Source organism: Pipistrellus hanaki, assembly GCF_964339955.1.
Source record: "Pipistrellus hanaki genome assembly, chromosome: 3".
In the NCBI taxonomy this organism is placed as follows: Eukaryota; Metazoa; Chordata; class Mammalia; order Chiroptera; family Vespertilionidae; genus Pipistrellus; species Pipistrellus hanaki.
In genome coordinates, this window is record NC_140505.1 from 74,124,470 (window position 1) to 74,412,827 (window position 288,358).

The 288,358-nt window shown below is 39.3% G+C and overlaps 2 protein-coding genes across 11 annotated transcripts; both read left to right on the forward strand.

Annotated features, from left to right (window-relative positions):
• The first annotated feature begins 3,535 nt into the window (after window positions 1–3,535).
• On the forward strand, window positions 3,536–192,564 carry DGKH (diacylglycerol kinase eta). 8 transcript variants are annotated; one of them, XM_084876534.1, is made up of 31 exons: window positions 3,536–3,772; window positions 12,003–12,206; window positions 85,506–85,616; window positions 88,602–88,682; window positions 113,789–113,893; window positions 114,161–114,293; window positions 122,894–123,000; window positions 123,890–124,015; window positions 127,523–127,625; window positions 130,000–130,159; window positions 131,746–131,854; window positions 131,983–132,122; window positions 136,684–136,768; window positions 140,794–140,879; window positions 143,341–143,440; window positions 145,146–145,419; window positions 146,409–146,531; window positions 148,907–149,032; window positions 154,625–154,742; window positions 155,705–155,815; window positions 155,956–156,052; window positions 160,198–160,305; window positions 161,888–162,001; window positions 162,246–162,380; window positions 163,492–163,649; window positions 167,364–167,469; window positions 168,377–168,469; window positions 171,947–172,066; window positions 172,835–172,943; window positions 174,565–174,695; window positions 181,141–192,564. In XM_084876534.1, exons 2-31 carry the CDS (start codon window positions 12,015–12,017, stop codon window positions 181,228–181,230), a joined length of 3,651 nt encoding a protein of 1,216 aa, XP_084732660.1. In that variant the 5' UTR covers window positions 3,536–3,772; window positions 12,003–12,014; the 3' UTR covers window positions 181,231–192,564. The 8 variants fall into 8 exon arrangements, with proteins under 8 accessions (XP_084732660.1, XP_084732658.1, XP_084732661.1 ...); XM_084876532.1 differs by lacking the exon at window positions 3,536–3,772 and adding an exon at window positions 4,172–4,477; XM_084876537.1 differs by lacking the exon at window positions 3,536–3,772 and adding an exon at window positions 4,589–4,751 and having other exon boundaries at window positions 172,835–172,947.
• A 35,514-nt stretch (window positions 192,565–228,078) lies between these two features.
• Window positions 228,079–285,096, forward strand: AKAP11 (A-kinase anchoring protein 11). Of its 3 annotated transcripts, none has more exons than XM_084876528.1 (12): window positions 228,079–229,283; window positions 244,813–244,922; window positions 250,909–251,025; window positions 254,420–254,467; window positions 256,607–256,741; window positions 257,349–257,616; window positions 258,561–263,028; window positions 265,775–265,930; window positions 270,954–271,037; window positions 271,823–271,869; window positions 276,516–276,676; window positions 281,227–285,096. In XM_084876528.1, the coding sequence occupies exons 2-12, from the start codon at window positions 244,863–244,865 to the stop codon at window positions 281,365–281,367; spliced, it is 5,685 nt and encodes a 1,894-aa protein (XP_084732654.1). In that variant the 5' UTR covers window positions 228,079–229,283; window positions 244,813–244,862; the 3' UTR covers window positions 281,368–285,096. The 3 variants fall into 3 exon arrangements, with proteins under 3 accessions (XP_084732654.1, XP_084732653.1, XP_084732655.1); XM_084876527.1 differs by lacking the exon at window positions 228,079–229,283 and adding an exon at window positions 229,778–229,910; XM_084876529.1 differs by lacking the exons at window positions 228,079–229,283; window positions 270,954–271,037 and adding an exon at window positions 229,778–229,910.
• The last annotated feature ends 3,262 nt before the right edge of the window (window positions 285,097–288,358 follow it).

The following is a 288,358-nucleotide window of genomic DNA, read 5'->3' on the forward strand; positions in this document are numbered from 1 at the left end:
AAAGGATAAAAACTCAGGCAAAGTAAAAGAAAGATAAATAAATATGAAATGAGAGGGTGGTAATAAATCTGAAGATGGTGATCATAATGTAACAGCAAATGCTAGTTTTTACCACAATCTATTCTCATCTCCCGTAGTAATAATAGTTTTGTGGTTGGGACATGGGTGTCTGGGTAGTGGCCTCATTTTCCTACTTCTTGATCATAGATGTGACCATATATTCAATATATATATATATATATACACACACACACACACACACACACACACACACGTTCTGGTCCTTGGGAAATGAGCAGATGAGAGGTGTGTCACTCGGGGCCTAGAATTGAACAAGTTGGGCTTGTGCTCCTTCGTTCCTTCTTCTTCCTTCAGTGCGTTGGGACTCCCTGACCAGTTCCTACCACGCAGATAAAGGCAATGCCCAGGTGATGGAATAGCAATAAGAAGCAAAGGAGCTACCCAACAACCTGGACCACTACCCTGTGACTATTTCAAGAGATAGAAATATATATTGAGTTTGGAGAAAGGCGGGGAGGAAGGACTTCTTTCTTATAATAACCTTTGTCCTAATTAATATGCATGATAAATAGAAACTGACTAAAATAAACTACTAAAAGGCAGATTCTCAGAATGAGTTAGTAACATCGAAAATCAGCTATTATTTACAGGACACACTTAAAACATAATGACTCAGAATGGTTGAGATTAAAGAGATGGAAAGATATATGCTAGGCAACCACTAACAAAAAGAAAGCGATTGTATCATATATATAAAAAATTAAGCTGAAAAACCCCCACAATGAACAGAAAAACATGTAATAAACTTAAGTAGGCAAACTGGGTTATAGTCCTGGATTTGTGATTTGGGCAAATTGCTTTATTTTTTTTCTAGTTTCAGCTTATATCTCTATAAAAGATGATAACATTGGCAAAAAACAAAATTAAATGAGGTGACGCATGGGAAAATGATTTTCTATAGCCATAAATATAGAAATAAAATTCTATCACATAATTAATACATTTACTGAGCATCTACTATGCATTAGAAACTGTACTGGGAAAGTGGAGGTAAATCAGTTATATTTGTCATCAGAGAGTTTATATGTAAAAATTAGTTTAATATCCTGGCTGGTTTGCTCAGTGGTTAGAATGTTGGCCTATGGATTGAAGGGTCCAGGGGGGGATGTGCAGGAGGCAGCCTATCGGTGATTCTCTCTCATCATTGATGTTTCTCTCTCTCTCTCTCCCTCCCTTTCTCTCTGAAATCAATGAAAACATTTTCAAAAGTCTATAATAATAATAATATGCAAATCAACTGAATGACCAAACAGCAGAACAGCTGTCTGGATGACCATGCTGTGACACACACTGGCACCAGGCCAGCCAAGGCGGGAGTGACGAGATTGGTCGGGCAGGGGGCCTGCCATCGCCCCATGATCACCAGCAGAGAGAGGCCCAGGCCACTGCCAGCGACGCTGTGGTGGGTGTGCAGGGCCAGCCAGTGATTGTCCCACAGAGGAAGGCCAGGCCAGCCAAGTGATCACACCCCATGCCTGTCGCCTGCAGAGGGAGGTGACCAGTGGTGGGGGAGGTGAGGGCAGCTCTGCACAGATAAGCAGTGGCAGTGGCGGGGGCAAGGCCAGCTGCTGGCAGCTGGGGGAAGGATAGCCCCAATTGGCCCTGATCTCCAGCCAGGCCTAGGGATCTTACCCGAGGGATCCTGGATTGTGAGAAGGCACAGGCTGGGCTAAGGGACACCCTTCCCTCCCTGTGTACAAATTTCATGCACTGGCCTCAATCCCATATAATAAAAGGCTAATATGCAAATTGTCCCCATGGGCAGGAGTCCAACCAACTGGGAGTTAGGTGCTGACCACGAAGGGGTGGCGTAGAACATGGCGGGCGTCAGCGAGGTGGCACTGTCAGTGGAGGCCCTGCCGACCCTGATGGGTCCCCAGGAGAGCGGGACTGTGGCAGGGGGTGGAGCAGGTGAGCGGGTGCAAGCCCTGATCGCCATAGATCAGCCCTGATCGCCAGCTAGGCCTAGGGACTTTACCTTTGCACAAATTTCGTGCACTGGGCCTCTGATAGTTTAATAAAGTCTTCTAAGGCATTATGGTGGGGAGAAGGTACCTTTAGTTTAGAAAGAGTGGCGGGTTCTAACCTGCAGAACGCTCAAAAGATTTTATCAGGAAGGTGGCTCTTAGGCTGAATTTTGAAAGATGAGTAGGTGTTTGGACAGGCTGGAGTAAGAAAAAGGGCATTCCATGAGAGGGCACGGAATAAAAGTGGCTTGATAGGGAGCTATCAGGACTTCATCCTGCAGGCAATGGGGAGCCATTGAAGGATTATGGAGGGAATGACTCCCTTGGTTTTATAGTTGTATTCTAGAAGTTCAAAATGTAAGAGATGGCAGGGGTAGAGGTGCCCCTAGCTTAGAGGCAGAGACTAATAAGGAAAATAATGCAATGCTTCAGGGGTTTGAAACCAAGGACCTGAAATCAGGAAGAGCTGTGAAACTGGGGGGAGGAGACAGAAATATGTGGAGTGAAGAAGAAGGCGGAGCCCTGGGACAATTTTCAGATTTCTCCTTTGGGTGTCTGGGGGGCTTGTGGAGACATTTTACTGAGAGAATGTGACTAGAGAGAGAAGCCAACTGGCAGGAAAGTTAACTTCTGTTTCAGTTAACTTTCTGAGGTTAAGGCCCCTGGGATGTCTGGGTAGAAATTTCTGGAAAGATGTTGCCTTTCCAGAACTGGAGATCTGGGATAGGAATGGGAATTTATGAGTTAGCACATGGTTGGTAGTTGAAGTCATGGGTGGACTGAATAGACCAGGCAGCATTCGGAACAGATCAAGGACAGACTATTTGGGCACTCCGACATGGGAGGGGTGGCAAACGGGGCCGGGGAAGAAATGGTTAAAGACTTGGAGACTGATTTGTCACAGGGGCCAATGGAAGGGATAATTTCAAGGATAATTTCTGGTCCCCAATGACCAGTGGTGCAGATAGGATAAGTGAGAAGAGAATTGAAAAAACAAACACAAACTCCAAACCCAATGCTTTAGAACATTTTCAAAGCCACAGATAATCTTTGTCAGGGTCCTCCTTCCTGTGTAATAGTTGCTGCAGAAGTTGGGTTGCAGGGAAGAAGAATGAAAGGCAGAGTAAGAAGTGGATGTGAGATTTAATAACAGGAATTCATCTCCCAAAGAGTGTGGTTGTGTGGTGAGGACTGCAGGCAGACTTGTTTCAACTAAGTGTTTTCTATTTGTTTTAAAAATGTGATTAATTTTTGACATGATTAGTGGCCGTGGGAAGATAATGATGGAAAGGGCCTTGAAAGTCCAGGAGAGGAAATAACCAAACAGACTTAGATACCAGAGAGATGATCGGAAAAGCTATTGTCACGCTTTCAAAGGGCGGGGAAAGGTGACTTCCACCTATTGAGCCTACCCTGCGAGCCAGCCCCTCTCTCTCTAGCCTGCATGCAGTGCTCAGAATTGGGAGGCAGATCGACTCCTGAGCGGGTTTTCTTTTCAGGAAACCCTTCATGATGCAAAATGAATTCAAAAAGAAGCTGGAGCTTCACCCCACTTGCAGACACTAACCGATCTGCAATCTTTTTAACGTCACGATGAATAACCTCGCCCTGGCGCAGCCGGCTCCAGAGCGGCCCTGAGCGCGTTTTCTCTACTGCTCGGTGTCGGTTGGTCGGGTCCTGTCCGGTGTGATTTCGCCCGAGCTTCGGCGCCCGGAGGCAAGGAGGTGCCTGTGGCGCGGGCCAGCAGCCGGCGTGGGGGAGTTGGCGGCCGCGGGGAGCGGGCGGGAGGAAGCGGGGCGCAGGGGCGCCCGGAGGGGCTCCGGACCCCCGCGCTCCCATCGCCCGCGCGCCGGCCGGCCCGGCCCGGGCTCCCCGCTGCCGGGTCCCGGGGTGGGTGCGGGGGGAGGCCTCCCGTGGGCGCCCGGTGCCCGTGACCACCGGGGCCGCTTTCGCTTCTGTGCCTTATATGGCCTGACAGGGGGGTCACGTGCGCCCCGGGCGGCCGGCCGGGAGGAGGGGGCGGCCGGGGAAGGGGCGGGAAGCGGGGAGGAAAAGGGGAGGGAGCGCGGGGCGGGGGCAGGAGCGAGGGGCGGATTCGGCGGCCGTGGGAGGCGGCGGCGGCGGCGGCCGCGGCGGAGAGCGGATCGCGCGGCGCTGGATCCCGGAGCAGGAGGAGCAGGAGGAGCAGGAGGAGGAGGAAGGGACCGGGGCGGGGGTGGCCGAGCGCAGCGCGGCGGAAGCCGGAGACGGCGGGAGGGCCGGTGGCTGGCCCCCGGCGGGAGCCGGGGCGGCGGCGGCGGCGGCCGGGAAGCCTGCGGCGGGGGAAGCGCATCCAGCGGCCCCGGCGGCGGCGGGCGCGGGCCGGCCCGATGGAGCCGCAGCACGTGCGCCCCGCGCCCGGCGCCGGCAGCCCGGCCTGCGAGGAACCGGTGGGTACCGCGCCCGCGCCCACCCTCCTCCTCCTCCTCCTTTCCCCACCCCGCCCTCCCCCTCCCGGGCCGGGTTCCGCTCAGGAAATGGCCCGGGATGAGGTCCCCAGCTGCTTCCCAGCCGGGGCCGCGCTTCCTCCGCCGCCCCGGCTCCTCCTCGCGCGCCGCCCGGAGCGCCTTTGTCCAGCCGCCCGGGGTCCTGCCCGAGGGGCGGCCGCTGACCTCGGCCCTGGGAGGATCGTCTCCGCGCCCCGTCCGTTTCTCAACTTTGGAAGTTGGTTTCAGAGCGGAGAGGGCAGGGAGGAGGCGGAGAGCAGGAGCCCGGGCTCTGGGATCGGCGTGCGGGGCGCGGGGACCGGGCTCCGCTCCCGAGGCCGCGCCCGGCGGCACCTGGGCGGCAGGTCCCCGGGCCGGGCGCGCGGGCGGCTCTGGCAGCGGGCAGCCCGGGCCACGCCTCCGCCCGCTGCGGCCGCTGGCGCCCCGGGCTTTCCTGGGGTTCAAGGGTTTTGTCGGGGGTGACGCGGGAAGCTAACCTCGATTTCGGTGCGCATGCAACGCGGAGGTTGGGTAATTTTAGGGATGGAAAGTAGTGTATGCGTGTGTCCTGTGTGTGAGGGTGGATGAGGAGGAGGAGACGGGGCGGGGTGAGGAGGTTCCCCCCTTCTAACTCCTTCAACTTCCTTCTTTCTTCCCACCGAGACAGTCAGAACCACCTCACCACCCTCCAGGGATCCCATCCCGACATCCCCGTCTCACTCTGAGCTCTGCAAACCTCTGTGGGCTGCCTTGATCCTAGCATTGAGTTTTGGCTCTCCATCCCCTGCCTACTCCCATCTTAGCTGAATTCTTGAACCTATTGGAAAAGCCTCGTCCAAAATTTCTGACCTCGACCGTGTGGTTGTTTTCAACGCATTGTTGCTCTTTTCCCAGGGACTCTGCGTGTCCGCTCTGGCTGCCCCCCCTCTACCTGCTGAGAGCTTCTAGGTTCAGGTGCCAGGCTGGTTCTCCCTTTTCTTTTCGAATATACGTACACTTCCTGCGCCTTTGTCCTCAGTACGATCCTGCTTTCCGACCTTTCGTGAGTGTCCTTGGACTCTGATCCTTCTGTATCTGCAGCTGTCTTTGCTTTTGTCAATTTGAACGTGTTGTTAGGTTGCCCATCTGCTTAGATTCTATTGTGATTATCACTGGAGATCAAATTGTTCTCGAAATTAAACATACCATTTAGTTTTGAAGTCTAAATCAAAGATCACTAAGAACTAAACTCAGGGACTGACCTGGTTTTGTTACTTTTTTATTTTTAAAATCTCCTATATGAAGTCCTTTTTGAACCTGGATATTTTAAGCCATCACCCATCCCAATGAAAAATTACCCAGTTGTATTTATTTTACTTTCGGGTGCTGATGCCAGATCTACTTTGGTGTCTAGAATTATACAGAGAAACTTTTTGATTGTTTGTTTGTTTTACATCTCAAAAATGACAAAAATGTAATGCTCATATATTAGCTCTTAAAACTCAAGCCCTAACACAAATGTGTGAGTGAATTGTGACACTTTATCCAGATTGCAGGACTCTCCTTAAAAGTTAAATTTATTTTCTTTAAACGCTGAAGGCCTTTTATTTATTCAACAGATATTTTATCCAGCACCCACCGTGTTCCATGTAGCAGTTAACAACATAGTCACAAGTCCTTAAATCCTCACAGAGTATACGTCTTAACTAAACAGTGTTTTGTTTCATATGTGCTCATGGTTTACATCAGGGGTAGGGAACCTTTTTTCTGCCAAGGGCCATTTGTGTATTTATAACTTCATTCTCGGACCATACAAAATTACCAACTTAAAGATTATGTTGCTGTATAAAAAGCTCCTAAGTTTATTGAATTTTGAGTCCCACTACAGTTGCCTTGGAAGGACCAGACCCTGGTTTACATTCAGATAGGGCAAAAAGCATCTTCAGAGATCTCAGGTATGTGGCTTAAAAATGATACTTTTGACAAAGTGGTTTTATTTGAAACAGGCCATTCATCCATGACTACTAAGTCTAAGAACTAATAAAGGGAATTCTCATTTAATGTGTTAAAAAAGATCAATTATCCAAATTATTGAAAAGTGACATATATAAGGAAAAAGGAGGAATAATTTTTTTTGGGGGGGAAAGAGTAGCATATTTAAATGTTAATTATTTCAGTTATTCAGAGCTTAGAAGAAACATCAGTTTAATTTACAAAAGTCATCAAAATCAGGTATTCCTGAACTTTCCTTGAACTTTGAAAGGGTAAATCAATGATTCTTAAGAATCCAATTGAAGCCATGGACTCTGTTTTACCCAAAAATATTCCTATGCACCATACATGTAACTTTTAAATAAAACTTTAGGGGAATCGTAGATTTCCGGAAGCCCAATCTGTGAACCCTCAAAAATGTTGGGTTAAAAATAATTTACTTTGACTTGGACCCATTTCACAGTTATTTTAAAACGAGAGGCCCAGTGCACGACATTCCCCGGTGGTGGGGAATCCCGAGCCCAGCCTGCACTTTCTCACAGTCCGGGACCCCTTGGGGGATGTCCGACTGCTGGCTTAGGCCTGCTTCTTACTGCTCGGCTTGCACTGCCACGGAGACGGGAGAGGCTCCTGCCACCGCTGCTGCACTTGCCAGTCCTTACCCAGCTTCTGGCTAAGCGGTGCTCCCCCTGAGAAGTTATAAATATACAAATGGCCCTTGGCAGGGAGCACATTGAGCGTTTGCCCCCTGGTGGTAGGTGCGTGCCATAGCCACTGGTCATTCCATCTTTTGGTCAATTTGCATATGAGGGTTTTATAATGTAGGATTTGCTTTTAGAATTCAAATATAGATGTCTTTAATTCTTTATTATAAAAGCATATGCATTTATGCTTATGAAAAACATACAATTTTAATAATAGTATATTCAATATCAAACAGGCAATGTTCACATTACATAGATCCTATTGCATTATCCCATACTGCATATAACAGCATACATGTAAGGATTTACTGTCATTCTTATTTTGGTGGAATCTGAAACATAATATTATGATTCTACATGGAACTATTCACAGAAGAGTAAATAACCTTAGGAATTGATGCTGAGTAATAGTAAAGAGAACATCACTTCTTGTTTGAAATGTATCTATGATGAGCTGAGAGGCAGATGTAGGATTTAATGACATTCTTGTATTTGAGGGTGAAATTTATTTAGTTAAGTGAGGGCATGTAAATAAACTGCTAGCTATACGATTTATCTGTGTATTTTCTTTAATGCTAGCTTCAGAATATAATCAAGTCAGTGGAAATAGAGATATTACCTAAATTTCTAATCAATTGAAAAATATTTTGGTGACAGGAATAGGTAGGTACAAAGTAGTTAGCTAAACAACCCTTAATCAAATACTAATAGGCAAATGTTAAAAAACTTGGGAGTATTTGCAAAGTAGTTCTTAGACAATGAAGTGATACTAGGATACGTTTAATGAATTTTGTTTTTATTTCTTTTTTTAAAATATATTTTTATTGATTTTTTACAGAGAGGAAGGGAGAGAGATAGAAAGCTAGAAACGTCGATGAGAGAAACACCAACCAGCTGCCTCTTGCACACCCCCTACCGGGGATATGCCCGCAACCAATGTACATGCCCCTGACCGGAATCGAACCTGGGACCTTTCAGTCCGCAGACCGACGTTCTACCACTGAGCCAAACAGGTTTCGGCTTGTTTTTATTTCCAAATAACTTTTATATCTAGTTTCATAAGCTCTGATATTCAGAGCTAACAGAAAATTCGGAGGGAAGAGTTTCAAAGGAAAAAGGGCCAAAATTTAAATGAGAGGTATGCATTAATATGTATGCATTAGATCTAGATGAAGAAAGGTTTTTACCTAAGGTACAGGCTGGCCATACGTACGTGCAGTTGATGTCATAATTAATTTCAATCTTTTTTTATTCAGGTAATAATTAAGGCAATTTTTACTAAAGCTTTGAATGCCAAATTCTAAATATGTAACAGATAGCATATGAGAGAAGTAGTTCTGAAGTTTGGATGAAAGCAGGCCTATGCTTGTGCAACCCTCAGTGTTCTCTGCTTGATTCCCATTGGTTAGGAGTGGGAGTCCTAAAACATGACTGTTTTTAAAGTGCCTACTTGGGTTCTTTAAGATATAAATGTAGACTTCTCCATGTTTATGATATAATATTTAAGATAAAGCTATAAAACATACAGGACTTAAAAACCCCAAAAATATATTAAACCTCTTTGGTTATAAGTAGCCATCAACAGTATAATTCAAAATATTTATAAATTGTAATATACTAATATTCATAAAGTTGGTATGGGCATGAGAATTGGCTGTTCCTTATATACATTCAGTATAATAGCTTTGTTTTTTTTAAATGGGGCAGGAAGCCCTATCAGTAAAAACCTAATTTAGTGGTGGTTTTTATTTCCATTTCATCCTGAATGCAGTGTCTACATGACTTATGTCCAAATTTTTAATATTGTGTTTGTGGTATGTTACGTTCCAGAGATTTCAAAGTAGCAACAATAAAAGAAATATGTAAGATAAGTCTAAGAAATTGTTTGAAAATCTGAAAACACTGAGGAAAAAAGTCAAAGAAGTCTTGTAAATTAAAGAAATAATGAAATATACCACATATTTGAAATTTATTTCAGTTGCTATTTTGAGCTATTATTAAAATGGTTGAAAATATTGAGCTCTTGACATTGCTGTTATATTTTAAGGGAATTGGAGTGCATTGCAGATATACAATATACAGATTGAATATTCATTCTGGAAAATTCTAATTTACAGATAAGACCTGAGAAGCTAGTGGGTCAGGTACCTTAAATTAGGGATTACTTGAAACATTGTCTTCAGTAGAAATGATTGAAGAAAAGATGTTTTTTTCATAAGATGCCTTTTGTGGAATAAAGCGACATTCAGTCCTACACAGTATTATCGCTCAGCATTCTATGTGCTAGAGAAATTGTAGAGCAGGGATCATTTATTAGCATGAGCAGGCAAAGGCTGGCTGTGCTCTCAAAGTCACAACCAAGTTTTAGAACTTGTTATAGGAGTTTTTGAAGGGCAGGGATAACTGAGGCTACATTTTCATGAAATTATGAATACCTTTACTTTGAGGTATTAATTATCCAGCGCTTGCACTTGAACCTATTTAAAAATAGTTTTTTATATAGATTCCAGAGAGGAAGGGAGAGATAAAAACATCATTGATGAAAGAGAATCATTGATCGGCTGCCTCCTGTATGCCCCCCACTGGGGATCAAGCCCACAACCTGGGCATGTGCCCTGACTGGGATTCGAACCCTGACCTCATGGTTCAGAGTTTGATGTTCAGCCGCTTAGCCAGGCTGGCCCGGTTTAAAACTATAAGTATCTTTAAGCTATAACTATTTGAATCAATGAGAAGTGTATTCAGTTTTCTTCTTAAGATCACAGAATGAATAGGCATGGGCCTTAAACAGTTGTCTTTCAGTTTAGTCACTTTCTCTATGGCTGGATTCTGGAAAAATGTTACTATATAAAACTTGAAATCTTAAAGTATGACTAGAAACATAGTAGATTAACTTTTGTTATATAGTGTTGTAATGTGACTAGGACATTAGAATAGCAATCATAATTTTTGACTTTGGTCCCACCTTATGATTTTGGGCCTCAATTTCTTTACATTAAAAGGTTTGAAATAGGTTTATTCTTTCAAAAGACCATTTACTAGGAATCATTGGATTTAGCAGCAAGCAAAGGTTAGGCTGGGATAAAGGCCATTATTTTGATTATTTTTCTCTTAAAGAATTCCGTTTACAGTAATGTTCTTTGTCGATACAGAATTACATATTTACCTTCAGAAGGTCTCAAAGTGTATTTTGCCTAACTCCTTCCCTGACTAAAGAGGACAGTTGAAGCTGGAGAGGTAGCCTCTATCACTTCATATTACATGTCAGCAATCTCCTGTCTTTGAAGATTGGAACAAACCAGCACATTTTGAAGTTTAATGAATTTCATCTATAATGTGTATGTATTGGGATTACACATTGTTTCTTAAAAACTATTAGAACTGTTAATTTTTTGACACAGCAATCAAATATTGAGAGTAATATTACAACGAAAAAAACCCCAATAGAATCCTAGTTTGGACTACCATTAAAGGATGTATCAGCTGAAAAAATAGGCCATGTCAACTGAAAAAATACCAATGGGTACTGAAGGCCCAAGAACACCTTAGATTGCTTTTACTGAAGAGTTAAGGGAATCCACAGCCTGGCAGGGAACTCCCCCCACCCACAACCCCCCCCCCCTGGACTTTAAAATTTAGCTAACACCAGTTTGGAATTTTTGTGGATGACAAGAGGAATCTGAAGTTTTTGTATTTTCTCCCCCAAGAGCTGCCAGCCTCCCACACCTGCACCGGTGCTTTGGAGCTGTGCGTGCACGACCCGCCCCGAAGGCTGCTGTTCCCCGGTGTGCGCTCCAGACCAGTTTTGAGCTCTGAGCGGTGGCTGCAGCCTGTTGATCCCATTTCCTCCTGCGCTGGTTCGGGCTAGGGAGTGGCCCTCCCAGGACTTCCACTGTTTTGTGCTCGGGCCCCGGCATTCACAGGGCCCCAGTGCATTGTTTTCTAACTGGCAGTGGCGGGGAGCGCTTGGGCTAGGACCTTTCTTGTACATTCTTTCCTCTCGGGCTGCGTGTCCGCTCTTGTTCCTGCGCGCTCTCCGCGTCCTTCCCGGCTTCCTGTTAGCCAAGGGAATCGCTCTTTCTGAACCGAAAACTTCCCGGCGCGGAGTGGACCCTCCCGGAACATGCCCTTCTCTTCCGTGCGCACCGGATGGGAGCGGGGGTGGGCCGCAGACTGAGCGCCGCGGTGGGTCGGGAGCGCGGAAGGAAGGACGGGGCCCGGCGGCGGCCGCGGCGGGAGAGGTGCGGGGCTCGGAGGGAGGCTGAGGGCGGTGGTGCGGAGGGGCCCTCCGTCTCCGGGGGTGGAGGGGTGAGGGGGATTCCGAGTCCCGGAGGTGGCAGGGTGCACCCCAGGGACAGGGAGTCGGAGGAATCTAGGTTCCCTTTCTTCTCCAGGGGCCACTCGTGCTTCTGCTGCCCGTGAGCCCGGGAAGGAGCATCGCCGCTGCCGGGAGTTGGGGTGTGTGTGTGTGTGTGTGTGTGTGTGTGTGTGTGTGTCTTTGTGTGTGTCTGTGTGTGTCTGTGTCTGCTGAGGTTTGTCCTCGCGGCGCTCGCGTCCCTCCCGGGGACTCCGGACCCCGGGGAAGTGGGAGGTTGCCCGGTTCCCGCTGCCACTCGCAGCCTCTCTGCCCGCGCTGCGCGGATCCTGGGTCAGGGCGCCGGTCCATTCCGGGGCGCCGGGGGTGGATTCGGGGTGGGAGTGGGGGGTAAATGGGAGGGGGGCACCTGGCCCCGCGGGCCCTGTTCGCGAGGCCGGTGGGGGCGGGAGAGGCGGCCGGGCGCCCACCCACTGACCGGGCGGTGCTGTCCCCGCAGGAGCCGGAGAGGATGGCCGGGGCCGGCGGCCAGCACCCTCCCCCGGGGGCCGCGGGCGGCACGGCTGCCGGGCCCAGCGCCGCGGCCACCCCCGCTGCCGCCTCGGCGGGGCCCGCAGAGGATTCGTCCGACAGCGAAGCGGAGCAGGAGGGGCCTCAGAAACTGATCCGCAAGGTGTCCACCTCGGGGCAGCTCCGGACCAAGGTGAGGCGGCCGCCGGGCGGGGCGGGGCGGGGAGGAGAGCGCCCGGGGCGCGGGGAGCCAGGGGGCGGGGCCGCGGGGCTGGCGGGGCGCAGCTGGAAGGGATTCCTCCTGCCGCCGAGGTGGGCTGCTCGGGAGAGCTGGGGGCTGAGATGCAGGAGACAGAGCTTCGGCTGGCGAGAGCGTGGGAAAAAGCAGAGGCGCTGTTGAGAGTTCCCAGCAGGGAACTTAAATGTTTCCTTGTTTGCCCTCCCTGCCTAGCAAAGGTTTGGTAGAGTGTGTGTGTTGCTCAGTAAGAGGAAAGCAGGCCAAGGAACCAGGGCTGCGGGGCCTCGTCTTCAGGGGGAAGCTACCTGCCCCTGGCCGGACCCGCTCTGAGAGGGCAGGTGATGCGGCAGCCCCTTTGCCTTCTGCTGTGGTTTGGAAGAAGGCCAGCGACAACACTAGTTGACGATGCACCCAGCTGTCTCCATGCCCAGCTGCAGGCCAGATTTTTCTCCTGGTAGTTTCCTGCTAAGTGCATAGTTCAAATTTTACCAACATACCACATGGCTATTTTTTAATAATGAAGAGTAAGCTCTTTGTATTACATGGAGGTTAGCATGTTACTCTTTTATGTAGCAGGTACTATTGATCTGTGAGAGCTCATGGTTGAGAGCTTTAATTTGATCGTGAACATATACATAACAAATGCTTAGGACTCAATGAATGGTTATTTATATACATAGTAACCCGGTGCATGGATTCGTGCACATTGAAAGGAAATTAATTAGAAGGTGGCTGGTGGAGCGGGACTGGGCAAGAGGGCTGGATACGCCCTGGAGCCAACCTCCTGTGGTCCTTCTCTGGCCAGCTGCATCTAGGGCACTGCTTGGGCTCAAAGGGCAGCTGCAGAGTGAGCAGGATTCCTCTTGGCCTGGCCTGCGGGGATCGAGTCCAAACCCGCTCTCTGACATCCCTTGAGGGGTCCTAGAGGGCAAAATTGCTGTTGTACTGGGTGTGGAACACAAACGCAAGTGTGCAGTAAACCAGATTCAGGGTGACAGTACCCCAGCAACAACATAACCCACTGCCAAAGGTGGGATTGCACAGCTCCAGGAGGAATTGGGCTCCCTCCTCTCTGTTTACAGGGTGGGTCACCCAAGAACTGCTGCTGCCAAGTCACTGTAGCTCTGCAGCTCCTGCATTGAGCGACTGTCCCCTGATGGTCTGTGTGTGTCATAGCGACCAGGCGGAGGAACACTTAGCATATTAGCCTTTTATATATATGTATACTAGAAGCATGCATGAATTTGGGCATAGGTGGGGTACCTCTGGGTGGCTTGCAGGGATTGGGCTGAAACTCAGTCCAATGCCACTTGCAGCTCCTACCTGCTGCTCCTGCTCATTCTGGCCCCATTGTGCCTGCTGCGGGTTCGCACCCAGTCAGTCCCAATCAGGAGAGGCTTGTGCTGCCATAGCAGCGCTCACCAGCCATGAGCCCTGCCTCTGGCGCCCTCCCAAGGGGAGTGGCATGCCGGATTGGGCTGAAACTGGATTTCTGACATCCCCCTAGGGGTCCCAGATTGCAAGAGGGTGCAGGCCAGGTTGAGGGACCCTGCCGGTGCATGATTGGGCCAGGGAAGGATTGGGGAGGGTTCTAGGGAGTGTCTAGCCCATCTTGCTCAGTTCCGATGGGCTGGACCCCAGCAGCAAGCTAACCTACTGGTCAGAGCATCTGCCCCCTAGTGGTCAGTGCACATCATAGCAAGCAGTTGAGCAGCTATAGCGTATCATTAGCATATTACCCTTTGATTGGTTGTTCCGTTGTTCTGCAGTTTGATCTACTTGCATATTACCCTTTTATTATACAGGAATTCGTGCACAGGTGAGATCTCTCAGTCTGGCCGATGATAGGGCTGATCAGGGCCATCTTGCCCAGTTCTGATTTGGGCTGATCGGGGTCGGCCAGTGGGGGGGATAGATTCTAATATATATAGAGATTCTAGTTTTGATTAATCACATGGAAAGTTTGTTTTCAGTGGAAAATTTTAGAGAGAAATTTGAAAAATGAGCTTTATAAATTTAATATAAATTTTAAATTTAATAAAATCATTGGATCTGTGTTCTTTAAAAATAAATTTGCAAAAGTTAATTTATTCTATATTTTTATGAAAATTTGTTTTCTAAGGTCAGTAAAGCCCTATATGAATATCTAACTTTTATTATGTGCCTATGGACTAATGTTTTATTAGTTTACCTCCTTTTTTTCTAAAATAAGTGTAAGCACACAACAAATGTTAACATGGCAGTTAATAAAAAGTAAAGGACCGCTTTAGTCATGTTTAAGAGCACATTTCGTAATTCCTCTTAATAGTAACACTTGAATTTTATATCACTGGTGATAAATTAAGAATGTGGGGTTTAATATGTTTTTAGAAGATTAAAGCTAAACAAGATGGAACTTTCCTAAGAGTGCCTTTATCATTTGAAATTTTAATTTTTTTAATTTTTAAAGAAGTTCTTAAGTTGTTAATGAAAAAATGGCAGGTTTTTAAAAAAGAATATGTTTTATATATTTATATTAATGATAAAAATTCCTTGCGTATTTATATCTAGATTATCCAGTAAATTTATACAGTGTGAAAGAAACTTTAGAGATGGTTCTAATTTGAAGTGAGTAAAGTCAAACAACAAATTTATTGGAAGTACCATTAAAATTTGTAGATTTCACAAACTCATAGTGATAACTAAGATTGCATTATTTAAGTTCTATATTACTTATGGTTTGGAGTAAAGCATGTTTATTGAAACTAAATTTTACAAAGCACATTGTTAAGCTTTTTATTTAATTTTTCTGATAAAAATATTGAGCACATACATTTGTTGTGAATATAGATCATTAGTGATCATTAAATGAAATGCTCTTTAAATATCCCAAAATGTATGTAATTTCAGAAATTCTGCATTTTATTCTAGCTGAAAATGATTGTGAATGAGGTTTTGTTTGATTAACATATAAGTTAATCAGCATTTTTATATATAAACACCTGAGATAAGGTCCTAGAACTGCCTTATATACAAACACCTGAGATAAGGTCCAAAGCCTCAGCCTTCCTGCCTTACCCATTCCCCAATCCAGACTGTTCATATATGCTACAAATCTCATAAGTTACATTTTTTCAGCACATTTACTGATTCTCAGGGAAGTGAGTGAGGGCAGTGAGGGAATTCATAGAATGAGAACTGCTAAATTTAATATTGGTTCCCAGTCTTTAATTATGATCCAGATAATAGTTAAGGGAAAAGATCTTTAGAAAAAGACAGACATTAGATTGATCCCCTCCACAGACATGTAAGATTGGGAGATCCTGGAGATGAGGCTCAGGATTAGCCCAAGGCCTAAAGGTTTTTAAGACAGCAGTAGCAATTCTTGCCTACATCCTGAAGACAGACCAAAAGACCAATGGGTCTGACAGGTTGTGATTACTAGTTGCATCTTTGACCCTGGTTGAGTAACAGCTTGGGATGGTGTATGTGGTACATGTACACATACCTACGGCGGACCAGTCTTTCCGCTTTTGGCGGGACAGTCCCGATTTTTAACATTTTGTCCCACTTCCCGCGACATTTTAAAAAAGTCCCAATTTGGGATGCGGGATGCGGGATGCGGGACAAATTGTTAAAAATCAGGTCATCTGGTCACCTTAACCTACCCTACGCACATATACCTAGGCTTATATATGTTTGCATATATATGCTCTTTATAAAGCATTTATGTATAGATGTTCAGAGGGCCTACAGCAGAGTGAATTATAGGTAGAGATAAAAAACTTCTTAAATGAGTAACTGTACATATTATATATGTACATATAATGCTTTATATGTATGGATATTATTATTTTTATTTATTTATTTTAAAAAAATATATATTTTATTGATTTTTTACAGAGAGGAAGAGAGAGGGATAGAGAGCTAGAAACATCGATGAGAGAGAATCATCGATCAGCTGCCTCTTGCACACCCCCTACTGGGGATGCGCCCGCAACCAAGGTACATGCCCTTGACCGGAATTGAACCCGGGACCTTTCAGTCTGCAGGCCGACGCTCTATCCACTGAGCCAAACCGGTCCCGGCGTGTATGGATATTATTATTAAAACATAGTACTTACCTGAGTTGCCATTAAGATCCTTAGGGTCATAAAGCTATTTGGTATCTAGTTTGGGTTTGGAGTAAGTAAAGGCCACTAACGTTTAGTAATTACCTTATTAGAAGTGTTTTTCTGATGTAAATACTGGTTAATGTTTTAAATAATTTGAATGTCAGTGAAGAAACAGTGTAATGTGGCATTTAAAAAGTGTCCAGAGTGGGAGAGGTTATGTGATGACCGGGGGATACCCAGTGAAAAGTAGTTTCCTTCTCACCCCAGAACTTCTAGCCACTGTCTCAGAGGGCTTTTTTTTTTTTTTTTTTTTTTTTTGGTGTGGTTCTAGAAAATTTTTATGCACATACCCATATTTCTTTTAAAAATACTCATGGGAGCATTTGATACATATACTGCGTCTTGTTTGATTGAAGATATAATATAGAGATCATTTCCTTTTTTAAAAATTATGTTTTTATGGATTTCACAGAGAAAGAAAGAGGGAGAGAGAGAAACATAGTGATGAGAGAATCATTTCTTTTTAATGATGGCAAAGTATTCCATTATGTTAGCTTGAACTACTAAGTGCAGTTGCTATTTCAGTAAGCCAAAAGTGGTAAAAGTAGAATGGTGATTGATGGGAGGTGTCTGTCAAGGGGTACAGATTTCAGTTATTAGATGAGTAAATTCTGGGGATCTAATGTACAGCATAGTGACTATAGTTAATACTACTGTATTGTGTACTTGAAATTTGCTAAGAGAATATGCTAGTGTCCCACGTTCCACGTGGTTCAGGGTTAAGGTTCAGGGTTGGGTTCGGGCTCTGGAGGAGACCACGCACAAATGAAAGAGACAAGACAAGAAATAATATTTTGGAAACTGGGGGCCAGGTAGAGCCCAAGGAAGGACTCCGCCTGGCTCTGGCCTTGCCATCCCTTTTATTCAGGTTTGGGATACACCCATAGCCCTTAGGCAGGCAATTCCAGTAATAGCTCAGTGATAGCCTGTCAGCAAAGATTAACATAAGAATAAAAGGTGGAACTTGCCAAAACCGGTTTGGCTCAGTGGATAGAGCGTTGGCCTGTGGACTGAAAGGTCCCTGGTTCGAATCCAGTCAAGGGCATGTACATTGGTTGCGGGCACATCCCCGGTGTGGGGCGTGCAGGAGGCAGCTGGTCCATGATCCTCTCTCATTGATGTTTCTCATCGATGTTTTTAATTCTCTATCCCTCTCTCTCTCCCTCTCTGTAAAAAAAAAAAATCAATAAAATATATTTTTTAGAAAAGGTGGAACTTGCTTCAGCTACCATTGTCTCCACTAACCAGTGGGTGCATAGCTCTGACCTCTGCCAGAGCTCCAGGTCTCCAGCCTTCCCGGCCCTGGTCCACACCTCTCTGCTAGTGGAGACAACGGGCCACTTCCCGCAAGAATATATCTTAAGCATTCTCACAAACACAGAAAGGTAACTAGGTGAGGCGATGGATGTGTTAATTAACTTAGTTGTAATATTTCACGGTGTATATGTCTACCAAATTATCACATTGTACACTTTAAGAATATACAGTTTCATTTGTCACTTGTATCTCAATAAAGCTGGAAAAACTGGTTGAAAATGGGAAACTTCATATGGTTCGACCCAATGATGGTATATCATCATTTAATTAACCAGTTAGTTCTATATGGAAAGAAATAGGGGTTATTTTAGGACAACACTAATCTCAAGGTGTTTTTCTTCCCACCCCCCCCCCCCGCCCCCCCCCCGCCCTCCCCACACACACAGTGGATATGATGACTTTTTAAGCAACGAATTAAGGAATTAAGACTGGCATGCTTTTTAAATTTTTATTTTTTTAATCCTCACTTGAGAATATTCCCCCCCCCCCCCTTTTTTTTTTTTTAAAGAGGGAATAGAAAAGAGTGGGGAGGAAGAAGGGGGGGCGGGGAGATAGAAACATCAATGTGAGAGAGACACATTGATCAGTTGCCTCCCCGACCTGCCCCAACCAGGGCTGGGGATCAACCTACAGCCCAGGTATGTGCCTTTGACCCAGAATTGAACCTGAGACACTTTGGTCCACAGGGTAGACAGACATGCTTTTAAAATTAGTTTGGTTTAATAAAATCTTCATGTACTTAAAAAAAATTATCTTTATTGTTGAAAGTACTATATATGTCCCTTTTGTTTGTGTGTTTTTACTACCGACCCTCCTCCCATCCCAACCCCACCTCTCCTAGGCTTATGTACTTTCTAGTGCCCTTCTTACATCTCCATATTATATATTTCTCCATTTCCCACTTTTTCTCTGGTTTCTTTGTCTTTGGTGTCCTTTCTACTATTATCTTTTTCTGTTTCTCATTTGATTCCTTCCTTTATATCAGCTTAGTGGAATTTTAGTAATCTCACCTAGGTACCCAGTCGCTTAACACCAGATCGTTTTATGGCTGCCTGTGTTTCCCCAAAGGGAAAGAAAAGCAGTTTTATACAAAAGTGGAAATAATGCTGATGTGGAGAAGCCAAAGGGAGCTGTAAACTGCCATCTCTCTCTCTCCCTCTCTCTTTACTCTTGGTTGTTATTCCTAAAGTCTTAATCTTGTCCTGAGGTGGTTGATTTTACATTTTGATTTATGATTGTAGAGGATTTCACAGGTATTTCCTGAGAAGGAGACATTTTGAAACAACGCTGATACAAACTCAGACCACCTTGATTTTGAATATGAATGTGAAGGAGGTTTTGTATGCTTTTGTTCACCCATGAATACGGTAGCCTTTCATCTTGTAGGGAATGGCTGGAGGAACCTTGGTTGGGTTTATGGACTAGGATTATTCACCCATCAGAAGCTAAATATAAACAAATCAGAGGCCCGGTGCATGAAAATTTGTGCACTGGGGGGGTGGGGGGTGGTGGTGGTGGTGGTGTCCCTCAACCCGGCCTGTACCCTCTCATAGTCCGGGAGCTCTTGTGGGACATTCTTAGCGCTGCTGCAGAGGTGAGAAAGCTCCTGCCACTGCCCTTGCACTCGCCAGCAGTGAGCCTGGCTTCTGGCTGAACAGCGCTCCCCCTATGGGAGTGCACTGACCACTAGGGAGCACACTGACCTCTTGAGTTGAATGTCTGCCCCCTGGTGGTCAGTGTACATCATAGCGACTGGTTGTTCCTCTGTTGAGCTGAAGCCGGCTCTCCGACATTCCCCGAGGGATCTAGATTCTGAGTGGGCGCCAGCCAGGTCGAGGGATTCCACAAGTGCACAGTCAGGGCCAGGGAGGGATGTGGGGGGTTGGCCAGTTAGGGAGGGCCTGTGGGAGGGCTCCAAAGTGTGCCTGGCCCATCACTCAGACTTGATCTGCTGGACCCCAATAGCAAGCTACCTACTGTTTGGAAGGTCTGCCCCCTAGTGGTCAGTGCACATCAGAGCGAGTGGTTGAGTGGCCTTAGCATATCATTAGCATATTACATTTTGATTGGTTGAACAGACGACCGGACACTTAGCATATTTGGCTTTTATTATATAGGTTGGGAACCATCTCAATGACATTGACTCGTGTCATGTATCAAAAATACCTCCTAATTGGATTTATTAAGGTCTCTCTTTTTTTTTTTTTGACACTTATGTCTTCACACAGTTAATTTTGAATATACATAAATGAATCTAAATTTTGCAACATTATACGCCCATTAAGGCATCTTGTTAAGCCCACTAAGAAAAGGGCAGTTGGCATGCTCTTCTCCCTTTTCTTTCCCCACAGGCATGCTCTCCTTAACTCTGAGGGACCCACAGACTTGTAAACAGGGGAGCAATGGGCAGTGGCAGCTGGTCCTGGACTAACTCCCTGAACCTACCCCGAAGGCCCCCTTTTCTCTGACTCCCCAGTGAGTTACAGCAGCCCTGCCTTGGTCACGTCTTTCCCAGAACGTTCTAGGGAGCCACAGCAGCCCAGCCCAGGCTCTCTCCTGTTGCTTCTATCCTAGGCCCTTCCTTGTTTCACTGTCCCCAGCTTTAATAAATGTACTCTCAAAGTAAAAAAATGTAAAAATAGAGAAAAGAATAATCAAAGTAAGTGGGGCTGCATTCCATTAGTGCCTCAGTTTTAAATTAACTTGAAGGATGTATGAACAAACTCTTGTATTTTTATGATGAAGTAGTAGTTGGAAATATTGATTTGTATTTTTCCCTGCCTTATGAGATGTAGTTTGTGCAACTAAAACATTATCTTTTATCATATCATAAAAATGGAATAGAAGAAACTTGCTCAGAGTTTTTCAAATGGTAGGTGGCAGCCCATTAGTGAGTCTGATGGTTCACATCCAGCATTTGAAACAGAAACAGCATAGATTAGGAATTACTTAAAACTTTAACCCACAGTTCTGGGTGGAATAATGGTTCCAAGAGGATGAGAAAGCAAGACATGGCCAGAAGATGGTTAAGAAATGGAAATAAAGTAATAGTGAAAGGTTTATTGTTCAGAAACGCAGTATGATAATGAGAAGCAAGTAGGAAAGTTTACATTTTGTTTTGTGTTTTTAAAAAAACATATGTTATTGATTTTTTTACAGAGAAAAAGGGAGAGGGACAGAGAGTTAGAAACATCGATAAGAGAGAAATATTGATCAGCTGCCTCCCACACACTCCCCACTGGGGATGTGCCCGCAACCAAGGTACATGCCCTTGACTGAAATTGAACCTGGGACCCTTCAGTCCGCAGGCCGATGCTCTGTCCACTGAGCCAAACCGGTTTCGGCGGAACATTCACATTTTGATAGGTGATAAGCTTGAAGATGTCTTGAAAAATAAGAGTAACATTCATCTAGGGCAGAAGTTGGCTAACTTTTTCTATGGAGGCCACATAGCAAATATTTGTAACTTTGTGGGCCAGAGAGTCTTTGTCAAATCTACTCAGCTCTACTGTTGTCATAGCAACCATAGACTGTACTTCAGTAAGTAAGTGGGGCTGCATTCCAATAAAACTTTAAGGACACTGAAATTTGAATTTGTAACATTTTCATGGGTTAAGAAATTTTTTTAAAAGCCATTTAAATATGTAAAAACCTTCTTAGCTCGTGACTACAAAATTAGGTGCCAGAAGGATACGGCCCAGTGGTCTGGCTTATGCGAGGCAGTTTGCTGACCCCTTTTCTAGGTGACAGGAAATTAGGTTTGCAGAGCACGGTGCAGTTAAGGTGCTGCCAAATACCATCAACATTTTAGGGACCAAATAAAGCTAGATTTCAATCCATTTAAAAAATCTCATCTTTGTAGAACGTTTTATTTTTAGCTTGGTTTGCGTCTTTGCTCCCATTTTAATGTGAACTAAATATAGACTGGAAAGTTTGAGTCTTGCTACAGTAATATATGGTATAACAGCTTTCTTTCCATTTTGATTATCCGGTTAAGCATGATATCCTAATATTAAAGATAAGAGACGTTATAAATAATTTATTAAACCTTTACATATAACTTAAGGTGCATTATTCGGAAGTATCTAAGTTTAGAAAGCTTTCACTCAGTTTAAGGCTTAGTGTTTGCTGTCGTGGTGGGAGTTGGTCAAAGGTTCAATGAAGCTATGCAGCTGCCATTGTAAACGACTCCTGGCTCCTCTCTGTTTCCAGGGGACAGTGCTTCCCTCATATTGGATCTGTTAGGCTTTACTTACTCAGGAAATGTGTTTATAAGCGAAGGTTTTAATTAAAGAGAGTTTGCTTTAGTCTAAAAATAGACCTTTAAAAAAGACCACAACATGTTAGAACATTACATTTTTCCCTTGGCAAATTGTGTCATCTTGTTGGGGACCCAGTATTTTTCACTGTGAATATTTTGTTACTTGAATATACATTTGTATTTTTGACTTTGGACAAGTGGCTTAACATTATCAGTAACCATTATTGATCATAGCCTTCATTTCACTGCTTTATGAGATGTAGTGTCAATGTACATTGTTTCTATTTTAGACTGCTGCTTATTTTTTCAAGTGAACATATATGGTAACAATTTCCTCCCCTGTGCTTTTTGTTATGAAGATAACAAAATGGCTGCTAGGCTCTTGTTTTATAAGAAGGAAATAAGATTAACTTTATCATGTTAACCTCAAATGGAATTTCTAATCTTCTCACCATGCTGTTTAAATACCAGGACATTTTCAAACCACTGGAATATAATCCTATATAGTAAAAGCCTAACATGCAAATCGACTGAATGGAGGAATGGCTGGTCACTATGATGCTCACTGACCACTGGAGGGCAGATGCTCAATGCAGGAGCTGCCCCTACAGGGGGAGTGCCACTCAGCCAGCTGCCAGGCTCAGGGCTGCAAGTGCAGCAGTGGTGGCGGGAGCCTCTCCCGCCTCGGAGGCAGCGCTAAGGAGCAGCGAGCCAAGCTGTAAGGAGCAGGAGGGCGGTAAGGAGCGAGGGCTCTCAGATTGCAAGAGGCCGCAGGCCAGGCTGAGAGACCTGAGTGCACGAATTTTCGTGCATCGGGCCTCTAGTTCAATATGATAAATCCTTTTTACATAAGCTTGAAGCATTTATGTCAGAAATTTAAAAATACCTTTCTACTTAGATTTTATTGCTTACACAGCAGTTTTATATACATGATCTCATCTAACAGTGGCATGAATTTATCAGAATTTTACAAATGATAACACTGCAGCTGAGTTTGACTATCTGCTGAGTAAATGGCGGGGCTGGAACTCAAAAGCAGGACTTCTAACTACTGTACTGTTATTCCTTGGCACAGTGGATGCAATGGATGGGTTCCAAATGCCTTCTTTTAGTAGTCCTGTGGGCTTCCTGGATTTTAAAACTTTACAGTATAGAAGCACAGATGTGTGCAGGCAATCTCCTCACTTCTCTTCGTCTCTCCCCTCCCCTGTCCCTTAAATTCATTCCCCTTCTCCTCTCCTCTCCCTTTCCTTTCTCCTTCTTCCTGCCCCGCCCTCTATTCATTTTTAAAATCTCTGAGCATGTCTCTCACCAGTGCTATAGGTTTCATAATACCCTTTTGCCTTTTAATCCCATTTTTTTAAAGTGTGACATGTTTAAGAGTATATGTTTGGAAAGTGAATTTTGGAATAAAAAATTTCAGCTGAAATTTATGTTAATTTTAATGATTGTTAGGAAAATATTGAGATTCTTGAAAATGAACGTTTCCAAGAATGTGTACTAAATGTGTACGTTTAGTACAGATTTAGAAGAAATCCTTACAGGTTTTGAACTCTTCATACAGATTTTCAAAGAAAACTGTTAGTTTCACTTCTATAGGTAAGATGCTATTTTTAAAAGGTCATGGTATTTAAAAGTGTTAAAATGAATTATATGAAATAATTTTCCATTTGGCCTATTAAGGCATAGTTGAAGAAAAAATATGAGTAAAGTTTATTTTTAACTACCTAAGGAATGAAAAGGACAGTTTTTTGGGGCCTAGCTTTCTCCATCTCACTTTTATTTGGATAAGAAAGGATTCAAAGGTGTATACCTGAACAGGCATACTATTTTGAGTTGGATTATTAGAGCAAAGTTATATGCCACTTTAAAATGATGAATATATAATATATCAGTAATTTGTGAAGCATAGTGAGCCCCTGTGAATCTGCTTCCGAACTGGAACACTCTCAGTAACATGCATCTACCGTCTACTTCTCTGTTTTACTTCTTGTTGCCCTTCAGTTCATCCCAAAAAATACTTATAGTGTTCCAAGCATCTGTGCCAGGGATAAAGCTATAAAAACCCCCAAATAGACAAAAACCTCTGTTTTCATGTAGCTCACATTTCCATGCAAGAAGAATTTATAAATGCAGAAACATGTAAAATGCATAATATTGTAAAAGGTGAGAAGGGCTATCGGTAAATAAAGTAAGCTGGGAAGGAGAAAGTCATCCTGAGAAGGTGACATTTGAGCATGATTTTGAGCGAATGATTGCCCCTAACTGCCTCTACCTGCCTGCCTGCCCAATAACCCCTAACCTCTCTGCCTGTCTGCCTGATCACCCTTAACTGCCCTCCCCTGCCGGCCTGGTTTGCCCCACCTGCCCTCCCCTGCTGGTCTGATCTCACACCCAATGTCCCTCCCCTGCCTGCCTGATCTTACCCCCAACTGCCTTAAAACCCTCCTCAGCCTCCACCTTAGGTTCTCCCTCACAGTTCACCCAGATTAGATTCTGATTGGTTGGTTTCTATGCCAGTCAGTGTCAAAAGCTCCGCCTCCTAGCTAGGCAGCCATTAGCTCCTCACAGTTCACCCAGATTTGTTTTTGATTGGTCAGTTTCTATGCCAGCCAGTGGCTCTGGGCCTGATCAGAGAGGTGGGGCTAATCAGCAGCCCCTGCAGAGGCCCAGAGAGAAAGAGAGGTGCACTGCTGGACAGACCCAGAGAGAAAGAGAGAGGCAAGGACTGATCAACCACTGCCATGGAGGCTACAGATCAGACCCTGCTTCTCTCTCCAGGCCTCTCTGTGGGCCTGATCCTCAGCAGTCAGTGCTGGGTTGCCGCACCCTCAGTGGCAGCAGTCAGTGCTGGGTCACGATGGCAACCCAGCACTGACTGCAGGACTAACTCCTGGTGTTCGGTTGAGCCTTCAATCATTACGGTCATTGCCTTTTTATATATATAGATTAAAGGGAATAGTGTTGTTCCAGAATTAGTTTGATCTTTAAACTAAAATAAACATCTAAAACAAACTCTTGGTGAGAAATGGAGAAATAGCTAGAAAAGGACCTGGGGGTCAAATAAGGACATTTTTTAATGTGAAATGATTTTTTTTTCTTTTAAGGAGAAAGAAAGCTATGCGTATGGTATGAGGACAATAATCCAACTGAGAAGGAAGATTAGATAATGCAGAAAATAAAGGAAAATTACTGGAACAATGTTCTTAAACATGGGAGGCAGGATGATCCTCGGAGGAGCTGGTCCTTCCTGGGTGCGGGACGGTTTAGTCAGTGCAGTAGAGGCAGGTTAGGTAGGTGCTTTTGGAAGTTCTCTGATTTTCAGGTCCCTTGGTGGAACAAGAAGCTAGGTCATCAGCTGAAAATCAGCATAGAATATAGTAGAAACTTGAGGAGTAAAGGAAAGGTGTGAAATACTTGAATAAGAGAATGGAAAACTGACGAGAGTGGAGAAATACTGTGTGGATTTAGAGCACATGAAGTGAGTGACCATCAGTTTAAGATAAGCACTGTCAGCCTGGCATGAGTGAAGGCACGGAGAAAGTGGAGAACCGGGGTAACCAGGTTTATGGGACTTGTGATTAAGAATGGCAGAACCAGAATGGACAGGGAGATTGAAGGTGGGTTCAAAGGAGAGATTAAAATAACAAGTTTTGGAATTTATATTGGGTAAAGAATGAGTTCTTGAGACAGATTGGAGGAAGTGAGCAGCTGAGGAAGGGTGGAAGAGGAAATCATTGCATGGAAGTAAACTGTAGTCATTCAAGTGAAAAGGAAGAAGAAATAAAATAAAAGATTGCCAAAAGAAGGTGTACAGTTTTAATTACTTTAAATATACATTACAGATACATTAATAATAGGTTTTGCTGGGGAAATTCTAGATCATGTATGCATAGCTGGTATTCCTTCATCATTGAAATACAGAGAATATTTTACTAAGAACTTGAAAAGTTCCTCAGAGAAATAAATAGATCTGGTTTAGAATTTAAGAAAAACATACAACTGAAACCCTAATGTGCATACATAACTCATGAGTCTCAGTTCCAGTTCTTATTGGTTAAGTCACAGAATCTGTCTAAGCTTTAGTTTCCTCATAGGTACACTGTTTTAAGGCACTTGTGAGGATTAGCTCAATGGTGGATAGTAAATGCTAGTAATTGTTAGCAATATATTCCAGAATCTTGAGGTAGAAGGTGCCCCTCTACGAACAAGTATGCAAGTGAGTGAGGTGCTAATGAAGTCTTTGGCCACAATGAAAACATTCCCATGCTTACTCTGCCTTTGGCAGGCCAGAAATCAGTTTGATTGAAAACTTTTTGGTAGGTAGGGAAGTTGAAGGAGATCCAACTTTCTCCTGGTAACACTTATACCTTATCATCCATACATGTCACAATTTTCAATTATTATCATTTGAGCATTCATGGTTTTTCATCTCTTCTTTTTTTAAAAAAAATATTTTTATTGATTTTAGAGAGGAAGGGAGAGGGAGAGATAGAAACATCAATGATGAAAGAATCATAGATCAGCTGCCTTCTGCAGGTCCCACACTGGGGATCCAGCCCTCAACCTGGGCATGTGCCCTGACTGGGAATCAAACCGTGACTTCCTGGTTCATAGGTTGAGGCTCAACCACTGAGCCACATTGGCCAGGCTCATCCTTTTTCTTAAAGAAGAAGCACTCTAACATGTTGGGTTAGCTCCTTCATTTGTATTAAACAGGAGAGTGGACATAATGAAGGGACAAAAAAAAAAAAAAATCATTCTATAGCATTATTACCCTAAGGGCCTTAGTGTAGTGGTGTAATTGAGAGGTTGGAATGAAGAGGGGAAGTTACATGGGTTAGACTTTCATACCAAGGCAAACGGTGAGCATACACCTGAGAGGTTCCCTGGGAAATAGGTGAAGGAGGAAGACAGGGTCCTATGTGAACAAGTAAGAGAAACAGTAACTTACGGGTTATTGTTGTCATTGTGACCTCATGTGTACCTCGTACTGATGTAGCCTGGAAAAGGATGTACACTTTAACCATTGAAAGTACAACATGAGCACATAATATTTAAAATACTTAAATTATAAAGCAGTTGTATACTCATGTTGACAGAAGCATTGTTTATAAGAGCCAAAAAGAAGAACTCTAGTGTTCCTTGACAGATAAATAGATAAACAAAATGTAGTGTGTACACATACACAGCGGGATATTATTCAGCTTTACAGAGAACAGGAATTCTGACACATGTTACAACATGGATGAACCCAGAAAACTTTATGCTAAGTGATAAGTCCATCACAAAAGGACAAATACTGTTCGATTCCATTTATATGAGGTACCTAGAGTAGTTAAATTTCAAAGAGACAAAAATAGAACAGGGGTTTCCAGGCACAGGGAAGGGGGGAAGGATGAAAAGTTAGTGTTTAATGGTTATAAACTTTTCAGTTTTGTGTGTGGATGATGGTGATGGTTGCACAGCAATGTAAATGCACTTAATACTACTAAACTGTACGTTTAAGCATGGTTAAAATGGTAAATTTTATGTGACATGTATTTTACCACAATTAAAGTATTAAGCAAGCTTCATAGGAATGGCCCAATATACACTCAAATCCTATATAATAAAAGACTAATATGCAAATTGACCCCTTGACAGGGAATTTGACAGGAGGTGGGACCGGCCGGCCAACCTCCCATGTCCCCTCCCCTCAGCCAGCCAGACCCCAATCAGGGCGAGCCAGGCAGAACCCGCCTGTGCACGAATTCGTGCACCGGGCCTCTAGTAATATAAGATCTCTTTAGTGTGATAAAAGTGAAAAACTTAAGAAATGTGCAAAACATTAAGAAAACTATGAAACTTTGCTGAGGGACAAAAAATATTTGAATGAAGGCTAAAAGTTTTACCTAATTTATCTGTGCATTGCACACAATTACAAATACATATGCTGTTGTAATTTTGGTTAACTTACTAAAATGATCTGAAAGGTCATAAAATAATATCTAGTTACATGTTAAAAAGGAGAATAAGAAAGAGTGACTTAACCAATAAGACATAATTAAACTTAGCACAAAACTATAAAAAAAAAAAATGAATGTGGCTTTGAATTAGGAATAAACTGAAAGATCATTGGAACAGACTACAAATTTCTGAAACTTGCTGAAACCGGTTTGGCTCAATGCATAGAGCGTCGGCTTGGGGACTGAAAGGTCCCGGGTTCGATTCCGGTCAAGGGCATGTACCTTGGTTGCGGGCATATCCCCAGTAGGGGGTGTGCAAGAGGCAGCTGATCAATGACTCTCTCTCATCGATGTTTCTTAACTCTCTATCTCTCTCCCTTCCTCTCTGTACAAAATCAATAAAAAATATATTAAAAATAAAATAAAATCATGTTTTAAAAAAAAAAAATTCTGAAACTTGCCTGTTTATACTAATAAAAGGGTAATATGCTAATTAGACTGGGAGACCTTCTAGATGTCTTTCTGGACAAAGCCTTGGTGGCAGGGCTGAGGCAAAAGTGGTTAGGGGCGATCAGGCCAGGAGGGGAAGGCAGTTGGGGGGGGGGGGGGGACGGCCGTTGGGGGCAATCAGGCTGGCAGGAGGGGCAGTTGGGAGCAAACAGGCTGGGGGGACAGTTGAGGGTGAGAAGGCTGGCAGAAGGAGCAGTTGGAAGCAAACAGGCTGGCAAGTAGGTTAGGGGCGATCAAGCAGGCAGGCAGGTGAGCAGTTAGGAGCCAGCGGTCCTGGATTGCAAAAGGGATGTCCGAGGGGTCCCAGATTGGAGAGGTTGCAGGCTGGCCTGAGGGACACCACCCCCGTGCACGAATTTTATGCACTGGGCCACTAGTTAATACCTAAGAATATATCTTCCACTACAGATAATGTTTCAAATCAGTGGCGTAAAGAGGGATTACTCAATTAGGTAACTCAATTACTCTTGAGGTAACTGTCTCACCATTTAGTTTTAAGAAATTGGAAAACCAATCCCTACCTCATACTATGAACTATTACATAGTTCCCAGATGCGTTGGAGATAAAAATTTATAGTAAGTGAATCATAAAAATACTAGAGTAAATATAGGTAAGTAATTGCATAGTTCAAGGGTTGGAGGGAATTTTAAAATGTGACACTAAAGAAGAAACCAGAATGAAAAAGTTTATTGAATCCTGACAGTTGAAATTCTCATGAACCTTATAAAGCCTTTGTTTTTGGTATCAGATTAAAAAAATTCACTGCCAAGACAGATGTCAAGGTACTTAGCACCTATGTTTTCTTCTAGAATTTTATTGTTTCAGGTCACTTTGAGTTACTTTTATGTATGGTGTAAGATAGTACAGTTTCATTGAGGCTGTTTAGCCTTCCCAGCAGTATTTATGGACAAGACTGTTCTTTGGTCATGGTGCATTAATGGTTCCTTTATTATAAACTAATTGGACATATATATGTGGGTTTATTTCTGGGCTCTCTATTCTGTTTCATTGATCTTTGTATCTGTTTTCGTTTCCATACTATACTGGTTTGATTGCTTTGTAATATAGTTTGAAATCAGTAAGTGTAATGCTTTGTTCTTCTTTCTCAAGGTTACTTTGACTATTCATTTAATTATGCAAATAAGGAGAATCAACTGTATACTAAACTATCTTATGGGAAAATATGATCAATATCTGTGCCTTTCAAGGAAAACTAACATTCTATGGAACACATTTTAGAAAATGATTGGACAAGAAAACATTTACAAGAAACAGTAGATCTTGCTTTCTGTTCTTTCTACTTTTTTCTGCTTTATTAAAAATCTTTTACTCTGAGTTCCTTATATTAGTTTCAGGAGAAAAAAATGAGCAGAAACTTTTAAGTCATTTTTATCAAAGTGTATATATACTTGTTTAAATACTCACCCGAGGGTATATTTTTATTGATTTTTAGAGAGAGAAACATGGATGTGAGAGAGAAACATTGATCAGTTTTCTCCTGTTCACACTGTGACCAGGGATTGAACCTACAAACTGGGTATGTGCCCTGACCAGGAATTGAACCTGCCATCTTTTGGTGTATGGAACGATGCTCTAACCAACTGAGCCACCCGGCCAGGGCAAAGTAGAGTAATATTTGAGTTGAAACTCGTAACTTCAGAATCCATAAAATCAGAACATTATACCCTAAAAACTCTCTTTTGTTGGAATAGAAATTAGTATGTTTTAATTTTTAACACACTCAAAAAAAGAATTTTTGAAGATAGAACACAGAATTATTTCATTAATATGACTAATTTTGTCCTATACTAAACACACATATTTGACAAAATCTTCTCATGTCATATAAAATGGGTTTTATCTCAGAAAGGTCATGAAAGCTTGAAATGACAAATACGTATCATTGTGTGTACTAACAACAACATTTTACATTAGTTCTTAATTTTTGTAAGTTTTTATTTTACAAATTTATATTAAAATCTTTAATTATTAATTGTTGCTGTTAGCGGGGTATTGTTACATTGATCTAGCAATCAGTAATGTATTTCTCACTTTTGTATTGGTTTAATTTAAAAGGAACAACTCTGAGACTAGAGATGTTCTTAGATAGGGAAGGATGTCGTTAACTTCAGTTACATTTTACATTCTTTCCTCAGCATGATGACCCTCTGGGATCACTCTTCATTGTGTTTATGTAATAGATTTCTCAAGTGGTCTTTAAAAGTAGGTGCTTTATTTTGTTTCTGGGATGTAGGCTTAATGTCTGAATTAAACAAAAACATTTTTATGAGGTCTCCTTCCTTAATAAGTTTGTACCTGAACAACTAATAAGCAGGTATATTAAAATGTTACGTAATATAACTGCTCTTGCAGTAGAGTGTTATGGCTAAGATTCTGATCTTTATTTTTTGAGAGAAGTGTGGTCTTAGTTGGCCTATTTACCGTCTTTAAGTGACTTTTGGAAAATTACTTAATCTCTCTAAGCCAGTCTCATCTGTAAAATTGGGATAATAATAGTACCTCCTTCAGAGAGTTGTTCTGAGGATATTAATGAGGTAATACAAGTATTTAGAATAGTTCCTAGAACATAATTTGTATTTAACAGTGGTCAGTTATTAAATTAATATCAAAGGAATGTAGATGATGTACCATAGCAAGTTTGAATTATAAAATAAAAGCATTTAAAACAAGCATGTAATAATCAATAAAAAAAGTTTACCTTGGAAACAATATATACATAGATAGGCCCATTGTCATCAGGCAGTGACATCCCATTAGTTCTGTTTTAAATGTTTTCTAAATTTACTAGATTGTGAAATCTCTTTAAGAAAGCCTAGGCAGGGCATTGTCTTTTGGAGTTTTGTTTATAATTAGCAACTTACAGAATATAATGTGTTTTAACCAGTGAGTTTTTAAAACAAAGGAAACGTATCTTTAACTACTGGAACTCCTCCCTCCCTTCCCTCAGATGCCACCCTCCAGGAGACCTGCCCTGGCAGTGCTATGGAAAATTGCACCCGCACCCTGAGCCGGGCATGCTCCAACTCCCTTTCCTTCTTACCTTTCCCCTGATCACTGGTCACTGTCTAATACTGTTTAGTCTGCTTACTTATTTTCTTTTGTCCATCTTCTTACACTAGAATAGAAACTCCATGGGGCAGGGATATTTGTCTGTTTTGTTCCCTGCTCTACCTCCAGTGCCTAGAACACTGCCTGTTCCATATCACTTGCCTAAAAAGTGTTTGTTGATTGAATAAGGGATCCGTTTTTTAATAAATTTTATTTGTTGTGGTAATATTCATCCTTTTCTTTGATACCGGTGTAGTAAGAGTAACTCAGTTTTAGACCAGTGTCTTGCCTGATAGATACTCTCAATATTTTATGGCTGGATATGCAGCATACAGGGTGGGGCAGAAGTAGGTTTAGAGCTGTGAGTATACAAGACAGTTTATTCTTGTATTATTATTTATTACTTATTATTTTCTATTGGAACAACTGTAAACCAACTTTTGCTCTACCCTATAGAAATACCTTTTTTTGTTTGCTATTTATTTATTAAGGGTTTATTCTGTGTTGGGGGATAAAATTAGTAGAATGCAGTGCATTTTTGTAGCAGGGAGCCAGCCATGTATGGAAATATATATGGTAATGGATGCCAGCTGTCACAGAGGAAGACATAGAGGGCTTTCAGAGGAGGTCGTGTTGAACTGAGTCCTGGAGAGTGAGTAATAGAAGTCAGGCACAGAGAGACTGGCATTCCAGCAAGATGGAACTCACAGTGGCTTTTCTCCTAGTGCTCTGCTTTGAGTGCTTTGTTACCCTTTCTGAGTCCACTGAATTTGTGGAACTTTTTCAGGGGTTGTCATAGAAGAAATTACCATGGTGTTTTTGTTAGACTGCCTACAACAGGAAATGCTAATTAGAAATTTTACTAAGTTCTTTTTATATTCATATTATGATCTAAAATATGTTTTTGAAGTAAAGTCATTATGGTTTTAAAGTACACGCTAGAAAACTCAGTTTAAGAATGCTGTTTTATTCCCCCGCATCTTTGTGTTTTGGACATAAAGATTTATCACTGAGGTTATGTATATTTTTTAAAGAGTATTTTAGGCATATTAAGTAGTTCTTTAGAACATGATCTTTGCCATTTTGAATCCTATTATTCTATAGTTTCATGTCTTCTGTAAGGTCACCATATTTATGAAATATGTATCCCGAGGATGATAAAAGTTTAATATCTTACTCAAAAAAATAAGTTGTGAAAATCACTAAATTTCATCTTCCTTTCTCCTCCTTTTATTTTTATTTAAATTCTCACTGGAAGATATGTTTTTTATTTATTTGAGAGAGAGAGGAAGAGTGAGGGAGAGAGAGAGAAACATTGATGTGAAAGAAACTTCAATTGCCTCTCATACTAGCCCTGACCAGGGATCCAACCTGCACCCTGGGTAAGTGCCCTGACCAGGAATTGAACCCATAACCTTTCAGTATATGGGATGATGCTCCAACCAGTGGAGCCACATTTGGCCAGGGCTTCCCTTCCTCCTCTTAATAAGTTAAATAAACAAAGTAATCCAGAATTTGATTTCTGCCATTTTCAAGCCCTGTTATTCTTACATGTCTTCTGGAAGGTCACCACATTTACAAAAATCTCTGTCCTGAGGATGATAAAAGTTATCAAAAATAAGTTATGAAAAGCACTAGATTTCATCTTTCTTCCTCCTTTGAATAAATTAACCATAGTAAGTGTTGGTAAATTTTTTTTATTCATCATTGATATTTTGTCCTTCCTTGGAATGTGGGCTACAATATAAAGGCATATCTCTTAACTTGGATAATGTTTCCAAACAGGTTACTGCAGTATCCATCCATACACGTATCCCCTAACATCTAGAACATAGGTACTATTTTTGCACTGGAATTGCAAAGATTGATAGAATGCATCTCCTATATTTTAGCTGTTCACTGTCTGGTGTGGCTTTCTAATGTTGAGTAATATTTCAGGACTTCTAATAAATGCATAGCTGGATTTAATAGAACAATTTTTGGAAAAATAGAATTGGATATTTGAAAGTATATGCCACTCTGGAGATTAGTACCTGGTAGTGCTTTGTTTCACATTAAGCATTAGAGCGGTGATGTGTGGTAATGGATCAGGTTAAGTTTTTAAGGCATTCTACTGGACCCTTCTGCCTCTTATACTTACTAGCTGTGTGATAGTAGATGAGTTAGTTACCATTTTCAAGCCTCAGATTCCTATTTTTTAAATTTTTTTCAGATTCCTAATTTTTAAATTGAGATAATTATATTCACCTTCTTGGTTTGTTATGAGGATTAACTGAGATGAGAAATGAATTTGATCTTGCTTTCTATTTTTTCTACTTTCTTCTGCTTTAAATCATATTCCTGCAATTTAAGTCACCTTTAAATTTACTAGCAGTATTTCAAGGCATAGTAATGCCTCCAATTTGACAGTACGTTTAGAATATTAGTTTTCAGGCTGACAGATTTGTGGCGGCCGTGTTGCTGCATTGCTTTTCACTGTTCTGAAGCGAAAGAACTTTATAACTAAAATATTTACTTAACCGTGAAAGTGTGTCTCTTGGGACTAAGGACATCAATGAATATGAGATCTAAGTGTAAAAGTGCAGTGAGGACTTGGCTCAGCTTCCACTATCATTAATTTTGCACTGTTGTTGATTTAGAAATAAATTTTATCATTCTGTTTCCTTGATTTGCAAATTTTTAGAACTCCCTTTGAAGTTTAGCCCCTAAAAGATGTTAGTTCGTCTCCATTGCTTCTGCCCATTTGTTCAGACTGCTTAAATGTTACTTATTAATGTCTGTGAGCTGCTAGAGCCCCCAACTGAAGTTTAAGGAGGGTGAAGGTGGGGACTCTCGTAGGCCCCATGCAGTGAATGATGGATGCTCATCCTTTTATCGCGGTTACCAACTAAGCACTTGCTGTTACTTGTCTCAGCAACTTCCTCCTACACTTTTCTATTTTCAGGCTGATATCTACAATTTGCAAACTCATTGTTACCTCATTTCTATCAGCTTTAGCTATTTCCATCCTTGATCTCTATGCTCCTAATTGAACCTTTCTATTTATATATTTAAAGCTATAAATCTCCTGAACAATTTTAAACAACATATAATATAATAAGCTTTCAATCTCATACAGTAATAGCTTTTTTTCCTTTTTAATATGAGGCCTCTTTCAGTGTGATCCCACTTTCTATTTTGGGTCATTGCATGTAATCCTCTTATAACTTTTTTTTTTTCTGGAAATTGCAGATGGTGTTTATAAATATTGGACAATGCTTGTACAAATGGTTTTTATAAATAAATTTCTCAACATGTAGTCTAGGACTTAAAAAAAAAAAAAAAAAAACAACCCAGATCTCTAGCCTCCAAGACAATAAATTAAAATAAGTTTAAAAATTACTTGACTGATAAAAATTGTTATTCATGCTGTTTATAGCCTGCGTAACAGACTTATATGTTGGAGAGGAAACAGTTCAGTGCTTTATTGTACAACAGAATAAAAGAGTTATTGCTATAGACTGAGTGTTTGTGTTCCTTGCAGGATTCTTATGTTTAATTGAGCTCCCCGCTGGATGGTTTCAGGAGGTGAGGTCTTTGGAAGGTGATTAGGTTGTGAGGGTAAAGCCCTTCAGGATGGGATTAGTACAGTTATAAGAGGGACCAGAGAGCTCCCTTGTCCCTTCCACCAGGAGAGGACACAGTGAAAAGATAGTCATCTGTGGGCCAGGAAGCTGGTCACCGGACACCGAACCTGCTGGCACCCAGATCTCAGCCTCCCAGCCTCCGGAACTGTGAGAAATACATTTCTGTTGCTTGTTATAAGCCACCTGACTACAGTATTTTGTTTCAGGAGCCTAGACACACTAAGACAATTATGACATATGAAAAGTAATTTAATGTGTGGTATATTTGGACCTATAGTCTGTGCTAATATAGTAATTTATTTTCTATTGCTGCAATGGGAACTTTCTAACTCTCTGCACTGGACTTTTGATCAATAACCAACTAAGAAGAGAAAAGTCACCTTCATATTTATATCAGTAAAGTGTTATGTGAGAAAACATAACCTTTTTTCTTTTAAAAAAAATTCTCAACTGAGGATATATTTACGATTTTAAAGAGAGGGGAAGAAAGAGAAAGATTGAGACACACAGATACACACACAGACACAGGTGTGAGAGAGAAAATCGATAGGTTGGCTCCTGTACTTGCCCTGACTGGGGAATCAAACCTGCAGCATTTTTTGGAGCATGCGACGATGCTCCAAGCAACTGAGCCATCTAACTGGGCCTCGACCCTTTTTTACTGCCCGTTTTCTAGAAATGTTACTGCTATTCACATTCAGGTTAACCATGTTTTCTCTATAGCTGACTATGTTTTAACTTTGCTTCTATTTTCTGTGACCATAGAATTTTAACTTGTAATGTTGAGAGTTTATTTCATCATAAGTAGTTTATGGCTCTTTTCCAAGAATATGTAAGCAGTAGAAAATGGGTTTGTTTAAAAAAATGTGCCATTCAGATATGGCAGTACAATTAATTCAAGGATCTGCTAATTAAAACAATTTGGTATTGCTCCAGTTTCTATAGCATTGAGAAAGATGTTTTAGGTTATTAGAATTTTCTGTGTTTTAAAATATATGTACATGTAGATTTATTTTTATTTTTTTTTATTTTTACTTGAGGATATTTTTTCCATTGGTTTTTAGAGAGAGTGGAAGGGAGAGAAGAGGGGAGAGAGAAAGAGAGAAAAAAAAACCATTGATGTGAGAGAGGCACATTGGTTGCTTACTGCATATGCCCCAACCGGGATTGGGGAAACCTGCAGCCTATGTATGTGCCCTTGACCAGGAGTCGAACCCACAACCCTTTGTCCCCAGGTTAATGCCGTAACCACTGAGCAAAACCGTCCAGGGTGCATATACAATAGTTTTGGTTTTGGTGGTTTGTAGCTGAGACTTTTATCCTTAAAAAAAAAAAAGTCCTTGAAGTTTTATTCTTTATTATAAAATATATATTTTTCTCTTTATCCACAATGTTATTCATTCTCTTTGGGCAATTCATTCAGTTCAGACATTGTTCCTGGTGCTTTTAACTTCCTTACATTTGTAATAGTCCCTCCACTTGATCATTTAATGAATTCTGTAGCGTGGCCCTTGACAACCTGGAAATTGCACAGAAAGACTAGAAGGTGTGTCATTGTTCCGTCCATATGATGAATTTAACATTTCTAAAAATAACAGGCTGCTTTTTTTCTGATGTGGTTTAGATCACCACTTCATTAATACTTAAAAGGATGGCATTGCAAACTTCACAGTAGAAATACATCATTAGGGAAAGTCTTTGGTCAGGGCCTTTGAAAGCTTGTGTGAAACATTACTATCCATTATCACAGACAGCCCTTGTCTTACTGTTGCAGTACTAAAAGAATAAAAGCATTGACTCAATAAATAAATGTATTATATTCATATAAGGAATGACAAGTATAAATTTCTGAGTATTGTTCCTCTGAAATGGAATTGAAAGTGGAAACTTTTACTGGCTTTGGCCCTGTCTTTGAACTTTTATCTGTTTAATGGAAATGTTAGGGTGATTTAGGCCAGTGTGTTTAGAAACATCATAGACTGGTTTGACTTTGGGTTTAAGGCATTCATCTGCTCTTTGGGCTTAGGAAAATAGAAGGAACTGCTGACCATCCACAGATTTAAATGTTATCTACTTCTATTTCAACCAAATAGAATTAGGATAAAAATATCTATTTAGAATGTGGGCTGCAAAGGGAGTTTAGGATTATTCCATCACCATTTTAAGTGGTTTTCCTGATTCCAGCCTTGCTTCCCTCTAATCCCCTCGCCACAGCTAAAGTGAACTATTTATTTCTTTAACAGAGAACTATTTTTGGGAACGAGAATTAAAAAAGTAAAAGATAACAATAGCCTTTTATATTCCCATCATGTGGAGTTAGACGCATGAACATCTTGTCGTGCTTGCTTTCCCTTTTTATTTGCTTGCACTAAAAATCATTGTATCACTTTTGCAAAAATAAGTATGATTCCAGCACTTGTAAAGAATCAAAATAAAAGCAGTAAAGTACTGTGTCAATAAGGTTTCAATGCAGGAAATAAAACATTCCAGGCATTTTGGCAGAGAGGGTTTTAATTCAGGAAATTGGGTCCTTAAAAAGTCTCTGGGAGTTTGGGGGAGTAAAGACCAAATGCCACCACCCCTGGACTGGAAGTGTGAGGGTGCCACCAGGGGCAGGGGGCGATGCTGTTACCGAAAGCGCCTCAGCTGCTGCTGCTGCTGCTGCTGCTGCTGCTGCTGCTACAGTTGTCTCCCACCTATAGGACTTTCACAAAGGGTTCATGGGTGTTTTTTCAGTTCTTTTAGGTTTGAGGATATCTGACTTTTTAGGGGAATAATTTGACTGAATATAATCTCGAGTCCCATTGTTCTTCCCTCCACATGTTGTTCTATCGTCCTCTTACTTTTTTTGGGGGGGAAAAATCTGAGAATGGTTTGATTTCCCCCACATTGCTTTTTCTGTCTGGATGCCTGAATAATCATTTATTTATCCTTGAAGTTAAATAATGGCTTAGTTTTCACTCTACCCAAATAGAAAGTTTAAATCTCTACTTAACATTGTTATTGAGACTTTTAAAATCCTCACCTATTGGTGCTCTTTTCCTTTATGCTTGTTGACATAGTGCATTCTATACAATAACTAGTGTTTCTCAGACTAGATGTAAGACTATTAGAAAAGCTTTCCAGTCCAAGTTTACAGTGTACCTATGAGACGCAGAGTCTCCTACCTTACAGGCAGGTGGGCACTTGAATGAGAAAAGCAGTCCTCCAGGACAGAAGGCTGGAGGATGTGACCTCTGAGCTCCCTCCCAGCTCAGGTATTTCTTAATTAACATCTTTGTGGCTTCCAGTATCAGCCCACCTAATTAGGCCATATTTTGGTGAAATTCTTTGGTAATTATGTTTGGTGTAATAAAAATGAATGAATTAGTTTAGTTTTTGATAATCTTTTGAAAAGTAATTTCTAATCTTATCTTTTAGAAACATTCCTCTAAGAGTTTTAGATTCTGGGAAGAATCTAAATAGAATCTAAATAGAATCGTCTGTGACTTTTTTTTTTTCATGCCCTGCAATTTTTTTTCAAGTCTGAAAGCTCCAGATTTCTGAGCATTTTCCATTGTCTACCCATTTTTTAAAAAAATTCTCAGCTGAAGATATGTTTATTGACTTGAGAGAGAGAGAGAGAGAGAGAGAGAGAGAGAGAGAAAGATTGGTTGCCTTCCGTATGTGCCCTGACCGGGGATTGATCCCACAACCTAGGTGTGTGCCTGGACCAGGAATTGAATCTGCAACCTTTTGGTGTATGGGATGACACTCCAACTAACTGAGCCACCCGGCCAGGGCATTAAGCCTACCTATTTTAGTTATTTAAAATTTTCCCTTAGAAAATTTTATTCACAACTTATTTATCTGAATTATATATATATGTGGCTTCATATAAGATTTTTTTTTTTCTGGAAAACAAAGGGGCTTTCTTGAACTTAACAGTTTAGAATCATGAATTGAGTTCATATCCCCTTACAGGTGAGAAAAGTAAGAATCAGAGAAGTAACTAAGAATTAGGTATAGCCTGTATGTCAAAGAGTTTAACTCCTAATATCTACACTTCTACAGCCACACAGTGGGAAGCTAAAGCTCAGACCATTCTTCAAAATTTACCATGTATAAATGCATATTTAAAAATGCTAGGGATAAATTTTTCCTATGGTATTTGCCAAATGGATTTTCTAATTTCTTCATTCTTTCTCTATAGGGTGGGGCAAAAAAAGTTTTGCATTGGTTCACATGGAAAGATAATACAATAATAAATAGTAATATAAGAATAAATTCTGTGTTTCACATACTCACAACTGTGTGCCTACTTTTGCCCCACCCTGTAATTATTAGTTGCCATTCTACTAAGGAAATGCTTTCCCTCCCCCTCCACTTATTTATGTATTTTTTTTTTTATTGATTTTAGAAAGACAGAGGTGTAGAGGGGGAGGAGAGGAGAGAAATAGAAACATCAATTGATTAAATAGAAACATCAATTGATTGCTGTCTGCACATGCCCTGACCTGGGATGGAACCCACAACCTGGGTATTTGTCCCGACTGGGAATCGAACCCTCCACCTTTTGATGTACGGGACGACCCTCCAACCAGTTAAACCACACAGGTTAGGGCTCTCCATTTATTTTTTAAGTTTATTTTTCTGTGTATCAGTGTGGACTCATGACTTCCTATTTTATGCAATGGGTTGTATGCCATTATGGTTATTTATGTCCATACCTAAGTTATCTTGGATCACCCAGAAGGTGCCTTTTTAGCTAGTTTCTGTGTTCTTCTGATATGTTCCTATCATTGTTAAGCACTTTACTTTCTGGCATAATGAAATATTCCCAGTTCATTAAAAAAAAAAAAAAAAAATATATATATATATATATATATATATATATATATATATGTATGTATTTTTTTGTTGATTTCAGAGAGGAAGAAAGGAGAGATAGAAACATCAATAATGAAAGAGTATCATTGATTGGTGGCCTTCTGTACTCCCAAAACTGGGTATTAAGCCTCCAACCCGCACATGTGCCCTGACCTGGAATCAAACTGTGACCTCCTAGTCCATAGGTTTAGTGGTTGATGTTCAACCCCTGAGCCACGCCAACCTGGCTCTCAGGTTCATTTCATCTTGTTCTTTCCTTCTCATGCCTTGAAGGTAAGCCCTTTCTCCAAGGCGCCCTCGTTCCTTCAAATGGAAAAGAAACCAAGATCTGGCTGTTATGTGTGCTCATTGCTGCAGTGACACTGTTCCCAGCCTCCCTCAGTGGCCAGAACTACATACACATTTACATCTATAGTTCTGTATTTATTCGTATTTGAAACCATGATTTTACACGGGTACCCTTAACTTCAATCCAATACTATAGGTTTGTTTAACTTTTCTTTCTTCTCAGACAGAGATAAACCTGGTTCCTATTATTCTCAATCTATTTACTTATCAAGTCAGACCCCTTTGTAAGTAACTAATCTTTAGATGCCCCTCTTCCTTCTCCCCCATGGTGGTTGTCCTCACCCCATTCAGGCTCCAACACCTCACGCTGGCTGGGCTTCACACATCCATCTCCTTGCTCTGCTTAGGCTCTGATGCTCCGCACAAGGATGAGTGGAGGCAGACCTTTATTAACCTGCTTGATCACCTGCTTCATTACCTTACGCTTGTCTGCCTTGCTCAGCCCCACCTAATCAGCTTTGGACTGAGTTATTAAAGAAGGAAAGAAAAACATTTATATTTTTGCTAGATGCCCAGTGCATGAAATTTGTGCACTCATGGGGGAGGGTCCCTCAGCCCGGCTTGCGCCCTCTCACAGTCCAGGCAGTTGAGGGGAGCGGGCCTAAGCTGGCAGTTGGACATCCTAAGCACTGCTGTGGAGGTGGGAGAGACTCCTGCCACCGCCGCTGCGCTCACCAGTCATGAACCTGACGTATGGATAAGTGGCGCTCCCCAGAAGCGTGTTGAGTGTCTGCCCCCTGGTGGTCAGTGTGCATCATAGCAACCAGTCATTCTGCCATTCGGTCAATTTGCATATTAGCCTTTTATTTATTTTAAAAATATATTTTATTGATTTTTTTTTTTTTTTTTTTTTTTTTTTACAGAGAGGAAGGGAGAGGGATAGAGAGTTAGAAACATCGATCAGCTGCCTCTTGCACACTCCCCACTGGGGATGTGCCCACAACCAAGGTACATGCCCTTGACCTGAATTGAACCCGGGATCCTTCAGTCCACAGGCTGACGCTTTATCCACTGAGCCAAATCGGTTAGGGCTGTTAGCCTTTTATTATATAGGATTAGTAGCAATAATAGCACAAGTTAAGCTACTTTTTGAAATATTTTTCTAGACTTTCCAACTATATTTTTAATGACCTGCCCTATGTTCTTAGGATTTTCATATTCCTTAATATTTTTCTTCTTTTGTTTGCCTTACTATCTCAAATTATGCTCAGCTATCAATTTTTTTTTTTTTAAATTATATATTTACCCCCCAATGTTAATACATTTCCAAGGCAGAGAACCAGTTTTTTAAACTTTATGGTATGGCGCTTTTACCTGATGACATGAAATATTGTATCTCAGTGTTTGTCCTGTAGTAGAATTAATGAATGTAAAATGGTGCTAGAGTGTTCCAAGGAGTCACATTTCAAATCATTTCACCAGGTTCTAGAATGCTGTCTGCTTAATTTGTTAAGAGAAGGACGCTCCATGTTGCTCTCTCTCAGACGGGGTTAGGTGTCCCGGCTATGGAATCTATAGGGCTCTGTAGTCCTCTTCTCTTTACACTTACAAACTGTATTGTCTGTCGATTTATATTTGTTTTCCCTAGAGCCCCCAGACTTTGTTTTATTTAAGTTTCCCTGGGGACCAGCATAGAGCTTTGTTGAAATAACTTTTGAAGTGAACTGAAGAGTGTAAAAATGAGCATCAGTTCTAGGTCTTTGGGGTAAGGGCCAGTGGATAGGGTTTATGCTAGAGGCTCTGCCCAGACTCTCTTCCTAATTTTGATCTAGAGAAAAGCCTAGAAACTTCAGGTTTAACTAGAGTAATATTAGTAATTTACCTGAAATCATATATTATGTTAGGGCTCTGGCCCTATAAAAAATGTAACTGTTAGGATCATAGAAATTTAGAAAAATGAATTAATTTAAATAAGTGTGTTTAAAGATGACATTCTTAGTAAATATGCTGTCAGTTGTCAGTATTTAAAAATGAGAAGCTTATAAAAGGAAAAAAAGATTTATTTATTTATTTATTTATTTATTTATTTATTTATTTATTTATTTTTGCTTCAAGGAACTTCCATCTTAAATGGGGTGGGGGGTGGAGTCTTAGAAAGAGTGGTGAAACCTAGCAGTATATGAAATTGGGGGGAAAGGGTCACTGAAACTCTGTTCCATTTGTGAAATAGGTTAGGCTATTTTCTTTCTATTTTTTTAAAAAATCTTTATTGTTGAACATCCTCTTTCAGTTTTTAAAAAAATACATATTTTATTGATTTTTTTACAGAGAGGAAGAGAGAAGGATAGAGTTAGAAACATCGATGAGAGAGAAACATCGATCAGCTGCCTCTCACACACCTCCTACTGGGGATGTGCTCGCTGGGGATGTGATCGCAACCCAGGTACATGCCCTTGACCGGAATCAAACCTGGGACCTTTCAGTCTGCAGGCTGATGCTCTATCCACTGAGCCAAACCGGTTTCAGCTCCTCTTTCAATTTTATTCGGCTGTGAGATTCAAATGGTGGAGAAAGAGTTACACAAACACAGGGTTGCGTTATTTACCATTGGGGAGTGCAGGCAGTTCCAGGTGCTTCCCAGTTCACAGCAGCATCTCATCTGGTGCTCTCTGGCAGGGGTGCCCTGTGCAGGGGCGTGGAAGTGGGGCGGCCAGGCCCAGGGAGTCCCCCAAGGTTGAGAAGTATGTCCATCCATCCAGCCCAGAGCCACCAGAGGTAGGGTGGGCCCTGGCCTCTCCCTGATAGGCTCCTGGAGGGTATGTGGCTTCCCTGAGCACCTGGCTGTGAATCCATGGCTGGCCCACACACCCACCTCCTTTTTGATGAGCTAATTGTCTTTCCTCATTTAATCCTTTCTCTACTTTTGCTGCCTGAGGCTCAATTTTCTAAGACACCTGAGCTAGGACAGATGGCTTTGTCAAGGAATCTACAAAGTAAGAAAAGTGGAGTTGGTGTTTTACATCCACTTTTAACCTGTTAACCGGGGAGTTCCCTTTTTAATTATGCAACCTGTAATGGGCACGTACTCTTTCACTAAGATGTGTCAGTATGTCACGCCCAGAGGACGTAATTTCATATTATTATTTTTTTTATTTATACTTAATTAAAATAAATGACATATTTTTTTGTTTATTTATATATAAAGCACAAAGGAAAATACAAAATTACAAAAAAATAGAAAAGAATACCAACAAAAAAAAATGGAAACATCGAATTAAAAAATTATAAATTTTACAAACAGTTATAAAGATTACAAAAAATATATACCATCCCTCTCAGGGCGCAACATATATTTCCAGGACGTATTCATATGTCCTACCCGTTCCCGATATTGTTTATGTTTGACGTATTTATAGGTTCCGCTCGGTTAACAGGTTAAGAAGCTTGAGTGAGAGACAGGAGAGGAGCTATCTAGGTAGAAGCAGTGACCACAGCAGAGAACCAAATATGACAGCAGATTAAGGTAAAACCAATATAGAAACTGCTAACCAACTTTTAATAACAATTTTTTCATAGTAATACTAGGTGTATCGGTTAATAATGGCAGATTTTGTAATTAAAGAAAACACAATAATTTCAAGAGAAACATCAAAAGTGCTTTATTCAAAGTAATGTCCATTGCTAGCTACACATTTTCCCCATCTTTCAGGTAATTTGTGGAAACCGCTCCAATAGAACTTTTCTTCTTTTGAGGCAAACCATTCAGAGACCCAATTTTCCACTTTGTATGTTTTGAAGTGCTGCTCAGAAAGTGTGTGTGCCATCTATCTGAACAAGTGATAATCTGAAGGAGCAAGGTCTGGTGAATATGGCGGGTGGGTTAATACTTCCCAGGCAAGATCTGTTAACATGTCTTTAACTGGTTTTGAAGTGTGATGGTGCATTATCATGAAACAAAATTACTTTGCTGTGTCTTCTGGCATATTCTGGTTGTCTTACCATCAAAGTATGATTTAAATTGATTATTTGTTGTTTGTAGTGGTCAACTATTAATGGTTTCACCTGGTTTTAGAAGCTCATAATACACCACACCTTCCTGACCCCACCAAAAACAGAGCCTTGTCTTCTTTCCCAAAGCGATTTGGTCTTGCAGTCAATGTTGATAGTTGACCTGGATCAACCCATGATTTTGTGTGTATGGGATTCTCAAATTAAATCCACTTTCATCGCCAGTCACAATTTGGTGCAAAAAAGACTTTCTTTCCTGTCGTTGAAGCAACATTTTACTGATGACTTTTTGGTTTTCCATTTGTCTTATGTTCAGTTGATGTGGCACCCATTGTCCTTCCTTTAAAATCTTTCCCATTGCTTGTAAACAATTGGAAATTGTTTGCTGAACAACGTTTAATCTTTCTAAAAGTTGTTTTTGAGGTTGACATGCATCTTCACCCAATAATGCTTGTAATTGTTGGTCTTCAAACTTTTCGGTTGCCCTGGACGTTCTTTGTCTTTCACATCGAAATCATTACTTTTAAAGCATTTAAACCAGCGTTCACAAGTATCTTGAAATGGAGCATGTTCACCATAAGCTTCCCAAAGTATACGATAACTTTCAGCAGCACTTTTCTTCAAAATAAAGTAATGAATTAAAACTTCCCACAAATGCTCTTTTTTTTTTTTGGCCTGAAATTCAACACTTTTAAGTGTAAAAATATATGATGTTAACACCTTCAGCAAATTTGACAAATGAAGTTTTGAAGTTTGCTGTCAATACAACAAAATAGCATACATATCAAATCGCATATATGTTAACATATGTGTAACTTTATCTATTGTAAAAAGTCCTCATTATTAACTGGTACACCTAGTAGAAGTTACCCATATTTATATAAATATTTAATATGAAGCACAACATAGACACTTACACACATGTGTACTTTATATGTTTATAAATGTTGGCACCATAAAATGGTTTAAGAAAAAATTTAATTGTTTATCCACGGGTAGCTCTTAGAAGTTCTTTGCTGTTCATCTTCCTGCTGTCCAAACAGAAATAGTACAATCTGTTCTTTTTTTTCTTTGCTACCACATCCTAGGAAATGATCCCATCTGCTATTCAGTGTTGTGTATAAGAGTGCTTGTGTGTTTTTAGCTTAGGTGTAAATATTTAAAACTACCAGGATTTTTTCAGGAAGTTATTCACAATAGCCTCATTCATCTAAAAGAGTTTTACTGTTTTAAAAAACTGACACCAAGGTTAACTTCATATAAACGTAATAAGATACAGTTACCTTAAAATGTATGTTAAGCTTTAGTAAAGTACAGCATTGCCTATTTTCTTTTCATTTTGAACAAATATTAATCTGGTTATATTTGATACAACCAATATATTCTTAGGACGTAATTTTATGGTTAACAATATCCTGTGTAGGTTGTAGAGGGATAGTTATGGTGAGATGTCTCCCCTCCCAGACTGGTAGTGTAAACATTGCAGATTTCTGTTTCCTGCAACGTAACTATAATAATTTGGGTTGACAGAGTTCTGACAAAATGACAAGGACTTTATAAGTATCTGAGTTCTGAATGTAATGGAGGAGTATAGCAAGTTTGGGAAACAGATATTAGTGGTCAAATTCTGCTTTGTTAACCTACTGAGTGTTTCCATAATGCTTGTTTTTTTGTTAATGTAAAGTAATGCTTAATCCCATAAATGGATATTGTCTATGCACCCTAGATTTCTGTTTTCTGTTTTTGCTCACAGTGCTTTATGTTGCTATTTTTAATCCCTACTTTTAAACCTAGCATTTATCCATTTGATTGATCCATTTTATGGGTTGGACATATGATGCAAAATTTTAAAAAAATGCAAATTTAGATTATCCATATATTAAAAAGCCAGGGGCCGTCACAGCTGAAACAACTGAACGGATGACTGAACAGGTTCCGTGGGGTGACAAGGCCAGCAGGGGGATTAGTGAGAGACGACCAAACAATTGAACAGCAGGCTGCGTGGGCCAACCAGGCCAGCAGAGTGGTTAGTGAGGGATGACCAAACGACCGAACAGCAGGCTGCATGGGGTGACCAGGCCAACAGGGGAGGCAGTGAGGGGTGACCAAACAACTGAACAGCAGGTTGCATGGGGCAACCAGGCTGGCAGGGAGGGCAGTGAGGGGCGACCAGACCAGTGAGGGGGACAGTTGGGGGCAACCAGGCTGGTGGGGGGACAGTTGGGGGCAACCAGGCTGGTGTGGGGGCAGTTAGGGGCAACCAGGCTGGCAGGGGGCCAGTGAGGGATGACCAAACGACTGAACAGCAGGCTACATGGGGCAGCTAGGCCAGCGGGGGGAGGAGAGGGGAAGGACGGAAACGGACAGTAAGGGGCAACCACTCCAGCCAGGGTGGGGGTGGGGGAGTTAGGGTCAACCAGGCTGGTGAGGGGGGGTAGTTGGGGGCAATCAGGCCAGCAGGCAGTGACAGTTAGGGGCAACTAGGCTGGTGGGGGGGGGGGCAGTTAGGGGCGACCAGGCGGGCAGGGGGCCAATTAGGGGTGATCAGGCTGGCAGGCAGGTGAGTGGTTAGGATCCAGAGGTCCAAGATTGTGAGAGGGTTCCCAATTTCAGAGGGTGCCAGCTGGGATGAAGGGACCCTCCCCAGTACCCCTCCCCCTGTTCACAAATCTCATGCACCAGGCCTCTAGTATTAATATAAAATGATATGATCAAAATTTTAGATGAGTCGTGCTGGATCATTAACTGAATAAAAGCTGTGGAATACTGACCAACACTACATTTATAAGGCATATGGAACTTCTGAGAATACAATAACTATTTATAATATTATCCTATATAATAAAGATGTAATATACAAATGATTGTTACACCATGAAGCGTAACAACAACTGACTGCATAACAACCGGATCATGGATCAGCAAGAGAGTTGGACAGCAAGCTACAAGCGGGCAGCAGAGAGGTATAGGAGGGGGCATGGCAGCAAGCTATGAGGGAAGGAGAAGGGGGGGGAAGCTATAGGAGGTTGGGGCCTCAGGCGGAGAGCAACTGGAGGGTGGCTACTGGTGCATGGATTCGTGAACTGGGCTACTAGTATTTAATATTTGTAAAATGTGTTTGAACAAAATAGTTTCAAGATCCCCTTTCCATCATCCCATTCCCAAATAATGGCTGTTCTGCTTCCATAAATTGCCTAGGATAGCCATGGCTCCATGGAATACACTTTGAGATACATTGATAATTGGGGGAAAGTATGGAAATTGTGCTTTGGAGTTTGTGGCAATCTGCCAGAAACAGAAACCTAACATTGTCACTGGTATTAAAATGTAAAAAGAGCTGGCCAACCTTGATGGCTCTGAATGGTCAGAGCTATTAACTCATTGTCTAGTTGAGATAGTGGTGGTTGAGGCTACTGTTAATTTGTTAATCATATGTAAATTCTTGTTGATTTTCTGTTGTTGGAACTTCCCGCCTAAGAGATGTCTTTGTCTCAGAATCTCAATAAAAGAAATGGGAAAAGGCCAGAGCATTGGGTTAGTCTTCCCACTGGAGGTGGACTTCCCGCCTGGCGCCCATTTTCCCAAATTAACTCTTCCAGTTTTTTTTATTTTAGTGTGCGGCCTTCTCCAGAGACCGGACCCTGAGTGGGCCCTGAACCACGTGGGTTGTTTTAAGGGATCCCACAGCAATCAGTAGTTTGAAAAGTCTGACAGTTCTCGAAAGAGAAGTAATGAGCTGCTATGATGCAGCAGACCTACCGTATTTTTCGGACCATAAGACGCACTTTTTTCCCCCCAGAAGTGGGGGGAAAAAGTCCCTGTGTCTTATGGTACAAATATAGCCTACACATATACTGTAAAAAAAAAAGTTTTTTTACTTGCCCGGCTCTATGTGGTCTCTGTGTGCTTGCCCGGCTCTAAAATGGTTCTAAATGCTGCTGTTTACTTTACAGGGTTGATTACATGTGTTTATGACTGTGATGTTGGGTTTTAATGCACATAAAATATTTTAGAACACTATTTGTTTCAGAATCTTTTTTTCTTCATTTCCCTTCTCTAAAAACTGGTGCGTCTTATGGTCTGGTGCATCTTATGGTCCGAAAAATACGGTACATCTTTATATATTAAAAGAAATGGTTGAAGATGGAAGTTTGGTAGCAGAGACAGTTCTTTATAAGGGTGGTATGGATTGTTTTTTTAAGGGAAAGTGTAAAGTAGAATCAAGATTTTCAAAGAAAACAAAACAATGCCAGGATTTAAGACTCTTAAATATAGTCCTACTAGAGGCCCGGTGCACAGGGGCCCGGGGGAGGGGGTGTGAGGGGGTTGTCACTCAGCCCAGCCTGCACCCTTTCCAATCTGAAACCACACGGAGATTGTGCCTAAATGGGCAGACATCCCTCTCACAATCCAGGACTGCTAGCTCCCAACAGCTTGCCTGCCTGCCTTCTTGATTGCCCCTAACCGATTCTGCCTGCCAGCTTGATCACCCCCTAACCACTCCCATGCCAGCCTGATTGATGTCTAACTGCTCCCCTGCCAGCCCATTTGTCCCCAATTTCCCTCCTTTTCCAGCCTGATCACCCCTAACTGCCCTCCCCTGCAGGGTTGATCGCCTTTAACTGCCTTCCCTTGCAGGCCTGGTCCCTCCCAACTGCCCTCCCCTATTTGCCTGATCACCCACAACTGCCCTCCCTTGCAGGCCTGGTCCCTCCCAACTTCCCTCCCCTGCTGGCCATCTTGTGTCCACATAGGGGTAGGATCTTTGACCACATGGGGGCAGCCATATTGTGTGTTGGAATGATGGTCAATCTACACATTGCTCTTTTATTAGATAGGATAGAGGCCTGGTGCATGGGTGGGGGCCAGCTGGTTTGCCCTGAAGGGTGTCCCAGATCAGTGTGGGGGTTCCTTTGGGGCATGGGGCAGCCTGAGTGAGGGGCCTGTGGTGGTTTGCAGGCCGGCCACACCCTCCAGTGAACCAAGCAGAGGCCCCGGTATCTGGGATAGATTTACCTCTACAATTGAAATTTTGTAGCCTGGAGCGGAGCCAAGCCTCCTGCTCCCTCAGTGGGGCAGCTGTTTCTGTTTGGATTTGTTTACCTTCTATAATTGAAACTGTGTAGCCTTGAGTGGAGGCTTAGGCCAACAAGTGCAGGCAGAAAGCTTGGCTTCCTTCGTTGCCGGGGAAACGCCTCCCTCCTGCTCTCTGTGGCTGTAGCCATCTTGGTTGGGTTTATTTGCATACTTGTTCTGACTGGTTTGTGGGCATGGCTTGTGAAACGGAGTGATGGTTAATTTGCATATTACTCTTTTATTAGGTAGGATTTTTTTGTTTTTGTTTTTTAGACTGGAGTAGGCAACAGAGTTTTAAAATTGAAACTGGTGTTTTAAGTTGAAGGGTCGCAGGTTAGCTTCCTGATCAAGAGTATGTACCTGGGTTGCAGGTTGGATCCCCTTGAGTCTTTAGTCAAGAACTAATTTGTACATGCACAAGATAAAATTAATGAATAAAAAAACAACAGAAAGGAGTAGGGAAAATAATTCTCATAGTTCATACATAGCTGGAAGTGGCCAATTTATCACTGTAGAGAGTAGAAAGTCTTATAATACACAGTTCATCAGGTAGAATCCCCTGAAGGGAATTACTAATTAGCCCTAGACTAAAGGCTGCTCTGGGCATGCCATAACAAAGATTATTGGTAAGTGTCAAAGTAATTTAACTATGTCACTACAAAGCTGAATAATGTTTAAATGAATGCAAAAATTCCAGATCTCAGCAACATAAAATTCATAACCTCCAACATCTAGTAAAAAATTACCATGTACATATGGAAAAGCAGGAAAATTCCACCTATAAATAGGAGAAAAAGTAGAATAAAAACTGAATTACAAGTGAAAGAGATAATAAAATTGGCCATAAGGGTCATTTAAAACAGCTATAGTAGGACAATGTATATAGCTTACACAGTGGCACACCTGGAGTGCCCAGCTAAGGTTACTGAGGAGGCTGAACCATTGGACCCTACAAGACACCTTCTACACAAGGCCACTCTACTAATTCCAGGAAACACAACAGCTCTTCCCAGTGCATAGAAACAAACACAGGAGAGCAGCCAAAATGTGGAAACAAAGAAACATGTCACAAATGAAAGAACAGGAGAAATCTCCAGAAAAAAAACCTAAATGAAATTGAAGCAAGCAAACTATCAGATATAGAGTTTAAAACAATGGTTATAAGGATGCTTAAGAAACTTAATGAGCATAACCAATGGACACCAACACTAGGGGGGAAAGGGCATGTGCTGAAGGTTGGGGGTGGCTGGGGAGAAGTCAGTGCTGGAAAAGGGAGATATATGTAATAGTATTTGTAATACTTTAAACAATAAAGAATTAAAAAAAAAACGCAAAACTTAACGAGAACTTAAAGGAACTTAGTGAAAACGTCAATGATCTTAGTGAGAATGTCAACAACATAAAAAGGACCAGTCAGAAATAAAGGGTACATTAATAGAAATGAAGAATAATTTAAAGGGAATTGACAGTAGACTAGAGGATGCCAAGAATCAAATCAGTGTTTTGGATACGAGGAAGCAAAAAACACCCAATCAGAATAGCAAAAAGAAAAAAGGATCAAAAAATGTGAAGATAGTATAAAGAGTCTTTGGGATAACTTCAGTCATTCCAACATTTGCATCATGGGGTGCCAGAAGGAGAAAAGAGAAAGCAAGAAATTGAAAACCTATTTGAAAAAAATGACAGAAAACTTCCCTTACCTGGTGAAAGAAATAGATATAAAAGTCCATGAAGTGCAGAGAATCCCAAACAAGTTAAATCCAAAGAAGTCTACAGCAAGAGACATCATACTTACAATGCCAAGAGTTGCCAAAACTGGTTTGGCTCAGTGGATAGAGCATCGGTCTGCGGACTGAAAGGTCCCAGGTTCAATTCTGGTCAAGGGTATATACATTGGTTGCGGGCACATCCCCAGTAGGGGGTGTGCAAGAGGCGGCTAATCTATGATTCTCTCTCATCGATGTTTCTGATTCTCTATCCCTCTCTCTTCCTCTCTGTAAAAAATAAAAATAAAAATAAATAATAAAATGCCAAGAGTTAAAGACAAAGAGGGAATCTTAAAAGCATAAGAGAAAAGCAATTAGCTATCTACAAGAGAGCACCCATAAGACTGTCAGCTGATTTCTTAATGTAAAAATGGAAACTTTGCAGGCAGAAGGAAGTGGCAAAAAATATCCAAAGTGATGAAAAGCAAGGACCTACAATCATAATTACCCAGAAAAGCTATTATTTAGAATTGACCGTCATATATAGAGCTTCCCAGACAAGAAAAAGCAAAAAGAGTTCACCACCACCAAACCAATATGCCATGAAATGTTTAAAGGTCTTTTTAAGGAAAAGAAAAAAAATGTCAAAAATTATGAACAATAAAATGTCAATAAAAACAAATCTATCAACAATTGAATTTAAAACTGAACAAGCAGAACAGAAATAGACGCATAGATACAGAGAACATTTTGACAATGGCCAGATGGGAGGAGGTTGGAAGGATGGGTGAAAAAGGTAGAGGCATTTAGAAGTACAAATTAGTAGTTATAGTACAGCAAAGGGAATATAGTCAATAATATTTTAATAACATGTATGATGTCAGATGGTTATGAGATTTTTTGGGGGATGACTCCTTAATAATTTTTATAATGTCTAATCACTGGGTTATACACCTGAAACTAATAAAATATTATATATCAACTGTAATTGAAAAATTAAAAAATGATTAAAAACAACAAAATATGTATAGATGCTATGTTTTTGTAAAATAATTTTTAAACTGCCCTAACTGGTTTGGCTCAATGAATAGAGCATCGGCCTGCAGACTGGAAAGTCCTAGGTTCGATTCTGGTCAAGGGCATGTATCTTGGTTGTGCGCACATTCCCAGTAGGAGGTGTGCAAGAGGCAGCTGATCGATGTTTCTCTCTCATCGATGTTTCTAGCTTTCTATCCCTCTCCCTTCCTCTCTGTAAAAAATCAATAAAATATATTAAAAAATAATTTAAAACTAAATATTAACATAACTTTAAAAAATTATACTTTTATACTTAATCAAAATTGTCTTCAACTTTTAGAACAAATAAAAATCCAGTGTGAATTTATTTTTTAGCCATTTTAAGTAAGTGAGTATTCTTTATACTTGATTTACTCTGAGGTCTTTTTTACAGTTTCTTTTTCATGAAAAAACGTGCAAAAATGTATTCCAGCACTTAAGAATACACTTGTATTCCTGAAACATAGCTGGTACTCAATGTCTTTGTTAAATGAATGAATATTAAGTATTTAGTAGAATAATAAACTTTTTCTCAACATAATAAGTTACACATATATCTTTGTGTGCTTTAGAAAAAACTTTTTGAAATCATATGACTAACTTAAAGAAATGGAAAAATGTTATCTCTAAATATAAAAGAAGTATTTAAAAAAAACAATTCTGAACAGTCATTAAAGCTCTCATAAACATACATACACTTTATTTGCAAACAGTATGGAAAAAGATGAACATTTTCAGAAGGAAGTTCCATGTATATTGCAGAATTAGCATAGAGGGTGGGGCAAAAGTTGGTTTATAAGTTGTATGAAAAATAATATAATAATCCTATATGATAAATAGGTAATATGCAAATTGACCCTCACACCCTCACAAAGATGGTCGCCTACAACCAGGCTGGCAGTGGGTTAGTGAGGGATGACCAAATGACTGAACAGCAGGCTGCGTGGAGCAACCAGGCCAGTGGGGGGTGGGGGGGGGTGAGGGGGGCTGTGAGGAGTGACCACACTAGCAGGGGGGGGCAGTTAGGGGTGACCAGGCCGGGGGGAGGGGGGCAGTTGGGGGCTACCACGCCGGCATGGGGGAGCAGTTGGAGGCAACCAGGCCAGCTTGGGGGGCAGTAAGGGGTGACCAGGCTAGCTGCGGGGCGGGGGGAGGGGGGGTGTGTGTGGCAATTAGGAGCAACCAGGCCAGCAGAGAGGGGGTAGTTGGGGGCGACCTGGCTGGCAGTGGGGGGACAGTTAGGAGTGATCAGGCTGGTAAGGGGTGCTAGTTGGGGTCAACATCTTTTTCCATACTGTTTGCAAATAAAGTGTATGTATGTTTATGAGGTGATTAGGAACCAGTGGTCCAGGATTGTGAGAGGGATGTCCAACTGCCGGCTGGTTAGGCTCGGTCCCCGGGATCGGGCCAAAACTGACAGTAGGACATCCCCTGAGGAGTCCTGGATTGGAGAGGGTGCAGTCTGGGCTGAGGGGACCTCCCCACCCCCGCCCTTGTGCACGAATTTTGTGCACTGGGCCTCTAGTCAATAAATAATAATACAAGAATAAACTGTTTGGGTACTCACAACTGTAAACCTGCTTTTGTCCCACCCTATATATCCATAAAGCAAAACACCCAGTTTAAGTTTTTAATATCCATTTAATAGAGTTTTATAGGAAAAATCTGAGCAGTACAAGTTTAATAAATTAAGATGACCTTACTCAATTGATTTTCTTATATTGAGGAAAAACTTGAGGAGTATTACATTCTTTTATAACCTCTATCTTCCCATATTTCCATTTATGGTTCATGATGTTATGAAATTGTCTGTGTGTATGAGCTTTGTTTGCTCTTTGCCTTAGACAGTGTGGAATAGTGGGAAGATAGTGGGCTTGTTTTGAATTCTGTCACTTATTAGGCAAGTCCCTTAAATTTTCAGAGCTTCATTTTTCTCATTTATAAAATGAGCTAATAATGTCTAGTCCATATTGTGATCAATAAGGGCATGGGCAAGTACCTAAGTCACATAGTAGGACATCAGTCAGTTTCTTCCATCATAATTTACAAACTAATGATTTATGGCGAAAAAGCACTAGAGTTGAAATTTTGGTTCCTCCAGTTATCAATTGACTTCACTCCTCTGAACTGAGAGATAATCCTGCCTCATAAAAAATAATAACTACCTCATAAAGTTTAGGAATTAAAGGTAAATGCAAAAAGCATTCAGTGAACTTCAATTACTATAAATTTTTAAAAAGTAGTTATAGACACAAAACTCAACTCAAAATGCATTTAAAAATGTGAGTGTGATACCTGAAGCCATAAAACTCCTAGAAGAAAACATATGCAATTGCTCCGTGACATTGGCCTTTGCTATAATTTTTTTTGGATTTGAAACCAAAAGCAAAGGCAATGAAAGCAAAAATAAATAAGTATGACTATATCAAACTAATCAGCTTCTGCTCCTCAAAGGAAACCATCAACAAAATGAAAAGGCAATCTACTAAATGGGGGAAAATATTTGCAAGTTATATATCTGTTAAGGGATTAATATCTAAAATATAGAAAGAACTCATAGAAGTGAGAAGTCAATATATATATATATATATATATATATATATATATATATATATATATATATGTAGAAATCCCTTAAAATTTTGATTAAAGGATGGGCAGAGAAACCGAATAGACATTTTTTCAAATAATACCTAAAGATGGCCAACAGGTACATGAATGAGTGCTGAACATTATTAATCATCAGATAAATGCCATAATGAGATTATTACCTCACACCTGTTAGAATGGCTATTATCAACAAGGCAAGAGATAACAAGTGTTGGTGAAAATATAGAGAAATTAGAATCCTTGTTCATTGATGGTAAAAATGAATGGGGGTAGCCACCATGGAAAACAATATCGCTAGTCCTTCAAAAATTAAAAATAGAATTACCATATGACCTAATAATTCAATTTTTTGGTATATACTTGAGAATTGAAAGCAGAGTCTAAAAAGGATATGTATACACCCATGTTTATAGCAGTATTATTCACAATTGCCAAATGGTGGGACCATTTTAAATGTCAGTCATGGATGAATGGATAAACAAAATGTGGTATATACATATATATGAATATTATTTACCATAATAAGGAAGGAGATTCTGACACATGTTACAACATGATTAAACCTTGACGACATTATATTAATTGAAGTAAGCCAGTCACAAAAGCAAAAATTTTATGATTCCACTCATGTGAGGTATCTAAAGTAAAGTCATAGAGACAGAAGTGGAGTGGTGGTTACTGGAATATGGGGGTAGAAGAGAATGAGGACTTTTGATTAATGGATACAGTTTCATTTGCAAGAAAAAAGCTTTAAGAAGCAGACTTTGACTAAAAATTTGTAGTACAGTATTTATCTTTAAATATGTATTTTTTCCAGTCATAAATTGAGTTGAGTTTGGGAAAATAAAATTTAGTATGGGTCTGTGAAAGTGTCACAAAGTTCACAGAGATTTGTCCTAGTATTATTGTAATAATGCTATTTTCAAATTTTCTTGCTTCATAAAGGGTTTTTATTTTTCCTTTCTGTTTTTCACAGACTGAGATCTATGCAATGAACTGAGTGCTACTAGTTGGTTAGAGTTAAGAGGCAAATGTACAACAGTGTACCATTTATAAATTTTATTTAAATATATATATATTAAATATATATATTTAAATTTTATTTAAATATATATTTATAAATATATAAATATATAAATTTTATTTAAAATTTGAAACCAAAAGCAAAGGCAATGAAAGCAAAAATAAATAAGTATGACTATATCAAACTAATCAGCTTCTGCTCCTCAAAGGAAACCATCAACAAAATGAAAAGGCAATCTACTAAATGGGGGAAAATATTTGCAAGTTATATATCTGTTAAGGGATTAATATCTAAAATATAGAAAGAACTCATAGAAGTGAGAAGTCAATATATATATATATATATATATATATATATATATATATGTAGAAATCCCTTAAAATTTTGATTAAAGGATGGGCAGAGAAACCGAATAGACATTTTATATAATGTCTGTTAATTATGGCTATATATATATAGCCATAATTAACAGAGTTTAAGTAAGGTTATGACCTGGGTTCTTTCACTGATTGACAGGTAGTTATGCATTGTGGGAATTCTGGTTTGAAAACATTGATTTGCCCAAATGTCTAAGTATATATATATATATATACAGCTGTATATATCTCATATTTTCCCTCCCAGGTTTTTAGTAATTGTGATTTAAAAGAGAACCCATAGGAAGGTAGCAGAAAACAAGTTGGTAGTATGAAGTGTGTCAGCTGGTGTGCAGACTAGAAAAGCCCTCAAAATTGGCAATAAACTTGATAAAGTAGGGAGAGGAAGGGAGGCTGGAAAGTAAAAGATCTTTGAAAGGTAGGAAGGAACATGGAAGGGCAGGTGTGTTCTACGACATTTTACCTACTTCACAATTTTGTTATAATTTTGACGGAAGAAAATATTGCTACAGTACTCTCTTACATGTAGCAGTTGCTCAATAAATGTCAACTACTTTTAATTAGTGTGTAATATCTGTAGGAAGAAATGAATTAAATGTTGGAGTTAGGAATTGTGTTTATAGCAGTGCTCACCAGCTGTTCAACTTGAATTGTTAGACATTGATGATTAGTAATTTTTTGTACTCTCCAGTTTTCTTCCGTCTTCTTTCACCTTCAGAGAAAAACTGAAGAAGCCTATTCTTTATATTTTTCTTAGACTAAATTTAAAATTTTACTATGTCTCTAGGTATCTATATATGAATATATTATATATTTATTATACATCCAACTCCTTTAAAACGGCATTTTCTTTGATACATGGATAACAACCAGCTTAATATTGCCATAATTAACAGAGTTTAAGTAAGGTTATGACCTGGGTTCTTTCACTGATTGACAGGTAGTTATGCATTGTGGGAATTCTGGTTTGAAAAAAATTGATTTGCCCAAATGTCTAAGTTTAAAGAGCAGTGTATTGGTAAATGTTTTGTTTATTTCTATGTTGTTATTTTTTTCTAGATGCTATAGCAATTTTTTAAACATTTTAAAAATGTTATGAATAATTCTGTTTTGACTTGTGTAAATTCATTAGTTTTAGGTCATGATAAGCAGTTTTTGAGTTTTCAAATTCAGTTCGGATCCCATTTATGTGGTAAGCGCTTCGCAATCATTACTAGTCTTGCTTATTCTATCCCATCAATGAATTTCAGTAATGTCTGTTCAATAATGCATTGCACATTCTGCCATGCTTAGTGGGATTTGTAAGGATGAATAAAATTGCTGCCTATTGGGAGAGAATGTTCCTGTTACCTGACCAAGGATTGTTTCAAGGGGCAGGTGCCACTTGAGGTGGAGCGGAGGAAGTCACATGACAAAGGAGAACATGCCCAGGTCATTCAGGGTCTGATGATGAGTCTGAGCACAGATGGGTTTCTTGTTTGAAGATGGTTCTGTTTTTCTACCACACAAGATTTGTGGTTTGGCTGAGTTTAGATTTATAGTTTGGGAACCATTTTACCTTCAGAATATTGGAGGCATTGCTTTACTATCTTTACTAAATTCCCAGGAATGAGAAATCATTTATAATCTGGACCTCTGATACTTTTTATACCTTTCTCCCTTTTCTTTGGAAGCTTGCAGGATGTTATGTTTTCTGTGATAATTTGGAAACTTCACAGTGATATACACACAGGTTTATTTTCTTCCATGTGTGGGCTTTTTGTATGTCTTTTCAGTCTTCAATTCTGGGTAATTGGTTTGAATTATCTCTTCCCTTCTGTTCCTTTTCTGTTCTTTTGGGAATCATTATTATGTAGATCATTTCATTTTCCTGTTCCCTTCAACACCCCCCCCCCTCCCCCCCCCCCCCCCCCCCCCACACACACACACACTTTACATCTTTTTGTATTTTCATTCTGCTTTCTGGGAGATTTTCTCGACTATTTCCCAACTCTTCTGTTTTATTTTCATTTCAGAAGGAGGGAGGGAGGGAGGGAACCCATGAAGCTGACTGGACTGTGTGTGCGGAAGGGGCTTGTCAGCTGTGGACTTCGCTGTGGAACAGGCTGGCCATTTTGTTGGTAGCCCTTGATTTCACTGTCCTTGTTTTCCCTGCACTTTGTCAGATGCCCCAGAGGAGACTCTGCCGATGACAGAGGTAGTCCTGGCTGTAGCATGTGGGGGGCCAGTTGGGAAGAGAGTCTGGGGAGCTCTCAGTGTTCAGCGTGTAAAGTTTTGTAATTCTCCTGTTTTTAATATTATTGCCCCACCTTCAGTTATGCCTGGGTCTTCTGTTCCAGACATCCTCTGTGACTCCAGGAGAAACTTCCCGTCGTATTCCAGGGAAGTTGCTGGGCTATACAAAGTTGAAGAAATTGGTAGTGGAGGTGGCAGGGGAATGAAAAGAAGTAGTGCTTAGTTATTCGAAAATATGTTTTAACTCCTTCCTTTCAGCTTCACCTTCATCCTGACATCCAGAGGTCCCTGATGCTGCCACTTCTGAGGCCACTTGGGGATTGGTTGTTCAAGTGTGTTTGGTTCTTAACTTTTCCCCGGCTGCTGTCTTATGATTGTGCTAAGTCTATTCACACTTATCAACCTACCTTATAACATCACACTTTCAGCTCTTGTCTTCTGTCCTATTTTGTTTATGCAGTTTTCTGCCTTTTTAAAAAATCTTTTTACTGGAATTTTGACATATTGGGAATGAGTAGAGCTGAAAGCACATGATCATCTCGGCTAGTGTGGCTCACTTGGTTGAGCGTCGCCCTATGCACCAAGAAGTCCCAGGTTCTTCTCTTCCTGGTCTGGGCGCATGCATGGGTGACGGGCTTGGTCCCTTCTGAGGGGCAGGTAGGAGGCAGCTGATCAGTGATTCTCTCTCATCATTCTTTCTATCTCACTCTCCCTGTCCTCTCTATAAAATCAATAAGAGCATATTTTTATGAAGTCAGTAAAGCCTGAGTTTAAAAGCACATGATCAGTTAACCATTTTTTAATTGGGAATTTTAGAAATTAAAACTTTATAGGTGGTAAATGAATTAATATCATAATTTGAAATGTTACTTAAAGGTTTGATGGTGCATAGTGGCAGTTGAACTATATTTTAAGAGCCACCCCTTTTGATAATAATCCCAAAGGAATCAGAAGACTGTCCCGTGTATGATTCCTCAAGTCCTCATTTTCTTTTTTTTTTCTTTTTTTAATATATTTTATTGATTTTTTTTTTTCACAGAGAGGAAGAGAGAGGGATAGAGAGTTAGAAACATCGATGAGAATCATCGATCAGCCACCTCTTGCACACCCCCCACTGGGGATGTGCCCGCAACCAAGGTACATGCCCCTGACCAGAATCGAACCCGGGACCTTTTAGTCCGCAGGCCGATGCTTATCCACTGAGCCAAACAGATTTCAGCAAGTCTTCATTTTCTTTACATTTTTAGTGTAATGTTATTCTCTTTGTGATCTAATGACGCAATGAATACTTCAGAAGTATAAATAATTTACTCTTAAAATTTTTAGTAGTATTTGTCCAATGAATTATATTTTAAAAAATCCAATAATTCAACAAATATTTGAGTGTATATATGTGTTAGTGCTGCATGAGATATATTCTTAAGCTAAAGTCAGTGCTTCAGAGCTATTGTTATTTGAGAAAAAATAATTTTTGGTATGAAAGGACGCTTTCCAGGAGTATATCAAAGTACATAAGGAGCCAGCAAAAAGTGTACTCTTGGAAAAGTTACCGATTCCTAGGAAACGTGATTAAATGCCAAACTTTCTATTAGACATAAGTGTTAGAGAAGGTCGCAATGGAAAGAAATCAGGGTGGGCCAGAGTAACAAAAGGGTGCTCCATCTCTGCTTGGATACCCTTTTGTCACATGTGCATGTGTAAGTCGCGCTCCTCATCCACACGGACTCATAGGGCTCGGGGCTGTGAGTAACCTGGAAGGCGCTAGCTCCCTGGCCCTCTCCTGGGCTGTGGGGTTACAACGCACCGCCTCTGAGTGCCTGTCCTGCCTCCGCTGGGCCAGTGCAGTGCTCGGGCCACCCACTCAGTCTCCCTTTTGGTAGAGGCACTACCAGTTTTTCTATTCCCCTGTCTCTCCTTTACCCTATCCATACCACATTATCAAGTCCTGTTGATTCTTCCTTTGCAATATGTCTCCAGTTTGTAATTCAATTATAGCATCTCAACCCCTTCATGGATGAAGCAAACAAGGACATTGGAAATTTTGGGGAAAACATGGGAAAGTATATTGCATAGGACCCTGCTGGCAGCATGGAGGGGTGATGCTACACCCACCGGGGAGAAGGCCTGGCACGGGACCGGATGCTAGGGCATAGTTGAGTGCCGCAGAGCAGAAGGTGCTGAGGCTGGTCTCACTGCAGGTGCGGCAGCACTGTAAGCCAGGGTGAAGGCCTGAACGATACCTTATTCATCATTTAATAAATACTTATTGTGTCAGCTATGTGCCAAGCAGCTGTTTTGCAATTGAATGCAGCAGTGTACAGAACATGCAATATCAGATATAAAAATTAATCACATAGAGTCATATAAAAAGAGTAAATGTAGCAAGTAAGTAGATTGTGTAGGATATTGATAACTGAAGGGATGATGGAGATGGGCATTGTGGACCTGTGGCTGACTAAATGTCACTGAAACCAGGGACTGCTGGGGTGCTTTAGGGGCTCAGGAAGCATTTGTTTTACTTTTATTTATATTTTATTTTTTCACTTTTTATTTATTTTTTGTTAATCCTCACCAAATGATATTTTTCCATTGATTTTTAGAGAGAGTAGAAGGAAGGTAGGGAGCAGAGAGAGAGGGAGGGAGGGAGGGAGAGAGAGAGAGAGAGAGAGAGAGAGAGAGAACAGAAACATTTATGTGAGAGATACACATTGATTGCTCCTGACTGGGGCTGGGGATTGAACCTGCAACCCAGGTATGTGCTCTTGACTGGGAATCTGGCTGACACTCTAACCACTGAGTACACCGGCCAGAGCTGATTTTATTTTTAATATGTTTAAAAACTCTTCAAAAACAGTGATATGAGCCCAGTCAGCCTGGTTTAGTGGTTGAGCATAGACCTATGAACCAGGAGATCACAGTTCTATTTTTGGTCAGGGCATATGCCCAGGTTGCAGGCTCGATTCCCAGTAGGGGAGTGCAGAAGGCAAGCAATCAATGATTCTCATCATTGATATCTCTCTCTCTCTCTCTCTCTCTCTCTCTCTCTCTCTCTCTCATTGATATTTCTCTCTCTCATTGATATTTCTCTCTCTTTCTCCTTCTCCCTTTCTCTCTGAAACCAATAAAAATATATTTTAAAAAATAGTAATGTGAAACAGCACAGGCAAACAAATACATATGTATGGCGTTTTACGCAGTAGATACCACCAAAGCATTAAGTTGTACTCATGTTTGGAAAGAAGGGCATCTCCATAACATAGAAAGAAGTTCAAGACAAAGCAGCAAGTGCTGATAGAGGAGCTGCAACAAAATTTCCAGGAGGTGGTTAATGAAAGGTGGCTACTCTAAACAACAGATTTTCTATGTGGACAGCCTCCTATTGGAAGAAAATGCAATCTAGGTCTTTCATAGCTATGAAGGAGAAGTCAGTGCCTGTCTTCAAAGCTTCAAAGGATAGGCTGACGCTCATGTTAGGAGTTAAGGCAACCGGTGACTTTAAGTTGAAGCTAATGCTTATTCACCATTCTGAAAATTCTAGGGCCTTGAGCATTTACGCTAATTCTGCTCTGCCTGTGCTCTATAAATAGAACAACAAAGTCTGGATGACAGCACATCTGTTCACAACATGGTTTACTGAATATTTTAAGCCCACTGTTGAGACCTACCGTTCAGGAAAAAAAAGATATATATTTTTAAATAATGTTACTGCTCATTGTCAATGTACCTGGTAACTCAAGAGCTCTGATAGGTAGAGATGAACAAGTTTAATGTTGTTTTCATGCGTGCTAACACAGCATCCATTCTGCAGCCCATGGATCAAGGAATAATTTTGACTTTTAAGTCTTAATAGTCAAGAAATACATTTTCTATGGCTATTGCTGCCGTAGAGAGTGACTCCTCTGATTGATAGGGGCAGAGTCAATTAAAAACCTTCTGGAAAGGATTCACCATCTAAGATGCCATTAAAAACACTTGTAATTCACGGGAAGAGATCAAAATATCAACATTAACAGGAGTTTAGAAGAAGTTGGTTCCAGCCCGCATGGATGACTTTGAGGGAGTTCAAGACTTCAGTATAGGAAGTCATTGCAGATGTGGTGGAAAGAGCAAAAAAACCAAAACAAAACAAAACAAAAAACAAACCCAGAATTACAAGTGGCGCCTGCAGATGTGATTGAATTGCTGCAGTCTTATGATAAAACTTTACAGATGAGGAGTTGCTTCGTATGGATTTTTGCAGTGGAATATACTTGTGAAGATGATGTGAAGAGTGTTGAAAGGACAACAGGATATTTAGAATGTTACACAAACTTAGTTGGTAAGGCAGCAGCAAGGTTTGAGAGGATTGACTCTAATTTTGAAAGAAATTCTGTGGATTAAATGCGATCAAACAGCATCACATGCTACAGAGAAATTAAATTCTTCATGAAGAGAAGAGTCAATTGATTTTGGCAAACTTCATTGTTGTCTTATTTTAAGAACTAGCCTTAGCCACCATAACATTGAGCAGCAACCATCCTGATAGTCAGCGATCATCAACTCGAGGCAAAACCTTCCATCAAGCAAAAAGATTACAACTCGCTGAAGGCTCAGGTGATAGTTAAAATTTTTGAGCAATAAAGCACTTTTTTAAAAATTCTCAACTTGAGGATATGTTATTTTCATTTATTTTAGAGAGAAAGGGAGAGAGAAACATTGAAGTGAGAGAAAAACATAGTGTCAACACAACTTTCTTATGCACTGAGAAGGCAAAAAATTTGTATGACTCACTTTATTGAGATGTGCACTTTACTGCAGTGTTCTGGGACTGAACCTGCAATATCTCTGAGCTATTTACCCACTTAAACCTAAAGTTGAATTTACTTCAATAAAACATCTCAATTATATATTATGTTGAGAATTCACGGCTAAAATTATTTGAAAACCACCTTATAGGATTCAGTTAGCTTTACTCTTGTGATTTAGTTGCCTTCAGCACCTTCAGACTTTCTCACTTTCTGTTTGATCTTGCATGCCATTGCCAGAATTATAATATTCTTTGAAAAACTTTTAATTAAATGCTTGAAAACACAAACCTTATTGTGTGTGTGTGTGTGTGGGGGGGTGCTAAACCTAGATATTGGCTATAGTTCTGCCACAAAATGCTCTGTGACCTCATGCAAAATCTTTGTTTTCTCATCTGTATCTTCTCTGCTCAAAATTTTACTTCATGATCTATTCCCCAGCTGTCAGCTGTTCCAATGATACATCTCTAGCTTACTCCTAGTTCTTTCCCTCCCACCAGCCCCTACCCTATCCACTCCTCTGGTATGTTCATTCTCTTCACTCCTGTCTCCTCCCTTCCACAATGCACACATCATTTGCTGATTAATCTCTGCAGCTAGTCAATGTTTTTTCTTTAGCTCAGACTGGCCTCTCTCTGTAGCTCATTGATTTAAATTCTGCACATTATTTAAAAATCACCTCCTAGAACTAATGGATAAAAATTATCTCCTAGAACTAATGGAAGAATGCTGGCGGTACCAAATGACAGAGTATTAAGGAATTGGAAACAAGCCATTTGCTTTATCTAGAACTGTGCTGTGCTGTCCAGTATGGTAGCCACTTGCCATGTGTGACCGTTTAAAATAAAATCAATTAAAATGAAATCCAATAAAAAATTTAGTTTTTCATTCTCAACATTTCAAGTGCTCAACAGCCACATGTGGCTAGTGCCTTCTCTATTAGACAGTGCAGATACAGAACATTTTCATCATTGCAGAAAGTTCTATTGGACAACACTGGTCTAAGAGGACACTGGTGACTTGAGAGTTCTGAGTCAGGGATTTCTGGAAGAGAAATATATTTGCAAATGGTTAGAGGAAATTTTTAATGAGGAAACAGAGGTGCTGCATTTAGACAGGTGATTTTAGAGGTTTGGCAGTGGCAAGAGAGAGAGAGACACAGGAAAATGCAATGGCTAAGTACAAAACAAGGTGTGTGTGAAAAAGGTTTGTGAAAACGGAAGGACTGAGTCTGTTCTAGACATTGGAGGAGAAGTAGGAAGAGGCAGACATATTGGATACTGGGAAAAACAAGCAAAACAGGATGTTGACATGGGTTTTGTCCTGTTTCAGTTCTGGCTGAGGCCCAAAAGTTGCAAACAAAACAATAGGTGGCAGTGACATCCACATTCCTAAGCAAGATTGTACCCCTTAACCCACCACCTTGGGGGTGTGATTTAGGTTGAAGAAGCCAAGACAGGGGCTGGGAGAGCAGGAAGGAAAGGGATGCTTCCATCTCTCCTCAAGCTGCGTGAGGGGGTTGGAAAGAGACTGCTGGGTTCTCTTGACATGATCTGTGTCCTCTGGAGGCTGTGGGGACATCGAATCTGGACTAGAAAAGTTTAGAGGTCACACGATGGAGCTATACCTGCTTGCCCGGCTGCAGAGCAGGAAGAGGCGGCCATCCGGGAGCCAGCTGTGTTTTCATTAATAACAAGGCAGCGGGGCCTATTTTCTGTGGACCAGGAGGACCTGGTGGTTTTTCAATGAGTGGCCCCACCCAAGGGCTTTTTCTGCCAGAGACAGTGTGAGGTTTGCATCGGAGGCTGGAGGTGTGCCCATTAGATACAGAGGCTGGCGGGCGTGTGGGCATTCTAAGTGGTCACCGGGAGGAGAGGCTTTGCTTGAGCCCTGAAAGCTGCAGCCGGGTATTTCCTGAGGGAAAACCTCTGCCGAACCCACAAAGAGGCCCCGTTTGAGGAGTCAGACACTGTGTGGGTAGTGAGTTGAAGGAAGGAGCTTACAGATTCAAGACGCCTACTGTGCCTAGAACAGCCTGGGCTGGAGGCGGGGAGACACTTTAATTTTTTCTTTATATAATGCTTTATTGTTGAAAGTATTACATACGTACCCCTTTCCCCCCCATGAACCTCCTCCAGCCCTGCACCCCTCCCCCCCCCCCCCAATGCCAGGTTCAGCTCCTCATTGTCTGTGTCAGTGGGTTATTCATATATGCATACAAGGTCCTCGGTTGATTACCTTTCACTCACCCACCCTCACCCGCCTTTCCTCTGAGATTCTGCACTCTGTTCCATGCTTCCATGGAGACACTTTAATTTTGAATAAAGTTTGGAGTCTAGGCTGGACATATTACCTCCAGAAATATAGTTGTTTTTGTGACCAAAGGACTGTTACTTTTTATGAATGACTGGAAAAGCTTTGGAACAGATTTTATCCACGACAGGGACTGAATAGGGCTTCTGACGGGGAGAAAGAACACAGTTTTTGCTGTTTGTATCCTATGGAGCTTTATTTCTTTGGGACAAGGCTATACTGATTTAGAGTTTGATATGAGTACAGAATGTTTAGAAAAGCTTTTAAAAGATTGTGTTGAGAATTAGTAAGAAGTGAGAAGATGACCCCAATCTGCCTGGTTGAAGAGAAACAACAGAAATTAAGTGGCTCACACACATGAGATTTTGCTTCTCTTTCTGGGAGTAGTCTGCATAATGAGGAGACTGTTATATTTTATTTGGGGATTATAGTTTTGGTAATTTAAAGCCTTATAGTTTTTTGGAGTCAATGAAGAATGTTTAACAGTTTTCCTCTGTTTGTGGTGTTTTCAGGTGCCAGGCTTTGATGCTACTAGGGTGATAGTAGTGAATTTGTTTCTTTCTGTTCATGATTGGGATGGGATAGAATACTATTTCTATTTCATTTCTAGCATTGGTCCATCTATTATGTATAGTCTCTGGGGACTCCTAAACTTTACCAGGACGCCATCAGCTGCAGATAACAAAAAGCTGTAAATCATATTGGCTTAAGCACCTCGAGGAGACAGGCGGGCTCTGACTCACATCTCTCGGTGACTCTGTGCCAGCTGTGCCCCTAGCCAAGTGTCTGAGTCAGTTCCAGGTGTCACATTCAGAGAGCAGACCGAAAGCGGTTCTTTCTCCTGGTATACTCCCCACCTCTCCCTGAGGAGACCTCCTTCACATCTCATTGGCCAGAAATGGGTCACATCCAACTTCTGAACTCATTACTGATGGCAAGGGGAAAGGAATCCTCATAGCAATTGATTAAAGCAATTACTGTGTACTTGCTAGAACTAGGAATAGGGTCAGCCAGCATCCCCTAAGCACATGACTTGCAGAGGAGGAGTGGATATCTAAACCAATTTCAGGGTTCTCTTGGGAAGGGGGAAAAGGGCAATGGATTGTGGGTAGACTCTTTTCGCTTATTCCTAAATTATCTATACTAATTACAGACTAGATGGTAGGAGCATAATATATGTTGACTAACCTGCTGTGACAAAAACCCAAAATTCAGTGGTTTAAGTAATCTAAAAGTTTATTTCTCTCTCACCAGTAACAATTCAGAGACATGGTCCAGAGCTGGTGGGGTGGTTTCAATCTAGTGTGAATATTAGAGTTGCCATGATGAAATAACTAAGAAATCGTCCAAATTCAGTGGGCTATTCATATATGCATACAAGGGAACAAAAAGTCTCTCTTACATGAGTCTAAGGAAAGCTTCTGAAGTCACTGGATGTCTCTGCTGCGTGGGCCATTCAAGGACCCTGGTTCCTTCCATAGCGTTTCTTTGCTGTCTCCCTGGTGGATTGTCCTTGCCTGTATGGTCAAAGCTATGTCACCACTTCCAGGTTCCAGGCAGAATATGGCGTAGGAATAGAGTAGGCGGGTCCATGTGTAAAGGCCTAGGCCAATGGTCAGCAAACTCATTAGTCAACAGAGCCAAATATCAACAGTACAACGATTGAAATTTCTTTTTGAGAGCCAAATTTTTTAAACTTAAACTTCTAATCATTAGAATCTAATCATCATTAGAATCTAATGCCACTTCAAAATCAATTCACCCAGGCTGTGGTATTTTGTGGAAGAGCCATATGAGCTCGCGAGCCGCAGTTTGCTGACCATGGGCCTAGACCAAGGTGGCATCTGTAACTTCTGCTCATGTTCTGTTGGCAAGGGCTTGGCCACAGGGGAACATCCAACTGCAAAAAGCCTGGTGTCTTGTCTATTTGGGCTGCTATATCAAAAGGTAGAGTGAGTGGCTTATAAACAACAAACGTTTATTTCTCACAGTTCTGGAGGCTGGGAAGTCCAAGGACAAGGGCATAGGTGGGTTTACTGTCTGGTGAGGACACCCTCCCTGGTTCACAGATCTTCTGACTGTGTTCTCACATAGTAAAGTGGGTGGGGGAGCTTTATGGGGTATCTTTTGTAAGGCTGCTAATTCCATTCATGAGGGTTTTGCCTTTATGACCTAATCATCTTCCAAACCATCACATTGGATATTAGGTTTCAACATAGGAATTTAGGGGGGACACAAATATTGTTTATCATACCTGGACAATGTAGTGTCACTGGGCAGCCTCTAAGATTTCTCAATTCATCACCATCACCAGCCAGCAGAAAGGGAAAGAAAGAGTATAAACCTAGGTCAGGCGTGTATAGGAGGATGAGGCTTAAGTTGTACCTGTTACTTCTATTCACGTCCCCTTACCCTAGACTTAGTCACATGGCCACATGCAAGGGAGGCCAGGAAATGGAGTCTGTAGCTGGAAGGCCAAGTGTGGGAGAAGGGAAGAACGGGTTATGGTAGACTATTAGCTGTTTCGTTGTTCTATTTTTCACACACAGTTTTTTTTCTGTTCTGTATAGGATCTCTACCTGGAGACTACTAATTTATTAAACAAAATTCTATTTAATGCTTACAGCCAGTGGTCACCCATAAAGTTTCTGAGTTTGGTTACTTCTGGCATTAGTAGTAAAGCAGTATTACAGTGGTAAAAATGTTAAAAGTTTATAAACTATTATGTATAAAAATATACATAATCTTAGACTTATAAAATAATTTTTATACACTGAGTGGCCAGATTATTATGATTGCTGAACGCATAATAATCTGGCCACTCAGTGTATATCCTATATAATAAAAGGTTAATATGCAAATTATCCCCCCGACTAGGAGTTCGACTAGTGGCAGGCCAGGCAACCTGCCCATGTCCTCTCCCCCTGGCCAGGCTGGCTGGACCCCACCCATGCATGAATTCATGCACTGGGCCTCACACACACCACACACACACACTGAATGGCCAGATTATTATGTGTTCAGAGATCATCATTATCTGGTCACGCAGTGTAGTTGTGTGTGTGCATTGTGTAGTTTTAAAGTTTTGTAACCTAAGGTTATACATTTTATAAAAGAAAACAGTGGGCATCCTTTGGGAAGTGAGTACTAAATTCTCTTCTTAGAGCACATTTGGATACTACTCTAAAGTGGTCACTTGCTTCCCCTCTTCTTTGCGTGATCATAGGATATTGTTCCAAAATTATTTTAATGCTACTTTCAGACTTTTTTGGTCATATAAACTAGTTTAGTAGGGTTTATAACTAGCTGAATAGAGTATATAAACCTTTTATATTTAGCTAACTTAAAATGAAATTCAGCCAGGACCGGTTTGGCTCAGTGGATAAAATGAAATTCAGTATTAAAAATTCTTTCCAGAATTTTGAGTCTGATCTTATTAGTTCCATGAAGGTATGTATTTTTATCTGTTTTATTTACTGATTTACCTCCATTGCTTAGAATAGTTTCTGACATGTAGACACTCAGTAAACATGTGTTAAATGAATAAAAAGGTATAAAATACAATTTGTTTGTCGTGTGAATCATCAAACCTCATTTTTACCTCTTCACTTAAGGAAATTTTATTTCTTAGGCATCTGAATGAAGTAGTCTTTATTCGGCTCACTTCCCAGTAAAAAGTGCAGCAAGCGTGGGATTCTTCCCGGGCTCTATATAGCTTCAGCAGGCCAGCCTGTATGTGTGTGCAGAAAGTCATGTGTAATGAGGGCACATATATGTGATCTGGCCTAATGTAGGCACTCAAGATATGGGGATATGTGAATTGGAGAGAGGGAAAGGAAATGTTCCATTTTATCCCAAAAACACCCACTTTTTTGAATGCAACCTTTTTCAAGTGGATTAGAGTTTGAGTAGGATGAGGAAGAAAATAAAATAATTTGACTTTTAGGAGTTAGGAAGAAAAGGTTACACAATATTCTGAAGACTTTGAGTGGCTAACTTGACCTGTTTTATGATTTATTTTATTCTCATACTATTGTATCATTTTCAGAATTCTTATACCACTGACAATATTGAAACTGAGAGGGATAAGCTCTTTAGGGTAAACAATTCTTAGCACGTCGCTCTCTTCTGCAAATCCATTATCTTTTACCAATAGGACTCTGGGAGGACTGAGCACATGGAATTGTAAATGAGTGAGCTCTCCTTGGTTCGGTGACACATTTAAAGGGAGGGTATTTAATCCTGGGAAGAGCATTGAAATAAAGATAATGAAATAAAGGCTGCAAGATAGGAAGGTGTGTGTTTTGTTCAGCCAGTGACCAACAGGTAGACCAGTATGCCTCTAGCATAATGTGCAGGAGAAATGGGGATTGAATCTGCACCTAGAGAGGAGACTGCAAAAACAATAAAGGTGTTCTAGGGTAAGCATGTCAAACTCAACGGCTAACACAGGCCAAATAAGATTATACAGGCCACAAATAAAAGCTTCAATTTTCATACAAACATAGGTTTAGCCCGGGGTCAGACGACTTCACAGGGAGAAGAACATGCAAAGAAGAACTAAAACCTATCTTCCTCAGACTATTTTAAAAAATTCAAGAGGTAAGAACACTTGCAAGCTCATTCTATGAAACCAGCATTATCCTAATACCAAAACCAAATAAAGACAACACAGTGAAAGAGAATTACAAGCCAACATCCCTCATGAACATAGATGCCAAAATCCTCAACAAAATTCTAGCAAATCAGATCCAGCATTATATCAGAAAGATCATACACCATGACCAAGTAGGATTTATCCTGGGGATGCAAGGATGGTACAATGTCCCCAAATCAATAAATGTGATACACCACATAAACAAATTGAGAGATAAAAGCCACATAGTTATATCAATTGATGCAGAAAAAGCTTTTGACAAAATCCAATACCCTTTCTTGATAATAACTCTCAGCAAAATGGGAATAGAGGGATCATACCTCAACATACTAGTAATAAAAGCCTTATATGACAAACATCATACTCAATGGACAAAAACTAAAACCATTTCACCTAAGAACAGGAAGGAGACAGGGATGCCCACTTTCACCACTTCTGTTTGACATAGGTCTGGAAGTGCTAGCCATAGCAATTAGACAAGAAGAAAAATTTAAAGGTATCCAAATTGGAAAAGAAGACTTAAAACTGTCATTATTCGCAGATGACATGATATTTTACATAGAAACCCCTAAAGAGTCCATCAAAAACCTGTTAGACTTAATAAATGAATTTGACAATGTAGCAAGATACAAAATTAACACCAAGAAATCTATGGCATTTCTACACACCAATAGTGATCTTACAGAAAGAGAGATTAAAAAAATCCCATTTACCATCGTATCAAAAAAATTAAGATACCTAGGAATAAACAAAGGAGGTAAAAGACCTGTACAGGGGAAATGGGGGTTGAATCTGCACCTAGAGAGGAGACTACAAAAAAACTGAAAGACACTGAAAAAAGAGATAGAAGAAAACATAAACAGATGGAAGAACATACTGTGTTCATGGATTGGTAGACTCAACATAGCACCCAGTCCCCTCAGTCCCCCAGCCGCTCAGAGCCAGCTGAGGTGCAGTCAAGCCTCGGATGGTGGCTGCCCAGCCACTCAGGGCTGACCCAAGGGCCAACCAAACTACTGAACAAGCAGACTGTGTGGGGCGTCCAGGCCAGCAGGGGGGATTAGTGAGGCACGACCAAAGGACTGAACAGCAGGCTACATGGGGTGACCAGGCTGGCGGGGGCAGGGGTAACCAGGCCAGCAGGGGGAGCTGTTGGGGATAATCAGGTCAGCAGGGGGGCAGTTGGGGGCAACCAGCCCAGCAAGGAGGGGAGTTCGGGGTGACCAGGCTGGCAGCAGGGAGGTGGGCATTTAGGGGCAATCAGGCTGGCATGCAGAGGCAGTAAGGGGCGATCAGGCCGGCAGGTAAGTGATTAGGAGTCAGTGGTTAGCATTATGAGAGGGATGTCTGACTCCCGGTCTAGACCGACAGTCGGACATCCCCTGAGGGATCCCGGATTGGAGAGGGTTCAGGCTGGGCTGTGGGGACCCCTCCCTCCATGCACTCAGCTGGCATGATGTTTTCAAACTTGAGCTTGTCAGCTATTAAAGTGTGTGTACATTTTGGGGGGTACCCTGTATATGTGATAAATATGTGACTCCTGGTTACATGTGGTTAGTCTGCCAGAGCCTGAGCTTCACCCGTCCCATCATGTCCTTGGCCATTCTCCACATGTCCAACTCCTCCCCCAGCCAAGAACTGCAGCCTGGGGTTGGGAGTAGTAGGAGGAGAGTGAGACTTAGCTGGCATGAGACTCAGCTGGCATGACGTTGTCTGTTTTGCACATTAGTTTCTACTTTTAAGAAAAGAAAACCAATGTTTAGTGGTTTATTTTAGGCCACATAAATGCCCCTACGTCAAAATAATTGTGTGGGCAAATTATTCTTAGAAGTGAGTGAGGGCGTTTAATAAAGAAAAGAAGTAAGTTCACAGTTAGATGAATATATTTTTTTGCCCCTTTGCAACACAGTTGCTATGTGCCACTCACGAGGATCGGCCAGGATTCATCTAACTGATGAAAGGCCCATCTGTGGTCCAGGCTCTGAAAGATAAGGTATAACGCTACTACCACCCTGTGGTAATATGCTGTAGTTCACTATTTTTTGGAGGGGAATAGGAGGAAAGTATATCTGATGTGTATACGGCATGCACATTTTGTATCTTCCCCTTTAAATCGGAGTATAATATGTTATAAAATTGTATATTTTTATCTCTTTAATTTACCTATTAGAAAAATACATTTAGAAATTCCTAAAGAAGGAACCTATTAAAAAGGGAGAGAGCCCTGGCCAGTGTGGCTCATTTGGTTGGAGCTTTGTCCCTGTGCAGTGAGAGGTGGTGGGCTCAATTCCTAGCCAGGGCACATATCCAGGTTGTGGGTTTGATCCCCGATTGGGCACGTACTAAAGGAAAGTGATGGATATTTCTCTCTCACACTGATGTGTCTCTTTCTCTTTCTCAAATCAATAAAAAGTATTTACTCAGGTGAGGGGAAAAATAAAGAAAAATGGGGAGAAAGGTTAATCGTAGGAATTGACACATTGAAAGGTCATAGACTACGGTTTCTATAGCTTTTCTCAAGAGAATTACAAACCAGTATAAGGTACAAAGCACTTTAGCCATCATTAGATGGTTTATTGATATAGAGAGCAATTCGAATATGTTGAGCAATCTCCATGATTTTGCTTTAGAATGTGGGTTCCAAATATTAGAGTTTATAGTATTTCAAGCAAAATGATGAAATGATTTTGAATGCATTCAGTGGTGTCAGAATACTTCACTGGGCCCGGGGCAGCTGCGGCTCCTTCATTGTTCCCTTATGCATGTCCCTTGGTTTCTTGAGGAGTGGACCTGATCGTTTCTCACTTCTCAGGGTGTGTGCATGCTGCTGCCGCTAGGAGGGCACTGTTGGACCGGTTGAATTTTTCCTTTTTTGACAGCGGAGAGGTCCTAGGAGTTGGGGTGAAATATGCAAGATGAAAAGCTGCAGAATCATAGACCCATTTCCTGAGTATTATTTTTCACTTGACTTAACAAGCACTGGTTTGCACAATATTAGAGGGCAGAGCTGCCGGTGCAGGTTGGATGACCAGACTACATTTTTTCTCAACATATACATCCTGAATACTGTGTGTGTGTGTGTGTGTGTGTGTGTGTATCATGTAAAAGTGTGTATGTATTACATATAAAAGGAAACAATTATTTCTGAAAATTTTTAAAAACCAAAATAATAGCGGTTGTGTATGAATAAAAACAAATAAAATGACTTCATAAACTTCTAGAATATGAAACGCCAAGATTGTTTTGTGAATATGAAGCAAGTCTATGTAGCCATCTTGCCGTGTAGTTTTTGGACTATCTTTCTGAGCCGCGGAATTACTTAGAGGTACTCGGAATGGGGGAAACTCAAGCCGGTCAGGTCTGGATTACCTTTGAGAAGTGCCTTGCCACATATATCCTCTGATTATTCAGATGCACAAAACTTCTTCAAATAGCAGTTTATAAAAGGGGACATGTTGCCGAGACCGGTTTGGCTCAATGGATAGAGCGTCGGCTTGGGGACTGAAGGGTCCCGGGTTTGATTCCGGTCAAAGGCATGTACCTTGGTTGCTGGCATATCCCCAGTAGGGGGTGTGCAAGAGGCAGCTGATCGATGACTCTCTCTCATCGATGTTTCTAACTCTCTATCTCTCTCCCTTCCTCTTTGTACAAAATCAATAAAATATATTAAAAAATATATATATAAAAAAAAATAAAAGGGGACATGTTTTATGATGTTGTAAATGACAAAGCACCAGAACCGCTTTATTGCATTATTATTAAAACTGGTTCCAGAAACACCTCATCTCCATCCTTCTGTAGGCTGTAGTATCCCTCTTTTACTAGTACTGCATTGTCTCCGGGCCCCCGTCTGAAACCCCCTGTCATTGCTCCCACTGTGATTCCTCTGCCAGCATTGCTGTCTCAGCTGGGTTAGGCCGGTGCCAGCACAGGCTTTGGGCAGTGGTCTGGGCTGGAGACATAGTAAGAAAGGGGAAGAAGCAGCGAGGGCTGCTGTTCTTAGCCTTACCTAACCCCCTCCCCACATTTCCTGGTACATGATCATGTCCATATAAATCCAATGTCTTCATTCCCTCATTCAGAAGTTTATTCTGGTCTTCTGCCAGTCAAATCTGCTTTTTTTCTGTAAATGATAGTTGAGAAGAGCCTGGTTTCCTAGCTCTCAAGAAGAAAAAGGGGAGAGCATGAGTGAGCATGCACAGCTATTAGACCCAAATTATCACCCTTCCCCCCACCCTCCAGAAGAGCCAATGGGTGTGGAGAGAGTGTAGGAGTGGCAGATTAGTGGGGCTCCACCCACAGAGAGGAACATTTTAAGTTTGTAGTGATATTTTTTAGGAGAATTCTTACCAATTTTTTAAATGCTCAAAGGCAGATAAGACCAAATGGTTAACCAATTAGTACCAATTAAAGGTAAATAAAAAAATAACACTCCAAAAGTGCTGAATTATTTTTTAAAGCACTTAATACAAATTTTTATACTTATTCATTTTTAAAAATATATATTTTATTGATTTTCTTCAGAGAGGAAGGGAGTGGAATAGAGAGTTAGAAACATTGATGAGAGAGAAATATCGATCAGCTGCATCCTGCACACTCCCTACTGGGCATGTGCCCACAACCAAGGCACACGCCAGGAATTGAAACTGGGACTCTTGAGTCCGCAGACCAGTCAGGGCACTTGTTCATTTAAAAAATATATATATATTATACTTAATGTTATTTATGAAAGTGTTTATTAAGCCTGGGTGACAATTACAATCACTAAAAGAGATTTTAATATGTATAGGTTCCTATGCTATGCACTAGACATGCTGAATCAAAACCTCCCAATTGAACTGAGGCTATTACTGTCAAGGTTTCCATGGGGTTCAGATGACTGGCCAGATTTTAGAACAACTGATGTATTTACTAAAGCTTAATGTAATATATGTATTCATTTCAATGAAGAGTTGAAAATTGATTTTTTAAAATATAATTTTATTGATTTTAGAGAGGAGGGAGAAGAAGAGACAGAAACATCAATGATGAGAGAGCATCCTTGATTGGCTGCTTCCTGCATGCCCCCTCCCCCACTAGGGATCAAGCCTGAAACCTGGGCATGTGTCCTGACTGTGAATTGAACTCTTGACCTCTTGATTCCTGGGTTGAAGCTCAACCACTGAACTACACCTGGCTGTGCTCAAATTTTATTTTAAGAAATTCATGATGGGACAAAATTCAGAAGGGGAAAGAAGGATACAAGGCATAAAGCCAAAGGGCCTGGAATCAAGAGGAACTAATGGGAAATTTTGGAGGGTAAAAGAAAATCAGGTTTGAAGCAATTTAACAGGTGGCTGATATAAGAGGTGAGAGACTGAATCAGAATGCGATCAAATGGCTTAATTTGCAAAGTCATAAGATGAGAGACAATAATATTATATGTTCAGGTATGTTTGTGGAGAGAAATAGTTTTTATCTTATAACACACACAAATATATAGAAAAGCTGATTTAAAAAAAACAATCTATATATATATATATATATATATATATATATATATATATATATATATATATAGAAGCCTAATTGACTGTCTGGCGGTAGCTATGATGTGCAGTGACCACCAGGGGGAAGATACTCAACACATAAGCATGGAAACATGGAACACACTGATGAATCTCAGAGGAAAGGGGGGATGGGGGAAGGGGGTAAGAGATTAACCAAAGATCTTATATGCATACTAGAGGCCCGGTGAATGGATTCAGGATTCATGCACTGGTGTGGTCCCTCGGTCTGGCCTGCAGGGACCAGGCCAAAACCGGCAGTCTAACATCCTGGAGGGATCCCGGATTGTGAGAGGGTGCATCCAGGCCCAAGGATCCCACCAGTGCACAAATCTGTGCACTGGGCCTCTAGTGTTATAATAATAGGGAGACGTAATACATTAATAGCAAACTTGTGTGAAGAAGACAAGATTATATGCAGATCTGTATCCTTTGTGTTTGACCACCTTTCAAGCCAAATTATGTAAGCTCAATTGTTGGAGAAATTATGGAAAGATAGAAAATTTGTTATACAATACTAGTTGATTCCCACATTGCACAGGTATATCTGCCTTACAAACCACTTGAGTACAATATTAATGCTGATGAGATAGATGACTTCCCTTTATAATGATGAAATGGTAGTGAATAAAAGCAGTATGGCCTTTCATTTGGCGGGGGGCATTTTAACTGCTATATTTGAATGTCAGTGTTCACATCATTCATTCATTTGTCAGTGAATAATGATTAAGAGCTGTCCTCTGAGCTGGGAGCTGTGACCAGTGCTGGGGCTGCAGTGATGACAAAGGTGGGCAGGCCCTGTTCCCACGGGGCTCACAGGCTAGTTGGGGAATAGATATATCAGTTTGGGGCTAATTGAATTTCCAAGTGCCAGTGGCTTTCACGTGGTGTTTTACTTTCTCATTCTCATTGGTAAGCAAGACGGTATTCTCAGAAGTAAAATAATAACATAGAGCAGTTACAAACCCTGATCCGTTATTATATTATATACAATTTCATGATTGATTTCTGTTCTTGTGTTTAATATTTAGAAAACTTGACACATTTCGGAAATGTATACTCTAGTCTATGGTCTTGGTTTGGCAGTTTCTCTAAATGTAAACATTGGGCCATTGTTCAGAAATGTTCTCTCCCTTTTTTTTTTTTTTTTTTTTTTTTTTAACTTGTATCAACCCCATTTACACCTTTTCCCAAAAGTACAACCTGCTAAAAGAGTCCCTTACTTATGGTTCTTCCTATTTATATGGCATTTGGGAGTTTATGAAAGATATTTACACATATTTTTTCTTTATACTAACAACTCTGAGGAGGAATACAGGGCAGGTGATGTTTATCCTCACCTTTCAGATGGTGAAACTTAGGTTTATAGATGTTTTTATTTGTTTGAAGTCACAAAGCTAGTAAATGGTGGAGTCAGATGTGGAACCCAAACTGGAGCTCCTTTTAGGAGTCAGGTCTAATTCTTTTATACTTTCTATCATTATATTGACTTGTTGGAAAGAAACATTGGAATATCTATCATTAATAAATAATGCTTATTATAGGGATGAATGTTGATGATAATATCGCGTCACACCATGTATGCTTTCATATCCATTGTCCCATATGTCACAACACAGTGATATACTGGTTTACTTTAGTCTGTAAAACTAAAGAGGCTTACCACTGAAGAATGGGAAGTAGACTCATGATGTTATAGTTTTGTACAGATGCCCAGGAAAGAAAGACAGCTTTACTGGAGATCACATGACAAAATGGGTTAGGAAGTGTATGTGGCAAAGAAAAATTCTCTGTTTGGGAAGATGGTGTAGACCATTTAAAAGTAGTAGGAGAGAATATATATATATATATATATATATATATATATATATATATATATATATATATATATATATATATAGTATAGAGTGGTAGAAACTCCCTTGGCCCATGTCTTAGTCTGTGCAGAAATACCATAAACTGGGTGGCTTAGACATCAAATATTTATTTCTCATAGTTTGGGAGACTATGAAGTCCATGATCAAGGCACTGGCAGACTTGCTTCCTAGTTCTTAGATAGCCATCTTCTAGCTGTGTTCTCAGGTGACGAAGGGGCAGGAGAACTCTCTGGGTCTCTTAAGAGACAGTAATTCTATTCATGAGGGCTCCTGCTTATGACCTCATCAAATCCCAAAGGCCTTACCTCCTCAAATCAGCAAACTAGGCTTCAGGATTGCTTTTTTTAATCTCACCTGAGGATATATTCATTGATCTGAGAGAGGGAGGAAGAGAGGAAGGAAGGGAGTGGGGGAGGGAGAGAGACAGATGGTGGATCGAACCTGCAACCTAGTTATGTACCGTGACCGGGAATTGAACCCGCCACCTTTTGGTGTACAGGATGACACTCCAACCAATTGAGCCACCCAGCTAGGGCTAGGATTTTAATTGTGGGTGAACACAAACATTCAGTGCATAGCAACTCCCATCTCCCGTCACAAGATTCCATTCCTATTCTCTGGAAGAGAAGTTAAGGTGTCATGTTGGGATAATGCTGTGACAAACGAGGGATTCTTCTAGAATTTTTGAAGGCATCTGTAAAAGACGAGTCATCACCAGCATTTCTTCATCATATCGCATTTTGTTATGCTTCTCACCTTACCTCTTTGATGGCCAAAAATAGCCATCATATGAAATGTACATTTATTTGATAAATCAGGCAGTAACTGTTTTTTCAAAGATTCTTAGCTTAATAAAAGCCTCGCTGAATGGCTGTTTGTATAGTTTCATTCTCCTCAGGATGGGAAAGTAGTATTCCAGCTAAGTGACTTCAACTTGTGACACTGAAGTGTTTCTGGAAGTTTGGGTGGAATCCTAGAGCACCCGAGTGTGTTTAATTCAGAAGAGAAATTACTTTGTGTGTTCTGAGCAAGGGGTGTGAAATGAGCAATTCCATGGCCATAAGACATTGGACTAAAAACAGCTTCAGAAAGCCAGCTGTGTACGTGATCTTTCAACTTAAAGCTTATTTTATTGAAACATTTTTTCAAAACCATCTTCACCTAACTTCGTTTTAATGCTTGGAAACTGGGTTGTCAGTTTACATTGAAGTCCAAACGGCTTACCTGATTTTTCGTGAGTCAGATAACCACATTAGATGACTAAATGGCAGTTAAATGGAAATGTTTCTAAGTCTTCTTTTCAGGAAGGGGAGAGGTTTTCTCTTAGGCTAGAGATTGTGAACAAAATAGAATTAATAAATCTAATATTTAATTTTAATAGATTTGTAATCATAATTCCGATAACTTTCTTATACTTGTTACTAACTTCAATTTGTTATTCAAAATGAACATTAATAATGAGTGTAATAAATATTGTGATTTTAAAGAATGAGTCCTTGTTTTATCACTTAGTATACTCATGATTTTGAGATTTTTGGAGCCGCATATATTTTTCCGTGAACTTCACTTATGATTATACTAGTGACCCGGTGCACGGATTTGTGCACATTGAAAGGAAATTAATTAGAAGGTGGCTGGCATGGCGGGACTGGGCGAGATGGGCTGGACATGCTCTGGAATCAATCTCTCGCAGTCCCATCCCGGCTGGCTGCACCTGGGATGGCGTCATGCTCGGAGGGCGTCTGTGAAGTGAGCAAGTCTCTCCAGCAGGTGGGGTCCCTCGGCCCGGCCTACAGGGATTGGGCCAAAACCAGCTCTCTTACACCCCCCAAGGGTCCCAGAGTGTGAGAGGGCACTCTGCAAAGTTGCTGTTGTACAGAGTGTGCAGTAAACCAGATTCAGGGCTAATGGTGCCCTAGCAACAACAAACATACAGCTAAAGGCGTAATCACATGGCCCCACAAGGACTCAAGCTCCCTCCTCTTTGGTTTTGGGGTACATCACCTGAGAACCACTGCTGCCAAGTCCCTTCAGCTCAGCAGCTCCTACGTTGAGTGTCTGCCCCCTGGTGGTCAGTGCATGCATGTCTTATCTACCGGTTACGGACACTTAGCAATTAGCCATATATATATATATATATATATATATATATATATATATATATATATATATATATAGAAGATTTTATAAAGCTGCTGCAAATTAATCATTTTTGTTATGCTTCTTTTATAAAAAGTATTTGTTTAAATTGCCATATGTAAACAGAAGTTTATTTTGAGGATTAACTCATGAGAATAATTGCCTCCTATTTAAATCTTTTAAATCACATCTCTTACAGGAAGGCAGGCCAGCCTCAGTATATTTTCTTTTTCTCTTCAAGAATTTAAAATTAACTATGTATGTTACAACATAGAAAAATTTGTAAATTCAGCTGAAACCGGTTTGGCTCAATGGATAGAGCATTGGCTTGGGGACTGAAAGGTCCCGGGTTCGATTCCGGTCAAGGGCATGTACCTTGGTTGCGGGCATATCCCCAGTAGGGGGTGTGCAAGAGGCAGCTGATCGATGACTCTCTCTCATCGATGTTTCTAACTCTCTGTCTCTCTCCCTCTCTGTACAAAATCAATAAAATATATTTTTTTTTAAAAAGAAAAATTTGTAAATTCGTGAAGATGAGGACTGTATCTTACACATCATTGTATTCCCCACAGCCTCACACATTGCAGGTTAATCCATGCATATATATTTGAAGAACATAAAATGATATAGAAAAAAAACAACAACACACAAATTATTTGTTTTGAAAGTGGTTATGTAATGATCATCTCTAAATTAGCAATATTCGTAAAATCAGGATAGATATTTTTCTGTCCCTCTGCATGCATGTGTCTGCTTATTTTTATACATGTGAAAGGAGGCTCAGACCTGCTGAATGCTAGGAACCATAAAATAATTCCCAGACACTGTTTCCTGTTTTCTAGTTCTTTCATTCTTTTAAAATACAAAGCTACCTTACATACCATTTCACTCTTTAACTGAAAGTTGTTCATTTCAATATTTATGAAGGCCCCAGGGTGTCAGCTGTGTTAGCTGGGCAGTGTTATTAAAATTCATAGTGTGCAGTCTTTGCTCTTAAGAATGTCAGAGCATGGTGGGATCACAAACATGTACACCTGTGCCATTCAGTGCCAGAGGTGTTAAAGGTTAGGATAAGGGCGTCTCAGAGAAACAAAAGTGGGAGCGGTCACTTCTCCCTAGGGGGTGAGAGAAGCTTTCTCAGGGGCAGTGGCACTGTATCAGAGTTGAAGTGAATGGGAGCATTCAAGACTGGCCAGATGAGGAGAACTTGTAGGGCAGAGGGAGGAGAAAGGGAAGGGGCCTTAATGATGTGGGAGAGCACTAGATAGGGGCTTTCTGTGGAACATACAGAAGTTTGGACTTTATGCTGAAGGCTGTAGGGAACTGATGAGTACATAATACAATCAGCGTTTTGTTATAGAGAATTATTCTAATAACCATGTAGAGAACGAAGTAGGTTATTTATGTTTTCTTAAAACAGTGCTTATTGAACACAAATAGACCAAACATTAAATTTTCTTCCTCATTGCCTTAAATAGAATTTTACAAAAATCACAATGCACTCGGTTCTGTAATTTGAATCTCCAAATGACTTGTTCTTTGGCTAAGTTATATTTTACGGCATTTCAATACTTTGTGTTTGGGTTTAAGAATTATAGACTTTCCACCCAGTGTAACATGAGATGCGAGAGCGCACAGCAATCTTCCCAGGACCCATTCTCCCGCAGTCTTTTGCCTCCAGTTCCCCAAGCCAAAGGCAGAGAGCTTCCTCGGTTCTTTTCTCTCCTATATGCCTGTCAGTAACTTTGGTAGATTCTGCCTCCAAAATAACATCTCAAATTGCTCCATTCCTGCCCATGTCAGTGTTGCTAGAACTTATTTGGGATCGCTGCCTTGGACTACAGCAGCAGCCTCCCACCTGGCCCCCACTGCCTTTCGCACCCATTTCCCCATTCTCACCCTCCTGCTTCAAGCCTTTTGCTTGCTTTTTGCACTTTTTGCTTGCTTTTTTTGAATAAAAAGCCAGCAGCTCCTGGCTCTTGTCTCCCTTAGCTTCATCTCTTGACACTCTCCTCCTGCTCCAGCTATTATTTGCCCTCACAGTGGCCTTTGAACACATTCTCTTCTTCCAAGAAGCTCTTATTATTCTGGCCTGGCAGATACTCTCTGAAGTTAATAGCATAATGATATCACCGTAATAACACTTTGTGCCACTTATTGGATGTTTTCTGTAACCCAGACAGTGTAAGTGGTCTCCAGGCATCATCTTGTAATTAAATTAGGTGCAACAAGCTTGTGAGGCTGGTATTATTATCCCATATTTTAGGAGAGGAAACGGGCACGGAGATCTGGGGTAACTTGCCCAGGTCATAGCTAGTGTGTGGCAGAGCCAGTCGGGAAGTTTGTCTGTCAGCGTCCAAATCAAGCTCTTTGGTACCAGAGTTTCAAAAAGTATTTTGTTGTTGTTAAATGTTAGGGATCTCAGCAATTAGACAGTCTTAGAGCAGGCTATAGAGAAAATCAGAAATCGAAGGTAAACGTTAATATATTGTATTTTAGCTACCTTATTGGTGACCACAAACTTTTCTCCATGTTTTCTGTCTTGTTGATAATAAAAGACACTGTAGTATATAGGATGGGAGTAAACTGTTGGCTCAAATAGGTATAGATTTAGTCTTGGTACCTGCTATATATGAACTGGCACTTGAGATACATCAGTGTGCAATCCAGTGGGGTGAATTTAACTCTGTTCCTATAAGCTGTTTTTGTCCTGGAGGCTCATGATATCCTTACTGCTTTTCTGTGAATTCGGTGTAAATGTGATCCATTTTGGACCCCATCCAAGGGGTTCTATTAGTTAGTCCTATGACCTGTCTCCTGAGGATAATCCCGTAACAAGGCTGTGAGTTTATTTTACTGTAAGTGTAGTTTCCTGCTTTCTTTTTCTTTCTCTTTGTTTTACTTCCAATTGTAATCAAACATTAAATTTAATTTTAATTTTATTATGTATAATAAACTCAAGGACCTTCTAATAGGGGTAGCACAATAAACACAATATATATGTGAATTACATGATACATTAGAAGATAGTACTTTGTGGAGGAGTAAGACCAAATGAGGAGATACAGAGAGCATGTTGCTGGGTTAAACTGGCGGTCAATGAGGTGGGTCTCGCTGAGGAGGTGAGGGAGATGGGCAGATGGATTTTTGAGGGGAGTGCAGTCCAGGCGAGGGACCAGGTAGTATCCAGACCTAAGGGAGGAGGATGCATGCCACCTAAAAGCAAAGCACCCTGCGGGCGGAGGGGACCGAGTGTAGAACCGAGAAACTAGATGAGGTTGGAGGCATTCCAAGTATTTTGTTGGTGATGATGAAATGAACTTGGATACATAAAGCACCTTGCACAGGGTCTGGCCCAGTGTTACAAAGTCCCTGCCTACCTCTTCCGGCCACATCTGCAGATTCCCATTGTAAGCTCTTCCTTGCATTTATAACTGAAAGCTTTTTGAAGATCTCCCAAATATCCACTGTGTTTTAAACCTTTCTAATTTTGCACACATATGAAACACCCTTCTTCATCCCTTGTCATTCTGATAAACTCCCCAGAGAGGACTTTAGATCCCTCTGAACAGAGCTGATGCTTCCTTCTCTGGACTGCCATGCACAGTGCTTTGAACGTGTGTTTGTTACAGTAATGTGCCACTAGCTAAATGCTATTTAATGACCACTTGCTGTGTGCCGTGCAATTAGCCCTTTACGTGTTCTTAATGTATTCCTCGCAACAACCCCAGAAGTTACACCATTTTATAGATGAATAAAGACATAAGGAAGTTTAGTAGTTTGTTTAAGATCATCCAGCTACTAAGTGGTGGCACCAGGAGTTGAATACAAGATTTCTGGCTCCAGAGCCCCTGCTTTTATTTTTAAACTAGAGGCCCAGTGCATGAAATTTGTGCACTGGGAGGGGGGTCGCTCAGCCCAGCCTGCCCCCTCTCACAGACTGGAAGCCCTCCCTCCCATTGGGAGTGGACCTAAGTCACAGTCTGGCCTCCCTCTGCAGGAGGTGACTGGGCTGATCAGGGGAAGGAACCACCCCATCACCTGCTGCTGCTGCCACTGCCTCAGCCGCCAAGGTGTTTTCATCAACACAGATTCCAGTCCCTTCACCATGAAAAAAATGACAACTTTCTTTAGGCATTTTTAAGGTGTGTTTTTCCTAGGATATTTCCTTCCTTCCTTCCTTTTCCTCACCTGAGAATATGTTTTTATTGATTTTTAGAGAGCATTGAAGAGAGAGGGAAAGACAGAGAGAAACATCAATGTGTGAGGGACACTTCCATTGGTTGCCTTTTGCATGAGCCCTGACCTGGGCCCCAGCTAGGAGGAGCCCGCAGCCTACATACATGCCCTTCATCAGAATTAAACCCAGACCCTGCGGTCAGGAGGCCGAGGCTTTATCTACTGAGACAAACTGGGTAGGGCAGGATATGAGATTTCTCAGCCCCTCCAGCAGCAGACCTTAGTTTTTCCTCCAGGAGTGTGGTGGAAAAACCCTAGATCACTTTCTTGGATTCTTATAACCCAAGTTACCAAGAACACTGCGAGTGGCGGCGTACAGGAAGCTTAGCCAATGAGCAGTCAGAAAAGCTGTTTCCTCTGCAACTCATGCGCAGAGGACCCCCTGGTTGTGTCCGCTGGGCTGGGGGCTTGCCCTGAGCTGTGCGGTGGCCGCTGGGGGCACACTCCCAGCTCAACAGCCCCATGTTCTGTCCGCTGGCTTCTGTCCACTGGACTGGGAGCATGCCCTGAGCCACGCAGTGGCTACAGGGGGCACCCCCAGTCCAGCAGTTCCACGTTTTGTAAACTGGGCTGGGGGCATGCCCCAAGTTGTGTCTGCAGCCCTCCCTCCCTCTGCGGCCAGGGGGACGCTATGGACGCCACCACCTTTGTCATGGAGTGATGGTTAATTTGCATATTACCCTTTTATTAGATTAGATTATAGTTGACATACTATATTACCTTAGCTTCATGTGTACAACATAGTGATTAGAGATTTATATAACTTATAAAGTGATCACCCTAATTAGTCTAATATTCATCTGACACTATATATAGTTATTATAATATTAGAGGCCTAGTACACAAAATTCATGCATGGGTAGGGTCCCTAGCCCCAGCTGCCGGCCAGGGCCTTCCTTCATTCCTCACTGCCCCCTGTTGGTCAGCACACATCATAGCAAGTGATTGAACTGATCAAACTCCCTAGGGAACACTTTGCAAATTAGGTATGTGTATATATATATTCAATATATATATATATATATATATATATATATATATATATATATATATATACACACACATACATACACATACACACACACACACATATATATAATTGACTGTATTCATGATCACTGCCAGATGGGAGGGGTGAAAAAGGTGAAAGAAGTACAAATTTTCAGTTTTAAAAATAGTCAGAGGTGCAAAGCCCATGCCTTTTAAAATCATTACATTATCCCATGTCTCTATACCCTTTTCACCATTTATTAAATACTGACTACATGCAAGTCATCGTGTACATCCCACTGTGTTGTGAGGATTAGTTTGTGTGTTTGTGCCTTTCAGACGGTTTGTGCCTACGTAGAGGTCAGGGAAAGGGGCCAGTTACCGTAGCTCTTTGAGACTTTGCACATGTGCTCCCGTGGTCAAACAAAAAGGAGAAGAAAATATTCTCTCATGAAATCTGTGGGACATGGAAAGCAATATTTAAAATAGTAATGATAGTGTGTCATTAATGGTGAATTTTATTTGGTTTTGGATTTCATTTTAATCATGTCATTGTGCTTTTCCTTCTCCCCAGACCAGTATTAAAGAGGGACAACTGTTGAAGCAAACCAGTTCTTTCCAAAGGTGGAAAAAGCGATACTTCAAGCTTCGAGGCCGTACACTGTATTATGCAAAGGACTCAAAGGTAATTTGAGAGAATACTAGTTGTAAGCACCTGAGGTTGTGGATGGATTTAAAATTTAGGTTCTCTAAACTGCTTTTGTCTTGGGGCTCACCATATCCTTTCAGCTCTTATATGAATTCAGTATAAATGGGACCTATCGTGTGCCAAATCCCAAGGGAGCCTATTTGAGTCAGTTTCATGGCATGTATCATAAGGAGAATGGAATAAGAAGGTTCTAATATAGTTTCCTTTCCTCCCCACCTTCCTGCTTCTTCCCTCCCTCCTTCATTTCTTCCTTCCATTTTCTTCCTTCCAGTCCTTTTTCCTTCCAATTAAATGTAACCTTCCTAGGTAGAATAAACTCAGGATTTTGGATTTTCTCCCCTTTCTTGCTATTTTTTTTTTTTTTTTTTTTACATTATAAATATTTTCCTGACCCTGAGTGAGAGCATTGCTGTACTTGTGACGAATAGAGTTCCTATCCCCGTTCCAACATATTCCAGTGCAGTGCTGTGGACGCTTGTGATGGTGAGAGGCAGCCAAATGACATAATAGACATGAGTGCTTACCTAGTGCCTGGCACACAAAACAATCACTCCTTATGCTAGAGGGAAGGCATAAAAATCGTGGCCTGGCTACTGTGGCTCTGACTGAGCATCAGACTGTGAACCAGGAAGACGCAGTTGGATTCCTGGTCAGGGCATTTGCCAGGGCTGTGGGCTCAGTCCCCAGCGGTGTGCAGGAGGCAGCTGGTCCATGATTTTCTCTCATCATTAATGTTTCTATCTCTCCCTTCCTTTCTTAAATCAATAAAAAATATATTTAAAATTCTTTAAAAATAAAAATCATAGTGAACTAAAAGACTTTAAATAATCATAGCTAATAAAGAGGGAATATGACCCTCATGCCCTCACAAAGATGGCGGCACCCACAGCCAATAAGGAGGAACTATGCCTTCAAAGATGGTGGCGCCCAGTCCCCTTAGCCTCACCAGAGTGGCAGGCGTGTGGCATGGCTGGGCCCGCCCCGCACACCTGCCTCCAGAGTCCCCCAGTCTCCTCAACCCCCCAGCCGCCCAGGGCTGGCCCGAGGTGCAGGCAAGCCTCGGATGTCAGCTGCCCAGCCACCCAGGACTCCTCGAGGCTCAGGTAACCAGGGCTGGCTGAAGCTTGTGCTGCCGGCAGTGGCAGCAGCAGAGGTGTGATGGGGGTGTCGCCTCCCCCTGATTGCCAGGTCGCCTCCCACCCCTGAGGGCTCCCCGACTGAGAGAGAGCAGGCCGAGCTGAGGAACACCCTCTCCAGTGCATGAATTTTCATGCACTGGGCCTCTAGTTTTTATATAACAGTTGAATAAAGTAAGAGTGATGTAGTTTTCAACAAAAAAAAATTGTAATGATTATTTCCACTTAGATCTGATATTTTCGGATTCCTTAAAAAATAAACATTAAGATTTCTTATTACTGAGCCAATTGATATTAAAGAACTTAAGTTCCTGATGTAATTAGTAGCATTATAAACCAGGAAGTGAAAACAAATCAACAAACAAAACCTAAATCTTAGTTTATGCAGCTGTAGAAATAATAGCCAAATAAATCAGTCTTGTTTTAAACGTAGTTATGCGTAGGCTTGTTTCTGGTCTGGCTCCATCCTGACTTCACCTGTGTCTCTGGGCTGTGCTGACCAGCCAGTCTCAGCCTTGCTCTTGGTCTTCCATCTCCAGTGACCTTCCCTCTGTCTCCACTTGACAACATTCCCTGTTACCTTTAAGATACCCCTCAAATCGCCTTTATCTCATTCGTCACAAGAGAAAGAGTTTAAGTGTTCTTTGTTGGAGAAGTCATCTGTGATCTTCCAGAGCATTTCACACTACCTCATCTCTTCCACTGTGATATTATAGTCCATCTTACATTAAAGTTAGTTGTGTCTATTTTATCACCTGTGCTAGGTTATAAATTCTTCTCAGTCAGGGAACAAGTCTTGTAGTCAGATTGGTTGGATTGAAGCATAACCCCCTGGAGATCTTGGGAGGGGTGGAAGCTATCAGAGAAGGGACACACACACACACACAGACACACACGTCTTTCTGCACTTGTAGAGAAGCATTGTTGTACTGCCTTGCTGGAAGAATAATGATGAGTGTGAATAATGACCAAATGACTTACGTGGGAAGGGTACATTTATTTATTAGAACTTCTGAATTTCTAAATTGTATATATATTTTTAAAATGCTCACCTGAAGATATGTTTTTATTGATTTTAGAAGGGGGTGGAGGGAATAATATCAGTGTGAGAGAAAAACATCGATTGGTTGCCTCCCAAATGCTCCCTGACTAGAGATCACACCCCAACCTTCTCTGATGTACTGGATGACGCTCCAGCCAATTGAGACATCTGTCCAGGGCTAAACTGTACATTTTCAAAGATTTCATTTCTATGGTGTTTTTACTTTTGATACTTTTTTTTTCTTAAAACCACTTTTAAGTGTATAAAAGAAGCATCATCTTATGTTTGCAGAGCACATTCTCATCTCATTTGAACACATTATAAATGAGGAATGTAAGAGTCCGAAAGTTCAGTAACTCACCATGACCTGAGGCAAGACTGGTTGTTGTTTTTTTCTTACTTAGTTAATTTGGGAACAACATTGTTTCTGACTTCCTGGCAAAGTTCTTAACGAGGTTTAAAGATAGTGCTGTGTGTGTGTGTGTGTGTGTGTGTGTGTGTGTGTTACATTTAGTAGATTCCCCATGAATTATGCTTCCAAAGAGCACAGAGTATTTTACATCAGTATCCTGAAGTTCTTTGAAGTTCTTTTCAGTTTGGGATTTATGTGTTAGTTGTATTTTGTGACTTTACTCACAAAGTATCACTAACTTAAATTTTTCTTTATTTTCAATTCCCAATTTCTGACCTAGCCTCATGGTCATGACCTGATAGTAAAAAACGTACTGAGGAGCATTGAATTCGGTTTTCATTTAACATGTTTGTGTTCTTTTTCATTAACAGTCTCTGATATTTGATGAAGTTGACCTCTCAGATGCCAGTGTAGCTGAAGCAAGCACAAAAAATGCTAACAACAGTTTCACGGTATGATTATATTTTGCTAACTCCCTACTCTGAAATTATAAATGACCTTTCCTAACATGTAAAGAATGCCCTTTTCAATTACCAACTGTATGTCAACCTATGCTGTTGGAGCTCTTTGCTAACACAATAAGCTTGATTAAGTGCATTAAAAACTCTATCACCCAACAGTATTCATGCTTGTAATGTTAGTGGTTTTCCTTTAAAATTAATGCTTCAACTAATTTAATCAATCTTAAATATTCAAAAATTTTGGTTTTCACTTTCAATCTCAAAATAATATGTTCCCCTTTTCTTCTGCTTTTACTCTAATTGCTGTAGTTCAGGCCTTCATTTCTTCACACTTAGGTAATTCATTTGGCTGCTATTTAAGAGGTCTCCTCTGTCCATTTAATTCTTTTCCTTTCCAATTGCAAATCCCATTGTTTAAAACACTTGCCATCGCCTGCCAAGCTGCATCTCCAGCTCCATTTTAAAGTCTTATAAAATCGTGCCTCAGTATCTCGTGTTGGTGGTAATATTTGACTTCATATACTCTGCCAGTCCAGCATTTTTGTCTGTGCCTGTGCTTTTTCTATTCCTTCTGATTTACATGATTCCTCTTTCATCTGTGCCTGTTGAAAATCTACCAGTTCTTCAAATCCTATCTCAGATATCCTATTCTTCTACTTTTTTGATTCAAAGAAAGGAATTGAATACTCTGCATTGAGTACTATGTGCAGGCTCTTGTGCTAATAAGCTTCAGAGATGGATGGATGGATAAATAAATAAATACATACATATCACTTCCCTTTAAGATACAATATAGTGCAGTGAAGTTCATCGGGGTTCCTCTTAGTTCCTCTAAGATGCATTGCTCTCGTTATGTAGTCGTCCTCACTCACATTCCCAATCCCCGCTCTAGGGAGCCACCACTGCCAACAGCAGTGTGTGTCCCTCCCCCAGGCGGGCCAGGGCAGGGAGGACAGACAGGTAAGCAAGTACCAAGCGGGGCCATGATGGAGGTAAGCACTGGTAGAGCTGTGGGTGGGGGAGGAAGCACATGAGTTCAGATTTTGTCTTATTGATTTATGGGTATGTGGGATAACTCATGGTGTAAATAGGCCTTCCCCTTCTCCCTCCTCCCTCCCTAGGGAGAGTTCAGTTTGAGAAGAAGAAAGCCAAGAATAGAATCCTGGGAAAATGTTAAAATTTAAGGCTTGACCAATAAAGACGGAGAGAGAGCATTCTGAAGTCTAGAAGGAGCATCAGGAGGCAGTGGAAGAGCGTTTCAAGACGGAAGTTGCTAAACATCAAATACAGTTGAGAGGTCAAGTCAAGAAGAAATGAAAATTGCTTGTTGACTTTGTTGGCTTGGAGGTCATTCGGTCACATTGATGTGAATAGTTCTGTGGAGTCTGGCGTGCCTCAGGCTGCCCGAGAATGCAGCATGGAAAGGCAGAGGGAGCCAGGGTAGGTTACATGTCCTAAAAACCGGGCTCTTAAAGGTGAGCAAGGAGAGCTAGAAGAATGGTCAGGCTTGAAGGAGAGTTTTGGTTTTGTTGTTCATTTGCTTTGTTTTTAAAACGGGTTTTGAGCGTGTCTCAATGAAGAGAGGAAAGAGTTGTTAGAATCAAAAGTTGAAGCTTCAGGAGAGAGTGAAGAACTGTTGGAGATAATTGCTGAGTAAGTGGAGAGCAAAAGAACTGGCAGAGGGTAAGAGGTTAGCATCGAACAGGAGACAGAAAGTTTTATGGAAGTAGGTATGGGCAGGAAGTTCATATATTTCAAACCCAATATGACTATTTTCTTAGTGAAATTGAAGATAAGGTAACCTGCCATGAGTAAGAGTTTAGTAGAGTTTGGAGTAGCTTCTATAGAAATGAGAATTGAAACAGAATAGGTTCCTGTGGAAGATTTCATAGGTATTAAGTGGTGTCATAGTGTCTACCAAAGATTGGAGATCAAGTTTAGTAATGTTCTTAATTCTTTAAGAACATTGAACATTAGCCCCAATGGCATTTTCTTTAAGATGGGGCTAGAGAACAGCTAAATTGATCCAAGATTGGTGGTTTTAGGGAATGTTGAACAGAAAGAGAAAGGGATTGTTGGATGTTCGGAGGATTAATAACTCATCCACCTGCCCCTTCTGAGTTCTCAGATTTTCAGAATGAAACACAAATGTTAAGGGGCAGCGTTTAATGGCCAAACTGGTTCCAGAGATTCTGATAAATTACAGAAATTCTGATAAATTGTTTGGAGACCTATGGCCAACATGTAGTTTATTCTTCTTTCCTCCCAAGTGAAGCTGGGTAGGGTGATCAGCCAGTCAGATTAACCACTTGCCTCCTGTGTGGAGTCTCCCCTCTATGGAGACTCATGGGGGAGGGGGAGGTAAAGGTTTCCTCCCAATAGGGAGGTAAAGTTAGTCTAAAAGAAGGTTCCAGCATTTAAGATGTGAAGGATGGGAGCACTAAAGAATTCCATCCCAGCGCTAAGGAATTCCAACTGCCAGCTTAGGCCCACTTCCTGTCGGCTGGGAATCAGACATCCCCTGAGGGTTCCCGAACTGTGATAGGGTGCAGGCCAGGCTGAGGGACCCCTCCCCCGAGTGGACAAATTTCATGCACCGGGCCTCTAGTATATATATATAAAAGCCCAGTGACCAAATGGCAGAATGACCAGAACAAACAGTCTACCAGTCGCTATGATGCACACTGACCACGAGGAACAGACACTCAACACAGGAGCTGCCCCCTGGTGGTCAATGTGCTCCCACAGTGGGAACGCCACTTGCTGACTGAGATAAGTGGCTCTCCCACAACAGGAAGAGCTGTTCAGAGGGCGGGTCCCCAGCTGCTCAGCTGACCAGGATGAGTGGCACTCCCACAGCAGGCCGATCCCGCAGGCCATGCCCCACACCAGGCCTCTAATATATATATTTCAACATTGTGAGACTTAGAACAGAGGAACCCAACTATGCTGTGAAACACAAAAACTGTGACATAGCCCTGGTTGGGTGGCTCAGCTGGAGCATTGTCCTCTACACTAAAAGGTTCGATTCCTAGTCAGGGCACATACCTAGGTTGCAGGTTCAATTCCTAGCTGGGGAGGCAACCGATTGATGTTCTGCTCTTACATCAATGCTTTTCTCCTTTATATGCCCCCCTCTCCTTTCTTAAAAAAAAAAAATAATAATAATAATAATAATTTTTAAAAAAAAAAACAAACATATCCTCAGCGAGGATTTAAAAAAGCACACAAAACGATGAGATAATAAACCGGTAGTGTTTTTAGCCATAAAGTTTAGAGTAATTGATACAGAGCAACAGAAAGCTAATATAATATCTGGGGTGATTTAGACAACCAAAGCAAAAAACAAAGTTATGGACTCCAGAGATGGAATTTGTTGATTTTAGCCATTCTGACAGGTGTGAGATGGTATGGCATTGTCGTTTTTGATTTGCATCTCTCGGATGATTAGTGACTTTGAGCATGTTTTCATATGTCTCTTGGCCTTCCTTATGTCTTCTTTTGAAAAGTATCTATTTAGGTCCATTGCCCATGCCATGTCTTTTTAATATTTGAGGGAATGTCATGTAAAAGGGCAGTGGACAGGTTTTGATTGACTGAAGTATGTAGGACATAGACTGTGTTTGAATTCACAGAAGGTCCATTTCAGCTCTAGGCGAAAGAGAATTCTGACTTGAGCCATGTGATAGAACAGGTCCCTTGTGAGGTAATGGCCCGCCCAGAGTTAGAACTCTCTCGTCATCTCATTCCCTGTGAAAAGAGATGGGCCCTCAGGAAGAATGTTCTCACAGCGAATTCAGGTTATGAATGTTGAAATGAATTTCTCCAGGTTGGATGGCTAATAGCTGTGCACAGTGCATAGCTAGTCCAGAATTTGGGGCTCTCAGCTCTTGGGGTTTTGTTGGGAGTGGACAAGGAGGAGTGGGTTTAGAGATTTCTGGCCACTGTGGCGGACCCTTTAAACACACTGTCTCAATATAGCAAAGCCATGTGACCTTTCCGTGTGCTTCCGGGGAGATCTTTGCATGTGTGCATATATGGGAGGGTGTGAGGGGACTTGGTGGAGAGCAGAATTTCCTTGCAGGCACAGAAATTGTCTTCTTCACCACTGAATCCCCAAGGCTAACACAGGGCCTGGCACTGAGGGGAAAGACAATAGCTAGTTGTTGAATAAATGAAAGAATAATGTGTCTTGTTGAATGAATCAATGAATGAATGCTATTTGTAAACTCTAGCTTTTCTTTGAGAGAAAAATGCCATTTCAAGTGTTAGCTTAGAGATCAGTTTTCTACCCCTCCCTCCATGATATTGGGTTGTAATGTATCTATAAATACTTGTCTTCTCACTGCAATCTTTATATCATGACCCGGACTGTTTTTATATCAAAAGTGAGTCTCATAAATATGATTCTTGCCAGTTTTAATCAACGATTAGTGGAAAAGCTAACATTTTTTACATCTAGGTTGGTTAAAATATTTTATAGTGCTTTAAAATGAAACCACATGAATGCAATTTGAGTGGCTTTTTTGCCTTTTAAAATTGACATATATGGTTTAGATGGCTTTATACTAAAAAATCTAATAATTTATGTTGTTTGAAATTTGTATTCTTTTTTCTATAACATAGACATCCATTTTAGAAATGAAATATCATTGTTTTGATGAATGTATTATATTTATCTTTAAGTACATTTAGTGACATATCATCTTTTCCAACAGTATAACTCAGAGAAATACCTCTTGAATCTATTATGAAATTTCTCAGACCAAAATCCTAGTAGGTAAAAACAAAGAACTTGTGTGCTTGCATATAAGCATAACCGATGGCCACAGACACCAGGGGTGTGAGGGCATCAACGGGAGGTGGGGTGGGAAGGCAGTAGGGGGATAGGACACATATGTGTTATCTTAGTCAATAAATAAAGAAAGAAAACCATGGCCCTTTTTTAGCTAGTCTTGGTGAAGACATAAGGTACAGGTGGAGGAACTGTGCTTTTGTCTCTACCTTCACCAGTCACCTTCCATAAATCTTTCAAATGGATGTTCTGAGGCAGCCAAGAACCAGTGAGCATGTCCTATAGTATTCAGGCAACCCCGGAGCTCGGGGAGCCTGGGCTTGTTTGCATGATCAGACCTGGGAGTCCCAGCACACAGATCAGTTCCATCAGAAGGTCTGTCATGGTGTGAAAAGACACTATCACAAGTTTGGGAGAGAGGGTTTATCATCTAGGGCAGTGTTTCCCAAAGTGTGGTACGCGTACCCCCAGGGGTACGGGAAGAGTTTAGTGGGGGTACGCGTTGCACCGGAGTTTGGTGGGGATATGCACTGCACCATGCTTAGCTGCACCTAATTCTACGTTCTCATGAGTATGAGGGGTATTCAGCGTTATGAAAATTATAGAAGGGGTACACATGTCAAAAGTTTGGGAAACACTGATCTAGAGAACTGTGTCCCTGGAGGTCCAAGCGGGGTACCATGTTAGGTTGCTGTGGGTGGCATCAGCATGCTCCCCTTGCCTGTCCTAGTCTTGCTAAGATCCATGGCTCAGGGAGAATGTAGTTCTCGCCAGTAGCCTTCAACCTCTGCCTCTCGTACTTTTTGTTTCCCGCAAGCTATTGCTCAGCAGCCCACTCCCTGCCTCATCCTCCCGCTGGGACTGCCCTTACATATGCATTCATTCATTCATTCATTCATTCAGCAAATATTTACTGAGAGCTTGCTATTTGTAGCAGTCATTGTGCTAGATTCTAGATATGCAGTGGCAAATAAAACATACTGACAGCTGAGTTTTAAAAAAATTTAAAGCCTTTGTGGATAGGTCCCTGTCTTTGAAGTATGTGGCCCTGAAATAGGATTATTGGGATACAGAAAAATAAGGAATTGCTTCCCAATGGGGATTGGAAACTGTCTCATTGCAGGTTATAGGAAAGAAAGAGGATTACATACCCTTTTAGAGCTTGAGACCCAAATAATTCATTATTCCACAAAGTCCTCTGAGACTGCTTCATCCAACCTGCCCCCTAGGCCAGTGTTTCTGAGGCTAACATATGATGACTGTGTAGAATGGTCCCTGACTTGAGATGCCAGTATTTTTTGAAACTGATTCCCTAGGAGGACTTTAGCCTTAGCCACCTTGTGGATGGCCATTCGGACATACAGTCTGGCCCGTCTTAACCTTGTGTCATGGAGGAATGACCTTCATATTGTCCCTTCTGTGCTGTAGCTCCCAGTGAATGGCCACAGGCTGCACAGCCTTTGTTCTTGGGGCCAATATAAATCTGAATTTCACTCATGTGCTCCATGTATTACTGGGCCTTTCTTAGCTCCAACTAGAGGGCCTTGAGCTGATGCAGTCACTGTCACCATGATCCCAGAGACAGCAGCTGTACCTATATGAACTTGAACTTCTAGATCCCATCTTCTCCTGAGAAATTTTGCATGAGCACTTGCAGGGATTGCTCAGAGTTTGAACTAGCAGCCCCAGGATCACTAAAGACTCCACTATTTAGAGGCTTCTAAGCTGTGTCGACTGCCACGGAAGGCCCGTTCCCTCGTTGTCAGCCTAACTGCTCCGCGGTGCCCTTTTTGAAGAAGGGCTCTCGGATTTACTCAGATTTCACTGTGGTCTTTATGTGGCTGAAGTGCTTAGTCGAAAGTTCTGCAGTCCCACACTTACTTAGATGAGCTCTGACTTCTGATACCCATTTGTGGTACAGAATGAAGCCTCAAAGCCTGTAAAAGATGATATTCTGTCTCATTGGAGGTACCTGGACTAGGGGCCTATATGGGAAAATAAACTACTGGCATTAGAAATTTAAAAAAACAAAAACCTGTGAATCCGCTAAGAGGGCCTCTTAGGCTATGGCCATCTGATTGGAGCACCAGAACCACGGGGTGTGTAAGTGTCTTGGGAGTTCTGCACTGGCAGGTTCTGTACTTAATGGGGTCTTGTTTTCTAAGAAGTCTGATGTTCCGAGTTTTTCAGGAAGCCAGACTCTTTGGTGCCCTGTTAAGTGATTTGAAATAGAGGAGAACCATGGTGCTCACACTGTCTAGAAAGTCTCAGAGATATTTGCAGTCCTGTGCTTCCTGAATAATTCAAGTTGCTGGCATCTTGAATCACCCTGACAAAGTCCAAGTGAGGTGCACTCAAAAATGGGCACCTTGCCCATCACACCTGGTGCTACTGACGACTCCAGAATCAGGCCTGCCATCCAGTATGAAATGCTGTGAAATGCTGAGAACATTAGTACATCTCTCAGATTTGGGCTTTGTGGACAATCTAAAACATTAACCTCTTATTTAAAAAAAATCAAAATGATTGTTTGCCTTGAAAATGTTAATAAAATATGAAAACAGCACGAAGGAAAACCTATTTATTCTATAATAAATTTTAAGTTATTTGTAATGTAAATGAGAAAAAGAAATTATTTTTTAAAACCTTTTTGGGTCTTCCTGCCACCCGCAATAAATGTATATCTCACTTCATTATCTCATTAATACCTTGAAGCAATTATTCTTCATTCTCTTCAACAGATGAAGAAGTAAGGTTTAGAGAACATAATTTTGTAAATGTACATAATTAAAATGTAACATAATTAATATTTAATGCCTGTGCTATTTACATGAGAATGCATAGCATTTTGGAATTTTCAGGCCCTGTGATTATTAGTATAACAGTAGCCAACATTTTTGGTATGATGTAGTTCAGTCTGGCCATTCCTCACGAATCCTCCTTACCTCACAAGTCAGAAGCAAGTTTACGTAGAACAGTGCACCAGCTCGCAGTGATTAGAGCCCGTGCTTGCCACAGCGTCGGTTCCTGTGGAGGTCATGAGGCTGATCTCTCATGGAAAAGCTGGGGTTCAGCGCTGATCACCTCCATTTGACAAGTCTCAGGTGAGAATTTAATTTCTGACAAGAAAGCGGTTTAAAAGAAGATTTTCAGTTCAGTGGTTTCTGCCTTAAACATTTCCTTTTTTTTCCTTTTCTTTCTTTCTTTCTTTCTTTCTTTCTTTCTTTCTTTCTTTCTTTCTTTCTTTCTTTTTTTTTTTTTTTTATATATTTTATTGATTTTTTACAGAGAGGAAGGGAGAGAGATAGAGAGCCAGAAATGTCGATGAGAGAGAAACATGGACCAGCCGCCTTCTGCACACCCCCTACTCCCGCAACCAATGTACATGCCCTTGACCGGAATCGAACCTGGAACCTTTCAGTCCGCAGACCGACGCTCTACCACCGAGCCAAACCGGTTTCGGCTTAAACATTTCTATGGTCTCTGGGCACAATTTAAACTTTACCAAGACCAAATCTTAAACGGTAGGTTTGTGGTTATGGCAGACATACTGCAATCCAGTTAGCAACAGACAAGTGATAGCAGAGGCAAGATTGCTTTATGGATGACAGGGAGGTGAGTGCTATCCAGTTGAAGGTATTTTCTTTTTGTTTTGTTTTGTTTTGTTCATTGTCACGGGACTTGCTGAGCAGATCTAACGGCTTTGGGCAGTCCTGGCACTCACGTTGTGCCAGCTGACAAGGTTTATGAAGGGCTGGGTAGCTCTCTTAGGATACTTTCAAAGCTTTTTGTAAGCTGCACCCATTGGTATGGAACAGAAGGTCTTTAAGCCTTGGAGAAAAACAGATTAGTAGTAAGAAGCCGTTAATCAGAGCAGACATCTCAGAGTAGAAGATGTGGCTGGGTGGCCTTGGCATTGGATCTTCCTTAGACCCCTTCCAACGAGGTTCAGTGATGTCTTCCATGCGGTTAGACACCAGGCACTGCCTAGTGACTCGGTCTGTCTCGATCAGCTGGTGGGGTTTCTTGTCTCTGAAAATGGGTTGCTTTCACACACTTCATTAGTGCTTTGTTATAATTTAGTGCAACACTATCTAGTATGGACACCAGACAGTGAAAAGCTGCTGGGGTTGTAACCAGAAGTCTCGTGGTCACATAGGCCTGCCCCTAATCTTCGAGCGGGAAGAGTGACAGTATTTTATGTGTTGTGTATGTGTTTGGCCTCTGTGATCTAATTTCTGCACACACCTTCACCCTTTTCATTTGCAGAATTAATATCAATAAAAGGATACTAACAATAATTAATTTTATATACTAGCATTGCTCAACAATATTACTACAGCTGCTCTACTTGTTAGGCTCTTAATGTGAGAAAAGCTGTCAGGATAGAGCAGCCAAATCCTGTCCCTTTGAGCATCTTTGTAAGAATTAAGAGGGTGTGTATGAGGAAAGTGTTCATGGGAATATGTTTTAGACGCATTTCTAAATGTATGCCCACCAGCAAGGACTGGTTTAACTATCCTCAAAATGATAGTTGAGAAACTTCTAAAAAAATTTTAACCTGAGGTTTAACAGAACATGATCAAGATACACAATTGGCAGGATAGATTTGTAAAGAAAATTCTTTCACATTGTTAGATTCACCAAAGACTTCACTGCCCACATCATCCAGAATTTGCAGAGCTAGTAAAATGTACTGTTTATGTGTGCAAAGATACATGTATAAGGTTCTTTATTGCACATTGTAATAACAAAAGATTGGAAACAACCCAAATATAGGAGGTAGGCACTGGTTGAAAGGAATTATTAAATATGGAACATGGTGGAATGTTACACAATCATGAAAAAGGATAAGTCAGCTCCATATATAGCAACATGCAGTGAACTCCAAATTTTATTCAGTGGGAAAAGCCAGCTGTGGAGTGGTGTGCATGTGTTTGTTTAAATCTAAAAATAACGCATTTCTTACATACACAGAGAGACAGATATCTGGGGAAATACACAGATGCTGACAAATAATCCTGGGGTGGAGGGCAGGTACGGGTTAGAAAGGGTCAATGGAGAAAAAGGGACATATGTAATATGCCAACAATAAATATTTTTAATAAAAAGAAGCTAACAAATAGTTATTTGCCTCAGGAAGGGAACGCAATAGTTAAGAGCAGGCTCAGGAGGGTGATATTTTTCATTTAAGTACATTTTGGATTTTGTATTACAAATAAGTATTATCTATTCAGAAAATATTGAAATGCTTTGTAGGAGCTCTGACAGCTTCCTGTCAGATGCATTTGACAAGTGCGGTAGATTTCCCCAACTTGGACACTGCTGCCCTGTCTGAGGAACCATGACAAGGCGGAGGGAGGCGGGGTGGATGGGAGAGATTGTAGGGAAGAGAGAGCTGTGACCGAAGGGAAGGGCGAGGAAGGAGGAGGAACTAACAGAGAGTTGTTGAAATTGGGAGGATTGGTATATAAATGATGCCTTTACTTAAGGGAAGAAAATGAGGGGGAAAAGTACATTGTGGTGAGAGCAATAAAGACATTGTGAATTGGACACGATAAATTTGAAACGATGGTAAGACATCCTGGTGATGTCTGTAGGTGATTGAGAGAGATGCTTTAAAAACTATTAAATGGCCTAAAGTACTTTTTTTTAAATTATCATTTTCATGGCTCTTTAAAAGTTTCAGCATATTCAAATATCTTCTCTGTTCCCTAAGTATGATTATGGTGTAATGGAAAAATTAGGTTTCAGAAATGTTTTAGTTTTGTGGTGATTGGTACAAACAAGATAATTATTTTGTTTTGAAATTACATACAGAGCAATTTACTGTAAGAAAACAATAGAGCTTGTGCCAGGGGAATGAGACTAATGCATTGTTCCCATCTCTGGTACAAGCTGAAACTACTAAATGAATAGTAAATTTTTAAATGTGTCCATTAACTAATACGGCTAATTTACAGTGGAAGTGCATATGGCAGCCTGCATAGTTAATTTCTGAAATCACTGTGATCCTTGTTATACAATTAATACTAAGAAACCTCTGTTTCCCATGTACATTGTAAAGCTTCAAATACAGTGCTGTATGTGATTACATATCTTGTCAGTACGTTATCTAAAGGTGCCTGGTTTGCAGAGTTGTCTAAATTAGTAAATTTAATCATCATTTGTTATTACTGTTATTAATTTTTTTAAAAATATATTTTTATTGATTTCAGAGAGGAAGGGAAAAGGAGAGAGAGAAGCATCAATGATGAGAGAGAATAATCAATCAGCTGACTCCAACACGACCCCTATTGGAGATTGTGCCAGCAACCCGGGCGTGTGCCCTTGACTAGGAATCCAACCTGGGACCTTCAATCCGCAGGTCGACACGCTATCCACTGAGCCAAACCAGCTAGGGCCTATTATTAATTTTACAGCACCTTTGTATTCCCTTTCTCGTTTATCTTTAAAGAATGTGCAAGCTTGTACAGGATTGGGACTAACTGTGCAGTAGCCCTGATGACTTTCAAGGGGAGAAAGCACAGCACATGCAGTGTTTTCTGCCTGTTCAGCTAGGATGATGTCCATTTGCAAACATTAAGCAAACAATATTGTTATGCAGCTCATTTGTGCAGCCTGCCTTTCAGTTTTGAATTCTTTTATTTATCTTTGGTAGTTGTGAAATATGCTTGCTTTATATTGTCAGACTAAATGTTAACTGGTCATAAAGTGCTTATCAGTTATTTTTAGGGTTTTGTTTTGTTTTGTTTTTTTAACCAATTTTCATGAAACATGTCTATTTTTAGTAGTAAGATATAGTTACAGCTATTATTCTATAGCTAATTAAAATTATAGCTTGTTTTAAAATTTTTTACGGAAAATATTATTTTGTTGTTGCCTGAAAGATATTTTTCCATCCCTTCACTTTAAGTCTCTGTGTGTGTCTTGTTCTGAAGTGGGTCTCTTGTAGACAGCATATGCATGGGTCATGTTTTCTTATCCATTCAGCCACTTGATGTCTTTTGATTGGAACATTTAATCCATTTACATTTAAGGTTATTATTGATAGGTATTGTTCGTGGCCATTTTTATTCTTTGTGCCTGTGTTCCTACTTGCCTTTTTAATACTTCTTTTTACAGTTGTCTCTTTAGCATTTCTTGCATTGCTGGCTTGGTAGTGATAAACTCCCTTAGTCTTGTTTTGTCTGTGAAGCTCCTGATTTCCTCCTCAATTTTGAATGATAGCCTTTGTGGATAGAGGTATTATTGGATTCAGTCCCTTGCTTTGCAATGCTTTGTATATTTCATTCCCTTTCCTTCTGGCATGATGTGTTTCTGTTGAGAAATCATTTGATAATCTAATGAGAGTTCCCTTATAGGTAACTTTCTGTCTCTCTCTTGCAGCCCTTAAGTTTTTTCTTTCTCATTAGCGTTTGCCATTGTAATTATGATATTGTGTGTGGGTCTTTTTGCATTCATCTTGCTTGGAACTCACTGTGCTTGTGTTACTTTTTCTTCCCCAAATCAGGGAAGTTTTCTGTCATTATTTCTTCAAATACATTTTCTAATCCTTGCTCCTCTTCTTGTCCTTCTGGCACCTCTGTTATATGTATGTTACTTCGTTTCATGTTGTCCCAAAGCTCCCTTAGGCTCTCCTCCTGACTTATTTATTTGTTTGTTTGTTTGTTTATTATTTATTTATTTATTTATTTATTTTTGCCAATTGCTGTTTAGATTGGGTGTGTTTTTCTGCCCTGTTTTCTAACTCACTAATTCAGTCCTCTGCTTCTTCTAGTCTACTATTGAAAACTTCCATTATTTTTTTATTGTAGCTATACCATTTTTATTTCCTCTTGATTATTACAGAAAATGTTGATTTTTCTCATCCACCCATTTTATGAACTGTATACCCTTGCTCTGAATTTTTTTTTCTGACATTCTGCATTCTTCTGTTTCATTTAGTTCCTTTTCTGCCAATGCCTCCTTTCTTTCCTTTGGGGGTTGTTCCTTTGTCTCCCCATTCTTGCTATCACTGGTTTGTGGCTTGCTGGCTGGATGTGCAGGGTCGGGGCTGACAGCCCAGTCTTGGTGGTGGGCAGTGCAGTTAGAGGCTTGCTTGTAGGATGTGCAGGTCTGTTGTAATGCCACGGTCTTGGTGGGCAGAGAGTGCAGTTCCAGGCTCCCTTGTGGGACAGGCTGGGCCTGGGGCCCATGCCACACGCTTGGTGGGTGGGGAGCAAAGTCCAAGGCTTGCTGGTAGGGTGAGAGGGCCTGGGACCCATGCTGTGGTCTTGGCGGGCGAGGGATCACAGTCAGAGGCTCACTTGCTGGAAGTGCATGATTGGGGCTTGGTGGACAGAGGCACAGTTCGAGACTCACCAGTGGGATGCCTGAGAATGACGCGGTGGGCCAGTGGAAGGGGGGGCACATTCTGGGAGCTCACGTCTGGGGAGGCTGGAGTTCTGGTGTCCTGGGTCTGCAGCTGAAGTAGCAGGTCTTTGGCTGGAGTGCCTGTAGAGCCCAGGATGGTGTCTGAGGCCAGTCCGAGTGGTGGTGAGGCTGGGCTCCTAGTCACAGCATTTCTCCTCAAGATGTTATGGTTTCTGTCCAGCCAGCCACTCTAGTTGTAGCAGGGGCTCTCCATCTAGGAGTGTCAGGGCCAGCCTGACAGGTGCACCAGGCTGAGGTAGGGAGGTGGGAATTAAGAAAAGAAAGAAAGACAGAAAACCAGGATCGGGAGGGCTGCAAGCCATTGACAGACTGCAGCAGCTTTATTAATCTGTGAATGCCTTTTATACACAAAGACTTGAATAGGAGGTCTGTCAAGAGGAATGTACTCTTTGTTCTTCTTAATCTCTAAGGGAGAGAGAGAGCAGAAAGGCAAATTCTCAGTACAGCAAATCTCAATAAATATTGTAGTTACAGACTTCTTGGTAAGCCATGAAAGGTTGCTCTCATTCTGCTGATAATTGGAAATGGCCATCCAAACAAGCCTGGGAGCACTGTGTGGGTAGGGGACTGAACCTTTTTTTTTTTTTTTTTTTTTTTTTTTTAATATATTTTATTGATTTTTTACAGAGAGGAAGGGAGAGAGATAGAGAGCTGGAAACGTTGATGATAGAGAAACATCGACCAGCTGTCTCTTGCACACCCCTACCGGGGATGTGCCCGCAACCAACGTACATACCCTTGACCAGAATCAAACCTGGGACCTTTCAGTCGGCAGACCGACGCTCTACCACTGAGCCAAACCAGTTTCGGCAGGGGACTGAATCTTACCAGTCCCTTCGGGTGCAAGGATTCTGTCAGCTTACACCTGGTCTCCAACATAGGAGAGCCCAGGTGCCTGAACGTCCTGCAGGGTCTAACTATCCCTCACACACATACACACACACCCCATTCACATCCTCACATTCCCCTTTGCTCCCTCACTCATTTACACTCTCTCCCTCACTGCTGTCCTGCTGGCTGCCAACTTCCTGTCTCGTGAATGTGACTTTATATGGCAAAAGGGAGTTGGTAACTGTGGAAGTTGGTAGCTGGTGTCTGTGGAAGGTTGGAGTGGTGCAAGGAAGGGGCTTTAACCAAGAAATACAAGGGATGTCTAGAAGTTGGAAAAGCAAGGAAATGGACTCTCCCCTAAAACCTCCAGAAGGAACATAGCCCTCCTGACACCTTGATTTTTATTTTATTTTTATTTATTTTTTAAAAATATATTTTATTGATTTTGTACAGAGAGGAAGGGAGAGAGATAGCAAGTTAGAAACATCGATGAGAGAGAGTCATCGATCAGCTGCCTCTTGCACACCCCCTACTGGGGATATGCCCGCAACCAAGGTACATGCCCTTGACCGGAATCGAACCCGGGACCCTTCAGTCCCCATGCCGACGCTCTATCCACTGAGCCAAACCGGTTTCAGCGACACCTTGATTTTTAACTCCTCACCATCCCAACTGTAAGAGAATGATTTGTTACAGCAGCAATAGGAAAGCAATACAATGAGGATTAACTAAACATTAGTAACTATAGTTTGTGTGAATTACAAGAGATATTTAATACTGTATTAAGAGACTTTAATATTTTTAATAGACTTGTATCCAAACTTTATTCATCATCAAAGAAACAGTGACTTATTATTATATATGTAATTTATATATATAAATTGGTGGCCCAGTGCATGAAATTTGTGCACGGGGGAGGGGGGGGGGGGAGGTATGCGCGGCGTGGTGTCCCTCAGCCCAGCCTGCACCCTCTCCAATCTGGGACCGCTGGCTCCTAAGTGCTCGCCTGCCTACCTGCCTGATTGCCCCCAACTACCCTCCCCGGCCAGCCTAGTTGCCCCAAACTGCCTTCACCTGCTGGCCTGATCACTCCTAACTGCCTCTGCCTCAGCCCCCACCACCATGGCTTTTGTCTGGAAGGAAGTTGGATATCTGGAAGAGGGCTGTTGACTCAGCCTAATCAGCATATTACCCTTTTATTAGTATAGATAGATTATATAGGAGAGGATTGCTTAAATGGGGGGAAAGCCCTTTTTTTCAGCAGGAGATGCTCTTGGCAGATAGAAATACATAATCCTTTTATCTGGACTGATAGCCAGCCATATGCACTATACTGCCAAACCAGTCATTAAAAAAATTAAACCGCTTTCTTAACACCTTACACCAGTAGCTCTTGCCCTTAAAACCTCTCTTTAGCCCCCACCTTAGGTTCTGCCTTCACAGTTCACTCAGATTAGGTTCTGATTGGTCAGTTTCTATGCAAGTCATTGTCTCTGGGCCTCTCTGGGCCTGATCAGAGAGGCTGGGCTGATTAGCAGATCATACCCTGCTTCTCTCTCCACGGGCAGCCACGCCTCTCTCTCCAAGAGGTCAGCAATTCCGCCCACTTACCATTCCCCACCCACTCTAGTGCTGTTTGCACAGCCTGGTGTTTGGTTGTCCCTTCAGTCATTTTGGACATTACGGACCCTGGCTCTTTATAGAGAGAGAGATGATAGAATATCCCAACAAGTAACACTGAAAGCCTTTCTTGGTAGTTTTCTGAGGACTTTGCCACATTTCCAAGGAGAACAGGGGAAAGGGGCGCAACATGCAGGGAGACACACCTCCATGTTTCGCTGTCTTTCTACCTTTGGCTCCTTTCAATTGAAGGCTCTGGGAAATGACAATTAGGACTATTGCTCTGAAGCAAAGTGCTAAGACAAGGTAGTCACACAAAGATGATAAGTAGACTGCTTTCTTTTGCATTTTTCATGGATTCTAAGAATCTATAAATTACATAATGTTGAATACAGTTGCTGATTTGAAAGTGTTTGGCTTCTGCTATCTTATATGTCTTTATTTTGTGTTAATAAACAATAAACTCCTTTATCATTATTAATATTTAGTAATGCTACTTTATTAGGTGATATTCATTAAAATTGTGATTTTAAATTATTTTGGATTTTTAAATTTAAATAAAGGAAATTTTGCTTTTTGGACTGTGAGATTCTTTGGAAATACAATGTATGTATGTAATGAAAACATTGGTACTAATAGCTCTAAAATCCTTGGGGCGTTTTATGGAAGCAGGTATCAGATTTTATATTTTATTTGATACTCTAAGGCAGTGGTTCTCAACCTTTCTTATAGTTTCTCATGTTGTGGTAACCCCCAACCATAAAATTATTTTTGTTGGTACTTCATAACTGTAATTTTGCTACTGTTAATGAATCGTAATGTGAATATCTGTGTTTTCCAATGGTCTTAGGTCTACAGCAGCAGGAACTGTATTAAAGAGTCGCGGCATTAGAAAGGCTGAGAACCACTGCTCTAAGGCAATAAAAAATTCAACATCAAGTTATATAAGGAAATTAACTTAACAAGGAAAATGACATTGTTCTGAAGTCATGATTCCTTTGCCAAAGAAGTTTTGTGATTTGCTGACCAGATCTTAAGTAGAATCATTGAGGCTCAAGAATTATGGAAGTAAGATTTGCATAGTTCTCTTCAGCTAGTTTCTCCCACCCCATCTCCTTCAGTGACCAGAAGTCTGAAGTCATTAGTTTCTGTGGGCATTTTAACTTACTTGAGCAAGGAAACCACATTACTCATTTAATTTGAATTTGATGGGGGTGGTGGTAAAGAGGTCAGAGACTCAGGTCTGCAAGCTGAGTTCAGGGCCAAGGGTTGAATAGGGTCCAAGTGCATATGAGTCTAAGACACAGCTTCCTCACCTTTTTAGCTCCTTGAAGAACTTTGCTTGGGGTTCACAATGCTTGAGGACTTTTTTATTTAATTATGGAAAATTTCAAATATATCCAAACTCAGGATAACTGTGATGAACGTCTACTTCCTCGTGCCTGGCTCCTACTGTTATCTGGATGTTACCACACTTGTCTTTTCCATTCTCTCTTCTCCCTATTTTATCGCAAGTATTTTAAAGCGAATCTTTCCCATCCTTTTATCTGACCCCACATCCTTTTATCTGACCCCATATGCACCCCTAAAAATATGGTTGTCTAATTTTAACTCTGCCTCATTTCTACCTTTCTTCTCAAACACAGCCCGGGTGTCCAGAAGCTTTGAAGGAAAAGCATTTACTGAGTTGGCCATAGTTACTCAATTTAATTTTACAGTGAAGAAATAATCTTTCTTGTTAACTTGCTATAACATGCTGTTACTTTTTTGTTAACTTCTCATGTAAGAAGAGTATTAACTAATTATGGATGACTTCTTTAGCTTCTGCATTTATTTTTTCTCTTCAATATGTTCTAATAAAATTAACTTCATGCTTAATTTAAAGCTATGACTGGAGAATCAAGAATATATTGCTTTTTTGTCATAAGTTTGTAGTCAAGTTTTCCTGTAGGTAAGATGATAGGCATACTGTTGGCAAAGATCTGCTCTCATCCAGAGGTCTTTTTTTTCTTTCTATCATTCATTGATTTCTCAGAATAATTTTTACATATTTATAAAAAGTTAACATTAGAAATTTTTTCAGTACTTGCACTGTTTTGTAGAATCTTGTCATAAGTGAGTAATGTTTCATATCTATGCGACACAATTCTCAATTATATATGTCAATATATAGTTGATTACTTGATTTTTATTTTGGAAATAAAATAATATGCAAAAGATATATAACTTTTCCATAGATGGGGAAATAAGCAGCACTGGAGTAGACTTCCTGTGCTCATGACCGAGGCCTCCCACTGTATTTTGAGAGCCTGTGGGGCTGTTTGGTACTTCCTAGTCTACATTATGAGAATGCTCACTAAGATCAGTAAGTTGTTATTTAGCTAAAATGACTCATCAGTTAGAAGGATGATCAGTCAGCCAAAACCAAACTTGTGGAATGATTTTCAAAGATCCTCTTGTGTTTGTATATAAATCTAATTATGGTTCTAAACAGACATCTGAGGAGATTTTTAGAGCATTCCAAAAGGGAATACTACCAAGCAAAATGATTGAAGATCCTACTTACATAGTGCACTGCCTTCATAGAAGAAATTCTTTGTAAATTTAACACGTAGCTTCATAATGAGGTTCTTGCATGTGTGTGAATTACCTGTCACCTTCAGTCTTATCATTAGTCCATTACATCTTTATGAACATTTCTACATCATTTTAGATATTGTGGAATTTGTGTTCAGGATTTTGTGGAACTTCTCTTTTTTCGTGACTACTTAATGATTACACAATGTTTACAGCAATAAAATGTATATTTATGATGTTGTTGATTTAAATGATACTATGTTGAGCCCTGGCCAGTATGGCTCAGTTGGTTGAGCATCATTGGTGCACCAAGAGATCATCATTCAATTCCCTGTAAGGGCACATGCCTGGGTTGTGGGCTCCATCACCAGTAGAGAGAATTCAGGAGGCAGCCTATTAATGTTTTTCTCTTCTCTCTCTCTCTCTCTCTCTTTCATCAATAAAAACATTTTAAAAATCACGTTTAAATTATACTATGTTGAAAATAGCTGTGCCATTTTCTTTGATTTTGGTGCTAGAACTACATACTTCTTGTGGCATTGCGTTTTCTTAGTCTTCTGTTAAAATTCAAGCACTTTTGGGAGAATAATTAAAGAGTATTAAATCTTTATTGTCTGTTAACACCTCAGGGGGGAAATTATTTTTTAGATCAGTAGTTGTGATCTTAGAAACACATGGAACTTGAGGCAACTGGATAATAAAATAGGGGAGTATTGACTGCAGAAGGTGTAGGAGTCAGAGAGTCCATATAGGACTTGTGAACTCACATGCCTCCAGGGCCCACAGGGCAATACATGAGCATGAAGAACATAGGTTTAAACTGTGTGTACTGTGAGCTAAGTACCTGGCTAAAATGATGGATTTTAGTTTTGTTTTATTTATTTATTTATTTATTTATTTATTTATTTATTTATTAAACATATTTTATTGATTTTTTACAGAGAGGAAGAGAGAGGGATAGAGAGCTAGAAACATTGATGAGAGAGAAACATCGATCAGCTGCCCCCTGCACACCCCTCACTGGGGATGTGCCCACAACCGAGGCACATGCCCTTGACCGGAATCGAACCTGGGACCCTTCAGTCTGCAGGCTGACACTCTATTCACTGAGCCAAACCGGTTTCGGCTAGTTTTGTTGTTTTATAACATCGCACTTCAGGGTTCAAAAGGAATGGCAAAAAAAAAAAAAATCAGAGATAATAATTTTGAGACCTTATTATATCATGTGGGTGCTGGTAGGTGGTAGGTGAATTCAGATTGGTTCAACACAAAGGAATACTGTTACAGGCAGGTGAGAACACTGGGAATTTGAGAGCAGATGGGTGCTGAAAATGGAGATAGGCCATAAAGATTAGAGCACCTTCTTTACATTAGTTAGATGAGATCCTGCCTTTACTAATGGGAAAGTTGGATGCTTCTTCCCTTCATGGTTGATAAATGGGGGGTTGGGGGGAGGGTGCATCAGCATCCCCTGTGTAGTTTGCCAAACTACAGATGGCATCTGAAATAATCCACGCCTTCCTCCCAGTGAGATTTTCATTCACAAAGTGGTATAGAGCATGGCTGGGTATGTTTTGGAAATAAAAACTTACCTTGATTCACGTGCAGCACATAGTTGAACCTATTTTCTTGGAGGCAGAGGTCCAATTTTCCCTTTGACAAATGCTTTTACCTCCGCTCTCAAAATAGTCACTGAAGATGCATGGCTACATTGTTGTTTCTCACATAAGTTGTCCAAGTGATTTATTTCATTCCATAAAGGAAGAATGAAAAAAAGCAACATACATAATTTAAGAGTGGATATAGGTTTTGTGAGGAAGAATGGAAGAGGTATATTAAGACAGAGCAGTTGGCAACTGCAGTCATAGCACACCTGGTATTAAAGAGACATATAATTATATCTGATTAAGCTTTTAACAAAAGTCAAGTTATATCCCCTAAGTTATCAAAAATATAGACAATGAAAATTATTTATAGGATAACTAAACTCTCTAACCTGCTTTTCAAGAAAAAGCTGCTCACTGTTTTTTATAATATAAAAATTAATATCATTCATGGCAGTTCAGGATTAATCACTAAGGATATTACAGCAATTACTGCAGCAGGGCTGATGTGATCAGTTTGTGGTAAAGAACTGCCTAACAGAAAGTTGTTGGACATTTAAAATTACAACCAAAGTTGCAGTTTCCTTCATTGCAGAATAAAAAATCTGAGTTAAAATGAGAAACCATTTATCTGGAATCTGGAATCTGATGCTCTTAACTTGGTAAACCTTTTACCAACTTATTATTCCTGTTTTGGGTAAGGTTAGACGCCCTGCAATTACAGGGAACATTTTCCCCCTTAATTTGCTGATATTTTCCTAATATCTTCTAAGAAAGAGGTCGTTATCATTATTCCCGGTTTGGTGATTTGCTAGTCAGTGACTATTTTTTTGGCAAAATGCCTCCATTTCTGGCTTAAGCTATGTTGCTTTTGTCTGTGGACCACACTCACACAAAAATACATGTTCATTACAGAAGAAATCTATAAACAAAAGTAGATTCAGAGTTGTAATACAAATAACACAATAATCAACAAATACTACAAGAATAAACTCTGTTTCGCATACTCACAACTATGAACCTACTTTTGCCAACCCCTATACTTAATTTATCAGCACTACGCAGAATTGTGATGCTAACATTGGCTGAGCTTTGGCTTTGTAGCAGGTGCTGCTGGGTTCTTTAGCTGAGTTGTCTCACTAATTGGCACTGCTCTGCAAAGCGGTGAGTGGCTTCTGTATCCCCACTGAGCAGATGTGAGGCGGAAGCTCAGCGAGACCAGGAAACGGGTCCCCAGACACACAGATCAGAAAGGATGCCGAGGGCATTCAGACTAGGTCGGTCAGACTTCGAGTTTAGGCTCTGAGTCACTGCTCTTACATTAGCGGTTTCCAGTTGGGAATTTGCAGACGAGCAATTCTCTGTAATTCACTTCTGCAGAAACTTCCCTCGTTTCTCAAGTTCTAACAGCGTTATGGGGAACAATAAAATACCTGGAGAGCACAGGCTATCAAACTTAGCTACATTCTGGAGTCACTTAGGAGTTAAAAAAACAAACAAAACAAAAACTGGTAGCTGTGTCCCACCCTCGCATGTTCAGAGTTAATTTGTATAGAGTGTGGCCTGGACATTGGGATGTTTGAAAATCTCCCAGATGATTCTTAAAAGCAGCAGAGTTTGAGAACTCCTGCTTTGGAACAATGCAATATTTTAAATTCTAAATTTCTATTCTTTTGTTAGTCAAAAAATAATGTTTTTATTATAGAAGTAGTATATAATTACTTTAGAAACTATGGACAAACCAGTAAAAATTGCAATTAAAATTATTTGTAATTCCTTCACTGAATAATAACCTCATAGGACTTGGCTCTGTATTTTCTTCTTCTGTGCACGTTTGTATTTAAAACTTTACCTGTAATGTTACTCTTCTATAGACTTTTATATATTTAATGCCTTATTGGCTTTTCTCTCTCTTACATAGTCACATGCTTTATCAGACTGAGAATTTTTTTATTCTTATGCACATTTAGGAGTATTGTTGATTAGCCTTATTGGCCCATAACTCCAAGTATAGTATCTCTGTTAATGGAGAATGTGTTTGTAATTTGAGGTAGCGCTGAGGAGACGAACCGATCAGATGTATCTCCTTTGTACTCCGGCTCACATAGCACTTTTTCAGACAAGCACTAGTAAACCTTGGTTTGCTTCCTTTCCTTGCTTTTTCGTCATTAAGGCACAGCCATGTGGTTCGCTCCCCCTGGGCTCTGGCATGGAGTACACAGGCAGTGAATGCTGAAGTGCATGAGCAAGCTGACAGATGTGCTCTGGGATCTGAGCTGAGAGTGGTGCTTATAGTCTGAAAAAAAAGTAATTACTGAAGAAAATGAGTGAAAATTATTTGGGAATGGTGGAACAGTGGGAAGAGAGAATAAGAGTGTGGTTGAGATGAGGTCAGGGGCTAAGGGTCACTTTAGGAGATAAGATGCAGATTCTTCAAGAAATGTAAAAAGCCCTCTCCTTCCAGAAATATCCCTGCTTTGGCCCCCAACCGGCTCAGTCTGACCCTCCCACATCTCTGTCTTTCCATCTCGTCATTCTGCTCCTTTATCCGAATAAAAAGGCTGGGGGGTGGGGGGGAGTACTTTCAGAGGAAGAACAAAAATTTTTTCTGGGTTCGATGCTCCCCAAATAGTTTCCTGATAAAGGTTTGGCAGAGAAACCACTGTAGTAAAATAGGGTTCAGTTAGGATACAAGCAGAGCCTGTCAGTTAACAGCCATCATTCCCTTCCTGCCGAGGTGGGGCGGGGACTCAGCATTGCTGACTAAGGAGGGTTCCCGTGGGGGGCGGGGGGGCCTCTGGGAGCTGTCGCGGGTTTGGTGGGCAGCCTTGTCTTCAGTTACGCTCGGTGAGGTGCTTTTGGTGGTGCAGCCACAAAAGCCAGGCCCCTCTGCATCGCATGATGTATGAACGACTTCGTTTCATATCCCCTTCTTTTAGTGAGTCTTTATCATCATTAGATTTCTTAAGTCAAAATTATTTACAGTTTCTTTTGGCTCTCAATTTTTTTTATTAGTTTTTAACTGTGATTGTCCATTTTAGACAAATGTTTATTAAAAAGGAAAAATGGCTGATGTGTTACGTCACCCGTGTATAAGACATATGCATGGTTTACATTGCTGAAATCCTTTAGCACTGAAACATTATGTAGTTCCAAACGTGTCAAGAAAAATGAGAAGCTATTTCTCTATTGTACTTTCTCTGTTTTTATTGAATTCACGATGACTTTTAAAGAATATAAAGGCATTAAAGATAGTTGAAATCTCAGGCATCCTGATTTACTTAGAATTAAACAAAAACAAAAAGGGCCGAGACCGGTTTGGCTCAATGGATAGAGCGTCGGCTTGGGGACTGAAGGGTCCCGGGTTCGATTCCGGTCAAGGGCATGTACCTTGGTTGCGGGCACATCCCCAGTAGGGGGTGTGCAAGAGGCAGCTGATCGATGACTCTCTCTCATCGATGTTTCTAACTCTCTATCTCTCTCCCTTCCTCTCTGTACAAAATCAATAAAATATATTTAAAAAAAAAAAAAAAAAAAGGAAGAATAAAATAGCAAACCTGGTTTATTTATCTGAATAATGCTTACCTCACTATAACCACATAATGAAAGACAGGGAATCTTTATAGTTACATTATATATTATAGCTAACTAACTAAAGAAATAAATGCCAGAGATAATATGTATTCAGGTAAATATCAGATATATTCAGTCCAGTGAAACTTAGAGATTTCCAGAGTGCTGTGCCAGGCATCAGAGCCAGGAGTGTATTATGATTTAATAGCATCGCTCTGCTGCTTTTGATGAGCTGGCCCAGAAAAACATTTGAAGCAATAAAGCATCCATTTGGCTCCTAAGTAATGAGGGAGGCATTGCTCTTTGCATTAACTATTCAAGAAGAAAAGTGACCAACTGCTAATAAGCTTTATCCAAAGGGGGTAGTGGAAAACAGAAGAAAGTGCAAAGGGGAGGATCTGTTCAATTTCATAAGCAGTTACCCAATACCCAGAGCTCCTCTTCCTTGTGACTCTGGCCTGCTGTATAAGTGCGAGTGCCTGTCAGATGTGTTCAAGGCTTCATGGTTTAAGGAAGGATTGTGTAGCCTAACCTGATGACAGATGAGAGGAAGCAGTGACTGGTGAGTAGCTAAGATTGGGCTGATCTCTCTAGTTTTAAATACTGGACTTACTCTCTAAGATGAATGGTAGTGATTGAGGCTTGATAGTTAATCCTTTTGGGAAGGGTTCCTTTTTTTTTTTTTAAGGTGATTATTGGTTTTTCATCACTTGGGAAATCTGCTCTATAATGCAATATGTAGAGTATCACTGGATTAAATGGCTTCTAACTTGAGAAAATGTAAATAAGTAAATCATTTATCATTTGAAAATAGTTTCAGGTAAGAATATAATATTTTGCTCCTCTTCCACAAGTTAATAAATGGTCCCTTATTTGCAATAAATGCTTAGGATTTAGCAACTTTGAGATTACAACCAGAATATTGTATTAATACAAATAGGGATTTTTTCAAGTCATTTTGGAATCTTTGAATCACTTTTGGGCTATAACAGCATGAAGTTTTAATTTCACTTGCTTTAAGATTCTTAATATAATTAATTTGCCCTCTAATTACATGAAAAAAGATGAAACTCACTATTATTTTTTTCCTTAAAACCAACAAAGTGACTTTAATGCTAACTCTTCTCCTCTGCTCTTACTAAAAAGTAATACAGTGGAATTCTACACAATGGGGGGGGGGGGGGGAGGAATCCTTCATATAAATTATATTAAAATAGGCAATGGAAATATGTAAACCCAACATTATTTAATAATTGTGTTCTTGGTACTATTCTAATCCAATTACAAAACCATTTAATGGTGCATTCCTTTGATTTTCATTTTTTAAAAATTTCGCATTGATAGCTATGCATTAAGTTTAAGCTTACAATGAATTATTTTGAAGTGTATTTAAAATTAATTTTCAAATTATACTTTATGAAATAAGAATTCATTGTTTATTTGGGTTCAGAGCCTTTGGTAAGGGTCTCAAAAGCCTGATAAATACGTAGCAATGAGATAAAAATCAATAAAAGGTTCCTTAGAATTTTTCTTAATTCTAAAAAGAACTAAACTCATTTACTTTATAGCAATTCTTACTTTCTTTAGCAAGGAAATAAGGTTTTGCAATAATCTCTTTTGTTGGTTATTAATAATCATTTAGAATGAATTATACCTTTCAGATAATCACTCCATTCAGAAGACTAATGCTATGCGCTGAGAACAGGAAGGAGATGGAGGATTGGATCAGCTCGCTGAAATCTGTCCAGACCAGAGAACCTTATGAGGTAAAGTAGCAGCTCTTCTGTCATCTCGTGTTCTTAGAGAATGTTAACTGAAGAGCTAACACTGTATTCTGCAAAAATATGTATGTATAGGGTCATTCAGCAACTTGTCTAAGCCTGATATTGCGTTCTTTTTACTTAAAGCGGAAAGTTTTTGTTTTTAAAATAATGTGTTTGAAATTTTAATCTTAACTGTATACATTCTGAATATTACGTGTCTGTAGTTTTGTTCACTTGTTTGGCAAATCTGTGCTCATGTCTCGTTTCTAGGTGGCCCAGTTTAACGTGGAACATTTCTCAGGGATGCATAACTGGTACGCCTGCTCCCATGCCCGACCCACTTTCTGTAACGTGTGCCGAGAGAGCCTCTCCGGAGTCACCTCCCATGGCCTGTCCTGTGAAGGTACTGTAGCATCCCACACGCGCTGTCCTCGGCACTGACCACACTGCCATTGGCACTTGTGCGAAGGGAACAGAGAAAACCCACCATTTCCCTTGGGTGGAAGCAGTAGCTGGGAGCGCCTCAGCAGGAACAGAGTGTTGATGTTTTGTGGCGGCTTCCAGTGGAGCTCTGTACACATGGGACTATCTTGGGAAATGTTTTGGCTCAGGAAAAGATAATATAAAATCATCTGAAAGGAAGTATAAATCAAAATGTAGCATTTGTCTCCTGAGGAACTAGTAACCACTGATTAAAAAAACGTCCTTTAGACTTAGTGTGTCATCCCAGGTTTCTAATATTTTTCTATTCTGATTGATTATGGAGCACGAAGCTTTCTGTGAAGACACTATATACTCTTTGGCAGAATTTCCAATCGTTACTTATATTGCGCTAGAGCAATGGTTGCCAACTGGTGGTCCACAAACCACCGGTGGTCTGTGAGGTCCGAAAGGCTGGTGACTGCTGCACTAGAGGCCTGGTGCACAGATTCGTCCGCTGGCGGGGTCCCTCAGCCTGGCCTGCACCCTCTTGCAATCTGGGACCCCTTGAAGGATGTCGGAGAGCTGGTTTGGCTGGATCCCTGCAGGCCAGGCGGAGAAATCCCGGACACTGGACCAGTTTCAGCATATATATATATATATATATATATATATATATATATATATATATATATATATATTGTTTTAAACGCTGTTTTATTTCATTTATGTTTCATTTAAATTGATTCTATCCTTTTAATTTCCTTAAAAGTTTCCTTAAAATAAGGCCTATGTTGTTGTTTTCATAAAAGAATTTGTGAATTATTTTGAAATTTAAGAACAGTGACCACTTAAAGGAAGTGCATTAATGATTACCAGGAGAAAATTCATAACTTCTTTAGATTTATTTAATTTCTTGCCTCAGTGATCAAATCATTGTGTACTACTTTTGAACTTTCTATTATACTGTTACTAGCCTTTTTCTCTTAAGTAATTTTGAATATAACTTTATTATAATTAAAGAGTTTAATACAAATAGAGTTCCAGTTTTAACTCATTTTACATAAGCTTGAGGTATGTCATTAGGTCAGCTATTTAATGTGCTACAGAGCGGTGAGAACAGAGCGCTGCACTTTGACCCTTGGGTTCCTGTTTCACTCCCAGCATTTCATTGTGAACGGGAAATTTAACTCTTTCAGACTTTTATTTCCTAATCTATAAAAGGAGGATAGTAGTTATTTATATCTCATAGCACATTATGGAAGCTAAATGAGAGAATACATGTAATAAAACTACTTTTCCAGTTAAATAAATTATAAAAATTTCAATTGTGCTCCAAAAGAAATTTTTCAGGTAAAATATTACAGATTGTGTCATGGCCTGATGCATTAAAATTTATAAAAATGAATATTTGGAGAAGGCATTAAACACTTTTAGATTTAAGGAATGATTGCAAACAAACATATAATTGGCCTTTATGGCTTTAATAACTAAAAGGATTTCTGCAGCTCCAAGTAACTATTGCCCAGTCTGTGATAGTGCATGACATTATTTTGAATTTTTATTTTAACCTCTGTTGAACACATAAAGTGTTGTAAAGACTGAATAAATATTTCAATAAAAATTATATTATTATTTTGAAGGTCCTTTTACTATTACCTTCTAGTCTCTCATCTAAAAAATGCTAAAAGTGATATCAGATCTGAGGTACTCTGTTGGTACTCTTCTGCTTTAAGAGTTAGACATTATTAAATATTTTTGTTTAATAGAAACTGAGATTGATAGTGGGATGACTGAATATTTTTATAAGCATTTTAACAGAAAAAGGAAAATTACATTAGCTGGTGAGAATAAGAAACTTTAAAGTGTTTAAATAAATGTGTTATATTATTCTAATATTGAAGTCTTGCCGAAACCGGTTTGGCTCAGTGGTAGAGCGTTGATCTGCGGACTGAAAGGTCGCAGGTTCGATTCCAGTCATGGGCATGTACATTGGTTGCTGGCACATCCCCAGTAGGGGGTGTGCAAGAGGCAGCTGGTCGATGTTTCTCTCTCATCTACATTTCTAGCTCTCTGTCTCTCTCCCTCTCTATAAAAATCAATAAAATATATATATTTTAAAAATAATAATGAAGTCTTCCTGACTTAAAAAATTTTCAATGAGTATATTTTTAGAGGCACATATGGTAGTATTTATTTTCTCTGCTGTTAAAAATTTTAAATCTACAGTATTTTGCCCATTAGTATTTTTAGAACTGTAGCCGAGGTTTTAAAAATCCCAAGGGTTTTATGAACATAACAAAAAAGTTGCCTTTTTATTTTATGAGAATGTGACTATTTAGAATATTTTTATTACAATCAAAGTTATACTTAGACTTTAGACCCCCCTCTCTTCCCAAATCTGAATAAACTACCTGCTAATTATAATTTAAGAGCATAATCATTCTTTATAGTTTTTAAACATCAATTTAATAAAATATGTTAAATGGTAATTTTTTTTAATCAACTATCAAATATATCAGCTTAGGAATTTTTATTTTAACCTCTGTTGAACACATAAAGTGTAGTAAAGACTGAATAAATATTTCAATAAAAATTGTAATTTTGTTACATGTTAGTATGTTTTATAAGTCTTGGAGTTTTAAAATAATGGCTTTACAGGTCAGGGAAAAGTGCTTTATTTCAGAATAACTTGTTTGGAGAAATTTAATTGTTAATTAACAAAATTAAGGTGCCTATTAATCATTATAATTTCTTAATCACCATAATCACAGTCTGGTTTATATTATTATTATATACTAAGCAACTTTGCAATTCTCAAGAATTATTTCATGATACATTTTATTCTTACAAATTTGTGATTTGTACTTAAATGTTCTGTTTGAATTTTAATAGCAAAATTTTCAAAAGCCATGATGCCTTGGCTGGTTTTACTCAGTGTGAGAGCATCGGCCTCTTGGGTTTGATTCCCATTCAAGGGCACATAGGATTGCGGGTTCCATCCTCACCCCAGTCAGGGAGGATGTGTCTCTCGCACATCAATGTTTTTCTCTCTTCCCTTTCCTTCTTTCCACTCTCTCTAAAAATCAATGGAAAAATCCTTGGGTGAGCATTAACAACACCAAAAACAGAAAAAGCCATGAAATTATACCCTGCTGCCCTCTTTTACTTCCTTCTTTGCCTCTTAGAAACAGTTATTGACCATTAATGTCAAGTACTTACTTGAACTTAAAAAGCAGTCTGAGGATTATGCTACAGATAAAACTAAAACTAGGACCACATTTTTGAGCAACACCATAACAGATGAAAAGGTCTAGAGATACTAACTGTAGTTTTAAAGAGTCACTTGTATTGGAGCAAAATGCTGAAATTGTTTTTCAAAACTAAGCTTACTTTCTATAGTACTCTTTTTGACACTAATGTTTGTCAACAATAAAATTCAATTGAATAATGGTTTTATTCTACATGAAGTCTGTGCTGTAGTCACAAAGCCATTTATCACAAAAACAGTACGATTTCTAGGGAAGAATTTGACAATGTACACAAAAGAACATGTAAATGAAACATGTCCAGTATGTGTAGCTTAGGAAAAACCAGTTTAGTTTAAGTGGCCATATATATTTTGGTTATTCATGATACCTGAAGTATTTGAACATTTGAATATATAAATCTTAGTTATTTTACCTGGCCTTTTTGTTTTCATCCTAATAAAAGAGTAATATGCAAATTGACCATCACTCCAACACAACAAGGTAGCTGCCCCATGTGGACCCAAGATGGTCACCACAAAATGGCCAATAGGGGAGGGCAGTTGTGGGTTATCAGGCCGGCAGGGGAGGGTAGTTAGGGGTGACCGGGCTGGTAGGGGAGGGCAGTTGAGGGAGACCAAGCCTACAGGGGAGGGCAGTTAGGTGTGACTGGGCCAGCAGGGGAGGGCAGTTGGGATCAACCAGTCCTGCAGGGGAGGGCAGTTGGGGGGAACAGGCCAGCAGGAGAGGGCAGTTGGGAGCAACCAAGCCTGCAGGGGAGGGCAGTTAGGGGCAATCAGGCTGGCAGGGGAGTAGTTAGGCTTCAATCAGGCTGGCAGGGGAGTGGTTATGGAGTGATCAGGCTGGCAGGCAGAAGCGGTTAGGGGCAGTCAGGCAGGCAGGCAGGTGAGCAGTTGGGAGCCAGCAGGTGAGCAGTTGGGATCCCACTGGGAGTGTGCCTAAATGGGCAGTCGGATATTTCTCAAAGGGTCCCAGACTGGAGAGGGTACAGGCTGGGCTGAGGGACACACTTCCCGGGCACAAATTTCGTGCACCGGTCCTCTAGCACAGTGTTTTTCAACCTTTTTTGGGCAAAGGCACACTTGTTTCATGAAAAAAATCACGAGGCACACCACCATTAGAAAATGTTAAAAAATTTAACTCTGTGCCTATATTGACTATATATAAAGTAATTCTCTTGAATAGGAATCAAATAAACACAAAGAAAGTATTTTATAATTACTTTATTATGAAATATTAAGTAAACAAAATAGTGAAAAATTATAAAATTCTTGTCTTGTCTGCACCTACGGCACACCAGGCAACATCTCGCGGCACACTAGTGTGCCGCGGAACAGCGGTTGAAAAACGCTGCTCTAGCATTGCAATAAGTTTACTTTAAAAAATGATGTGGAACCCATCATTTCTTGTTTATGAATGGCTTACTGTTAGATACTAAAAATCATGTGAAAAGGAGCCACCTTACATTTAGAATTTAGCAATAGTTGCCTTATATTTCCACCAAAGTAATCTCAGTTTTTAAATATTAACCTGAAAACTCAGAAACTTGTATAACATCAGTATCTGTTAATACTCAGATAGTTTGTATCCCCTGCCAGCCATACTTGGAGGAAGGGTAAGTTTAGTAGTAGTCAAGTTCCGATTTTCATAAACAAGCATTAATTATTCAAGTAATCTGTGGTTTACTTGTTTTTCAAATTTATGTTGCTTCTTTCTGGTTGTTTCCTCTCCTCTCTCTGTCTCTCTCTCTCTCTCTCTCTTTATTCAGTATTTGTATATATTGCAAAATGATTACCAGAATAAGTCTAGTTGCAATCACCAATATAGTTACATACTAGTAAATTTTTTTGCTTGTGTGAGAACTTATTTAAAAATATATATTTTATTGATTTTTTACAGAGAGGAAGGGAGAGGGATAGAGAGTTAGAAACATCTATGAGAGAGAAACATTGAACAGCTGCCTCCTGTACACCTTCTACTGGGGATGTGCCCACAACCAAGGTACATGCCCTTGACTGGAATCGAACCTGGGACCTTTTAGTCCACAGGCCAACACTCTATCCACTGAGCTAAACCGGTTAGGGCTGTGATGAGAACTTTTAAGATTTGTTCTCTTAGCAACTTGCAAACATACAATACAGTATTATTAACTACTAGAGGCCGTTGCACGAAATTAGTGCATGGAGAAGGGGTCTCCTCAGCCTAGCCTGCACCCTCTTCAATCTGGGATTCCTAATGGGATGTCCGACTACAGGTTTAGGCCCAATCCCAGGGATAAACCAGCAGTAGGACATCCCTCTCACAATCCTGAACTGCCGGCTCCTAAATGCTCATCTGCCTGGCCTCCCCATGCAACCTGCTGTTCAGTTGTTTGGGTGTCCCTTACTGCCCCCCTGCAAGCCTAGTCACCCCCAACTTTCCCCCCACCACCACCAGCCTGGTCACCCCAAACTGCCCCCTGGCCAACCTGGTTTTCCCCAATGCCCCCCTCTGCCAGACTGGTCACCCATGACTGCCTCCCCTACCAGCCTAGTCACTCCGAACTGCCCTCCCTGCGGACCTAGTTGCCCCTCATGGTCCCCCCGGCAGCCTGGTCACCCCATGCAGCCTGCTGTTCAGTCATTTGGTTGTCCTTCATTAACCCCCCTGTCGGCCCAGTCAGCCTGCTTGGTCGTCCCTCACTAATCCCCCTGCCAGCCTCGCTGTTGGCAGCCATCTTGTGAGGGTGTGATGGTCAATTTGCATATTACCTTTTTATTATATAGGACAGTCACCATGCTGTACATATCCCTAGGACTTATTTATTTTATAACTGTAAATTTGTACCTTCTGACCTCCTTCACTCATATTGGCCACCTCCCCATTCCCAACCTTTAGCAATCACAAATCTGTTCTTTGTATCTATGAGCTTGGTTGTTATTTTTTATATTCCACATATAAGTGAGATGCTATGGTATTTGTCATTCTCTATCTGACTTATTTTATTTAGCATATTGTCTCGAATGGCAAAATTTCATTCTTTTTTTTATGACTAAATAACATATATATATTATAATACATCTTTTATCCGTTCACCCATTGATAGACACATAGGTTGTTTTCCTATCTTGGCTATTGTAAATAATGCTGCAGAGAACATGGAACTGCAGACATCTTTTTGAGTTAGTGTTTTCATTTTTTTTCAGATAAATAACAAGAAGTGGGATTTATGTATTGTATACTAGCTCAGTTTTTAAAATCTTGAGGAAACTCCATATTGCTTTTCATAGTGGCTACACCAATTTGCATTCCTGCCAACAGTGCACAAGAGATCCCTTTTCTTCACATCGTTGCTAACATTTCTAACTTTTATCTCTTGCTAATAGCCATTCTAGCAGGTGTGAGGTGATATTTCATTGTGGTTTTTATTTTACTTATTCCTGATGATTAGTGATGTTGAGAAACTCTTCATGTACCTTTGGCCATTTGTATGTCATACTTGGAAAGATGTCACTTGAGAGATCCTCAACTTCTTTTTAAAATCGGATTGGTTGTTTTTTTGCTATTGTGTTATATGAGTTTTTTTTTTATATATTTGGGATATTAATCTTTTACCAGATATGTTGCATTTTCTTTCTCCCATTCACTAGATTGCCATTTTCATTTTGTTGATGGTTTCCTTTTCTGTGCAGAAGCTTTATAGTTCGATGTAGTCCCTCTTGGAGCTTACAAACTATCTTTTCTTCTGGTAGTTTTATGGTTTCAGGTCTTACAGTTAAGTCTAATCCAGTTTGAGATAATTTTTGTACATGATATAAATAGTGGTCCAGTTTTATTATTTTTTGTATGTGGCCGTTTAATTTTCCCCAACACAATTTATCTAAGAGACTCTTCATTTCTCATTGTATATTCTTGGCTCCTTTGTTAATCATACAGGCATGGTTTTATTTCTGGACTCTCTATTCTGTTTGATCTATGTGTTTATTTTTACACCAATACAATACTGTTTTGATTACTACAACTCTGTAATACATAAGGTGGGGCAAAAGTTAGGCCTACATATGTGAGTACCTGAAACACAGAGTTTATTCTTGTATTATTGTTTATTAATTATTACGTTAAGTTCCAATCAAACAACTTGTAAACCTTTGCCTCACCTTGTAGTTTGAAATCAGGAAACACAATGCCTCCAGATTTCTTTTTTCTCAAGATTGCTTTGGCTGTTTGGAGTCTTTGTGGTTCCATAGAAATGTCAGAATTATTTGTTCTAGTTCTATTAAAAATGCCATTGGAATTTTGATGGGGATTGCATTGAATCTATACATTACTTTGGGTAATATGGACATTTTAACAATATTAATTCTTCCAGTCCATGAACATAGACTATCTTTTAATTTATTTGTTTCTTTCATGGTGTTGGATAGTATTCATTGTCTCTTCATTTTTTTTTTTTTTTTAAATAGGCTCCTTTGTGGTAATTTGACTGGGAGGAATTAGTGATGCATGTAGTGGGAATATCACTTCATCATTTCTTTCTCTACATCAGTGCTTCCCAAAGTGTGGTACACGTACCCCCAGGGGTATGGGAAGAGTTTGGTGGGGGTACGCGTTGCACCAGAGTTTGGTGGGGATATGCACTGCACCGTGCTTAGCTGCGCCTAATTCTACGTTCTCATGAGTATGAGGGGTATTCAGCGTTAGGAAAATTATAGAAGGGGTACACATATGTCAAAAGTTTGGGAAACACTGCTCTACATTATAGTGAAGTCATTCCAACACAATCCTTTCAAAGGACAGTGCCATCTTTGTTACCCTTATCAACCGGTTTCCCATAATACCTGGATAATTTTTTTTTTCTTACATACTTACAATTTCAAATTCCTTTGAATTATCTTATTCTTACCTCAGTGGTATTTTCACACTTTTTATTTTAAGTATCAGAAGTGTTCAGCTCATTTGGTTTCTCACGAACTGAACACTTTTATGTAATTAGCCCTCAAAATACAAAATCGGATGTTACTAGCACCCATGTAATTCTGAATTTGTTTCCTTTCTCCCCAAGAACTAATTATTTTGCATTTAATTCCTTTCTATTTTTCTTTTATGGTTAAATAGAATGTAAGTAGCAATTCAGAGCTTGGTCAAAATGCTTCATACACACATACATAGCCATATTTGCTTCATAGAGTACTATTTGTTGAAGAATAATTTAAACTTTTTAAAATACTGTTTTCTTTCTATCCTCCACCCCTTTAAAATTTTATGTTGTGATTCTCTTTAGTCATTGGTCTAAAAGTACACGCTCATTTAGAAATGGTTTCCTTTGTTTTTTTAGTGTGTAAATTCAAGGCCCATAAAAGGTGTGCCGTGAGGGCCACAAATAACTGCAAATGGACGACTCTGGCCTCCATCGGGAAGGACATCATAGAGGATGAGGATGGGGTAAGCCCTGTTGTGTCTCTGACCCCTTTTCAGCACCTCTCCTCTTTTACTTTCTGCGGCGGGAAAATACTGACAGAGCTAGGTGGCAGGGTTTACTATTAATCTTAAAAATGGAAGAGTTTGATTAATTATGAGTTTTTATTTTCAATTAGGTCTTTAATAGGTTTCTTCAGCTCTTAAATTTTAAGGGAAATGTGAATAAGACTTAAGAATGGTGCATGGCCCTAACCGGTTTGGCTCAGTGGATAGAGCGTCGGCCTGCTGACTGAAGGGTCCCAGGTTCGATTCCAATCAAGGGCATGTACCTCGGTAGTGGGTACATCCCCAGTGGGGAGTGTGCAGGATGCATCTGATTAATGTTTCTCTCTCATCGATGTTTCTCTATCCCTTTCCCTTCCTCTCTGTAAAAAATCAAAAAAATATATTTAAAAAAAAGAATGGTGCTGGGTTGGTGTTGTGGAGCCTTACCTGACAAACTAAGATATTTTTTAAAGACTTAGCTCAGCTGTTTACTTAAATGTTTACTCCTCAGACTTTGAGGCCTCCTCTCAACGGTGCCCCTCCCTCAAAACCTTGCCTCCATTGCACCTTGCATACAACTATCTGGCAGCACTTTGTGACCACCGTGATAATTAATGCCTTTTACATGCCTTTCTCCTCAACTAGACTACCAATCCTGAAGGCCAGGGATTTCGTCTTATTTATCATTATACATCTGAAGTGCTTGGGACATAGTACATGCTCAGTAAATCTGGGGCAGATGAATGTGTGCTATGAATGATACATATTATTGGTTTTTTAGAGTGATGTTTAATTGTATATCTTCCTAATGTAAGAATGGTGTCCCCCACAGTCTTTAACCCGACTGTGCTTTCCTCTCGCTGCACAGGTGGCTATGCCTCACCAGTGGCTAGAGGGTAACCTCCCCGTGAGTGCCAAGTGTGTGGTGTGTGACAAAACGTGTGGCAGTGTCCTCCGTCTGCAGGATTGGAAATGCCTTTGGTGTAAAACAATGGTGAGAGTCCCTTTTAATTCGCTTCTTTTCGTCACTCGTGCGTGTATGTGATTTAGAGGCAAAGAGTTTATAGTGTAGCAGAGCACGCGTGCCCGCTGTAATACTCATCTCCTTCAAAGTGAATTCCTTCCAGTCTGGTTACGTTTTCAAATAACCTTTTTTTTAATACTTACCATATGTTTCCTTTGTCTAAAGAACTCTTCCCTACAGTTTTATTGCTTTTCATTATGCTTATTCACAGTAGGTGGTTGGCTATTTTTCAGGCTTGACATCTACCTTATAAGATGCTTATAGAACTTAATGAAAATATGTAAAATCTATTATATGTCCACTTTTGTTGTAATGATCTTACAACTTTGTCTTCACATCTCTTTTATGACAGTTTCATGTTGTTATAGCAACAAGTACATCCGTGCCTATTTTCTCAGCTGGTCTCTGGCCTCGCAAAGAAAAGGAAAAAGTGCTGTCATTATACACTCATCTTGAAAAGTGATGTACATCAGAGGCACACAGTAAATGTAGAAACAAAAGTTTCAAGGTCACTCAAAATAACTATAGAAAACAAAAAACACAGGGCTAAGGTATTTATTAAGTAGGACCCAGGCAACTTAGAATACTTTATATACTCAGTTCCAGAGCCTTTAAATGCTCTACCTAGCCTGGCCAGAGTCGTTCATTTGATTGAGCATCGTCCTGTCCACCAAATTGTTGCTGGTTCAATTCCTGGTCAGGGCACATGCCTGAGTGTGGGTTTGATCCTCCGTCGGGGAGGGTACTGAAGGCAATGGATCAATGTTTCTCTCTCTCCCTCTCTCTAAACATGTCTTCAGGTGAGGATTGAAAGAAAAAGTTCTAACCATAAAACCAGGAACTTCATGAAGCACTTCACATGTTGTTGTTTCATTAGTCCTTTTTAAAAAAAAACAAACCTGGTATATTAATTAACCATGTATTTATAAACTGTTGAGAAAATAACTGAAATTTTATTCTTGTTCTGGTGATGACCTAATTATGGACAGTTTTCTAGTATGATTTATAATAATTAACAAGCCAAATCAATTTTAGAAAAACAAGCATGCACAGATAGTTTTACAAGGAATAAAAATATGTAAAAATAGGGCAAAACTGAAAAATATGACAATGTTAAGCGAGAAAAGTGGAAGATAAAAATTGTACCTTCACTATTTTTACAGAAAATGTAAAACCATGTCCAGAAACTGGACAACAGGTGGAAAATTAGAAGTTGACTCATTAGGTTTGTAGAACTATGGTTTGGTTTTTAACTAGATGACTGTGTTTAGACACCAAACATCCTGCTGTTAAGAATTATATTTTAAAGGCAAAATAATACATTAACAGAAAAAAGGGAGTTTATAGGAAGTATAGACTAAGACGGGTGTAACAAGGTGACAGTGGCCCAGCAACCAGGGGAGGAAGGATTTCACAATAAGGTGGCATTTATGTTTGTCAGGAAAAAAAGAGGGAAAAGACATTTCAGAATGCCCTCCTCTGTAAAAGACATTAAAGGTGGGGACGAATAGAATGAGCAAATAAAAAACCTAATTTATTCCTACCAAAGTTTAAAAAAACCACTGACTAAATACAAGTAGAAACCTATATATTGAAGGTAAAAACAATTTGTATATTACTTTTAGAAAATACTTCATCATATGTGATCTTTCTTTTTAAAGGGTTAGAAAAAAAACACAAACAGCTGGAGTTCTTGAAGTAGAGAATTAGACTTTAGTAAATGTGGAGTAATAAAAAAAGCAGTAGGTGCATATATCACTGGTTGTTCCCCCAAAAGTCATCTTAGGAGGAATGGAAATTTAAACTCTTAGTTAGGGAGCACTCCCTTAAAATAAGGAGTGGCAAAAGAGTGGGGTTGCACTAAGACTCCAAGAAGAGCTAGTTTATATTAATTATATTAAATGGAAAATTAAAAGTAATGCGTATGGCTGACAAAAGGGGCAACTGAGCTCTAGCTCGCATCAATGTGTATCTCTCTCCCCCCTCCCCAATCTCTCTCCTCTTCTCTCTAAAATCAACAAACATATCTTTGGGCGAGAAATAAATTTTTTTTAAAAAGAGGCAACTGATGAAGAATAATGAAAGCAAGAGGACAAAGAGAATCATGTTCAAATTAAAAATAATAAGGCATCCTGGCTGGCATTGCCCAGTGGTTAAGGCCTACACACCCGAGGTCTTGGGTCAATTCCAGGTCAAGGGACATAACCTGGGTTGCAGGTCCCATCCCTGCGACCAGGGCTGTTGGGAGGCAACCAGTAAATGTGCCTGTCACATCCACATCCATGCTCCTCTCTCTTCTTTCTCTCTCTCCCCTCACCCGTTCTCCTTCTCCTTCCTTTTACTCTCTCTAAAATCAATGGAAAAAATATCCTCACTCCTCAGGTGAGGATTATAACCCTATATAATAAAAGGCTAATATACAATTGACTGAATGGCAAAACGACCAGTCGCTATGACACACACTGGCCACTCAGTGCAGGAGCTGCCTTCTGGTGGTCAGTGTATTCCCACTGGGAGAGCACTGCTCAGCCAGAAGCCAGGTTCACGGCTGGTGAGTGCAGCAGTGGTGGCGGGAAGCTCTCCTGCCTCCGAAGCAATGCTAAGGAGCAGCGAGCCCAACTTCTAGCTGAGCGGCACTCCCCCAGAAACCGTAGTCACGGCTTCAAGTGCAGCGGCAGTGGCGGGAGCCTCTCTTGCCTCCACAGCAGCGCTAAGGACCCCTCAGGGGTTGTCCCCCTGCCAGTTTAGGCCCCCTGAGGAGTGGGCATCCCTCAAGGGGTCCTGGACTGCAAGAGGGTGCAGGCAGGGGTGAGGGACGTCCCTCCTTCCCCCAGTGCATGAATGTTGTGCACCGGGCTTCGAATAAATAAAGGAAAAGGAAACACAGATTTACCTATTAGACCTCTCCCAATTGCCCTCCCCTGCTGGCCATCTTGTATCCACATGGGGGCAGCCATCTTTGACCGCATTGGGGTGGCCATCTTGTGTGTTGGAGTGATGGTCAATTTGCATATTACTCTTTTATTAGATAGGATTAGAGGCCTGGTGCATGAATTCGTGCATGGGTGGGGTCTGGCCAGTCTTGCCAGGGGGAGGGGACTTGGGCAGTTTGCCAGCCTGCCTGCTGGTCGAATTCCTGGTCAAGGGAACAATTTGCATATTAGCCTTTTATTATATAGGATATACACTTAGTGGCCAGATTATTTTGTGTGTACAGATCATAATAATCTGGCCACTCAGTGTATTCTACTTGCCTGAGACAATCATGAAAATATACTACCCAGACAAAATCAAATTCCCAACTCTAAAAAGATTAGCCCATTCCTTAGAAGCATAAATATCATGCCATTAAATTTATAAATTACTGAACATTTTGTGCTATAGTTGATCCTCAAAGTATCAGTTCCTTAGCCATAATTTATAACTAAATATTGATTTGTTTTTGTCATTCTTAAAATTTTACTTGTTTGTTATTAGGTACACACTGCCTGCAAAGAGTTATACCATCCTGTATGTCCACTTGGTCAATGTAAAGTGTCTATCATTCCGCCAATTGCACTAAACAGCACTGATTCTGATGGTATGTAGCAGTGGTGTGAGTATGTATATTTCCGGTATATTGAAAGTTGATATCTAAAAAAATAGAATTATAACTGTTATTCTTATCAGTTTTTATATACTAATTCTATTTATATTGCTGAACAGTACATTTAACTTTTAAAAGAACATTTTTAAATTAAAATTTTACATAGCTATTAACACATTGGTGGAATTTCTGTATATAAGACTTATAGAACCCTGACTGGTTTGGCTCAGTGGATAGAGTCAGTTCCAGTCAAGGGCATGTACCTTGGTTGCGGGTATTTCCCCAGTGGGGGGTGTGCAGGAGGCAGCTGATCGATATTCCTCTCTCATTGATGTTTCTAACTCTTTATCCCTTTCCCTTCCTCTCTGTAAGAAATCGATAAAATATATATATATATTTTAAAAAGATTTATAGATTTTACATTTCAGCAAATAAAATCATTATTCTGTTCTGAAATGTAATGCAAAAATTTTAATTTTTTATGTGTGTTTTTCCCCTCTATATTGAAACTGTCCATTAGCATATCTCTTATTTAGAAATCTGTTTTATAATTTCATTGCAGGAATTTATATTACTATAAATTTATTCACTTTTTCTGAAAATCTTACAACTTAGTTGTAAGTGCTGAGGAATGTGTTTGCAACACTGGTTTTGGAATAGCATATTAATAGCTTTCCAAGCAAATATATTATAAAAGGCTTTTATCATATACTATTAATGTTTGCATTGATAAAGTGCATTATGATTTTCAAACTACATATAAATTATGCCAGTAGATCTTATTGATATAGGGATACAGGCCTCAAAAGATATGACTTTTTTAAAACCTATGGTATTAAAGCCCTCCCTCCACAAGCCCTGACATATCAATGTTCTGTTGTTTATTATAAACTTTAAAGTATTTGTTCAGGCCTCATCAATGAGCAGTTAAAATCTTATATAATAAAAGCCTGTTTGCTAAGTTTCCGGTCATCCAGTTGTCCATTCATCCAATCAAAGCATAATATGGTAATGATATGCTAAGGCCATTCAACTGCTTGCTATGATGTGCAGTGACCAACTGGTTGACCAGTTACTATGATTTTTACTGACCACCGGAAGATAGATGCTCAAAGCAGAAGCTGCCTCCTGTGGTCAGTGCGATCCCACATGGGGAGCACTGCTCAGTCAGAAGCCAGCTCAGAGATGAGGAGCACAGAGCTGGTGGCAGGAAACTCTCCTGCCTCCACAGCAGTAGGACATCTCCTGAGTGCTCCCAGACTGCAAGAGGGTGTAGGCCAGGCTAAGGGACCTCCCCCGACCCCCACCCGAGTGCACGAATTTTATGCACCAGGTCTTTAGTACTTTATAATACTAAATACAAGTACATACCGTGTTTCCCCGAAAATAAGACATCCTCTGAAAATAAGACCTACTTACAGGTTTCCTTCTGAGTGAAATATAAGGCATCCCCCCGAAAATAAGGACCCCCCTAGGCTAAACATGAGAGATTTGGTCCACTGATTCTGAAAGAAATGGAGTCACAAGAAATTCACCAGGAAATTCAGGAATTGGATTGTTATGATGATGTTCCAGAAGATGATGACATGATTGTCATTGAATAAATGAGTAAATTCTTTTTTTTTTTTTTTAATATATTTTACTGATTTTTCACAGAGAGGAAGAGAGAGGGATAGAGAGTTAGAAACATCAATGAGAGAGAATCATCGATCAGCTGCCTCTTGCACACCCTCCACCGGGGATGTGCCCGCAACCAAGGTACATGCCCTTGCCGGGAATTGAACCCGGGACCTTTCAGTCCGCAGGCCAACCCTCTGTCCACTGAGCCAAACTGGTCCCGGCAATGAGTAAATTCTTGATACTGTAGGATTCACTGTTTGTCTGGTTTGTGTTGACAACTACCGTACTACCATACCGTATACAGGTATTAAGTTTTCTTTATTTTCATTTAACAATAAATGTGTACCGTATTCTTCTTCATGAAAAAATAAGACATCCCCTGAAAATAAGACCTAGCTCATCTTTGGGAGCAAAAATTAATATAAGACACTTTCTTATTTTTGGGGAAACGGTAGACTGATCAATTTTCCTTATAATTGTTGTTAATGCAGGTTCTATATCTCAAATAATCTCTGATTAATACTTTTACCATTTGTTATGACTTTTCATTATAGAGATATTATAGAAAATAACTCCTCTCAACATGTTTTTAATATGTAAATAATAAACGTATCTCCATTTGGGGGGCTAATTTATAACTTATTCTTAAAGTAATGAAGCTGGGTCTTTATGACTTTCTCATCTTTGGGTTTTTGTTTGTTTAAGAGAGGAAGCTGTGCACATTGATCTTCCCTGTGTTTTTTTACAGGTTTCTGTAGAGCAACGTTTTCATTCTGTGTTAGTCCTTTACTGGTTTTTGTCAACTCCAAGAGTGGAGATAATCAGGGAGTCAAGTTCCTTCGACGGTTTAAACAGTTACTAAATCCAGCTCAGGTGTTTGATTTAATGAATGGAGGTCCTTATTTGGGGTAATTGATTATTGATAAGTCTCTTTTAAATAAAGTATAGCACTGAGCATGAAATGTCTGGCTTTTCAGTTCATGAAAATTGTGGGCTCATGTTGATCTTCTCACTCCTCCCTTTTAAAAAATTCTAATAATAAACTTAACACAACCTCTTTAATATTGATATAACTTCCTTGTGTGATATAAATTCCAAAATTTGTTTAGAAAGTATTTTAGACCATATCTCACATCAGTTAAGCACTCAGAGTGTGCTGAGCTCTAAGAAAGATAAACGTGAATGTATAGAAATACAGACTAACTTTAGAAAATGATTTGCATGGAAGACTTGTATTGATTTATATATAATATAATCAATGGTTTAACTAAAGCATGGTTACTATCATGGGTCTCTAGGTAATTCCTCCAGGATTTTAGACTCACTCCATACAAATGGCAAAGAAATGCTTTTCTTCGTTGTTTCTGCCATCTGGAATGTCATTTAACATAAAATCTGAAAAAATATTAAATAATATTTTCAGTGAAGGAAAATATGCCTTGGAGCACTTTTAGTACATTTTTAGTGTATGTATGATTTTTGATGGAGAGCTGATATTGTATCAATTGAACCAGAGCCCAGCAATCTCTATGATTCACTTATGCCAACTCTGCTTTTCTCTAGGGTTCCACCTTCTTTTCTTGTGCCTCTTTTCACTTTTGTTCCTTTTTATTTCCATGGCCGTTTTCTTACTAAGTTCAGGCCCTCTGGTCACTGGTGTTGGTCTTTTTCATGTCTACTCAACTCCTTCCTCACCTACGTGGACATCCCGCGCTTCCCCTTATTTGGGTCCTGGCATTTCCTCACCTGGCCTCTCTTCTCACCTTTGTCTCTCCCGTTGCTGGTTAGCTCTGTCTCCTTTCTAGTACATTTGTTTTATAATCCTTTATTGTTCTTATATCTTATATTCATGACATTCACTATTCCCACCCAAGGAACTCCCTTTGTTAAACTTCTTGAGGTTATCTCTGTAACATATTTTTTAGATTTACCACAATATTTGAGGTATGCAAAGGTGCACTTAGGAGGTGGGGCATGTCAAAAGGAAGGGAGAGAGGAGTAAAAGGAATGACCTGAGACTAGGAGAAGAGGTGGATAACAACCAGCTGGGAGTATAAAAACTGACGCATTGTCAAGGTTTGGGATTTCTTTAGGAACTGCCACTCAATAGCAACAGTGCCCTAGATGCCCCACTCCTGCTTTAGAACCTGCTATGCTTCAGGAAGTAACTTAGCCTTGTAATGGGAAGAGAAAAATCACTACTTTTACCATCTTGCATCACTTATCTTTCATTCTCTTTCCTGGGTTCTGCTTCCTTTTTTGTTTTCTTATTTCTTCCTTTCCTTTCCTTCTAATTTTACTTCCATTTCTACTTTATAACTAAGAGGTTTTATTGAGTTAAGATTGTACTTAAATTAATTTTATAGTATAATTAGTATGTAAGAGCTCTTATATTTAATCTGAACATGAACACCTATAAATATAGAATAACAGAATTAGGGAAAGTGAATTTTTTTATTTATTTATATTAAAATAAAACACTTTTTACTTTCAGTTTAAGATTATTCCAGAAGTTTGACAATTTCCGGATTCTTGTTTGTGGAGGAGATGGAAGTGTGGGTTGGGTTTTGTCAGAAATTGATAAGCTCAACTTGAATAAACAGGCAAGTACTAATTCTTTTCTTTGCTAGCTAACATGAATGTGTACTAACCGGCTGACCAGAGAAGTGTAGAACTGTCACAGACCCGTCTCTCCCCTGGTCTGAGGTCTCCCTGTTGTGCTTTCTTCTAGTGTCAGCTTGGCGTGCTGCCTTTGGGGACCGGAAATGACCTGGCCCGGGTTCTCGGCTGGGGTGGTTCATACGATGATGACACTCAACTTCCCCAGATACTAGAGAAGCTGGAACGAGCCAGTACCAAAATGCTGGACAGGTAAAAGTGAATTCTCTCCTAAATCTACTTTGAAAATGGCATAGTGAAACCTTTTTTTTTTTTTTTTTTTTTTTTTTTAGAACTTAAATTTTACTGACTGTAGGCACCATGAGGGCAGAGACATCCTGGTCCTGTCCATGTGCTCACCGGTGAGGTCTAGAACAGAGCCCAGCAGAGAGTAGACAATCAGTATATTTTTTGATGAGTGAATTGTAGCAAAAACTGAGAAAACTAGTCTAATGAACCCATTACTTTAGAGATAGGAGGCTCTGCTGATACTACTTTCAATTGTTGTTCAGGCCAGAAGAAAGCTTTAAATGTTAATCTGGGGAGGGGGACTTTGGATGAGTATCATCTTATGGTTTCATTAAAGCTGAAGAAGATCTATAAACTTGGGATTTGTTAGAATATCTTTTCTTAACCATTCTTATGAAGAAGGAATTAAACAAAGAACTAAATGCTGAATGAGAGAATCCTTTCCCAGAGACAGGGAAGTCTTGTATCTGGAAGAACTGTCACCCTTTATGGTCCCCTTGGTCACGTCTCCTCGCTGCTTTCTCTCGAAATGCTCCCCATGTAAAGAAGAAATCACAGTGTGTGCACCCTGAGCCCTAGGGAGGAGGCTTTAGAATGTAGGGATAGGGAACAACAGGACTCAGTGAGCAATAACCTCTCCACCCCCATAAGAAGACAAATGTCAAAATATCAAGGCAGGCGAGGGGGATAAGAGATCAACCACAGGACCTGTATGCATGCCTATAAGCATATCCCTTGGACTCAGCTAGTAGGGAGTGAGCGCATGTCCTGGGGGTGGGAATGGCCGGAGAGAGGCCAGTGGGTGGGGAAAGGAGACATATGTAGTACTTTAAACAATAAAGAATTTAAATTTTAAAAAAAGAACACAAATGTCAAAATATCGTTATAAAATTGAGTTTATAATGCATCAAAACAGCCTTGATAGGATTAGCCATCTGTGGAACGCTTCTGGAAAGTAACAAAATCATCAGAGAGCCACCCATCTAAAATGTAATTGCTCTCAAATGAGCTATAACCTAATTAATTGTAACTTTGCCTGTCATAAGGTAATGTTGAAATGGTTAATTCTCCTGCTGACAGAATATTTAAAAAGAGAGCTGGGCCGTAGAGCATTTATTTCTATTTATCCCAAACACTCCTTTTAGAAAAATGCTTTCATTTACAGTTGACTTTCAGTTTTATATTGGTTAAAGTGTACAACATAGTGCCTAGACGTTTATATAACTTACAAGGTGAGAGGGACACCCCCAGGAGTGTGGGTGCGGAAAGCGGAGTTAACCTCCAGTCTTTATAGGAGGTTACCCCCTGGAGGGGATATCTCAGACAGCTACCCAATTCTAAGCTCACACAGGGTATTTTAAAGAGCTTATTGTTGCAAATTGAAATACCACACTCTCGTTTCATCCTATTCTGTGTGCTTTTCCCTTGTTATAAAAATTAACTTCTCCCCTGTGCCCCCATGGTGAAAGTCCTTGATACTGACCTGCAAAAACATAAAGAAGAAATAAATAAATAAAAATAAATAAAAGGGGAATTAAAAAACCTTTTAGATTTTTGTTGTTGCTGTTAACCCTCACCTGAGGATATTTTTCTATTGATTTTTTTTCTCCTAGAGCAAGGGTCTTCAAACTACGGCCCGCGGGCCACATGCGGCCCGCAGAGGAGTCTGATCCTGCCCGCCAGGTTTTTTGGGCAGTGAGCGCAGCCGAGGTGTTACAGTAGGAATTAGTAGTTCATATAGTTCGGCCCTCCAGCTCTCTGAGGGACCGTGATCTGGCCCCCACTTTAAAAAGTTTGAGGACCCCTGAGAGAATAGAAGGGAGGGAGGGGGTGAGAGAGAGGAAGAGACAGAGGCATGGATGTGAGAGAGAGACAGCAATTGGTTGCCTCCTACACACACCCTGACCAGCATAACCTGCAACCCAGGTATGTGCCCTTGACTGGGAATCAAACCCATGGCCCTTCAGTGCTTGGGCTGACACACTGACCACCGAGCAACACTGACCAGGGCCATATTAGAGTTTTGAACCTAGAAAAAGACCATTGTTAAAAACATAAGAACATTTTGTTCCTGGCTTTTTAAAAAATATATTTTCTAATTGATATAATTTTTTTTAAGTTTATTGGGGTGACATTGGTTGATAAGATTGTATAGGTTTCAAGTGTACCTTTCTGTGATACATGTTCTGTATGTTGCATTGTGAACTCGCCACCCAAAGTCAGATCATCCTCTGTCACCATATGGGTAAAGGGGCCAAATATATGATGAAGAAGATATTCCTGACTTTTCATTACTATCTTAAGAATACTGTTTATAAGGACCAGATGAAAATACTGCTGTTTAATAATATTCCAGAATATCTAAACTTTTTCATATATTAATTGACTTAATCCTCAAAACAACATGTGGGATAGCTAATAAGCATTACTGTGACTTTCTTACAAAGATGAAAACAGGTTTGTGGAGACACTGAAAATAAGAATGACATACTTTTGTCTGCCTGGTACTTCTTTAAAAAATTACATATATTTGATTTTTTTAGAGAGAGAGGAAGTGAGAGGGATAGAAAGAGAAACATCAATGAGAGAGAAACATCTTCAATAAGCTGCCTCCTGCACACTCCCCACAGGGGATCAAGCCCACAACCAGGGCATGTGTCCTGACTGGGAATAGAATAGAACCAGTGGTCTCTTGATTCCTGGCTTGATGTTCAACCACTGAGCCACACAGACCAGGCTATCTACCTGGTGCTTCTGGTTGCTTTACTAGATAGAATGTCATCTCAGTTAATCATCACTGCACAACTAAAGATAGCTATATTATAATCTCCATCTTACAAGTTTGAAAGCCTCAGGAGGTATTTCTCTTACCAGTGTCACATAGCTAATAAGCGGTAGACTTGTCAAACCTAAAATTCAGACTCTAGTTCCCCAGGTCTTTCCTCAGCAGTGCGCTCCTTTCTCTTTAAAGCACATTAGCACCAAACGGGTCCTTACCTTCCGGACTCTGACTCTGCTTAGCTAGTACCAACATGTGTCCTTTCCTGATTTCTCCTGCCACTTTCTCCTGTTTCTTCAGCCCCTGTTTCTTGATTTCCTACCAAGTAAGGAGGTGCAGTATGGAAGGTACAAGGAATTTTAGGTATTTGGGTGCATGTCTTTCCAATTTCTTTAACTGTCCTTTGACCAGAGAAGTATTTCCAGCTATAGGGAACTTGACTCTCACGTTCCAATTGTGGTTCTCCCTATTTGGATATTTATATAGTTTGATTGTTTTATGTGTTGCTTGTATTATATCTTTTCTGCATTAAAATTTAGGCTTTAGGGAAGTCTTACTCACTAATTGTATTTCTAGACCCTGGAATACTACTGTCTGACACTTTGAAATGTTGACTATCTTTTGCATGGATGGATGGATGGATGGATGGATGGATGGATGGATGGAATGGCTTTTTGTGCTCAAATGTATATTTCTTTTTAGTATACTCATATCGAGTTGAATAGTACCTATAAGTAACTATTCAGTTTGTACATCCTAACATCTAACAAATGTCTTTTAAGGAATTTTCTGGGAATTTGGATTTTTATGCAGACTTATTCTTATTAATCTGAATGATGCACTAGGTTCTGTTTACTAGTAAATACTGGTGCCAATCTTGGAATTTTCCTATAGGTTCTGTCATTGGTTTCAGCTGTGAAATGCTTTTCTTAAAATTTGTGTATCATGGTACTGCTTTTATTATGCTGTGCGTCTTTGTAAAATCTTTATTTCATGTCCTGTTATTGACAACATACACAGTCATTTTCCCAAATTTTGAAATTATTATTTTAGAAACATGTCTGAAATTGATTGCTTTTCTTTAATACCAATGATTCAATGTTTGGTTTGAAACTAGTATTTACAGCTAATTGAAATAAACTTGCTTCAATTATTTCTATTAATAGTTTCAAGAAGGGATAATTAATAGTTAATTTTCATTTCATGTAAGTATAAGCTGACTTGGCATGACTGGTTGTGACCTAGAGAATGATTTGTTTTTTCTAGGTAGTGTACATTTATTTAATCTATGATTGTGTTTTAAAACTTTAGGTTGATCCATTAGTAAGTTGTATAATCTAGTTATTAAATTACAGTGAGCATTATTTTAAAAGTGAAACAGACAAGAACAGAAAAGTCAGAATGCATTGCATCTGGTAAAGAAGGGGAATTATTAGACATGCACATTTCTTACTTTGGGTCATGGCCTTAATATGTTTGGAAGTCATTAATACACAGAGAATTGATAGGATATGGAAATCATAACTTATGAATTCAGCATTTTGTGAAATTACCAACATTTCATTTAGTTTTCCATATTTGATTGTTTTATTTTTCAAGAGCAGTTTATATTCAATCACATTTGGTTGTTTTAAAATAGAATAAACCATAGTTCATATATGTGCATGTTTTTGTATATGAAGTGAGACATAGCCAGTTTAATTAAATTTTAAAGGAATTTTAGACCAAAGGTTTTTCTCCCTTCAGGTGGAGTATAATGACCTATGAACTCAAATTGCCACCAAAGGCTTCTCTACTTCCAGGACCTCCAGAAGCACCTGATGAATTCTATGTAAGTCTTTAACCCTTTACCTATTTATTATATGAAAATGGGGTGAATATCTTGAACAAATAAGAAAGCTTATAAGACACAGTAGCATGTTTATTTAATTTTATGTTTAATTGTTTGGGGTCTGGTCTCATTGTCTTCTTTTAGTTCTCTCCCAATAAGATGGAATCTTTATGATCTAGATTAGAGACCTTCCTGGAACACCCATATCGGGAGTGTGACATTTAGCCACATCACTCACCTCCAAGGGCCTCTGTGACTTCATCTGTAGACTGAGACTATCATGTTGTGAAGATTAAATGAGATAATGAGTGTGTGAAAACACCCCTTATAGTTCTCCCCGAACATTCCACCTGCCTGCTTCCTTCGACCAACAGGGTTCCAGGGAAGGCCAGATGATGACAGGTTCCTGCTGGCTTTTACTCATTATCTTCTTCAGCCATGAACGCCTGTGTGATCAATAGGGTTAGCCCAGCTCCCCTAAACAATCTCCAAACACACCAGTACTCCTGGCTACAGTACTATAGACCTTTGTTGAGGGTGCATCAGAGTAGGTCTACAAGTTTGGCCTGTTGATCAAGATAAAATAAAGGAAGAAAAACAGTGCACTTTATTCCATCCCTGCTATGGACCATTAATAATACAGTTTTTAGACATTCTTAAATATTCAGCATTCTGATTGAAACGCAAAGCCCTGGAGACTAAAAACAATACCAAATTTTTAAAGGATTATTCTCTGACTTACTAAGACCATTTGATCTATGATAGCTTATTTTCCCTTCAAGGAAAATTCATGTTTATTTTAGTTGAAATCTTTGTTTTGTCTTTAAGAAAATTATGATCTTGTCAAAACTAAGGAAAGGAATGAAAACTAGAAACATGGAGCTCTTCCTGAAGGAAGCTAATTGAATTTTAAAGAAACTTCATAAGCAAAAACTGCTTATAAAAATTTTGAAAATTTAGAGGGAGGAACCAAGATGGCAGTGTAGTTAAATGCTGGTACTTGCATCCTCCCACAACCAAATCAGAATTTACAACTAAAATATAAAACCGCCTGAAATCTAGCTGAATGGAAGTCCTACAACTAGAGATTCAAAAAGAAGCCACATTGAGACTGGTAGGAGGTAGAGGCACAAAATGGGCTAGTCTGACACCGTGTGTGGTATGTTTTTAATTGGGAGGAATATCCCATGCAGAGCAAGGAGTACCAGCCCCACACCAGGACCCTAAGACTGTTAGAGTCCCAGGCAGTTCCTCTTAAAGGGCCCATGGACTTACTCTGACTCACTCCCTCGGAGCTATAGCATTGAGGCAGCAGGTTTACAGGATCCAGGGCATAGGGAGAGGAACTAAATTGCCTTGCAATAGTGCAAGAACTCAGGAGCAGCTTTCTCCCAGACACAAGTGCTGGGACCTCCCCAAAGCTGACTGGCAGGAGCCATATCTGAGTCTCCCTCAACCCAGGCCACATTGTCTGCTCCACCCTGAAGATTCCCTGAGACCATGTCCCACCCAATTTACAGCCCCATCCAAACTCTTTGCAGTTTAGTTTTTATATGAATGGCCTGTCCTGGCTCAGGCTTCCGACTTTACTAAAATCTCTCAAACAAACAGGAGCTGGACTCAGTGTTCCCATGCCTTGATAAGTGGCCCCAGGCCTGACACTAGCAGCAGCATGCCAAGATTAGCAGCTTGGCCTCTCCTGGGCACTTCTAAGCCCAACAAAAATAGCAGCCATCTGCAGATCGCTCTGTAGCTCGTGCTGGGTGGCCCCGGCCAGGGCACAGGCAGTAGCTGACTTTGCACCTCCTAGGAGACCCCAGAACCAATGCGACTGGCATATAGCTTCAGACCACACCAGATTACAGCTCTACCACATCCAAGGGGCAGACTCATTTCACCTCAGCTTCACATTCCTTGGCTGTGAAACAGGACACCTATTGGGATAAATAAATACAAAATGCTTAATCACAGTGCCTGCTACACAATAAGAATGTTAACTATTATTATCACTTTACCTTTGTGACTGCTAAATGACTACATAATAGGTTAGCAAGTGATATCAATCATTTTATCCTCGGACATAGAGGTTGTATTTCATTTTCTCTGGAGGAAATTGTATTCTTTGCCTTTGTTTATATTTAATGGACAAAAACTTGGATTTTTTTTTTTTTTTTTTTGTAAATTCAAATGGCATTATGATAGTTTATAAAGCTTTATGACAACCTATCCTCTAGGGAAATTAAGTAAAACTAATCTTTTTGAAAAAATTCTTTCTTTCCTTTTGGATAGGTGTATTTTTATTTTTCTGATCTTAACTGTAAAAATGCAGTTTTTTAAATGTTTAGACCTAGAAAGTAATAAACTGGATTTGTGAGAATATAATATTGTGTGAAACTTTTCCCCAACTTTCTTTCATGTAAATTTTTTCCATACATAGTCTGCCTTTGAAAAAAGTAAGACAGAAATTTAAAAGAGTGACATCATACTAATTAGCCACTGGTGGAATTGAATGTTAATCGTGAATGAGTTCCCTTTGGGAAGAGGCTACTCAGGAAGGCTTTATGGGGGGAGTGGGTCATTGAATTTTCATTTGAGCCTGAATGAACTGAGGCTGATCGGTGGGGAGCAATGAAAGGACATCCGAGTCAGGCCAGAGAGCAGAGAGGCCGGGCTGAAGAGAACAGATGGCTTACAAGAGAAATTTTTGAGCCATGTTACATGGAATACATATTTGAGGCAAAAACTTGATGGAAGACTCCATGAAACTGTAAATATTGTGCACATTTTCATATATTAGGAAAATGTGTTCTTTCAACAGAATATTTAAGTTTGAGTCAAATAGAAAAGAGGACATAGGACTCTATTGGTATTTGGTTATTTCATGGTTTGAGAGAAATGTTTATTTACATGCTTGTATGACAGTGTATTCAGCATATTCAGCATTTTTTTATAAAGCTTTATTGAGTTATACATACAAAAAAGTACATGCCATAAATGCAGACCTTGTCAAGTTTCCACAAACTAAATGAACCCACATAATTAACACTCAGGTCACACCCAGCATTAACAGCACCACACGGGTCCCCTCATGCCCTCTTTTATCCACCTCTCCCACCTCCCACCCCAATAACCACTATCCTGACTTCTAATGGCATAGATTAGTTTTGTCTGTTTTTGTACTTTATAAAGTAGAATCATTTGTATCTATTCCTTTGTTTCTGAATTATTTCACTCAGAATATTTTGTCTGTGAGGATCACCTATGTTATGGCTTAGTTTATAAATCATCCTCATTGCCCTGTAGTTTTTCATTGCACGAATATACCATAATTTGTTACCCATGCTACCAGTGAGTGAGCATGCAGTGAGCAACCTAGTATATGTCTTTTGCTGAACTCACATATGCATTTCTTTTGGGCATGTATGTTGAAGTTTGCTAAGTCCTACCATATTATGCATATGTTCAACTTTAATAGATACTACCCAACAGTTCTGTAGAGTGTGTGGATCAATTTGCTCTCCTACCAGCAATGAATGAATGTTCTGTTGCTCTTGCCAATGCTTGACATTTTCTGGTTGTTGTTGTAAGATATATGGTGGTATCACCTTGTGGATTTACTTTACATTTGCCTGATGGCTGATAAGGTTGAACCCCTTTTCATCTGTTTATGGACCATTTGGATATCTTCCTCTTATAATTTTTAGTCTTTGACCCATGCTTATAAGATTATCTGGCATTTTCATACTCAAATTGTATAAATTCTATGTATTTTCACACTTAAAAAATGTTTTAAAGATTTTTTATGGATTTTCTATGAGTGTAAATTAAAGAATTCCAGAAACTAACACCTTTTCACAGAAAGGAAATATTTATCTATTTCATAGAATGACTGTTTATTATATATTCATTGTAACCATTGCCTTGTGTCACATGTGCCACGGATGTCCTATTTTTAAAGCAGTAATAACCTAGTAGTATAATGGCCAGCAACAATAACACAATATAGTTTTTTCTATTTTTTTCAGATGACAATTTATGAAGATTCAGTTGCAGATCATCTTACAAAAATCCTTAATTCTGATGAACATGCAGTAGTCATATCATCTGCTAAGTGAGTTACTGAGTGAGGTCATGAAATAGTTAAATGGTGACAATGAAAGGAAAGCTGCTGCTTACCACTGACATTATTTCTTTGTGACTAATCTTCCAAAAGATATCCTTGTAGTAGCTTCTAGAATTAGATAAACCCAATTTCCATTTAAAAAATCATTTAACATTTATGGTGGAGAATTTTTAAAGGGTATTTTTTAAGGCTTAATTTCAAAGATTTCTTTTGTCAAAAAGGTACAGTGAGTATTTAGAGTTTAATTATGCTAAGTTCCTATTCAAAGAAGTATTTGTGATTATTATAATATAGAAAACACATTTCATTATAATTTATCACTATTAGTCATTTATGAGAAAAATTAATATTGTTATAGATGACAGGATTTTATATTTAATGCAGTTTTAAGTCATTTCTGTATTTTATTTTAAGTATAAAGAAATTGCCTTTAGTTAAATAAAAATAGAAGATGCTTTAGTCCAAGATTTTCACAAAACTAGTGAATTTTGAAATAAAAGTTAACATACTTGTCTCTAATATCTGTAATGATTATTTGAGCATTAAAAATTATATTCCTTATTTCCAAATAAATTTGAATCAAGTATTTCTGGAATCTTTGAAATATTTTTGCAAAACAGCTTGAAAACCATTGGAGTAAGTCACAGTGTTGCACTAAGTACTGTAGGAGTGAATCCGAGGCCCTCGTTGGGACTCAGCCATTTGCCAGCTTTGTGACCTGTGTCTGCTTATCTGGTTCAAGAATGGGAAGAATGCTTCTCCTCCCTCCCTCGTGGAACTGTTAGGAGAACTAAGTTGAGCAATAAAGTAAATAGAGTTTATAACCTAGAGTGCTGTGTTAAATCATTAAATCATCACCTCATGTTTTCCCCAATTTCATTTGGATTCTTTTTACCATGACCTAGCTCCTGGTCTAGGCTGTGCTCTCAGCATTAGCGTTAGCTTTCTACCTGACAAGTTCATTTGCCTTTAAGCAGATTCTTTTCCAACCCTGGTCCCCTCTCATCACTCACCTATGCTTCTAGGCTTACCTGGCTACCCCGTCTCTACAACCCCAGATTAAAATTTTAAAGAGATTCAAGACAGAAAAGAGAAGACAAAATGTAATAACATTATACCCATAATACAGTATTTTTTAATTTACTTTTTGTTATAGACATTTTCAAATATACATAAAAGTAGAAAGACTGGTGTAATGATTTCTCACTGTATTTGTCACTCTGCTTCAGTATTTATTAACCTTTTGTCATATACTCTTCATTTTTCATTGATTTTTAGAGAGAGAGAGAGAGAGAAACAGATAAATATCAATGAGAGAGAGACACATGATTGGTCACCTCCCACACACTCCCTGACCAGAGTCAGGGACAGAACCTACAACCCAGGTACATGCCCTTGACTGGGAACCAAGGCCCTTTGATGCATGGGCTGAAATGGTGCATGGACCATTTCCAACACCAGTCAGAGCCCCTCTTTCTTTTTGCTACAGTCTCTCTAAGAAAATCACAGAAATTATTGTATTCTACTTGCAGAATATTCAATAATCTTTTTAAAAAATAATTCTGTTACTCAGTCCATTTTACCCAGTTATCTCAAGATTTTGTTTGTTTGTTGTTTATTTGTTTGTTTGTTTTAAAACATTAGATTTGTTCAAGTCAAAATCTTAAACATGGTTCAGGTATTGTGTTTGAGTGATATGTTTCTCTAAGATTTGTAAAATCTATAACAGTGTCCTAATGCTTAATCTCTAGCATAACACAACCACTTTTCTCTTCAGGAACAATATATTATCAAGATACCACTAGGACGCAGAAACCAGTTTGGCTCAGTGGATAGAACATCGGCCTGCGGACTGAAAGGTCCCAGGTTCAATTCTGGTCAAGGGCATGTACCTTGGTTGCAGGCACATCCCCAGTGGGGGTTGTGCAAGAGGCAGCTGATCAATGTTTCTCTCTCATTGATGTTTCTAACTTTCTATCCCTCTCTCTTCCTCTCTGTAAAAAATCAATAAAATATATATATATATTTTAAAAAGATACCAGTAGGATGACTAGGATAGTGACAGTGACAACATAAGTGACAAATTTATTCTTGTTCAATCAAGTCTGCAAGTCCTTTTATGAAATTATATAATGCTTAGGCGATAATGCTTTTTTAAATGGGATTGGAAAATACTCTTATCAAGATATAATTTGAATATTTATCAAAGGTTTGTTATTACCTTAAAATTACTTTTATTTAAAGTAGGTAGAGTAAGGTTTATTAGTGTATCCATTTCTCACTTAGAATATTTTGAACTTACTAGGACATGTAAAACAGTAGATAGAATTATGGGTTCATATACAAATGATTCCAGTATTTTGAAGTTGCGTTTATTTTTAATATATTTATAAATGGGGGAAATCAGCCTACTGAGTTTACGGAATTGCACAATTTCTTTTCTTCAAAGGATACTGTGTGAAACTGTAAAGGACTTCGTTGCCAAAGTAGAGAAGACATATGACAAAACGTTGGAAAATGCTGTTGTAGCTGATGCCGTGGCCAACAAAGTAAGGACACAATCAGGGCATGAATGGTTTTAGGTGACAGTGTTAACATTAAACTTGTTTTACAGCCAAATTGATTAAGTGGTTTTCTTGCCAAAACATAAATCACGAGAAAAGTTACTTTTGAATCAGATATAAAGGATTGTATTTTATGGTTACCCCTTAAAATGTTGGAAAACTGCATTGCTGAAGACCATCCGACAAATTGAATTTTATAACGCACCTCCCTGTTCCGCTGACCGGCACGGGGAAGGAGGAGAGCACAGTGGTCAGGTCACAGGGCGCATGCTGGGAGGCCGAGGTTCTGCGGAGAGGGGGATGGTTTGCCATTTCCAGGCAGACTGGCCAGTCGGGTGCCTCCCAGCACAGTTCCTCAGATGCCCTAGGGCAGTGGTCGGCAAACTGCGGCTCGCGAGCAGCGGTTTGTCACTCTGTTGACTAAAGAGTTTGCCGACCACTGACCTAAACTCTCGATTCCAATAATTACAGTCCGCTGTTGTTCCTTGTGATTAAGCCCCTATCGGATAGACTACAGAACTCTATACCTTCCAGGGTTCCGTTTTTTGCCTTTATCTTTATAGACTTTTCCCCCCTTTGAAAGCTTTCTGAGGCTAAACTAAGAGTCGTTTACTGAACCTTAAAAGCTACTGTCTGCTTTCATGCATTCATGACAGGGCATTTTTTTAAAAGGCTTGGTGCTCTTGGCCTTGCAAAGAAGTGATCTTCCCCAGATTCATGTTGTAGGTGGGGTTTATTTGAGAGGAAGGAAAAGAAAATAGAAATAAACATACAGTTAAGTTTCCAATCTCTTTCTCTTGTGTTTCTACCCTGTGAAGAGCTTCAGAAAAAGAAACCCTCCTGATGGACACTTTCTTTTAACTCTTTCTGCTATATCTTTGTCTTGCCTCTTATCAAGGGCAAATAAATGGAGAAGAAAATCGCTGGAAGTTCAGGCCTCAGTTACCCTTAGAAATTCAAGGAAAGTAGAAAGAAACAGGAACCAGTGCCTGTGCATTTTCCTTTTTATTCTTTCTTTGAGCCAGTAATTCCTCAGGCACCATTGACTCCTTTGCAAACCAAAGCTTTGAAGGTGAGCTTATCAAGACTCAGCAGAGCCGAAACTGGTTTGGCTCAGTGGATAGAGCTTCGGCCTTCGGACTGAAAGATCCCGGTTCAATTCTGGTCAGGGGCATGTACCTGGGTTGCGGGCACATCCCCAGTAGGGGGTGTGCAAGAGGCAGCTGATGGATGATTCTCTCTCATCGATGTTTCTAACTCTCTATCCCTCTCCTTTCCTCTCTGTAAAAAAATCATACAGTACTGTATGACAAATTTTGTTTAATGTTTAAATTTTTGTGTAATGTGTCATCTTATAGTAAAGTGGTTTTTTTTAATTTTTTTTTTTTTTTTTTTTGAGGAAAAATAGCTATAACAACGATTGTAAATGTTCCCACCTATGAAGTGGAGTCTAAATCATTCTGAAAGTATAAATAAATAAATTCAAATAAGAAATGTGCTGTTTTTTAAAATTATAAATTATTTAATCCAATGGCTGTCTGAAGTACAATATAATATATAATAGCAACTAAGGGTAAACATCAGTATCCCACTTGTTTCCTTTAAAATCAGAAACCATTCATTTAAATTACCATTTTTTATCTCTCGTAAGTGGAGATTCATCGCGGCATTCTTTTCCTCCTTGTATTAGTGCTCAGTCCTCAATGAGAAGCTTGAACAGCTGCTGCAGGCTTTGCATGCAGACTCCCAGGCTGCGCCCGTTCTCCCAGGCATCAGCCCTGTCCTTGTCGAAGAAGATACAGTGGAATCTTCCAGTGAAGAGTCCTTGTGTGAAAGCAAGGAACAGCTCTTGGATGACACTACAAAGCCTTCCTCCCAGAAAGCAGTGAAACCAAAGGAAATAATGTTGCGGGCAAATAGTCTAAAGAAAGCAGTGAGGCAGGTCATTGAAGAAGCCGGAAAAGGTACACATGTTAACAAAATGGGCTTTTGAAGATGCTAGCAACATTCTCCTTGCAAGCACAATGAGATGTTCATATTGGTCAGACTGGACACACACACAAAAATATTTTTGGTGGTTTGTTTTTTTAAGACACAGTAAAAGATAAAAATCATTAAAGTGAAATTTATACTAGTAAATAGCTCTAATTATAGTTTCAGTATTAGGGATCAGCATAGTAATGCTACCTAATAAAACCTCAGAAACAAAGTATACTGGAATCATAGAAATAACATTGAAAATTATTTTAAATAATACTCTAAGATTTAAAATATTTTTTACTTAATTGGAATCTTTGAATTCTAAACAAAAATCAAACCTGTATACTACTTTAAAAATATTTTCCTAACTATTTACATTGCTTTTTTAAGAGTTTATAAAAGTTCTGCCTATTCTTTAATTTTTATCTATATATATAAAAGGCTAATGTGCAAAGTGTCCCTGTGGGAGTTTGACCAGGAGACTGGGAGTTCTATTGCTTGCTTTGATGTGCACTGACCACCAGGGGGCAGCATGGAATGAAGGAAAGCTCTGGCCAGCAGCCAAGGAAAAGAGGCCCTGGCAGGCAGCCAGAAGGCCCCTATTGGCCCTGATCGCCAGCCAGGTCTAGGGACTCTACCCATGCAGAATTTCATGCACCAGGCCTCTAGTGTTAATATAATATGTATAATCTTAGAACTTCCATAGTAAACTTAACAGGTTGTAACTTGTAATTGGACTTGTATTTCATTCTCTAAATTTCTTATATTTTTTTCTTCTAATAAAAATGTAATTTTGACACTTTAATTTCATAATCTCTAGCATTTATAGACATTACCCTCAAGTTTATTGTCAATTAGTGTTCATTTGTGACTTTGGAATTTCTTTTGGTTTATGTTTCAATTTTCCTTCCCTAAGCATATATTGATTTTATTTTTTCTTATTTCAACATGTTTATCTTCTTATTACTTTAAGTTATAGATGACCAGACAGTTCACGCCTGTGAGTCAGTTAATCAGTCATTCGATTATGATAGTACAGAAACAGATGAATCTAAAGAAGAATCTAAAGATGATGATGCAAAAGAGTCATTAACTGGTAAGGAAACTAAGAAAATTATTTTGCAATTAAATAAAATGTAGTTTTCAAAAGGATTATCAGTTTGAAATAAACTATTTGTATTTTGTTTTCAACAAGGCTTTTCAAAATTTAAAACTTAGCCATTCATGAATATTAAAATGATAAAGGTAACATTATTTAGAATAAGTTCTCTCACTTTTTATCATATAATGTAGAGATTACTATAGTAAACTAAAGATTGTAGGACCAAACGCTTAAATATCTTAATTTTCCTGAAAAAGAGAGAAGAAGCAAAAAACCTAAATCACTAGATTTTAACCTATTTGAACCCACATTCCTTTGAGAATTATATGAAAATTGCAGCCCCATATTCATAAAATTTGGCATTTAAATCATCAATTCCTTGAGTTTCATTGATCAACAAATAGATGGTTGATAATTGTTACTAAATTAAGCTTCAACAATAATAAGATACCTAGTTACAGCCCTTTCGCCACTGAAATTAATTTTGCCAATAAATTAGTATTTCGATGCTTAAAGAATATTTATGATTCCTCTACTTACTAAGTTTGGATTGAGGATGGATTTATACTTATATTGTAAAAGGGAAAAAATAGTATACTAGACTAAAACAAAGAAATTAAAATGTTGAGAAGATAGCATGAAAATATTTCCATAGTACTAATGTAAAGTCAACACTTATATTAGAGCTGTTTATAATCATCACATGTTTACTTTCATTACATATGAATTTGAGCAGATTACTATTCTGTGGCTTTCTCATCTATAAATGGGAATAGTAATGTACCTGCTTCATAATAAACCTACTTGTTGTAAAAGTTTAAATAAGTTAATACACAAAGTGTCTGGAATAGTGACTCATATATAGTGCTATTTATATGAGTGTTTATTGTCATTGTCATTATTATTGCTGCTACTGCCACTGCTACTAATTACATTCACTTTGAAAACATATTCCTTAATTGTATTTAAAACTCTGTAAGAGGCTTCAAAATGAGACCTTATAGACCTAACATCTCTGGCATATTCTATAACCTTAGCCTTTTCAGACTTCCTGTATGTGTATTTCAGCACACATGAACTTCACACTTCCATTGTAATTGGCAAAGGAAACTAAGAAATACAGATATAGAGCTAGAGATATTGATACTGAAGTAGACAGATTATATGCATCTTTAACGATGCAGTAGTTTATCTTATTTGTTGGCAAGTAATCCAATTTAGTCAGAATTAGCAATAAAAGTGTTTCTGCATTAAGTAATCATTATTTTTTGAAGCACACTGAGATGTGCAAAATACAGTATATTAATATGATTAATGAGACATTTAAGAGCCATGGAACATTAATTTATTTACCTGCAATGGAACATCAGTCTTAGCTCTCTGCTTTTTATCACAGATGAATATCAAAAGGTTGTTTTTATTAGAAATTAGCCCCAGAGCTTCCATCTGTCAAAAAAAAAAAAAAAAAGTGTTCTGTTACTTTTCTTTAGTGGAACTGGACTGTTTTTGAACAGAGAAGAGAGTGTGAGTTAATATAATTAGTTTGTAATTAGTCTTAGGAAATCTAAAGGTAATTAAGTTTTAGAGTATTTTTAAATTGAGTTAGAGGATTACTGTTTTTTTAAACACCTGCCAATAGCTCCTAAATTAGTTAAAGATATATGTGCTCTCCATTAAAATTCTCCAGTTTAGGTTTAATTAAATTTCTATTTTTGTTGTTAATTTTGAGAGTAATTCTCTTTTGGAACAATTTTTAAAATGTATTGCGCTTTTACAAAACATGATGGGACTGTTTGGGCAAATTTTTTTTTTTAATAAATAACTAATTGAGAAGTACAGGAAAAGTATATTGCTTTCATTTGAAAAAAAAAAGAAACTATTTTCTCTTTCATTTGTAGAAGAAAATGTTAACTCATGGTTAACATATTAGCTCTGGAAATTGCATTAATTAAATTTGACCATTCATCCAACAGTTATGAAAAAAGGGTTGCATTGATAACATACATAACCCATATGTTTTATTTTGAAAAATTATCAGGTTTCAGAATTTTTTTTTTAATCTTTACATATGGGATGATCACATTCAAATTGTATTACTGACCTTTAATTATGGTAGGCATCTCTTTTCTAATGATCTCCACCTACTTAAAACCTATTTAAAATGAGAGATCAAAATCAAGTTTCTCCATATAGTAAATCTCAAGAAAATGAAAATAAAGTGGTAAAATTGATAAGCACAGTGTAATATTTTCAATTCTACGGATTGATTGAAACACGTATTAAATAATCTTATGTTGTGACTTATAGGGGCTTCCTTATTTCTATAACTTTATCATTTCTTCTTTTTAATCTGGACCCTTTGTCAACAGTTAAAACTGCACCTCGGTCTCCAGATGGTCGGGCAAGTCGTTCCCAGACTGACTCTGCCCCTGGCCCAGCTGTGGCAGCCAGCAAAGAAAACCTCCCTGTGCTCAACACCAGAATAATCTGCCCAGGTAGTACATATTCTGAAACATGGTGTATTTTTTTAAGTATTTCTATAAAAATGTATAGCCGCTCATTTTTATGAACTTTTAAAATGTGTGTTTTTGTTTTTTATTAATATACTAAAGGCCCAGTGCTTGAATTTCGTGCGTGCGTAGGGTCCTAGGCCTGGCCAGCAATCAGGGACGATCTGTGGGGCGACCGGCAAGGCAATCAGGGCCCCCACTGGCATCCACCTTGGCTGGCCTAGTGCCACCTACTTGCTGTCCTGCCCCCACCACCAGTGCTGGTCACCTTCCTTGGTGCTGCACCCTGACCACCCCATCACTGCTGCCAGTCACCTCCCTCTGCAGGGCGACCAGTGGGGCAATCGGGGGGCTCCCCCACTGGCACTCGTGTTGGCTGGTCTGTGGGCTGGGGGCAGCTCCTGCATCGAGTGTCTGTCCCCTGGTGGTCATTGTGAGCCATAGCAACTGGTCATTCCACCGGTTGTTCCACTGTTCGGTTAATTTGTATATTAGGCTTTTATTATATAGGATATTTTTATTGATTTCAGAGAGTAGGGAGAGGGAGAGAGAGATAGAAACATCAATGATGACTGAGAATCATTGATAGACGGAGCCCACAACCTAGGCATGTACTCTGATCAGGAATGGAACTGTGACCTCCTGGTTCATAGGTCGGCATTCAACTGCTGAGCCAAGCTGGCCGGGCTTTTTTTGCTTGTTTGTTAATCCTCACCTGAGGATTTTTTTTTCCTCATTGCTTTTTTTAGAGAGAGTAGAAGGGAGGGAGGGGGAGAGAAGAGGACAAGGGAGGCAGAGGGAGATAAATATTGATGTGAGAGAGACACATAGAGTGGTTGCCTCCCACACATGCCCTCACTGGGGCAGGGATTGAATCTGCAACCCATGTACATGCTCTTGATTGGAAATTGAACCTGTGCCCCTTTGGTCCTTGGGCCAATGTTCTAAACATTGAGAAACACTGAGCAGGGCTAAAATGTGTTCTCAAAGATAAATGTCTCTTTAGGAAATGTGCTTGGTACATTTATCAACCAGAATCCTGATTTTTAAACTTTTGTGTGTATAAGAATTGCCTAGAAAGTACTGAAATGCATGTGTATGGTCTCTGCCCTGAGAAATTTTGTTTGAGTAGTTCTAGAGCGGAACCCAGGAATCTGCATCAATGTAAATCCAATCTTATATTCTACTTTCTTTTAAGTATCTTTACAGGTTTCCCTTTAGTTTTAAGACACAGTCTCTCTGCAGTTATTTCTGGATTAGAAATATTGTTTAATTTGGATCATCTGAGAAATCTATTCCAGACCTCACACAATGAATTTATTTTGGAATTAGGTTTGTACTGGTAACCAAAGAACTTGTGCAGCAGAGGAGGGCAGAAAAAGCAGATTTCTCAGAGGCCTTCTTAAGTGCCAGCTATTTCAATTAATGAAAATCTCCAGATGCATTCCAGAGTAGATTGGAACCCAAATTACATCCTGAAATATAGCACACCATTGTGTCTTCTATAAGTTGTTTCTAAAGATAAATAACAATTCAATAATAATAGTTGGAAACTTTCAGTAGTGGATAGAATAACTAGACAGAGTTCAAGAAGGAAACTGGAGACTTGAAAACACATAAAATGAGTAGTCAAAACATGTTTACAGAATACTCTACCCAACAACAGTAGAGTACACCTTCTTTTCAAGTCCATGTGGAACAATCTCCAAGATATACTAAATATTAGGCCATAAAACAATTCTCAGTAAGTTTAAAAGGATGGAATCAGACAAAGTACATTTTCTGATCACAACTGGAATGAAATTATAAATCAATAACAGAAGGAAATTTGAGAAATGCACAAATATGTGGATCAAAAGCTGTGATATATTTATACCATGGAATACTATGCAACAGTAAAAAAGAAGGGTCTCTTACCCTTTGAGACAGCATGGAGGGACCTGGAGAGTATTATGCTGAGTGAAATAAGCCATTCAGAAAAAGGCAAGTATCACATGATCTCACTCATATGTAGGCTCTGAAGAACAAAATAAACTGATGAACAAAATAGATCCAGAGATATAAAAACATAGAACAGACTATCAAATCTTAGAGGGAAAGTGGGATTGGGTAGGTGAGTAGAAAGAAATTAACCAAAGAACTTATATGCACATATGCATAACCCTGGACACGCAATAGGGTGGCAAAGGCCTGCGGCAGGACGTGAGTGGGGGTTAGAAGAAGTCAATGGAGAAAAAAGAGGACATCTGTAATACTTTCAACAATAAAGATACATTTTTTAAAAATCATAAAATATGCTTGGATATGAATGAAAACAAAAATATATCAAATGCCAAACCTTATTTGATACAGCTAAAGCAGCACTTAAATTAAAATTTATACCTATAAATGCCTATATTAAGATCTCAAGACCTAACACTAACTTAATAAATTGGAAAAACAGGGAGAGCAAACTAAATTCAAAGCAGCAGTAGGAAAGAAATCAATAAAGATTAAAGTAGAAATAAATTAAATTGAGTATAGAAAACAATATAGAAAAGCAATGAAACTAAAGTTGATTTGTGAGCAGATTAACAAAATTGACAAACCTTTAGAGTGACTGGGAAAGTAAAATGGAAGATTCAAATTACTGAAATCAGGAATTAAAACAAGATATCACCATGGCCGAAACCGGTTTGGCTCAGCAGTAGAGTGTCAGTCTGCGGACTGAAAGGTCCCAGGTTTGATTCCGGTCAAGGGCATGTACATTGGTTGCGGGCACATCCCCGGTAGAGGGTGTGCAAGAGGCGGCTGGTCGATGTTTCTCTCTCATCGATGTTTCTAGCTCTCTATCTCTCTCCCTTCCTCTCTGTAAGAAAATCAATAAAATATATTAAAAAAAAAAAAAAAAGATATCACCATGGACTTTACAGAAATAGAAAGGATTATAAGGGAAAAACAAATTAGATAACCTAGATAAAATGGACAAACTTTTAGAAACACACAAACTGTCAAACTGCTTCAAGAAGAAATAGAAAATCTGAGTAGACTTTAAATAAGTAGAGAGAATGAATTTGTAATAAAGAAAACTTGCTGTTAAGAAAAGCCCAGTCCCAAATTGCTTCTCTGTTGAATTTTAAAGAAGAAATAACTGCCCTCGCTGGTTTGTCTCAATGGTTAGTGTCGGCCTTTGGACTGAAGGGTCCTGGGTTCAATTCCAGTCAAGGGCACTTGCCTGGGTTGCGGGCTCAATCCCCTGTAGGAAGGTATGCAGGAGGCAGCCAATCAATGATTCTCTTTCATCATTGATGTTTTTCTCTCTCTCTTCCTCTTTGAGATCAATTTTAAAAAAGAAGAAATAACACCAATCCTTCACACACACTTTCAGATACTAGAAGAGGAAAAAAACACTTTCCGCCATTCGTGAGTCCGGTATCACCATGATATAAAAACCAAAGACATCACAAGAAAACTACAGATCAATCTTGTTCATGAATAGCAACACAAAAAATCTTCAACAAAATACTAGCTAATTAAATAATCCAACAGCTTTAAACAATTATATACCAGTATTTTCCCAGTGATGCAAGGTTAATTCAACATAATGAAAATCAACGTGACATAACCATACTAATAAAGGACAAAACCATAACCATCTCAGTAGATACAGAAAAGGCATTTTTAAAAAGTCAACATTATTTGAAGGTAAAAACACAACCAGGAATAGAAAGGAACTTCTTCAATCTGATAAAGGGCATCTATGAAAAACCGACAGCTAACATCATATTTAATGGTGAAAGGTGAAAGCTTTCTCTCTAAGATCAGGAATACAACAAGGATGTCTACTCTTTCCATTCCAGTCAACATTGTATAGGAGGTTTTAGCTTAGAAAATTGGAAAAAGTAAAAAGTACAAAGACATCCAAATTAGAAAGGAGGGGAAGTACTGTATGTCTTTATGATTTATATTACAGATAGAAAATCCTAAGGAGTGCACATACACACACTATTAGAGATAATGAGTATAACAAAGTTGCAGGATAAAGGATCAACATATAAAAAGTAATTGCATTTCTCTAGTAATGAACAGTCTTACCATGAAATTAATATAATTTTATTTATAATAGCATAAAAAATAAGAATAAATTTAACTAAGAAGATGAAAGATTTGACTACTGAAAACTAGAAAACATTGCTGTAAGCAGTTAAAGAAGATCTAATTAAACATAAAGGCATCTGTGTTCATGGATTAGAAGACATAATATTAAGATGGCAACTCATCTCAAATTGACTATAGATTTCACACAATCTTACCAAAATCCCAACTGCCCATTGTGCAGAAATTGACAAGCGGATCTTAAATTCACATGGAAATACAAAGGACCCAGAAGAGTTAATTAAAAACAACATTGTAAAGGAAGAAGTTGAAGGACATACTTCCCCATGTGGGCCAAAACTTACTATAAAGCTACAGTGTTCAAGACCACATGAAATTGGCATAATAGTCATATAGGCCAATGGAATAGAACTGAGAATCCAGAGCTCTAATATTTATGGTTAATTGGTTTGCAACAAGTGTGCTAAGACAGTTATTCAATAGGGAAAGAATAGTTTTTTCAACCACTGTTACTGGAATAACTAGATATACAGTAAGAACTAAGTAGGTCCCTTCCTTCACACCATACATAAAAATGTAAGACCTAAACCTATAAAACCACAGAAAGACAGTATAGACGTAAATGTTTGTAACCTTGGAGTCGGCATTGGTTTCTTAGAAAGCACATGAAACTATAAATTGGGCTTCATCAAAATTAAAGATATTTGTGATTCAAAGGATGCCATCAAGAAACTGAGATGACAGTCTACAGGATGGGAGAATATATTTGCAAATAGCATGTCTGATAAGTTGTTAGTATCCAGAATATATAAAGAACTAAAAATTCAACAATAAAAAGACAAATATCCCAATTTAAAATGGGCAATGGATCTGGGTAGTCATTTTCCCAAAAAGATATATAAATGGTCAATAAATAATTTTGAAGTTTTTCATATTTAGAGGTAAGAAAAATGCTTCATTTTTTATGTTCAATACCGTAATTCTAAAATTTATTAATACCTACATTTAACATTTTACTACTTATTGACACCAACATGATTTTTCACCTTAATATATATGTTAACATTTTAAGTTGAATATTATCTATACTTTGTGAAAATGGAAATGGTAACTCCATGACATTTTGAGTAATTCAGCCTTTATTGTAAACTTCTTACAGTCTTAATACTTTATTTACTACAGCAAAGGAAGTAGTATTTGTTGAAGTTACAGAATCATTAGGCTGGTAAATGAGAAACGGTTACCAAGAGTCTCCAATGTAGGTACTAATCTGCTTCTCTCCTTTTTTTTTTTTTTTTTTTTTATCACAATATATATATCCTAAGAAGCATCAGCAGCCTTGTACCTATCAATGTCATAATTCTTAATTTTTATTAATGAGAAGAGCAGGCACTGAAAACCATGCTTTGAGATTAGTCCTAAAATATGGACTGGATTTTCCTTAACATGTAATCCTCTATATGCTTCTTTTTCCCTGTCCAGGTTTAAGAGCCGGACTAGCTGCCTCAATTGCTGGGAGTTCTATTATCAACAAAATGTTACTAGCAAATATTGATCCTTTTGGTGCAACGCCATTTATTGACCCAGATCCAGATTCAGTGTAAGCAAATACTTTTATAGATTTTTTTTTTTTTTTGCTTGTCACTGTTTGATAATAATGGTAACATTTTAAATGTATTACAATAAATATGGTTCCATGTACAAAAAAAAATTGTCAGAAAATGTCAGCATTTGATAATGATGAGCACATTGGCCCTGGTGCAATGCAGTGGTTTCCATGACCTGTTCCTGAGGTGGGTCCCTTCCGGCTGTTGCCTTAGACAGTAAGCCTATGGCAAAATGAAACGCCATTCTACTCACTTTTCTCTGGAACATTTCATTCACTGACTCCTTCAGATCCATATTCGTGCTATTCCCTTCACCCCCTTTCTTCTTGGTCTCACCAAATCTGTCATCTTCCACTTTCAGCTTCTGGGTTTAGTTATTGCAGGAAGCTTTGGCCCACAATGATCTCTTCTGTTTTTAAACTCCTAAATTTTTTTTTTAGCAGTTCAGTATATCTTCCTTTTACTTCCGTGTTTAATTTTGCCTTACTATATCTCATTTCTCTAATGACAACCCTCAACAACAAGACCATATTTTAAACTCTCCACGGTACCTGGAAGAAGGGAATAGATCTAATAGGCTTTTGCTTATTAAGTATTTATCCATTGGTAAGAGTAGGAGTGGAGGAGTCTCTCTAATGATTAAAAAAGAGAAGTCTTTCAAGCCCTTCCATTTGTGTGTGTAGCAGGGGCTCATGAGGAGAGATAACTGAGATTTTTGTTAGATAGTAGAAAAGCATTGCTTCTTCCTTCACTTTGCCTTGCCCACCATCCCTTTATTTGTTACCAGCATTTACATGCATATACTGGAGTCGTGCATATTTCATGTGAATAGGAAGTAATTTCTCCTTAACTTTACTCTCAGGAATGGAAGCTTTAATGGTTTTAAGTGCTGTGTATAAATTATAATTGTTATGAACTGAAATTGACTTTTATGTACTTTTCCTTATTATCATAGTGATGGATACTCAGAAAAATGTGTCATGAACAATTACTTTGGGATTGGATTAGATGCAAAAATTTCATTAGAGTTTAATAATAAGAGAGAAGAGCACCCTGAAAAATGCAGGTAATTTGTGTAATAGTAATAATGTTATTACATGAAGGCAATTTTACTTTGATTTCATTTATGATCTCTTTTGCTTGCTCTGCCTTTAAAGACTAAATAAATAGTAGTTACTGAAATTGCCTGCCAACGTTTATTTTCAGGAGCCGAACTAAAAACTTGATGTGGTATGGAGTCCTTGGAACTCGGGAGTTATTACAGAGATCATACAAGAATTTAGAACAGAGGGTTCAGCTTGAGGTAAGTTTATTTTGAAGTAAAGACATTTCAGGTTTATCTTACTTAGAAAAATGATTGTATGTGTGGAGTGTATTTGGCCAAAACTGCTCTTGATTAGCGTTTAAACACGTGGGAGGGGAAGGGGAATGGAAGTAGTTACCAACTTTCTACTAAGGACATATAGACATTGGATATGAGTGACACACTTATCATAATCATTAGCTCCTGAAATTTGTATGCTGCTGTGGAGTCATGGGACCCCATAAACAGGTGGAGCCATGGAAGTATACTTATAGGATAGATTTTTAATGGATTTCCTCATTTAAATTTCTAAATTCTGATCCAACCCTATAATGCCTGAAGTTTCACAAATCCCTGAAAAATTTATTGTAAATAGAATGTTTTAACATAAATGTATTTTTTGTTCCAGTTATTTCTAACAAGTTAGTAAATGAGCATTTAAGCTTTTTAGTATTTTTTTTTACTAGTTTAAATAGGAAATTAAGGTCAACAGAAGTTATTTAATCTCCTCCAGAAATAGGAAAAGGAAGGTTAGGGTCATGTCATGGCTTTGAAAAGTAATTTCTGTGACTTTTCTTTTACCCTTGGTTCAGGGATCACTCTTTATGCTGATAGGCATTTCATTTCTATCTAGTATCTTTTTATAACCAGCTATTTCTGATGAAAGTATATCTGACAATAGCTAAACGTGAGCAAATCTTACACCTGCCGCTCATTGACCTAAACAGAAGATTATTATTGTAAGTGTTATCTTAACTCTGTAATGTGGACTAGTGAGTACCTGGCTCAATTCTTAACAACTAAATGTTCTCATAAAGATAAGCTTCTTATACTTTCTCTTCTAGAGCACTGACTAATTGATCAACTATCTTGATTCATCTTTGCTCATAAAGACAGATGTTACTCACTGAAAAGGTGAAGAATCTGGAAGGCTTACTAGTCCACTAGTAAATGTTGTCCTGACAGCCCATCCCCAGATCCACTTAGGTTCTCTCCTCTGCACTGTACTGTAATCACTCATTTTCTTATCCGTATCCTCTAGTTGGCCACACTCTTGAAGGACAGGTAGGAAGTTGTATTCATCTTTGTTATCCCCAGTGTCTTGCACTGGCCCTGTTTTGAGGGAGAAACAGAGGTAAATAATCATTTTACTGTAATTTAGTAACTACTGTGTGAACTATCTGGAATCAGAATGAGCTTGATTGTCTTAATTCCTTTAGCTCTTCAAAAATAGTATTTCTAAGCTTTTCTACTGGTGGTCCATATTTAGAGCAAAACCATCTTCCTTGCCCTCGCTGGTTTGGCTCAGTGGATAGAGCATCGGCCTGTGGACTGAAGGGTCCCAGGTTCTATTCCCGTCAAGGGCACATGCCTAGGTTGCAGACTTGATCCCCAGTGGGGGGCCTGCAGGAGGCAGCTGATCAATGACTCTCTCTCATCGTTGATGTTTCTATCTCTCTCCTTTCGTTTCTGAAATCAATAAAAAAAATATATATATTTTTTTAAATATTCCTTACACAGCTGCATTTAAACATGGATTTTAACCTTTTTTGAGCTGTGGCATGCTGTTGAAACCATGGACCTCCTCAGAATATTGTTTTTAAATGCATTATGTAAAATATATAGACTTTAAAAAGAAACCATTAACATGGAAATAAATTAATGAAATATTTTAATCTATTAGAGAGTATGTTAAATTAAGCAATTTAAATAGAACTTTCTTCTGAAGATGAGGTGTTCATTTTTTTCATACCATGTATCCAAATAAAGTGTGTTCATTTATAAGTCTTTAAAGCAGCTCTGAATTTTTTCATTTAAACTAAAAAATAATCACACTCTAAAAACTAAGTTCACCCATTTCTTCCATCCCCCTGCCTCTTGGCAACCATCAATTTTTTCTCAGTATTTATGAGCTTTTAGTATTTAGATTCTATATCTAAGATTATATGGTATTCTGAGTTATTTTGAATGGTTGAATCTAATGAAAAAAATAAACTGTTGAACAAAATAGATCCAGAAACATAGAAGCATGGAACAGACTGTGGAATCTCAGAGGGAAGGCTGGGGTGGATTGGTGGGTGGGAAGAGATCATCGAAAATACTTATATGCATATATGGCTCAGTGGATAGAGCATCGGCCTGTGGATGCAGGCTAGAAGGCCTGGGATGTGGGGTATGGGTGGGGTCAATGGGAAAAAAGGGAACATATGTAATACTTTCAACATAAAGATCTAAAAAAAAGTAACACAGGCTTTGTACTCCAGAGATATATAACTTCTAATTTGGAACAGGTTGACTTTCTGTTGACTCCAGAGATATATAACTTCTAATTTGGAACAGGTTGAATACCATATAATCTTAGATATAGAAACTATTATTGTCAAATTTCTTTGTGAATCAGCCAATAAATAGCCTATCCCAGCAATGATGAAGTTACTTCCAATTTGAGTTGGTGGACAAAGTTATTTAAAGGAGTACCAGAGATCCCTTAGTGGTATTTCAGTGTTTACAGAATAAGACCTATATTCCTTAAGTTGATATTCAGTGCCTTTCACAGGTGTGTATTTCTTAGGATTTACTTTATATCTCTCTTAATTCCTAATCCTCTGCTCAAGAAAATAAAGTTAATCTTGGAAACTCCAGGAAATCATATTTTTATGCACTTTTGTTCATGCTCTTCCTTTTCTTATTCCTTCACTGATCTAACTCTGGATAAAGCCTTTGGAAAATTCTCTACCAGTTAGTTGTCATTTTCCTCTTCCTTAAAGATATGGAAATAATAGAGTTTACTGAGGTTGTTTTCAAAGTAAAATGAGATTATATTTTTAAATAACATATAATAGGAACTACATAATACTACCTTAAGTTTTTCCTCATATTTTAAATTATATGTCCTGGATTTTAGCTGTGAAGAAGTGTCTAAAACCAGGCTGCCATTAAATAAAGCAGACTAGAATATTGGACGAACTATAGCTCTCTTAGAATCTAAAAAAGGTCTGTGATACTGAGAGGAATAAAGCAAGCAAGGCTCATTTGTCTTAAAGATTGAGATAATTTTTATTGAACTTTAAATGCAATTTTTGTAAAGTTGTTAATTATTTTAGTGTTAACATAATAATTGCATAATGAAAATATAGCATGTATATTAAGTATGACATCTGTAGACTAAACTCTTCTTTTAAAATGAAGGCTATTCAGTAAGAATTTATTCATGTCATGTATAATTGATATTTTTTTTCTGATTTAAGTGATTACTTAGAAGGTGTGGAGTATCAGATACTTCTTGACATATATGTGTGTTTTTGGTTTTGGTTCTGACTACTTAAAAAACTCAGTCTTGAGTTCCAGGGGTCTTCAAACTACGGCCCGCGGGCCACATGCGGCCCGCAGAGGAGTCTGATCCGGCCCGCCAGGTTTTTTGGGCAGTGAGCGCAGCCGAGGTGTTACAGTAGGAATTAGTAGTTCATATAGTCCGACCCTCCAGCTCTCTGAGGGACCGTGATCTCGCCCCCACTTTAAAAAGTTTGAGGACCCCTGGACCAGTTAACAGTCAGTTACAGAGCACCAGCAAATTACGGGGAGCTGGGAGATGTGCTAGATAAAATAGTTAGGACTCTCACAGCAGCCACTTTCAAAGGAAAGCTTACTATACATTCAAAGATGATCTATAATAATAAAGGCGCAATATGCTAATTAGACCAGACATCCTTCTGCATGAAGCCAGGGCAGAGGCAAGCCCGGGTACAGGTGCCAGAGGGAAGCCAGTGCCAGCAGCCAGGGGAAGGAAAGCATACTCTTGCACAAATTCCATGCATCTGGCCTCTAGTGATATTGTAAATAAGAATATCATACCTCTAGATAAGTATTGATTGATTTTGGTTAAAAGAAGAGGTAAAACCTGTTTTGTTTTGTTTGGTTTGGTTTGGTTTGGTTTTTTGTAAAACCTTGTGTCACAGTTATATACACTTTAAATTTTTTAAATTAAAATCGAAGACCATAAAAGTAACGTTAGGTATATACTTACAGGGAAACAAGCATTACCAACACACTTGCTTCCGTCATCCTTTGTCTTTGGTATATATACTACTGGCTTCCAAACTAGTGGTTTTCCTCTTTATCTAACTTCTAAGCTTTTTCCCTTGCAGTGTGATGGACAGTATATTCCTCTCCCCAGTCTGCAAGGAATAGCAGTATTGAACATTCCCAGCTATGCCGGAGGCACTAACTTTTGGGGTGGAACTAAAGAGGACGATGTAAGTATTTCCTTGCTCTTTCCAGAGTCTAGAGGCTGCCCCACGTTCCTTGGCTTGTGGCTCCCTCCTGTCCTCAGAGACAACACAGGCAGCTTGAGTCTTTCTCACATTGCATCTTTCTGATCTCCTCTTCTGCCTCCCTCTTCTACTTTTAATGACCTTTGTGATTAATTGGGCCTACCCACATCATCTAGGATAATCTTCCCATTTTAGGATCCCTAATTTAATCACATTTGCAAAGTCTCTTTTGCCATGTGAGGTAACATTCACAGGTTTTGGGGATTAGGACAGAAACATTTTGGGGTTGGAGGGGGGACATTATTCTATCTACCAAAATACCTATCTGTACTTTTAGTTTTCTAAATGTATGTGGTATTATTTTTTTTTAATTTTAGAAATGTCAAGAGGGTTTGTTTAGCCATTGAGGTTGGTTGCTATTTTTGTTTTCTTTTTATAGTTTCCTATATTAAAAAAGAAAAAACATACAAACTAACGAAGGTAATTGTTTTAAAAATAATTTTAAGAAGCAAGGACACAATTATTAAAGTATATATAACATAAAAATGAGAGGTGTTATCACTATCATGGTTTGAAGAGTCACATACATTCAATAATAGGCCCTTTGCTTTGAGGCTTATGATGTAACAGTTCCACTGACCCATTTTCTCAGAGCTATTAAATAAGCATGCAGGAATTAAAGTATAAGTATATTGGAAAGAATTTGTAATATTTACAATGTGAATATATTCATTTTCTACCTACCTAATAAGAGAGTAACATGCTAATTGACCGTACCTTTGTAACGCCCAACAGCCAATCAGGAGTGAGTATGCAAATTAATCCAACAAAGATGGCTGGTTAATTTGCATGTGAATGTGCCAAGCGGCTGGGGACTGGGTTTAATTATTTATGATATAGTAAAAGAGAAAAGGTAATATAGGTGAAATTTAAAGTTTTAGGTTAAATTAATTTTTTGAAAATCTAGTTAACATCAAAGCAATGTAAGCCTGACATGAATTTTATCCCTTGAAGCTTCTTGTCCATGTTCTCAAATGCCCTAAAGAGTTGTTATATTAATATGAAAAGCACATATACATATACATATACATATACATATACATATACATATTGTAACACCTTGAAAGATTTCCCTTAAAGCACACCAAGTGAACTGGATCATAATCTTCATGTTCATTATCTTTAATCTTAAGAAATCTATATCTCCTTTTGGTTGTGTGGTTTTTTTTTTAGGTTTCTTAAAACTGCAGGCATCATTTTGTCAAGACATTTGAGTTCTGTATGAACAGATATTTAATACTTTATATAACAAGATGAATTATGAAGAGCATGAGTATTATGTTATATGGGTCTTAAAATCTATTTTTATTTTGTATGTTTGTTTTTAGATATCTTCAGCAACATCTTTGTTTTTGGGTTATCATTTCCTACTAATACTTAATTTTCTTGCTATTTTTATAATTTTTTAAAACTATGTATATTACAGAGTTTGCATTGCTTGATGTGCCACTTAACTTAAACCTTAATTTTATTAGTGGAAGTGTAATGTAGTTTTTCCTTTCAGATATTTGCTGCACCATCATTTGATGACAAGATCCTGGAAGTCGTTGCAATATTTGATAGTGTGCAGATGGCGGTTTCAAGGGTCATTAAACTACAGCATCATCGAATAGCCCAGGTGTGCTTTCCTAATGGAATCTGACTTTACCGCTTGGGACTCTGGGGAAGCTATTTCAGATGACTCCTACCCTGTATACTCATTTTAAAATACTGACTTTCTTGTCATGTCAGCTGCTACTATGTCATCATAAGTGGAAAATTATAACATACCATTCCACAGTATGGACTAAAGTTCAAGCTTGAATGTGGATTGTCAGTTTCTCAGGATGATTTGTTTTCTAAAATAACTTGTTTTATTTCAGTGCCGTACAGTAAAAATCACTATATTTGGTGATGAGGGAGTCCCCGTGCAGGTGGATGGCGAAGCGTGGGTTCAGCCTCCAGGGATTATCAAAATTGTGCACAAAAACAGAGCTCAGATGCTAACAAGGGACAGGGTATGTAACCAAAAACATTCCTCCAGACTTCTACTAAGCCTTCTAAAAATGTTTTAAATTACCACAGAAAAATAGAAATCAAGGGAAAAGGTTGAAAATGCCTTTTAAATCTGACATTTAAGTCATTGTGGTTTTAAATATGAACAGATATTTTAATTTTTTAATAGATTTGTTTTAGATTTGCAGAAAAATTGAACAGAAAGTACAGAAAATTTTAATTCTGTTCCCACAGACCTCATCATCTGGACAAGCAAATAAATGCCTCTTTTATTATTGCATTTTGTATTAGCATGTTTACTCTAATTGATTAGCCAATATTTATATATTATTATTAATTCAAGTCTTTTAGTTTGCATTACTGTTTGCTGTTCTTCCTGTAGGTTTTGACAAATGTATTCACCATGACAGGATGATACAGAGTAGTTTCACTGCCCTAAAAATTTCTTGTGCTCCACCTACCCATCCCTCCCTCTCTTACCCCAGCCCCTGGAAACCACCAATATTTATACTGTCTCCATAGTTTTGCCTTTTTTAGAACATACATTTTTATTTATTCTTAAAATATGTTTTTATTGATTTTAGAGAGAGGAAAAGAGAAGGAAAGAGAGAGAATCATCAATGAGAGTGAAACATCAACATCGATTGGCTGCCTCCTGCATACCCTCTGCTGGGAATGGAGCCTGCAAACCAGCCATGTACCCTGACTGGGGAATCTAACCATTGACCTCTTGGTGCGTGGGTCAGTGCTCAACCACTGGGCCACACCGGCTGGGCAAAAATATGCATTTTTAATTCAAGTCACACACATAACAAATAAGACTGCCAATGTTTATCCTATCTGTTATACGTTGATAATAAAAAAAAAAGAGTAAAGCTATACTTTTTTAACATTTTAGTAACATGTTTATCATCAACAATTACATTGCTTTTCACTTATTGTGATAATGCTGGAAAATTTTAAAGTGTGTTTTTTATACTTTTGATTTAGTATTTAATGATGTGTTAGATTAGGGGGAAAAAACCAATAGAAGTTTAAAAGTCACAATATCTAAATACACATTTATTTGGGTTTATGAACTAACAGTTCATTGTAATATTGATTTTTAAATAGGCTTTTGAAAGCACGCTAAAATCTTGGGAAGATAAGCAGAAGTGTGATAAACCAGTTATTCGAACCCACTTGTACATCCAGCATGCTGTGGACTTGGCAACGGAGGAGGTGTCTCAGATGCAGCTGTGCTCCCAGGCCGCGGAGGAGCTCATTACCAGGTGGGGTGGTGCTGCTGGCTTTCAGCCCACGAGAACTCTGGTCGGGCCAATTTTGTTTTCTTAGTCCCAATTCATCATTTCATATACTTGGGATATCTAGCAGATGCATTTCCTCTCCTTCTTCATTTGCTGTCTCAGTACTTGCTGCTCTCTTTCGTCAGATCCCCTCCAACACATCAGCTTACACCTCTGTTCTCTCGGACTCTGAACAGGTCTTGCACTTCCTGAAACACATGGAGAGCTTGCCTAATGTACCCAACACACACAGAACTCTTTGTTATTATTTATTTCCCCAGTTTACACCCAGTCTTTACTGCATATATTGCCTTATAATTGATTATTGATTAGATGTTGATGGAATGTAGAAAGAAAAGGAAACATTGCTCCCAAGGAGAGTGGGGGCGGGGGGAGGGGGGGACGGGAAGAGCCCAAGAATCAGTTTCCAAAGATTGAGAGGCCACACAAAATTAATTTTAGTAGATAGGAAGGGAAAAGTTAGGAATAACAAGTTCCATGAGGTTAAGAGTGTAAATCAACAGGACCAGGAGAAACCTTCAGAGGGAAGGAGGCACATGGACAGTGGGGATAAGTAAGAGCTGCCTTGCCAGGTCACTGTGAATATTGAATGAGACCCACCAGGTACAGTGCTTATTAGCACATATGTCTGGCACATGTTGTGTTCTCTGAATGATAGCTATTATTTTCTTCCCACACCTTCATCTGGGCACGATTACAATGTTGAAAAAGAAAAAAGGGAAAACAGGGGTCAGTGGTACTAGAGACTTACTTGCCCCCTTCCCCTCCCTACTACCCACTGTCTGCTTCCCGCCCCCTCACTCCTTATGCTCCTCTTTAACTATTTCTCAGACACCTAGAATGTGCTTGATGCTAGAGATACTGAGAAAAAGGTATGCACTCCCTACTGCTAGAAACCAAAATTCAAAAGTAGAATAAAGTATGGTAACTGCCAGATACTGAGTTGCTTAGAAAAAAATGTAGGGAAAATGAATATTGAGTCAGCTAAAGTCACATGACTGCATTTTTGTATATTTAGATTCTTATCCACAGAGATACTAATTTTAGAGTAAATACTTCTCTTTTAGATACTATGGACCTTATAACTCCAATTTGCAGTTTACCCCCCAGATTTATCAAGGTATTAATTAACATAAAAATTATATATATTTAAAGTATACAGAGTGATGATTTGATGTACATTAACACTGTTTGCCACAATTAAGTAATTGATACATACTAAAAAAAAAAAAAAAAAAAACAATACGGAGGTTCCTCAAAAATTTAAAAATAGAACTATATCATTTTCTTGAAACCAAAATATACTTCCTATATCATCATCCTGTCAAACAACCAAATAACCTTATCAAAAAAGGAAATACACCTTGACCAGACTTGGTTTTGGTCAACCTAATTCGTTCCCCATCTGTTTTTTTAAATTTTGCAAAAGGTGAAAATCAGGCACACTAGTCAATTTGAATATTGAATGAATAAATTTACAGTGACCTCAGTATTCTCACCAATAACCTTGAGAAATCATAAAGATCAGATTAGAGATGAGTAAATGTTATTCTAATTTTCATAGAAGTCAAAAAGAGATGAGTAAATGTTATTCATTTCATTCAAATGAAAATAAATTTATTCATTCGATATTCAACAAATAATTTGAACGTGTTCTGTGCCAGGCAAATGTTTAGTCACTGGGAATGCCACGGTGACTGTTGCAGTCCCTCTTCTTAACTTGCTAGCAGAGGAGTAGAAGGGAGAAGGGTGGCTGACGTGTTATCGCAGGTCTCACAGTGGGCGCTGTGGTCACACAAACAAGGCCAGAGGGCAGTGAGGGAGGCTGCCTAGAGGAAGTGACCTCTCAGCTGAGTCTTGAAAGAAGGAAACGATGGATTGAGGCAGGAGAGATGGAAAGGAGAAGAGTGATTTAAGGTAGATTGGGATCTAAAATTGGTACATGGGTGTGAATTAGGATGACCCTAAGGTTTCTAGTGAAAGGTTGGTTGGATTATGTTGCCTTCGATAAAGCCATAGTATTCAGGAAGAAAAGCAGATTCTGAGAGAAAAGGAGGAGATTCAGTCAGCAGTTGGGAATGTTGATCTGAAGTTGATTTGCCTCTTTCTCTGAAAATTAGAATAATGTTTACTCATCTCTATTCTGATCAATAACTTGTTTTTTGTGATTTCTCAAGGTTATTGGTAAGAATGCTAAGGTGGCATTTGCAAGTTCTTTTAGATCGTGGATATCAATTATATGGTCCTTAATAATTAACTTAATTTCCTTTACTCTTGATTAAACTATGTAGGACTTCTGTCTTGTTTTTGTTCTACCCTTTCAAGATTGAAGATCATTCTCCTTGAAGATGTGAGAAGCAAAAATAAATAAATAAAATAAATAAATAAGTAAATAGTCTTGCCTTCTTGCTCATCTGAAAACCTTACATCATTTTCTAGTAGTTGGAATTTTTCCTCTGTTCTCTTCTTTGGCCTTAGTGCCCTTCAAGATTTTGTCTTTCTAGGACTATTCTTGAAGGTTTTAATTCCAGAGAATGGTGGCACAACAATCTTTGGAGCTGGATATAATAGATTCAAATCCTGGCTCTATTACTTATTACCTTTCGAATATTAAATTAGATAATATATATAAAAAACTTATCATATAGATGATAAATATGGCAATGTTCTTCTCCTAATCTGTATTATTTGTTCCTGGTGGAAGTTTCAATGAATAAAAGATACATTTCTACTCTCCATTTTTGGGGCCCCTCTCACTTTCCAATGATACTGCGAAATGAAGTGTGACTATTATTTTGCTTTTCCAAATAGCACATCAATATATTTATCTCTGATTCTAAGCCTAACTTTTTATATAAAGACTAGAGGCCCAGTGCATGAAATTTGTGCATGGGAGGGGGGTCTCTCAGCCTGGCCTGCGCCCTCTCACATCCTTTGGGGGATTTCTGAGTGCTGGTTTAGGCCCCATCCCTGCAGTCCGACATCCAGCAGTCGGACACCTCTCGTAATTCGGGAGCCCTTGGGGGATGTCCAACTGCCGGTTGAGCCTTCCTTCCCCCGCTGCTGGCCAGGGCCTGCCTTCATTCCGCACCACCCTGGAGGTCAGCGCACATCAGAGCAAGCAATCAAACTCCCGGTTTCTCAGTCAAACTCCTGAGGGGACACTTAGTCTTTTACATACATAAATTTTTTGGGTTAGTATTCTTTGTTTCAATGGGGTTTGAAATTTTGTAAATCTACCCTGTGCCATTCATTATTGAACATTAAAAAGTTTTCTTGCCGAAACCGGTTTGGCTCAATGGATAGAGCGTCGGCTTGGGGACTGAAGGGTCCCGGGTTCAATTCTGGTCAAGGGCATGTACCTTGGTTGTGGGCATATCCCCAGTAGGGGGTGTGCAAGAGGCAGCTGATTGATAACTCTCATTGATGTTTCTAACTCTCTATCTCCCTTCCTCTCTGTACAAAATCAAAAAAAAAAATATATATATATATATATATATATATATATATATATATATATGTGTGTGTGTGTGTGTGTGTGTGTGTGTGTGTGTGTGTGTGTGTGTGTGTGTTTTCTTAATGACCTTTATTATATTTTTAATCTACCACTTCTACACTTCAGAAAAATCAGCAATGCTCAAAACAGTCTTTTGTTCATTTGTTTTGTTTTGCTTTCAGGATTTGTGATGCAGCCACCATCCACTGTCTCTTGGAGCAGGAGCTGGCCCACGCTGTGAATGCCTGCTCCCACGCACTGAACAAAGCCAACCCCCAGTTCCCAGAGGTGAGGAGCTAATGGTAAATTCTCACTCCACAGCCTTTTTTGGTGTTACATATATCTTTGATTCTATAGAAAGTGCTATGCCCTTTGAAAGAACATGATGTAGTCTATATGAATCTTTGCCAGAATTTTATGGTAAATTTGTGGCCAAACTTTTTTTCTTCTCCCTGTCATTTTTCCATTCTTGCTCTTACATCTCTTCTTTTTTTTTTTTTCTATGTAACTTTCCATCAGTTGTCACCTTGCTATCTTCCTTCTATTCTTTCTCCCTTTAACTACTACCAGGTCTTATTTTACCTTCTTTCCTACATCTAGATATAGAGCAAACTTCTGTCATTTTTCCCAAAATTTTTTAATGTAGCAGTTAATAATAGAGTAGATATAACTTCCTTGAAATGTGATATATTGTAAAGGGCTATATAATATATAAAACACAGATAGCATTATTTTACTAGTTTAATTATTCAATTAAAATTAACTATATTAATATACAAGTAAGTGTTAGTTTTTCAGATTAAATTTTAAAAAGAAATCTGGTTGGAACTACTGATAATGAAATTCATGGATGGAATTAATTATGATCAGATATACCCCTTTTAAAACATGATTTTCTTTGACAACTTCTTTATGGGGATATGTATACATTGTTGTTACATATATGTATTTGTACGTAGGAGATATGGTCCTGAGTGTATTCACTGTAGTCGGTAGATACAAGAATTAAAAGAGTAATTATGCTGGCAAACATGACTATGGAATTATGCAATTATAATAGAATTTTGGTAGATTTTAAAAATATTTGTGATGTGAATTTAAGTTGGAAGAATAAAATTGAAAATATCTGCTAATGGTTGAATTCCAGTTTAATACAGAACTACTTGTCTTTGATTTTTTTTTCTTTTTCCCCTAGAGTCTTACGAGAGACACTGCCACTGAAATAGCCATCAATGTGAAGGCACTATATAATGAAACGGAATCTTTACTGGTTGGCAGAGTCCCTTTGGTAAGGAAAAGAAATGTTTGATCACATAAGAATGATGATACATGGATGGACCTTACCTTCATTAGGGAGTCATGCATTTGTCAGATTCTGACGCAAAAGCAGCCTTCTGGCCCCCATCCTTAGAACTTCCTCTTTACCTGGCTTTTTCCTTCAAGAAAATATATGGCTCACCCTGGCAGTTATGATCCGGGCCTACAAGAGATTACTCCTAGTCAACATAGGTCGATGCAGTCCTGCTCTGCCCAGTTTTGAGAGACATGAGCTTTATGAAGTGCAGTAGACATTCCTCAGGTATCATTAACCCATTATTGCAGAAAAGTAGAGGAAATCATAGGTTGTTCTCAAAATTAACATTAAAACATGATTGGTATGGTATTGTAGATTTGCTTAAAAGGCTACACTTTCTAGACTTAGTGTTTCAAAACTGAATTTCAAGAATTAGCTGTATCCCTAGGTTAACTCAGATTGGTGCTGGACATCAGGTTAGACCAAGACTGAATCTGACCACAGTCCATGGACCTCACATAAGTGCTAGGAGACCATAGATATCCTGTTGGTTTGCCCAGAATCCTTGCCTTGTAAGCCTTCATTTTCTCAGTGTTTCCACATGTTCAGCATGTTGGGTCTTTTCGCCACCTAGTGTTCACTTGAGATTTATTCACACGTGCTGTTGTAGATATGTTCTTCCTGTAACAGTTCTGATTGATAGGTGATGATCTTAAAACATTTCTCTTAACTTTAATTTTATCTCTTGTTTTTTATTTAAATATACACTTAAATAAAAGTGATTGTAAAATTCATAGTATCTGGCACAGTGGGAAAATGGGAGGTGTGTCCTATAGCTTAGCTAACTAATAAGTGATTGCAGTTGGAATTTCTGTTTGATTGGAGTCCAGAAGAGTGTGGCCCTCGAGTATCCTTTACTCTGAGAAGAGGAGCTAAAAGGCTGCATGAAGTTCATTGCTCTCACCTGTCTCCTGAGGAAACTGAAATACAGCTTCCTTAAGGCAAGAGGTGACTGCTTCTGTTCTGCCATGAAGAATAATTTTTAGGAAGAAATATTGATTATACCTTTTGATAAAAACAGTGGGGATCTTTTTTGCTATTCTTCATGCTTCTATTATTAACCAGAATCTTCTTACTCCTCTTCTAAAATTAGTCCCATAGGAAATCCAGTGAGCTGGATTTGGTCCCAATTTTTAGATAGAAGATGTGTATATTTTTGTTGTTGTTGTACTTATTTGAAGTACATTTAAGGTAATTTTTGGTTGACAAGAACTAGAAGCATAACTTATTTAGTATTTTAGTTCTCTGTACCAAAAGTATCCATTAAGTGTTATTTGGTTAATATTTATCAGTTATGTTATTTTAAAATATCAGGACTTCCCTCACTTTTAATTCTTCTGTCACTGCCAAAAATTTATGTTTGGTCAAAAATGTTAACCACTAAATTTTATCAAATTTACTTTGGGCAATATTGATATCACAATAAAGAGAATCATATTTGAGAGCAACTGAAGTTTACTCTTTATCTTGATTCTAGAATAAATATGTAAATATCACCATTTTTTCAATTTTATAAAAGATATTCTTAGACTAAAAGGAAAGTGGTGAATTTTATATGACAACCTGGAGAATTTCTATTTTAATTTTATTTTTTTGAGAGAGAAAGGTAGATAAATTAGATAGATAGATTAAAAGAGAAAGAGAAACATCTATTTGTTGTTTCACTTATTTATAAATTCATTTGTTGATTCTTGTATGTCTCCTGACTGGGGATCGAATCTGCAACTTGATGTAGTGAGATAAGGCTCTAATCAACTGAACTACCTAGCCAGGGTCCTCCATTTTTTATTAGCTACTAGAAATGGTAAACCTTAAATAACAGGGGGGGGGGGGGGGGAGGGGATAATGTCCATCTGTACTAATAAAAGCCTAGGTGGTCCTCGTGCCCTAAAATGAGACGTCATCACAAGATGGCCACCACAAAATTGGCGCCAGTTGGGGGTGATCGGGCTAGCAGGGAAGGGCAGTTGTGGGCAGTCAGGCCGGCAGGGGAGGGCAGTTTGGGGCAATCTGGCCAGCAGGGGAGCAGTTTGGCATCAATCAGGCTGGCAGATAGAAGCAGTTGGGCCATCAGGCAGGCAGGCGGTAGGAGCCAGCGGTCCCAGGGTGTAAGAAGGATGTCCGAGGTGTAAGAAGATTGGAGAGGGTGCAGGTCAAGCTGAGGGATTATCTCTCCCCTCCACCCCTTGCACGAATTTCATGCACTGGGCCTCTAGTAATAACAGTAACATTCTCTCTGAACTTTCAGTTTAAAATTCTGTGAAACTATATGTGTTACTTTATAATTTCAAAGTAATTTATAAAAGTACTGATTGGCTAGAAGAGACCTTAGAAATCTAGTCATATTCTACTGTTCATTGAGGGCAAAACTAAGACTCCTGAAATCAATGGACCTTCCCTTGGTTACAAAGTTAGTAACAAGTCTGGGACTAGAAATCAGTCACCTCCCTTCTAGTTCTGTGTATAATAGTGTTTGTTTCACCTTTATTTATTATTGAATTTATAAGTGCTTTCTAATAGCTGCTTCAAATGGATGGATAATAGGAGACCATTTAAATTCTTGAAGTTTCTAAACCCTCTTCCAGATTACAAGCCAGTTAGCTTTTTTAAAAATATATATTTTTTATTGATTTTTCACAGAGAGGAAGAGAGAGGGATAGAGAGTTAGAAACATTGATGAGAGAGAAACATCAAACAGCTGCCCCCTGCACACCCCCCATTGGGGATATGCCCGCAACCAAGGTACATGCCCTTGACTGGAATCGAACCCAGGACCCCTCAGTCCGCAGTCCGACTCTATACACTGAGTCAAACCAGTTCTGGCAAGCTATTTAGCCATTTAGCTTTTTGCCTTGCTCTCATTTTTACAAAAGCTTTTCATCACAAATTTTTCTGAGGTTTGTAGCTTTTTTTTTTTTTTTTAATTAAGCTTATTATTTTTATTCTCCAGGAGATTTTTGTACCAAGCAGTTCTTTTTATATGATCTATTTTTTGACCAATTTAAACAATATTATCATTTGTTCACATAGTGATCTATGTAAATCAGAAGGATTTTTGCCACAAGTAAGTAATCAGATTACTCACTAGAGCAAAAGTCAACAATGTTTTTTGTTTGTTTGTTTGTTTTATTTGGTTTTTTTGTTTGTTTTTTATTAAATTATTATCAGTGTACTAGTTACTTATATCATGGGAAATAAGGATAAATCTTTTCAGATCTTTTTCAATGAACTCCATATAAGATTATTTGTTCTTTCCTAATATTCTTTTATTTTACAAACAGCTACAGCAATAACAACCTTACCTAGCCTAATAAGCAATGAGGGTGTTCATTATCAAATAAAATAACTTACTGTTTCTGAGGCTGGGCACTGAGCCTTGTTTTGCTTTGCTTTTGATCTGCTGGTCACCAGCAGCTGGAATCCCCACACGAGGAGCGGGTGTCCAGCGCCTTGCACTCCGTGGAGGTGGAGCTGCAGAAGCTAACGGAGATCCCCTGGCTTTATTACATCCTCCACCCCAATGAGGATGAGGTATGTAGAATTCAGCCTGTTTCTAGATCAATGTCAACTTGATGATGATACAATTTGAACCCACCTTTTGCAAAAGAGATATTCGGGGGAGAATAAACGTTGAATATTACTTTTATGTGAACCAAGGTAACATGGGAATCACTACATTTTCAGAAGTATATGACGGCATGAACTTCTTTGAAGACGTTATCCCGTCAGCAGTGTTTTTTTCTTTGTTTGTTTGTTTGTTTATTTATTTTTATTAAATTATTATCTGTGTACATATTTTAACATTGCCACCCCTCCCTCCCATACATACCCTCCCTCCCCAGAGTTTTGTGTCCATTGGTTGTACTTATATGCATGTACACAAGTCCTTAGGTTGATCTCTTATCTCCCCCAGATCTCCCTACCCTCCCCGCTGTAATTTGACAGTCTGCTTGTTGCTTTACTGTCTTTATATCTGTCTTTTGGTTCATCAGTTTATAATGTTCTTTAATATCCATAAATGAGTGAGGTCATGTGGTATTTCTCTTTCATTGACTGGCTTATTTCACTCAGCATGATGTTCTCCAATTCTATCCAGGTTGCTGCAAATGATGAGAATTCCTTCTTTTTTATGGCAGCATAGTATTCCATTGTGTAGATGTACCATAGTTTTTTGATCCAATCATCTGCCGTCAGCAGTGTTTTTTGTTAATAACCGAGTCCAGTGTTGTCTCTAATATTCGAGTGGGTTTTCTTCTCTTACTGTCCTGAGAAAAGTCTCTTCTTGCTCCCCTCGAACAGGAGCCGCCTATGGATTGCACCAAGAGAAACAGCAGAAGCACAGTGTTTCGCATAGTGCCAAAATTTAAAAAGGAAAAGGTTCAGAAGCAGAAGATAAGTTCACAGCCTGGTAGGTGGTCCACAATGGGAGGAAAAGTATAGCATTATGGAAAAATAACTGATTATAGTGATTCTACTAGGATGATGAAATGCTCTAGATAGTGGCAGTCATTGTTCAACATGTTGAATGTACTAAATGCCACTGTAAAATGGCTAAAATGAGGAGTTATTTGATGTTCATTTTACTACAATAAGAAATTATATTGTACCTAAAGTATGTCCAACAGTAGTTATGAAACACATAAGAAAATGCAGTGGCTGCTGGTTTGCTTTACTTGGTTTGGAGGCTGTCAATGCACCCATGTAGATGGTTCTCTGTCTCGCTCACCAGCAATTCAAGGCCTCGGCGTCTAACTTGTTTCTCTTCTTCAAAATTTAAAATCTAGATCATTTTGATAAATGGAACATAGAAACCTTCATCTTTTTCCTTTAGCTTGCTAAAATATATTTTCTACCTAAAGTTCTATATTTGCTTTCTCCTATTTTAAGGACTTACTATGCCATTTGGCAATCTACTGTGATATTTGTGTTCTCAAGCAAAGATTAAATTCTCTTTGAAGTTGTCCTAGTTCCCTTCCCATCTTTCCCTAGTGCTTGCATTTAATGCTATGCTAGTGCTAAAGCAACTTCAAGTCTGTATAGATGATGGTAAGTGCCTTTCAGAATCAAAACAGCTTCTAATTTCTCTTGAGTCAACTATCACCTTGTCAAACGTGATATATAACATGATTTTTGACAATCAAAGAGCCGCTATTAGGCATTTCAAAACTAAATATGGCAAATAAGTAGGCTTTTAAATAGCAAGTCAATGTTGAATAAAATGTGTAAAAAAATGATTATACATATTGAATAATAACAGTCCAATTAATCTTAGAGTAGTGTTGACCATTTTAAAAAAAATATATTTTATTGATTTTTTACAGAGAGGAAAGGAGAGGAATAGAGAGCTAGAAACATCGATGAGAAGCATCGATCAGCTGCCTCTTGCACATCCCCTACTGGGGATGTGCCGCAACCAAGGTACATGCCCTTGACCGGAATCGAACCTGGGACCCTTCAGTCCACAGGTCGACGCTCTATCTACTGAGCCAAACCGGTTTTGGCCGTGTTGACCATTTTTAGATGATGTTAAATCAGTTTAACAGGACATTTATTTTTATATCAATAGTAATAGAATCAATAAAGGCAGCACTTGAAGTCATCAAGATCTGAAGCAGAAGTTTGTGTAAAATTTAGTTCCCTGTGCTAGATTTTAAATTTTAATTAGCATTTGTAGCCAATTATAACTAGTTTCATATATGATCTTAAGGAAATCAGAATTTATTTAGAACTTGTACTACCAATCCCAATTATGAGAAATACAGCTTTTGTACATACTGTGTAGTTTGGGTGGCTTATAGGGGGAAATTGAGCTAACGCTGAGGACACGGGTGCACTGCAGTGAATGTTTGTGATCCTTATGTTGGCCTGCATGGGGAAGAAATGGGATAGTAGTTTTGTTGAAACACCTTTAACCTTTCCCTTCGCTAGCACTGCTGCTGTACTCTGTTTGCATCTTCTTTGGCCAACCTTTGCTTTGTAATGCATTGAGCATGTAGAAATTAAGGGGGTTTTACTCTTAACTTTGGTAGTTCAAAAATGGGGCACAGAGGAAGTTGCTGCTTGGCTGGATCTGATCAATTTGGGAGAGTACAAAGAAATCTTCATCCGTCATGACATCAGAGGGGCTGAACTTTTGCATCTGGAAAGGCGAGATCTTAAGGTATTTTCTTTGTGCTACTCTTTGCTCTTGAAAGTTTTTCTTGCAAAACAGAATCTCTCCTCCTGTACCTCTCCTGTTATGTGCTTATAGCTTGGCTTATGTTATGCAAATATGCAGTAATCTAATATGCATTGTCTTGTATGCTTTTTAAACAAGAATGTCAGCAATATTTTCCTGTCAAAATCTTACTCCGGCTATTATAGCTAAAGCTTAGCATGACTTTAGCAATTTTTCTCTGCATTGGTTGTTATGGCTGTCCCTATATGCTAATATTTTTAAATGGATAATGTTTCCGTTTGCTCACTCTACTGGATTAGCATGAAAGGTGATAATTGTTGCTGAAAATAACTTTAAAAATCTAATATAAGGCTAACAACTAAAAATTAACTCAAAATACTGATAACAAAGTCTTCCTAATCTATGGGACTACAAGAGACCTATAGCAGTCCTATGATCTAAATAGATGTCAGAGGAAAAACTAGACCAATAAATTCAAATTTTTTCTATGACTTATTAAAATTGTATTCTTCTAAAAAAATAAATGTGTTTTATATAGTAACTGAAGTAAAAATTATGCCTTTTGCTAGAAAGCAGCTCAGAGCCTATTTGTCATTTATGATGGAAAAGAAAAGTCATTAATTCATGGTCTACAGCAATTCCCTTTCATTCTATCGGTAGAGACTCAACAGTAAAAATCACCAAAGTAACCTCTTGGGTCCCAGAGTTAAGAGTAGGTTTGTCATGTTTTATTTTTTCACCACATGTTGCCATTTTAAAATTTCAAGGTGCTTAATAAACAAGTGACAAAGCCTTCAGTATTTGTTGTAGTGATCCCTTTCCTGTAGACCAAGTTCTAAAATGCTTGATACAGTTTGTTCCTAACAAATTCATGAACTGTCTGTCTCTTTATAAGTACATTAGCAGACATTTTTTAACAGATAAAGGTTAATGTATAGGGTAATGTATAGTTGTTTAGAATGCAGAGTCATATAATTTTAGCATAGTGGCAGACGTTTATACATAAATATTTTTAGCCCAGAATAAAATATATATATATATATATATATATATATATATATATATATATATATATGCAAATTGTCCCATGGGAGTTCAACCAGGAGACTGATCACTCACTGTGATGTGCGCTGACCACCAGGGGGCGGCACAGGACAAAGGAAGTCCCCAGCCAGCAGACAGGGAAGGGATGTCCTGGCTGGCAGCCAGAAGGATGGCCCTGATTGGCCCTGATGGCCAGCCAAGCCTAGGGACCCTACCCATGCACGAATTTCATGCGCCAGCCTCTAGTAATAAAATAATAGACTAATTAATTTTCTTAGTTGAGAGTCCCAAATCTAGAACACAGTAAAAGATACGGTGTTACTCATAAAGGAGGTTGGCTTCAAAACTTGAACGTACACCAAAAAATAAATGGGAGGGATCATCATTTCCGACTTATTTATATAGCTTCTGATATCCTCAGCAGGCAGCAATATTTATTGAATAGCTACTGATTAATGTTCTACCAGCTTTCCTGGGTGGTATCTGCCATCAGAAGTTTGTATCTCATTTGCCATGAATAAGCATCATTCAAGGACAAGACAGTGTGTGGGTGTGTGCACGGATACACGTTATATATGTGTACATAGCAAACACACATAAACATGAAAGTACACAGTAAGTGAGGCAAATATTTGCAGAACGAACACACACACACACACACACACACACACACACAAAACAAACAAACAAAAAAAAAAAAAACCAGCATATACTTATACTAAGTCAAAGTTTGAGTGGAAGCACCAGGCTAGAAAAAAAGAATAAGAGCAAAGTGTAGATAATCAAGAATTATTTTAGTAAACATTATCTTCAGCTTTCATGGGACCTTTGGTTCTGTTTTTTTATTTATTTAAATATATATATATATTTTTTTTTTAAATATATTTTATTAATTTTTTACAGAGAGGAAAGGAGAGGGATAGAAAGTTAGAAACATCGATGAGAGAGAATCATCCATCAGCTGCCTCCTGCACACCCCCCACTGGGGATGTGCCCGCAGCCAAAGTACATGCCCTTGACCGGAATCGAACCTGGGACCGTTGAGTCCACAGGCCAATGCTCTATCCATTGAGCCAAACCTGTTTCAGCTGTTTTGTTTTTATTTTTAGTATAGCATTCTTAAAAGTTTTCTTTTAGAAATTTGCATTGGTAGTTGTTTTGGTTCTAAAACAGAGTGTGGGGAAATGGGAAAGGAGAAAAATAGTTTTACAGAAAGAGCCTTCCGTAGAGCAAAACCATGAAGGTAGAGAATGAGTTGCCTTGGGTCTCTGTCATTGTAGCTGCCAGAAACAGCAGACCCTTCAGGATCACGTCTCTAAATGGGAAGGATTACCTACACTGTCTATGAATATATTATATCAGTGATTCACAAGTTTGTATTTCCAGCCCTGACCTCATTTGTGAACTTTAGGATTATTCTACTTGATACTTGGCCATCACACAGTGATGTCAATCTGAACATGTCCAAAACTAAACTTTTGAGCTCCTATCCCACTCCCATTCTGCCTCTTCTCCAGTGCTCTTAGTAATCCACCGATCTCTTTCTCCAGGTGCTTGAGCCAGAGAAACCCAAGGTCATACTTGGCACCTTCCGCTTCCTTATCCTTTCCCCCTAACTCATTAAGCCCGTCACAAAGTCAGGTTGCTTTCTCCTGGCCATATCCTACTCCATGACACTGTACCCTCTGCCTGGGTAAGGTTAGTGGCTTCCTGGCTCTCCCTTCCCCTGCTACTCTAGCACATTATCCCCATTGCAACCAGAGTAATAATTTTAACATTAGACATATCACTTTCTGCTTAAAACCTTTCAGTGGCTTCTACTTTCTGTTGGAATAAGAACTCACATCTTTGTGAGGCCAACAGGGTCTGCCTGTTTGTTTTAACCTGCTGTGGAATCACTTGCCCCTTATTTCATTTGCTTAAAAATAATAAACTCATTCTCACCTTAGGAGTGTACCTTCTGATAGTATGATTCTCCTCCTGACCCTCACCTGGCTAAGTCCTGCTCAGAACTTGGCTCAGGTGTTACCTCCTTATCACAAATCAACCAGAGATAGCCATGTGACCATCTAAAGGTGACAAAGGGAGAAAATTCCCAATGTGCTTTAACAGACAAACTTATTGCATTATTTTTATTCCTGGAAGACAGTAGGAAAAACTGAAAGACACCAAAGAAAAGGATGAAGACACAGTGGTTTTTGTTCGGTTGGTTCTTATTTGTCTTGGGGTTTTTTTGTTTGTTTGTTTTTTCTTTTTTCTTTTTCTATTTGGAAGGTTGTGTATGTGTGGCTAGAAGGGTAATTCAGTATCTACAAAGCATGCTTCTGCAAAATTAGGCCTATTAATCCAAAGAAAGAAAGAGCCAATAATAAAGACTATGAAAAATAAATTATGAAACATACAACTAATATCAGAGCATCACTTTGTCACAGCCTACCTCCTACAAGACATGAAAGTACTGAACTCAAATTAAAGAAAATATAGCTAATAAGTTAGTGTAACTCTATGGGAAACATTCATATCATTATACTGCAATAGTAATTTTGAGTAGAACCTGGCTCTCTCTCAGTTTTTATTGTTTTTTTAAAATATATTTTATTGGCCCAAACTGGTTTGGCTCAGTGGATAGAGCGTCGGCCTGCGGACTGGAAGGTCCCAGGTTCGATTCCGGTCAAGGGCATGTACCTTGGCTGCGGGCACATCCCCAGTGGGGGGTGTGCAGGAGGTAGCTGGTGGATGTTTCTCTCTCACCATCAATGTTTCTAACTTTCTATCCCTCTCCCTTCTTCTCTGTAAAAAGTCAATAAAAAAAAAAATATATATATATATATATATATATAAAATATATTTTATTGATTTTTCTTTAATAGGGATAGAAAGCTAGAAACATCGATGAGAGAGAAACATCGACCAGCTGCCTCCTGCACACCCCCCACTGGGGATGTGCCCGCAGCCAAGGTACATGCCCTTGACCGGAATCAAACCTGGGACCTTCCAGTCCGCAGGCCGACGCTCTATCCACTAAGCCAAACCTGTTTCGGCAAAGTTTTTATTCTTAAGAATGCAATGTGCATATGGCCTGAAATAAAATATTTAGTGTTAAATGTTTTTTTTCCAAAATGTTATAATTTTTTTATTCCAATTTACATTCAGTGTTATTTTGTATTAGTTTTAGGTGTATAGCATGGTGATCAGACAATCATATACACTTTACAAAGTATAGCCCTTCATATTTTTAGTACCCACCTGGCATTGTACATAGCTATTACAGTATTGTTGACTATATTCCTTATGCTATACATCACTGTGATTATTTTGTAACTATCAATCTACACATCTTAATCCCTTCACCTTTTCACCCATCTTCCTAACCCCTCTTCCATCTGGCAACCATCAGTCTTTTCTCTACATCTGTGAGTCTGTTTCAATTTTGTTTGTAAATTAATTTTTTTCTTTAAATTCCACATGTAAGTGAAAGTATATGGTCTTGCTCCATCCGACTTATTTCACTTAGCCTAATACCCCATAGGTCCGTCCGTGCTGTTGTAAATGGTAAGATTTCATTGTTTTTATGGCTGAGTAATATTCCATTGCACATCTGTGCCATAATTTTTTACCCACTCATCTGTTAATAGGCACTTGGGCTGCTCCCCCATGTAACTGTGTTATCGCAAAGCATAAAGAATATTAAACACTCCACTCAAATCAAAGAATCTGAATACAACCTGTAAATGCAATTTAATCTTCCTCTAGGATTTGGCCTTGCTTTTGTTATTTTAGCAAAATCAAGGAAAATACATAGTTGCCTTACGACTGATTGTGGATGACACTCAGCAAATACATAGTTTTTGTGGATGACCTGGTGCCATATGAGAAAATATTTTTCAGGGTCAGTTAAATATTATAAGAATTTTACCCTGAAATCATCTCAAGCTTGAAAAGAGCACTGGCTATGAAAAGAGTATTATTTTCCAGAAGGATTCAGAGACTTCAGGAACTCTGCTGCTGTGGAATTCAGATTGTTCATAAAGTTTAAAGTGTGTGTGTGTGTGTGTGTGTGTGTGTACTTAAAACAGGTCGATCTACTTCATTTAAAAGTAAACAGTGCTCTTAGTCTGCAAAATCAAGTGAATATTTGAAATTTTTATCTTCTCAAAAATAACCTTGTGGTACCTTATCCTGTTTTCTAGGCTGCTTTGGGATTAATAATTTTATTAATTTTTAAATATTTTAAACTCTGTTTTGTAAAGTTAAATATTCCACTTCACATATTATGCCCTTTACACATATTGTGCCCCAAACATGAAGAAGGCCATCATGTTTGGATGCCATCACCCTTTGATTTAGTTTCTCAGGTAGTGAATATCATGGCTCTCTTGGATAGGTTTCATTCATTCCTGCAACAAGTGTTTATTTACTATAGGGGTGTCGAACTCAAACAGAGAAGGGGCCAAAATCTAAAATCCAGCCTAAATCGCGGGCTGAATGGTTTACTGAACAGTCATAAAGTGACAGCGGAGTGCAGTGATGACAGCGCGGTGCGGGCCACATTGCAAGGCCTGGCGGGCTGGATTTGGCCCGCGGGCCTTGTGTTTGACACATGTGATTTACTAAGTGCCTGCTCTGTGCCACATACTCTGCAGTCAGCATCCATTTCTGACAATTAACTATTGAATTGTTGGTTCTTTATAGAAAATAGTTCTTTAAGAAACAAGAAGAGTTCTGAGGGAAAGGAGCCAAAAGACGTAAAGGAAAAACATCAACCTACAGATACCTATGTCTAAGAATTTTTTTTACATGTTCACATTACTAAATGTAAGGAATAGTTAAACATTCCCCCAAAATCAAAGATTGTGCATCTGCAACTAACTGCAAAGATTGTGCAGCTGCAACTAACTGCATTTGTGTTCCAAATGTATGTAATGGGCACTGTGTCTTCCTTCAGGATTAAGCCTCACTTTTAAGTTTATTTTATCCAGGAAGTATGTAGTTGCCTTGAGGCTAATTGTGGATACCCAGGTGTCACACCTAGCTTTTCTCAGAGATTTCATATGGACCTGTGTTTCTTAAGAAAAGAAGAACAAAGATAAACTAATTTAGACTCTTGAAGAACTGCCACTGTATATAATTTATGAGAATGTTACATTTAAGAGTGTGTATTTTATTAGTTGGTAATTTTTCAATGTCCTGTTATTTTTGTTTCATAAATATATTTTTTACCTTTCACTTTCTGAATTATTGAATATAAACTAAAGTGAATGAAGTGGATACTAACTATAAGCTTAATATTTAATCTCCAATTTTCTCTTGTCAATAAACTTCTTTCTCTTCCTTCCCACCTCTTTTTTTTTTTTTTTTTTTTTTTTTTCCTTTTTTCTTTTAGGACCTGGGGATATCGAAAGTGGGTCATATGAAGCGAATTCTCCAGGGAATTAAGGAGCTTGGAAGGAGCACTCCCCCGTCTGAGGTGTAATCATATTGGTGCTATTCCTTAGAAGGGAAGTAATTGCTATTTAATACAAAGCCCTTGGAAGCAGTTGACTGTTCCTATAGTTTTCTGCCCAGATAAGTAAGCACCACTGAAGCACCTCTGTGGCTTGACATTTTGCCATTGGTGAAAATTTTGATTTGAGGTATTAGAAAATATTTTTGTGTCAAAAAATACATTCCACAAAGCTATTTTCTTACTGTGCAAACCTGGCATGTTCAAATTTGCTCATACACGTAAGACAGTAGGATGAATATGAGACAGTTGCATTGTTGAAAAGGTGAAATTGCAGAATGTTTGCTTTCCTTAAACCTGGTCAGATGGAATGTTCTTACTGTGCAACCACATAATGGTAAATGGCTCAACCTTCTTAGGTCTCATAGAGGCCTTGGCTTCTTCCTTAAAAACCATTGGTCAGAGGACTAAGATATATAAAGATGTGTTTTGAATGTTAGATTGGTATCACCTCAGATTCCTAGTGTCCTGTGGTCAAATAGTATGGTTAAAATTCTTCAAATACTATGAATGAATGAATGAATGAATGAATGAATGAATGAATGAATGAAAGAAAATCTTAATGCACGGTGTTGCTGCCTGGATTGTCTCTTTCTTGCATGTCCAGCATCTAATATTGTAAAACTTAGTGTTAATGTCAGTTTTAATGGGATTAATTTATTACTACCTAAATACCTTTTTGTTAGCTAAAGGCACTTTTCTGTTCTTTGATGTGAACTTTGCATAAATATTCTGCATCTAAGATTTTGTGGACATGGGTCTGTGCCATAATCAACAAATGATAAACATTTTAGGCAAGCCATTTTTGTCAACCAATCATAAAGAGTAGGTATGCACATTAAGAAAATTCTCTGGATAGTTTCATAAAATTACATATTCTGTTGTCTGACAACATTATGCTTTCCAAACCAAAATTTCCACATTTGTTCTTATTTTCCCACTTCAATTTGAAAATTATTTAATGCTGTGTTTGCATTTATGTATAATAACGGTTGACATCCAGGAATTTCTTCAATGTCTCAACTGTGGTTTGTATACTGGTCGGTCACCCAGACTCACCCACTAGCTAAGGTTACGTGTGACGTGAACTTCCTCCCAACAAGAAAAATTAAAAAAATTTTAAAGGCCTTTACATTATTATTATTATCTCATGTAATTCTTATATCTTATCAGGTAGATATTACTTTCTTTTTCTAATCACCATACTTCACTATAGCTCATTAAGAGTCAACATTGCAATTATCAAATCTTTGAAAGCCAAAGGCATACATATCAACATGTCATGAAAATATCTTCAAGTAATCTCTTTTTAGATATTATATGCCAAAAATTAATTATAACATTTAAAAATGTTCTATATATAAGAAGTAAGCAGGGTACTGTACTGACCCAGTGGTGACAATTTTTATAAAGTAATCTTTTAGGTAGGTGCTCTATAGAAATATACACACACACACACATATATATATATATATACATATACACACATATATGTATATACACCCATATACATTTATATGCATATTTACATTTATAATCACAAAATACGCTCTCATTGATATTTTCTAGACAACTGTTTGCTGAATGCTTAAAGAGAAATATTGGTGGGAAAGCATTAAATGAACTATTGTCAGACATATTTAATTATATCAAAGAAGTCTGTTTATTTGACATTTTATTCTTATTTATAACTTCAGTATCTAACTACTAGAAAAATCATAAAATTTGGATATCTTAAAAATAAACAAACCTGATAGGTAGGTTCATGACCAAGTGTGTCTGACTGTACTGTATATTTTACGTAAGTTGGGAATAAGTGGAAATTTTCCAAAGAGAATTATACCAGGTAGCTTAATAGAGTAAAAAGCTATTCACTTAAAATATTGATGTTTCCCCACACCTAAGAAATCACAGGTCTTTTCCAGTCCCTTTTGTCACCCCTTCCCTCGGCCCCCCAGCCTGCAGGATGTCCCTCTCTTCCAGGCACTTCCCTGGAAATCAAAGCACATGCCTGCCGGGTTCTCCCTGTCCAACAAGGAGGTGGGGAACTCTAGACAAGAATGAGTGAATATAAAGATCTTAATTGATTTTTCACTCCTTCAAATACCTCTTTGCCAATAGAAAAGATTCTTAAGCTATTATATTTTCAGAATGGAAAAGGAAAATATAAATGACTGAATGTTTTGGTTTTGATGTTGTTCTTTCAATCTTAGATACCATCTTTTATATTTACTGTAAAACGTCAGTTAATGGAATCTTTAGGTAGGTAGCCACCTGCAAGTGGCTCTTGAATTAGGGGAATCCTTTAAAATGACCATTTCAGTATCTTTTTTGTTAAATGATAGCAAATTTCCTGGTACATTTTGTCATGCGGAGTTGTGTAGGATCCAAATGACTTCACTCACACCTGTTTGCCAGGGTAGTGCCCTCAGAGCCGCCTTGGGCCCTGGCAGTATCACAGAGGAACCAGCTTCTTGTCATTCCTGGGGTTACAAAGGAAACAGGATGAAGAATTTCTCTAGTGCCTGATTACAGCTCTGGGGAATGCAGGTGAGGCCCCTGTGCTTAGTCCACTGGTAAGCTAAGCTCTAATGGCTGCCTTTCCTCCCCGCTAGGCTCTTCCACGTGCAGATAACTTGAGAGGGATGGAGAGGAGTCACAGCAACAAACATCCACTTCCTGTCAGTCTCCTTTTTTCTGAGGAAGAACTTGCTTTTCAAGAAGGAAAGGGACAGAGTCGGGCCTAAGTAAAATTTCAGTATAAACTTAATTTTTCTCCTCAGTGTCTTTCCACCTTCCTTTTTTTTCTTTCTTTTTTTTCCTGAGTTTGTTTATTTTTTTTTTTTAATTTAAATTGATTGGAGTGACATTGGTCAACATGAACATATAGGTTTTGGGTGTGGGTTTCTATACTACACCATGTTTCCACCTCCCTCTCTGAATTTCTTTCCCAGTTCCTGGCTTCATGTTTTCCCACGAGCCCAATATACAATGATTGCTCAAATTCTCACTGCCATATACCACCCTTTCCTCATCAACTGTCCCACTGCAAAATGGTTTCTTTCATCTCTCCTCGTCTGAGCACTCGTCTGAGCACTCATCTAGCAAAGTTTTAGGAAGAAGACAATACAAAGAAACTAACTTTTTAGTTTGTATTTTATAAAAGGAAACGCTAATCTAAATGAATTAATGGGTTAGGCAATTGGGAACTATGATATACATTGCATTGACTGCAGAAAGCAGTCATCCTCGAATGTCTAGACACGTGCTATCCGATATCAAAGCCATTAGTCTCATGTGGCTATTTAAATCTAAATTACTTAATGTAGAAATTGAGTTTCTCATGTGCACTAGCTACATTTCAAGTGCTCAATGGCCTTAGCGGACAAACAGATGTTGAACATTTACATCATTGCAAAAACTTCACTAGAAAGCATTGGTCTAAAACGGGTTGGGAACATCTGGCCTGCCAAAACATTAGGGGTGAGTTAATTAAATGTTTAACCAAAAATAGCAAGGTAATTTTTAAGTTATTGATTTTCTATGTCTTGCAAACGATGTTATAAATATCCCAATGGCCCTTGGCAGAAAAAAGATTCCCCACCCCTGGTCTAGAACATTGCTACCCAAAATGTAGTCCATGGACCAGCAGCATGCTTATCACATGGAAACTTACAGAAAGGCAGATTCTTAGGTTTTCTCCAGACCTACTGACTCTGAACCTGGTAACAAGATTCATCAGGTGATTAGCACTAACCTAAATATGTTTTATCCCTCCTAGATTTTAGGGACTTCTGGTCTTCAAAAGGTGCTCAGAATAGCTCATTCCCCAACCCACTGTTTCATATCGCTTCTCCAGCTAACCCTAGAAATCAGTTAAAACTCACTTATTCTCATTTATCGCCCTAACTGAGCTTTGTTCTCCACCCATATTCCTAATTCAGGCCCTAGATGAGCCCTGCCTACCCAGTTATATTTTGGTAGCAAAGGTGAAGCACAGGAAATTGGCTAACAAACACAGCTGGCCTCTCTCCAGCCCCTCACCCCACATCTTTGTCACTAACAATCTACATTCACTTAGTTTATTGCTCATATGGCATTCTCATTGGTTCACAACTTAAGTAACAGGAAATATTTTCAGAAGAATATGTACTGAGACAAGTAAAGACTGGTTCAGTTTATTACAACTTCACTTTCTCTTATCAGTAGATTATCCTGTTGACATAGTTCAAGCTTGAGAACACAGCAGCACACACATATTAAATGAACCATTAGTCATGAAAACCCAAGATTGCAAATAAAGTGAATATGCATTAAAGCCCTCAAAGAAAGCATTCGTTTGCTAAACTAAGTCTGTTAATTATGCTAACTTACCTTGATTTTCAGAGAGCTAATAATTCCTTAAAATAGTGCCTGAAAATACTTTATCATATTCTTGACCTTGAAAATACAAATTATTTAATTCTACAATAAGATCTATCCTGATGACTTAATAATCCTTCACTTGATGTGTACATATTGATTACTGCCAAACATTACTGCCTAGATATTCTATATCTAATTTTCATGAATAAAAAGGGCACTACTTTAATCTTCATTGAAGTAATTTTTAACAGGACTTGAGGAAGGAAATATTCATGCAGAGCATGACTTAGGAAATTATATTGGAAAGTTCTATACATCCTTCTAAAGTAAGTGACCTATGGTCTCCGAATGGGCTGACAACATATTGGACTTTTGTGTTATGCAGATGTGAACTCTGTAAGGATATAGCTTTTCATTAAGCTATAAAAACTCTCTCAACTTTGATATCTAGGATCTCTCCTGTCCTCCTCCTCTTATTCCTGTAAAATCATCCTTCATTTTTCAGATGAAATTTGGGTAAAACAGTGGGTTTAGAGATTGATGATACAAGAGGCAGTTTTAAAAGATCAAGCTCTTCAAATCAGTTGAAAAGAATGAGAAGTGAAGGTTCCTCTGATACTGTCAGACTCCCAGGGGGTCCCATGTGCTTGGGGGCCATGCCTCACCATCACCCTCTCCACTCACCATCCATGCCAAGTCAGTGGGGCCTGGGACTTGTTTGTCTCTGCTGTGGCATCTCCCCAGTGGCTTCCGTGTAGCAATCTCCGCGTCACATGGGTAGCATGTAGGATGCCTTCCTAAAGAAACAACCAAAACTTGTAAAAGGCCGTGATAATTGGCTTTATAATAAGCAAAGCACTAATTTTTAATCTTTATAGTTGTTTTCTCTTTACTATTTCCTTCAAGTTTTGTTTAGAGATATTTCTGTTAGGGTAAAAAACTGTAAAGATTTATTATTACAAAGAACAGTGAGATAAAAGACAGCTGGACTGTATCTATTTGTATACTTCTTTTTGTTACTTTTCAGGAAAAGAAGTTTAGCAGAGTAACTCAGACTGCATTAAACTCGAAATAATGTTTTAAAAATTCCTATTACTAACATAGGTGAAGAGATTAACTTCCTTCGTGTACTTAAGATATTCTATTTACATATATTTATATCCTCTCTTAATTTTTTTATGCACTTCCAAGTTTTAGTTGGAAAAATAGAAACAAAGCCACTACTTAGAAGTTCTAAAAACTTTAAATTTTTCATTTTAGCTACAAGTAATTCATTGCATAGGAATTTATTAATAGTCTCCATATTTCATAGGAAATGCATTTCAAGAGTAAAATAGCCAAACTTAAAGAAATATAGGGTTACTTTAAAATGTATTCAAATAAGTTTTATACTCAGTTAGTGATGCCATTGAAGTAGGATAATGCAGTTAGATATACAAGCTATAAAGGAAAAAGCATTTATTTTGTGGTCCTTCCTGTTTGATTGCACTATTGTTCACCACAGCTTAGCCATGTCTACTTCTATATTCTAACTATTAAGCTGATATGTAACTAGAGATTTCTTACAGTTCTGGTAACTGGTAACTAGTGCTGTGAAAGGTTTTGGTATTGTGACATTCCCAGTTTTGTGAGTTATATATTGTATATTGAAGATGATTAATAAATTGAAGTAATATATTTGACTAGAGCTGGGAAAACATGGTAATTATTTTCAAATGTTTAAGTTTAATCAAAAAATTTTTTTCTCTTAAGTGAGATAAAAGTCTCACTTTTGTTAAAATGTCTATTTATACAACAGGTTTCTCCTTTTATTGATTTTATTAATTTTCATATTAAAATTTTTCTTATCTTTTGTACCAAAATAATTATCATGCTAGGTATTCGAACTGCCAAGATGTATTTTAGTTTGCTGGACTTTGGCAGACAAAATATTTAATAACAAACCAGCTTTGTATATTTTGTGGCTTGGGGGGCAAGATTTTACCTTTGAATATCTAAGTGCTGTTATCAGCAAAGTCAACATAGACAGTATTACTTGTAATTATCAGTAGAAGATTTTCACAGATTGTATAAATCAGTGCATTTATTTATTATGTTGTGAAATGTAATCTTTATACAAATGCATATTCTAGCTCTTTTCTTGTAACTGCTGTTGCTTAGAGTGTAATAGCCCTGTTAATGATTTACTTGCATACTTGAAGTACTCATTTCTGTCAAACAGATGCCCAATTTATTTTTAAAAGCTATGGATAATTGAACAGTAATAGAGATGTTGTTAAAAAAAATAATTTTGTTTAATATAAATATGAAAAAAGGCATAAAGCCAAAATGGAATCACTGCTCTTAGGATTTAATGTAGCCATGATCCCATTCTGCTATTTTTTGCCAATCTGCATATAGTCTATCTTCAAATCAGAACTTCTTTTCTTCTGTATTTGTTGTAAAAGACATTTTAGGATTATACTGCCAGTATGAATTCAAATGCACATTAAGAAACTTGAACCAAAAAAAATCTCACATACCTCCAGCAGCTAGCTCTAGGTTCCAGGATGTATATTTTTAACAATGGTTGCATTTGAATCTGGGCTACTTTACAAATAGTAACCATGGTGGATAATGGTTTGTTTCTGTCAATTATGTCAATGGCATTTGAGTTCTGAATTATTCTTGTTTAAAAATATTCTCTATTCAACTAATTGAAAAAACTAAAATTCTAAACCATAATGGCATGACATACCACACAGAATAAAATCATGTTTTCAAGAAAGAAAATAAAACTGTTCTGACTTAATGTGAGGCAGTGTTAGGAACCAAAGAAATCACTTTAACGAGCCCTAAATTCAACTGTCTCATAGTGTAAGCTGTAGATGAATTGTGAACTATTTTAGCACTATAATAGATTAGGAATTAATTTACTATAATTTTAAAGACAGTTTTTGTTAATTTTACTGTTGTACAGTTATTGAAGGCAGGAAAAAAAATTATGGGAGAAACATCATATGGATATTAAACGAAAAAGAAGCTTGAGTTCTTTTGAAAAGATTTTCAAATAGTTTGAATTTAGATATCTTTTACCTTATATTATAGAAACACAGAACATGTGTGAGTTGTATGGTAGGTACAAGACCACAAAAACAAAATGTCGCTCTGGTGAAGTCTATGAGACCATATTTGTGTTTTATCGAAGTAACCAATGAATTCAGGGGCCCATTCTCCTGTTGAAATTTAGAAGTCAGTGAAGCAGATAGCTTGGATAACCTAATCTTTTGCATTTCCTACATGAGGCAAATATCTGTGCTTTCTCAAATTAGTGATTGGTATAGGGAGAACTAGTCAGAAGGCCTTAGCTAGTTCCTGTCGAAGAGCTCTGGTAAATATAGATCAGACTAAAGAGATTTTCATGAATTTGCTAAGCCTTCAAATTTTTGGCAGTGATAGATCTTACTTTCATTTGAAAAAAAAATATTAAAATTTGTAGTATAACACATAGCTGAATTCTGTGATTCTTGAGGTGGGAATATGGTTTAGATGTATTGGGTTCCATAACTGACTTTGATACTGGCTCACTGTGTCCTTTCTACAAACTGTATGTTTTGGTGCCTCAGTTTCCCCAATTAGACATGACATACAATATTACTAATTATAAGTACTTGGGAATTTTTCTTTTACAAAAGGAGTGATGTAAGCATGAATCATACCTAAATTTATCATTGCTTCTCCACTGTCATTTGAGTTATAAAGAAAAGCTTCCAAGACTATAGCTTGAAAATTAAAATTCCAAATTAATATCTCTTGATGCTCAGTCTTTTTACAGGAAGTTTTGTTAAAATGAGAGTGAACTTACCTTAGTACTATGAGTACGAGAGTAGGTTTGGGTATTTTCCTCTCTGTACTACAGGTTCATATTATTCAGTTTAGGGTCAACTAAAAACTCACTTCTAAAATCTCCAAAAATTTAGTGGTTTTTTTTCTGCACCCACCCCAAACAACCATTTTACAGCTGTGAAGTTAAGACCTTCACGTTTTTTCCTTATATTAATAACTCCCTAAGAGGAAAATGTTTTCCTTCCTTCCCACCTTCCTTCCTTTTTTCTTTCTCTTTTGGAAAATGTTTCTTTAAATCAGTGGTTGAAAAAAATGGAACGCTTTTACCTTGTGACATCACTGCTGCCTCTCTTAACTTGTAATGTCACTCCCTGTGCTAAGTGAATGCTGGTTCCTTGCTGTTTGATCCCAAGCATGTAGATCCCACTACATTCTCTGGCTGTGGCGTGCTACTTCCTAATGTAAATTACCTTCAAAACTTCCTGCAAAAAGACTAAACTAGAGATTGCCTTAATTATTATGATGTAAACCTGAGTGCAATTAAATGAAAAAAAAAAAGTAGAATAACCTACTTAAAATCATTAAATATAGATGAGGGTAAATGAACCAACAGAAGATGGACAGAAGGAAGAACAGTCACTTTATGAAGGATAACCATTTGTTAGCTATTCATCAGAGACTCTTACCAAGTCTGAATTCTTGTTTCTAAATATGAGGTTTATCAAAATCACATAACTGACCAATTCTTATTTGTAATTCCTAAATATGCTGTAAAGGTGATCTCTATCTTTTGTAGACATTCGGTATTCACAATCTATATAAAACATACACTGATTACCTACACAAAAATGAGACTTCAGAAAGAATAAAAATAATAATGAAGGTGAAATTTTCTTTTAAATAATGTTCAACCAAAGATATTGACTGAATTTTTGTGATTTCAGGTCAAGCGTAGCTAATGTCTATTTCACTTTATTCTGATGCAAATGTAAGGCTTGTTTATGACTTTCACCCATTATAGAATATAAAGAATAAAAGCTATTATCTGTGCACTATAGGTTCATGTTACTCATTTTAGGATAGACTAAAAACGCAATTCCAAAATGTTCGAAAATTTAGTAGTGCTTTTTCTACACCCACCCCAAGCAACCTGGGCCTGGTTTTCTTTTGTGATTCTATAAAACCTTTTAACTGTGTCCCCAAATCATGGTTAAAGGTTAACACAAAAGCTCTTTAAAGTTAATCATTTCTAAAATGAAATAGTAGTCCAAAATGTGTGTAATTAAATGCTCTCTTCCTTCACCCACTTAATATACATTTTTATTTTTTTTATTTTTTTATTGATTAAGGTATTACATAAGTTTCCTTATTCTTCCATTACCCCCTGCCCCCCCCTCATACCCTCACCCCCCTGTTGTCTGTGTCTTAATAGACATTTTTCTGCCTGCTCTATTCTTGACATCTGATTAGAGGTTGGGGTACAAAAAAAAATAAAGCATAGTTCTTACCTGGTAGAATTTCTTTGTTTTCATGATTATTTTTCTACAGTCCATTTAAGAAACTGGGAGGACATTTTTTTAAACCAAGTATTTCTCAGGGTATTTCAGAGACATGGTCTCTTTACACATCAAAAAACTAACAAATCCTGTGTCATAAAGAAGAAACCCCATTTTTATGCCTACAGTTTTTGTATTTTCAGATCATCCACAAATAATTTTGCCCATCCCTTGTCAAGTACATCTTTCATCAAAGCTGTAGAACCCCATTTCCACAACCGTAACTGCTATGTGTGATCCAGGAGACGAATAGATTTGTAGAACATAAGTAAAATTTCAAGTCCATTTTACGAAGGCATATGCCCCTATTAATGACGCTAACACCAAAACATACGGGGTATACATTGTGAGCCCACAGCAGAGGGGAAACGTCAAGTAATGCTTCCTGGTTAAAAGGCTCCATTTGAGCTTATGGGTTGCTGTTTCCACCTCGGTTATTTTTATTGATGAGTCATTTAACAGGTAGCATACTTATCTAAGAATATAGTAAGCATACCAAGCGTGTTTGTGTGCCACAGTACACTGATACAGATCAAACAAAACAAAAATTTTGGAGTTATAAAAATGAACTTAACTGAATATTGATAGGTAATAGGGTTCTTTTATGAGAAGGAAAAAAAAACTGCCGTTATCTTTATTATCAGTAAGTATGGGAGGGGGGGGCCTTGTATGTATATTTACATTTTGATAAGCTTATTTTATTTCTATGTTCTCTAGCAAAAGAAAACTCCTACTTTGATACAACTCTGCCTTTTGTTGGATGTTATAAAGGCCCACAAAGTAAGGAAGCTCTGAAGGCTAATTAGACACTTTCCCCTTATATTCAGCATATTGATTTTACCTTTTGATGCCCAGTAACTATTTACCTTCTATTTATCACATTGAAAGCATAATAGTAGAGTTCTTTTGACCCTTACATTGAAAAAGATAGTTTTAATTTAGCCTTTGCTATATTATTTATAGTTAAGAGTTTACTACATTTTGGTAGTCTGTTTTGAAATTGTACTGTATCTGAAAGATGCGGATCATGTCTATTTATTACATAATGGGCTCTGTTTGCTGCAGAAAAGAGTAAAACTTTTAACTGCTTAGCACACTTGCCAGTGAAATATACCTGACAGGGCAGAGGTTATAACTTTGGCTCTAATTACTTTTAATAATGGTAGGAAAATGTGTTTTGTTTGTTTACATGCTGTTTACAATGGCATAATTTTTAAATATATACAACAATTGAGATATTTATTGCATACTATTTTAAAGATGTTTTATGTGTTTTCACCTTTGGAATATATTGTTACAGTTCCTTATACAGATAATTTTGGTGGCTTTGTTAATAATGTAGCTAGCAATTTTTATGACTACTAAGTGACCAGTTTTCTGTGCCTTTTATTGTGGGATGCATGATGTATTTATTGTACGGGAGTCACTGATGCGTGTATTTTTGTACTTGGCTGAGAGTTACGGTTGATCTCCATGTACATGCTGATGAGAGATGCCTTTCCCAAAGGGCACTGCCTTGAGATCATTCTTCTCAAATAAAAAGAATGCATTTGGACAATGTGTGAAGTCTATGTTCTTTCTGGTGAGGAAACTTATTTTTTATTAAACTTTTTATGTTGCCGAAGCCAGTTTGGCTCAGTGGTAGAGCGTCGGTCTGCGGACTGAAAGATCCCAGGTTCGATTCCGGTCAAGGGCATGTACATTGGTTGCGGGCACATCCCCAGTAGGGGGTGTGCAAGAGGCAGCTGGCCGATGTTTCTCTCTCATCGACGTTTCTAGCTCTCTATCTCTCTCCCTTCCTCTCTGTTAAAAATCAATAAAATATAAAACAAAAAGCAAAAAAAATAAACTTTTTATGTTGAGAGAATTGTAGACTCACATACAGTTGTAAGAAATAATGCAGAGCCGAAACTGGTTTTACTCAGTGGATAGAGCATCGGCCTGCGGACTCAAGGGTCCCGGGTTCAATTCTGGTCAAGGGCATGTACCTTGGTTGCAGGCACATCCCCAGGAGGGGGTGAGCAGGAGGCAGCTGATGGATGTTTCTCTCTCATCTATGTTTCTAGCTCTCTATCCCTCTCCCTTCCTCTCTGTAAAAAAATTAATAAAATATATATATTTTTTTAAAGAAAGAATGCAGAGAGAGATCTTGTGTGCCATTCATTCATTTGCCACCCTGCAAACCTAAAATACAGTGTCACAACCAGGATGTTGACTTTGACAGTCAAGATGCTAACAGTTCTCTCACCACAAAGACCCACAACAGAGGTCCCTCGCATTGTCACACCTACGTCCCTCCCACCTCCACCCAACAACTCTTCATCTGTCTTCACTTTTGTAAATTTCTCATTTTCAGAATGTCTTATTAAAATTTACTAAATTTGTGACTTTTTTTTCCACTTGGCTTAGCTCCTTGGAGATTTCATCCAAAATCTGCATGTATCAATAATTCAGTCCTATTTATTGCTGAGTAAGATTCCATCTGGTGGGGGAATTCTTAATGTTAAAACATAATTTGGTTTATTCTTAATAGTAGTAAGTCCTTAAAGTTCACCAATAAACACTTGTGTTAATTTACTACCAAATGTGACAGGTATTGTCTGCAGTGGCAACCATCGATGAGGAGCCCTTTGAGATTACTGTCTAATGAAGAAATATTACTGAACACTGAGTATTGTGTGCATTGATAAAAATATGTCACCAGACCATAACCGGTTTGGCTCAGTGATTGGAGCTTTAGCCTCTCAACTCAAGGGTTCTAGATTTGATTCCCGGTCAAGGACACCTACTTCAGTTGCAGGCTCAAGCCCTGGCCCAGCCAGGGCAGATGCAGGAGGCAACCAATCGATGTGTCTCTCACATCTGTGTTTCTCTCTTCTCTGTCTCCTCCTCCTTTCCACTCTAAGAATCAATGGAAAAAATATCCTTGGGTGAGGATTACCAAAACACACACACACACACACACACACACACAAAGCATGTCACCAGGTACATGAGGGCCACAGAGGAAGGGGGTGTCTAGAGAAGTGCAGAGGCGACAGAGTTGAGTTTTAAGCAGCTGATCAGGCCAAGTACGTGTGTGAGACAGCCTGGCAGTACAGCTGAGCTGGGTGCTTCTGAAACTAAAGGAGTCCAGCAAGAGGCACAAGATGGAATTGGGAAGCGGAGGCAGGTCAGAGCAATCAGGTTTGAGCCCTGAACAGATCAGTGACCTCGGCCTGATGGGAGGAGTGACTTGCAGAGGGTTGGGGGCAGGGAGATCAGCTTGAGGCTGTTGAGGAGATCTGAGCAAGAGATGGTGGGGATCTTTTTAGGGAAGTTTTAGTGGAAAGGGGAAAGAGGAAACGTCTGAGAAATACTGAGGTGTAAATGGCCTGCGCATAGAGACTGGCCATAGGTAGAGAAGGAGGAGAAAAGAATTCCACGTTTCTACCAACTGCAAAGTAAGTACCAAGGTGAAATTCAGGTGTAGGCATTAGAGTAAGGTCACTAGGATGTCTGTGGAATACATGACAATGTTGGAGGAAGGCATGGAAGGAAATATAGACCCGATGGGTTCAGGCCACCAAAGAGCATCGCCAGGAACTCAGAAAAGGGCCCCATAGAGGGGACTCGGCCTGGGAGAAATGGTGCCTCCCAGGAAGTTCCGCCGGGGGCCTGGGGCCCTGGAGCTGGTTGTGGGGGAGCCAAAGGAAGAAGTTGGAGAATGGGACCAACTGTCTCCAGCAGGATGCCAACCGGTGCCAGGCAACGCCAGCAGCAACAGCAAACAGGAAGAGGGAGCCTTCTGCCTCTGGTTTCCCTCTTGTGTCCCCAGTGGCAGTAAGGCCAGGAAACGGGCTGGCAAAGAAGCAATCGTATTTGTATAGCAGAGCCGCCCGCCCGGCATTTAGGGTGTATTTAGAGCTCAGCGGTAAAGGTCCAGTAAGTGGCCATTAATCCTAAGAAGGCGCTCTTTGGGAACAGCAGGGTCACCTGGCCGGCGTGCCTCAGTGGGTAAGTGTCAACCTAGGAACCAAGAGGTTTGGTTCCAGGTCAGGGCACATGCCCTGGTTGCAGGCTTGATCCCCAGGATGGGATGTGCAGGAGGCACCTGATAACGATTCTCTCTCTGATGTTTCTATCTCTCCCTCTCCCTTTCTGAAATCAATAAAAATATATACAGTATTTTTAAAAATTAAAAAAAAAAAAAAAAAGAACAGGATCATTCAGTGGAGAGTAGAGCAAGAAGCTGGCCCAGAAAAAAACACTTGAGGGAATAGAGGACTTGGAACTCGGAAAGGAAAATCAGGAGTGAGGAGTGGGGGTGAAGGTGGAGATGAGATTGGACATTAAGAACTGTTTTCAAATGTCTGAAGGACTGTCCTGGGGAATTGGGTTTGCATTAGTTCCCGCTATCTTTTTCCCAGGCCTCCAAGGTCAAGCACCTCCCCCTGCACCATTTTGACTTTATTGGGAATGTGTTTACCTCCCTTTGTACTCTCCCCTCTCCAGTGGTCACTGGGGAGTGGACTGAGGGTTCCCTGGAGGGCGTGCGAAGCTGTAGCTTCCGGTTGAAGCAAACAGGCCTCTCCTTCCCAGCTGCCCAACAATTTCTAACTTCTCGGCTCCCTTTTCTTTTAATAACTGGCTAATGACGGTGACAGGGGCAGCTAACAATTTACCTGTCTTTGTGCTTTTGGCCTGATATAACTGAATACAGTAGACTAGTTGGATTTTAAAGAACTGAAACTTGAGAGGATCCAAGATGGCTGCTCGGGTATACACCTAGCCGCAGCAGCTCACAACAATTTCAAGGGAATACAACTAAAATGTAGAGTGGACATTGCCCAGAGCTGCAGGTAGTCGACTGACTGAAAACTCTACAATAGGAAGGAGGGAGAAAACCAGAAAGAAAATCAGAGGAGCTGAAAAAAAGCCTAAGGTACGGAGACATGCTGCGCGCTCGCACGCACGCGCGGAGAGGTCGCAGCCGGAGAGGAGGAGAGGGCTGGGTGCTGCCTGGCGTTCCCTAGCAGGAAGGAAATAGAACCCCCAGCCTGGGCTGAACCCCCGAACCGGCAGCGCTGAGCCCCAAGTTATGTGCCAGACCCTGGGGACCCAGGCTCCGGCAGGGGGAGACAATCCCGGGGGACAGCGAAATGCGGGGCCCCCGGAGTCGCGCGCACATGGCGCGCAGAGGACTGAATGTTGACTCTGATGCTGGATTACCCTAGCCGGAAGAAACAAAGCCTCCGGCGGCAGCTCTGAGCCTCAGTCCAGACCGCCCAGAACTCCAGGTCTGGGCCAGTCCCTGGGGACCCAGGCTCGGGCAGGGGGAGACGGAGCTGTGAGGTGGAGTCCTGGGAGCGCGGCGAAAGGCCGAGCCCCCGGAGTCGCGCACACTGTGCGCAGAGGACAGTCTGTTGACTCTGATCCTGGACTCCCCTAGTGGGAGGGAGAAAGAAAGCTCCAGACTGGAGGAACGCCACGAGGAGCAGGAGCCACTGCCGGACACCGGCCAGCCGGGCGCCAGCAAGGAGCCGGGTGACGGGGCCCCCAGTGGGGGGGGTGCCCCTGAGCCTTCGACTGCTGAGCACTGGCAACGGAGCCAAGGACGGGGGCTGCTTCCTGGGCGGCGCCGACCCCGGCAACACGCTGGAGCAGCGTGGGAGCCCGCGGAGAACAAAGGGGTGCCACAGGCCAACCTGCTGAGCTCCCAGGACAAGGAGGAAGAAACCAAAGAAGTTCTCAATGTGAAGAAATCAAGTGAGAGCAAATGATAGTAAAATTACTTAAGAAAGAATACAAAGAAGATCTTGAAAAATCAAAGACTAAGTCAGAACTCAACGCACCAGCCAACATTGCAACATAAATGCGTTTTGTTTGTTTTTTTTTAAAAAAGAGAAAAAAGGGACAGAATGTTGGAACAGCGGCGACCAGGCCTAGAGTGGCCAGGCACAAGGCAGTGGCAGCTGGGCCCGGAGCAGCAGTGGCCACGCCCCAGAGCAGCAGCAGCCAGAACAAGAGCATCAACGGCCAGCACTGGAGCAGCCAGACCTGGGGCAGTGGCAGCCAGGCCTGAGGCAGAGGCGGCCAAGCCCAGGGTGGCCAGTCCAGGAACACCCAGACACGGAGTGGCTGGGCCCGGAGAAGCCCGGTCCAGAGCAGCCGGGTTGGGAGCAGCCAGGCCCAGAACAGCAGTAGCCAAGCACGGAGCATCCAGGCTGGGAGCGGCCAGGCTCGGAGCAGCCGGGTCGGGTGCGGCCAGGCCCGGAGCAGCGGCGGCCAGGCTGGGAGCGGCCAGGCCCGGAGCAGCTGGGTCTGGTGTGGCCAGGCCTAGAGCAGCGGCTGCCAGGCTAGGAGCGGCCAGGCCCGGAGCAGCAGCTGCCAGGCTGGGAGCAGCCAGGTCCGGAGCAGCCGGGTCTGGTGTGGCCAGGCCCGGAGCAGCGGCTGCCAGGCTGGGAGCGGCCAGGCCCAGAGCAACAGCTGCCAGGCTGGGAGCGGCCAGGCCCGGAGCAGCCGGGTCTGGTGCGGCCAGGCCCGGAGCAGCGACTGCCAGGCTGGGAGCGGCCAGGCCCGGAGCAGCCGGGTCTGGTGCGGCCAGGCCCGGAGCAGCGACTGCCAGGCTGGGAGCGGCCAGGCCCGGAGCAGCCGGGTCTGGTGCGGCCAGGCCCGGAGCAGCGACTGCCAGGCTGGGAGCGGCCAGGCCCGGAGCAGCCGGGTCTGGTGCGGCCAGGCCCGGAGCAGCGACTGCCAGGCTGGGAGCGGCCAGGCCCGGAGCAGCCGGGTCTGGTGCGGCCAGGCCCGGAGCAGCGGCTGCCAGGCTGGGAGCGGCCAGGCCCAGAGCAACAGCTGCCAGGCTGGGAGCGGCCAGGCCCGGAGCAGCCAGGTCTGGTGCGGCCAGGCCCGGAGCAGCGACTGCCAGGCTGGGAGCGGCCAGGCCCGGAGCAGCCGGGTCTGGTGCGGCCAGGCCAGGAGTAGCGGGTGCCAGGCTGGGAGCGGCCAGGCCCGGAGCAGCAGCTGCCAGGCTGGGAGCGGCCAGGCCCGGAGCAGCCGGGTCTGGTGCGGCCAGGCCAGGAGCAGTGGCTGCCAGGCTGGGAGCGGCCAGGCCCAGAGCAGCGGCTGCCAGGCTGGGAGCGGCCAGGCCCGGAGCAGCCGGGTCTGGTGCGGCCAGGCCCGGAGCAGCGGCTGCCAGGCTGGGAGTGGCCAGGCCTGGAGAAGCGGCTGCCAGGCTGGGAGCGGCCAGGCCCGGAGCAGCCGGGACTTGTGCGGCCAGGCCCGGAGCAGCGGCTGCCAGGCTGGGAGCGGCCAGGCCCGGAGCAGCCGGGTCTGATGCGGCCAGGCCCGGAGCAGCAGCTGCCAGGCTGGGAGCGGCCAGGCCTGGAGCAGCCGGGTCTGGTGCGGCCAGGCCAGGAGCAGCGGCTGCCAGGCTGGGAGCGGCCAGGCCCGGAGCAGCAGCTGCCAGGCTGGGAGCGGCCAGGCCCGGAGCAGCCAGGTCTGGTGCGGCCAGGCCAGGAGCAGTGGCTGCCAGGCTGGGAGCAGCCAGGCCCGGAGCAGCGGCTGACAGGCTGGGAGCGGCCAGGCCCGGAGCGGCCGGGACCGGAGCAACCAGTCCCAGAGCAGCCGGGTCGGGTGCGGCCAGGCCTGTAGCAGCAACAGCCAAGTCTAGAGCAACTAGGTCGGGAGCGGCAGTGACCAGACCCGGAGCAGCTGGTTGTGGAACGAACCAGAGCAACAGAGGCCAGGCCCGGAGCAGCCAGGCCCGAAACAGCTCGCTCCTCACCTGTACCTGCCCACGGCTGCCTCTCAGACATGGCTGGAAACTTTTGCGGGAACTTGAGGGTCTGCTGAATCAAGTGATGAAGGCTTAGATCTGGATGTGTTGAGTTAGTATAGCGCTGGGGTGTTGATCTGTGAGTGCCTTGGGTGGGGCCTGGATGAGGCTGGTTGACCTATTTGAAAATGTCTTTTGTGTGGAGTGTATCATTGGGCATGTGGAGGTTTTATTGATATGAGAAAATGCTAAGCAACAGATTTACTATCTGAAAAGGGATTTACTATCGGGGAAAGGGAGGGAGGAAGAGACTGAACATAAACTGTGCACCTATGGATGAGGACAATGGGGGATGGGGAGGGGGCAGAGGGTGGGGTGGGAACCTGGTGGAGGGGGGAAGAAATGAGGAACCTTTGTAATAATATGAACAATAAAGATTGATTAAAAAAAATAAATAAATAAAATAAAAAAATAATAAAAAAAAAAATAAAAAAAAAAAAAAAAGAAAGAACTGAAACTTACTTCTTATAGTTCTGCAGGCTGGGAAGCCTAAGGCCAAGGCACTAGGAAATCCAGTGAGAGCCCACTTCCTGGTTCACAGCCACCTTCTCCCTGTGTCCTCTCTGGAGTCTCTTCCTAAGGACTCTAATCCCGTTCATGAGGGCTCTGCTCTCACAGTTTAATTGGCTTCAAAGGGCTTCACCTCCTAATACCATCACATCAAGGGTAAGGATATCAACAGGAATTTTGGGGGAGACACAACACTTAGACTATAAATATTAGTGCTAGCAAATTAGGATTTTTATTGAGGAAATCTAAATACAGTAGATTTTTTTCTGTTTTTATTATTGTTACTATTATTTTGGAAAGAAGAATTGTCCCAGTAGTTCAAGGATCTGGGTCCCATTTTGTCTCTGCTAGTTCTTGTGCCATCACTGCTGCATTCACAAATGTGACAGTCTGGGCAGCCCCAAAGCAAGGCTGGGGTGTGGTGCTATAATGGTAGCATCCAAGTATTGTATAATAGTAGTTGTTGTATTGTTATTGTGGTGGTGGTGGTGGTGGTGGTGGTGGAGGTGGTGGTGGTTCTTCTTCTTCTTCTTCTTCTTCTTCTTCTTCTTCTTCTTCTTCTTCTTCTTCTTCTTCCTTCTTCCTTCTTCCTTCTTCCTTCTTCCTTCTTCCTTCTTCCTTCTTCTTCCTTCTTCCATAGTACTTCTTAGTTTAAGGCTTAGTTCATAACAACCCTGCAAGGTAAGCATTAGCCCCGTTGAAACACCCTCACCCCCTCTACACAACTCCAGCTGATTCTACTTCTGGCAATGACATTTTGGATAAATGTGGGCATTGAGAGCTACCCTTTCTCAAAAGAGTAACACTGACTCACAAAGATAAAATATGTTCTTTGCATATCTCCTCTCCCACCCAGGCCTCCCTGCCACCCAAATCCATGCTACCAGCAACCAAGAGAAAGTCCACAAATTAAAGGGACCTTATGCCGAAGCCAGTTTAGCTCAGTGGATAGAGCATCCGTCTGCAGACTGAAGGGTCCCAGGTTCAATTCCGGTCAAGGGCATGTACATTGGTTGCGGGCACATCCCCAGTAGGGAGTGTGCAGGAGGCAGCTGGTCGATGTTTCTCTCTCATCGACGTTTCTAGCTCTCTATTCCTCTCCCTTTCTCTCTATGGAAAATCAATAAAACATAAAAAATAAAATTAAATTGAAAAATAAAGGGACCTTAGATCATAATGCTTAGTCATTTTCAGGCTTTTTTGACAGTTACCCACAGTGAGAAATACATTTCCCCAATATGCAGAAATAAATAAATATGTACATATGTACATATGCATATACACATAAACATGTTTATATATTAGCAAATTTAATAAAACAGTACTTATGTATATGCAATGTGCCTTAATATTTTTCTACTTCATCTTAAAAAATACTGATTGCAACCTATTAAAGTGATTTTATAACTCACTAATGAAAGGGTCAGCAAACTTTCTCTCTGAAGGGCCAGATAGTAAATACGTTTGGCTTTGGAGCCATGTGGTCTCTGGTGACCATGTTCCAACAAAATGTTATTTACAAAAAGAGATAGCAGCCCAACCTCTGCACTAATAGGTCATGGCCCACAGTTCTACAGTTTTAAAAAAGCAACACTAGTTCAACAGTTTCTCATGCTCAGCAGACAGCCCAAAAATCACCCAGAAAGCATGTTTTTTAAAAAAGCCCAGGACCAACCTCAGAACTACAGAACTAGAATCTCTGTGGAAGCACTCAAGGCCAACACTGATCACCCTCCTTGGGGGAGTTACCTGAAAGCAGGATTAGTAATCACTGGTCTGATCCAACATCTCCACTCATTCCAGCCCCCATGTTACAGAAAGTAAACTGAGGCTTGAAAGGCTAAGGGCTCCAGGCAACTGTCAACAAATCTGAAGAATCTATGTCATACAAACTAGGGACTCTTGCCACAGGGGTTAAGTTGGAAGTGAATAAGAATCTGAAGCAGAACATAGCATTTAGCTCTCTCAACATAAGGAACATTCAAACCTGTGAAGAATTTTTTATGCATTTGAGCATAGATTGCGATAATGCTCCAGAGAATGGCAGTTTCGCACCTTGTTTTATACTTTACATTCAAAAGAGAAGCAGTATGTGGGTTACATGAAATCCATTGGTGATAGATTAGGGAGGCAGGAGAAAGCAAAGGAGGGGGGGGAGGGGCAGCCTCTGGAATTGGATAAAAAGTAAAATGATAAAAGCATACTTCTTTTACGTAGGTGTAGGGTATAGGATAATTAACAGTCAAAAGTTAACTCAGCCCTAACCGGTTTGGCTCAGTGGATAGAGCATTGGCCTGCAAACTGAAAGGTCCCTGGTTGGATTCCGGTCAAGGGCATGTACCTTGGTTGGAGGCATTTCCTCAGTAGGGGGTGTGCAGGAGGCAGCTGATTGATCTTTCTGACTCTCTATCCTTCTCTCTTCCTCTGTAAAAAAATCAATAAAATATATATTTTTTAAAAGTTAACTCAATAACTGTGGTCTCTATAGAGTGGTGCCTGTGCTTTGAGGATCCAGAAAAAAGAAAATTACTTTGTAGATGCAAAGAGACAATAGGCTCAGTTAGGCTAAAGACTGACCTTTGTCAGGGAAGATGCTGGCCTAGGACACGGCTACCCACCATAAACTGTTTTAGTTCCAGAGTTTTCATTTCAGACCATCCTTTGTGGTTACTTAGGTCTCTGAGTTTGCAAGCTGCCACACAGGCCTTCTCTGAGCTAGTCAGGTTACAGTGGTCGGCAAACTCATTAGTCAACAGAGCCAAATATCAACAGTACAATGATTGAAATTTCTTCTGAGAGCCAAAATTTTTTAAATTTAAACTTCTCCTAACACCACTTCTTTAAAATAGACTCACCCAGGCCTTGGAATTTTGTTGAAGAGTCACACTCAAGGTGCCAAAGAGCCACATGTGGCTCGAGAGCCGCAGTTTGCTGACCACGGGTTAGCATGTGGCCCCTGTTCCCCTTTTCATCCACATCTCTTAGAATTTGTTCAGTATATATCCCAGTAGAAATTCAGCAAAAGTCATAACCAATTAAAGGACAGAAGCCAATGGCCATTAAACTGACAATAAGAATATTAAATATCTCAAGGCTACTATAAAAGCTCGTTTAACCCAAAGGCATAAATGTCTAAAAGCTCATTACACCACGATGGCAATTTTCAACCAACAAGAAACACCGATATGTAACACTCTAATTAGCTTAGTTATGATTTGGTGAACTATGCTGGAAATGGACTTGTTAAAGCATTTTAGCTGCTTTCAAAGTGATTATAGCATCCTGCCAATGTGTTTACTTTTTTTCCTTGAAGTAATTTTTAAATTTAAGAATAAAATTTGGGGGGGCGGAGCTTGAAGATGGCGACCGAACAGACGGACTTGTTCTGACCCCGGTCCCAAAACAGATAGAAGCAACATCTGAGTCGCTCAGGGAATGTTGATTAGCAGCTAAGGGGCAGCGGATCACTCTAGGAAGGTAAGGAAGTGTCCGCTGGACAATTTTTCCTGACCAAGCGGCCAGCACTCCCGACTTCTCCCGGAGCTCCGGGCTCAGCGCAAAGGCGGCGCCACCCTACCAGGAAGGGAGCAGCTTCTCTGAGGCCTGGAAAACCCACAGCCGAGGAGTCCATCGAGCACCTGTGGCGCCCCGATCGGAGCAAGCGGGTGGATTCAAGGAAGCTCTTCAACCACCCACAGAAAGGTCAGAGTCTGCGTGCCTAGGCTGAGAGTTCAGGCTGCGATAGCGCCATTGCTCCAGCGAGGCCCCGCCCCCAGAGCGGCCCTGAGCGCGCCACCAGGAGCGCCGCGAGGCCCGGCCCCAGTGCGGCCCTGAGCTCCACGGCCCCGGAGCGCCACGAGGCCCCCGGCCCCAGTGCGGCCCAGAGCACCGCGGCCCGGAGCGCCGCGAGGCCCCGCCCCCAGAGCGGCCCTGAGCGCGCCACCAGGAGCGCTGTGAGGCCCCGGCCCCAGAGCGGCCCAGAGCACCGCGGCCCGGAGCGCCGCGAGGCCCCGCCCCCAGAGCGGCCGTGGCCCCGCCTATATTGTAGCCCGGGAGAGCTGCGAGGGCCCGCCCCCAGAGAGAAAGAGGGCCAGAGCAACCAAAGTCTGGGAGGTCAAACCAGTAACACTGACACCTAAGGGCTGAACTACAAACTGCCTTTTTTTTTTTTTTTTTTTTTCTTTTTTTTTTTTCTTTTTTCTTTTTCTTTTTCTTTTAATTAATCAAAAATAAATAAATGGACACAAATAACTAAGATATAGCCTGCCTAAAATTAAGGACTACCTTACAAAACTGAGGTGCAGTGGAAAGCTGGGAACTGCAAGACTCTCTGATCCAAGAACCAGGCATACCAAATACAATAACAGAGGAAGTGATTGAACTCTACTGGACAATTTTATGCTAATTATACTATTCTTTATTTTATTTTCATTTTTTACATTTTTTATTTAATTTTCATTTTTTACATCTTTTACTTCAGAAACGATTTTTTTTCTTTTTTCCTTACTTGATTTTACCTTTTCAATTATTACATTTTTCAATCTCTATCTTCACTATTACTACTGCTATTTTGCAATTTTTTTTTCTTTTTCTTTTCCTCCCCAGTACCATTTTACTTCGTCTTTATTTTACATTGGGAGTAACCTTCATTCTATTTTAATCTCTACTATAGCATCATTCAACCCTATCTCAATTCGACCTTTACCCCATCACTCTCTTACTAAACTTTAACCTTTTAGTCTCCAGTTTATCCTATCCCTTTCCGGCTTTAGTTTTTCCTCTATTCTTTCTGTATACCCCCTGCTAAAGCTCTCACTATACTCATAGATCTAAGTTCCAACCCCTGATACAAGTGTATAAATATCACTCTCTGCACTATATTAACTAGTTAAAAAAAAAAAAAAAAAAAAACACAAAAAAAAAAACGGTTCTACTTTCTATCCTTTTCTCATTGTTTGAGTGAAGGTTGATTATTGTGAATATTGGTGCTTTTCAGTGAAATTGTTATGCTTATTCCAGTGTTGTTATTGTTGCTTTGTAATTTTTTTTAAATCCTCTGTTTTTGTTTGTTTCTTTGACTTCTGTATATCATAACCTTACTTAATAATAGTGGATATTGTATTGTAGTTTGTATTAATCTCCAAGTATTGTTACCGGCATTGGCTGGGCTCACTGGTTGATCTATGGCAATTTTCTCCACATATATATAGTTTGTTTCCCATTTTTTTAGTTTGCTTCTTCTCTCTCTCTCTCTCTCTCTCTCTCTCTCTCTCTCTCTCTCTCTCTTTCTCTCTCTCTCTTCTTTTTCTCCCTGTTTTCTAACTTCATTTTGTCATTACTTTATTTCTTCTTTGACTTTTTTTTTTTTTAATTTTTCTTTATTTTATTTTTACCTTCCTTCCTTCCTTCTCTCCTATACCCTAATTTGCCTATCGCTAGGGGTTACCTTTATTAGAGGTTATTAATATTGTAAATACATTCCTGTTAAGTGCCTCTCGTGTTGTACATGGTAGTGTTGTATTTTGCACCTATAAATTAACGCAAGAGAAAGAACACCACATAACCAGACATCCTGAAAAGAGATACCATGGGAAGACAAAGAAACACCCCACAAATGAAAGAAAAGCAGGCATCACCAGAAAAGGAAGTAAACGAGCCAGAGGCAAGCAGCCTACCAGAGCAAGAGTTCAGAATAATGATTATTGGTTGGCTAAAAAGAATGGAAGAGAAATTTGACAATAACCAAGAAGAAATGAGGAAGAACCATCAGGAATTGAGGAAGAACCAAGAAGAAATGAAAAATGACATCGCTACCATGAAGAACTCAATAGAAAGCATCAAGAGTAGACTAGATGAAGCGGAAGACCGCATCAGTGAGCTAGAAGACAAGATGGAAAAAAATACCCAATTAGAGCAGCTTCTAGAAAAAAAGATTAAAAAGCAGGAGGAGAGCCTACGGGAGCTTTGGGACATTACAAAACAAAATAATATTCGAATAATAGGGGTTCCAGAAGGAAAGGAAACTGAGGTAGACGTGGAAAAAGTATTTCAAGAAATAATGACAGAAAACTTTCCTGAGATAGAGAAGAAAAAACCCACACAAATCCAAGATGCTCGCAGAGTCCCAAGCAAAATGAATCCCAGAAGACAGACGCCAAGGCACATTATAATTAAAGTGGCAAACAACAACGACAAAGTAAGAATCTTAAAAGCAGCCAGAGAGAGACAGAAAGTTACTTACAAAGGAACCCCCATCAGACTAGCAACTGATTTCTCAACAGAAACATATCAGGCCAGAAGGGAATGGGATGAAATATACAAAGTCATGCAAAGGAAGGGTTTGAATCCAAGAATACTGTACCCAGCAAGACTATCAATCAAAATTGAAGGGGAAATCAGGAGCTTCACAGACAAAAAAAGACTGAAGGAATTTATCTCCACCAAACCAGCAATGCAAGAAATGCTAAAGGGTCTACTGTAAAAATAAAGAAATAGGAATTGAAGAAGGAACATGGGTATAGAATAAAAATGCCATCAAATGAGTACCTATCAATAATAACCTTAAATGTAAATGGATTAAATGCTCCAATCAAAAGACATAGGGTGTCAGATTGGATAAGAAAACAAGACCCTTACATCTGTTGCCTACAAGAAACCCACCTCAGAAAAAAAGATGCACACAGACTGAGGGTGAAGGGATGGAAAAAAGTTTTCCAGGCAAATGGAAAGGAAAGAAAAGCTGGGGTAGCAATACTTATATCTGACAAATTAGATCTCAGAGTGAAGGACATAACAAGAGATAATGAAGGTCACTTCATAATACTAAAGGGTACAATCCAACAAGAAGAAATAACCCTGGTAAATATATATGCACCCAATACAGGAGCACCCAAATACATAAAAAAACTGCTGGAGGACATTAAGGGAGAGATTAATAGCAATACAATCATAGTAGGAGATTTTAATACCCCACTGTCACCCTTCGACAAATCATCTAAACAAAAAAGCAGCAAAGAAATATCAATCCTAAACGACTCACTAGACCAGATGGAATTAATTGACATCTTTAGAACATTCCACCCCAAAGCCACAGAATATACATTCTTCTCAAGTGCACATGGGACATTCTCAAAGATAGACCACATTTTGGGACATAGGCAGAGTCTATTCAAATTCAAGAAGATAGAAATCATATCAAGCATCTTCTCAGACCATAGTGGCATAAAACTGGAAATTAATTACAATAAAAATAATCCAAAGAAATCAAATACATGGAGACTAAACAACATGCTATTAAACAAGGACTGGGTTACCAGAGAAATCAAGGAAGAAATTAAAAACATCCTGGCAACAAATGACAATGAAAACACAACAATCCAAAATCTATGGGACACAGCAAAAGCAGTTTTGAGAGGGAAGTTCATATCCTTACAAGCCTATTGCAAAAAACTAGAAAAAATGGTAACAGATGAACTAACTCTACAACTCAAAGAGTTAGAAAAAGAGCAACAAGAAAAGCCCAGTGTAAGCAGAAGGAAGGAAATAACAAAAATCAGAGCACAGATAAATGACATAGAGACCAAAGAAACAATACATAAGATCAACAAAACCAAGAGCTGGTTCTTCGAAAGGATAAACAAGATTGATGGACCTCTAGCCAGGCTAACCAAGAAACAAAGAGAGAGGACCCAAATAAACAAAATCAGAAATGAAAGAGGTGAAATAACAACAGACCCCACCGAAATACAACAGATTGTTACAAAATACTACGAACAACTCTATTCCAACAAACTAAACAACCTGGAGGAAATGGACATATTCCTAGAAAAATACAAACTGCCAAAACTCAATCAGGAAGAATCTAAAAATCTCAATAGACCAGTGACGTGGGAAGAAATTGAAACCGTCATCAAAAAGCTTCCAGCAAACAAAAGCCCAGGGCCAGATGGCTTCACAGGAGAGTTTTACCAAACATTCAAGGAAGAACTAAAACCTATCCTCCTCAGACTATTCCAAAAAATCCAAGAGGAAGGAACACTTCCGAACTCCTTCTATGAAGCCAACATCACCCTAATACCAAAACCAGATAAAGACAACTCAATGAAAGAAAATTACAGGCCAATATCCCTCATGAACATAGATGCCAAAATCCTCAACAAAATTCTAGCAAATCGACTCCAGAAGAACATCACAAAGATCATACACCATGACCAAGTAGGATTTATTCCAGGAATGCAAGGATGGTACAATATCCGCAAATCAATAAACGTGATACATCACATAAACAAATTGAAAGATAAAAATCATATAGTCATATCAATTGACGCAGAAAAAGCATTTGACAAAATCCAACACCCTTTCCTGTTAAAAACTCTTAAAAAAGTGGGAGTACAAGGATCATACCTCAACATAATAAAAGCTATATATGATAAACCCACAGCCAACATTATACTCAATGGGCAAAAACTAAAACCATTCCCTCTAAGAACAGGAACAAGACAGGGATGCCCACTCTCGCCACTCCTGTTTGACATAGTTCTGGAAGTACTAGCCATTGCAATTAGACAAGAGGAGGAAATAAAAGGCATCCAAATTGGAAAAGAAGAAGTAAAGTTATCCTTATTTGCAGATGACATGATATTGTACATAAAAAACCCAAAAGACTCCATTAAAAAACTAATTGACTTAATAAATGAATTTGGCAACGTAGCAGGATATAAAATTAATGCCAAGAAATCCATGGCATTTCTATACACCAACAGTGAAACTACAGAAACAGAGGCTAAAAAAGCAATTCCATTCACCATCGCACCAAAAAAATTAAGATACCTAGGAATAAATTTAACTAAAGAAATAAAGGACCTATTTGCAGAAAACTACACGACACTGAAAAAAAAAGAGATAGAGGAAGATGTAAGGAGATGGAAGAACATACCATGTTCATGGATTGGTAGGATCAACATCATCAAAATGTCCATACTTCCTAAAGCAATCTATAGGTTCAATGCACTCCCCATTAAAATACCAACGACATATTTCACTGACCTAGAAAGAACTCTCCAAAAGTTCATTTGGAAAAATAAAAGACCCCGAATAGCCACAGCGATTCTGAGAAAGAAGAGTAAAGTAGGAGGGATCTCAATACCAGACTTCAAACTATACTACAAAGCCACTGTTCTCAAAACAGCCTGGTACTGGCACAAGAACAGACAAATAGATCAATGGAATAGAATTGAGAACCCAGATATCAACCCAAATCACTATGCTCAATTAATATTTGACAAAGGAGGCACGAATATACAATGGAGTCAAGACAGTCTCTTCAATAAATGGTGTTGGGAAAATTGGAAAGACACATGCAAAAGAATGAAACTAGATCACCAACTTACACCATTCACAAGGATAAACTCAAAATGGATACAGGACTTAAACATCAGACGGGAAACCATAAAAATACTAGAAGCATCCACAGGTAGCAAAATCTCAGACGTATGCCAAAATAACTTCTTCACTGATACGGCCCCTAGGGCAATGGAAGCTAAAGAGAAAATAAACAAATGGGACTACTTCAAAATAAAAAGCTTTTTTACAGCAAAAGAAACCATCAATAAAACAACAAGAAAGCCCACGGTGTGGGAGATCATATTTGCAAATATTACCACTGATAAAGGTTTAATCTCCAACATTTACAGACAGCTTATACAACTAAATAAAAGGAAGATGAATGATCCAATTAAAAAATGGGCAATGGACCTAAACAGAATATTTTCAAAAGAAGACAGAAGGAAGGCCAAAAGGCACATGAAAACATGCTCAAAGTCACTAAGTATCCGAGAGGTGCAAATCAAAACAACAATGCGGTACCATCTCACACCTGTCAGAATGGCCAACATCAACAAATCAACAAACGACAAGTGTTGGCGAGGTTGCGGAGAAAAAGGAACTCTCGTGCACTGCTGGTGGGAATGCAGACTGGTGCAACCACTGTGGAGAACAGTGTGGAGTTTCCTCAAAAAACTGAAAATGGAACTCCCATTTGACCCAGTAATCCCACTTCTAGGAATATATCCCAAGAAACTAGAAACACCAATCAGAAAGGATATATGCACCCCTATGTTCATAGCAGCACAATCTACAATAGCCAGAATTTGGAAACAGCCTAGGTGCCCGTCAGCAGATGATTGGATCCAAAAACTATGGTACATCTACACAATGGAATACTATGCTGCCATAAAGAAGAAGGAATTCTCATCATTTGCAGCAACCTGGATGGAATTGGAGAGCATCATGCTGAGTGAAATAAGCCAATCAACGAAAGAGAAACACCACATGACCTCACACATCGGTGGATGATAAAGATCTTTATAAACTGATGAACCAAGAGACAGATATAGAGAAAGTAAAGCAACAGGCAGACTGTCAAATTACAGTGGGGAGGGTAGGGATATCAGGGGGAGATAATAGATCAACCGAAGGACTTGTATAAATGCATATAAGTACAACCAATGGACATAAAACTATGGGGAGGGAGGGGATGTGTGGGAGGGAGGGAGGGGGGCAATAAAAAAAAATCAAGAAAATATGTAAAAAATAAATAAATAAATAAATAAATAAATTAAAAAAAAAAAAAAAAAAAAAAAAAAAAGAATAAAATTTGTTCTTTATTTTTATCAAAATAGAAATAATCTTGATACAGACTTAGTTTAAGGACTTCAATATATTGAAACAAAATGGGTGAAAAGGAGCACAAGAAAAATTTGAAAATTAAAAAATGAAGATTAGCAAATTAAATTTATTGTAAAGCTTTGTGAACTTAAATATTAATTTATATTCATTTTATACCTACTCATATTTGTTCTGCAGTTTCTGATAACTTTAATTACAGAGTCTTTAGGTATTAACTGAAGCCATTTCTTTCCCTTATATTTTGAGGCTAAAGAAAGGGAAAGCTTCCAAGCTTTCCTTTGAATGACTGTTTTTTTCTCATCCTTGTCTTTTTTATTCTCCTCTCACTCCACTTACAACACACACACACACACACACACACACACACACACACATGCACGCACACATGCACACACACACACACACACACACACACACACACACACACTACCCTAAAATACATCCCTACTTTCCTCTCTACCTCCAATATCAACACCACCTCTTTTCCACTTGCCAACCTCCAGCTTATTCAAAAGTCTCAGTTCAAATGATCTCCCTGTGGAAACTTCTAAAATCTGCCGAGGCAAATTTAGACTTTCTGTTCTCTTGTTCCCATTATACTTTGTTCCCATTATGGAACAGAGCAATTATATTGGATCATAATTATTAATGCAACTCTCTTCCCACTAAATTAGCTGTTTAAGGACAGAGAGCGTATAATATCTTGGGTTTTTTTTCACATTGCACAAAGCTTGGCTCCTAGCTGGTCTTCAAAAAAATAAATGAGAGATTATCTCGTTTGCAATATTTTGTTTAAAACTTTTACATCTATGTTCATAAGTGATATTTCACTGTTTTTGTCTTGTTTGGGAGTTAAATTACAGTAAATGAGTTGAGGGAGCATTTCCTCTTTTTTTTTTTTTTTTTTTTTTTTTTTTCTGTGACATGACTGTGTAAGAATAGAGTTGTCTGGTCCTGGATAGGTAGCTCAGTTGGTTAGTGCGTTGTCATCCTGATATGCAAAGGTTTCGAGTTCAATCCCCATTCAGGACACATACAAGAATCAACCAATGAATTCATAAATAAGTAGATCAACATTTCAGTGTTTCTCTCTTTGTTTCACTGTCTCTGTCTCTCTCCTTTCCTCTCACTCAAATCAATCAATAAAAATGTTTTTAAAAATAATAGAGCTGTTCGTTCTTTAAAAAAATTTTTTTAACTTTAATCTTTATTGTTGAGAGTATTACAGATTTCTCCCCTCCTTTCAGCCCCCATTTCTCTCCTCAAACTAGATCCCACCCACCTTAGGCCTTCACCACCCTATTTTCTGTGTCTATGAGTAATGTATATACGTATATAAGTTCTTTGATTACTCTTCCCATTTCTCCCTTCCCCCTTCCCTCTGTGATTCGTCAGTCTGTTCTATGTTTCCCTTCCTCTAGTTCTACAATACTTTTTAAAAATATATTTTTATTGATTTTAGAGAGGAAGGGATAGGGAGAGAGAGACAGAAACATAAATGATGAGAAAATCATTGATCAGCTTTCTCCTGCATACCCGGAGATCGAGCCCACAACCCAAGCATGTGTCCTGACCAGGAATTGAACCTTGACTTACTGGTTCATAGGTTGGTGGTCTACCACTGAGCCATGCTGGCTGGGCTGGTTTTATTTTATTCAACATTTTATTTTCTTCTTTAAATTCCTTGTTCATTTATTTTGATTTCTAGATTCAATTGTTGATATACAGTAGATCCTTGGGTTATGTCAGACAACCATCCCTATGGCATTACCTAACATGATTTTTGCTGTAAATCAGAAACCACCTACATAAGCACCTTTGTCACTCACATGGAGCACATACACAATAGTAATGAAGTGAAACAGTAAAAAAAAAAAAAAAAAAAAAAAAGAAAGAAAGAAAGAAAGAAAGATAACAATTCCTGACCTTTACTTGTGGTAAATAAATAATAAAAGACATAAAGCACATATGTACATATGTCAAAATGATGGAACTTTTTTTTTTATAAATAAATGGGAGATGGTGACATAACTATGAAATGTCGTACATTGAGTCTCACATAACCCAAAGACTGCCTGTATCTGTATCTATTACCATTTTGTTGTTCATATTTGTTTAATCTTTTTTTTCTTCTTCTTAAAGAAGACCCTTCAACATTTTATGTAATTCTGGTTTGGTGGTGATGAACTCCTTTAGCTTTTTCATGTCTGTGAAGCACTTTATCTGACCTTTAATTCTAAATGATAGCTTTGCTGGGTAGAGTAATCTTGGTCGTAGATTCTTGCTTTTCATCACTTTAAATATTTCTTATAACTCCTAGCCTGCAACATTTTTGTTGAGAAATTAACTGATAGTCATATGAGTGATCGCTTATAGGTAACTAACTGCTTTTCTGTTGCTGCTTTTAAGATTCTCTTTGTCTTTAGCCTTTGGCATTTTAATTATGGTGTGTCTTGGTGTAGGCCTTTTCAGGTTCTTCTTGTTTTGGACTCTCTGTGCTTCCTGGACTTGTAAGTCTATTTTTATCACCAGGTTGGGGAAGTTTTTTGCCATTATTTTTTCAAATAGGTTTTCAATTTCTTGTTCTCTCTCTTCTCCTTCCTACATCCCCATCAAGTGAAGTTGTCCTAGAGGCTCCTTACACTCTCTTCATATTTTTGGATTCCATTTTATTTTTGCTCTTCTGATTGGATGTTTTTTGCTTCCTCATATTCTAAATTACTGATTTGATTCTCAACATCCTCTACTCTACTTTTGATTCCTTGTAAATTATTCATTTCAGGTAGCGTATCCTTCATTTCTGACTGGTCCTTTTTAATGTTTTTGATGTTTTCACTAAGGTCCTTGAAATTCTCACTAAGTACTTTGAAGCTCTCATTAAGTTACTTAAGCACCATTATAATCATTGTTTTGAACTTTGTATCTAGTAGTTTGCTTGCTCCCATTTCATTTAGATCTTTTTCTGAAGATTTCTTTTATTTCATTTATGACATATTTGTTTCCACATTTTTGCTGCTACCTTGTGTTTGTTTCATTACATTAGTTAGATCTGCTCCGTCTCCTAGAATTGGTAGAATGGTTTTGTGCAGTAGGAGTCCTGTAGGACCCAGTGGCTCAGCCTCCCCAGTCACCTGAGCTGGGCCCCCTTGTCTAGGCTGTGTGCACTGTCCTGTTTTGGTTGATTTTTGCTTGCTGTTGGCATCATTGGGAGAAATTGATCCCTAGGCAAATTGGCTGTAAGGATCACCCACAGCTACAGTGGAAGAGCTTCTATGCAGGAGACACCTTTATGGAGCAGGACTTGCTTCAGTGGGGCTTTGGTGCTCACTGAGTCTGACCCTTGAGTGTGCTGCTTGTGGATGTGCAAAGTTGTAATCTGGTGTGGTCTGAAGCTGTCCACTGGGAGCTCTAGTTATTACGCCTCCTGGAAAGAGCTTCAAAAGGATCTGCAGATGGCTGTTACTTGTGTTGGGCTTAGAAGTGCTTGAGAGAAGCTAAGCTATGATCCTTAGCAAGCTGGTTCTAGAACCAGCACTACAGCCATTTATCAAGAGGTGTGGGGCACTCTGAATGCAGTCTCAGTGTGCTTTCTTCTTTAATTCTGTAGTTGTAAGACTCCCATTCAGCCAGATTTCAGGCAGTTCTGAATGATGGTTGTTCTGTATTTTAGTTGTAATTTTGATGAGATCTTGGGAGGATAAGAGTACCTTGTTTGCCTATGCTATCATCTTGGTTCATCATGTAAGTTGTCTGTTCTTTGAATGTATGGTGGAATATAGGTAAAACTATCTAGTTATAGTGATATTATTTTATCCTATTTTATTTGGGTTTATTCTCTTTGACTTTTCTAACTTCTTGAGTTGGATGCCTATGATATTCTCATTATCTATTAATCAAAACATTTAAAATTATTAATTTTCCTCTACACACTACTTTATCTGCATCCCACATTTTTTTCTATTTTATTTTCTTTTTAGGGGCCATATATGGATTCAAGATAGTCATCTGCTTGTATAAGAATCCAAGGGATACGTTTAGTCACTTAAGGGAGCTCAGGAAAGGTCTCTAACCTTTCTTAGGAATCTTAATTATACCACCAACCTTGCATGGAAGCATGAAATCCTGTGGGTGGTCAGACTCAAGAGAAAGTCCCCCAGACACTAACACCAACTCCATTGGATAAGCTCTCCAGTGGGCCCTTCTTAGGACTGACCATATTATTTAGGAAATGTATCTGTTTTTAATCAAAGTATTAGGTTAGTTTTTTGTAGATTTTGGATGCTTGATATATATTATTAGAATACTTATTAATATACTTATATTTTTACATGATGAATAAAGCTTTTACTTTTCTAACTGGATAGAAATTTTTAAAAACTAACTTGGAAGGTAGACTTTGAGTTCTACTTATTTTTGAGATTTTTTTCTTCTAAAAGAGAGCATATAATAAACACTTTATTTGCTGTCAAGGTTCTCTCTTACAAGGACAAGATTTGGGCTTGTAGGATGCAATATTATTTTAAAGGACAAAATATGAAAGTTGCCCTAGCCAGTTTGGCTAAGTGGATAGAGCACCAGTCTGTGGACTGAAGGGTCCCAGGTTTGATTCCAGTCAAGGGCATATGCCTGGTTTGTGGGATTGATCCCCAGTGAGGGCTGTGCAGGAGGTAGCCAATCAATGATTGTCTCTCATCATTTGTGTCTCTGTCTCTCTCTTCCTCTCTAAAATCAATAAAAATATATAAAATATTAATAAGTAAAATATGAAGGTAGAAAAATATGGGCAGTATCAGGCATGTTTCCTAGACTTTAAGAAACAAAGTTGATACTTGAAAATTAAGGGGAGATAAAGTTGTTCAGGTAATGGTGCTGGAAGGATTAGATATTCATAAGGGAAAGTAAAAATATATTAGATTCCTCCCTCATACCATGCTAAAAATAAATTTTTAATAAATAAAAGACACAAACATTAAAACTAAGAATCAAACTTCTTAGAAGAAAACACAAGAGAAAATTTTTATATCATTGAGTCAGGTAAGAATTATTTTTAAATAAAGTATAAAAGATATTCATGAATTTGACTAAATAAAAATGTTAAGGCTTTGTTTAATAAAAAAAAACATATAAAGTTACAAAACAGATCACAGAACTGAAAAAAAATATTTTCAAACATACAAATTACCATGGATTAGTATACATGACACTAGTACATATGCATATGTATGTATGATATACAGTATATGTACATCTATCATGTATATTATATATGTGTGTGTCTCCTACAACTAACTTATATTTTAAAGTCAGGTTTATTGAGATACCTATGGTCTGGTGCATGGAATTCATGCACATTAAAAGGAAATTAATTAGAGGAAATATTTCAATATTGCTATTTGCCCTTTCTCTATAATAGAAGTGTTAGAGATGAAAGAAAATTAGTAAAATTTATATGAAAATCTCCTTCCTGTCAGAGTCTGGGGCACACCACAAGACCCAGAGTCAAGTTTCTGCCCACCTGCGTGCACTTCAAAATCACGAGAGACCCAGCCCCAGCCGGCCCCACCCTCGTCAAGCCCTCCAGGGTCCCCCAGCAACAGCACGAGGGTGTGAGGGCGCGAGGGAGTGATGACCATTTGTAAATTAGCTCTTTATTATATAGGATAATTTGTAAACAGGAAAACATCCATTTTAGTATAATTCTATGAGTTTTGGCAAATGCATACAGTTGTGCATTCAGCACTACAATTAAGGCATAGAATATTTAATCTAAAAAAAGTTTTATAGGCCCTCTTTGTAATCAATTCCACTTCCCCCCAGACCCTCTAGATCCTGACATTTATGTACGTTCTATCCTTATATTTTTGCCTTTTTCAAATGTCACTTCAATTGAGTCATATGTATAAAGCCTTTTTAGTCTGACTTCTTTCACTTAGCCTAAAAATATTTGAGGTCATCTCATTGCTTATATTAATAGTTTTTCCATATTTACTGCTGAGTAGTGTTTCACTATGTGGATATGCCATGTTTTTGTTGTTTATCTATTCATCAGTTGAGGGACATAAGGATGTTCTCAATTTGGAGTAGTTATGAATATAACCACTGCAAAACTTTGTGTACAGGATTTTTGTCTGAACATGTATTTTCCTTTCTCTCAGGTAATTACAGGATTTCTAGCTCATCTGATAAGTAACATGTTTAACTTTATAAGAAACTGCCATACTGTTTTCAAAGTGCTGTGCCATTTTTATTACCACCATTGATATGTGAATATTTGCTCCCTTCCTTGCCATACTTTATATTGTCAGTTTTTAAGGTATGTTCTTGTAGGTTATGGTATCTCATTGTAGTTTTACTTTGCATTTCCTTATTAATGAATATTTCCAAGCATTATTTTGTGTGCTTCTCTGCCATCTGTATAAATTTAAAAAATTTAATTTTTAAAACAAAACAAAAAAAATCCATTAGAAAATGAGAAAATTGTCTGAACAGGAATTTCTGTAAACAGGAGTCAGAATAGTAAATACACATCTAAAATATGTCCAATAGTAGCCAGAGAAATGCAGGGAAATGCAACATCAGTTTAGGTCTGTCTGTCTAGCAAAACTGTGAGATAAAACATTTCAGGCAACGATGAAGGAAATGGGAATTTATACACACTGCAAGTAGGAGTGTAAATTAGTACTTATTGCTGACCTATTTGGTAATACCTCATAAGGTGAAGATATATCTGATCTATGACCCATCAATTCCACTCCTTGGTATACACATATGGGCACAAAATATATGTACAATTGTATTTACTGCAAGAATGTATTAATGAAAAAATACAGATATTTACTAGTAATAGTTTAAAAAATGAATAAATAAACTCATACATCCAAAACCGGTTTTGCTCAGTGGATAGAGTGTTGGCCTGCGGACCAAAAGGTCCCAGGTTTGATTCCGGACAAGGGCATGTACCTTGGTTGAGGGCACATCCCCAGTCGGGGGTATGCAGGAGGCAGCTGATCGATGATTCTCTCTCTTCGATGTTTCTAACTCTCTATCCCTCTCTCTTCCTCTTTGTAAAAAATCAATAAAATATATTAAAAAAAAATAAGTTGATGGAGCACTAGAAGCTTCCCTTGCTTTGACCATGCCTTTTCCCCAACTGGTGTCTCACTCTTGCAGTCATTTCTTAGTGCTTACCGGTTGTTAGTCTGTATTTCTGAGTATGTCTTAAGCCTAGAGGCTGTGATTTATCTGCTTTTTGGATCACCTCCTGTAATTAGTGTTAGATCCTTTGACACCCACTGCATTCATAAACTATCTTTGGGAAATGGAACTGAACTCCCAATTGGATTTCACTAGCTCTGTTGCCTAAAGCCTGTCCCCATCTAGTGAATGAGTGTAATGGATAGCTCCAGCTAAGAGTGATAAAAATTTACAGTCCTCAGCACTTGCTAAGCTTTCAGACTTCCTTCCTAACCTGTGTCAGGCTGATCAGATTAAACACTCTTGTTATCCAAGCCCTCAAAATAGAAACCCATTTGTTAGGACACAGCTGTCTCTCTTTACCTTCCCTCACTCCTCAGACCTAGAGATAAAGTACTTGGAAATAGAACCCTCTGTCTAAGAGATGACTGAGGACATCATGAGTCCCTTAAGTTTGTGCCCAGGAAGGCAGGCATGCTCCCTAGCTACTTGCTTCATAAAATACAACACTATTAGCAAGCCTCTTGCCTTAGGTCCCTGAACATGTCTGCATTTAAACAGCATAGTCCTATCTGAAGATTTCTCTCTGACTCTATACTAGGTTGGATTCTTGCTTCTCTCCAAGACCTATCACTCTTTTAGAGACAACAGCTCATGCTTGATTTAGCCTCTTTAGCTACTGGACTATACCCAACCTGAAGCATCATCATCTTCAAGGCTACTGACTCTGATCCCAGACCATTTCTCAGGTCAACCCTTAAGGCAAGCATATGAAAAGAGAGTTAAAAATTATAGAGGAGAGAAATGTGTTTGTTGCCCAACCGATGCCTAGTGCCTAATTGCGTGACAGAACTTTGGGGTTCAATGACCAACAAGACATAGCCCTGCCTTCCTTGAATGGGTTGTAGAGAACAAAGGCAGTGGGTGAAGCAAGAGCTAGGCAGAAGCAGAGGCTAGGGAAATTTATCTCATGGAGGCTTCCTGCCAAATGTCTTTTCAGGAATTCTCTGGGATGGGGGGTGGGAGGGACAGATCCTTGGGGATAAGAAGTGATGCCCCCTCCTCCAAATACAGAGTTTTATAGGGACCTGGTGACAGTGGAGATCCCAGCATTATGGGTCTCTACATCATCCCTGTGCAGGGGTCCTCAAACTTTTTAAAGTGGGGGCCAGATCACGGTCCCTCAGAGAGCTGGAGGGCCGGACTATATGAACTACTAATTCCTACTGTAACACCTCGGCTGCGCTCACTGCCCAAAAAACCTGGCGGGCCGGATCAGACTCCTCTGCGGGCCGCATGTGGCCCGCGGGCCGTAGTTTGAAGACCCCTGCAAGGTAACAATCAAGGACCACAACTGACCAGCAGAGATGAGGTGGCAGGCTCTTGGCCTTCTGTTTATATTCCATTTGTTGAAGAACAGGACTTTCTCCCAGTAGATCTAAGAATCTGGTATGACATGAACTATATATTCCTCCACATACTTTATTAACATGAAGGATATGAGTTGAATTGAGCAGGATGAGGAATTTGATGGTGTAGAATTTGAGAACATTTAGGAGATGTAGCTGTAAGTCACCAATATGATGATGGCCATAATGCTGAAGAGGTGAAAGGTTGTAGGGAGACAATGCTATTGGGACAAGCAACGTGCCGGTGTGGTTATCCCTGGGTAGCACTGCTAACGTATTATTTGAAGGTCACTTTGACTTCCTTAAGAAAGCCTGTCAGTTATCCTTTGTGCCTTAGAATTTTTCAACATAGTTTACATCTACAAACACTGACAAAAAGAATTAAGTCCAAGAAGTACCTTTGTTAGAAAGGTAGTTTATGTACCTTTTGGTGTTCTGGGTTAAGGGTGGATGACGTTTAAATAAACAAGTGAAACAGGAAGAAGGAGAAATGACCAATTAGTTATCTTGGTAGTGGGAAGATTGGGGTTGGAGGTACAGCTTTAGGGTCTGCCTGGTTATTCCTGTCTGGCTAGTAGTCTGGGGTGGTAACCTGGAACAAGCTATTTTGACCTGACATATTAAAAAAAAAAAAAAAAGAAAGAAAAAAAAAGAAAAAAAGAGGGTTCTGACTAAAGCAGGCTATCACTGTGATTGACATTCCAAATAGATATTTTTGAGAAAGGAAAGAGGTGCTAACCACAGGCAACGCTGGTGATTATATCAGGCTTGTACATGATAGCACCAGGCACAAACAGAATGTAAAGTCTCCCTGAGTATAAGTACATGGGGTCCCTTAGGTCAGAGCAATCTTGTTGATGCCTTTGTAGAAGTAAAAGATGGCCAATATGAACATCCCAGTAGCTGCTGGCGTAGGTGGGAGTGAGCCACTTGTTATTGGAACAGCCATGAAGTTGGTGTTATATTACTGAGAGGCAGAGCTCAGTGAGGAAATCCATTACGAAGGTGGCCCAGGGAAACTGAATTCCTGGGGTGGGTGAAGGGGGGGGGGGGGGTGGCACAGAAAGCCTCAGGCTTCTCCCAGCAGGCATTTGTTCCCGTGTATATCTTCTTGTACCTTATTCCATTTCATTCCTTTCACCTTTGGACCTGCCGTTATCTGAAGTCATGAGTCAAAGAAAGTAGAACCTTAAGCGAGCCAAAGTGAACAAATAAAAAGAGAGCAGATTGTGACAATCTTCTATGCCACATGTGTCAAACACAAGGCCCGCGGGCCAAATCCAGCCCGCCAGGCCTTGCAATGTGGCCCGCACCGCGCTGTCATCACTGCACTCCGCTGTCAGTTTATGACATTGTCAGTTTATGACTGTTCAGTAAACCATTCGGCCCACGATTTAGGCTGGATTTTAGATTTTGGCCCCTTCTCTGATTGAGTATGCCATGCAGGTGATTTGAGAGAGGATTCTCTGAGGGCAAGCAGAGGATTTGCTTGATCTCTTCATATATTATTGCCATATCATGATGAGGGACAAGAGGTCCATGCAGGCTGGATCAGAGGATGGACCGATCCGGTGGTCACAAAATCCTGTCCCCGGGGAAAGCGCCGAATCAGATCACTGAAAACAATGAGAGGAAGCCTTTGCCCTGCCCTGGCAGAAAGGACTGGTCTACATATCTGTATGGTACCTAAGAATCAAGTTTTATTTCTGCAGAAAAAGTTGTTTGTAAAATGGCATTGTCCAGTCATGTTTTTTTTTTTTTTTTTTTGTTTTGTTTTTAATACTGTATATTTTATTGAGTTTTTACAGAGAGGAAGTGAGAGGAATAGAGAGTTAGAAACATCGATCAGCTGCCTCTTGCACACCCCCTACTGAGGATGTGCCTGCAACCAAGGTACATGCCCTTGACCGGAATGGAACCTGGGACCTTTCAGTCCGCAGGCCGACGCTCTATCCACTGAGCCAAACCGGTTTCGGCTCCAGACATGTTTTAATAAGGGGATGCTGTTGCAGAAAGCTGCGCTGACCTTACGGGCGAGAACATTTAGAAATGCATGCACTTCCGTAGATGCTGGTGTGAAGAGGTAATAATGATCAGGAATTGAATAGAATAATGTACAATTCAGCAAACTTCAATTGAGGACTTCAGTTTCTCCTGGAACTTAGCTGAGAATTCTTAGAATTGTATTAAGAATAAAGTCAGCAAGATATGTTCATGATGATTTTTTAAAGTTATAAAGAATGCAGACTAACATTAAAGTTTGAAGGGCAACAGGTTGACACTAAAGCCTGAGCATCTTGCAAAATGTTGATTTCTCTTTTTTATAAAAGAATGTCATTTCTTCAAGCCACACACAAAAATTAGTGTGGTATTTTATCAGACTTCAGTTTCCTGAACACTTTGTTTCCATCAGAAGTTTGTCAATTTCAGAATAGCTACTGACCATCTGAGAAGAAGGAACACTATACGCCATTAAACTGTTAAACAGGAGCTCTGTAGGAATCTTGTTACACTCATTATACCCTGAGTACAGGCATGATGTTTCAAGATAACAAGATCTTTGTAAGAATCTTATTACAGCAACTGATAAGAACACCAACCTGTATAATCAAATGTGAGATAAAGATAAACTTTGAAAAGAAAGAGTTTTTAAACCAATTTACAGATAAGAGCAGGATATGGCAGAGTAAAAAAATAGGACCTTATAAATTTGGGATCTAAAAAGGTAATTTTGAAGAGAAATAGCAGCCCTGGCTGGGCGGCTCAGTTGGTTGGAGCGTCATGTCATGCCCTGGAAAGGTGCCAGTTCCATTTCTGGTCAGGGAATACACTGAATGGCCAGATTATTATGACCTCTGAACACATAATAATCTGGCCACTCAGTGTATATCCTATATAATAAAAGGCTAATATGCAAATTGTCCCCTTGACCAATTCAACCAGCAGGCAGGCCAGCCAACTGCCCATGTCCCCTCCCACTGGCCAGGCTGGCCAGACCCAAACCATGCACGAATTCATGCACTGGGCCTTTAATATATATATATATATTATGATCTCTGAATGCATAATAATCTGGCCACTCCAGATTATATACTGAGTGGTCAGATTATTATGCATTCAGAGATCATAATAATCTGGCCACTCGGTGCATACCTAGGTTGTGGATTCAACGAGGCATGTACAGGAGGTAACCCATTGATGTGTCTGTTTCGCATTGATGTTTCTCGGTCTAAAATCAATTTTTTTTTAAAAAAAAGAGAGTAATTGCATGCATGCCAAGAAAGTTGACACCCACTGTTTATAAAGATAATTTATTCCATTTTAAGGTATGATCATTATTTTCCCCTTTATATTTGAACCCAAATCCATTTTTTTCCCTTCTGGAATAATAGATGTCTAAGATTTTCCACTTCAGTTTATTATATCCCTGTGAGTCTTCCCTTCTCCAGGTGAAATACCAACCAGCTACATTTTGCATATGACATATTTTCTAGTCCCTTCACATCTGGTCGTATTTCACTTGTTTCGTGCAGGTGTAGACTGACTAGCTTAGAGTAGTCCACTACACCTCTTTTTTTCTGAGCATCAGACTAGAATTCTAAGATTGCATTGGCTGTATTTTGGTAGCCACATCCTTCCGAGGAAGAAGATTGTGCTGACCACCAAGTAAAGTAGGCCAGTAAACTAACAATCCAGAGATGGTAGGCTACTTTGGGATTTATGAGGAATGGCTATGAGGACCCTCATCTGTCTTCGGAACATTGGCTAATTTCACCAGTTCCTTCATGGGGAAGAGGAGCAAATCTATTCAAAGATGACCTCAGGGAATCCAAAACAAATAAGTGTCAAAAGTAGTATGGGGCTAGACCAGACATCACCAGCATAATTTAATGGTTTAAAACCCTAACTAGAACAGGGATTGCTCAAAGCCTTAAAATTTTTGCTACATTTCAGTCCATATTTTTACCACAATGTTTAATGTTTTCTGGGCCAGAAGCAGGCATGTAATATTCACGCTTTGCGTGCATGAGAATTGCCTACTTTTTTTTTTTTTTTAAATATATTTTATTGATTTTTTACAGAGAGGAAGGGAGAGGTATAGAGAGCCAGCAACGTCGATGAGAGAGAAACATCGACCAGCTGCCTCTTGCAACCCCCCACTGGGGATGTGCCCGCAACCAATGTACATGCCCCTGACCAGAATCGATCCCGGGACCTTTCAGTCCACAGGCCGAGGCTCCACCACTGAGACAAACCGGTTTCGGCGAGAATTGCCTACTTTTAAGTTCAACAGAAATATCCTCCTAATCACAGAAGAATATCCTTGTTGAATTTCATGTGCTAACTAATGAACAAGGATTTATTTATCTGCATGTTAAATTAACATTTCATTTGAAAAGCAAAGCAGTTAAGCAACAAGGAAGGATAGACCCAGAAATAGCTTGTTCTAGGCTCTGTTTTATTTTGTCATAAGGTCATGACTATGTTCACAAGACTTCCCTTGCCCTTAAGGTACCTAATCCAGGGAAGTTATCGGATGTATTTTTTAAAGTAGTAAAAATGTATGCTGTTAGCTTAAATGAAGAGATACTGTTCCACCTCTGACAAAAGACATTTTGGAAAAGTTGTGTATAAACATATTTTTGTAAATTAAAGTATTTTTCCATTTACTTATACTAAATGCTTTTGAAATGCTTGATACCATTTGTGCTTCTTTATAACAAGCTTTTTATAAAACTTTGTGATTTATTTTTTATAATTAACTTTATATCAACCATTTACAATCTGGAGAGGAATGATATTTTAGAAACTCTCTTATGGCCCTGCCTGTGCTCATGCCACATTGAACTGATGATCCATGCACCAAAAGGTGGATTCAATTCCAGATTGGGGCACATGCCTTGCTTTATGGACTGGATCCCTAGTGGGGTGGGGGGTGAGGGGTGATGGGAGGGGGGGCGGTGTAGGAGGCAGCTAATCAATGAGATGTTTCTCTCTCATCAATGTTTCTATCTCTCCCTTCCTCTTTCTATTATATATATATATTTTTTTTTTTTCTTATGAAGTAATTACATTTAGGTATGATTATTTGTTTTTCAATTTTAGACATTTATGTATTACATTTCCTTAAAAGACAGTACATCTATATTTCACATATTGGAAATTAAATCAGTAATTAAGTATGATGATTTAAATCAGAAGAATCATTATATTCGAGCATGATATATAATGACACTCAAATTTATTTTGCTAATTCAAGAGGTCTTTAATTTGGCAAAGCACTTCTGAACTATCATCAGTACTAAGATAGTCACAATTTTAAAAGTCATTGAGCTTTGATTGGACACCTATGATATATAAAAACATTATAGTAAATATCATGTTATAAGAGCAGTTAAGATGTGTTTCTGTTCTTCAAGAGTTTCACTACAAAAAAGTTATGTATGTGTATGTTATAAACTATGTAACAGGCTGTGCTATAATATACATGCTTTTAAAACAAAGGCATAAATAAAATACTTCATCTTTTAAATTTAAAAAGAATTTTTACATGTTTAAATGACTGATGAAATGGTAATGTCCATATTTTTCCACTTGTAGAATATTTTTCATTGGTTTGTTAAGTATTAATACAATAAAAGTAATGCCCATAAACCACCATTATCTTTTCCTGTGTTTTCCAATGTTCTACAAAATGAGTATGTATTAAATCATCATCATAAAAAAACAAAATCCCAAGTCTGAGCAATGTGGAAAAGGACTTAACATTTCTCTTTTATAAGTGAACTGCCAGCTGCCTGGGGCCATCACTCAAACCGGAAACAGGAATTTAGCAAGTGGGTCAAAGGGAGACTCAAGATTTCAAACAGGAAGCGACCTGGAATCTGCTCTGGCTGCCAGAGGTTGCTAGTGTAAAGCTCCAGGGGAAAGATGATCCTGCCTTTGTAGTCAGAAGGTCATCAGGAGGATTAAGCTGAGGGGCTTGCGTTGCACAGTATGCTTATTGAAAGGTAGAACCAGACCGAACCAGCTAATTTTAGTCTGAACTATGACATTTAGCCTCCCATGTGATGTAGAGCAAATCTTTCAGCTTTTCTGGGTCATAATTCTTTCATGTACATATAACTCAAATGTCTTGGCTCCATTAGACAATGTAAACACATAAAAGCAACATTTGCATTAAATAGAAAAATTCCTAGTGGAGGAGACACCAACTTCTTTGCTAGAAATTACCCTACTAAAATGTCCACTGGGGCCGGGACCGGTTTGGCTCAATGGATAGAGCGTCGGCTTGGGGACTGAAGGGTCCCGGGTTCGATTCCGGTCAAGGGCATGTACCTTGGTTGCGGGCATATCCCCAGTAGGGGGTGTGCAAGAGGCAGCTGATCGATGACTCTCTCATCAATGTTTCTAACTATCTCTCTCCCTTCCTCTCTGTATAAAATCAATAAAATATATTTAAAAAATAAAAATAAATAAAAATAAAATGTCCACTGGGGACCGCTGAGGCTTTCCTAGGCACAGTCTTAGGTACACTTAGACACAGCCTGTGGTTTTCTCCTTGTCACACTCTGACTTGTTCACCACTCGCCTTCCCTTTTCCACATCCCCCTTCTGTAAGTAGTGCTGGCAGGAACACTTGTATCCTCTACCGTACCTTTTCAACTTCCAGTACTTTCCCTTAACAAAGTACAGATTGGGCTTTTAACATTTATTACCACTTCACTGAAAACTCCTGTGTAAAAAATGATAGAAAACAATTTAGGTGATACAATTAAACTTTACTTAACACTCAATGAAGCAGACAATCGCCATTTGAAGGACTGCAAAATGAGCTGGAAGGCAGCATGCTTTTATTGGGTAAACAATAAAGGAAGAAAAAAATAGAAAAATATCAGGTTGGCTGGAGCCACATAGTCAACCTTGTTTGGGGTGAAAAGGAACAAGAAAATAAGTATAGAGCTCAGACTTGGCTTGATGTTTAGGGATTGGCTTGCTGGACATACTGCATTTCTGTCTAGCAGAGCATTTACAAGGACATCAAAGTTATCTAAGTTTTGATTTGTTGTTGTGCCACCCTGGGGAGGAGTGGCTCCATCTTGGGTCTAGAGATTTATTTCAACATGGGCAAGGGAAGAAAAAAATCGAACACACAAAGACTTCTTCCTTCCTTCCTCCCTCCCTTCCTCCCTCCCTCCCTCCCTCCCTCCCTCCCTCCCTCCCTCTTTCCCTCTCTCCCTCTCTCCCTCCTCCCTTCCAATGAATAGTTATTAAATAACTAATAACATCCACTATGTGCCAGGCATGTGTAAGTGAAAATAGATATGGATCCTGCTTATAGGTCCCATAGTCTAGTAGAGGAGTCAGACATTAACTAAATAAGTAATCACTCAAATAAAAATCATTGTAACTTGATAAATGCTTTGAAGAAAAAGTAGAGTTATAGATAAGGACGAGCTTACTTAGTCTGGGGACTTAGGACAAGAGTTCCTGAGGAAATGAGAGTAGAGCTGAATGCTGAAGGATTCATGGGCCTTCAGAGGCTAAGGAGGATGGACAGAGAAAGAACATTCGATACTGAAGGAACAGCTGTGGGAAGGCTCTGAAGTAGGGAGAGTCTGGCCCTATTTGAGGAACTGCAAGGAGAACTGTCTGAGAGGGAGAACGATATGAGAGCAGAGAAGAAAGTTAGGTAGGTCGTGGGTAGAACCATAAGAAGCCATTGAACAGGGGAGATGTGAAATGCCAACCCCTCGGGGACAGAGTGCACATACTTCAAGCAGTAGGCGAAAAAGACAAAGCTAGGAGCAAAGTATTAAAAGAATAAGCAACATCCATACAAAACTGTATACAAATGTTCAAAGCAGCATTATTCATAATAGCTAAAAAGTGGAAACAACCCAAATGTCTATTAATTGGTAAAATTGATAAGTAAAAGGTGATATGTCCATACATTAGAAATATTCAGCAACAAAATGAAATGAAGTGCTGATACATGCTACAACATGGTTGACCCTTGAAAACATTATACTAAGTAAATGATGTCAGACACAATGACATATTGTATAATTCCATTTATATGAAATGTACAGTATTGGCAGATCTATAGACACAAAATAGATTATTGGTTGCTTAGGGTTAGAGATGAGGTAGGGAATGGACTGCTAATGGGTATGAAGTTTCTTGGGGGGAGGAGGGGAAATTGTCCTAAAGTTAGATTTTGGTGATGCCTGTCAACTCTGAAAATATACATGCACGCATGCATAAACAAACAAACGACTTTAAGTGGGTGAATTGTATTATATCTGATTATATTTCAATGAAGCTATTAAAAAAATAATTTTAAAAAGAATCAGAAAGTAGGGATATCTATAAAAATGAATCTCAATCCTAAATTTCTTCTGACATTATATTCACTGTACTCCAAATAATTGACCACAATGACTGTCTTGCTAGGGTGAGTTGGGAGGACTTATGGCTCCATTAATATGTATTAGAATGGAAGAGTTGAGCCCATTGTTGATCTAAATTAGCAGTACCAAGCAGCTGTTTTGGTTAATCACACCAGAACTGCAAATGGCACCAAAAGAGTGCTCAGTTCTTTCAGTATTTTAAGAGTGGTCTTAATTGATTAAAATAATACCTTTTCTCTCTTTAGTACTTTCCTTTGAAAAACCCTATAAGTTTTCTTAAAATCTTATTTTCATTATAATTGTTAGCTTAACTTAAAGATAGTGCCTTTTAAACATATATTTCCCAGTTTTAAACTCTGATTAGGAACATATGAATCATTATTTATGAAATACATCATAGGTTCAAAATAGCTATAGAGAAAGGAAGTATGAGGTCCAGCAGGTGGCCATGCTTTTGCTTTCACACTCTGAGAAGGCCAAGGTTTCTCAGGGAAGCATTCCTGGGATCTGCATGAATCAGTTCCATAGTTCCTCAGCTGGTGTGTGCGCGCGTGTCCAATTTCATTTAACTTGTGCTGTTGACTCTGTTAGGTTCTTATAAAAATTCACATCATTTCCTTTTCTGGCTTTCGCCTTACTGTTGTGTGAATGCAGAAGTGCAATTCAGGTTTACCCACTTGGGTGAGGCTGGTTAAACTGTGCCTTGTTTTATGTATGAGGAAGCTACGCCTCAAGGATAAGGTACCTTGATTTGATTGCCTCAGCAGTTACTGAGGTTTTCCAGTCGGAACTCAATTCTCTTGATTTTGATTTTAGCAAAACACCTTTATTTCCCAACCTTCAATCGCCGTCTTTTCAAGTCTTATATTTAGAATATCTTTATTGAACATCACTTTGTTTCTTTTTCTTAGAAATGACTTTAAGATTAGAAGAAGTGCTTATCGGTGTGGTATAACTGGAGGGGAAAGAAAATCGAAGGTGACTTTTCTTTGGAACCATTTGTTTTCCCAAATAACAGCTACAAACAAACAAACAAACAAAAATCCACACCATTTATTTTCCTTATTGTAATTAAATAACAGTAACTGAATATTTGTCCAGATATTTTTAACAGAAGGTAGAAAACAGCACTAGGGCTCTGACCTAATGGATTTTAAAAGAGGAATGTCAAGGTCATTGAAAATTAAGTCTTTCAGGATTGTCTCTCTCATGGATTACATGTCTCCCAATCTTTTTGCTTCCTCTGTGGCCTTCTTCTCTGCAGGAGAATTAATTAATTAAACCGTAGGTATCTCTCCCCTATTTAAAACTCTGTTTCCCACTGCACTTTGAATAAACTCCCAATTCCTCACAGAGCCTACAGGATCTGGCCCATGTTTGTTTGCTTCTCCAAGTTTATTTCTTCGTTCTCATTTTTCTCTTCAAACTCAACTTAGGGCCTTTGAATTGGTGGTTTACTTTGCCTGGAAAACACTTCCCACTGGTGTTATGGAAATCACTAAGTTTCTCCTCCTCAAAAGGGCCGCCCCCCAGGAGCCACCCAATCATAATCACCATCACATCATTTATGATATTTCCTTGGCAAAGGGCTGAACACCAACAGATGTTCTTCCCTCCCCACTTCGGCCCCTTGACCCTCTCTGCCCCATAAGAGCCCTAGACTCTAGTCTTCATCGCTGCCCAATCCACAGTCTGCAGTCATGCCAAACACGTGCAGGAGCTCACACAAGCATTTTGAAGCAATGAACATACGGATATCCTCTTTCCTCCCTGCCTCTGTGTCCCAACCAGGGCAAAGCTCATGATGAGAAATGTCTTAAAAAAATGTCTTTCTCATCAGCCAGATATTTCCACCCTGAGGGACAGATGTCCCTGAGGAGTCTGCAGCGTGGCTGGACCGGTCCTCCCGACTCTCAGCGGCAATGCTCTCACAGCAGCTTCCCCCGGGGTTGGCTTTCCCCGAGGCCCACGCTTCCACTTCCCGATTCCGACACGCGTGCGGACGGCCGGCGGGAGGCGCGCTAGGGCCCCGCGGTTCCCGGATGCTAACGGTAGCGGTGCGGCGGGGCCGTTGGCTGGGGCGCTGAGTGGTCCTCCCAGGAGATGCTGAGAAGGGGCGGAGCCAGCGGAGGATGAGCCGCACCGGAGCGGTCGGAGTCGGAGGGGCTGCCGCTGGGGAAAGGGCCCGGGAGTGCGAAGAAAGCAAAGCTTGCTGGTGACGGAGAAGGAGCCCAGCGGACCCCAGGCGGTAAGACTCAGGGGTCCGAGGAAAGGAGCCGGGGCCTGGAACCCAGCCTGCAGGGCAAGCCGAGGCTGGAGGCGGCTTGCCAGAGGAAAGGGTTAAACGGTTTCCAAGGTAACGGGTCAGAAAGCGCGCACGACGCCGGCCGCAGGTTCATAGGTTAGCTGGAGTTTAAAGCTCCCACGGCCGTGCGGGCTCTGGCCAATGGGGAGGCCGTCTCCACCTCACGTGACGTGAAGGACGCCCCCCCCCCCTTCTCGCCGCCGCCGCCGCCGCCGCCGCCGAGCGCGTGAGAAGCTTTTCCCTTTTCTTTGCTTTTTTTTTTTTTTTTTTTTTTTTTTTTTAAGCCCACCCTCTTTTGCGCGGGCTTGGTCACGAGGTACTTCTCGCGAGAGGTCGCGCCACCCTCTCGCGAGAGTGAATGGGAGGCGTGGGGACTAGCTGGTGTTGCGGCCGGAGCTGCTGCGGCGGCCGAAGGCCGGGTGGGCAGGGCGGGGGCGGGCCGCGGGGCGGGGAGAGGAGGCGGGAGGGCTGGGACCTGAGCGGGCGGAGCGCCGGCCGCCCAGCAGCTCGCGCGTCCGGTGGTTGCGGGCTGGTGATAAGCCCGTGGGCTGCGGAGGCTGCGGTCCTCAGGTGAGCTGCGTGCGGACCCGCTGGCCGCGTCGAGTCCGCCCGTGGCGGCGGGATGTGGGGCCGCGAAGGATAGAGGGGCCCAGTTCCTTCCGGCGCCCCAGCCCCGCCTGCCCGCAGTCTTCGCTCTGACTTGGGGCTGCTCGGAGCTGCGCCTTCGCTGGGAGGTGGGAGGAGGAGCCGGCGGAGCCAGCGGAGGGAGCGGGGCGGAGGGAGGAAGCCCGGGGCGCGGGGGCTGGAGGGTCCGCCGGGGTGCAGAGAAGGAACTGGCGGCGGAGCTGCAGTCCTTTGAATGACAAGTTCAGCTTCCATGCCCGAGGGGGTCTTCGGGGCCGGGCTCCTTCGGTGCGTGGCGGGGCTAGCGCTTAGGTTGTGTTGGTGGTGCGCGCACTGGAGGGCGTGCAGGAGGCGGAGGACGCTGCACTTTGTCCCAGAACAGCAGCATCCTTCACTGTCAGAATCCCCGAGCCCTGGAACCAGGCGCAGACCGTGTGGCAGAAATGGAAGGCGTCAAGCAGCTCTTCAGAGGGTTGAAATTTACATTTTCGGTCAAAATTTTCTCTAAAAATTTGTTAGTCGTTTAAATGCTGGACATCCAATATTCCGAATGAATTGAGTATACGTCTGTTATTCCAGGCACCTTAGCTGCTTTATTTTTATGTATGTATGTATGTATGTATATATGTATATATATATATATATATATATATATATATATATGTATGTATGTATATAAAACGTTGACAAAAAAAGACTATAGGAATAAAATCCAAACCACCACCGTAATATGACTTGGTAACAATTCTTTTCTTCTGCTTAACCCTGTGCTCTTAAAGCCTTATTAAACGGAAGGTGGTTTTGCTTAAGATGTTAAGGAAATTTCAGGACGAGAAATACTGCTGAGACATCTAGTGCAAACGTGAGCTAAAAATTCAGGTTCTCTTTTCAGCTTTGTAATTATTCAGTCCCTCGCAAAACATGTAAGCTTTCCTTAGCTTCTTCCCACCCTGTTAGGGATGTTATGATGATTGACACTGATTTTTGTCTGTGTGGAAATACTCAGAGAATTAGGGGTTCTCGATAATGCAAAGATGGTTTTAATATTTTATTTACTATTTTAGAGTAAATGGAAATGCAGTTCTCAGCGCATGATTAGGACATTTAAAATATTACGACTTAATCTTTTAAAACACACTTCGTTTTCAAGTAGTACCCAGGTTTTCCTACTTTATATGTTCCTTCTAGCAGCACTACAAGGGTTGCCAGTGAATTTCACTGTTAGTTGCAGCTATAACAGCAGTTTATGAGAGGTCAAAGTATGAAGGGCAGTTGGAACAAATGGGATCCCAAGCTGAACTGGTAACTAATCATTAGTGTATGTCTGTACCTTCCCACATAACTGTATTATTGATAAAGACTAGTGATATATCCTAGTTGTTGACGATATATCCTAGTTGTTGAGATTGCCAAAGACCTTGAACCACAGTGAGAAATTCTCTAGCTTCTATTCTCCTGGGGTAAGTCTAGAAACTGAAGAAGTCTTTTGCTTTAGAGGCTTGAAGGATAGTACATTTAAAATGTATATGTGTAAATATTATATACATATTTTTTAATTCTAGGAACTTACCTTCTAGGAAAGGAAATCAAACTCAATCAGATGATACAATATTGCTCATTTTAGGGAAGTTTTCATTTATAGATAGTGGAGCTGTGTCTATACTTGGAGAAAACGTGAAAAACTTAGGAAATGTCTTTTTGAGAATGGGAAAAAGAGATCAATCTATATTTAAAAAGTTCCTTCCCATTCCATATTGGCAACATGATATTCAGGGATAGAAAAACGGACTTTTTTTTTTACTTTTTTTTTCTTCTGGTCTTTATAACCTTTTGGCAAGGGGTTCAAGCTTTTAGGATATAAGTGTTAGTTGTTTTGTCTTGCTTTCGAAAAGTAATTGAGGTAACTTTGGGTAGAATAATTATTTAAGTAAGCTGAATTTGTTCTTTTTATTTATTTATTTATTTAAAAATATATTTTATTGATTTTTTACAGAGAGGAAGGGAAAGCTAGAAACGTCGATGAGAGAGAAACATCGACCAGCTGCCTCCTGCACACCCCCTACTGGGGATGTGCCTGCAACCAACGTACATGCCTTTTACCGGAATTGAACCTGGGACCTTTTAGTCCGCAGACCGATGCTCTACCACTGAGCCAAACCGGCTTCAGCTGAATTTGTTCTTTTTAATAATAAAATGAACTACTTGGAGAGAATAAGGAGTGGGGGCAGGTCAGGAAAAGATACCAGCTTAGCTTGGGCTTGAGTTAAGGGTGTCTATATTGGTGAAGGAGGGAAAGGAAAGAAAAATACTTTATCAATTTAAAAACAGACCAAACTTTTATACATAAAAGTTCATTTTATTTTAAAATATTTACTAGAAATTGAGGCATTTGAAATATAGGGTGGGCCAAAGTAGTTTTACAGTTCCCATGGAAGATATTACAATCTATATATATATATATATATATATATATATATATATATATATATATATATATATATATTAGAAGTCCAAGCTACCAGTGGCTGGCCAGTAGCTATTCTGCACACTGACCACCAGGGGGCAGATGCTCAACACAGGAGCAGAAACCACAGGCATGGAAACATGGAACAGACTGATGAATCTCAGAGGAAAGGGGGAGGGGAGTAGGAGGAAAGAGATTAACCAAAGATCTTATGTGTATACTAGAGGCCTGGTGCATGGATTTGTGCACTGGTGGGATCCCTCGGCCTGGTCTCTGAGGATATGGCCAGAACCAACTCTTGATCCCCTGAGAGGTCCCTGATTGCCAGAGGGCGCAGGCCAGGTTGAGGGACCCCACTGGTGCACAAATCCATGCACCAGGCCTCTGGTCCTATATAACAAAAGCCTAATATGCAAATTGTTCCCTTGGGAGTTCTACCAGGGAGCGGTGCGGAATGAAGGAAGGCCCTGGACAGCAGCCAGAAGACCCTGATCGGCCCTTATCTCCAGCCAGGCTTAGGGACCCTACCCGTGCACAAATTTCCTGCACTTGGCCTCTAGTTTTAAATAATAGTACAAGAATAAACTGTTTTATGTACTCACAACTGTAAACCTACTGTGGCTCCACCCTGTATATAGATTAGAAACTTGGCAGGATAAAAGGAGAAAACATTTTTAACATTTTTGGATTAATTTGAGAATGTTTCATGGGAAGAAATAAGAGGTGATGTAGTGGCCTGTTTACTTGAGTGAAAAGAAGGTAAATTGTGAAGAGTTTTAGGTTTTGGAATCTGGCAGATCTATAAATGTTACTGAGCCTCTTCCTCATCCTGAAAGAGAGTTAACATACCGCAAAAAGTATTGTAAAGAGCGTAGTAGTTGCTTACTCAGTCTTTTTTCCATTGACCTCTTTTAATGGCTTGAGGATTATTTGTGAGGTGGAAAAAAAACATTGAATTAACTTACTTTAAAAAAAGGTGTTTGTCAGACAGTTAGATGACTGCCTCTAAAGTCTATTCTATGACATCTACTCCAGCTCAGTGTCCTAGGAACCAAAATATCTTCAAGGGGTTAGTCTTCTAGTTTTTTTCCTGGGAATTCATGTTCTTACTCTCTGCTACTGCGTTTTCTGCTACTACCCTGTTTCCCCGAAAATAAGACAGTGTCTTATATTAATTTTTTTCTCCCAAAGTTGCGCTAGGTCTTTTTTTCAGGGGATGTCTTATCTTTCCATGCGCCAGGTCTTATTTTCGGGGAAACACGGTAGTATTCTGTTACAGTTTTTTTTTTTTTTTTTTCCTGATTGTCCCTCTCTTTAAAGCTTCTGGTTTCTGCTTCCCCATAACTTTGGTTTGTTTGAAACTGAGTTGTCATAGTGCCAACCCCAGACTCACTTTGATATTGAAGTATGATTCTCAACAAATAACTCTGTATCTGAATTCTGAATTTAAAAAAATATATATTTTATTGATTTTTTACAGAGAGGAAAGGAGAGGGATAGAGAGTTAGAATCATCGATGAGAGAGAAACATCGATTGGCTGCCTCCTGCACACCCCCTACCAGGGATGTGCCTGCAACCAAGGTACATGCCCTTGATCGGAATCGAACCTGGGACCTTTCAGTCTGCAGGCCAACGCTCTATCCACTGAGCCAAACCGGTTTTGGCTGAATCCTGAATTTCTGAAGAGAGAATCTGATTGGTTAGGTACTCCTTCCAGTTCAGTGGGCTGTGGTTGGGGGAAGATGAAAATGGGAAAATGGATCTACAGGAGACTTAGGAATGTCTCATAGTTTGTACTTTTTTAGACTGGGTACCAAAATTTCTCTAAGAAGGGGTGTGGACAGGGAGGAAATAAAACATAATAAAAAGAAAGAATATCACTTCCACTCTCAGGAGTTTAGAAGTCTAGTAATGTCCACTTCACATTTAAAACTATTTCTTGAATTTAATCACAGTAAATTCTTCTGAAGCTTCCTCACCTGCTTTTCAGACTGCTACCTATTTGTGGTTCTTTGTTTATCTGCTCAGGAACACTTTTATTGTAGTTGTTCCTTTGTATTCTCTCTTGATCCTCTGTTTTTTCTCAATCTCTAGAAGTCCAACCATTGCCTGATATATTGCAAGGTTTTTCTACTTTGGTTGGTGGGAATGCAAACTATTCCAAGTCCTGGCAGGATCCATTTATTGTTTGGCCTATTGCTCTTTGGTAGTTATTTTCCCAGCCTCAGATATTCTGCACCGATCAATATTGAGCCGGGGACTCTAGGGGAACTCATCTCCACATTTCTAAAGCTCTTACTCTTCCTGAGCTCTCTCTCCAGTACTCTGCCCTACAAATTCTAGATACTTTGGCCTTCCCAGACTCTGATCTTTGTCTCTGCAGCTAGGCGCGGCTTTCCTTTCCCTATGTTGTGACAAGGATGTTAGCCAGATCATAGTCCTGCTTTGCCTGTTGTGAAATGTTTGAAAATGAATGTTTTACATATTTTGTCTTGTTTTGTTATAATTAAACAGAATATTAATTTTTAACACTTGGCCATTTGTTTGGGATTTGTCAGAATGTACGTTTGGAGCACATATTATAAATATTTCTCAAGTATTATAAAATTAGAAATTATTGTAGTCTTTTATTTTCTCAAATAATTCATTAAATGTATCCATTTAAACATTTAAAGTCATACTTTGCACTTTAAAAAGAATTACTTTTTATTGAGCAGATGTTTGAATCTTACTGTGTTAGAATGCAAATACAATAAAACACTTTTGTCTCCAAGGAACTCACAATAGGAGGGAAGCATGCAAACAGTTGCACCAGAAAAATAAAGTACAAATCACTTTGGCAGCAAAAAGGAGGTGGCTACTGTTTGGGCAAGGAGATGAGCCAAGCCTTTCTAGGGAGGCCCTTGAACTGATGGATGAAGAGTCAGTAGCAGTTCAGCTGATGCAAGAAACGGTAGATTTGATGAATGTTTAGGAGGAGGATGGTCAAGACGTGATTTACTAGATGTGGTAGTCGGTAGCGGTTGAGGGTAAGGTCAGTTTCTAGCTTGGCTTACTAGTTTTTTTGGTTTCCTGACTCTTCCTGATACAAAAAATGCAGGAGGTGATTGTTTAGAGAGAACATTTCTTTCAATTTTTAAACATATTAATTTTGGGGTAATTGGGACATTTAGTCAGAAGTACCTAATAGAAAATTGAACATAAGGAACTGAAACTAAAGTGCACGAAGTGTACTGAAGATATACATACATATTAGGGAGTTATGTGCATAGTAAAAACCGATGGTAGAGATAAAATATCCTTGGAAAACTAAATAGAATGAGCCAAAGAGGATGAGGTGGAGGCTAGAAAATATTAGTATTTGAGGCCCTGGCTGGTGTTGCTCAGTGATTAGAGTATCAAGGGTTCGATTCCTGGTCAAGGCAAGTACCTGAGTTTTTAATTGGATCTCTCTCCCCCCCACTCCCCCACCCCCAGGTGGAGGCTTGTGGGGGAGGTAACTAGTGCAAGTGTCTCTCATTGATGTTTCTCTCTCCTCCCCCTCTTTCCTCCCTTCCACTCTCTGAAAAGTAATGGAAAAATATCCTTTGGTGAGGATTAAAAAAGAAAATATTAGTATTTGATTAGTAATCTCTAAATTATAAAAGAATTTAGAGATGGCGACTAATGAAATGGCTAGAGAGATAGACAGGTGTTTCTCAATCAAAAATAAAAGAGTACTTGTTAAAAAATAAAGATTTCTATTTTCCATAGAATCTAGATCTTCAGGGTTGGGGAAAGATGTTAGAAGTAAGCTGGTCCTTATGTGTACTAAAGTTTGAGAACTGGTCCAGTAGGAAGAGAGTCAAGATAGGACACTATTGTTGTTTTTTAAATATATATATTTTTATTGACTTTTTTTACAGAGAGGAAGGGAGAGGGATAGAGTTAGAAGCATTGATGAGAGAGAAACATCTATCAGCTGCCTCCTGCATGCCCCCACTGGGGATGTGCCCACAACCAAGGTACGTGCCCTTGACCAGAATCAAATCTGAGACTTTTCAGTCTGTAGGCCAATGCCCTATCCACTGAGCCAAACCGGTTTGGACAGGACACTATTGTTGATGGAGACTAGGAAGGCCTTTTCAGAGACTCCTTGGCTTTGGTTAAGTCATGTTATAAAAAGGCTAAGAAGCAGATGATGCTGTATTGAACATTTCTTAGGCCAGAGGAGAGTAGAAAAGACTGGGAAATATTTGTTTTTCTTATAAAAAATGTTTGCACACCCAGAAAAATAAAACACACAATATTGCATTTAACCAGACAAAACCAATATTTATACCTCTTCATATATGTTCTCTTTTATTGCACATAAAAATATACACATATAGTAATACAGATTTTACATAAAATGGGGATAATGTGAACATGCTGGAACCTGCCTAATTTGACTTAATTTATTATCTATATATATAAAAGGCTAAGTGTCCATCCATCTGACCAGTAGTTACGATGCACACTGACCACCAGGGGGCAGATGCTCAATGCAGGAGCTACCATGACAAGCACTGGCCATTTAAAAATAAATGGCAGCACAGAACTGGTGCTGACAAACCAACACTCAGCTTCCCCCAAGTGGGTCACAGGCCTCGCCACCACACCAGAGTGACACCACACCAAATCGCAGCCAGCACTGCAAAGACCCCATGGCACAGCCCAGCTCAGCTCAGAAACTGTGGTTGTGGGCACTGGGTAATGAGGTCATGTAGCAACGCCCGGTTTCCTCTTCCTAGCAACTACCGTGTTTCCCGAAAATAAGACATCCTCCAAAAATAAGACCTACTTACAGGTTTCCTTCTGAGTGAAATATAAGGCATCCCCTGAAAATAAGGCCCCCCTAGGCTAAACATGAGAGATTTGGGCCACTGATTCTGAAAGAAATGGAGTCACCTGAAATTCACCAGGAAATTCAGGAATTGGATTGTTATGATGATGTTCCAGAAGATGATGACATGATTGTCATTGAATAAATGAGTAAATTCTTGATACTGTAGGATTCACAGTTTGTCTGGTTTGTGTTGACAATTACCGTACTACCGTACCGTATACAGGTATTAAATTTCCTTTATTTTCATTTAGCAAAAAATGTGTACCGTATTCTTCTTCATGGAAAAATAAGACATCCCCTGAAAATAAGACCTAGCGCATCTTTGGGAGCAAAAATTAGTATAAGACACTGTATTTTTGGGGAAACAGGGTAGTATCCTTGGAGTTTCTTTAGCCCAGGAACCCAACTTGCTTTATAGCCAGGTGCAAACATTTTACAGTTTAACCAAATGTTTGTGAAGCATTTTCCCATGCCTCATCTCATTTGATCCTCACAGAAGTCCTGGAGTAGGTAGATAGGAGACTCAGTAAAATCCTATTTTCCTTTCATTAGCAAGACATGAATAGCAATATTAAATATTAGAGGCCCGGTGCATGAAATTCATGCACGAGGGGTATGTGTGCGTGTGTGTGTGTGTTCCTCAGCTCAGCCTGCATCCTCTCCAATATGGGACCCCTTGAGGGATGTCCGACTTGCATAGGCCCGATCCTACCGCGATCGGACTTAAATGGGCAGTCGGACTTCTGGCTCCTGATTGCCCCTAACTGCTTCTGCCTGCCAGCCTGATCACCCCCAAAACACTCCCTTGTCAGCCTGATTGATACCTAATTGCTCCCCTGCCAGCCTGATTGCCCCTAACTGCCCTCCCCTGCAGGCCTGGCCCCCCCCTCTCTGCCCAACTGCTCTCGCCTACAGGCCTGGGTCCTCCCCAACTGCCCTTCCCTGCAGGTATGGTTGCCCTCAACATCTCTGCTGGCCTGGTCCCTCCCAAATACCCTCCCCTGATGGCCCGATTGCCCACAGTTGCCCTCCCTTGCAGGCCTGGTCTCTCCCAACTGCCCTCCCTTGCTGGCCATCTTGTAGTGGCCATCTTGTGTCCACATGGGGGCAGCCATCTTGTGTGTTGGAGTGATGGTCAATTTGCATATTACTCTTTTATTAGATAGGATAGCAGTCTGGTGCATGGGAGGGGACCAGCTGGTTTGCCCTGAAGGGTGTCTTGGATCAGGGTGGGCATTCCCTTGGGGTGTAGTGTGGCCTGGGCGAGGAGCCTGTGGTAGTTTGCACACTGACCACGCCCCCCCCAGTGACACAAGCAGAGACCGTGTTATCTGGGATTTGTTTTTCTTCTGTAATTGAAACTTTTTATTTTTATTTATTTTTTTAATATATTTTATTGATTTTTATACAGAGAGAAAGGGAGAGAGATAGAGAGTTAGAAACATCGATGAGAGAGAGTCAGCGATCAGCTGCCTCTTGCACACCCCCTACCGGGGATATGCCCGCAATCAAGGTACATGCCCTTGACCGGAATCGAACCCGGGACCCTTCAGTCCCCAAGCCGACGCTCTATCCATTGAGCCAAACCGGTCCTGGCTGTAATTGAAACTTTGTAGCCTTGAGCGGAGTCCTGCTCGCTCTGTGGCCGCAGCCATTTTAGTTGGGATTTATTTATCTTCTATAATTGAAAATTTGTAGCCTTAAGCAGAGGCCAAGGCAGGCCAAGGCAGGCCAGGGCTGCGGAAGCTTGGCTTCCTCCATCACCTGGGGCAACTGAAGCCTCCTGCTGTCTCCAGCTCTGTGGCCAAAGCCATTTTTGTTGGGATTTATTTATCTTCTATGATTGAAACTTTGTAGCCTTGAGTGGAGGCCTGGGTCCGCCAGGATGTGAGGAAAGCTTGGCTTCCTCCATTGCTGGAGAAACGCAAGGCTCCTGCTCACTCCATGGCTGCAGCCATCTTGGTTGGGTTCATTTGCATAATTGCTTCTGATGGGCTGGTGGTGTGGCTTGTGGTGTAGTGGAGTGATAGTTAATTTACATATTGCTCTTTTATTAGATAGGATTTCTTCTAATTAGTTTCCTTTCAATGTACATGAATCAATGCACTGGGACACTAGTCTTCCCATATTATATAACATAGCATTAAAAAAATCAACTTGTCATGAGTGACCACTATCATGAATTTAGTTTGTATCTGTCATTTTTCCTAGGTGTGTGCATACACACACATAGGTGTGCCAGAATTGTGTTTGTAATTTTTATTTTAATCACAAGTAGAAAACATACTATCAATATTTACACTTTTCTGTAACTTGTTTTTTCCATTTACATTTTGTGGACATGATGTCGTATCAATATGTATTGATATAACTATTTCCAACAACTGAGTAATAATAATATAATATATTATGATTTATTTTAATTAATGGACTTATAGATTAGCTTTGGTATTTTATTTTAATTAATATTCTTTCACATATATCTTGGTTATTTTTGTAAGTATGTATGTAGGATAAGATATGAAATTGCAGGATTAAGAGATACATATAACTTATTCAGAGTGTCCCATATCTCCGTTTTATGTACCCTTTATAGTTCTTTCTTTCATAGCTTTCATTTGTTTTGTTTTATATTTTGTGATATTTCTTAAACCTTCCTTGGTCTAGTGTTTTAAACAATGTGTTCTGCTTTTTTGCTGCTTCTAAGGGATTTTATATTATTTTTATATCCTGTGTCTTTCTTGGGCTCTGGCAGCTCACTTTTGACTTGTTTGCCTTGTCTGTCTGTACTTTCTTCTCTTGGATCTGCTTTTTTAAAAAATGACTTAGGTTCACTTTCATTTCTTTGACTATAGAGAAACACAAGTAGTATTTTCCTGTTTAGGACTCTTGTTTATTCACCCAGAATAGGTCACAGAGAAAAAAAAGGCATTAAATGAAAAGTTTATTTTAGCACAGAAGTGTTCTCAGGAAAAATATTGTATTTTTGATCCTCTTATGAAATCTGTCTAAAACTGCATATACTCTTAATTGTATAAAATTGTGAAGAAACTATGCTCTGTTACTCTTTCTCCCCATCTGTCTTGGCATCATTTCTAAAAGTGATTGTTTTTTCTTTACCAGAGTTATTTAATGTCATGTTAGGTCCACTTTTATGGACCATTGCATAGATATTCTCTGATATTTTTCTTTGTGAGATATTTTACTTACCTTTAAGATATACCCAATGAAGGAGTAGGGTTTATAATTGTGTATTTTTTCAATGAGTGAAGAAAAGTGTAGATTTGAAATTAAATTTAGTTTATTTTTTATTAATATAAATTCTGATATATTGTCCTGAAAATAAGTAGTGTGAATTTTGGGTGGCATGGTTATATTTGTCTGGATTTTTTTTTCTTTAGTGTATTCCTTCTTATATTTGTTTTTTAAAATTTTCTTTATAGGTCTGTATTCATTTTTGCTTTGAAAAGGGTGTGTTTTTTTAAATGCGAGTCATTCACCTTTTTTTTTTTTTAAACTTTGCCATCTTTTTAAAAAATATATATATTTTATTGATTTTTTACAGAGAGGAAGAGAGAGGGATAGGGAGTTAGAAACATCGATGAGAGAGAATCATCGATCACCTGCCTCTTGCATGGCCACAACCAAGATACATGCCCTTGACCGGAATTGAACCCAGGACCTTTCAGTCCGTAGGCCAGTGCTCTATCCACTGAGCCAAACCGGTTTTGGCGAAAAGGGTGTTTTATATAGGTTTGCTACTCAGAAATATTGTAGGTAGAGTCAGCTGGGGGAGCCAGAGATGTCAGGTCTGAGATGTTGTCTGAGAGCACCACAGGCCTCCCACAAGCTCACTGTAACTCTTCTGCCGGAGGTGGGCATGGCATGTCTCACCTTCAGGTGAGCAGCTCATGTACGTAATTGGTCAGTTTTTCCCTGGTGAAGCCTCCAATGATTTAGTGTTTAATCTTTGCTCATATTGCCTCTTGTCAGCAGCTGCTTGCTTTTTCCCATCTCTTTCCTCAACTCTGCCCTTTTTTTGGAGTCAGAGAAAGTAAAGATTTTTTGTGCTCCTCTCTTATCTGCCTTTCCTCATTTTTTTTATTTTTTTAATTATTATTATTATTTTTAATATATTTTATTGATTTTTTACAGAGAGGAAAAGAGAGGGGTAGAGAGTTAGAAACACCAATGAGAAAGATCAATTCAGCTGCCTCCTTCATACTCCCTGCGGGTAACCAAGGTACATGCCCTTGACTGGAATCGAACCCGGGACCTTTCAGTTCGCAGGCTCACACTCTTATCCACTGAGCCAAACAGGTTTCTGCTCCTCATTGTTTTTAAAAGGCTGCCATTACCATATCAGGAATGCACGCCAATTTATTAAGTAACTCCCGTTTTTCTGGTATCTTGAGTGCTGCTTATTTTTCTCTATGATAAAGTGTGATGAACAGTTTATGCCTGGTTATTAGAGTTTGGAGATTTGGATTTGAGTCCTCTACTGCTTGCTGTGTATGGGCTTGGGTGAATTGCTTAATTTCGACTTGCCTGTTTTTCTAATTATAAAATTGGAATGCTACTTAGCCAGTCCTAAGAATTAAATGAGATATTAACTTAATAATCTCAGCAAAGCACTTGGTGCTTTATAAACTTTAGTTAGAACCATAGATGCTCCAGAATCATCGTTTCCGTTGCTGATTCCCAGAAGTAGAATTGTGTCATAGGGTAGAAATATTTTCAGGGTTTTGATATGCATTTCAAAATTGTTCTCCAGAAAGGTGGTATCAGTTTCCTTGGGAGCTGAAACCCTTGGGTTGCCTTCCATATTACATGTTTTACATGAAGTTTGAGGTAAGTCCATTGGCCCAAGGGTTCTTGCAGTTGAAGAGAACTCTGGGGGTGGGAGGGGTGTGAGTTGGCCTGGGACAAATAAAAGGATTATTTTCTTGTTTTGGCTACAGAAATCTTTATATTTACACCTTGTTTTGAGAATTTTGGTCCTCTTGTTCATTTTGCTCCATAAATACTTTAATTTTTATTTTACCTGTGTTTTATAGTTTCCAAAGTGCTTCCTATGAAGCACTTTGGAAACTTTATTGTGGGAATCAAATGTTTTCCATTTGATTCCCACAATAAACTTGCTGGGTAAGTGAGGTAATATATATATTGAGGAAACAGATCTAGAGATACTGCAATTTACCTAAAGGAAACAAAGCCAATGAGTAGAACAGGAACACAAATGGTACTTTTCTGAATGCTGGTGTCTCTCTCGTGCTTTTGGGATCTCTGTTTCCTTTCTTGCAGTCCTATTTCAGGTCAAGTCATTGATCAAATTTTATTGTTAGATCACTAGGATTTATCTTAGTTCAGAATAGTACCTATACATATGAAGAAGTAATATGCTAATTTGTTCGTGAAGGTGTCCCTGTAATGACCAATTTTCATATTGACGCATGCACAGCAGGGGGTGGGCGGCAGAAGCCTAGTTCCCGGAGATCTGAGGAGACTGCCTGACAGGAGCCTGGACTGCAAAGAAGGAAGAGGAAGCAGTCACGGGGAGTTCTTCCAGTTCCCCTGCAGGGGCACCCTACCCCAGCACCCACAGAGGGGCGGGGAGGCTGACATTCAATTTCTATGAGGTTATTCTTTTCTGTTTTAGTCCTCGTCTCAGGATATGGTCATTGATTTTTAGAGCAGGAGGGAGGTAGAGAGACAGAAACATCCTCAACTGAGGATCGAACACAAAACCTAGGTGTGTGCCCTGACTGGGAATTGAACCCCATACCTCTTGGTATATGGAATATGTGCCAACTAACTGAGCCACCCGGCCAGGGCAGTTAGGTAATTTTTATAAGACAAGTTTGATTGAAACTAACCATTTCTTAACTCTTTTTTGACTCAAGTTTTTTAGTTATTTAGTAATTTAGAATTCAATTCCCATTCCTACCCTTTACTATAATAAAACATTTTCCTGGCTGTTCTCCCCTGTATCCATAGCATCTAATGTAATTAAATGTTAAATGAATGACCAAGTTACTGTGGTCAGATGTTGATATTGAGTGATTAATGCTGCGTTGACTTAAGCTCTCAAAGGTATTTTATTAAAGCAATGATCAAAAAGTTAAGACTTAATTTTAGAGTGTTTCCCAAGGGCTTTGTCTGTGTGCACATAGGTGCATACATGTGTTTTAAGTACTATTCATTATCAAATTTGGATGTTTTCTGAACTCTAGTATGCTGTTAAGATCCTATCTAATAAAGAGGGAATATGCTAATTGACATGCCATCACAAAGATGGCAGTGACCACAGGCATTAAGGGAATATGCTAATTGACTACCCCGCCCTCAAAGATGGCGGCACCCACAGCCAATAAGAGAGAATATGCTAATTGACTGCCCTGCCTTCAATATACAAATAAAACTGTATTTGTGCCCATTCCCCTAAGCCCCGCTGGGGTACCTGCCCCAGTACCCTTAACCCTCCAGCCACCTGTGCTTGAGGCACAGGCAAGCCTCGGATGGCGGCTGCCCAGCTGTCCAGGGCCGCCCAAGGCTCAGGTAACCAGGGCTGGCTGAGACTTGCGCTGCTGGCAGTGGCAGCAGCAGAGGTGTGATGGGGGCATCGCTTTCCCCTGATGGCTGGGTCACAGCAGGCAGGGCTGAAGGACACCCCCTCCTCCAGTGCATGAATTTTCATGCACCGGGCCTCTAGTTATTATATAAAGAATTTGTTTTTGTTTATTTGATTTTAATTTGATATGTACAGGTTTCACAGTTTTATTTGTATATTATCAAACCTATCTGCTCAAGAAGTAAGAATGTCTACAGCAGTGGTTGGCAAACTTATTTGTCAACAGAGCCAGATATCAACAGTATAATGATTAAAAGTTCTTTGGAGAGCCAAATTTTTTAAACTTAAACTTCTTCTAATGCCACTTCTTCAAAATAGACTCGCCCAGGCCGTGGTATTTTGTGGAAGAGCCACATTCAAGGGGCCAAAGAGCTGCATGCGGCTCGTAAGCCGCAGTTTGCCGACCACGGGTCTAGAGTTTTGCTATGAGGATAGAGTGCCTTCTATAAATTATTTTCCATTTGATTCCTATGACTTTTAGGAGACAAAAAAAAAAAAAAAAAAAAGACTGTAATATTTTTGTGACATTCTCTATTTTAGATTTTTAGAGGTTTTTCAAATACTTATTGAAGCATTCAAGTATTTTCTTATATTTTTCAAATATTTGCAATAAAGGGCAGTGAAATTGAATGATAAGTAAACTACTTTATAATAACCTTGAACATAAAAGTAAATTTTTATAATAATGTGGTATCTCATTAAGGTACTAATATTAACATATCTTTCCATTTTCTTGTTGGAATTGCTAAGTAAAAATTTTATGGCTCAGAATTTTTCTTTATGTTTTTACTAAAAAATAACTATTTTAGAAGTTATTTTAGGGCAAAATGCTTGCCTGAGTCACTAAAGTTAATAAATTGTTTTCTTTTAATTTATGTTCTTTAGGTATCTTATGGATTAACTCTTCATTCATCACATACAGCAGCAATATAATTATGGCGACCTTCCAGACTTTCAGAAACAGTCACTTGAAGACTAGAGCATCTGTCAGAAAAGTAAGTTTTTTATATTACATTACTTTTAGTGATAGTTTAGTAAAAAATGTTGATTTTTTTTTTGTTTTGTTAAGCAGCTATGATATTCTTATTTTTAAATTACTCTCATTGAAATTAGTAACATTAAAATACTGCAAAGATTGGAATATATGACAGTAATGGTAGGAAATCATGAAGGTAATGAACCTTATTTCCTAAAGATCACAGTGCCTCCCCATATCTTCTCAGCAAACAGTAGTTTTCTATCATCTTTTTAGCAATATAAAGATCAGGTATAAATTTTTTTATAGATCTTTAGCTCTGCCCCATCTGTCCGTCCATCCGTCCGTCCATCCATCCATCCATCCATCCATCCATCCATCCATCCTTCTTTCCCTTGGGCTAGAAGGACTGAAGGCATGTGGCACTTTGGTGGCTAATTTGCCCTGTAGTGCCACTTTTCTGTCCTTGCCTCTCTCTCTTTTCAAGGAACCTATACCACCAGAGGGCGTACTTCTTATGTACACTTTGCCAGAGGTATTGCTATCTAGATGTGCTGGAGGGCTTCCACCTTCCTTTAATTACCAATTTTCAGATTAATGTTTTAGTGGAATAGTCACTTCCAGTGGTGGCAAGTGAGTTTATTCCCCTCACTCATTCATTTGTTTATTTGTATTGCTCTGGACTCATAGATTTTTAAAATAATCTACATTTTTCAATCATTTATTTATTTATAGTCACTTATTCATTCACTCATTTGTTTGTTTCAAGTTGCTTAAACCAGTGGTCAGCAGACTCATTAGTCAACAGAGCCAAATATCAACAGTACAACGATTGAAATTTCTTTTGAGAGCCGAAAACCGACATGGGCCACTATATGTGCGTGACTGCTCGTGGCATTTTGTGGAAGAGCCACACTCAAGGGGCCAAAGAGCCGCATGTGGTTCTCGAGCTGCAGTTTGCTGACCACTGGCTTAAACTATTCCAAACTTGGCCTCTGGGAGCCCCTGCAGGGTGGTCCCTATATCCTTTTGTCTCAGGCTCATAATTCTTTGATTGCTTCTTTGTTTCTACTACGCCAGATTGACCCCAGTTTTACCTTCTACTGCCCTTCCTCAGACCTGGAATTGGCTATTCCTCTAAAGAACTAAATAATATTCAGAAACCAAAATCTGTGAACTAGGAGTAGGAATGCTTATTGCTTCTTCAAGTGTCATGAGTTTATATTGGTAGTTCATGTTCAGATTTCATATTTTAATTTTTTTAAAATATATTTTATTGATTTTTTACAGAGAGGAAGGGAGAGAGATAAAGAGCTAGAAACGTCGATGAGAGAGAAACATCAACCAGCTGCTTCTTGCACACCCCCCACTGGGGATGTGCCCGCAACCAAGGTACATGCCCTTGACCGGAATCGAACCCGGGACCTTTCAGTCCACAGACCAACGCTCTACCACTGAGCCAAACCGGTTTCGGCATACATTTTAATTTTTTTAATTCATGTTAGTATCTTAGCCCAAACACTTTCACTCATTAATGAAAACAGAATCATTTAAAATATTGAATATTTTCAAGCCCACAGAAAAATTGGGGGAAGAAAAATACAGTGAGCCCCACATATATTTTTCACTTACATTTATCCTGTAAATGTAAGTTTTACCATAATCATTCTATCTGTGTTTGCACACATATGTGTGTGTTTTTTTTTAATCCTCACCCGAGAATATTTTTCCATTGATTTTTCGGCAGTGTGGAAGAGAGAGGGAAAGACAGAAAGAAGCACATCAATTGGTTGCCTCCTGCATGAGCTCCAATCAGGACCTGGGCTGGGAGGAGCCTGCAACCAAGGTATGTGCCCTTGACCAGAATCGAACCTGGGACCTTTTGGTCCGCAGGCCAACACTATCCACAGAGCCAAACCGGCTAGGGCCATATGCATTTCCTTTTTGCTCATACATGCAGACCCAGGGAAAAGCCTGGAGACTGAAAAATATACCTCTGTAAGCAGAGGGCAGGGGAAGACCTAAGAAAGAAGCAGGTCGCTCCAGTCCAGCAATTAACAGAGTTTATTAAAGGAAACATAGGCTCATCTTGTGCTGTGGCAAGAGGAAGTAGATAATCTCCGTGATGCTTGGCAGGCATTAAAGAATTATTTAGAGCAGGGCAGGATAGATGAGGGACTGGACTGGTCCCAGGTAAGCGAAAATGCCTTTCATACTTGTCCGGACAGGCAGTGGTCTGTTCCAGGAACCAGCACAGCATGGAAATTGGGGAGTCAGCTATCTCTGAGGGAATTTAGGGAAAGCAATCTCTCTTCTGATTATAGGAACAATCTCTGCTCTAGCCAGGATCTAATATAATACAACTTAAGGGTCCAGTAGTGGTCATGTCAGGAAACAGTCTCTCCTCCATACCTTCTGAAACCTTATGAGAGTAAGCTGCAGATATTATTTTACTTCTCTTCTGAATATGTCAGCATACATCTCTTAACATCAGCATCATTACCACCCTTCAAAAGTCATTAATTCAAAAACATCATGTAATATGCAGTCTATTCACAAATTTCCCTAATTATCTCAAAATATCTTTGTTACTTTTCCCTTGCCTGTCTTTAAGGATCCAATCAAGGTTCACATTGTGTGTTTGGGTATTGTGTCTTTGTGGTATCTCCCAATCTAGTCCATTACAGATTCTTTTCTCATGACAGCAGGTCTTCGGAAGTCTGGACTAGTTGTCTTATAGTGCATCTCTATATTTGGAGTTCATCTATTTTGCTCTGTAATTATGTTTAGCAGGAAACTCCCAAAGGTGATATAGTCTTTCCACTCTGATGCCAGCTTGACCAGGTGGTTAAGGTTATAATAATCTCTAATACAAAGACATATAATACATTGTAATTAATAAGTAATCTGTAGAGTGATTCGATGAAACAATGTGAGTATCTTGTCCCCAGTAGTTTGAAATCCAGTAGATCAGGGTATACTGATGTTCCTTTCCTAAATCAGTAATTACTGGGGGAGTTACAAATCAGATTTTCTAATTTTGTCATTCTGTCTGTATTTGTTAGCATTTTTGTTTGTTTGTTTGTTAATCCTCACCTGAGGATATTGTCTTTGACTTTTTAAGAGAGAGTTGAAGGGAGAGGGAGAGACACAGAGAAAGAAACACCAATATGAGAGAGACACATTGATTGGCCTCCTCCTGCACATGCCCTGAGGAAGGCTGGGATCAAGCCTACAATTGAGGTACCTTAGAACTGGTACCCTTCATTTTGAGGGCCAACACTCTATCCACTGAGCCAACTAGCTAGGGCAGTCAGCACTGAAATGCACAATGTGCTAATTAGACTGGACGTCCTTCCAGATGACCTTCTGGATAAAGCCAGGGCTTCCAGGGAAGCCCGGGTCCTGGGTGTCAGAGGGAAGCCAGTGTCGGCAGCTGGGGGAAGAAAGGTCTACTCTTGTACAAATTCCATGCATTGGGCTTCTAATCCTATCTAATAAAAGAGTAATATGCAAATAGACTATTACTCCAACACAAGATGGCTGACCCCAAGTGGTCAAATATAGCTGTCCATGTGGACACAATATGGCCACTGCAAATGGCCAGCAGGGGAGGGCAATTGGGAGGGACTAGGTCTGCAAAGGAGGGCAGTTTTGGGCTATCAGGCCAGGAGGGGAGAGCAGTTGGGGGGGACCAGGCCTGCAAGGGAGGGCAGTTGGGGGCGATCAAGCCTGAAGGGGAGGGTAGTTAGGGGTGACCAGGCTGGCAGAGGAGGGAAGTTGAGGGTGACCGGGCCTGCAGGGGAGGGCAGTTAGTGGCTATCAAGTTGGTAGGAGAGTGGTTAGGGGCTGATCAGGCTGGCAGGCAGAAGCAGTTAGGGGCAATCATGAAGGCAGGCAGATGAGCAGTTTGGAGCCAGCAGTCCTGGATTGGAGAGGGTGCAGGCTGGGCTGAGGGTCACCTCCTTCTCTGCACACCCCTCCTCCCCACCCCCCCATGCATGAATTTCATGTACTGAGCCTCTAGTTCTTATATAAAGAAGGACTCTTCCCCAACTCTACCCTTTTATATATATCTTTTTTAGGTTTTGTAAAAAAAATTTAGTTTTTATAGTCGGTTATCAGTTTTATTCTTTTAATACCCAAATTGTCCCAAATTAGGCCAGTGGGAATTACTTCAAGTTGGCTTCCATGTCTTTTGAAATGACCTAGTTAGTCTCTGGCACTTCTTTGCATTCTGTCAATAAGAAGTTGCAGCCACACTTCATATTTTTCTATCTCTGACCTAGAATGAACCATTTCCCCAAGGAGCTCTAGTTCTTTTTATTGGTACATGGTATTTAGAAATCAAAATCTAGGTACTGGAAGTGCTCATTCTTACTGAGGGTCATTACTTCTATGATTTTTCAATGGAAAAATGTAGTACATATACTTAGAGTCTTGAGTCCATATTGATAGTTCACATTCAAATTTAATTACTTTTTTTTTTTTAATTGTTTCACTGGTGGTTTGTGAGGTTGAAGATGTTGGCGACCACTGATTTAAAGTATAATATTATGTCTCCTTTTTTCTCCATTAACCCCTCCATGGCCACTCCCACCCTCCATGACAAGCCCCACCTCCCCAGGGTTCTTGTCCATTGTTTATGCTAATATGCATGCATAAAAGTCCTTTGGTTGATCTCTATACTCCACCCTCCCCAAACCCCCTCCCACCCCCCTTCACCCCGCCCTCCCACCCCTGCCTTCCCTCTGAGGTTTGACAGTCTGTTCTGTGTTTCTCTGTCTCTGGATCTATTTTTGTTCATCAATTTATGTTGTTCATTATATTGCCCAAATGAGTGAGATCATGTGATATTTATCTTCCTGACTAGCTTCTTTTGCTTAGCATTTCATATTTGTATCTCTTCTTAGACTGAAGATTTTCACTTATTTTCAGTTTATCAAAATTAGCACACATTTATTGAGTTTATATACAGGGTGCGGCAAAAGTAGGTTTATAGTTCAAATGGAAAATAATACAATAATAAATAATAATAAAGTTTAAATCTGAGTTTAGTGTACTCACAACTGTAATTCCACTTTTGCCTCATCCTTGGTACATGTGGTATTGAAATGTAGGGAAACACATTGAGTTAAATACAGTTTCACAGTCTCTTGCCTTAGTAATTTGGTTGAATAGGTAGGCAAGACATATATATCATGAAAACAGAAATTATAATATATTGTGATATAGATTAAATGATCTTAATGTATAATTAAGACCATTAATGTAGGAACTTTGAGATTTATTATGACCAAGGTATGGGAATTTCTTCACATGTTTGGAAGATTGAGGAATAAGGATATTGCTGATAGAAAAGCCGATCAACAGATCAGCAGGAGAGCAAGTTAGAAGGAAATTAATAATCTATTTATGTCTAATTATAATAGTTATTATTTTCTTTATGTAACTTTTTCTTTCTTATACTACTTAATACTTGTGACAGCCTCTCCTGCTAAATCTGCAATGCCCTTCCTCACATTCATTATATAACTGCCTTAAGGTTCCTGAAAACTTTATTTGTGGTTATTAAGTTTTTTCCCCCTCCATAACCAACTTTGTTATGAGAGTAATTACTATTGTTAGCATTCCTTATTGTAGCTTCCACAGTGTCTCACTCCTTATAAATTATTGCTTCTGTTCTGCCAATGATTTAGATATCAAGTATGCAGACTGTTAGGTTTTAATGTAGGGTAAGAGTAAGTGAACCTAGTGTAAGGGCCCCGTGGTCTTTCAGTAGGATGAATGCCTGGGCTATGATGTGTGTGTTTTGAGATGTGGAACTCTATTTAATTATTTTATTCTTTTTTTTTTTTTTCTTCTCTTAGCTGAATTGAGTTCTGTATTTATCAAAAGGTATATAATATGCCAAATGAATATTAATTGAGTTAGTTACTCTTCATTTAAAACTAGAATATCTCTTGGATCGTTGATCTTGTCTTAAGAATATCTTTTGTTTTCAGAGCTTCAGTGAAGATGTGTTCCAGTCTGTAAAGTCTTTATTACAAAGTGAGAAGGAACTGTGTAATATATATGCAGAAGACTGTTTAAAGAAAGATCAACATACCAGTTTAACTGAGGTTTGACATATTATTCTCTATACCCTTTCCTAATAAAGCAAAATGTATGTTCGTGCATTTCTGTAGAACTGCATTCCTACTTTTTAAATGCCTAAAATGTTTACATGCATGAGAAGTATCTGTTTTAAAAACCCACTAATTTAATTGTCATTTAATTTAGTGCACAGACATTATTGCGCACTCATCAGACAGACAGTACTGTATCAGATGATTCCTACTTGATTCAGTGATTGCTACTTTAATACTGAAACTTTCTACTGTGAAACATGAAATAAATCCTTTTTTTTGTAATAGTTTTGTTGGTCATTGTTAGTTTTCTTGGTTGTTTAAATTCAGTACCTTGAGTCAAAATGAAAAAATAGTGCTAAATTTATTTTGAAATTAAGATATTTACTACTTGAAGATAAGATATATCATTTGCTCACCTGTTTCACTGCTACATTAGTGTTTCCTATCTTTGTTTGAATTTATTATTAATAAAAAGGAATAACAGACCTAGCTGGTTTGGCTCTGTGGATAGAGCATCAGCCTGCAGACTGAAGGGTCCTGGGTTTGATTCTAACCAAAGGCACATGCCCAGGTTGCGGGCTTGATCCCCTATAGGGGGCGTGCAGGAGGCAGCAAATCAGTGATTCCCTCTCATAATTGATGTTCCTATCTCTCTCTCCCTTTCTCTTCCTCTCTGAAATCAATAAAAATATATTACAAAAACAAAAAGCTTAAAAAAAAAAGGAATAACATTTTATTCTTCAATATAATCATAGTCCATTAACACAGTTATGATATCAAATAGGATATGAGCTCAATAAATCTGAAAAATAAGATATTAGGTTGTTAATAAAAAATTTTTTGAAATTAGTATTCTAATGACATCTTAATTATTCTATGTTTGGAAATGATTTTCTTTCCTGTTTCTTGAGAAACTATATTGAAGTAGATTCATAGGATGATGAGCACACCTTTCAGGCCTGTAGTGTTCTCTAACCGGAGCCTCTTCTTTTTGTATCAGCTCAATTTCTATGGCTCTTGACTATTATCTTAATTTCCCTTTTTACTTTATTTTCATAAAGCTGAGCCACTCTTAATCTCCTTGTTGTTGCCTTGTGTGACAAGTCTTCTGTGTCCTTCTGCCTTCAAACAATTTTCCAGCCTGTATATCTCCAGTTGCTTATGCAGTGCCTTTCCAAGCCCACATTTTGGCAAGGTCTTCTTCAATCCATGGGATATGCAAAACTCAAGTGGCATCTTTAAAACCCCAAGTCAGCTTATTTTCTCTTTTGTATTCAGTAAAAGGAAATTTAAAGAATAGAAGGAATTTCTTTCTCACTTTAGAGTACATATTCCAAAGTATCTTATCGAAGAAAGGAAGGGAATTTAATTGAATGTCTCTGTGTTGTTGGATGCCTGTAATATCCTAGGCACTTTCCTCTACATTATCTGATTAACCCTCACAACTGTGGAGAAGTTGTATTGCCTTACATTTTATAGATGCGGAGACAAGCTACTAGAGGTTAACAACTTACCTAGACCTGTAGAAATTAACTGTAACAATTCTGTGACGTAATAACCCTAATAATTCAGAATAAACATCCTGAGCTAATTTCTGACTTGCTTCTGAATCGTCAGGAAGAGATCAAAACTATATCGTGTTGCTTTATATTTTAACTATGATATTTTCCCTTAATTCCTAGATTATCCATATTGTTATTTAATTATTTCATACTTTTAGTCACAGTACTTGCTTAGCAGACAGTTTATTATTCTATCTTCAAATGGAAAATATTTCTTCCAATAACGCCAATGACAAAGGGAATATAAATTTTACTTTTATTATTTTTAATTCTCACCCAAGGATATTTTTCCGTTTGTTTTCAGAGTGTGGAAGAGAGAGGGAAAGACAGAGAGGAACACTGATGTGAGAGAAACATCTCATTAGGTTGCCTCCTACATGAGCCCCAACCAAGGCCAGGGCTGGGGAGTAGCCTGCAACTGAGGTACGTACCCTTGACTGGCATTGAACCTGGAACCCTTCGGTCTGCAGGCTGATGCTCTATCCACTAAGCCAAACTGGCTAGGGCTGAAAATATAAACTTTTAAAATAACACTTTTTTTCAGATTATAAAAGCAGTACATATTTCCGTATAGGGAGCTTAAAAGAAGAAAATGATTATCATTAATCCTGTGAATGAGGAGGAAAAATCCACAGTGATAAAAGTAGAAAAAAAAACTGGCTGGTATGGCCAGTGGTTGATTGTTGGCCTATGAACCAGGAGGTGATAGGTTTACTTCCTGGTCAGGACCTCCATTGTGGAGCTTGCAAGAGGCAGCCAATCAATGATTCTCTTTCATCATTGATGTTTCTGTCCCTATCCTTCTCCCTCCCTCTCTGAAATCAATAAAAAAAGAAAAAAAATATGATCACTTGTAATTTCATTGTCTTGAATTAATCACTGTTGTAATTTGATGTATTGCTTTCCGATGTTATTTTGCATATGTTTTAAAAAATATTGTTGAAATTATAGGCATACTCTTTTTCATTTTTGTGTAACTTGTATTTTTTTATTTAATGTGACATGTCATATCATTTCATATTCTTTAGAAATTTAATTTATATAAATTTCTACAGAGAAATCTCTATATAAGGGCATTGATGGAAATAAATGATGATAACACAGGGAGTCAATAAGGATATAACCTTGAGGGTGTCCTCTCTGAGGAGGTAACATTTAAGTTGGATCTTGAAGAATGAGGTAGAACTAGACATGGGAACATCAAAGGAACAGAGATCTAGGTTGAGGGGGCGCTACTGTAATGCCCTTAGGCAGGTACATACTGGGCGATAGGCCCAGAAGGGAGCCTATGTGTACAGATGGAAGTGAGGGAAGATTGAAGCCAGCTAACCCAGAGCCTTGGGGCCTGTTAGGACTACACTGGGAAGCAGGGAAGGCTTTTGAAAGGCAAATGACATGATAATTCCTGGGATCAGTGGGAAGAGAATTGTAGTAGCGCAAATGAGAAGTAGTGCTAGCGGGAATGGAGAGAAGTAGATGTATGTGAGATATGTTTTGGGAGTAGAATTGATTGAACTTGCTAGTGAAGTTGAAGAACTGTACTGTGAAGCCAAATCTTTGATGGAAAGCCTCATCATCATCTTTGAAAAAATTAATCATTCTGTCCAAGATAGTCAGCATTTTTATTTATTTACTTTGAGGTCTAATTGAGATAAAACATCATATTAGTTTCAGGTGTACAACATAATGATTTGATATTTGTATATGGCAGTATTTTAATTCTTTATGTGTTTTTGTTTGTTTTTTTCTGTTTTTCAGCTGTCAGTAATTTAATTGAGATAAATTTGAACTAATGGAGCTTTATTATTATTTTTTTAATCCAGGTCACATTTCTAGGTTTTAACGAAGAAACAGATGCTGCTCATATACAGGTATGTTGATTTATTAAACTGGGAAGGACCAGGAAAGATTATTAGTAACAAATTTTGAGACATGTAAAATTTGCCTTTTTAACTAAAAACTTATACCCTAAACTTTTCTGTTTTCATTCCTGTTTAAAGTTGAAAGGTGACATTTTGAGATCAGCTTTGGACATTTTCACTGAGTATTCTTGGTATGGAAAGCAGTTTTAGGTTAGGAAACCACAAAAGCCAATTATCTTAAGAGAGCTGAAACCATAAGCTGAACTTTTTCTCCTGAGGTAGAATGTAAGCCTTGTTTTTTAATTTGGATGATTTTTATAATCTGGCCTCAACAGTCAGATTCTTATATTTTCAAATTAGATAGAATGAAATTTAAATGGTAAAATAAATGAGATAGAATTAAATTTAAAAGGTAAAATTTATAAAAAGCAATATTAGCCAATGCAAAACTTTTAGCCTGTTTGATTTACACAGGAATTTACAGAGGCACTGACAGTTGAGATTAGCATCAGCAAAAGGAAAGCTTCACAGTTACATAAAGAGTGGTTGAAGCTCCAGTAGGTGTGATAGGCATACTGTGTTTTACCTCATGCAGTACCTTAAGGTTTGTGATTGCCATATATTTCCTTTTGTGGCAGTAAAGGTCTCCCAATAGAAAAAGAAGTAATACTATTCAATCTTTGGGAACAATGCATAGAAGGTGATAATGAAAACTCTTGTGTGTCTTGATTGTACCCTTACCTGAAGGAAAAAGTTTAGGCAGAAGGTGCAAGAGGGGACATACAACTGAGAATGTGAGGCTGAAAGCAGAAGTGTTTGAAAGTATTTCTCTCTTGTTCTACTTCCTCTTTAAGAGTTACTGATAAAACCATAATTAGAAAGGAAAGTACTCTGAAAAGTCAAGGATGTTATAATACCTTAACTGGGTAAAATCCTATCTAATAAAGAAGGAATATGCTAATTGACTCTCATGCTGTCCCAAAGATGGCGACACTCTCAGCCAATAAGGAATGAATATGCTAAATGACTGTTCTGCCCTCAAAGATGGTGGTGCCCACAACCAATAAGGAGGGAATATAGTAATTGACTGCCCCGCCCTCAAAGATGGTGGCACCCAGTCCCCTTAACCTCCTAGCCACCCAGGGCCAGCCTGAGGCACAGGCAAACTTTGGATAGCAGCTGCCCAGCTGTTCAGGGCCACTCAAACCTCAGGTAACTAGGGCTGGCCAAGGCTTGTGCTGCCACCAGTGGCAGCAGCAGAGGTGTGATGGGGCATCGCCTTCCCCTGATCACCAGGTCGCCTCCTGCCCCTGAGGACTCCCGGACTGTGAGCTGAAGGACCCCTCCCCCTCCAGTGCATGAATTTTCATGCACCGGGCCTCTATATAAATAAAAGCCTAAGCAGTTGTTATGACTGGATGACCAGCCTGTAGCTATGAAACACACTGACCACCAGGGGCAGATCTCAATGCAGGAGCTACCCCCCTGGTGGTCAGTACACTCCCACAGCTGACCTCCCATGGCTGGCCAAACTCCCACAGTCCCTCCCCCCAGCCAGCTAACCCTGACCAGGACTGGGCAATATGCCCAATTGGCCCCAATCACTGGCCAGGCCAAAGGACCCCACCTGTACACGAATTTGTGCACTGGGTCTCTAGTATTTACATAAAAAGGACAAATGAGAGAAAAAAGCTATTTTCTTTTTCTTTACATCTTCAATAAATTATCAAAGTTTAATATAATACTTCAGAGAGAAAGGATAGAAAAATAGATTTGTACTTTAAGAATATAAAACTTAAACTCCAATGAAGTATAATCTTTAGGCAAGAATCCTGTATGAAAAATTTCACAGTTAAACCTGAGGACTGCAGGTTGACATTTGCAGCTAAAAACTATTAACCCACATGGATGTGTGAGGTACCATGTGAAATATTTTGTAGCTTCATATTAATACATTTAAACGGGTACAGAAATGGCAGGTATTAAAATATTTTAGTACACTTCATTTTTGAGTTTTAAAAAAATTGTGGTTGATAAGCATATGTTAACTATTATGAACTGGAAAATTTATTAACCAGTAAACCTTATGATTTTTAGATAGGTCCCTCATTATAGGAAACTTAACAAAGTTTTATTATTTTAAATTAGGATTTAGCTGCTGTTTCTCTGGAACTTCCAGATCTTCTGAATTCACTACACTTCTGTAGTCTAAATGAAAATGAAATTATTTGTATAAAGGATATAAATAAATCATCAAATATAAACAATGGTCCTCTAAATCAGGTAACTTTTATATATAATTTCTAATGAGTCTTTAAGGGCAGATTTTACAATGACATTTGATTAAGACTGTTAAACTTTTAAATGCTTCAGTGAATTTTTTTTTTTTAAATAAACCATATTTGAGGAAGTATGATTCATGAGAAATTTAACTCATGAAGCCTTGAAATCATGCTGAATACTACAGGAAATAGAATACAAAAATAGAATAGTATCAGGTTCCTGCCTTCAAGGAGTTTGCAGGGTAGTTGGTAAGTTAGGTGAATGATTAAATAAGAAAAAACACAGGACTGTATAGTAATACAGGAAAACATTATTGCTAAGTGAATGGATAGTAAATTCTGTAACATTTAAGGAGATAATGTTCGTAGAATTTCAATACTTGGATAAGAGAAAGCTGGAAGAAAAAGATTAGGGAGTGAGAAATGTGGAGAAAGAATAAAGAAAAAAATTAAACATTACAAAATCAGGCTGCATTTCAGAATGCATGTATTTTTTTTTAAAATTATTTCCCCCCATGAGATTGTGTTATTTCTAGTCTTCACTTCCAAATAATATGTTTTGTATGTATAATATGTTTTGAAATTAAAATATTTTTATCTTTCCCAAGAGTCATCATTCTGGAATGGTTTGTGTCATGAGAGTGTCACCACCTACATTACCAAGACTCAAAATTGATTTTATCTTTAGTCTCCTAAGTAAATATGCTACTGGTATAAGATACACCCTGGATACATACTTGCATCAGAAGCGCCAACTTGAGACCACCAATGAAGATGATGATGATACTAACCAGTCAGTGTCTTCTATAGAGGATGATTTTGTCACTGCGTTTGAGCATTTAGAGGAAGAAGAGACCTTAAAGCCATATAATGATGGTTTGTTTTTTACTAAACTTCTTCTTGATATAGAGTAGGGGTGTCGAACTCAATCAGAGAAGGGGCCAAAATCTAAAATCCAGCCTAAATCGCGGGCCGAATGGTTTACTGAACAGTCATAAACTGACAATGTCATAAACTGACAGCGGAGTGCAGTGATGACAGTGCGGGCCACATTGCAAGGCCTGGCGAGCTGGATTTGGCCCGCGGGCCTTGTGTTTGACACATGTGATATAGAGGATTAAAGTTTAAAGTTCAGTTTTAAAGGCTTTAAGGCTGAATTACTCAATTCTTTTTTACCTTTTTTTCCCCTGATTGTCTGAGGAATTGCTTTTCTTGAGATTTTTTTAAGTTCATCTGATTTTTATTTTTATTGGTTTCAGAGAGAAACGGAGAGGGAGAGAGATAGAAACATCAATGATGAGAGAGAATCATTGATTGGCTACCTCCTGAACACCACACTGGGAATTGAGCCCTCAACATGGGAATGTGCTCTGACCAGGAATCGAACCATGACCTCTTGGTTCAAAGGGCAATGCTCAACCACTGAGCCATGCTGGCTGAGCCATTGTTACCTGGTTTTTAGTTTTGCTATTTCTGTTCTTATTTTGTTAGTACTGTTTACCTTATCATAAGGATTTGGAACATGCTTAGGGTCAAACTTGAGAGGAGTTAACTGGCAGAGTCACTCACTGTATTTGTGTTTCTAAAACGTGACAGCATACTAAGCATTCTGTGTATTCTCAAGTATGGGGTAAAATTAAATTATTTTAGTAAAAGATGTATTTGCTTTTGAGAATGATTTGGGATGAATATGTTTACATAATTTAGAAGAGACATGTTACAAAAAAATATTTTATGCTGAAAGTCTATTCCCATTGATTTAAATTAAAAAAAAAAATTCTGTTCAAGAATAACCTGATAATTTTATTCTTTTCCAATAGGAGTAAACGATACTGCACTAAAGAGCCACTGTGATGCTGCCTCACAGACTACTTCTGGTCACCAGTTAGAAACCCATGATTTAAGGATTCTGGTTAGCTCTGGGCGGCAGAAGTCATTGGCTAAACCTTCAACTTCCTTAATAAATGTTCTGGGACATAAAGAACAACCTGTGAAAAGTTTAGTCACAACATCAATTTCTGAGCCTTGGATCCAAAGGAGTTTCTATAGGTCATCTAATGCTTCAGATAAAGGTCGCGACGTGCAGAAAACGTTTTTTTCTTCTCCTCCTGCATATTCATCTGAATCAGAATGCTCAAGTCCAAGTCCAGTTATTTTCTTAGATGAAGAAGGATATCAAAAAAGTTTAAAAGCCAAACTTGAGTTACCAAAAATTCCTGTAATGAAAGATGATATAGAGGACTCAGACTCAGAAGTAAGTGAATTTTTCGATAGTTTTGATCAGTTTGATGAACTGGAACAAACTGTAGAGACTTCTTGTCCATTTCTAAAAGATTCTATAAAAGAGAAGATATTGAAAAAGAAAGGGCACAAACATGACAAATCTTCTGTAACTACTACTATGAATCCTCAAAAATTCAAGTTTGATTGTCCAGCTCTCCCAGCTAATGTTCGAAAGCCAACACCTCGTAAACCAGAATCCCCTTACAGCAACCTGAGTGATGCTCCAGATTCTCCTCGTCCTGTGAAGGCATCTGGGGAAGACAGTGGCTTGTTTAGCCCCATTCGGTCCTCTGCTTTTAGTCCTCTTGGAGGCTGTACACTTACTGAATGTTTTTGCCAAACAGATATTGGTGGAGATAGGATTCATGAAAATCATGATTCTATTTATTACACTTACGAAGATTATGCCAATAGAATTACATGTGAAGTACTGGGCTCGGTCCTTCATACTCAACATACTAATGCAATATCAAACATTAATAGTGTTAACAAGGGAGAAAATGAAACCATTGCTCTTAAGAGTGGAAACCTTGATCAAAATAAATCTAAAAATAAACCCTTAATGATGAGAGATAGCATTCAAAAATTTGCAGCAGATCTTGTGGAAAAAAGTTTTGGCAGTGCATTTAAAGACTTGCAGAAAGGAGTCTCTTCATGTACCAATGCATTGTGCCATTTAGCCATCAAATTAACATCATCGGTTTTTCAGATGGCATTTAATGAACTGAAAAGGCAGCGTGCATTTTCACTGCAAGAGCGTGCTATTAGTGGTCTGGCTAATTTTTTGGTGAGTGAAGCGTTATCAAATGCTTTAAAAGATTTACAGTATGTAAAGAAGCAGATATTTACAAACATAGTTGCTGGATTTGCTGCAGATCTTGCCGAAGAGCTTATTTTTGAAGGTATCATGGAAGTGTGTCAGTTTTCATCTCCTCCAACACCTGCATCTCCAAAGTATTCATTTGACTATGAAGACAAAGTAGTGAAGTCGTATGCAAAAGATTTGTCTGAATCTGTAATGCAGGAAGCATTCATTGAGCTATCACAAGTTGATGTGATTTTTACAACAAAGGCAGCAGTTAGTATTTCTACAGATAACATAAAGTATGTGAGTGCAGAAAATACTGTGCCATGGACACAGACCTCCACATGTCCCATTTTTAATAGTCAAGCAGTTGTGGCAAAACCAATGCCAGAATATAAATACACTGTACAGCAGGCCTTATTTTGTACTTCTGGAATTGTTACTTCTATACCAGTGCCCCTGGCTGGAAGTGCCCTTATTCCATATCACTTTTCATCTAATATATATCAGGCAAAGACTCATGTGTCATCTGGTGATAGTAATTTGAGTGGTGATTCTATTGAAGCAGGTTTTTCCACAAAAAACAATGAAGAGGAGGTAGCTTGTCTCAGAAATATTTGTTTACCTTCAGAACACAGTCTAGGTAACGAGAATGATTTTAAACCAACTAATGATGTTGAAATGCAAAGCTCTTCAAAATTAACAAGTGATCCCGTTGTTATTAGCAACTTTTCTACAGCACTGGTGCATTCTATAGTAAATGAAACTTTAGAGTCAGTGACATCATTCAAAGTTACAAAAACAGTTGATGAGCACACAGATTGTTTAACTAAAACAGTAAAGGAAAAAAACCCTTTCCACAATGATCAAGTGACCCTGCAACAGAGTGAAGCTAGCAATAAGGACATGTTTGTTGATCGTCTATCTAAATCTGTTATTAAGCATTCTATAGAGAAAAACAAATCAGTGATCTCCAATGTGGATAAAAATATGGTAAACAGGGAAGGCTTGCCTGTTGCTGGAGAAGAGTCACAGTTGATCTGGGAAAAGTTTCCCAGATCTCTTGATGCTCAAGATCACTTAGCTCACTGTTCACTTTTAGTAGGAAAGGATTGTGTTCCAGAATGTAAAGATTCTATAGCTCATGGATTTTCTTTAGAGCCACTACCATGTTGTTCTACTATGGCAGGTCAGAAACCTGATTTGAAGGAAGCTGCTAAGGACAAATCAGTGAAAAAGTATAATTTGAATAATATGGCACCTGTGCCCTTGTCTTTTGGGCAAGAAAGCCCTTATCCCCATTCACAAACTTTCTCATCTGCAGTGCTTACATATGCAGATGGTTTGCATGTGGAAGATAAACAGAAAATCAGAGATGGAAATATAATACCTGATACTCCTCCATCAACTCCTCTAGTACCATCCCAGGCTAGTTCTGAATGGGATATCAAGAAGTTAACCAAAAAGCTAAAGGGGGAATTAGCAAAAGAATTTGCACCTGCTACACCACCTTCTACACCTCACTACTCATCTGTTGGTAGTTTGTCTGAAAATGAACAAAATACTATTGAAAAAGAAGAGTTCATGTTGAAACTCATGAGATCCCTTTCAGAAGAAGTTGAAAGTAGTGAAGGTGAAGAGCATCCAGAAATGGATGTGAAGGCAGAGCACTTGGAGAAGAAAGCTCAGTTTGCCGAAGCATTAGCTTCACACATCATTTCTCTTGCAACTGAAATGGCAGCTTCCCATTTAGATAATAAAATAATTCAAGAACCCAAGATTAAAAGCCCTTGCTTAAATGTGCAGAATCGAAGAAGTGTATCACCTACTTTGTTAAATCACGCAGATGAAAATTTACAAGCATTATGCAATTTTGCAAGTGATATGGCAGCAGAAGTCATTACAGAAGCTGAGAAAATAGCAAAAGTTAGAAGTTGTATGCTTTCCAGGCAGAAGAAAAGTAGTTATAGTGATGGTGACCAAGATCATAGATCAGAAGAGAAGTTGAATATTGAGACTGTAGCACATCCAAGAGAAGTTGATCCATTTATTCTTTCATTACCACCAAGTTCTTGTATGCCAGGTCTTTCATATAAATATCCCAGCTGTGAAAGTGTGACAGATGAATATGCAGGTCACATTATCCAAATACTAAAACAGGAAGGTGGTAATAGTGAGTTAATAATGGATCAGTACGCCAACAGACTTGCTTATCGGTCTGTCAAATCGGGATTGAAAGAAGCAGCTAAGACCGCAACAATGAAGTGCAACTCAAAAATGTTTCTCTTGCAAAACTCACAGGTGAAAGCCAACAATGAACTCTTAATGTTCTTAAATAAACACCACCAAGAAGTAGATAAAAGACAAAGTAAAAGAAATGGAGGTTACCGCTGTAAAAATCAAACTTGTGAATGGACAGGGGATACACACAGAAGTAAATGCTCTGAACTGTATAGTTTTTCAACTTCTCTTGCTTACAGCATAACCAGAGATGTTAAAAAAGAGCTTACATTGTCTGCAATTGGCTTGCCAAAATCCTCAACAGATTCTTGCCTTTATGAAAAGTCTGGATGTGATGAAGATAATGAGTCTCACATTGAGCCAGAATTTCCTAAGTTTCTTCAACCTTCCCCACAAAATCACAGATTTTACCACAGTGCAAGCAGCTTAAATGCATATGAAGAGAATGTTGTTCAAGCCATAGAACAGTATGCTAAAAAAGTAGCGGATGACACTTTAGAACTCAGTTTAGGATCCACAGTTTACCAAGTGTCTGAGACCAGAAAAGCAGCAGATAGGATCACTTATGCAGAAAAGTTGTCACCTCTTGTAAATCAAGCTTGCAGATATTGTGATGAGAAAGAACTCCATGACTGCAGTGGAAATTCACCTCAACATTCTTTCAGACAGGATTCACTTGCTCATAGTAAGCCAGGTTCTAATTTAAAATTTAGCAACATTTATCAGAAATCTAGAATTTTTCACCTTGATGTTCCTCAAATTCATGTTGATCTTGATAAGAAGACAGTGCTTGCTGAGAAGATAGTTGCTGAAGCTATTGAAAAAGCAGAGAGAGAGCTGAGCAATACCAGTTTGGCAGCTGATAGTGGAATTGGACAAGATGGTGTTAGCTTTGCTGAAAGCCTTACTACAGAAATAATGACATCAGCTATCGTGAATGTTGAACATGCTGTTAGTAGGTAAGTTTCAAGTTTCTTTTGGGTCTTATGATAAAATGAAAAGTTAAACTCCATCATTCATGGCTGGGTGGCTCAGTTGGAAAGGTTTCAGGTTTGATTCCCAGGCAGGGCACCCAGTTTGCAGGTTCCATCCCTAGTCAGGGCAAGTATAAGAAGTAACTGACTGCTATTTCTCTCTCACATCAATGTTTCTCGCTCTAAATTAAAAAAAAAACAAAAACAAAGAAAACATGTCCTCGGGTGATGATTTAAAAAAGTTAAACTTGATAATATTGTGTCTTAGATTCTGTTCAGAAAGGTAGGATTATTTTTTAGCCATAAATTAACAGTTTTTCTCTGTTACATTTATGTATTGTTTCATATCCTACACATTACTTTGATATACACTCTTCATTATCCCACAACAGCCTTTTGAGGGAAGGTATTAACCATTTACCCAACTAAAATGTGAATGGTTTAAAACTATAGAGTGATTGTAGAAATGCCCAATATAATTCTGGTTAGTATATTTTAAATACAAAATGAGAATAGCCCCAAAGAGGGGGCAGTTGAGGACCTATTCTAGGCACTGGGGAACAAAGGTGAGTAACACAGGCAAAAATATGTGTTCACTTGGACTTCACGTTACAGTAAAAAGATTTTAAAAATGTGAAAAAAAATAAGTAAAATATGTAGTACATGGTAATAAGTGCTTTGGAGGAAAACTAAAGCAAGGGAGTTAGTGTTTTTGGTGGTGGCAGTATGTGGCAGCAGGTAGGGCTGGTTTGCAGTTTTGAACAAGTAGCAGGCAAAAGTAACCCTGACAAGGTAACATTTTTAAAAAAAATATATTTTATTGATTTTTCTTACAGAGAGGAAGGGAGAGAGATAGAGAGCTAGAAACGTCGATGAGAAACATCGACTAGCTGCCTCTTGCACACTCCCTACTGGGGATGTACCCGCAACCAATGTATATGCCCCTGACCAGAATTGAACCTAGGACCTTTCAGTCCGCAGACTGACGCTCTACCGCTGAGCCAAACCGGTTTCAGCATGGTAACATTTGAGCAAAGAGCCAAAGGTGAAGAGAGAATAAGTCACATAAGAATCAGTGGAAAGAGGGTTCCAGACAAAGGGGTGGGACTGTGCATGTTGAGGAAACGGCAAAGAGGCTTGAGTGGCTGAAGTGAGTGAGCCAAGGGGAGTAGTAGGAGATAAGGCATGGGTTATGAGAGATTGTCATTCTAGGTTATATAAGTATTTGGCTTATTTTGACTGGTGAGAAGCCACTAATGGGTTTTGATCAGAAGACTAACATTTTTCCTCTTTATGTTTAAAATACACTTTGACTGCTATGTTGAGAATTAAATGTAGTTGGGCAGTTGAAATAATTGAACAGTGAATGGCCTTCCTTGTGAAAAGATAGAGTAAAATTTGAGAATGTATTTTCATTGAAAAAAAAAGTGAAAGGGGTTAGATTTATGATACACACTCAAATTCAAAGAGATTTGACTAGTTTGACTCTAAGTTTGATTTACAGTACTAGAATTACTTGAACTACTTTTTTGGTTTTTAAAGCCAAAATAAAGGGCTTTATTTTGTTTTGTTGTACAAATAAAAGTACTATCTTACAAAGCAGTTGGAAAACTTAGGAACTTGTGCTCTTTCATAGAGTTCCCAGTTGAAAGTATGAACTGCTTTGAAAAGAATTTAAATGATGCACTTGTGATAGATGGGTGTTCGTGAGTACTTACTTAACTCTGAAAGTAACCAGCTGCCCTGCTAAGTCTCTTTGTTAGCAGACACAGTGAAAGGGGGTTAGGTCTGAATATCATTCTTGTTTTTGTTATCTTTATCATTTATAAGAATTATAGTCTTACTAAAGGCCCCGTGGACGAATTCGTGCATGGGTGGGGTCCAGCCGGCTTGGCCCCAATAGGGGCAGATTGGGGCAGGGCCTGTAGGGAAGAGGAGACAGCAGGAGGTTGGCCAGCCAGCATGCCCCAATTGGGCCCGATTGGGACTGAGCCAGCTGGGGAAAGGGGCTGAAGGGGGAGGGGCAGCTACAAGAGGTTGGCCAGCTGGCCCCACCCCTTGATTGGGCCTGTTTGTTGGCCACTGTGGGCATCATGGCAACCAGTCATTTCGGTCATTCTGGCATTCTGGTTGCTGGCTTTTTATATATATAGATTAAGGGTCGGTGCATGAAATTCGTGCAATGGTGGGGGAGGGTTGTCCCTTAGCCTGGCCTGCACCCTCTCCAATATGGGACCCCTTGGGGGATGTTCAACTGCTGGTTTGGGCCTGATCCTGCAGTCAGACATCCCTCTCACAATCTGGTACCGCTGGCTCCTAACTGCTCACCTGCCTGCCTGCCTGATTGACCCTAACTGCTTCTGCCTGCCAGCCTGATTGCCTCTTGATAGCTCCCCTGCCAGCCTGATTGATGCCTAACTGCTCCCCTGCTGGCCTGATTGTCCCCAACTTGCCCTCCCCTGCCATCCCGATGGCCCTCCCCTGTCGGCCTGATCTGCCTCCCGTGTGAGGTGGCGGAGATGCTGGGACCAGCCTCCTCCATGCAATGGGGAGCCATGGGACTCCCACCCAGAGTGACCCAGGGCCCCGCCTCCACTGTGTGCATGGCCATCTTGTGGCAGCCGTCTTGTGATGACGTCGCGTGGGAGGAACACTTAAGCTTTTATTAGTATACATAGTTCAGAACCTGATGCTTTTGGCATTCATTCATTCATTCATTCATTTATTTTAGTCCAAAAGAAACAGAAGACTTTAAGTCAACTGAGTCTTTCGGTAACCAGCAGATGAATCTCAGTATTGGTGATGACAGCACTGGTAGCTGGTCCAATTTAAGTTTTGAAGATGAGCATCAGGATGAAAGCAGCAGTTTTCATCATCTAAGTGAAAGGTAACTAAAATTTTACATGTAGTTGCATAGTTTAGATCCTCAGACCTCTGAAGTGAGCTATTAGTTTACATTAAATATTATTTAAAATTCTGAATTTGAGAATCTGTCATTATTTTCAAAATGTATTTTATTATTTGCAATATATTTCTAATGGTTTTTAACATTTATTAAATACTAGAGTCCCGAAATTCTTGCATGGGTAGGGTCCATAGTGGCTGCCAGCCGGGGGCATCTCCCTTCCACTGGCCCTGCCCCCTGGTTGCACTGGTCAAACTCCTGGTCGAACTCCCACTCAAGGGGACAATTTGCATATTAGGCATTTATTATATAGGATAACAATTAGCCCAGCTAATTTTCTCTGGATATACCAATAGTTGATTTGAAAATGTTGCCTACATTTAATTTTATACCCTTTTGGCTTTACCTGGGCTTCTAATGAAGTTTTGAGGAAAAACTTTTTTAAAGAGAGTACTTTTTTTTCCCTGTAGAGCAGTGATTTTCAACGTTTTTCATCTCATGATACACTTACAGTAATTGCTAAAATTCTGTAGCACACCAAAAAATATATTTTTTGCCAATCTGACAAAAAAAAAAATAGGTATACTTTTGATTCATTCACACCAAACAGGTACTAATATTGTTGTGTGGCTGTTGTCAATTTTTAATTTGACAGTCTAAGGGAAAAGAGGTCAGTGTCCCTGACTAAATAGTCAGGTATTACATTTTTAAAAAAATTCTTGTGGCATACCAGTTAAAAATAGCTGTTTTAGAGGATAGGAAAAAGGACAGTTATCTATTGTATAAAGGACATAAAAATGGCCTGTAATTTCTATGGAAATTACAGTTTAGATAGTATTTTTTTTTTTTTTTTTTTTTTTTTTTTTTTTTTTTTTTTGCGGGGGAGGGTTCCTTACTTGTCCTGCTACTCAGGAAAAAAATTATCCAGAGCATTTATACTCGAATGACTGAAAATACATAAACTCATTATAAATTGTATGGTATAGCAGAAGGCACCTGCCTCATATATAACTTTTCTTAATTAACTTTATTTTGAACAAAGTTATAGAATATTTTATTTATTGTGATACAGTTGTTTCTTATATGCATAACTCAATTCAGGCATTTTCTAACCAATAAAATTACATAAAATCTTTATCCACATTAATTGAAAGTTGGAAATGATAAATAGCTGAGTCTAGGGAGTGGAGAGGATTCTCAGCATACATACTTCCAATTTTGGGCATATGTGGAAAGGACCCTGTGAGGCTCTAGGTGAACAGGGCCTTGGAATGGACTTAATCAGGAGCAGGAGGTAAGAGGAGGGGATGAGGGAGCGGAAGAAAGGAAATGGCTATTCTTTGTTAAAGCGTAACATTTCAGAGTATTTTGTTTGATGCTTGGATTAGCTAATAATTATTAGCATTTTTATAAAGTGTTTCATCATAGTTTCTTAAAATATAGTTGTAAATTATCAATATTTATTAAAATGTAGACCCAAAAATAGCAGTTTTGAAAACTGGGAGTAAGAAGTGGGGGTGATAATCACACATCATCACTTGGCTCTTTTCTATAACTTTATCTAGACTAGAATATGAACACTTAAAATGTTCTCTCATCTTTGAGAGACATAGGCTTCTAGAGTTTCAGTGAGGGTTGACATTTCTTAGGAAATCCCAGTGTTAAAATGGGAAAACTAGGGTTAGAGGCTAGTGGCATTAAGAGGATTGTAGCCAGTAGAACAGTTCTATGTGGTATGTTACCTAGTTTGATGAAAAGAGGGAGACATCTACCATGCTCTGTTCTTGGTTCTGTTCTATATGGCATTATTTTATTGGTGATAAGTAATGCTCATTTCTGAATGACTTAAAACGAAGATGAAAACAGTACATCAACAAGTGTTAGGAGTATTATACTAAGTGAAATAAGCCAGTCAGAGAAAGGCAAATACCATATGATTTCACTTATATGTGGAATCCAATGGGAGAAAAAAAACAAATCAAACTAGAAACAGACTCATAGATACAGAGAACAGATTGACAGCTATCAGAGGGAAGGTTGTTGGGAGGCTGGGTGAAAAAGGTAAAGGGATTAGCAAAGGAAAAAAAACATTTCATAGACACAGAAAACAATATGGTGATTACCAGAGGGGGAGGTAGAAGAGGATAGAGGGGAGATGAATGGTGACAGAAGACTTGACTTGGTGAACACACAATACAAAATACAGATGATGTATTATAGATTTGTACAATTGAAACCAATATAATTTTATTAACCAATGTCACTCCAATACATTCAGTAAAAATTTTTAAAAATTAGGATAAAAGATAATCCCAATAACAGAATCAAGGTTTAAAAAGACCAAATTGGGTTGAGACTAAAATAAGTACATTTAATATGGATAAAAGCAAGTTGGTTCAGAAAATTAATATTTGAATTTAGGACGGGGAAAGTTTGGCTTGATAGCATTTTGTCAGAAAAACTTCTGTAGTTTAATCTACCACAGTCTTAAGAACTATTATGGCATTAAGGTTCAGCACAAAGAAAATTTCCCAAAATTTCACAAGTGTTTAGGAGGAATGTATAATTATTAGATCAGAAAGGGAACTGGTCTATGTAAGTGAATCTCAAGTATTTCAGCAATTTGTGAATTTCTTCCCCTGCACTGATATTTAAACTGAGTGGAAGAGAGGAAAGAGGGAAGAAGGGAGACAGACAGAGACAAAGAAAAACATTGACGTGAGAGACACATTGATTGGTTGCCTCCTGCTTGATCTCCCACTGGACTCTGAGATCAATCCTGCAACCGAGGTACAAGGTACTAGTCCTTGACCGGGAATCGGACCCTTAACCCTTTGGTGCATAGGCTGACACTTTAACCACTGAGAAAAACTGGCCAGGACTGGTTTGTGAATTTCTTAAAAGTTAAGTTGTAGCCCTAGCTTGTTTGGCTTAGTGGATAGTGTCAGCCTGCGAACTGAAGGGTCCCAGGTTCGGTTCTGGTTGGGGCCACATGCCTGGTTTGTATTAGGGGACATGCCGGAGACAGCCGAATGGTGGTTCTCTCACTGATGTTTCAATCTCTCTTTCCCTCTCCTTCCTCTCTGAAATCATTAAAGATATATATATATATTAAAAAAAAAAAAGTTAAGTTGTAATAGATTTATGTAAGAGATGAGGCTTGACTTGCTAAAATTTTTTAGATACCGGTAACTTTTGAGATGTGGCTGAAAGCCACAGTAAAGAATGTTTTATCCTGACTACCAGTGGTTTGCAAATGCCTGTCTTTAACATAGGAAACATGAAAAGACATAAAAGAAAATGGTGGAAGCAGAACAGTCTTTAGGAATGAAATGAAAAGACTTTTAAGGGAAGAAATGAAGTTGTTTTATGTGTGGTTAACATAGGATGATAATTCCTCCCAGTTTGCTCGGGACAGTCCTGGCTTACTTAAGTTCTGGTGTAATTATTTTATTTTCAGAAGTGCCCCGGTGAGGTAAAAAATACATGGTCATCCTAGTTTTAAGTGGCATTTTGTAAATAACTGACTTCAAATCTTTACTTCAAGGGACAACATGGATTGGGGAAGATAGAGGTTAAATAGAGGGAGTTGGACAATATTTTAGCTGGTATTTTCATGTTTATCTAATACTTAGATGATTGATTTTATTAAATGGGGGAATCATTAGTGTATGGGTAAGAAGTTTGTACATTTTTGTGTGTAGATAATCATTCTGTTAATAGAAGTAAATACAGTGTTTGAGATCATTAATTTCTCTGGCTAGTAGCTCTCTGATCACTATTTCTATATTTTCTCAGTTTTGGTTTGTTGGACAGACTACATGGGCAAGATTCTGGTTTTAATAGTTTTATGATAGAGCTATGTTTGTTTGAATATATGTAAAAAGCTACTGCTCTGTTGTAACTTTTATTCTCTAATACGTTATAGTTTGTCACGATTTGTTAATGGTAGAGTAAACATGGATATGTAAATTATTCGTGATTGCTTGGAAACTACTTAGAACTTTTAAATAATCTTCCTTTTTCTAGCAACTTTGTCAACATTTACTGATGCCTGTGAAATTATTTAATGTTAATTCATTTTTAAAACCAAAACTTCGGTTTATGTAAATATTAACTTTTATAATTGCCTAGCCTAATATGGGGAAATATAGCTGCTTTCACTGCAAACTAATGTGCTTACTAATTATTTTAATGATAAGAATTTTTAAAAATTGCATGTTTAGGTGTTAACCTGAAAGATTGAATTTAGTTTTGTTTCTGAACACAGTTGCTTTTTGTTTTTTATTGTTTTGCTGCAGTTTTAGAATATAGTTGCTTTCTTCTTTTGATTGGTTTAGTATAAGTTGTTATCTGTTTGGCATTAGTGACTGGCCAACCAGACAAGTGAAATGCTTGAATAAGCCTTGGTCAGTCAATATTCTGAATAAAATGTACGTTATTTGCCACCTACTGAATTATATGTAATATATGAAATGAAGATAATGACATAATAAGAAAACTTGTTTTTGCTAAGTAGCTGAAAAGGTCTCTTAGGACTATGTTTCAGCGACTACTCCCTCACCCCTCAAGTCTATCACTGTTTGCACTATCTAAAGACCTGAGAGAATGTTAACATGTGTTTTTTTATTTTTTTAAACTTATTCCAAACTGAAGAGTATTAGCTTTTAAAACTTGACATATACTTAATTTAATTGTAAAACTTCATGCATTCATTTGCTGTCTTTAAAGATATTTTGTTGTCACAATCTGTAAAATAAATATACATTTAGAATAATTTTTTGATCTCTTGAGGACAAGTAGGAAAATGTCCAGATCTCTGAAGCTGTCAGTTACCTTTTACAGTAGCAGAGTGGGCCTCTGGACCCCTGTGGATGCTGCACTCCCTTGTGGCAGTTTCAAAACAGCCACAGTTATCACTTGAGCAAAGCTGTTCCAAGGAAAACCACGATTGTCTTTACTATTCATTTTCTAGTTCAGCTCTGTTCTTTTCTTCCTCTGGCAGTAATGGTAACAGCAGTAGCTGGAGCAGTCTTGGTTTAGAAGGAGATTTGTATGAGGACAATTTATCCTTTCCAACATCAGAAAGGTTGGTCCAGTCCAGAAACTTAAAAACTGATGAGTCTTTCACCACTAATGCATGATGTCATATTCTTAAAACAATGTGGGTTACAATGCCAATATGTATCAAGCTGCTTTCCTCCTATTTTTTGACATGATTCTGCTTGATAAATTACATCTAATGAAAACATTCTACTATGCTAAGATATGATTGACATCTAATTGCAAAATGTATTACTTTTATGCATGTATTGCTCTGCTTGCTATTTTTCATTCTACCAATTATTATTTCATTAAAAAGAGCTTGCTTCCTACAGAATTTCTGGTTTTTTGTTTTTTGTTTTCCTTTGGTTTTGTTTTGTTTTTTGTTTGTTTTTGTATATAGTTTTATTTCATACATAAGAAAAATGTGTTCTAACTATGCAAATATATAAATGGCATCAGCAGAAACATTAATAAATAATTATTTGTGGCATTCTATATTCAAATGCTGTGTTATTTAAAACCAAATTAGTAGAATATTTTGGCTTCAAATTATTTTAAATTTTATTATGAAATTATTTGGTGCTCTATATATCATGGTCAGGTAGAACTTCTAGGTTATGAAATTTTATCTAGGCATCATTTGCAATTCATATTTTAACATGAAATGGTGTGAGAAGCAAAGCTTCCTTTTTTATTGTCATTTCTCCCCTTTTTAAATACCATACATCATATTGTAACATTCATTCTTTACCACATTTCAAGAATTGGTTTTAATACCATTATTAAAGCTTTTTTGTTTTGACTGCTTCTGTTCTTTTATTTGAAAAGTGATGGGCCAGATGATAAAGACGAAGAGCATGAAGATGACATAGAAGGTAATTGACAATTTGTTTTTCAAAGTGTTTGCATGTTTTGTTTTATTTTTAATATATTTTTAATGATTTCAGAGAGGGATGATGAGAGAGATTCATTGATCAGCTACCTCCTGCATCTTCTCTTACTGGGGATGGAGCCCATAACCAGGTGTGCACCCAGATTAGGAGTCTAACTATGACCTCTTGTTCATAGGTTGACACTCAACCACTGAGCCACAGTGGCAGGGCCATGCTTTTCTATAAGCTTCTCTAGAAGAGTCTTTAATTCTTGATTTTGTGCAGTACGTCAGTTAGGCTATGGGCCATTACAAATAAGGGTATCTACACTAATAACAGTAAGATGCAAATTGACAGTACCTTTGCAACACCCACCAGCCAATCAGGAGTGAGTATGTAAATCAACCCAATAAAGTGGTGGGTTAATTTGCATACACAGTGCTGAGCAGCTTGTGGGGGGAGGGGACACTTGTACCGCCCCAGCCGCTCTGGGCCTCTGGGCAGCATGGGAAGGCAGGAAGGCGGCTCTGGGCAGAGTGAAAAGGCGGTGCTGGCAGCCAGAAGAAGGAAGGCCCATTCTTGCATGATTTTCATGCATTGGGCCTCTAATTTACGTTATAAATCAGGGTATTCTTAAGTTAATTTATCCAATGTCAGGCCTTTTTTTTTTTTTTTTTTTTTAATATATTTTATTTATTTTTTACAGAGAGGAAGGGAGAGGGATAGAGAGTTAGAAACATCGATGAGAGAGAAACATTAATCAGCTGCCTCCTGCACACCCCCTACTGGGGATGTGCCTGCAACCCAGGTACATACCCTATACCAGAATCGAACCTGGGACCTTTCAGTCTGCAGGCTGACACTCTATCCACTGAGCCAAACCAGTTTCGGCCAATGTCAGGCCTTTTGTTGAGCAATTTGTATTATTTTATTGCTAAACGAATCAAATACCCATTGATATAAAGACTGAGTTGCTTTAAAAGAATGATTCAGTTACTTGTAAGGGAAATTTATGATCAACTATATAATGATCTTTTTCAAAATATAAATTCCTTACTCAGAGGATATTATTTATTATAACTATAGCTTATGTCATAATTCTTTCCTTCCAAACAAATAACTTCTAGAATTAGTGTTTAATGATAATCTCACATAAATCATATTCCCTCTTTACATTTCTGCCCAGATTCTAGTCCTATACTCACATACATGTATTTGAAGAAAATACTCAATTCTTTCTTTAATGGACATAGTTCTGAATATGTTAATATCAGATACAATTGGTTACGGAATTCTGGACTATGATTTGTAACCCCTAATTCAAATATATTAGACTGAGTGAATCTAAAAATGGTTCGTGTTGAAGCTGAATGTTTTTAAAATGTATAAATATTTATTAATTTCAGAGAGGAAGTGAGAGGGAAGAGAGTGATAGAAATATCAGTGATGAGAAAATCATTGATAGGCTGTCTCCTGTATGCCCCACTGCAGATCGAGCCCACAACCTGGGCATGTGTCTTTGACTGGAATTGATCCTGGGACCCTTCAGTCTGTAGGCCAATGCTCTATCTACTGAGCCAAACCAGCTTACGGCGAAGCTGAATTTTTATTGTATTTAGACTAGAGGCCCAGTGCACAAAATTCGTGCATGGGGGCGGGGGTGGGTGGGATTGTCCCTCAGCCCAGCCTGCATCTTCTCCAATCTGGGACCCCTTTCACAATCCAGGACTGCTGGCTCCCAACTGCTCGCCTGCCTGCCTTCCTGATTGCCCCTAACCACTTCTGCTGCCAGCCTGATCACCCCCCTAACCACTCCCCTGCCATCCTGATTGATGCCTAACTGCTCCCCTGCCAGCCTGATTGCCTCTAACTGCCCTCCCCTGCAGGCCTGGGACCTCCCCCCCCCCCCCCCCAACTGCTCTTCCTTGCAGGCCTGGCTCCCCCTCCCCCCTGCAACTGCTCTTCCCCGCAGGCCTGATTGCCCCCAATTTTCCTCCCCTGCTGGCCTGATCGCCCCCAACTGCCCTCCCCTGCAGGCTTGTTTACCCTCAACTGCCCTCCTTTGCAGGCCTGGTCCCTCCCAACTGCCCCCCCCCCCTCTGTTGGCCATCTTGTGGTGGCCATCTTGTGTCCACATAGGGGCAGGATCTTTGACCACATGGGGGCAACCATATTGTGTGTTGCAGTGATGGTCAATCTGCATGTTACTCTTTTATTAGATAGGATAGAGACCTGGTGCATAGGTGGGGGCCAGCTGGTTTACCCTGAAGGGTGTCCCAGATCAGGGTGGGGGTTCCTTTAGGGCGTGGGGCAGCCTGGGCAAGGAGCCTGTGGTAGTTTGCAGGACAGCCATGCCCCCCGGCAACCCAAGTGGAGGCCCTGGTATCTTTGATTTATTATATAATTGAAACTTTGTAGTGCAGCCTTGAGGGGAGGCCAGGGCAGGCCAGGGCTGGCAGGAAGTTTGGCTTCCTCCATTGCCAGGGGAAACCCAAGCCTCCTGCTGGCTCCAGCTCCATGGCTGCCACCAAATTTATTGGGTTAATTTGCTTACTCAACCCTGATTGGCTGGTGGGCATGGCTTGTGGGCATAGCAGAGGTACAGTCGATTAACATGTTTCTCTTTTATTAGATAGGATTGTAGCCAACTTAAAAAATTTTTAAATTAGAAATTGGTAAATTAGGAGATAGATTCATATAGATTTATAGAAATATTCAAAATTATGGAAATTCTTAGGAAACAACCCTTACATTTTTTTTGTTGGTTTGTAGTTTAGGATGTCAGTCCCTTTTCACTGTGTTTAGTTCCTTCTCTAAAGACAAAGGTCACTCATAGGTGAGGCAATCAGGAGTCCTGAACTGAAAAAGCCAATAGTACAGAGAAGCCTTGGGGTGACAGCTTCCAACCTCATCACCTCTGCAGAAATTACAAAATGGCCCAGAGGCAATATTTAATACGATAATGTACCAAAACCCCTTTTTAATTTAAAGTCAGTGGTAAGAAAGGAGGGCAAAACAGTACATTTATTTTAAGAGAATAATGTGGACCAGCTTTTTAATTTTTTTATTATTTTTTTAAGTTAATCTAAGGTAAATTTTCCATTGATGTTTAGAGAGAGTAGAAGGGAGCATAAGAGAAGAGAGAGAGAAATATTGATGTGAAAGAGACATACCAATTGGTTGTCTCTTGTACATGCCCCTACTTGGACCAGGATCAAGTCTGCAACTGAGGTACATGCCCTTAACCTGAATCGAACCCACAACCCTTCAATTCACAGGCCAACACTCTAACCACTGATCAAACTGACTAGGGTCAGCCTAGCTTTTTAAATGAAAAAATTAGGGACCTACACATATCCTAAAAATAATTAGTGGTGGTCTATAATGCAAACTATAAAACTATAAAAATGAATAAGGGACATTAACCAACAAATTTCCCTTACTGGTACAATTTGGTACCATGTCTGCCAGCAGGCCTTACTATTCACCTTTTGTGTGGCAGGGCCCGTGTTTTAGCACTGCTTATTTTCCAGCCATCCTAACTTAAGCATGAGTGCTAAATCATTACTTTTACATTCAATAGAGATTCATCCTACTTTATGTTGAAAACACAATTTTATTTTATTTTTTAATCACCTGAGAATATTTTTTTTTTTTTTACTTTAGTTTTAATTTACTTTTTAAATCCTTATCCAGAGATATGATTTTCATTGATTCTAGAGAGAAAGGAAAAAGGGAGGGGGATAGAGAGAGACATCAATGAGAAAGAAACATCAGCCAGTTGCCTCATATGTGCCCTGACCAGGGTTTGAACCTGCAACCTAGATATGTGCCTGACTGGGAATCAAACCCATAACCTTATTGTTGCACAGGAAGATGCTCCAACCAACTGAACCGCCTGGCCAGGGTGAAAACATATAAAAAAAAAACAAAACCTGAGAGCAATATTTTATTTATAATAGCAGTGTGCCAGAAAATTCCCTTGTCTTGCTTTTGGGATTAAAGTAGTTGTATATAACATTTTTCCATTAAGAGTATGGAGCCAGATTGCCTGTGTTCATATCCTTCCTCAGCCACTTCCTGACTCTGAGACTCTGGGTCTCTCTCTGCCTCTGATACCTTACCTGTAAAGTGGCGATGACAATAGTGTTTCTACATCATAGGTGGTTTTGGATTATAGGACTTTGCATATCTAAACAACTTAGAATAATACTTCAATGTATGCTATATAAGTAGTTGCTGCTGCTATTTCTCTTAGTTCAGAAAGCTTTCTTAAAGTCCATTTAATGTGTTTAGTTGAGGTTTTTATTTGTGTGTTTCATTTGTATTTTGATTGTAATCTTGCTTTATAGTTTCATTTTCTCTCCCTTTACCTGTGGATCATATTTTGACACAAATGATGGCATGTGGGTTACTTTAGTATTGTGCTATCAGTAGGTGATCAAAGCTATCCCTTTGTTTTATATTATTTTGCCCTTTCAAAGAAACATTTTAATTGATGCTTTGGTATGGTTAAGAAAGGATGAATTTTTCCAAAGCATTCATTGGAATCTTAAGAGGGGGCAATTATTTACATACCCTTGGAAACTAAGAGTATTGAGAGTTGAATTGATGCATTTCACTTTATATTGTTTAAATTTAAATATTAGGTTTGGGGCAAGATGGAAAGACTCTGCTAATAACGAATATTAACATGGAACCATGCACAGTAGACCCTCAACTAAGAATTATTCTTCAGTGGCTCGTGGCCTCTGAGGCTGAAGTTGCAGAACTTTCTTTTCATGACTCTGCAAAGAAGGAGTTTATACAAGTAAGTATCTGCCTTACAGGGTGGCTGTGAGGATATTATACATTTAGTACATCATGTTTTTGTGTCAACTGGTTGATCTAATAAGATAACTCATTGATAGTAGATTAAATGTATAGGCCGTAGAGTCTGATAGTTGGGCTCATATATCAGCCCTGCTACTCTCTAGCGTACATGTAACCTTGGGCAAGTTCATCAATTTCTTATCTGCACTGTGTAAGTGAGTATAGAATGTACAGAGGTTTGTGAGGATTCAATATAATACCATAAAAAATGCTTAGTCTAGTGCCTGGTATATCCTAAGTTCTCAAAGTTAGGTGCCATTAATAAACATTTCAGGTGTTTCTATGAAAAGATTGAGTTTGTATTAAATTGATTTATAATTGTGCCTATTACTTGATTTGTCTCTTTCTCTGTTAATCCAGTTTCATTAGTGTGAGGAGCTAGCAAAATCAAAAGTCAATAGAAGTTTAAATTCTAATAAGGGACAATGGACCTGTTTAATAAGGTTCTAATAAAACATTCAGATTTGATGTACTAATAGGATATTTTTATTGAGAACGTACTGTATACCAAGCACTTTGTTAGTCAAGATTTTCAGTTTACTGCACAAACCAGCATTTGGAATTATTACCACAGCTCTTTTATCTCAAGTATCCAAAAAATAATGAGCATATTTGCTAAAGAAATATAATGGTATGTTATTATAATAAACATCTGTATTTTTATTTAAAAAAACGTTTTTTTCCAGTTTAGATTCTTAAGGTTTTTGGCTCAGAATGTTTCTTATCAGAACTTTGGTTTAATTTAATTGTAAGGTATAGAATAGTCTAATGAATAACCAATGAAAATTGCACAATAATAAAAAAGTTTCTTGTGATTCCTGGTTCAGAATTTACAAAAGTATTGTTGGAAGAAGTATGTGAAAAAGATATTTTGAAAAAATACTGGGTTTTTTGTTGTTGTTTGTTTTTACTTAGATATTTTGGTTTTGTTTTGTTTTTCCAGTTTAGATCTCTGTTTTTGGGCAAAGGAAAAAATAAGACAAAGCGATGCTCAGGAAATAAACTGTCAGGGAGAAAGGATGGGTAAGAAAAGTGTTAGAAATGACCTTAGGGAGCAAACATTTTCAAGTCATTTAGTCTTAGATGGGCTAAGAAAGGCCAGCAGCAGAGTTGAGTGTGATAGCGCTTGAGTTAAGGGACCTTGTCCCCATGTAACCTCAGAAAATATTCTGCCAGTTCCTCAAAAAGTTAAAGAAAAGAAAAAAAAAGTTAAGCATAGCATTATTGTATAATGCAGCAATTCCATTCCTAAGTATATGTATGTTGTCCATTGCAACATTATTCATAATGGATCAACAGTGTCTATTAACTAATGAATGGGTAAATAAAATATGGCATATCCATGCAATGGAACATAATCCATCAATAAAAAGCAATGAAGTGGATACATGCTACACCATGGAGGAACCTTGAAATTATTGTGCTAAGTGAAAGAAGCTGGTCATAATAGATTATGTGATATAAATAATTTCATGTAAATGATATCATTTATATGAAGCTAGAGGCCCAGTGCATGAAAATTCATGCACTGATGACAGGGGCGTCCCTCAGTCCTGCCTGCCCCTTTCACAGTCCAGGAGCCCTCAGGGGTGGAAGGCTACCCAGCAATCAGGGAAAGGCTACGCCCCCATCACAACTCTGCTGCTGCCACTGCCAGCAGTGCAAGCCTCGGTCAGCCCTGGTTACCTGAGCCTCAGGCTGAGTTGCCGCCATCTGAAGCTTGCCTGTGCCTTGGGCCAGCCCTGGGCGGCTAGGGGGCTGACGGGACTGGGGGACTCTGGAGCCAGGTGTGCGGAGCGGCCGGACCCACCTGAGGGCAGACCCGGCCGTGCTGCCATGACTGGGCACTGCCGTCTTGTGACTGTGGGTGCCACCATATTTGAGGGCATGGCAGTCAATTAGTATTGGGTCGGCAACTAAGTAATGGCGGATTTTTTAAAGAAAATCAAAGACAATTTTTTCATGGAACTAAATAACTTTATTCTGTAATGTATTGCCCATTTTGATCAATGACCTTTTGCCATATTTCAGGCAGCATCATAATCCCACGTTCAAAAAACTTCTGGTTTTTATTAGCAAAAAACTGAATCAGGTACGATTTGACATCATCATCATTATTGAAATTTTTACCATTCAAGGAGTTTTGTAAAGATTGAAACAAAAAGTAATCAGATGGTGCAAGGTCAGGACTATATGGTGGATGTGGCAAAACATCCCAACCAAGCTCCATTAATTTTTGCCGAGTGACCAAAGATGTGTGTGGCCTTGCATTGTCATGATGGAATACAACACCTTTTCGATTTGTCAATTCGGGCCGCTTTTCTTCGATTGCATTGTTTAATTTCGTTAGTTGTTCAATGTAGACATCAGAATTGATCGTTCGGTTGGGTGGTAAGAGTTCAAAGTAGACAATTCCTTTGTAATCCCACCAAACTGATAACAAAACCTTCTTTTGATGAATATCAGCTTTTGATATTGTTTGAGTTGGTTCACCTGGCCTGCTCCACGATCTTTTCCACTTGATATTGTTGTAAGCAACCCATTTTTCATCGCCAGTTATCAGTCGTTTTAAAAATGGATCATTTTCATTACGTTTCTTTAGCAAATCGCAGCTGCTAATGCGTTGCGTTAACTGTGATTCTTTCAGTTCGTGAGGAACCCATGTATCGAGTTTTTGAACATAGCCAAGTTGTTTTAAGTGATTTTCAATGCATGTATGTGATACATGAAGCTTCTCTGCAATCTCACGTGTTGTACTGTGACAGTCTGAATTGATTATTGCTTTGATTAGGGCGTCATCAACTTCAACTGGACGAACAGAGCGTTTTTCATCTTTGAGTGAAAAATCACCAGAACGAAATTTGGCAAACCAATTTTGACACTGCCGTTCTTTTAAGGCTTCGTCACCATAAACAGCACATAACTTTTTATGAGCTTGCGATGCGTTTTCCCTTTGCGGAAATAAAAAAGCAAAATATGACGAAAATGTTCCTTTTGATTTTCCATTTTTCAACGAACGCCAAACGAAAACTATAAAACAGATCAAAAAACTTTTTTTACTGATTAACAGCTGAATAGCCAACTATCAAATAACAAAATGTGTTTTACATTTGTACTACGTCTGCAAACCTAAAAATTCAACTGAAGCATATATGTGTGAAACCCGCAATTACTTAGCTGCCGACCCAATACATTCCTTCCTTATTGGCTGTAGGTACCGCCATTTTGTGAGGGCACGATGGTCAATTAGCATGTTCCCTCTATTACATAGAATGGCTAAAATAGACAAATAGAGACAGAAAGTAGATTAGTTTCTCCCAACCCTCTCAACTCTAAAGAATTTTGAGGGTTGGGAGAAATGGGAAGTGATTACCAATGTGTAGGACTTTCCTTGTGGTGTGATAAAATGTCCTCATATTGGTTGTGGTGATAGTTACATTCAACTCAGTGAATAATACTAAAAACCATCAACTGGTAACTTTTAAAAGAGTGAATTGTGTGGTATGTGAATTATATTTTTATTGAGGTATAATTCAAAAGCTATTTTTCAAAAGGCTAAGCATATTTACAGAAATTAAAGTATCAATAGTTTTTACAGAACTAAATAGAAAAAAAAAATGAGTGAAGATGTTCTGATTGGTGATGATAGTTTAATTTAAACCTGTATGTATTAACTTTTTTAAAATCCTCATTAGATTGTATGTTTGTTGATTTTAATCAAGAGAGCAAGAGGAAGAGAGTGAATGAAAGAGAGAAAGGGGAAAACATCCATTGGTTGCCTCCCATATGCATCCTGACTGGGAATTTAACCCTTAACCTTTTGGTGTACATAATGACGCTCCAAGCATCAGAGACACCCGGCCAGAGCTACTTACGTTTTTTTTTTTAATTGCGGTATAATTGCTATATAATATTATATTAGTTTCAGGTATACAACATCATATACTGTATTGTGAAATGATACCACAATATTTTACTTTTGGTGTTGTTTTTTTTTAAACATTAACATTTCTTAACTTAGAAAACCATGTTTCCTTTGAGGTTACAGTGTGTATTCCAAAAACACACACCACACTATATGTTGTGGAAGGAAAATCCACATCCTTTTATTAAGCTTGACATTGTCTTTATTATTTTATGTTTCTACTAGAGGGTGTGGCAGATGTATTTAGTTAGGTTAAGAATTTCCTGTAGAAATGTGGCACTATACTCCCACACAGGATATTCGCGTGGTGAGGTTATTGGAGTTCTGTCTCCAGCAATGCCAAAGTGTCATCTGTGGAGGAGATGTGTTTATAAAGGGCAGGAAAGGAAAATGTTTAATTTGGTAAAGTGGTGGTTAAGGAGGAAACTTTGTTATAACTGGGAAACAGTATTTTATTACAAACAGCAGGATTCTTAGATTTCGCTGATGTTAATATAAATGAAAACTTTATTGCTATAAAATTATTTTTGGCTAATGTTTGACATATCTTTCTGTCTTATTAGCTTTCAAAACAATTACAAGAAAAAGGATGGAAAGTGGGAGACCTCCTGCAGGCTGTGCTTAACTACTATGAGGTGGTGGAAAAGACTTCCAGTGAGGAGAAATGCAAGTCACTGTATGATTGGCTCTTGGAAAGCGCATAGAACAAATTCCAAGCCAGTATATGTTTATTATTTGTTTTAGGAGAAGAAGAAACAGATAAAGACGCATAGGATAAAATTTGAATAGTGAATATTAACATTTAAAGTGAACTGAGGGAAAGTAAATATAGCTTTTTATGCTCATGGGTCGTCACATATTGTATATAATTCATACTTTTGTAATCTCTGTTCAAATATTATCTTCATTCTTCTATACACATGTGTAATATGTTAAAACCCTAAGAAGGTATTTGAAGGAAGGTATAACTGTGAGGTTTTCAGGGACATTGATGTCATTCTTTTTACATCCAAACTGTGCTGCTAGAAACTGCACTGAGGTGGCTAAGGATAGGTTCCAGGGGTAAAGAGTTATAATAGAATTTGCTCTTTTGTAAACAAGTGGTATCCTATTAATAACTAATTTGACATTAAAAAAATAGCATTGGAGCTGATTTTTTTTTGGTAATTTTGAACTTATTTTTAAGTCAATTTTATTTTGAAAGCTCAGCTATTGGTAGGTTTTTGAATCCCTCAAATTATTTAATTCCTTAGGAACATTCGTATTTTAGGTTTCTGATAATACTGTAAATGATAGTTTCTCAGCCTTTCATCAAAGTACATTATTTCTAATTGTTCTGGCAGGAAAGGGAGTGTGTGTATGTGTGTGTGTATGTGTGTGTGTGTGTGTGTGTGTGTGTGTGTGTGAGAGAGAGAGAGAGAGAGAGTGTGTGAGTGTGTGTAAAGGAATACTTTAACCTTGCTAGTGGTTTGTGCCCTCTTTTATTTTAATATTTTCTTGGTTAGAAACTCACCATTGATATTAAAAAGGTGCTTTAAAATAATATGTTTGTAAAGATTGTGCAGCAAAAAAATTTTATTTATTTTTTTGACTATTGGGTCCCCAACTTATCCTATAAATTAAAATAAAGTTGAAAAATATGTTGAAATTAAAAAAATTAATGTTAATAGGGAAATGCATTTAGAGAAGCCCAATAATGATTTTCACTCTTGAATTTTTGAAAACCTCTCCACTTGAGCAAGGATAAGTTTTCTTCTAGGGGAAAAAAAGGATCCTCCTGTGATAAAATCTGCACTATTTTGTAAACCTCTGACATCCTTTTGGCTCTACATTTCCTACTGCTTTGGCTTTAGAAACTGCAAGTTGATTTGACTAGAGGATCAAGATTGTGTCTTGGTTGAGGGTGTGCATGTGTGAATTTTTGATTCTTCTATGAGTGGATTTTGTGATCCAGAGTAAATCACTTTTTTCTGGGGGCTTTGGTTTTGCTTTAATACATTTTTTTTTTCTGAGCACTAACTCTTTTGGAAACTGCACATAGTATAGAAGCAATAGCACCTGCCATGGGACAAGAAATAAGGGTACTTAACATTAATTTTAATTAATAATTACGGTAGAGAAATATTTTGAAGTTATATTGCAAGCTTTGGTTTTTCTCAATTTAAGATAAAGAGCAGGCCTTGAAAATAAAAGTTCCTCGAGTTTCTTTAAGTATTTTTTAAGGTGGAGAAATGCAGGAAGTTATATAACCAAAATTGTTTCTGTCTTTAGCTTCTTGGAACTTTGACATACAGCAGCACTGGACTGGGTTTTTAAATGTTAGGAGCTGTGTTGTTAATTATAACATGTGTTAACTGATTAAGTTTGGATTGAATTTTTACAAATGTATAACTGTCATTGTGTTTAGAAACTCCAGTGTATGTATGGGTTTGATTAACAGCAAACTGAGTTCTGAATTTCTTTTAACCTAAAGTGACAATATATTACTTCTGTAAAATTTTGTGCTTGAAAATGTTTATGTTTATTTCTTGTGGCAGTAGTCATTTTGAGGTAAGATTTTCCTCAGCTCCTTTTCTCCTTTGCAGTTTTATGGAGCTGTGCTGTTTTCTGAGTTCTCTTAGTTAGCCTCCACTTATGTCAGCCCAGTCATTAGGTATTGGCATGCCTAGTAGTAATCATAGGGAAGTCCACACTTGTATCAGTTCAGTGCAGGGGCATAGAGAAAATGTTAAGTATTGGCAGATGTGAAAAGAAGCCTCCTTACTTAGAAAACATTTGTGTTTAGAGCAGTATTTTTATCAAGTACAGTCTAAATTTACTTTCTTTGAAGGCACTTTGTGATTTTTCCAAAGACATTCTAGATCCCTTTGATTGCTCAGTCTTCAGAACAGCTCTGTTTTTTGAAGACAACTCTGTCTTATTTTAATATAAATCTACTTGACCTATTTATATTATAATATTGTATTAATGTCATTCTGTAGATTTTGGCTCTTATGAAATAGCTTATTCAGAACTGTTAAAATTGTGATGTGCATTGAGTTGAATTTTCTTTATCACATTTAGAGCCATTGAAGGATCTGTGGAAAGAAAGTGAATGAGGCCTCTGATAAGGGGTTTTTAGAACATTATTTTAGATTGAAATGTGGCAAGTCTTTCATAGTCTTCTTTTCTCAAGTTAAATATAAATTTTTAGTATTAGTAATGTTGATTTTGAAAATATGTACAGATTTATACAAAAGAAATGATTCATTTATAAATCATAGAAGAAAATTACAATCTCTGTTGGATGGTTTGATACAATGTAATGGACTAAAACCTTTGAAAGTATTCACTCAGTGAATATATGAGATGACATCTTTATACTTTGAAAAATGTTTCACTTACCCTTTCAGATATTTTATATGAATTAATTAACAATACTTTCATTATGCTTAAATAAGTGGTTTATGTTGTTGATAAGAGAGTTTGATTACTTACTAAATGCACCCTGTATGAAACGAAAGGTGGTTTGCCCAATGACGTTGACATTAGTGCGCATTCCCCAGCGGTAAACTTGAGTCATCTTCAGAGTCCAGACCCAGATGTTTTCTTAGTTAATTATTTAGCTAATATTATTCTTCCACAATTAAATGTTATCAATTTCCCATCAGTCTATTGCTTACACTATATATTTTTCAATGGAAACTTTCCAACGAATTTTAAAAAAATGACACATCCATACTCAAACTGTAAGGAAAATAAAATACTTTCTTTTAAAACCCTATCCACCTGTCACTAGCACAAAAGAGTTAGAGCTTCAATGGGAATTATAAAATTGTACTAAAGTGAAATACATTTTTTTTCTCATTTGTAGCAAAAGGCCCTGTATGCAGTTACTCACTATTTCTGCTCTGAAGAAGCAGATACAGTGTTAGTCACGCTTGTCACTTTATTTATTTATTTTTTTTTTACCATCCATGTACATTCCTTTTACAAGGGTAGAATTGTAGTTGTAGTCGTTCATTGTTTTATTTTTGTTGTAATGTTTGAATACTATTTAATATCAGGTTTAATATTGCTGGATTTGCTATCTTCTGTTATTTGTGCAGTGTTAAAAGTAATTCACATTCTTATTTAATATACCAGATATATAGAAAAAGCAGCTTTAAATAATTGTAGTTGTTTATTTGACTGTGCTAAATTACTATATTAAGATCTTATATTGTATAACAGTAACTTCTTTCTGCTTTTCAGTAATTTAATATGTTCATTTACCGAACTATGAACTTTAGGATGCACTAAAATTTTGTTTCAGCAGTGGTTCAAAATAAACATTTCAGAAATTACTTTTGTAATAATTCACAGTTGTTCTTTTATCTTTCATCAGTTGTTTAAGTCTGTGATTTTTCCCCTTCCACCTAAGAATTCTTCAATAAATTTAAGAATTGCCTGGCCTTGGTTTCATTGTATAGTATCTTATTAACTACTCTGAACTGAAATAAAACGAAGGCATACAAGTGGAACTGCTATAATAGAAGACACTTCAAACAACCTCAGTACTTCTAACTTGATTTCCTAGAACAAGAGAAGTTAAGAATGAATATATATATTTAAGTCCTTACCTGAGGACATGTTTACTAATGAGAGAGAGAGAGAGAGAAAGAGAAACATTGATGTGAGAGAACCGGGGATCTAATCCACAACCTTTTGGTGCACGGAACATGCCCTAAACAACTGAGCCACCTGAGGCCAGTTTCCGTAGTGTAGTGGTTATCACGTTCGCCTAACAACTGAGCCACCTGGCTAGGGCAAGAATATTTTTAATTGTACACTGGATTCTAACTACTTATTTAGAAGCTTTTGGATTCTGACACCGTGACTTGAAAGGCTGCTTGTCTAATCTGATTTGGATTTTAGTACAAAGTAGAACAAGCATGTCAAAAAGGCAGCCTGGCTGCATTCAGCCCACCAATATAATGGTATGTAAGGAACATTTTAATAAAAATTTTGTAACTTAATTTTTACAGTAGCCTGTTATACATAATCTATACTAATCATCTAAGAGGTTGTCACATCCTCACGCAACATGCCCTAACTTCGTCACAAGATGGCTGTCACAAGATGGCCATGCTCACAGTAGAGATGGGGCCCAAGGGAGGAGGCGGCTCACATCAGGGGAGGGCGATGGCAGTTGTGGGTGATCGGGCCAACGGGAGAGCAGTTATGCATCAACTAGGCTGGCAGGGGAGCGGTTAGGGGAGGATCAGGCTGGGAGGCAGGTGAGCAGTTAGGAGCCAGTAGTCCCAGATGTGAGAGGGATGTCTGAGTTCCATTTTAGGCCCGATCCCTGAGGGGGTATTGGCCGTTCTAGCAGTTGGACATCCCCTGAGGGGTCCCAGATTGGAGAGGGTGCAGGTTGGTCTGAGGGACTCCCCTGCGCATGAATTTCGTGTCTCAGGCCTTTAGCTATTAATAACGAACTACAATGTTCGCTAATGACTGATTACTATAATCATGTTGCATTTATTTCCCGTACATGCTTTAAGTGTAGATGTACAATTTCTCTTCATTAATACTAGCAGCGAATATTTTAGCAGCTGATGGCCACATCATTAGTCTTGGACTGACTTGTTTGGTGTGCGCAACAGGAAACATTTTCCTTTCAGAGAACAAAATAAATAGGTTTATTTGTGTTGTGCTTATTACTTTTTGCAGTTATTCAGTGTCTGGTAAGTTAATGTTTAAGAAAAACTAATTTTGCCAAAACTGGTTTGGCTCAGTGGATGGAGCATCGGTCTGCGTACTGAAGGATCCTGAGTTCAATTCCAGTCAAGGGCATGTACCTTGGTTGCGGGCACATTCCCAGTGGGGAGTGTGCAGGAGGCAGCTGGTCGATGTTTCTCATCAATGTTTCTAACTCTCTATCCCTCTCCCTTCCTCTCTGTAAAAAATCAATAATATATATTTTTTTAAAAAAATATTTTATTGATTTTTTACAGAGAGGAAGGGAGAGAGAGAGAGTTAGAAACATCGATGAGAGAGTCATCGATCAGCTGCCTCTTGCACACCCCCTACTGGGGACCTGCCTGCAACCAAGGTACATGCCCTTGACCTCAATCGAACCCGGGTCCCTTCAGTCCCCAAACCGACGCTCTATCCATTGAGCCAAACCGGTCCCGGCAATAAAATATATATTTTTAAAAAATCACTAATTTTTATTAAAATATTCAATTATTTTATGTTAACAATTATTTATTTCAGCCCTTTGTATTCAGCATATCTCTATCAAAATAAACCTACATTTCTATGAAAATTGAAGCTTCTGATTTTTAACAAACCACATAAACTTAAACCTTGTTTATTTGGCCCCTGTTAGCCTTTGAGTTTGACATGCTTGAAGTAGAATATTTTGGTTGCTTTCACTATGAGTGTTATGAAATAACTCTGGCGTGGGTTGAACACTCCTTCCATAGAACATAGGGATCATACCGCTGTTATGCCATGAAGCATAAAGCACTTAAAAGTTAGGAGCTATTGCCAGGACCGATTTGGCTCAGTGGATAGAGCGTTGGCCTGCAGACTGAAGGGTCCTAGGTTCGATTCCAGTCAAGGGCATATACCTTGGTTGCAGGCACACCCCCAGTGGGGGGTGTGCAGGAGGGAGCTGATTCATGTTTCTAACTCTCTGTCCCTCTTCCTCTCTAAAAAAAAAATCAATAAAATACATTTTTTTAAAAAATGTTAGGTGCTGTTTATTATGAATGGAATTAGACTGTCTTAAGTATTTTAAGCCCTAGAAATTAGGGAATGATTTTTCTAGTTTTTCAGGAATGTTTCAAAATGCCATGAAATTATAACAAACAATGGCTTGGGTATGAGTGCATCCCAGTCAACACAACAGTTTAAAAATTCTGAGACAGAGTTAGCAAGATTACTTGGACTTCACAATTCCAAAATGTGAACAATTTTGCACATTGGGACTATTTGTGATCTGTGTCCTATCTGGGATAGAGAGGAGGATGAGGGACAGGGCTTGATGAAATACTTCAGATTTTTTAAAGTGGACAGATAGAAAGGAGTCACATATCCAAGAAAGAATATGCCCTTGGGGTTCTTATACGAAAAGTATAAGAGAAAAATCAGCCCTTTTTGCAGTAGTATGTTTATAGTAGGAAAAAAACGAATGGGTGTAGTTGACTTTTTGGGGGTAATTGTTGCATTTTCCCCCCCATCCTTTGTAGGTTTGTAATCACCTCTTTGTATTTTAGGTTAAGGATGGTAATGCTTTCGATTGGAGAGAAATACAAAAGAAACATTTAAGACAGGATTGAAGCCCCTGAATTTGATGTTTTAGCTCCTCACTCCCCTTCCCCCATACCTCTTCTTTTAAACAGATACCTACATAGATTTCTTAGCTTAGAGTAGCAGGGGTCTTCAAACTACGGCCCGCGGGCCACATGCAGCCCCCAGGGGAGTCTGATCCTGCCCGCCAGGTTTTTTGGGCAGTGAGCGCAGCCAAGGTCTTACAGTAGGAATTAGTAGTTCATATAGTCCGGCCCTCCAGCTCTCTGAGGGACCGTGATCTGGCCCCCACTTTAAAAAGTTTGAGGACCCCTGAAGGGGTTAAGACTGGACTCCTGTTTGCTGAATCAGCCCAAAGATATGCTTTGGCCTAATGGGAGAGTATTTTAAGGTAATTAATACAAAAATAAGGAG

Bases quoted from the DNA above. Each gene is read 5' to 3' on its own strand.
- DGKH (XM_084876532.1), top strand. From the start codon at position 4,418: ATGGAGCCGCAGCACGTGCGCCCCGCGCCCGGCGCCGGCAGCCCGGCC. The intron at 140,880-143,340 runs GTGAGTTACTGA...TTTTCTTCAAAG, and splicing joins GTAGTCATATCATCTGCTAA to GATACTGTGTGAAACTGTAA. The intron at 168,470-171,946 runs GTAAGGAAAAGA...GCTGGTCACCAG, and splicing joins TGGTTGGCAGAGTCCCTTTG to CAGCTGGAATCCCCACACGA.
- AKAP11 (XM_084876528.1), top strand. From the start codon at position 244,863: ATGGCGACCTTCCAGACTTTCAGAAACAGTCACTTGAAGACTAGAGCA. The intron at 244,923-250,908 runs GTAAGTTTTTTA...TTTTGTTTTCAG, and splicing joins CTAGAGCATCTGTCAGAAAA to AGCTTCAGTGAAGATGTGTT. The intron at 257,617-258,560 runs GTTTGTTTTTTA...CTTTTCCAATAG, and splicing joins CTTAAAGCCATATAATGATG to GAGTAAACGATACTGCACTA.